The sequence below is a fragment of the Ursus americanus genome, chromosome 12 (assembly GCF_024610735.1).
Source record: "Ursus americanus isolate L20-20 chromosome 12, mUrsAme1.1.p, whole genome shotgun sequence".
Classification (NCBI taxonomy): Eukaryota; Metazoa; Chordata; class Mammalia; order Carnivora; family Ursidae; genus Ursus; species Ursus americanus.
The window spans coordinates 23,388,677-23,677,034 of NC_142138.1; the positions used below are offsets into that span (position 1 = coordinate 23,388,677).

General features: G+C 41.9%; 2 protein-coding genes, 2 long non-coding RNA genes and 1 pseudogene across 8 annotated transcripts; 2 read left to right on the forward strand and 3 right to left on the reverse strand.

Annotated features, from left to right (window-relative positions):
- Nucleotides 1–16,720: 16,720 nt before the first annotated feature.
- WLS (Wnt ligand secretion mediator) lies at nucleotides 16,721–162,019 on the reverse strand. 5 transcript variants are annotated; one of them, XR_006780437.2, is made up of 13 exons: nucleotides 161,654–162,019; nucleotides 120,433–120,705; nucleotides 96,763–96,887; nucleotides 91,530–91,691; nucleotides 90,141–90,277; nucleotides 87,235–87,403; nucleotides 85,757–85,854; nucleotides 85,336–85,399; nucleotides 83,268–83,411; nucleotides 81,991–82,074; nucleotides 74,748–74,901; nucleotides 33,365–33,539; nucleotides 16,721–16,971 (listed from the first exon to the last, which is right to left on the reverse strand). XR_006780437.2 is itself a non-coding variant. In XM_045802048.2 (12 exons), the coding sequence occupies exons 1-12, from the start codon at nucleotides 161,757–161,759 to the stop codon at nucleotides 33,493–33,495; spliced, it is 1,563 nt and encodes a 520-aa protein (XP_045658004.2). In that variant the 5' UTR covers nucleotides 161,760–162,019; the 3' UTR covers nucleotides 33,326–33,492. The 5 variants fall into 5 exon arrangements, 4 of the variants coding, with proteins under 4 accessions (XP_045658004.2, XP_045658003.2, XP_045658006.2 ...); XM_045802048.2 differs by lacking the exon at nucleotides 16,721–16,971 and having other exon boundaries at nucleotides 33,326–33,539; XM_045802047.2 differs by lacking the exons at nucleotides 16,721–16,971; nucleotides 33,365–33,539 and adding an exon at nucleotides 63,571–64,523 and having other exon boundaries at nucleotides 161,654–162,017.
- DIRAS3 (DIRAS family GTPase 3) lies at nucleotides 16,978–31,914 on the reverse strand. Its single transcript, XM_087865993.1, is given in 3 exon segments — nucleotides 16,978–22,228; nucleotides 22,230–22,586; nucleotides 22,588–31,914. Coding segments are annotated over 3 exon segments (744 nt in total). The 5' UTR covers nucleotides 22,758–31,914; the 3' UTR covers nucleotides 16,978–22,011.
- LOC123795326 (large ribosomal subunit protein uL23 pseudogene) lies at nucleotides 47,437–47,966 on the forward strand (annotated as a pseudogene).
- A 4,695-nt stretch (nucleotides 162,020–166,714) lies between the features above and the next one.
- On the reverse strand, nucleotides 166,715–179,535 carry LOC123794999 (uncharacterized). The gene is made up of 3 exons (XR_006780295.1): nucleotides 179,409–179,535; nucleotides 170,545–170,679; nucleotides 166,715–166,792 (listed from the first exon to the last, which is right to left on the reverse strand). It is a non-coding gene; the product is annotated as an uncharacterized LOC123794999 (long non-coding RNA).
- Nucleotides 179,536–212,152: 32,617 nt separating this feature from the next.
- On the forward strand, nucleotides 212,153–215,994 carry LOC148109158 (uncharacterized). Its single transcript, XR_015726198.1, has 3 exons — nucleotides 212,153–212,312; nucleotides 212,521–212,583; nucleotides 215,916–215,994. It is a non-coding gene; the product is annotated as an uncharacterized LOC148109158 (long non-coding RNA).
- The last annotated feature ends 72,364 nt before the right edge of the window (nucleotides 215,995–288,358 follow it).

A 288,358-nucleotide genomic window follows, 5' to 3' on the forward strand; every position in this document is an offset into this window, starting at 1 on the left:
TCAGCTCGTGTGGTTTTATCCATACTCTAACCCTACGAGGTGTATATTATTAACCTCATGCTTAATGGTAGTGAAGCCAGGGCTCACGATGATAAAATATCTTGACCAAGGTAACAAACCTGAAAGTGGCAGAGGCAGAAATATGACTCCAAAAACCATTGTATTTCCACAACACTACACAGTATCCTATATAAAACTGTTCAATTGTCTCTTGAACAAATACTGTTTTTAAAAAAAACAAAGTCTGAATCACATATTTCAGAGCTAGAAGGCACTTTAGAGATTATCTCCCCTAAAACCCTTACAGAACTTTAGAGAGAAGGGCGGCCTCCAGATGTCAAGTGACTGTCCCATGTGTTGAGACACAGTCCATTCAAGAACCTTTTTACTACTCAAACATTCCTGTATGTCAGCTTGTGTTTCAGTCAAAACTGGGTTCCAAACATTTTTAAGTAATATCACCCATGACCATTAAGGTAGAGTCTTCTCTTTAGAATAAAAAATAGGAAAAAATTAACTGATTACAAACAAACAAACCCAAAGCTATTAATACACACACACACACACACACACACCTTCCTCTGTTCTTACTCTCTTGTTCTATTGAGACAAAACGATCCTCACGCTATAAAAATAAAAGTGGCAGAGCACTGAACAGATGGAGAGATAAAAGAATGAGCCGAGGATTCCACATCTTGGCAGTCTGAAAATATGTTCTACTACAGTAAACATATTTTTAGCAAACATAATGGCAACCCATATGCTGATTTCTCACTAGAATTCTCTAGTTTGGCTCAGTTGTCCTCTAAGTTTAGCTGAACTTCTTTGCAATAAACAGCTATTTCCCACACTTTCCTAGCCTGGGAGTGAATTTAAGAATGCCAGAGAACTGGGTAAAATTTTAAAACTACAATTATGATTTTGCACTGGGTGAAATTTTTCTAGTGAGAATAGAAGAGGGACACTAGATGGCCTATTTTGGGTTCTGCTACTGACCTGATTTCTTAATTTAACATGGAAATTCTAAGACAGAACAATTTCTCCAAAAAGCTATAATTTCTTTAATAATGACAGCTCTGGGAAAGGGAGGTCTGAAAATCTGAATATGCAATGTGCCGTGGGATAATTGCAGATCCACCGTGTTTGTGATTCTCCATGATTAATTTTTATTTCAATCCAGCCTCTTAGCATCAGGGAATCTTCCTACCCGAAGGGAGCTTGAGGCATAGAACAAAGGGTCTCCCCAGTTTCTATTACCTGGGAATTATGGCTGTAGTTGCATATGAAACACGTTATTCATTCCTTAGTAGTTTTTCTGTTAAATTCACTTTTTAATTAAAAATTAACTTTTAAAAAATTATCAGTTTTCTTGAGGTACAACCTATATAACACAAAATTGACTCACGTAAATTCAAGAATTTTTAGTGAATTGACTGAACTGTGTAACCATAACCACAGTGGAATTTTAGAACATTTCCATTACCCCAAAACGATCCCGCCTACCCGTTTTTGCTCCTGGCTCCCATTCTCAGCCCTAAACAATAATTTACTTTGTTTCTTACAGATTGCCTTTTAGGATATTTTAGATAAATGGAATCCTACCGTACGTAGTCTTCTGTGTCTGGCTTTTCATGTTCCCTTCAAAGCCACTCAGGTCGGCCAGCCAAAAGCCGGCCTGGGACTTGGGAGGACGCCGGCCAATGAAGCCCAGGTGAGGCCGGGGCGCTGGGTCCTCGATTGCAGTCAGCTGGACCCACTGTACCAGATCCTTCCGCACCGCACGGGGAAAGAAGCGACCAATTTCGATCCTTCCGCCGGTTCGCCTGCGGAAACCTCGTTGCGACCAACTTCTTTTACAAAGTCAAATTAAACCATCTGAGCTCTCCACCAGGGCCATGGCTTTTAGAGGGGCCAAACATAATAATTTAAAGACAGTAAACATTCCGGGCCTAGGGAACACTCAGCTAAGCACATCAAGGATATTCTAAGAGGCAAGGGGCAGAGACGAGAAATTTTGGGGGTGCAACCGTATTGTCACTTGCATCAGATTTTCATTCCATGTCATTCCTGAGTGGTATTCTATTAAATGTATGTACCACAATGTGATTGATTTTCCATTCACCAATTGACATCTTGCTTATCCCTTCACCCTTTGATGAACATCAGAATTATCTCCTCATTTGGGGTATTATGAACAAAACTGCTGCTATAAACATTCATGAGCAGGTCTTTGTGTGGATATGTTTCCTCTCTCTTGGATATATTACCTGGGAGTGGAATTGCTGGGTCATGTGGTAAATTTATGTTTAACTTCTTTAAAAAATAGCCAAACTGTTTCCCAGAGTGGCTGTACCATTTTAAACTCCCACCCCAATCTCATTGTGAATTTAATTTGTATTTCCCCAATGGCTAGGATGCTGGATATCTTTTCATGCCATTATTTGCCATCTATAAATCTTCTTTGATAAATGTTTGTTTGTGTCTTTTGCCCACTTTCTAATTATTTTAATGTTGAGTTCTGAGGGTTCTTTATATATCCTCGATAGAAATACTTTGTCCAACAGGTGGTTTACAAATAATTTTCTTCCAATCTGTGTATTTATCTCTGTATCCTTTTAATAGAGCTGTTCACAAAGCAAAAATTTTCAATATTGATTTTCATGCTGATAAAAACGTATTAATTACTCCTCTTATAGAGCAGATATTTAGCATCAAGTCTAAGAGCACTTTACCTAGTCCTAGGTTACGAAGATTTTCTCCTACGTTTCTTTCTGAAAGTTTTATAGTTTTGCCTTTTCCGTTCAAGTCCATGATCCATTTTGCATTAATTTTTGTACCAAGTGTGGCGTTTACACTGAAGTCCTTTTCTTTCCTTTTTGCTTGTAGATGTCTGTGTTAGCACTGGCTGCCGTAACAAAGCATTACAGACTGCCGTGCTTCAACAATGGAAATTCATTTTCGCACAGTTCTGGAATCTAGAAGTGTGACATCAGGGCTGCGTTCCTGGGGAAGGCCTTCTTCCTGGCCTTCTTGCTGTGTCCTCACGTGGAGGAGAGGGAGAGCCCTCTCTCTCCCCCTTATTATCCGTCCTCCAAACTTAGCTGGTTAGGAGCTCGCCCTTAGGATATCGTTTAACCTTAAATACCTCTTAACAGCCCTATCTCCAAATACAGTCACACTGGGGGTAAGAGCTGCAATACATGAATTTGTGGGCGTGGGGGCAATGTGGGGGACACAAGTCAGTTCATAGTAATGTTCTATCACACCAGCACCATCTGTCAAAAAGACGATCCTTCCTACATTGAATTGCTTTTGCACTTTTGTCAAAAATCAGTCTGGTGTGCGTGGGAGTCTATTGTGGGGCTCTCCGTTCTGTTCCCTTGATCTGTGTGCCTATCTCTTTGCCAATACCATACTGTCTTGATTACTATAACTATATATTAAGCCTTAACATAGAGAATTAACACTGGGGTTCTTTATTCACACTTTCTCTTTTTAAAAGTTACCTTGGCCATTCTAGCACATTCCCATTTTCGTACAAATTTTAGAATAAGCTTGTCTCTGTCTCACAAACTATGCTGAGGTTTTTATAGGAGTTGCATGAAATCTATAGATCCAGCGACCCCTAAGGACAGGCTAGATGCACGCGCAAGCCGAGAGAGAAAGCGGAAGATGAGCAGCAGTAGCGTAAGAGGGGCAGGTGGCCTGGGATGGGTTAATGTGTGAATACAGTGGGAATTCTGCTTTTGGCCGAATGCGGCTGATGCTGTCTCTGTCTCCGTGCTTGCTTCTAAAGCCTGCTGTCAGAGCCTGCCAGAGTCCCAAACAAACCAACCGCAAGGCTTGAATTCGAGTCCTCCCTGTTTCTTCTCTGTGTGGCCCTGGGGCTTAGCAACTCTGAGTTTTGGGACTAATCCACCCTTAAAGGCAAATCAACCACATTGACCTTATGCTGCCAAGTTTCACGAAAGCCACACACACAGAGGAGGGGCCTGGGAAAATGGACCCTCTTTATTACTAGCTATGATTTAGACCAAATCCCTCTCTGGAGCCATTGGTCCCAACGAGCAAAGCTGGGAAAATGTTGAAAACTTTCTTTGCCCTTTTAGCTTCAAGTCTAGACAGGAAATGCCTCGACAGACAGACGAAGCCTCCCTTTCCCTGAGCCCCTTTATTGGTACCCTTGTGGTGTCTACTTGACCTTCCCGGGGCACAGACACCCTTCCCTTAGCCTCATAGGAGAAGAGCTATTTCCAAAGCCAATATAGAAGGCAAAAGGGAAAAACTAAAGAGACACCGTGGCATTTGACTTGCAGGGTTGTTGTTGTTGTTTGAATCATTTTCCTTATCACACCGGAAACTCTGCCCTGTCCCTGTGGCTTTATTTTCCATGGCCTCCATGCAAATCAGTGTTTCAGTGTTCCGTAGAGGTGGAGCTGGGGTGGCGGAGGGGGTAGGCTGCCTTTCCCTAAGCAGTGCTCCCTCACTGTTCTAAATCTGTTTGCCTCTATTGCTGGAGAAATTGCGTTTCATAAATCATCATGCAGTTCACATGGGCACTAACATCGATGCATTGCCCGCCAGCCCGGCCATGACAAATCACTGCTTGTTGCTATGCTGCTCCTTGGAGCCCTGAGAGAAAGATTCCACGGAGCAGTAACAAGCAGTCATGTGTCTCAGGGGCAGCCAGAGCCAAGACTTTCCCCTTCCAGTGCCTTCGCTCATAGCACTGCATTTTTTGAGAGGGTCCCCTCGATCCACTCCCAGACCCAGCTCAGCCACTGTCTGTGACATCTCTCCTCGCCCAGCAGAAGGATCATGAATTGTTCCCCTTGCGTTGCCCTAACAGCCCTCTTCTCTTATTGTACTTCTAGCGTGATTGGTTTTGTTCCTTACTGGGCAATAAACCATGGGCAATGGGGGCCCGGGGGCCAGTTCTGAGTAGGGCAGAAACCCAGTCAGATGCGTGCTTCAGGCAGATGAGCCTGCTGGTGATGGAGCGTGGAAACACTGGGAGACAAACTCCTATAAGGCGCTTCTTACAATGTGAGAAATAATGAGCCAGCATGGGAATCATCCGAACAGGGAATATTGACTTTGATTCCAATGTGTTGGTAGCTTTTACTTGGAAACATGTGATTTAATGTTCTTAATCAACCAAACAGGGAAGGGACTGCTGCGGACGGGTTGAATGAGAACAGGCATGTCCAGCACCATGCCTGAAGCCTGGCACACAGCGGGCACTCAGTAACTGTGGCCTCCCTTCCTCCCCCCCCCGCCCCAGCCGCCACAGTTCTGGACTGTCACCGTGCTGGAAGAGTCCAGCTGGCGGAAGACCTATGTGGAAGCAAAGCAGAGCAGAGGACTCATCAGTTACAGGTGAAAAAGACTGACCTACATTGAGGCAGGTGGATGAATGGCCTTACTGCTTTTGCAGCCCAGTGGGATAATAGATCTGCTCTTCTGAGGTTTGAGAGTTAACCACGGACAACAAGAGGCACAGTTTCCACACTAAAGAAGGTTGTTAAAATTCATGGAGCAGAGAAGCTCTTGAAGACACAAGATTCATGATGCTCTTTTCACAAGGCAGTGGAAGTAGAAAATTTATTACAAGCAAAGGTTTTAAATGTATGTTGTGCCTGATGCCCTCCCTCCTTAGAACAGGGAGGAGGAGAGACACCAAGGGCAGTCAGGCATCTGCTTAAGCACATCCCTATTTCCTTTGTCCATGGCTGCTTCAAGCCAGGAGACACCAGAATAAAGTCACCTTGACCATCAACAACCTGTTTACGCTCTCAGAACCTTTCCTTGCCTGCCTGCTTATTTATTTATTTATTTATTTATTTATTTATTTATTTATTTATTTATTTATTTATTTATAAAGATTGATTTAGTTGAGAGAGAGAGAGAGAGAATGTGCACACGTAGCGGGTGGAAGAAGGGACAGGAGAGGGAGAGAAGCAGACTCCCCCCTGAAGCAGGGCTTGATCTCACGACCCTGAGATCACAACCTGAGCCGAAATCAAGAGTCCGACACTTAACTGCCTGAGCCACCCAGGTGCCCCAAGCCTTTGCTTTTTTAATCTACAGCTTGGAAATAATCATACTTTCATGACCCACCCCACAGGATTTTTGTTAAGATTGAGGTAAGGGAAAGGGAGCTTTGAGATGGTGTTCTGCGTCCACTCTAACCCCCCCCATTCGTTATAGAGGCTTTTGAAAAACACTAATTTGTACTGTTGCTTAAGCCTTAAAACAGCTTCCTACTGCCCTTACAAAAGTCTACAAGCTTTAGCATGACTTAGAGGGCTCCGCGTGTTCTGGCCCTACTCATTTGCCAGGTTCATCTTGCACCAGGCCCTCCTTTGCCCTTTGTACTCCAGCTGCATTTGCCTTCTTTTTAGTTCAGTCGATACCGTATTCTTCCCAAGCAAGACCTTTGAACATACTGTTCTTCTGCCTCGAGCACTCGCGATCCTCATTGTGGTTAAGTCTCATCCTTCCTTTCAGATTCAGCTAAAGTTAATGTCAGTCATTCAAATCGCAGGTGTTTATTGTCTACTATGTGCCAGGCACTGTTCTAGATGCTGGGAATAGTTGTGATTTGAAAGGCAGAGCCCCTGATCCCATGAATCTCATGTTCTAGCAGTGGAGAGACAGAGAGTGAATGAGAGATAATTGCTTACGGTGCTTATTGAGAAGGCAATAAAAGGATACTGGGAAAGGGAACACCAGGGTGCAGTCGCATGGGCGAGGGCAGCATGCATTGATTAGATCACCTCTTAGGAACCTGAGCTGTGTGTGGCAGGGATGAGTTTTGTAAACTCGGGAGAAAAAGGAAGGCCTGGGTCCTAGGGCACAGTGACAGGGACAGAGAAGTATACCGTGAGTCAGAGAGGAGGCTGGAGCAGGTCATCAAGAGTGTTATCAACCATGGGTAAGGGGCTCAGATATTAAGTATAAATGGAAGCCACTGGAGCATTTAAATTTACATTCAGATTTTAACAAGATGACACAGGAGAATGGCTAGTAGAGGTGATGGCGAGACCACATGGGAGAACTTCCAGAAACTTCTACAGGAGGCAAGATGGCAATGGTGGTGGTTCCAATGAGGGTAGTATTGGTGGAATTGAAGAGCCTGGGGTATATTTTAGACCTGGAGCCTATAGACCTTGTTCATAGACTGGATGGCGGGGTGAAGAAAACAGAGGAGGCAATACAGAAAGTAAGGAAGGAATAACCCCAGGGAGAAAATAATAGTTCTGGGTCTGCCACATTAAGTTATTTTTTTTTACTGAAGATCCCCAGTTCTGGTTAGAGCTTTATATTGGTTGCTCCTAGAGCAACATGCAGTTTTCCTCTGTAGCACCCCCAACATTTACCTTTTGTCATTACTTGTTCAAAATAATTCCATCACTAGACCCGAAGGGAAGAACCCACCTGTCTTTAGTCCTTTTTCTCCAATGCTTTGCCCAGTGCCTGGCATATAGTTGAAGTTTATAATATAACATAATGTAATGATATTAACAGCACTTGAAGAGTAATTTCACTGTGCCAGATACCACTCTGAGCACTTCACATACATGTGTCAGCTCATTTGATTTTCACAACAATCTCCTGAACTCGATGCTATTATCGTGATCATTTGACAGATACATAAACTGAGGCACAGGGAAAGCGAGTAAACTTCCCCAAGGTCACACAGCCAGCAAAGGCCAATAAATGAATCAAGTTATTTTACAAGCACTTTAATTTACACTGCACACCACTGCAGTGAGGTATGATGCTTGTATTCCCATTTTCGGCTTGAGGTGAGCCAGCCAGACCTGTTTAGAGGGATCAATATTGGGAAGCAGAGTCAGCAGGACTGAACTCCCCAGAGTGTCACTGAGGAGAGCTGTCTTCAGGCGGTGACATAGCACGGTGTTCTGAGAGCACTCGCTTTGAGGCCAGGCCTGCCTTGGTTGGAAATGCATCTCTGCAACTTACTGTGTGTGAGACCTTGGCCAAATTACTAAGGCCTCTGTGCCTCAGTTTCCTTATCTGTAAACTGTGGCACTATTAACGGTGCCTGTCCTCATTTGGACTGACTGTGATCAAGTTGGAAGAGTGCTTAGAATTGCGTTGCTGTCGTGGGAAGGAACTGTGGTTTGCCCATAGGAAATGCCAAGGAGAGAGGGCCCCCCAATTTTTACTCCCCCCAAGACGGCACTTAGCTTGGATTACTGTACCGCTCCTGCTCATGACGCAAATATGGAAACTGAGCCCGGCAGTGAGGATGAGTGCTCTGAGATAGGACAAAATCCTGAGAATCTCTGGGAGGGACAGGAGACCTTCTGTATGCTAGAGGTTTAAAAAAGGACGAGACATACACTATCCAGAGCTAGAAAAATGAGGCACCTTCCCAATCATTTCTAAGACAATCTTTCCATTTTCTGTGATTCGGGGTCAAAAAGAACAGGGATTGGGAGAGCGTTCACTTACTTCCTAATTTTATCCTCCCACCAATCAAAGAAGAAGCCTGGGCAGTTTTGATTTTCTTTCCCTTTTATTCTTTCTTCCAGTCCTCTGCCAGAGGTGTTAATGAAAAGTGAGTTGGTCAAACCCCAGCTCATCAGGAGGGGACAGAAAAGGGAAAAAAATTCAGGGTCATCAGGCCCCAAATAATCAGGATTGCTAATGCTGAAGCTGATTTTACAATAAGGTGTCTGAAAAGTCGGGCCTCTTCCCATTTCTTTAGTTTTCTCCAAGCTGCGTCCCCTTCTGTCAGGCCGTGAGCTTGATGACGTCGGCCCTCCTTTCTACTCCCACAACATAAACAGCTACTTATCTAATCTCCGGTCCACTGCGCAAACCTGGTCTCAAGAAAGAGCTGTCCTGATCTGATACATAATCCAAGTCAAAATATTTGAAATCCAATTTGAAACTGTGGTCTGGCCTAACCGACCCAATTCAAGGCTAGATGCTTACAAGCTGACGCAAAACGTGTGATCCATCAGTAGAACTTTTGCCGAGGGCTGGGAAATATGCAAATTGGTGCAGCCTTTCCAGAAAGCAATTTAGAAATACAGATCCAGAACCTTAAGAATGGTAATACCCCCCTTAATGCTGTAATTTCATTCTTAGGAATTACACCCGAGGGGAGCCCCCTCAGTGACGAGGACTATGGTTCATGTACGAAACGGTTCCCCGAAGCACGATCCGCAACTACAAAAACAAAACAGGAACCAAAGAAAACATCCAACGATAGCAAATTACTTAAATTACATCATATTTCAATCAACCAAGTATGTGATTGTTTAAAGAAATGTTTAAACATTTGTGTGTGGTGGCGATGACGGTTAAGCGGCTGCCTTTGGCTCAGGTCATGATCTCAGGGTCCTGGAATCAAGTTCCGCATCGGGCTCCCTGCTCAGAGGAGAGTCTGCTTCTCCCTCTGCCTGCTGCTCCCCCTGCTTGTGCTTTCTCCCTCACCCTGTCTCTCTCAAATAAATAAAATCTTTAAAACAAACAAAAAATTTTGCATGTGTGTGCATACACACACATATATACACATACAACTACATATATATATATCTATACACATATATACATATACACACATGCGTCTGTATCGGTGCCAATCACTGGGATCATAAGCAGACCCTGTGCTGTAACTGTATAACTTGGCACCGGATTTCTTCTGCTCCTGAAGCATTACAGAGGTAGATGCTTGACACCCTGCTCACAGATGTCTACACTGTTTTCATTTTTCCACGGCAAGTTGCAGAATAGCTCTGTTGTCAATTTTCCCATCTTCCTAATTTTCCTGGCCACCAGGCTGAAGAAAACGGCAATAAGCTTTCCACTTTAAGCCCACACATTGCAGCACTCCAAATCAATGTCCCAAACCCTGAGTGGGCTACAGGGGCACCACCCATGCAATTCATTTGCACGTTAGAGAAACAAACAAATGAAGGCAGAAAACAACCAATTTATTTCCATGACCACCATGTGCCAGGTACTGTGTTAACAAGGTTCATACATTAGCACTGATGAAAAACGTTAAAGGTGCTCAGAAGCTGCATGACCACAGTCAAATCTGTTAGTCCCTCGAAGCCTCAGCCTGTTTCCCCCAGATCACCATATTCTCTGCCCAGATACCTCTCCCATCTCTGACCCATCTGTTGACTGTCTACGAGAAAATTCTGATTGCACACACAGAGCAGAGTTAATTATCTCCTACCCCAAACCTGCTCTTCCTCCTGTGTCCCCACTATCCATTCAGCAGCTCAGGTCAGAAAGCTGGGGCCCACCCTGCCCCCCTTCCTCTCCCCTCACACACGATTCATCCCATACCTGTTAACTCTGCCATCCAACCCTCGCCCTCCACATTTGCTGCCACATCTGCAGCTCAGGCCACTCTCATGTCTCATCTGCTTTATGGCAATGACTTCCTAACTGGTCCCCTACCCCAAGCCCCTCTTGGCCTTTCTGATCTATTTCCTCCTTTATAACCCATGATTCTTCCAAAATAACAGAGTGATCTTGTCACTGTCTGGCTCTCAAGCCCTCGAGGGCTCTCCATGTACTCCATAAGCTGCTATCTGGCCCCAGCTTCTCTCTCAAGACTCATCAGTTCCTTCACCTCATACTTTGAACTTTATACACAATACAAGAGATTCTCAAAGTGTGGTCTGAGGACCAGGCCCTTTCAAGGGGTTTGAGGTCAATGCTATTTTCATAATAATGTTAAGACACTTTGCTTTATTCCCTTTCATTCTCTCCTGAGTATACAGTCTTTCCAAGGCTACAGGATGTGTGACATCGCAACAGATTGAAAAAGCAGGTATGAGAATCCAGCGGTCTTCTCGAAGCCAGACATTAAATAGGTTTGCAAAAATGTAAATCTATGCTAGCTCCTCACAAAATAGTTTTTGCTTTAGAAAATATATTAATTTTTCATAAAAGATGTTATTTATGTGAGTACACAATGAGTTTTTATTCTTATTTTACATTAGTAAACACATCTTCTAAATTTTTCGAAGTTTTAACTCAACACCGTAAATACCAATAGATATATCCCACATAAACAAAACCTTTCAGGGATGCTCAATAATTTTTAGCTTTGTAAAGAGGTCGCAACACCTGAAAGTGTGAGCACTAGTGTTCTAGCCTAATGGAACCACCTAGAGGATCCCAAAATATCATGCTCCCTCTCTCCTTCAGGCTTCTTTTCAATGACTGGCAGGAACACCTTTCCCCTGCCCCCCTTTGCCTACCTAATACATTTGCATGTTTCAGTACCCAGCAAGAGAGCCCCCCTCTGAGGAAAAGACCCCCTTCAGCTTCCCAGAGCAGTTAGAGGACTTTTCCTGAAGGCCTCTTCTATGCCAAGCATAGGAATAATTGCTTTACCTTCATTTTCTCTTCCTCTGAGTTAGGCTCAGGCAGGGACAGGAAGGCCCAGGGAAGGAGAAAGATACAATCAGCTCCAGTCTAGAGTTAAGGAAAGTTAGGCTCAGAGAGGTTTAGCAACTACTCAGGTCACACAGCTAGTGAGCAGCATGGTTGATCTGAATGCACTCTCTTCTCCCTCCATCAGTGGTTGTCATACTTGAACACGTCCCCTGCAATGCTGGAAAATGTTCAACAGCTGGCTCTCCAGAGGGACCAAGCCCTGACGTATAGTGTTTGGCAATTTCTGTGGTGCCGATACTTTCGTGATGGCCATTTTCAAGCTACCAGCGTGATGTCACTGTACGCAAGCTGGGAAGAGATGTGCGATAGCACATAACAGAGCATTTCCACCATGAGAGGTAATCGGCAGAAAACACTCAAGAACGCAGATAATAGCAAAATGCAGTAACATGATTAGGAATTACAGTGATGAATCTTGAGTATTCTGGATTTCAGCACTTACGTTAAATATAATTAAACAATGTATTTAATTATGGTTCAATATACTCTAACTTTTAACAATGGCTGTGTTGAGCAACCAGCTCACGAAATTTCTCAGTATTTAACAATTGGCTCTTGGACCTCAGAATTGACTGTTGAGCATTTAAAGATGTCAGATGCTCAGGCTCTTCTCCAAAACTAGTGGCTCTGACTTGCCAGGGGAGGCCCAGGCATTCGTAGTTTTACCAAGCCCCCGAGATATCATCAGCACAGAGAGAATCATTGGTACATTCTTTCCTTCATTCAGGTACTCAAGCTACATTTATGAAGGGTCTGTGTTATGCCAGACACTGTTGCAAGGTGCCTGGAAGATAACACCGAATAAAACAAAAAACCCTCTGCTCTTGTGGAGTTGGTGTCCAAATGGAGGAGACAGTCCATAAACACGGAAGCGAAGGTCCTACCTAGACTTGCAGATAGCGCTAACTCTGTGAAGAAAACAGAACTTGGTAAGGAACAGAAAGTGACACAGAGAAAGGGCTGAGGCCAGAGCGAGCTGGGTGGGCTACTGGTGGGTGGAGCACGTGAGAGAGAGGGGAAAGGGGACGGTATCCAGAGGAAGGCACGGCTGAGCAGGGAGGGCGGCGGGGTTGTGGGGTGCAGCCCCGAGGCTCTGCTCCCATCGCGGCACCTGCACTGGCCCTTACCGCAGGCCCGGGGTTCAGTCTGTGGTCTTCTGCATGCTTGGCTAACTGCCAGCATTCTGACCAGACTGCATGCTCCCTTTAGAAAAGGGATAGAGTCTGTTTTCCAGAGCCTGGCACAGGGTCTCATACATCATACAAACTTCATAAATATTTGTGCTAGAGCAAACCTAATAGCAACAAACCAGCCCTTATCTGGCTCAGCTCAGACCAGCCAGATCCCCGGGACTGGAAAGCCTCAGTGCCAAGAATGCAAGCATCAGGTGGGTTTGGGTTTGAGTCCAACTCTTGGACACCGAAGTTAGTTAACTACTGGCCCGTTTCCTCTTCTGTAGGAGCACTAGTATGCACTGCAGAGGATCGAACCACATGCAATCATGTGCTTTGTCCTGTGTTTGACCAAGTGTCCTGCCGTGTTATCCAAAAAGCTCCCCTGTCACACGTGGTCCCCTCATCCTGGGTTATTTTTCTTCATAGCACTTATCGCTGCTTGAGGTTATATTATATAATATGTATGTATTTTTCTCCTTCTCCTACCCTCCACCCCATTAGAATGCATGCTCCATGTGGACAAGAGCTCAATCTGTTGCATTCATTTCTACAGCCTCAGCACCTAAAAAAGTTCTTGGATCTAGGAGGCCCCCACGAAATATTTGACAGATGTGGGTGTAGAGTTGGATGGATGGGGATGGATGAAGAGCCTAATATATATATTGGTTATTAATAACTTCATGGTTTTTTTTTTCAAATACTCCCTTTGGATTAGGGGCCCCATTTGGTGGCTCACTTTATTCCAGGATCTAGAACCTTCTTGCCATGCCTTCCTCAAGTTCTTGACCTGTCTTCATGTAGCAGTTCCAAGTCCCTTAGATGACACCATCCTTCTCCACTGTGTTTTGGGGAGGTAAGAAGTTTACTTGGGAACTTTCCTTCCTGATTCTCCTGGGAAATCGGTCTGTTACTAGGATCTGATAGCCTAGGAAACTTTTCATTTTCAGTCCTGATGAAGCCAACCACGAAACAACAAGTTTCTGGCAACAATGGAACAACTGCATTTCCAAGCATATATTTAGTTTTTATTTTTGATCTGCACAGAAAAGTCAGTTTCTTTCTAAGAATAAAATCCCACCTTCAGATGTGTTTGACTTGTGCTCTTCCTTGGGAAAGTGAACTTGGCAAGTAGAACATGGAGCTCTGCTCTTGGTTACAGTGGTTAGGAGATCAGGACTTTTGGAATTGGGCAAATCTGAGCTTGAATCTTAGTTCTACCCCTTACAAGATCTGTGCCATGGGAGGATACTTAACTTTCTGAGCCTCAATGTCCTCTATAAAATGTGACTTCCTTCATGAACATGTGTTTATTTAGTACCTATTAAGTTCCAGGCATTGTGCTAGACTTTAGGCTACATCACTGAGCAAAAGCCACACATGACCTCATTCTCATCATCTTAGACTCTAACTGCTTGGAAAACCATAAAAAAATAATGATGCAAAGGGAAATGACAGGGTGTGGTGGGAACTTACAATGGAGATATAACCCAGTCTGGACAATTAGGGAAGGTTTACCTGAGGCAGTAGGATTAAACTGAGTTAGGCAAAGAAGAGATGTGAGTGAGTGGGTTGCAAGGAAGAGAAAAAGTTTCAGGCCTGTTATTGAGCTATGGTTTAGGGCTAGAGGTGAAGATTCTGTTTTCATTAGAGTTTGGGTGAGACTCTTGGAATAGCCATGCCACTTTGGGGATCAGATGACAAAAGTTCATAGAGTTTGAGACAAGGCAATTATCCCCACTTCTTCATGAAACCCTGACATCCTCCAGCGTTGAGAACAGCATCATGTGAACTTGGCTTTGGACCTTGCTAGTGGGGGGTTGAGCAGCTCTGGAAGAACATGGCAGATGCCAAGTAGGATTCACCACTTTGTGCATGGCTATAACCCAAGGGGGCTCTCAGAAATTCCTGGTGGGAGTGTGGGTGGTGAGTGTTGTATTACCAAATGAGGGCAAGAGAAGGATCTTCTATATAAAGTGTTCGTTCATGAGCTTCCGAGAATCAAAGGAATAACACATGTCTCCAGGACAGTCATAAACAGAAGCAGAAAGTCTAGCACTCAAGTATTTGATAATGAACTGGTCAGGGGGAATATTTTGATACTTTTTATATCATTGAAATGAAAGCATTTTACAAATACTAACTCATGTAGTATGCATAACATCAAAATAAGAGATTCTATTCATTTTCTACTGCTGTGTAGCAAATTATCACAAACATAGCAGCTTAAAATAATACATATTTTTTATTTCACAGTATCTGTGGGTCAGGAGTCCAGGCACGGCATAGCTGGGTCCTCTGCTCAGAGTCTTAACCAGGCTGTAATAGGTGTCGGCTGGTTGCGTTCTCATTTGGAGGGTCATGTGGGGAAGAAACTGTTTCTATGGTCATTCCAGTTGTTGGCAGAATTTATCTCCTTGTATCTGCATCACTGTGGGCCCCAGGTTTTTGCTGGCTGTTGTCTGGAGACTGTCCTCAGTTCCTACAGGCCACCAACAGCTTCTGGAGGTTACTCCCAGTTCCCAGGCTTGCGGGCTTCTCCAACATGGCTCCCTACTTCACTGAGCTCACAAAAAGCTCCAGCCCCAGAATGTCAAGTTACAGTCTTATGGTGTAACCTAATTACAAGAGTGACATCCCATTACCTTTGTCAAATTCTGTTGGTTAGGAGCAAGCCACAGACCCCTTTCTCTGACCCCACTCAAGAAGAGGGGATTATACAAAACTGAAACATGATGAGACAGGAATCATTGGGGCTCACTTTAGGCATGTGCATATCAACACTGAGTGAAGAGCTATTATTATCCTCATTTTGCAAATGAGGAAACAAAGACACTTGGCCAAATTCTCATGATTAGTAAGCAGGAGAGCCTGAGATCAAATTCAGGAGGTCTGACCCCAGAGTCCATGCTCTTGACCATGAGGCTCTGCCACCACACTTCGCTGAAGGTCCAGTCTGGATTCCTCCTTTCATACACTTTAGCAATTCTTTTTTTACCCTGGATTGTTGTCATCTTCCATCTTCAAACAATAATCCTAATTATTCCTTCTCTGTGTTACATTTACAGCTTCAAACACACTTCACATAGCACAGTGGAAGGAGGTTACTTGTATGGTCTTTTTCCAGGTGAAGAAACTGGGGCTTAGAAAGGATAAATCTCAACATTTCTATGAAATAGAAGTGGGCTCAATCAAGAACTTCTGGCTCCACTCCGCACAATATTGACCAGGTCACCACGGCCACTGTGAACACTACAAGAGAAGTACCTCTGTACTTTTTTATTCCCCCAGATGATAATGAAGACATCCCAATATTTCTGAATAGTAAGGAAATTCCCATATTCTCTAGCCTGAGGTCTCTAATTGGTGGCTGGCAGGCCTGACATAATTAGACCCAAATAAAATTTTTTATGAACAATTTCTAATTAGTTGCCAATATTTAAGAATTGTTAGAGTCCCAATAAAAATCAGCAAAATTTTGTAACCCTGGCTTCACCTTTCCCAATAGAACTGAATAGAGGCAGTTTCCTCTAGATTGGGCATAATTTTCCTCTGTGCCACCACTTAGACTCCCTGTCTGCTGGCTGTGCACCTGGAGTCTGAGATCCTCTCATTTTACAGATGAGAAAAACCTACAGTCCACTGGCGTTTTCAGAGCCTGCCAGCTAGCTAAGAATGGCAGAGCTGATACTGAGGTGAGCACCGTAAAGAGCGCCCCTGCCAGCAGGACATGAGGCATTCTCACTTGGGTGGGCATTTTCAAGCATTAGTTCCAAACATGTGACAAGCTGCCTTGTCCTCAAATGGCCCAGCCCATCGCACTACCTAATTCCCATTTCAATTACACCGGGAACAAATACGTTTCACAATATTCAGCTCCAGGTTGCAGAGAGAAGAAAACACCCAGATAGAGGACCACAATTAGCCATAATTTCTCTCCAAATCCCTTTTTCTCTCTCACTCTGTACTAATGACTACCTTTACAAAGAGGTTTCAGATGCTTTCAGAGCAAAAAGAGTAAACAGGACACGTGTTCACGTGGCAGGCTAGTTACCTCCCATACCTGAGGATAGAGCGTTCAGAAATGGATTTTTTCAGATGTGCTTCTCCTACAAATACCAGGCAAAGATAATCTCCAAGAGTCCAGCGGCAGTGGGCGTTGGGTAGAGTGACATTTGCACTAACCATGGGGGAAAGGTCTAGGAGAGGTAGGGAGAGAAAGTAGCATCAGTTCCCTTCCATGAAGCTGCTGAGGACTTACCGTGTGCGGGGCTGTGTGCGCTGGGCTTTCGCGGGTGCTCCTTGATTTCATTCACCCAACTCGCAAGGTCGGGAGTAGCTAAAAAGCAAAGAAGGAAAGACATGGGGTTAAACCCATGTTTGTTGATTCTGGGTTCATCTTAGGATGACATATTGGGTGGATCTGGGAGAGAATCCCAGCTCCAGTGACCTCAGCATGTGACTTTAGGTTACTTATTTAACCATTCTGAGCTTCCTCTATTCCTTGCCTGTTAAATGACATATGGTAGAAGTGCAATACATTTATAGTTATTTTCTCTCAATTAGACCAGGGGGTTCCTCGCTGGGGTTACTTTAATGTTGAATAACATTGAAAGGGCACTGGGGTTGGTGTCAGAAAATTTGAATTCTAGGCCCCACTCTGGTCTTTCCTGCTGGGACTCATGAGGAAATTATCTGGGTTTTTTTTTCCCAATAATTAGAAAAGTAATATAAATACATGGTAATCTAATTCACATTGTATTAAAGGTTACAAAATGGAAAGTGGCCATTCTGGTCCTCAAAGCCAGTGCCAACTATCAATTACGTCAATATCCTTCTAGAAGAATTTTCTATTATGTAATATATAACTGCACAGACACATACGTACACTAACTCTCGGATGGGGGCACATTTAAAATAAATCTTGGAGATACGCGTTGGCCCATATAAGCCTCATTATTTTAATATAGCTGAACCCATACTGAAAGTCATTGAGGTAATTTCCAATCTTTTGTTAATACTAGCAAAAGATAATACTTATCGATTGCTTATAATGTGCCAGGCACTATTCTAAGTACTTTATGTGTATTAACTCATTTCGTACCATCATCCTAGGTATTATTATCACCCCCAATTTACATTTGAGGAAAACAATACCTTGAGAACATCAGTACTTGCTCCACAAACAATAAGTGGCAGAAATGAGATTCACACCCAGGCAGACTGTGCAATGCTGTAACGTACGTCTTTGTCCACATAGTTTTGTGCACATTTGTCAGACTACCTAACGATGGCCCTTGAAAAAAGCAGCAATGCAATCAAACTGCATTTTTCAAAGGTCAAGCTGATGGCAGGGCAGAGAATGCACCCATTTTACAGCACCAGTCACAGACCGCTGTGCATATTTTATCTTCTTCCCCGTCTCCTGTGTTGGATTGCGAGCTTCCTGAAGGCAGGCGCTCTGTACCCCAGGGCTCTGCACAGAGCCAGCATATTGCCAACTCTCAATAACATCTGTGAATGATGACTAAAAAATCGGGAAGACTTCAATGGGAGCGGCCTTTGGTATTTGGGCAGGATTTTGAAGAACGAATGAAATTTTGGCAGGCAGAAAATGGAAGAAAAAGCACCTGTGTGAAGAAAGAGCAAAGGAACAACTACCTAGGCTGTTTGGTGGGGCAGCCAATCAACCAGCCTGGCTGGGAAAAGGGCACGGGGCTGTGATGTGCTCACAGAGCATCCCAGGAAGGATATTTAGAGGCAGGAAGAGAATTCTAACGCTATTCAGAGTCTGGGAGATCCTTTCCAGGCCCCATTTATTCACCTGGAGGACAAAATGGATGACCTCTATGAATACACCACCGTATACCCATAATACTAGTGTTAAATAGTTAAATTCATTGGATCTCAGTTTACAAACTGTATAATCTCCACACCAGGTTTCTTTCCTCCACTTTCCACTTCTCGGTGTCAAATGGACGGCAGGGTTGTCAATACCGGTCGCCTGGGGAAACATCATCCCAATGCAGTGGGCGTATTTTCAGTTTTCATTTATTTTAATCCTCACCAACTCGCTGAATTCAGTCTGACACATTTATTTCTCCAGGCTCTGGGCACATGGGCCCAGGTTTATAAATGCGGCTGATAGATGTACTATTCAAATTAATTTATATGCAAACATACGTCTCAGTGGATTTTGTTACATTTCTGTTAATCCTGAATTTCATGAAGTTACTTAGACATCTGACAACACATTATTCTATACACATGCTAACATTTTTCAACACTTGATTGTTGATCCTACTAATGTATGTAATCAAATTCAAATTAGAAATTAGTTCTGACTAATGATGTACTATGTTAGCCAATGGAATTTAAATTAAAAAAAGATTAGTTCCAATAGCCACTGTGAACATACATCAGCACTGCCTAGTCAGAATATTGAAGGACATAAAGATGAGCTACAAATATAAGTTTAAATATTCTTGTAGCCACACTGTTTTTAAAGATTTATTTTAGAAAGAGAAAGTGAGAGTGTGCGAGTAGGGGGGATGGGCAGAGGGAGAGGGAATCTTAAGCAGACTCCACGCTGAGTGTGGAGACTGATCCCAGGACCCTGAGGTCTCAACCTGAGTCAAAGCCAAGATCAAACGCTTAACCAGCCCTGCCACCCAGACATCCCTCTGGTAGCCACATTTAAGGAAGTAGAAAGAGAGGTGCCTGGCTGGCTCAGTCAGCAAAACACGTGACCTGTGGTCTCAGGGTTGTGAGTTCAAGCCACATTTTGGGTGTGGAGAGTACTAAAAAAGTAGAAATACCAAATTAATTTAAATAATGTATTTCATTTTACCCATCCTATCCAAAATATTATCATTGCAACATGTAATAAATATAAAAAAATATATGAGCTAGTCTACATTCACTCTTTCTGTAGTTAAGCCCAGAGTACACTTTATATTTGCAGTACGTCTCACTTTGGACTAGCCACATTTCAAGTGCAGACATCACATAAGGCCAGAGGCTATGATGTTGGATAGTGCAAAAAGAGAAGCTATGGATTCTAGCTCCTTTGAATAACACTATTAACTCAAGGAATGGTTAGAATGGTTTATATCCTCCCTGCTCCCATCCAGGCAGTAATATGTAAAGTTTCTCACGATTTTTTGGGAGAGACCTAAGAGATCATCGTGTCCTGATTGTCCATTGATTATGGTCAAGACAGCGGAAACTCATGAAGGTGGGGGGGCACTGGGGGAGGACTAGACCGTTGACTTGCTCTGTTCCACACCACCCACTCAGCCTTGCTGCTGACAGGTGGAGACGGAGGCTCAGCTCCCTGCCAAGCACCTGCTGGCAGAACCCCGGGTGGGGACTGAGAGCATTAACTCCCTGCTCAGTCCCACAGACATCACTCTGCCAGTGGGGAAAGGTTTGGGGGATCTGCTAAACCCTTTAATCTTCCCTTCTTTTCTCCCTACACAGCCTTACCACCGGCCCTATGCTGAAAACTCACAATCTTTGTCTCCAGCCCCCAGTCCCAGTCTAATTCCCACTGGAAAACTCCAGGTGCCTTCCCTAGCAACTATGTTATGCAAACTGTAGCTTATTATCCTCTTATGCATGTGCAAATAGATCTTCCCCCAAATCTGCCTTGTGTTTATGATTATTTCAACAGTGTGCTTTTCCCCTAAAAATCAAGCTATAAGAAACTACTTTTAAACACATAAAAATTGGGGCACCTCAGTGGTGCCATCGGTTAAGCGTCTGACTCTTGGTTTCAGCTCAGGTCATGATGCCAGGACCCTGGGATCCAGCCCAGCATCAGGCTCAATGCTCAGCATGGCGTCTGCTTGAGATTCTCTCTCTCCCTCTCTCTGCCCCTCACACTTGTGCCGTCTCATTAAAATAAAGTCTTAAAAAAATTTAAAAATCCACAAAAATTATTCAATGATATTCATTCAATAATAAGTATTTCATGGCAAAAAAGCACCAGATTAAGAACCTCCTTCCCCAATTGGGGAGGGAAAAAAACACTCAAAAAGATATGCATATGCATGTATTCCGTTACTCAAAAAGTTATGTTCAAATATAAAATTAATCTTTTTAAAAACTCCCTTAAAGAGGAATTTCTCAAATTTCACATTCCACCATTTCTCCCCTTACTTTCCAGCCCCCTCCCCACTCCCTATATCTAGCACTTCTTGAGGGAAGACTTTGAGGCAGCCAAAGGCTGAAGCTTGCTTTTCACCACCTGTCTCCAAGACAGCAACAGAGGGAGCATCCTCTTTGGAGACGCGAGGAAATCTTCCGGATGTCAGTCCAGGAATGGTCATGGATATAGACCAGCTCTGCATCGCAGGGACCCTTCACTGCACCCCTGCCCCCACTGGCTAATTTCAGGAGGGAATGAACATCCCTGTGTGAAATTATTAGAAACCTAAAAAAAAAAAAAAGAAAAAGAAACCTTCCCCAGATGTGGTTGAAATTTAAACACAATGGGTATTTTTGTTGTTGTCCAGTGACAAAGAAATTATAAAGCTGATTGCATGCAGGGAAAGCTTTTTTGAGTCACAAAAACTGCTACACGGAATACCCAAACATTTTTAAATGACTTCGACAACAACTGGCACATATTTAGTAAGCAAGTTCCATTTTCCCTATTTTCTCTGCCCCCACCCTCAATGCTCAGCTATAGAATATCCATTTATTTATCTTATTTAACACATCTAAAAGTCATCTGCCAGTTTTTGTTGCAGAAACACATTTTTTTTTTAAGATTTTATTTATTTATCCAACAGAGATGGAGACAGCCAGTGAGAGAGGGAACACAAGCAGGGGGAGTGGGAGAGGAAGAAGCAGGCTCATAGCAGAAGAGCCTGATGTGGGGCTCGATCCCAGATCGCCGGGATCACGCCCTGAGCCGAAGGCAGACGCTTAACCCCTGTGCCACCCAGGCGCCCCCAGAAACACATTTTTTAACAACTAGATACACAATGGCAATTTTATAGGACTTGAAATGTTTTAAAATAACAGCATAATTAGAGTTAAAAGAAGAGCAGTGGCCTCTTTCAATTCATTTCAACATTTCATTCTCTTTTTCAAATATTAATCTCTAAAGTTCCATACAAGTAGTCTTTAAATGCATAGCACTCCCTTTTTTCCTGTCCTCCTCCTCCAATGTCAGAGTTTTAACAATTTGAATTCTCCTGGGTGGGGAAAAAGGAAAGCTATCAACTTACAAGGGACATTTACTGTCATCTAGTTGTCACCTAACTCGCAGCACAGGAGTCGTCCACGCACAGGTAACACGTTACACTGGGGCTGCTCTGTGTTTTCTGCACACGGTAAGAGAGAAGGTCAGGATCCTAAGACCCCGGGCTCACATGATGATGCACTTGCTAAGCCCCTTCTCCACGGTCTTGGACATCTGGGGTTTCTTCTGGGGATGGTGAAGGCAGGTGGCAGGCTTCCTGTCGTGGTTCGGCAGCATGTCAAATAGCTCCTGCACGTTGATCGCCATCTTAGCGGAGGTCTCCAAGAAGGTGCAATTCCACTGCAACGCGCACGCAGCGTGGTCACTTACGTCGACTCCAGAGGCTTTCTTGGCATTTGTCGCCCACCAGCATGATAAGGTACTTGCGCAAGGTCTTGCCTTTGACTTTGCGGATCAGCTCATAGAAAGACTTCAGCTCCTCCAGGGTTTGCTTCTCCGTGACCAAGCAAACCAGGAGGAAAGCAGGGCCCCCGGCAATGGCGAGGCGCTGCAGACCCGGGTAGCGGTGGCTTCCTGTGGTATCGGCGACGTGCAGCGCCACGACGCTGTGGCTGAAGCTCAGCACCTGGCGGAAGGTATCTTCGATGGTTGGCAGATACTCATCGCGAGAGTTGCCACGCACCCACCTCTGCACCGACGCACTCTTGCCCACGCCAGCGGCGCCAAGCCCACAACACGGTGGTCTTTGTTCTTGCCTGGGGCGTGAGCGCGGGGATGGTGAGCAGGGTGCGCAGAGGCCGCAGCCACTGAATCAGCCATTTCTTAAAGCCGGAGCAGTTATTGCCCAGTGCAGGGAACTGGTGGGGAGACGGGGCGCGCAAGTTATTGGCACTTACCCAGGAGCAAAACATTCTTAGGGAGGTAGAATGGAAGAGTGAGATGGGAGTTTGAACTTGGAAGGTTGTCCCTGTGTCTCCTTGTCTAGCTGTTCCCTGGGGACACTTGGGAGGGGAGGGTCTAGGCTCACTCTCCAAACCCACCTCCCTCCCTCCTCCGAAGCAGAGCCAGGCTCAGTGCCCACCCCAGGTGCCCACAAAAGGCAGTGTGAGCAAGGAGGAGGGGAGGCTCGCTCAGTGCCTCTTCCTGTGATGCCTTATGTTTACTGCCCTAGTAGCCACACATCCGTTTTCTTTCACACCACACGACTCCAATCTAAACACAGAACGAGAAGCTGAAACAATGGACAGCCCACCAACCTGAGACAGAGTAGGGACTGGAGTCAGGTCCCCTCAATCCCGAGGGAGAAACCCAGCATTCCTTTATAGCTGAAACCCTATGCCCTTGAGTGGAGAGTTGTCTCCTAGGAATGCGGAGGCAGGATGCTTAACCAAGGAGGGGGGGGGGTGGTCATCTACCAAGACTGGGGAAGGCCAAACCAGTCTGCGCCAAGGTGGACCCCATGGCTGTCCTTTCATTTACTTTTTTCCTTATTATAATACTAAAAATCATGCCCAGGGATGGAGATTAAACACACATGAGGCATGAAGAGGAATAACCTTTAAGAATACAGGTGCTAATAAATTCCTGCCTCTGTGGGCTTTGAGTCACCCTTTTCCCACCTAAGTTTCTTTAAAAAATTCTCCCTGACCTCTCCCCAGGGAGTCAGCCTGAGGATTCTTATCTTTGTGCTGTCTCCCTGGCACAAGACCCAGGAAACCCTGGCCTCCAACCTGGCTGGCCTCTTGTCAATTGCTCTTGCCTAGAGACCCCCAAAGACCCAGTTCAGTAATAATGGAGGTAAAGGCAGAGTGTCCAGGGAGTCCACTGGGTCCAGGATGCTCTGTTCTGGGGCCAGGAGAGACCTATTACCTACAGCAACTGTCCCCGGGACATTGAGAGACGGATAGCCACTTCCTTAACAACTAGGCCTCCCATTCTCCCCCACAGCAGCCCAAACTGGTTTACCCACTACGTCTACTTTGAAGTAATGAAATTGTTACTCATTTTCCTTAAACCACAAGATTCACTCTGCCTATTGAATTAGAACTGAAAAGTGTTTAGGAATGAAAAAGACTAGAAAACAGGCTCCTGAAAGCACCAATGTAGAAGATGAGTGGAGGTGACTTTGGAGGCCTGGAGGAAGGGAGGAAGGGAGAAAGGGAGGAAGGGAGGAAGGGAGGAAAAGAAAGAGAGAGAGAAAGAACGAAAAACTGAGACGGAGGGATGATGGAGGGCTATGTATCCCAAAGCCAAAATCTTTAAATGCTAGAAAGGTCAAATTAAGAGATTATAAAATAGAGTTCACAGGGAATGATGAAAATATAAAACCATAGCTCCTGCATTCAAATCAAGTTTTATACCTCAAAAGCCAGTATAAAATATTTTACCTTGATAAGAGACCTAACCCAGGGAGCCAACACTGCACTGGGCCAAAGACTCAAAGGAATAGACCGGACTAGAAGGAGCAGATGCTAACTAACTAAGATCCAAAGTTTGGAGATAGAGAGAGATAGAGAGAGAGAGAGAGAGAATTAATTGAAACCAAGACTGAGATGAGTCAGATTTTAGAATTACCTAACAAGGATTTTAAAGCCATCATAAGAATACTTCAGTAATCACTTATAAATTTTCTTGAAGTAAATAAGAATAAAAAATTTCAGCAAATAAAATGTATAAAAATGTTCTAAATGGAAATTATGGAATTGAAAAATATAATAGAAATTGTAACAATTTCCTGAATGAGCTCAGTAGAATGGAGATGCCAGAGGACAGAATCAGTCAACTTGAATAGAAAGTAATAAAATTTATTCAGTGTAAACAACAGAGAGAAAACAGACTGGGTAAAATGAACAGAGTCACAAGGACCTGTGGGACAGTAACCAAAATGCCAGCATTGTAGAATCAGAGTCCTAGAAGGAGAGGAGAGAGAGAATGGGTCTGAAGGAGTATTAGAGAAAATTATGGCTGAAAACTTCCCAAATTTGGCAAAAGACACAAACCTACAGTTCCAAGAAGTTGAGCAAATCCCACCAGGAGAACTCCAGGGAAATCCACGCCAAGACACATAATTAAATTCCAAAAACTAAGCACAAAGAAAAACTCTTGAAAGCAGATAGAAAGAAACAACATATTATCCAACAGAAGGACCTAATTCATTTGACAGCAAATATCTCATTGGAAATCAGAGCTGACAGAGGAAACGGCAGGGGACTTTTTAGAAGCTGAAAGAAAAGAACAGTCAACTGCAAAGTCTATATTCAACAAAATGCTCCTTCAAGAACAAAGAGGAAATAAAGACATGTTCAGATGAGGAAAGGCTAAGGTAATTTGTTGCTAACAAACTTGCCCTTTAAAAAAGGACTAACGAAAGGGTACCTGGGTGGCTCAGTTGGTTAAGCATCTGCATTTGACTCAGGTCATGATCCCAGGGCCCTGGGATTGAGCCCTGCCCCAGGCTCCCTGCTCATTGCAGAGCCTGCCTCTCCCTCTCCCTCTGCTGTTCCCCTTGCTTGTGCTTTCTCTCTCACTCTCTCTCTCTCTCTCTCTCTCAAATAAATAAATAAAATCTTAAAAAACAAAGAATAGGGGCGCCTGGGTGGCTCAGTCCTTAAGCATCTGCCTTCAGCTCAGGGAGTGATCCTGGCGTTATGGAATCGAGCCCCACATCAGGCTCCTCCGCTTCTTCCTCTCCCACTCCCCCTGCTGTGTTCCCTCTCTCGCTGGCTATCTGTCTCTCTCTCAAATAAATAAAATCTTAAAAAAAAAGAATAAAAAAGGGCTAAAGTAAGGTATGATAATGGAGAATAATTTCAAATTTTAGAGAGTAGCATCTTAGAATAGGTAAAACCTGGGGTAAATAGAATATCCTTGTCATGAGATTTTACAATCATATTTGATGATTGAAATATGTGATACTCAAGGTAATAATATTAAAAATTGGGGAAGGCAAAGGGACCTAAACAGAAGCAAGGTTTCCATATTTCACCTGAAGTGGTAAAAGGTTGACACCAGCAGATTGTGATAAGTCACGTATGTATATTGTATTACCTTGAACAATTTTTATACAAAGAGATATACTCAAATACTCTAAAAGTAAATTAAGATAGAATTCTAAAAAATGAAACCCACAGGAAGGTGAGAAAAGAGAAACAGGAAAACCAGAAAACAAATGATAAAATGGCATAATGAAGCTTAAATTTATCAAGAGTTACCTTAGATGTGTAATGGTGTGAATACACCAATTAAAAAAGCAGATTGGCAGAATGGATTAAAACAAGCTTACAAAAGAAACACAAGCCAATTACATGGTGATTGAAGTGAGAAGAAACTGACTTCACATTTAATGATAGAGGCAGGTTGAAAGTAAAAGGATGGGTTCGCCTGGGTGGTTCAGTCGGTTAAGCATCTGCCTTAGGCTCAGGTCATGATCCCGAGGTCTTGGGACAGAGCCCCACATCGGGCTCTCTGCTCATGGGGAGTCTGCTTCTCCCTCTCCTTCTGACCACCCCCCCCCACTTGTGTGCTCTCTCTCTTTCAAATAAATACAATCTTAACAGAAAAAAAAAGTTAAAGGATGTTTTTGTGTGGTAACACAGGTTATATGGAAACCAAAATCAAAAACACAATATTATTTACAATTGATATAAATAAAATGAAATACCGTGTATACACTTAACAAAACACCTGAAGGATGTAAATGCTGAAAATTACAAAATGCTTCTAAAAGAAATCAAATTAAATAGAGACATAATATGTTCATGTATTAGAAGGTTTAACTTAGTAAAGATGTCAATTCCCTCCAAACTGATTTATAGGTTTAATGCAATTCTTGCCAAAATCCCAGTAAGGTTTTTGTAGACGTAGACAAGCTTATTTTCAAATTTAAATAGAAAGGCATAGTACCTACAATAGTTAAAACACTCTTGAAAAAGAGGGATAGAGTGAGAAGAATCACTCTTTGATATTAAGGGTAATGATATAGCTGCAGTAATTAAGTCAGTGTAATATCGGCAGAGATGGTCATATAGGTCGATGGAACAGAACAGAGAGCCCGGGAGCAGGGGCACACAGATGCGCTCAGCTGATTTTTGACAAAGGCACAAAAGCAACTCAATGCAGAAGGATAATCTTTTCAACAAATGGTGCTAGATCAATCAGACGTCCATAGACAAACACACATAAGCAAACAAAAAACCTTGAACCTAAATCTCCCACCTTACAAAATAATGGAACTTACATATAACATGTAAAATTATAAAATCATTAGGAAAAAAAATCTTTGAGATATATCTTGATTGTGGTTGCACATATACAAACTTACACATATGATAAAATTCTATATAATTAAATATATATGTAGATGAGTACAAGTAAAATAGGAAATCTGAATAAGAGCAGTGGATTTTTTTGATGTTAATATCCTGGTTGCAATACCATCTACAGTTTTACAAGATATTACTATTGAGGGAAACTGAGTAAAGTTACTCAGGATCTCTATTATTTCTTATAATTGCATATGAATCTTCAATTAGCTCAAAGTAAAAAAAAAACACATTAATTTTAAGAAGCACTTGCAAAAAAACATAAACAATGCAACTCTCACGGCTCCCAATTAAAGCCCAAACTCTTTCGTTCTATATTCCCAGCTCCCTGTAAACACACCCCAAATTCCCTTCAAATCTTACCTTCCGTGAGCCTTTTGCACACACTGGCTTAATAATTCAATATTCTTGGAAGTTCCCTATGTCTCCCAGTCCCCTCATCCACACGCCCCCTTCTACTCTGCTTCAAGATTCACCTTCAAATGGTACTTCCAGAGGGAAGGAATCCCTCCCTCTGAGTTCCCAAGTACCTTTTCACCTTGTATTAAAGCTTAGTCGGTACTTGTTTTCTATTTTCCACAAAGCAAGGAGCTTTTTACTGACAGGGCGGGAATTCATTTAGCTCTGAATCCCTCACACCTGCTAGTAAGCACCAGCAGGTAGTGCTCAGAGGCAAGCAGGATGGCCAGGGTTAAGGTAGACTCCATCAAGAGGGGGGAGGTGCCAGCCTGACTGCTCCCGAGTTCTGCTTTCATGACCTCTTAACAATTTAGCCTTTAACTCTAACCTCAGTATCCTCAGTTGACAATAGGGGAAGTACATGGCAAGTGCTGACATGTTAGCAAGTACTTTTGTCAATACCTGGCACAGATTAGATATTTAGACAATGTAGCTAGAGTCTGGAGATGCGGTCTCCAGTTCCTGTTTGCTCACATACTAGTTGTAGGGACTTAGACAATTTGTTTGCCTTTTTTCATCGTTTCTTCACCTGTAAAATGGGGACAAAAATAGCTATGTTTGAAGAATCTTCAGCTAGGCTCACTTGTGTAAAAGTCAAGCAGGGTGTTGCTTCTAGAATGTGAATGAGCTAACATTCATTTGAGTGTTTGCCATGAGATAGGCATTACTCTTAATTTTACATGTGTGAACTCATTTAGAACTTATTCTGAGTATACGAAGTGGAGACTATTTTATCTCCATCTTACAAATGAGGAGACCAGACATGGAGAGATGAACTGTGGTAGGGGCTGGGAAATCTGGCTCGCTTCAGGGCTTCTGCGTTTTCCATCTTGCTGCCTCATTAGCAGAGACAGCTGGTGTGGTGATGTTCAGGACCGTCATGATTACAATGTCTGAAGCCTGTTTTCTTTCACTTACTTCCTAGGCTTCTCCTCCTTTTAAGCTCTGTAGAAAACTAATGGCAGTTGTGTTTTCCATCCTTCACAAGGATGTAGTATCTTTACAGCTTTGATTTCCAGGATCAAGGTTGCTTCAGAATCCCTTCTTTTATCCCATGCAAGCATTTTCTCCCATTCCTACCACTTCTGTTCCCAGCCTGACTGCTTTCTCCGACCACTCTGTGGCTACAAATAGCCCCTTTTGCACAGAGATATCATCTCCTACCTCATAAATAAAGGAGGCCACCAGATAAAACTCCCCCAGCCCTGGTTCACACATATCCCCATGATATCTCTTTTCTCCACCCAGGGTTAATGCCTTCATCTGAGCCCTGGAGTGCTTCTCAACCTGTGGTCCTAGAATCAAGTGTGTTAGAATCACCTGGAGCTCTTGTTAAACATACCCAACCCACATCTACAGAATCAGAATCTATAGATGAGACCTGGCGGGGGGGGGGTTGCATTTTAACAGGCCCCCTCAAATAATTCTGATACAGACAAATCTTAAAACTGCTCCTTGAGAACCTTACTTGATCACTGTATTCCTTTATGAACCTTTCAATGTTCACTGTGTCAGTAATCATGATCCTTATTTCATTTCTGATATCAATAATTTGTGTCTTCTCTCTTTTTTTCTTGGTTAGCTAGATGAGTGGTTTATTAATTTTATTTACCTTTTCAAAGGCCAATTTTTTGTTTCATTGATATTCGTATGTTTTCCTGTTAATTTTGCTGATTTCTGCTCTAATTTTTTTAATTTCCTTTATTCTGCTTGATTTAGTTGTAAATTGTTCTTCTTTCTCTAGCTTTTTTAAGTGAAAGCCTAAATCATCGCTTTTAGATTTTTCTTCTTCTCTAATATGGGCATTTCAGTCTATAAATTTCCTCTGTGAGCACTGCTTTCTCTACGTCCAATAAAAAGTGTGTTGTTAAATCTCCAAATATTTGGGAGGGTTTTTTTTTAATCTATTATTCTGTTATTGATTTCTAGTTTAATTCCACTGTGGTCTGAGAACATACTTTGTATGAGTTCTAGTCTTTTACGTTTGTTCAAGTCTGTTTTATGGCCCCAAATGTGATTATGTTGGTAAATGTTCTACATGAGTTTGGGGGGAAAAAACGTGCATGCTGCTGTTGTTGGATGAAATATTTCATTAATGTCAATTAGATCCAGTTGATTAATGCTGCTGTTTAGTCCAACTGTATTCTACTCATTTTCTGCCTGCTGGATCTATCCATTACTGAAGGGGTATTTAATTCTCCAACTATTACAATGGATTTGTCTATTTCTACTTGCAGTTCATTTAGTTTTTGCCTCACATGTTTTGATGTTCTGTTATTATATACATACATGTTGAAGATTGCTATATTTTCTTGGAGAATTCACTGCTTATCATTATGTAATTTCCCTCTTTATCTCTAATTATTTTGCTCAAGTCTAATTTGTCTGAAATTAATATAGCTATCCCAGCTTTCTCTTCATTAGTTCTATTATATCTTTTTCCATCCCCTTACTCTTACTGTGTTTCTTTATATTTAAAATGGGTTTCTTGTAAAAGAATATATATATAGTTGTGTCTTTTTCTTACCTACTCGGAGAGTCTTTGTCTTTTAGTTAATGTATTTAGATCATTCATATTTAATGTGATTATTGATTTTTTTGGTTTAATATCAGCCATGTTTATAACTGTTTTCTATTCATTGTATTTTTTGTGTTTATTTTTCCTCTTTTTCTGCCTTTTCTGGTTTTAGCTGAGAATATTATGTAATTCCATTTTCTCTTCTCTCTAAGCATATCAGTTTACAATATATATTTATAACAAATTTAAGTCTACTTTCAAATAACATTGCACCATTTCACATGCAATGCAGTTACCTTATAACACGGTATCCCTAATTCATAACTCCCATCCCTTATACCATTAACGTCATTCATTTCACTCACCCATATGCTATAATCACCTAATAAATTGTTACTATTTACTATTATTACTTTGAACAATTATCTATTGGATCAATTAATAAGAAAAGTAAAAGATTTTATCTTACCTTCATTTATTCCATCTTTAACACTCTTTCATTCTTTATTTAAATCTGAATTCTATGGAAAAGCTTTATAGAGAACATGCTGTCTGGAGAGAACACTGAAGGGGGAGGAGGACATATTAGGGAAAAGACACTTCAGAGAGAATGATGTCAAAAGGGCACAGAGCCAGGAAAGTATCCATGGATGAAACAGTAGTTGAATTGGAATTTATCCTAGAAATCATCTGTGGTTTAATTACCTCATTTCCTAGGCGAGTAATTTGCCCAAGGTTACACAGCTAGAAGGTTGCAGAACTAAGACTCAAATACAGCAAGAATAACTTCAGCACCTCTTCTAACCACGGAAGGAGGTTAAGACCTGTTCAAGGTGGCCCAGACCATCAGACACAGCCAGAACAAGGCTTGTCCCTGTCTCTCAGACCCTTCACCTTCATTCTCCCACTGGTGCACATTCTGAAACATAATTAATGTTCAGAAATCCTATGGAGATTTTAGAGATGGAGTTAATATAGTCTTCTGAGGTCAAGGAAGAAAAAGTACCATAGGAATCGGAAATGATATATTCTCAGGAGGCAGAGAGGGTTTATAGAGTAGCTCTAATTATAGCTTTGAATAAGCTGCCTGCAGTCCTCTTAATGAAATAAGCTGGAATCCTTCCTTGGAAAATTTCCTAGATAATCAGGTCTGTGTAAGTGAATGCTTATACTCCAGACCCAAGGGAAGGCACCAATCAACTGAAGCCTCCCTGAAGAGGGGGTGGTGGGGAGGAGAATGTCAGACACCACAGTGGGACTGGCAAAAGAGGGTCTTTCCCCCTTTCTTTCTTTCTTTCTTTCTTTCTTTCTTTCTTTCTTTCTTTCTTTCTGCTCCTTCCTTCCTTCCTACCTTCCTACCTTCATTCCTACCTTCATTCCTTTATTTCTTCCTTTTTTTCCTTTGTTTTCTTTCTTCTTAAGATGCTAACCTTGGAATATTATGCAGCAATTATAAGTGTGTCATATATTCACATAACAATAAGAATGGATGTTAAAAACATAGTGCTTGCTGAAAAAAGAAAATGGGATGAGATATATGGCACCTCACCATTTATATAAATTAAAGATATATGCCTACAAAACAATATTATACATTTTTGTAGGAACACACACATACAAGATACATACTAAACACATTAGAAAAGTTGCCTGTGGGAGGCAAGGAAAGAGTGATCTATGCAGAATATATATGATTTACATATTCACAATTATTAGACACACATGATATATAAGGATATAATTTATATATCCTTACTACAAATTATAATATATAATTTATATATTCACATATAAAGCATGTGTGTGCATGTTACAACCTGAACAACGATAAGATGCTTAAGGGTAGCATCTGCAAAGGATTCATTTTAGAAGCCTCACACTTCCTGGTATATAGTAGGCAAACAATAAATATTTCTGAATGAATGGTTTCATCTTCAACTTGCGTGATATTCTGAACATGACCAGCCAGACAGAGCAAAGACTTTTCTTCCCAACACATCCTTTACCCCCACTCCCAGTTCTTTATTTTCACCATGGTGGTCTATTAAAGTGGCAAAAAAGAGCTACCTAGAAAGAGAGGAATAATTATTAAAGAATGAAAATAATTTACCCGATTAAAAACAAGAAGCACATTTTATGTTCCTTTTAAGTAACAGAATTCTGTTTCCAGTGTATTCCCTTTTGATTGTTTCCATATGCACAGTGTTTCTACTGTAAAACACTCATTGGCCAAACAAAAGTAATTTTTGTGCAAGTCCATAAAGAGAAATCCATTTTCATTCCTTTGTGTCACTACAGCAAGACCCTGGATGCTACTGTGGAACATAATGGCATATGCTCCTCATTTCACTGTTTGAAAGCAAAATCCTGTTTCTGCCAGTAAAATTGAATTCTGCAAGTCTGATTTTTTAAACTGTTTAAAAAAGATTTTATTTATTTATTTGACAGAAAGAGAGAGACAGCCAGTGAGAGAGGGAACATAAGCAGGGGCAGTGGGAGAGGAAGAAACAGGCTCCCAGCAGAGGAGGGAGCCTGATGCGGGGCTCGATCCCAGGACCCTGGGACCATGCCCTGAGCCAAAGGCAGATGCTTAACGACTGAACCACCCAGGTGCCCCTGATTTTTGAAAATCAAAAAAAAATTTATAGTTCTAGATTTATAGAATTATTGCAGAGACAGTAAAGAGATATACCCCGTATACTCCACAGCCAATTTCCCCTATTATTAACACCTTATGGTGCATTTGCCACAATTAATGAACCAACATTGATACATAATTATGAACTCAAGTCCATACTTTATTCAGATTTCTGCTGAGAGGACCTCAGTTTTTCTCTTAAGGCCTTCATCTGATTGGCTAAGGCTCATCCACATTATGGAGAGTAATCTGCTTTCCTCAAAGTCTACTGGTTTCACAGTAATCACTTCTAAAAAATTTCTTCATAGAATCATCTAGACTTGTGTTTGACCAAACAACTAGGTACCATGGCCTAGCCAAGTTGACACATAAAATTAAGCAGCACAGATAGCATGAAGAGTTCCTATATATCTCATAGACAGTTTCTCCTCTTATAGCTATCTTACATTAAAATGGCACATTTGTTACAATAAATGAACCAATATTGGTATGTTACTTTTAACTAAAGTCCATTCTTTATTCAGATTTCCTCATTTTCTTTTCTAATGTCCTTTGTCTCAGGATCCCATGCAGGTTACTTACCTGCGTTATATTCAGTCATCATGTCTCCTTACTTTCCTCTTGGTTGTAACAGCTTCTCAGACTTTCCCTGTTTTCGATGACCTTCACGGTTTTGAAGAGTACTGGTCAGATACTTTGTAAAATGTCTCTCAGTCAGGGCGTGTCTGATGTTTTTTCTCATAACGAGACTGGGGTCCTGTTTGAAGAGGAAGAGTACAGCTTTGACACCAGCACTGTGAGGTAAGTACCGTCATCTCCACGTTGCAGACGAAAACAACAGGCGCAGAGAGTAACCTCAAAGAGGGCAAGTACCTTGTCTAAAGTCACACATCTCATAAGTGACGGGACCAAGACCGAAATGCGTGCATCTGGCTCCAGACTCTGTGCTCGCAGCCTCTGTGCTCTACCAGCTCTGAAACTGATGAGCATCGACCGGGCCTTGTATTTCCACATGGCTCACGGAAGCCTTGTCGCTCACACGTACTGTCTTCCCGTTGCCTGTGGCACAGAGCTCTCGCTCAGGATGCACTCATCTGACATGGACCCAGCTCCATGGTCAGGCGCAGCCTCCTCTCACCCAGCTTCTCTCCAGACTGGATGCCACAGCCAGCCTAAACCCTGACACCCTTGAACTTCCCCACATCTGTGAGCAGCTCTGTGCGGGAGCACATCCTGAAGAATCAGACAGAGCTGGGTTTGAATTCGGGCTCTGCAATTTATTGTTTCTAGAATAGCCTTGGGCAAGTATATAATAACATTGACCTACTAGGATTTTCATGAGGATTCAAAGAAATAATGTATATGAGTGTTTAACATAGTGCACTGCACCTCTTTATATAATATGCACTTCCAAAGTAGAAAAAAACAACTGATGTGGGAAATTCCAGTATTTCCACCTTCAAACAGCTCATAAATAGCTACTCATACCCAAAACTGGTTGACAGATCCTCTGCAGACCGTGCATTCTGATTGAGAGTATGGAAAATAGGGTCGATATGTAGCCGTCGGAATGCACAGGGAAGAACACGCACAGGGGCCTCAACTAGTCAGCAAAACCTTTCAGAGGAAGCTGCACTGAATTCAGCCCTGCAGGCAGAATTGGTTCATCCAGGCAGGAATAAGTGGGCGAGTTGCAGACAGGTGCTCAGACACAAAAAGCACACAGTATTTGCGGTGGTGATTTCTGTCTGGTTAATAGGCACCACCCAGGGATCAGTGGGAGATAGGTTAGAGAAGTTAGCTTAAGGAAGGAGTACAAGGGTCTTGAAATCCGGGCGAGGGATATGAGATCTCTCCCTGCCTCCTTGCCTTTCTCTTATACAGCACAAAAACAGCAACAGCAAAGACAAAACCTCTCAGAGGAAAAGAGCCCAGTTACTAAGATGCACTCTCAGATTAAATATTAAAACCCAAATCTCCGTATCCCACATGTAGATGAGGGAGCTTGTGGCCACACAGAAGGGCTCTGGCAAGTGTGTTCTTCTTACAACAAAGCTCTCAGAGGGCCGCATTCACTCGGGATGAATCACGGCAAATCGCAGCTTTGTGTTCTTGGAGATGTTTCCATTCTGCTCTTGGCCAGTCAGTGTTCAAAGTGTTCTGCCCTCATGTAGTCCAAGATTAAGACAAAACAAAAGTGTCACCTGGACCAGAGAATATATAGGTTGGGTATGAACCAGGAGGAACCTCACAGAATGAGCGGGGGTGGGTGGGTACAGTGGGAGAGGGAGAGAGAGAGAACCTAAACAGGCTCCGTGCCCATCACAGAGCCCCAATGAGGGGCTCGATCCCACGACCCTGAGATCATGACCTGAGCCCAAATCAAGAACTGGTTGCTTAACCAACTGAAGCCACTAGGAGCCCCAAGAAGCCTTCTTCTAAGGTGTTTGGTCTTTGTTGAATTACCCTCTTCAAAAGTTTCAGGTTATATTCTGTGGGTAGCTTTTTTTCCATGAGTTCAACTTAATTCTTTTATTAGTAATTATTAATCTTGGATAATTTCCCCCTTTTATTTCATCAATGTTGCTCATAAATTGTCACATCAACTATGACATTATTATAACTGGTAGTGTAAACAAACAGTTTCCAGAGGTTAATCTGATTAAGGCAGTGCTGATGATTGAATTAAATTATTGAAATGTATCTTACATAAAAAAAAGAGTGTGCAAATCATAAGCATGTGTCTCAATATAGTCCATCACCATAGTCAATAGGACATTTCCAGCACCCCAAACAAGATGTGGTATATATAAAAATGAAATATTACTCGGCCATCAAAAAAATGAAATCTTGCCATTTGCAGCAATGTGGATGGAGCTAGAGTGTATTATGCTAAGTGAAAGACGTCAGTCAGAGAAAGACAAATACCATAGGATCTCACCCATATGTGGAATTTAAAAAGCAAAACAGATGAACATATGGGAAGGAGGAAAAAAGAGAGGGGGAAACAAACCATGAGAGACTCTTAATGAGGGTTGACGGAGGGAGGTAGATGGGAGACGGGCTAGATGGATGATAGGTATTAAGGAGGGCACTTGCTATGATGAGCACTGGGTGTTGTATGTATTGAATTCTGCTGAATTCTACTCCTGAAACCAATATTACACTGTACGTTAACTAACTAGAATTTAAATAAAAATTTAGAAAGAAAAAAACCCACAGAGACAGAATCATAAATGCAGAGAACAGACTGGTGGTTGCCGGAAGAGAGGGGGTTGGGGGGGTGGACGTAAGAGGTGAAGGGGATTAAGAGGTACAAATTTACACTTGTAAAATGAATAAATCACAGGGATGAAGAGTTCGGCATAGGGATTACAGTCAATGATACTGTAATAACATTGTATGGTGACAGTGGTGACTCTATTCCTCATGGTAAGCATAGAGCAATGTACAGAATTGTTGAATCACTGTGTTGTACTCCTGAAACTGATGTTGTATGTCAAGTATATTTCCATTAAAAAAAGTGTATGTATTTCAACCTGGACTTACGTGTTCAGGCATGACTACATGAGAGACATAATGAATTGGCAGATGCTTGCTCCTACTTACAACAAGAAAATTTGGATGTAAGAGACATAAGACAATACTCAAATAACATTGATTGCTGACACTTCTTCTTTATATTGCACATTTTGAGATAAAAGCTAAATGAGCATGCTTGTGTGCATACACACATAGAATCGTTATGAACGGGACAGCTATGAAAGCAGGCTGACACCGGTGGAATGTGTTGTTGACTCAAATACCAGAAGCTGTGTCACTGATGATGGAATATTTCAAAGTGATGATCGATTCTTGGTCAAGTTCTGCAACAAAGTACAATCATCCCTTGGTTTATGTGGGAGTTGCATTCCTGGAAAATTCAGTATATATTAGAACCATGAAAAACATCCTTTTAAAAATATGTAAAATGGAGTTAGGTGCTAGGCTGGTCAGTGTAGAGATTTGTTTTACCTATATGAAGCATTTAAAATTTGCGTGGGGCTGCTTCCCTCATGGTAGGACATCAGCAGATTTGTCCCTTGTCCAGTAAATCCCAATAGCACCCCCTAAATATTGTGGCAACCAGTCTCCCCACACCCAACACATTTTCCAACACCCCCCGCCCCCCAGGGAGCACTGCCGTCTCCGTTGAGAACCTGTACCTAGTTCCCGTCAAGACAGAGCGGCCCCCTTCACTCCCACTCTTCCAAATCCTGTGCGAGCACAGTGCGGGCTCCAGAGGGTCCCACAAGCCACATACGAGGATTCCGCATCGCATCGCTGAATCATCTTAAATGTTCTCATCATCTTCCAAAAAGGATGTTTTGGTAAATTATAAACAGACATCTCCAGAGGGGGGAATATCCGGCAAGGTGAAGAGTCAGAGAGACACAGGCAGGCAGGTGAAGCTGGAGGTGAACCTGGTACCTCAAACACACATTCGCAGGGCTTGCACTTTTGCTAAAGGTGAGAAGTAACCTGGTTATCGGGAGGGACATTTGATCAGCTACAGATTCCATTGTCTCTGAAATAAAAACAGGGTAAGAACATGGGTTCTGGAGCTGGACTGCGTAGATTCAACTTGGCTTCACTCTTACTAGCTTTGGGACCTTGAGTAAACAACCATGTGCTTCAATCCCCTTGCCTATAAACAGGATGATAGTTAAGAACACCTATGATACCCACCACGTAGGGCTATTAGAAGATTAGGGATGTTGATGTAATAAGGTGCTTAACGCAGTACATAGGAGCCAGTGTGTGTGTTATCCAAGCATTTGACAAACAAAAAAGCAAACATCGTTGCTCAGAGAAAACACAGCCTTTCCTAGCAGTTTCTCTCGCTGAATGATGTAGGATTGGGTTACCTAGCTTGGGTGCTAAGGGGAAACTTGACATCATTCATCCATTCCAACCTGCTACAGTGCAGGAAAACTAGAGCTGGAGACCAGAAGTCTCGTGGCCAAGCTCACGTAGCTAAGTTAGTGGAGGATACAAGTCTCTGGCTCCTGTCTGCTGCTGCTTTGAATACAGCACGGCTAGAGCTGGCCTGGGGTGCAGAGCAGTGGCCTGTGATCTCTCTTACCCAGAGCACCTACAGCTCCCAAATCTAGCCCTCTCCCAACTATCCTCTTCCTCCTCAAACTCCCATCTCTTACTAAGTACAGAGAGCAAAGAACGAAATAAATCAAGTGTGAGTGATCCATAAACTCAAACTCTTAAGGAATAGGCAAATTCAACATGGATTTCCTTTAAATAAATCTCTAACTTTGGGTAGGAGCGGGGATGGGTAAGGAGAGGGCAAAGGTTTTGGCAAGAATTTAAAAGTAAACTATCTGGACTGGTGAAGTTGCTCCACTTTCTAGTTGAAACTGCACACAGTTACTTCAGAGTCTCCCTACCTCATTTGGCTCCTCTGTAACATGGGATTGCTGTAAAGAGTAAGCGAGATAATGTAAAGTACCTAGCACCATGCAGGGCACAGAGTCAGGGGCCAACAAATGTTATCACCATTGCTCTGATTATTTTGGGTGTCAGCAACCTACCACAAGAGAGATCTTTCCTTCGCTCTCTGAAAAGTTGAAGCCATATGTTATTCCACCCCAGAAAGGTTTTATTTCCATGTCTTCCTCCTCCACAAACCCAGTTACCTAGTGGGGGGCACGGGGATGTCTGGAAAGAAAGACGCCGAATGCTAAGTGGCTCCAGGCCCATGAGCAGCAGTGCCAAGAAGAGCATGGCCGTGGGATTGGATCCAAATCGCCCTCTCGCTGCAGCATGTTCTCGAGCGTGTTGTCTTCCCTCTCTGACCCCCAGACAAATATTCATTCATTAGACATAATACATGACAGGGCTTGCCATTATTATGTACTAAATGAAGAATTTGAAATATTGTACAAAAAATCCAGAAAGGCAGTGAAGCAGGATGAATTCTCCCATAGTGACAGCTCAGAATGATTGGCAGCAAAGGGCTTTGCAAAGTTCATACTTACAAACACGTGCTCTCTTTTACCAGGAAAATTATAAAACTATATTGAGTCATAGCAGGAAATATTAGAAAACTTACTAAAGTGTTTTTATACCCTTAAAAATTCAGTAACTCAATAGTTCCGCTCCACTTTGTCATTGGAAAAACATGAAATGTCTTATTGCAGACTCTGATTTTCAAAGGGACTTGGACCTGTGGGGGGAGGGAGGGCCAGTAAATGCCTTCTTCATGGCTTCTGGGAGCTGCAGTCTCTCGGCTCGCAGAGGTGTGCGTGGCCCGACATCTGCTCTCTGGGGAGCAAGGAGAGGCTGGAGGATCCACCAAGAGCCAGCTGTGTGCCTTCAGTAACCCACTGCACAGCTCCCTCCCTGTGTTCGGAAACCACGTTCACTCCTCCTGCATTCTTGCCAGTCTACAAAACAGGAATTTCTGCCCTCTTGAGGGCATTAGAAAGAAGCTTGTCCCCATGCCTCTACCTGCCCTTCACTTCCTCCAACGGGAGGGAATGACCTCTCTTCCCCGTTCACGGGGGAAGTCCTGAGTGGCAGGCTCTCTTTTCAGGCTGGCTGCACACGGGTTGGAGCCCTTTGTCACTGTGGCTGCTTTCCCGTGGGAAAAACAGTTGGATCCCAGCTTAGGGTCCAGAGAGCCAGGTCTCTTTCACCAGAATTCACGGGTTCGAGGCTGCCCACCCCCATGCATCTGGGCCGTAGCCCCAAATCTGCCCCCGTGGGGGTCCGGACTCAGTCAAGGCAGTGCCATTTGAAGGTCATTTGGTGGCAGGTGCGGTTTGAGGGCTCCAACATGACCACCAATAAAGCTGCTATATTCGTCTTTGTTTGACTGTAAATATGACATTTTTTAATTGGCCCAGAACTAGAGAAGTCCACTACTTAAAAGAGCTGAAGGAGCCAGAGAAATGGTACAGCTCAAGCCCCTTACTGTGTAGGTGGGAAGCTGAGACCCCGTGGCCCCTGGCCCAGCCTCCCAGACCCCAGCAAGGTGCTGGCCGCGTAGTGAAGTGCATTGCTGGACATTGTTCCATTGCCCCGCTGCTCTCAGCACGGCCCGAGCCCTGGGCAGCGGGCTCTCCATCAGACCTCACGGTGTCTCGGCTTTGTCCCGCAGACCCCTGGCCTCAAACCGCTCTCTGCCTGTTGCTTTCACTCCCTCAGAAACATCTGAGCCTCTCTCACCCTGGCAGTGCTCCAACCCTTTTTCTCTGCTGGGGGCATCACCCCCAGTGTCTCGGGGTAAGATCCTAGAAGCTGAACATAGGTCTCCTGCCCCATGCCCAGTGCTCTTTTGGCCCACACCTGGGTGGTCACTTACTGTGAGTTATATAGTTGGGCTTCTCTTCATATTGGACTCCATTAAATAGAACAATAGTTTTAGCTCATCGTGTGATTCAGAGATGGTTGCTAGGGAAACCAATGGGAATATGTTTAACTTGTAAATCCTATAATTGCCCTAAGTTAGCACTAATTTGTGCTTTTGTTTCAAAAGGATTTGGCTGAGCTGACTGGGAAGCAGGTGAGGAGGAGGGAATAATCACAAATTGGCTTCCATGGCGATTTGGACACAGTCCTTTTAAGGGGCTTTTTCCACTGCTTTGCCAGAAAGCCAAAGGGACTAAAGAGGGAGCTACAGGGAACGCCATGGCGTCCTTTAGCGGGCAGGGAAAGCTAGAAAGACAATATAGTGCAGTCCCTCCTACGCCACTTAGGAATCAGATGGTCAGAGTAGAGTGGGGGCGGGGAGGGGGGAGCGCCTGAAGTGGAAGGGAGAGATTAAAGAACGTCTACAAGGACTTTTCATTTTTAAATGGATTTGGAATGAAATCTTGCCATTTGCAATGACCTGGATGGAGCTAGAGGGTATTATGCTATGCAAAATAAGCCAGTCAGAGAAAGACAAATACCATATGATTTCACTCATATGCGGAATTTAAGAAACAAGACTGATGAACATAGGGAGAAAAAAAAGAGAGAAAAGAGAGAGCGAGGCAAACCAAGAAAGAGACTCTTAACTATAGAGAACAAACAGGTTGCTGGAGGGGAAGTGGGTGCGAGGGTGGGGGGATGGGCATTACGGGTGTTGTACTTAAGTGATTAATCACTAAATTCTACACCTGAAACTAATATTACACTGCACGTTAAGTAACTGGAATTTAAATAAAAACGTGAAACTAAAATAAATAAATAAAGCACAAGTAAATAAATAAGTAAAATTGATTCGGAATCCTAAAATCATAATTCATAAAAGGCTGCTAACTCCACATTAAAAGAAAAAGCTATTTGGGAAGTTTCTTCATCAGAAAAAGACGCAGGGTGTTCTAAATGTAGGATGTCAGATTTGGAAGAGAGACTGGCATCATCTCTGCCAAACGTTTTCTTTCTTTTTTTTTTTTTTAAGATTTTATTAATTTATTTGACAGAGAGAGAGAGAGACAGCCAGCGAGAGAGGGAACACAAGCAGGGGGAGTGGGAGAGGAAGAAGCAGGCTCCCAGCGGAGCAGGGAACCCGATCCAGGCTCCCTGGCACCGTGGGATCACGCCACCCAGGCGCCCCTCTGCCGATCGTTTTCTTGATTCACATCCGTAATCAGAGGGTTGCCCACACTCTGCTCTTGGGCATTTTCAGCGATGAGGGACTCTTTCCCAAGGCAGTCAGATCTGTGTTAAAATAGCCGAGACGGTCACCAAATCTGCCTTATCTTGAGTTAAAATGGGTTCCTTCCTTGATGCAGTTGACTGGCTGAGTTCCGAGGCTTGTTTATAAGCCTGAGACATACTCAGCCTCTGTCCTATGTGCCCATCACTGAGCAAGCCACGCTGGTTCTAGGGCCCAGGACTACCCAGCCAGTTGGAGACTCCCACCTTCAGGCAGAGGGTAGAAACAGTAGGGGAAAAAATTCAATGTGATAAAAACCAAAATCAAACTGCAGACCCTGTTGCCCGGGGTTAATGTCATATTAAACTCTTCTTTCCACGGTATCCAGATCAATGAAAGAGCACTGTGTTCCAGATGTGGCCAGGTGTGTTCACTCCGGGGGGGCATTGTACCCTCTTTTGGAAACGCCCACGGCTGAGCTTTCCATTAGCTTGTGGCAGGTGCATCCCACTGGTGACTCACGGTGGACCCTGGTAACCAGTGCAGACCCCCAAATAGTTCTCACCTTTGTTGGTGCAACATCACACAGCCCCCCGCCCCAGCTCGACTGGTCTGTGAGTGTCCAGGGCCCCTTCTGGCCCCTTGGCTACTTCCATTGTCAAGTTCATCAGTTCAGCATCAGCATTCCAAAATTCAGGATTTCAGGGACTGTTTACCTCTCTGTGATGAAAACCAAAATCAAAGTGCAATCCTGTCTCTGGCTCTTTAGCACCTCTCCTGGTTTTTGAGGCCCCAGGAGGTCACTGCCTGGGGCTAATTAAGCTCACCTGCATGGTCCAGTTTTCTGAACTCTAATTTATCCAGACCAGCATGTTTAATGAAGCGAAATGTCTAACCTGCCCTTTATCGATGGCTTTTCTCTCTCTTTCCAATTCCTTGACAGAAAAGTTGGAGGAAAGGCAGGAGCTGTGGAGTTCTGCTCTTTCTTGAATCTGTTGAAGCGTCATAGTTAAGTTACCTGGTAATATATTGCCTTTGTGAGAGGTAATGGTTTAGGATTTTGGAACAAGATCTCCCACCTGAGCGTCTATCCTTTGCAGAGTCCTCTCACATTGTCTAGTACTTCTGTACTTAATTATTTTAACAAAGAGTTCCAAGGTCTATTAGAATGGACACATGTGCTAAATTCTCATTTGATTCAATTACTCTTGTGGAAAGTCTAGTTTATCTGCCTGCCGCAGAGCCATAACCAAAGTCTGCCTCATTGTAGAGAAAGAGTCCGGGAAGTAATAAATGGTCATGAGTAGCGACTTCGCAGATTCCGAACAAGGAAACGAGGGCAGAAATCACTGTCCAGGGGGCCTGGGCCCAGGAAATCCAAATCCCAGAGAAAAAGGGATCCCAGTTGTCTCTCTGAATTCTGCTCAAGATTTACTAAGGAACTAGCTGCCATGCAAAACTAGAAATCCAGAAAGGACGTGCTTCTTGGAATGTAGGCATGTGAGTACCCTCAGCGTTAGAGCAAGGAGTCGGACTATGTCTGACCTAAGGAAATAGGAGTGGGAGACAGGACTGACTTCTGAGTCTGCATCTATGGACACAGATCAGGACCCCACACTGAAAGTCAGAGGAGTGTACAAAGATGTTTCAGTAGGAAAGAGGAAAAAATGTCTTCAGTGTCTAACGGGAACGCGCATGGGCTTGGTGTCAAGGTAACAGGTGTGAGAAAAGAGAAAAGATGGTAATATGCCATCATTTTTCTACCATTTTCTTTCAGAATAATGACCTTAAACTTAACATTGGTCACTGCAGTCCAAGTTTTGCTAAAGGAAGCCAAGTACATGGCTCTAAAATTCTAGAATTCCTTGATGCAGATTTGTGTCTGGGAAAAATCCCAGCTAAAAACAACTAATGGTCACTCTCATAGCAATGCTCTGTATTTAAAACATAGATACATCAATAATACATACATTCTTGAGTGGTTTATTAAAAGGCATTTAGAACCATTCATAAAGAGCAAACGCTAGTATAAGGCGACATGCCCCAAGGGCCGGGAGGGGAGTCAGGGGAGATACAAGATGCATCTCCAGCAAGATGTTGAGTCTGGATGGGCGGGGTTGGCTGCACGGAGACCACAAGGGACCCTTGAAAGTATGGCTGGACGATAGTATCCTCAGGGTTCCCGAGACTCTGTGTGAGCTCTGCAGCTTGACTGCACCAAAAGGCAGTGTGAGGGACAAAGACAGCATCTCTGGGCAGGAGGTAAAGCCCCAGGCCCAGTGGCCTCCAGGTTCTGGCACCCAACCCCCTAGACCTGGGAAAGTGGGCTGTGACTTGATTTCATCCAGGAAGCAAATTAATCCAAACTCTATTCCAGAAACTTGGTGAATTTAGGAACTCACCACCAGCCATTCAACAATGCCAGATTTCAGGGCAGAAGAGTTCAGTGTTTCTCAGGCATTAAATGCCTGAGGCCTCTACACACATATAAACATGCACGCGCATGTACACACACACACACACACACACACACACACACACACACATTATGACAGAGCAAACAAGCCTCACACATTTCCTGGTATGCCCTGGGAGGGGGAACATTTAACCCTCATGGCAAACCTGTAAGGCAGGTACTATTCTATCACCCACATTTCACACAGGTGGAAAATGAGACAGGTGCACAATTTACCCAACCATAGGCACAATGCTGAACATGGCAGAACGGGGACTCGGACCCAGGTCTGCCTGACTCGAAGCCCAGGCTCCGAGGTGAACTTGATGCAGAAGAAGGCACATCCTGCAGTTTTGCAGAAAGCCAGCTCTAGAACCATCTCTGCCCTCCATACCCGGCTCTGGAACTTTTGGTGGAAACAACACTAACGCCAAAGTCGTCCTGACAAGCTCCACAGCCTAAGTTCAATGCGGACTTTTATCAATCTTGAAAATGGGTATAATAATCCTTATATGTACATAACACCTGTGTACTTTGAAGCTGTTTGCCTTCCATCCTCTCACTTGGTCCCACTGATAGCTCCGTGCTGTGGGTAAGGCAGGTATGTGACAGGGGAAGAGTGGCTTCTCGACAAGCTCTATACTGGGATGGAGAAAACTCCGGATGGCCAGTTCCCAAATCATTTGAAAGGGGCATGTTCCCAGCTTACTGGAAAAGGAGCTCATTTTTAAAGTAAAAAAGGCCTGGCTTTGAATCCTGGCTTTTGCACTTAATAACTATGCAACTTTGCTTAACTCCCTCCACTCCTCGGAGTCTCAGATTCTTCAACTTCTAAAAGGGTCATTAATGGGGATACTAATGCTTATGTCTCAGGGTTGTCTTGAGGACCAGAGAAGGTCATAGGGAATATTAGAAATGTCCACCAGCTGCCTCCCTCCTCCCTCAAAGAGAGTACCCACCTCTACCACTCAGCCCCGCATGTGCTCTAGTCTACACAAGATCCCCCCTCCCACTTCCTTCTCCACTGGGACTGATTGGACCAAGGTGGGCAGTTAAGTTAAAGAGTAGTTAGCTGAACTCAAAGGAATCCATCAATTGGCGGAACTGAGTCACTTAGAATCTTCCTCTTTTGAGATTTCTTTTTTTTCACTGAGAACTGAATTTACTTTCCTTCATTTTAATTAGCCACATGGGAGGCACCTGGGTGGCTCAGTCAGTTAAGTGGCTGATCTTGATTTCGGCTCAGGTCATGATCTCAGGGTCATGAGATCGAGCCCCACATTTGGCTCTGTGCTGGGCATGGAGCGGGCTTAAGATTCTCTCTCCCTCTCCCTCTGCCCCTCCTCACCCCAGTCTTCTCTCTCCCCTTCTCTAAAATAATAATAATAATAATAATAATAATAATAATAATAATAATAAATAATCACATGGAATTAGTGAACATATTGGACAGCTCAGGTCTATAGGTTTCTTCTCTGGAGAAGGTAAAGACAGAAGTCAAAGAACTGAAAAACTGGCGGGGGGGATTTTTGTATCACTGAAAAAATTAGCACCACCAAGAGGCTATGAATTTGGAGAAAAGCCAAAGGAATATAAAGGATGGAAATGGGAATTTTTGAAGGTATTCAAGCACCGGTGGGGAGGTAGAGCTAATTGTGAAGATCAGGTAAGTTCTGTCTTGGGCATATTCACCTAAATCCCCATGTAGTCGAATCCAATAGGATTAAAGAGCATTCTGGCACTATGGGAAACTGTTTGATGGAGTGCTTGCTACTCTAAGACCAATAGAACCTGATAAAACATACTTTTCATTTGATTTCCAGGCTTTCAGGAAGAAATATAGGACTCTTCCCCTGAGCACCCTATCCCAGCAGGAAGTGATAAGTGTAGGTGAAAGCAGTTCACCCGCAGTTCACAGCAGTTGGCCCTGCTGGCAGATGCTGATGTTAAAACCACAGTCAAAAGCTAAGTAACCAGGCAGACAGATTAGGCCTGGGACGCTGGCAGGGGGCAAAAGTTTTTAATAGGTAGGTAGCACCCTCTGGCTCTGAGAAAGAGCAAATGCAAAGCCTCTCTAGAGGAAAGCTCTCTCCCTTTGGCTTTCTAGAATTTTCACTGATTAAGATCATTGGTATAAATATCAGCTCTCAGGAAAATGTAACCAAACACACAAGAGACCAAACCACTATGAGGGAGAGGAAGAAGAAACAAAGAACACCTAACTTAGAGCTTGAAGTAGTGGAATAATCATATACAAATGCAAAATAATGATGTATTAAATCCTTAAATAGAATGTAAACTCACAGAAATAAGCATGCGATGCCATCAAAAATGAAATGGGAGATTTCAAAGAGAATTAGATATAACTTTTATAAAGAAAATTATTATTCAAATAAAACCCAGATGGGTTAAACAGAAGGAGAGAGAATGAGTGAAATGAAAGATAGAATTGAAGAAATTAAACAGGATGCATCTGAGGGAGAAATAGAAGATAAGAAAGATTAATAAATAACGATCATAGGTTACAGATAAAAATAGTAGATTGAACACATACATTTAACTTTATTCCTTTCCCCAAACCCATTAAGACGGCAGTAAAGGGATTTTTTAAAATTATATAAACCCACAAGGATGAGCAGAATATGAAAAAAGATAATAGCAACAAACTTTTAGAAAATGAAGTCAAGTGAACAAGTGATAATAGACATTACAACTAAGAAAACCAAATTCTAAATTAATGGTGAGAAAAGTGTTGAATCAACCCAATTTTCTAGTAAAACAAACACAAGTGAAGTAGAAGGAAGGACAGAATAGAGAAATTAGTGTAATAAGAAGCAAAAATACAATAGAGAAAAACTACCAAAGCAAAAGTTCTTTGAGAAGACTATAAAAATAGATTAATCTCTGGTAAGATTGAGAAGAAAAGAGAGAAGGTATGAATATGAACAAAGGGGCATGTCCGCAGAAAGGCAGAAGTTTTTAAAAGGTGGTAATAGAATACTCTAAAGTATTTACACCTAAACTTTGAAAGAAATGAAAAAAAAATTTGGAAAAATATTACTTATAAAAGTAACTGAAGAAGAAATAGAAAATCTAAATAGCCTTATAATTATGAAACAAATTGAAACAGTAGCCCAAAACCTTTCTGCAAAGAAAAGTTTCAGATAGTTTCACTGGCATACAATTATGTCATTTTTTAAAAGATTTTATTTATTTGAGAGAGAGAGAGCATGCGCAGGGGGAGAGACAGAGAGAGAGGGAAACGCAGACTCCCAGCTGAGCAGGGGGCCCGATGCGGGGCTCAATCCCAGGACCCTGGGATCACGACCTGAGCTGAAGGCAGATGTTCAACGGACTGAGCCACCCAGGCGCCCCTGATTATATCATAAATGGAAAAGCAAATGTCCAAGAAGAGCCAAGACATTTTGAAGACAAACAGGACAAAAGAACTTGCTTTTTGGACTGCATGACTTACTAAACAGTTAAAGTAATTAAAACAGGATAGTGAGGATAGTCAAATTGGTCAAAAGAGTGGACTGGAGCTTTTTTTTTACGAAGATGGTGCCGAACGCTAAGAAGGAAGCCCTTGCCCCTCCCAAAACCGAAGCCAAAGCAAAGGCTTTGAAGGCCAAGAAAGCGGTACTGAAAGGCGTCCACAGTCACAAAAAAAAAGAAGATCCGCACATCACCTACATTCCCACGACCCAAGACTCTGTGTCTCTGAAGGCAGCCCAAATATCCTCGAAAGAGCGCCCCAGGAGAAAGCTTGATCATTGTGCCATCATCAAGTTCCCCCTGACTACTGAGTCAGCCATGAAGAAAATAGAAGACAACAACACACTTGTGTTCACTGTGGATGTCAAGACCAACAAGCACCAGATCAAACAGGCTCTATGAAGAAGCTCTATGATATTGACGTGGCCAAGGTCAGCACCTTGATCAGGCCTGATGGAGAAAAGAAGGCATATGTTCGATGGCTCCTGACTATGACGCTTTGGATGTTGCCGACAGAATTGGGATCATCTAAACTGAGTCCAGCTGGCTAAATCTAAATAAAATTTTTTCACCAAAAAAAAAAAAAAAAAAAAGAGTGGACTAGAGAGAGAGAACTACATAGATATGATAAGTTGCTAGATGAAGAAAGTGAGAGTAGATCATGGGTGGACCATTCAATATATGGGGCTGAGGTCACTGATTATCCAATAGGAAAAAAATGAAAGACAATGCTTATCCTCATATCCAAAAATTAATTTCTGATGGATTAAAATCTTAAATATGGAAAATGAAACTTTAAAACTTTTCGAAGAAAATCTGAATAACTTTATAACCTTAGGATTTATTAAAAGATAAAGTACCACCACCCATCGATAAATCAACTACATTGATATCACCAAAAGACACAAGAAAAGTGAAAAATATCAAATATCTTGGTGAAAGATACTCGTAACAGATATAACTGACAAGAAATTAATGTCCAGATTGTATTTTTAAAAATTCTACAAATCAATTAGGACAACACAATAAAATATGGAAACAGAATACAAATAGGCATTTTACAGAAGAAACAACACAAATAACAAATACACATATGAAAATATGCTTAGTCTCAGTAATCAGGAGAATGAAAACTAAAACCAATGAGATACTATTTTATACACTAGACTACACACTAGATTGGGGAAAATTAATACAATAGCAAGTGTTTATGAGGATGTGGGTTAATGGGAGCTTTTATACACAGCTAGCAGCAGTGAAATTTGTACAATCATTTTGCAAAACGATCACCATTTAATAAAGTTGAAAACGTGCGTTTCCTATTACCCGTCAACTCCATTCCTAAATGTGTAGTTACAGGAGCTCTTGCACACATGCGCTGGGGACACACGTAAGAATGTGAAATGAGGATACTACGGCTGTAGGACCGACTCCAAAGGCATCTCACAGAGGTGTGACTCTTAGAAAGAAGTTGCCCATAGAGCACATCCTTCCCTAATGTTCAAAACAAGCACGATGAAACAATATGGTGCTTACACATTCATAAGTATGTGATAAAATATAAAAATAAGGCAAAGGAACGGTAAACAACCAAATTCAGAAAAGTGATGACCTGGAACATTCCAAGAAATAGTGTGGTGTGGGGCTCCAGGACATAGGCAGATATGAAACTACTGGTAATACTCTAATTCTTAAGTTGTTGGTGGGCTTTTAGTATTTCATTTAATTGCTTACATAAACATTACATATGCATTTTGTATTACTAAGTGTTAAATAATAAAAAATTTTAAGATACTAGAGGAATACTCAAAGTGATAATAGTAACACTTATATATTGGCTGCAATTTATTATTAGGTACTAATGCAAGGGGCCCAGGAATCTGCAAAGGGCTCTTTCTGAGTTCTGTTTCTGGAGATCACAGTGCATGAGTTTGAAGTCCATGGCTGGTTAGGAGCCACGTAGCCTCCCAGGGTCATGTACAGGGTCCAGATAGAGGCACAGGGATGAGGCATGTAGTCAAAAGCTTGCAAGCTGGGTCCTGGTGCTGCCTTCCCACCATGTCCTCCGCCTAGTCCCCTGGAGGAGTGAGAAAGGAGTTGACCCTTCTCACTGTAAGCACAGCCACCTGGCAAGGAGCAGGGAAGGTTCACCTAGTACTAGCCAGCAGGGTGAACAAAGCTGTGAATTACTATCTAGGCTGAGAAGGTGTGGGGGGGGAATGCAGGTCCAGCCCAGGGAAAAGTGAGAGCACAGCAGGGCCATGTGGGACCGGCCAGCAGCCCCACACATCTGTGCCTGCATGACCCCAGCTCTCAAGCCAGAGGGCTACAGATCAAACACAGGGGCCTGATTGTTCCATCTTTTCTCTGTTGAGCTGTTACAAGCTTTTGGGAACCACGGGTGAACTTGGATCAGTTGTTTCCACTATGTTCCGTGGTCTCAATTCAGAAATCTAGACAGAGAATGAGTAAGGCTAGGGGAAGGGAGGACCCTTGTGGTGAGCGGGGTAAGCTGGTGAAAAGTGGCGCAGTGCGCAGCCTGCACCCCGAGCCGGCTTCTCATCTCCCTCGTCTCCCTAGCTCTGAGAGCCTGGACGTGTTACTGGGCTTCAGTTCTCTCTTCTGTCAAGAAGAAGGTTGTTCGCATTTGGGGGTCATTCAACCCTCGGGAGAGGCCCTTTGAAACATGTAGGGGAAATTTGGGGTTGTCACAGTGACTGGGGAACCAAAATGCCGGCGGCGCCCTGGACGAGGAGCACTGGTTCTCAGCGCCCTTCAAACCATCGGCATTTCTCTGTGTCGTCTGCATATGTGATGCTCGGTGCTGCCGCCGGGAAAGTGGGGGACACTGTGTCAAGGTGCACATCTCTGCCCAGCCCCTTGGGACAGTCGGTCGCTGATCCTCACTTTAGGGTCTGGAGCGCCACAGAAGCTCTGTTCTCACTTATTTCCTGCTTGGAAGCTCATTCTAGAAGGTTTGGTGGAATTCGGTTGAAGAGGGCAGTTACAGACACTACAGACCACGCTCGCTCTTTCCCGCAGCCCAGGAGAAGAAAACTGGTTTGCTCCAGTTGTCACCGCGGAACAACGGCGCACTGGTGCTTTGTTGCCCCGTGCAAGGCTGAGCAGCGCCCTCCTTGGGACACGCGGGGAATGCACAGGAGCGGCTGCTCAGAAATGCCTTGCCTTGCGGAGAAAACACCCCGCGGCTGTGACGAGCCAATCGGACCACCGCCAGCCCCTGCGGGTGCCTTAGTTGACACAAAGGTGGGACAGCCGGCTGTCAGAGCTCCCCTGCTCCCTTGGCCGGCGGCTCTTGTGCAATGCGTGAGCTGTACAACTGTATTCAGTGGCCAGACCCTCTCATTCCCTGCCAGTCTGGTGACCCAGCCTTGGCTTCACTGAGGAGCCTGTCTCTCTGTGAATGCCTTGTGGTTGCCTGAACCTAACAGCACGTACCTCCCAGACTCTAGTTCTAGAGAAATGGATCCAGGTGTCCAGCCGCCATGACCTGACACTGCAGATCCCAATTTGCTTTTCCACTCACCACACCCGACTTTGTTCTGAGCAGTCTGCTTTAGTCCTTGCCTCCCAAAGAATGCTCATGAAATTTCACCTTCACACTCTCTCACACCCGTCCTCTGTGCTTCCCTGTGACCCAGCTATTTGAAAGCCTGGCTCATTTTTGCTTCTCTGGGAAGCCTTCTGGGATTGCCCCAGCACAGGAATCACAGAAAATACTCACTGTAGCTCCTTTTGGGCACTGGCTATACAGCTCATGCATTGGTAGCCCTGTGCCCCTAGAAGATTTTAAGTTTCTGGAAGGTCAGAACTGAATTGGGGTTGATTTTATATCCTGCAACTTTGCTGAGTTCCTGTGCCAGTTCTAGCAATTTGTGTGTGTGTGTGTGTGTGTGTGTGTGTGTGTGTGGTTTCTTTAGGGCTTTCTACATAGAGTATCATGTCAACTACAAAGAGTGAAAGTTTGATTTCTTCCTTGCCAATTTGGATGTCTTTTATTTCTTTTTGTTGTCTGGTTGCTGAGGCTAGGACTTCCAGTACCATGTTGAACGACAGTGGTGAGAGTGGGCACTCCCGCTGTGTTCCTGACCTTAGGGGAAAAGAACTACCCTACGACCCAGCAATTGCACTACTAGGTATTTATCCAAAGAACACAAAAATAGTGATTAGAAGGGGAACATGCACCCCAATCTTTCTGGCAGCAATGTCTGCAATTGCCAAAATATGGAAAGAGCCCAGATGTCCATCGACAGATGCATGGATAAAGAAGATGTGTGTGTGTGTGCGCGCACGCGCGCGTGTGTATAAAATGAAATATTACTCAGCCATCAAAAAGAATGAAATCTTGCCTTTTGCAGTGACGTGGATGGACCCAGAAGGTATTATGCTAAGCAAAATAAATTTTTACCATATAATTTCACTCATGTAGAATTTAAGCAACAAAACAGAGGAACAGGAGAAGGGAAGGAAAAATAAAATAACATAAAAACAGAGAGGCAAACCATAATAGATTCTTAACTATAGGGAACAAACTGAGGGTTGCTGGAGGGGAAGTGGGTGAGGGGATAGGGTATGTGGGTGAAGGGCATTGAGGAGGACACTTGATGGAATGAGCACTGGGTATTATATGCAACTGACGAACTGCTAAATTCTACCTCTGAAACTAATAATACACTATGTGTTAAATAACTTGAATTAAAAAAAAAAAAGAACGAAATTGGGGGAGACTTAATGCCCATGCTCACCTACTTAAGAAGCTCAATGAGCAGTTACCATGGTAACACATAGCTTATCTCCCTGTTCTCGCTGATCAAAACAGAAAGACAGACAAACTGCTGAAGAGCAAGAAAACTGGCTCCCTCCCTGGACCGGCAGTGAGGGCGAGGAAACCAAATCTGTAAACTCGGGTTAATAAGTTGCCCGTGAGCTTGGCCTGGGATGCTCTGGCGCCATCTTAAACCAAGCTTCCTTCTGGAGCTTCTTGTCCGCCTGTAGTGCACAGCCCTCAGTGCCGGCGCAGGAAGCACCCTCTCCATGAGACCAGGAGACCGTCAGAGCTGAAGCTCTTCTCACAAGAAAAACAGCCAGGTCTTCATAGGTGGAAGCCTCATATAAAAGTTGGCTGATTCAAATTTACAAGTTTAAGAAAGAGGTGTTTGGGGTGGTTTTCCCAATCTTTGGTGAACTTGCAGGAGTCTTGGATCTTAAGAACTCAAATCCACCACAGCTCAGGAGAGCAGATGTTTCAGAAAATGCCAGGAAAAGGGCACCTTTGCTGAATGTCCCTTGCCATGCAATCATTGCACAGAGGCTTACTGACCACGTCTGTGATCCAGGCACAGTTCTAGGTTCTAGACTTGCCAAAGGGAATGAAACAGAACTCCCTGCCCTCACAAGCATGCACTCCAGCTCAATGTCCAGCCCGCTTTTCACATGATCCCAGCCCTGCAGGAGACTTTTGGGCTGTGACAGGGATGCCATCGGAGCTGCTGGGGAAGGGAACCCAGCGGACACACCTTTCAGAAATATTCCTCAGATGCCACTGTTCAAAGTGTGGCCTGCGGACCGGCAGCATCAGCATCATCTGGGAGCACGATGCAGGCTCCTCCCGGACCTTCTGAAGCAGAAACTGCCTTTCAGAAATGGCATGTGGATAAGCTCCCAGGTGAACCATGTGCAGGTGAAGCTTTGGAAAGCGAACTACAGAACCCCAAGTCCCCCACACTGTTCCACAAACAAAAGAGGGCCAAATGGTCAAGTAAGTTTGAAAAGGAGCAAACCCTGTCCCTCTCTTGCAGACTCGGCAAGCTGGCAAGTGAAAGACAAGGATGTCCTCAGAAAAGACACTTGCTTAAAACACCAATGCTCCTCAAACTTATTTGACAGCCCAACAATGATTCGACAACCGTAAACATTTGATGGGACTAGTGTCCTGTGAAATGCACCTTTGGAAAAACTGTCTGGCCCCCTGGCATGCACAGATTCAGCTTACTTGGTTTAAATAGTTCCAGATGGAATGAGCCTATAGCATGATAACTGGCAGCACAACTCTGAATCATGCCCACTGCCTGGCTGGGGCTCTGGACAAAGGTCTCAGTTCTGGGGGCAGGCTAGGGGGATGGAAGGGACCCAGAGACCACTCTTTCATATGGCTGGGTCGGTCTCTGCCCACGACTGAGTGAGTCAACGGCAAAGCTTATGGGGAAAGAAAGACACTGAATCCCCATGAATACTGGTCAGCACATGAGAGGTAAGCCTTCACTCTGATTTAAATTGCTGGTTAACTTATTGTGAGCATATACACAGGGAACACTGCATTCTAGAAGGAACATGCCATTTGGAGAAACCAGGAGCCAATACAGCATTTCTTATTTGTCACTGGGGGAATTTGAGAAGGTTCAGAGCCCTATATGGTCCACAGGTATCAAGAATCATGATGATGGTGATGATGATGGTGATGATTGTGATAGCTGACATTTACTGACAGTTCTTTCATGCCAAACACTGCCCTAACTCACGTTTTCCTGACAGCAATGCTGCGAGAGGAGCAGTGCATTCATTTTACACACAAGGAAGCTGAGCACCAGGGCTGGTTCCCCGTTTCCTTGTATGTGAATTGTGACTCCTAAGATCTAAGCGCCAAGGACTGGTGGAGACCAACCCAGCCAGATGATGAAGTGGAGCCTCGGTCCCCCATCCCTTCATCCAGCTCCCCAAGAGCTGAGAGCCTTGCCCAGAGCCCCAGCCCAAGGCAGGTGTGATTCAAATTTGTGCCTCAGCAGAACTGCCCGTTACCATGCCATGGGCTCATTCTTTCTGGAATGAAGAAACCAAGAAAGTTGAACCTCCTTTGAGAAAAAGTCTCTCGTGTTCCAATTTAGAGGTGCCATTTCAGATGGGAGGCAGGCGCAGACAGGAGTGGCCTCAGTCGTGGGCCCAAGCATGGGAGGGGATGCCTGGTTTGCCCGAGATTCTGCGTCTCTGTCACGCTCCCGGTGATGCAGACGTTGCTGCGCTGTCCTGGAAGACGGCATGGTGCTCGGCTGCAGGGAGCAGTGACCTTGCACTTGCATGGCCTGGGCTCTAGTCCCAGAGCAAGCCTCCTCCCCCGGGCCACAGTCCCTTCTCTTTCATGCTTGGAAAACTGGTATGCCCCGCCCTCCACACCCCCACATAAGGCTGCGAGAGCTTCTCACCTAATGTGGGGGACACTGCTTGCCACCTCATGTTTGAATGCATGAACGTTTCCCAAGAAGTCCTCCCCAGGGTCCCCCTGGGCTTGTGGCTGCTCCACACTGGTGATCTGCATCACGTGAGAACCAGCCTAACCACCCCTCTCTCAGGGACACACAGATCTGTTGCCTCCAAATCCCAGCAGTAGAACCCTAGAGGTCAGACAAAACCCAGGGATACATTTTTTCTGCTCCTTGGGATGATACGTTGAGGTCCCTGGGTCCTAGAGGTGAGTCATTCAGTTTATCACGTTTCCCGCATTTTGGGACTTAGCATAGAGCAGTGGCAATGGAGTCATCCAGGTGCAGCCTTGAGAGTTGGCTGTGTAACCACAGGCAAATGACTTAACCTCTCTGAGCTTCAGTGTACTTATCTGTAAGTGTCGTGAGTAACAGTGCCTATGCCGTGGGGCTGCTGTAAGGGGCTGGCACCTAATCAGTGCTTCTTAAAGAGTCGCTATCATATTTGCTATAACCACTGCTATTTGGACATTGGTTACGAGAGGATTCTGAGATATACCATAACAGTAAACTTCTAAAAACTGCCTTTTAAAAATATGTTCTTCTCTCCTTATAAAATTAATATTTAGTCTGAGGTGGAACACCCATGATTTTTAAAATCAAATAGAAATGAAGGGCTTTTAAGAATTCTAAGACTCCTTCGCTCTTCCTGTGTCCTGCTGCTGTCCACCTGGTCCCCTGTGGCAGCAGGTGCTGGTGGTTTAGGGGTGTGTATCCCCCCCCCCCCAGGGGGGAAGCAGGTCAGCAGATGCCAGCTATCCCCGGCACAGACCTGAAGTCCTCCGGCTGTATGTTGTCCCTTTGCCCTGGAGATCTAGCCCGGGCAGGGGAGGACTGTTGGCTTCATCATTAACTTCCAGATTGCCTCCTGTCCTTCATGCTGAGTTAGAGAAGCAGGAATCACAAGGACCTCAGGACAGGGGGCTGGAGCAGCCAACCAGAGATTCAGCCCCGCCTGTGGCTTCCTGGATCTTCCCATCTGAGGGCCAGCGTCTGCGAGGGAGGAGGACAGGAAAAACAGCTGGTACAGCCCTGCTGTGACCATGCACTTGCCAGGCATTACTCTTCTCACAACTACATGGGGTGAGGGACTAGCTCGAGCCCTACAGCGGCAGAAATTGATGAGTGGCTGAGCCGAATGAGCAGAGCAGGTGTTTGCCATCTAATAATGCCCCTGTCCATATAATATTGGGGGCAGGAAGGGGAGCATATCTACTAGAACATGACAGTAAAGGGAATGTATGCAGTGGCTAAATGGGCTCTGGAGCCAGACTGATTCAGACAAGGTTCAGTTACTTCCCAGCTGTGTGACCTCAGGTGAATCAGTCAACCTCTCTGTGCAGCAATTTCCTCATCTGTAAAATGGGAAATAATCATACCTAACTCATAGGACTGATTTAAGGGTTGGGACACCTGGGTGGCTCAGTTGGTTAAGCATCTGCCTCCGGCTCAGGTCATGATCCTAGGGTCCTGGGATTGAGTCTTGCATGGGCTCCTTGCTCAGCGGGGAGCCTGCTTCTCCCTCTGCCTGCCACTCCCCCTGCTTGTGCTCTCTAACAAATAAATAAATAAAATCTTTTTAAAAAAACGATTTAAGGGTTAAAATGAGTTCATAAATATCAAGCAATTCAAATACTGCCTGGCACCTATGTAGCAAGGACTCTATAAATGTTAGATATTATCGCTGTTGTTATCAAATTAAATACTACGAAGGTAGGAATCTTTGTCTATTTTGGTTACTGGTCTGTTTTAGAACAGTGTCTAATACTTAATAGGCGCTCCATAAATATGTCTTGGGTAAATGAATATTATTGCAAGCGAAGCCGGTGTGTTGTAATGCAGACATTATTTATTTTGGCCAGCAGAGGGCAGCAAATAGCTATGACGGGCGCTAATTGTGGGCAAGCATGGTTTTAAATGTTAACTTTGAAGGCTAATAGGCCTGTCCTTCCTGACCCGGCTGGTGGGTTAAAAGGTTGCCATTGCAGCTGTATGAGTGGCCCTTACCCTCCCACTCACCTCTGTGTCAGTTGGAATGATTGGCAGAAATTTCACCTCACAACAAACCTTGCTTCAATTTTTTTTCTCATGGGCCCAACTTATTTTCGACTTCCTCCCCACCCCCTCCCTCTCTTCTTTCCCTTCTTCTTGTCCTTGCTCTAGGTATCTGTTTCTCACACACACCCTCCTCTGCATCAAGCTAGTACACAGCACACACTCCCAGATCTGATCCCTACAACTGCTGCCTGTGCGCCACACCATGACATCTAGTGCATAGCCTTATGCGGTGTTCTTCCCACCCAATGATGCTCGATGTGGCATATTAAACACGGACACCCGATTTGATCAAACTAGGTCCAGAGAGGTACTGTAACTTGGCTAAGGACACAGAGATTAGTTGCGGAGTGAGGGCACGGGCCACCCCATTAGGTCTCCACTTGCTTTTTTCACCCCAGAGGAGGCTCAAGTGGTCCCTGTGTGCTGATCTAATGGATGCAGCTGCCGGCTTCCGGCCCCAGACGCTGTGGCCCTGGGTGCTGGCACAGAGGAGCAGATCGCTTGCCGGGGCAGCTCACTGAGAGGCCCAGGGAAAGCGGACAGGAGGCCGCCACTGCCTACTCCCTCCTCAGCCTGCTCAGCCCCGACCCCCAGTGCTCACATGTCCTCTGTGACCCTCATCTTCCCCAGATGGTGCATCTCCTGGGCGCGGACAGGGCCCACACCACCAAAATGAAAGGTGCATTTCTTGGGAGCCTCTGCGGAGCGCTTGGGTCACAGAACCCAGAATGCAAAGCCGCCAGCTGGAATCGTTCCCTGGATTCAGCCTCGTGGCAGCTCCTGAGTCTCAGCACTAGGCGGGGCGGGGAGGGGGGAGGGTTCCACGGCCATGGCCTCCCCTGGTTTGTTTAAGATCCTGTCTTCCCCAATTATTATTAAAAAAATTATGCCGGGGTAACTATTTGGAGAAAATATTTAATTGAGATTCCTGCTGAAAAACAAATTCCAGATGAATTGACGGGTCAAAGAAAGCTGAAAGGAAAAATTTTAAATTAGAAAAAACAGGGGTAATGCACCCTATTACCTTGCCTGGCTAGTGCAGCATTTCCACCGGGTCAGCGTGTGAGGAACATCGGTCACGCGTCTGCTGGGAAGATCCCGTGTGGTGGCGGCTGCTCCTGCCTTTAGCTCCGTCTCTCAGGGTCCCTGAACTGGAGGCGTCTGCTTCCCTGGGAGTAAAGACCATCCCCACCTGCGCTCACCCTGCTAGAAAGAGTTACTGGAGACAGGAGCCACCTGAGGGAGCTCAGATGAGCAACGAGAGGTGTGGGGCTGCAGAGCCAATAACTGATTGGGATCTATTTATAGTAGCACCCCCCAGACAGCGACGGCCAGCGGAGCTGGGTCAGGTGCCCCTTATTACTACAGGACATCATTAGCACACAGCCTCCTTTATGATTCTTAGAATCAGCGCTGGTGAGGACTTCAGAGATTACCTAGTTCAATGGGGGAGGGGGGGCTCGGGTGCCCTGAGCGTCCCAGAGCAAAGCTACATGCAGAACCGGGACCAGAATTCACTAAAAAGCAGTAACTATCCTGGAGCACCTACACATTTCCCAGATTCCAAGGTTTGACTTTTGTCTCAAGGATTTGCTCAGCAGTAGCTGTCATCCTCCCTTTGGCCAGAAGAGGGCAGACACTTGCCATCGATGGAGGTGGAGAGCCACGGGCAGATCTTTTTTAGGCTAAAATAACATCTCCCTAATAAGGTCATTCTGCTCTAATGAGAGTTGCAGCTCAAAACACAATTCTTGATGCTTCTGCTACAAATATGCTACTCAAAAGACAGGGAGGTTCAGAGACTGAAAATCTCCTCTTCATTCCAACTTCATCAGTTTACCTCTCCGAGACTCATTCTTTATTATGTGAGGTCGGATCTCCACTGTGTGACTATCCAGAGGTGATACTAGGAGGAAAATAGGTAAATTATAGTTCCTTATTACAAAACACACACAAAGAAAGGGAGGTCCACAGCAATGGGATGTGTGTGTGTGTGTGTGTGTGTGTGTGTGTGTGTGTGTGTGTGTGTCTGAAAAAGAGAGCTGAACAAAGGAGAGAGGTCCAAGCTGTGGGATGGTTTTCTGGTCTTGGATGAACAGATTTGTAAACCCTCTGGCAATTGAAACCGACCCATTTTGCGCTTAGAAAGGCCTTTACACTTGCACTTATATTTCAAACTGTGCTTACTTTATTTTTTTTTTAAAGATTTTATTTATTTGACGGAGAGAGACAGCGAGAGAGAGAACACAAGCAAGAGGAGTGTGACAGGGAGAAGCAGGCTTCCCGCCAAGCAGGGAGCCAGACGTAGGGCTCGATCCCGGGACCCTGGGATCATGACCTGAGCTGAAGGCAGACACTTAACAGCTGAGCCACCCAGGCGCCCCTCAAACTGTGCTTACTTTGAACCTGTGCTTTACCTATTGAATCTGTGTAAGAAAACGGAAATATCACTGGGATACTTGCAAAGTCCTACAATTAAGTTGAAAAATACTGAATATAAAAGAAGGCATTGATAATATCCATTTTTAAAACTCAAAGGTTTGAGTGGTTACATGGTCACAAGAAACAAAAAAGTAAGATGTGGATATTTTTAAAAACCTAGTACCATTCTCTTAGGATGTCAAGCCCCAGAAGAAGTGTTCTTTTCACACTAATCTGTGCCAGCCACAGCAAGATTGCAGGCCGGGTATCCCATTTTGGAACAGTGAGGAACTAGAATGCAGTTAACAGGCGAGCAGTCCCAAGGAAAGGGTCTGGAAACTATGTCTGCAGGAGGGGTTTTGGAACCGAGACACGAACCTGGAGGAGAGCAGCCCTGAGTGGGAGAGGACCTGTGGGAAGGAATTCAGTAAGAACAAGAAGGTCAAAGCCACAAAGGAAGGGCCGGTCTCAATACTGAAGGGCCTTCTCAATAACTGAAGCCAAGGGCATTGTTCCCGAAAGGCAGCTCTGGACACGGGATGGTTCAAGAGGTGCCTAGAAGACCTTTCTGATGTCCAGAGAAAAGGCATCGCTGAAGTAGTCTTGGAAACCAGGTTATCTCTACACAACCAAAGCAGTCATGCATCAAAACATGATGGGGGAGAGCAAGCTTGCCGAAGTCAGAGCGGTTCTCGTAGCACCACAGGATGAACGGAGCTGGAAAGAGAGGGGACAAAGGTATAGTCCCATGAATGGCAGACTGTACCAGTGAGTTCTGCCAAGTCAGGGGCACTAACATATCCTGAAAGGAGCAACGTTGGCTTGAATGAGAAAAAGATAAGGGTCCTAAAGAATTTGTTTCCACTGCAGTCAGACTGAGATCAGGATGAGCCAGGTGTGCTCACTCACTCACCAACCATCCCCGATTGAATTCCCACACTATGCCAGGCACTTTGGAGGGAGCGGTGTGTGTTTTCTTTGGAGGCTCAGGGATGATCCTTCAGGCTTCACTGTGGTTGAGATGTTACTATCTTTTTCTTCTGTGTCCTCCTTTAGCCTCCATGATTACCCGACAATGGCAAAGGGAGAACGCGTCTGGGATGATGGAGTCACAGGTCGTATGTGCACGTGGCACTGTAGGATTGCCCGGGAACTGCAGTCTACTGAGATTCCCCAATGTGACCAGCCAGCCTCTCACAGCCTCATCAGTTTGAAAGTTGATGAAACATAGTTTCTAGAACTGTGAAGGTGAGAATGAGACCCAAGACCAATCTCCGCTCTGAATTTCTTTCAACCTTCTCAAAAGTACCTGCCAGGGTGTGACTTAAGGGCTCCACCAGCTCTGAGAGGTGCGCTGAAGGACTCGGGCATCGCCGCTGTCGCAGTGATTCACCTCAGTTCTGAGAAAGGGTAAAACGACCTGGAGGTCATGCCGGGAATCATTTATATCGTTATTATGGACATTGTTTTCCCAGAAGGGGAAGATGTAGGAACTAGTGAGTACCCAATGCAACTTAATAACATAAAGCCGATTTTGTTTTCTCTTTGAAACAGCAATTGTGTTTTATTTGCCTGGTGAGTATATTGGTGGATTTTATTTTTTAAAAGCAGAAACTTTATACTTCTTTTCTATCATATTCTTCAAAGCACCCTGAACAATTCAGAACTGGTGGTATACACGGCCAGTAATTTTTTTTCTCTAGATTGATGGTCCTTAATAGAGGCTTCTTCTCACCTCTTGGAGTCTCTTGAACTTTCCATGGATCGAAAATGGTTGTGTTCAGTGCGCATTCTTGAAACTGAGTACTTCTTTAGCGGAACACCAACACTCATTTCATGTTTGCGGAGAAGACAGAACACCCCAAGGGACGGTCTGCAACCTCTCCCTTGGACTTCACTTCTCCTCTAACATCCATCCGCTATTTCTCTCCCATCTGAGGATGAAAGTATCCTTTCATTCTTTCAAAACTAACCTATCAACTTGTGTCCTTGATCCCAAGTGTCTGAATTTCCTTGATGCTTATGTTACCTCACCACCATCTTGACCTCATGGCTGGCTCTTACTCCTCAGGTTTACAAACTCAGTCCAGTTCTCTCCTCAGACAAAAAAAAAACAGAAGCCCTTCCTTTACTCTGGTTCCTCCTGGAGCAACCATCCTACCTCTCTCCTTCGCAATACGACCACCCATTAATTCTGCTCCACATCTGTCTAACTTCTGTCCTGCCACTAGAGAAGGTCAGAGACTTCCAAACCACCAAACCTAACTGGTCAGATCTCTCGGGATTTCTCACTTCTTCCCCTGTGAATCTGGCTCTTTCTTTGGATTTTTTGACAACTTGCATTTTTCTGGGTAAGCTACCTCATTTTCTTTCTCTCACGTATTGACGGCGCTGTGCCCGGTTCACCACTCTGGTTACCTTCCCTGCAGCTCTGAGGCTCTGCTCCAGCTGTACTTCTTATTCTCCATAATGACTGCCAAACCTCCTACCCCCAGTGCTCTGCTTTACCTCTGTTTCTAATTGTTAGCCTGTCGATTCTTCCAGAAGATGGCTTTTAAAACTCAGCTCAGGCAAATCCAAGTTCATCAGTCTTGCCCATTGTGCCAGCTCAAAATGGATTCTTTAGAAACTGACCCCAATCCGCAGGGTGAGCCACTAGCAGCCGTTTGACTCGATTTCCTGAACACAGTTGATTGGCAAAGGGTCGGGCAGCTGCCTGAGGCTGAGCTGCTCACATACCCCCTCCTAGTTTTGAAGTGAGCCAGAGACTTGGACTGGGTGTAAATGGTACAGCTCGAGGGGAGAGATCCATGAATTCCTGGTGCTGGGGTCTCTTAGAGTTGTCCCAGTCGCTAATGTTTCCGGTTAATTCCACTCTTCCATGGATCCATGAGATACTCTAGGAAAGTTTTAGTGAAGTTCCTCTTTTGGCTAAGGTTGCTAGAGTTGGCTTCTACTACTTACAGACCTTTAAGTAATAGACCCACTGACATATCTCTAGGAATCTCAAATTCTGTCAAGGGCCTTACTATTCTCTCACCCAGCAAGGGCTTGCTTGAGATTTCACTCTGCTCTTAATTTTCATGAGGCTCACACTGAGAAACTCAAACCATGTCAGTTTTATCTCCAAATAACTCCCTTCCTCTCCATGTCCTCTACTGTCGCCCTAGTTCTGGCCTTGGTAATCTCTTTGCTGAGCCCGCCCAGCTTCTCCAGGCTCCAGTGGTCATTCTGATCATATCGCTTCTCTGCTTGACACCTTAAGGTTCGGTCCTACAGCTCTTACCACAGCATTCGAAACCCTTCTCATTGTGGCTTTAGGAACATGGGGTTCCTCTGCTGTTTCCACGCCTTCTAGGTGCCAGCCAGGCCTGAGGACCAGCCTCATCCAAATGTTCTCTGCTCTTCCCTTCCTCTATGATTTTTGGACTGCAGTTTCCTCTGCCCTTTGGTCTTGGTAAAATCTTACCTCTTGAAGGCCTATTTCAGGCCTTTCCTATCTCCTTAGGAGCAGCTCTCCTTCCATCCTTTGGAACAGGAGATCACAAGTCATGTTTTACGTTCGCCATCCCTTCCCGACTGCGAGGCACAGGCTACGCTGATTTCCTGGCATGGCGGTGGTTGATCAGAAAGTAGATGTTGAAAGCGCTGGATCACATCACGTGTTTACCAGGACAGGAAAAGGCCTGGGAGAAGAGCCAAAGCCAAAGTGTGTCTTTCCATCATGGCTTAGCATGACTTTAGCCAAAATCAAGGACAAGAAAGGATGGGGGGCTGCTGAGTCTCAGGGTAAATTACACGGCTTCGCCCCAGACCTGAAGCCATGTATGTGTGAAAAACACTCACAAAATGGTCTCTCGACTCCAGGAAGAACACATTTATATGGCTTAGAGCTTAAGAAGCATTTCCATATACTTTAACTCATTTAATTGGCACCGCAACCCTGTGAAGCAAAGCTTATGAATGCCAGTTTGTAGGCGACGGAACAGCCAGGTCAGGAGGCTTCAACAAGGTCACATCGTTAGTGATGACAGGAAACTGTGCGTTCTAACGTCCGATCCTGTACCCGTTCTCTCTGCTGTGCCACGTGGACTCTCCGATGGCAGAGTTAAAATACGATAAACAGGCTACTTTGGAAGTGAGAATAAGGGGGTGCGGGAGGGGGCGGATGTCTGCTTGTACCTCCTATAACTTTTCTTCCCCACCCTTGGGGCCATACATGTGAGCACTCATTGCCAGCCTGGGGAGGTTAAGCACCTACCTAGCACAGAAAGTATTACCCTATTTCCAGAAATTGATGCCACCCCCAAACACTCTGATTTGGTAGCAAAATATTTTAGTTTTTCCTAAAGCTATTTCCCCAGCCATTCCCCGCCCCACAGACTCGGCAGGGAGAAGATTCTGAGGGCACGTGTGCTGGGGGAGGAGGCAGAGGACGTGTGTATATACGTATGTGCATATACATACAAGTTTATTTAAATGATCAGATCTACACTTTTGGAGGCTGTTGGAAGCATCTTATCAAAAGAAAACACATTTTAAGCAAGAGGTTAAAAAAGCTTTTCAGACCCAAAGGCCATTTAATACAATAAATCCTACTCGGGTAGTTTAGCAAACATTTTTTAAAACCCACATCCAACAGACTGGTTAGTATTGAATGTACAGATTTGGTTTCAAAGCTGAAATGCCCCTGGCGTAATAGACCTTCTCATGAAATTCAGTTATTTTATATTATGCCGTAAAAAATAGGGACACATATCTATTGACAACTTAAATATTAACTCAATAGGCTACTTGGTGATATAAATAGAAAAAAAAACATCAAGTGGTCACAGACTAGGTTTGAGAAGACTATGAACCAGCCTATCCTGGCCTGCAAAGATGTTAAAACCTATCCTAGAATCTAAAACAGGAAAAAGAGTCAAATATTCCACTCCATATAGACCCCATCTGGCCCAAACCATCCCCCAAGGAGAACACCCCCAACACATGAGGTTTACTAACCACCTGCTACAGATGTTACTATGTCACTAATTAACAATGATCACAGAAAATGTGTCATATCAGAGGTTTTGTTATCATACACAACGCATTAGTGGCCGCAGGAATCATCCTCCGAGAGCTACAGTCAGAAGGCGAACTGACAAACGTCTATGCTGCTGGTCCAGAAAATCACAGCTAGGAGCCTCAAGCATTCGTCTGCGCCTGAGCTCTCTCTGGCACACTCCCCACTTTAGTTAGAGGGGCTGGAATGTGGGGGACCGTCCCAGCCAGGTGTTGCAGCCTCTTACTCCTGGGCCTCCTTGCGGGTCAACTTGTAGATCTCAGTGGGTCCGTCCACATGGGTGATGGTGGTGGTGAGCTGGAGTTCTTCCCCACTGTGGACACCCAGGTCACCTGAAACAGGGTTTTGGTGTTAGACGGGTGCAAGGAGGAAGAAGCAAGCTGGAACTCGCCTCAGCAACAACTGCCCAACACCAGCCCTCATCCCCATCCGAGCTTCTAGACACCACCAGGGCACAAACACCTGGGCCAACGCGCACCCCTTCACTCAGACTCTGCAGTACTTACATAGCATTCCTGTCTCTCAGAGAAGAGATATTAATGACAGAGGAGTCAGCATAATGCTTCTATCATTTGTAGTCATTATTAACATTTAATGAGAGCTTACTCGGTCCCTGACGCTGTTCTTCATGCTTTATATGTAATCGTAGTTAATCCTCACAAGAGCCACCCCAGGTGGGCGCTGTGATCGGGCAGCTTTAGAGATGAGGAAACAGGGAGGGAAGTAAGGACACTGCCCCAGGTGGAGGGGCAGACACAGGACCGGGCCAGGAACTAAGCCAGGGAAGGAAAGTCTGACTCCAAGGCCTGTGCTGTGGGCTAAGCCAGCACAACATGCCTCCCCAGGGATGGGGAGGGAGGCACGTACACACTCGCTGTGAGTAATTCACAAAGCAGCTACGCCATGCGAGGGCAAACAAGACCTGCCTATATTTACCAACAGACTGGGCAGGGTACTGCATGTAATACATTTAGAAACGTTTAGGGGTTTTCTTCTGGAAAAAAAGTCCCAGAAATGTGCTCTGAATTTTCTGCTGCCCCCAGGATTCTGTGTACAACACCGGTGTTTTGGACTCATCATCAGTGACAGACGTGTTCCTCTGCTAAAATGGAATAATGTAGTCTTTTCTCCACAAGCAAGAAAAAAATAAGTTTCTGTAAATTAAAGTGTTCTACCTGCCATAAGACAAACTAAATGAATGTATAACTAGCAAAGGGAAATGGAAAACATCAGGCTCTAACTGTTCTCAGACTGTGTCTGTGGGGGGTGCATGGACTTGCAGATTTGCAGAAAGAGGTACTGGAGAATGAAAGGTCAGGGTTAGGTCTGTGATTTTTATATTTTATATTTCTATTTTTATTTATTTATTATTTTTATTTATTATTATTTATTTATTATTATTATTATTTATTTTTATTTATTTCTATTTTATTATATTATTATACAATATATAATTTTTCCTAGTTAAAAGCACAGAATTAAATAAATAAGTGCAGTTTTCAACTGGGATTGAAACTTAGAAGAAAGCTTTGGCCCTATGCTTCCAACTAATGTCTTGTCACTAGTCTAAGAACTGCTGGGCATCAATGCATCTCCTGGTCTCAGAACCCCAGGAGTCACCCCACACGCTGGTCCCACAGGCTGCGTGGCTGGTGCTCTTCACATGTGCGTGGACTAGTTTTTCATCGTAGACCCATTTCTCAGCAGCTGTGCGGCTGAATCAGTCTTATTAAATGCTGAGTCTGCGGCTCTCTACCTGAGAGACTTCCTACTTTCAGTAGCTGGGTCATTAGCTGTTGCAGAGGACTGCTAATGGTATTTGGGGCTATTTGCACAAGGGTCCAATCCACAGGACTGGGGGCAGAGCAAGTAATAAAGGGGGTATGAGCCCGGCCTTGGGCATGTCCAGCTTTATCCTCCCTTGGGCCAGGGCACAGACCAACGGGGCGCAAAGGCTGCAGAAGCCTTACACAGGGCCCCTGGGGCCACACTGAACCATTATTTGTACAACAAGCAAGTTTTCCCAGGTCACCAGCTTGCATTCTCACTGCTGCAACTTCTAGCCCACTCCTCAGTCTAGCACAATGCCTGGGCCTCAAATTTCTCCATCAAAGCTAGTTCTGGATTTGCATATCTGGGTGAGCCATCAAAACTTCAAAGCCACTGTCAGGATGTGGATGTCTCTGTGACTCATTAAAATTTCAAAGAAAGTCCTGACCACCCCAGTAAAGCCATTAGCACCTCCAAGTGTTTACCTAAAGAATCCCTTTCACTGAAGACTTAAAAATAGACACTAGAATGTAATTCTACTCAGGTTTTGAACTCGAGATGCTAATTCTTTAAGCTTAAAATGTGACTCTCATTAGCATGTCCTAAAAAATGTGTATGATCCTACAGATCACTTGAGCCAAATTACTTTGGCTTCCTTATTTTAATGAGAATCCCATACTGGTCTTTATGGCCGTTCTAAATACTTTACAAATACTAATGTATTTAATCGTCATACTAGTGCTTTGATAGAAATACTACTGTCATCATGTCCATTCTTTTGATGAGAAAACTAAGGCACAAATAGGTTAAGTAACTTGCCCAAGGGCCAGGTTGGTAAATTGTTATGTGGGATTCAAACCAGAGCAATAAGGCTTCAGAATCCAGGCTGTCAAACCTTTAGGCTATGTGGACTCTTAGTAAACATGCTAGTTTCTAACAGCCAGTGAGACTGCCAGCAAAGGATGAGTCCCCATGCAATGTGTTATGGTCATAAACATATACATGCAATAACGTGGATGAGTTGTTCAGCATGTTAACTTTGCTTCTGTACTTGATGAAAGGGAATTTATAGCACACAATTATCAGTGCATGGGTAGTAAAGGGAGCTGTTATTGATGAGTATTTACCCTACTCACTATTAGGGGCTCAGCATGCCCTGTATTTCTTTATAAGATAGGAAGACACTGAGGCTTAAATGGCAATTAATTTCTCTAATGTGATCCAGTTTGCTCCCAGCAGAGCTGGGATGAGGACCCAGACCACTGGAACCCTGGCTGGCCAAATGTATGATTCATTCACATGTAGTTTTATTGTACCTTGAAGGCCAACTCTCTCCCCACCCCCCCCTTTAGGGGGTGAATGTGGGAATACAGTAAGATGGCAGGAGTGGGGATCCCTCCATTTCTTTCCAAATTCCATCAACCCCTACTTCTGCCAAGGTCTTGCTCCATCTGTTATTCTCCCTCTCTCTTGGCTCCTGCTACTCAGTGCACAGACATGCTCAAAATCTTTTCTAAGACAAAAACAAAAACAAAAAGCAAAAAAACCAAACAACCTCCCCCCCCAAAAAAAATCCTTTCCAAAAATGTAGTATGTTTCTTGTTGGGAAGAGGAGAAGAATAAATGGGAAAAAAAATTAAGAAAGGTAAATGAAAGAATTCTTCAGTTTGCAGTAACTCTCTTTCCCGGCTTATGGTGTCAGCTCCTCTCAGCTAATTAACAAGGAGATAAGGGCTTGTTTCTGTCTAACTGTTGTGAAATGAGACTAATCTCTGGCATTGGATTTAATCACCAAGGACTGTCAATGGATCCATATTTATGATATGGCATCCACAGGTATGTAGCTGCTTGCTGCTAGATTTTAACTGGCTGGAATGCATCCTGGAGACACAGAAAGCTATATAAACTACACTATAATGAGACAGCAACAACCACAGCTCCCTAATACTGGCTGCATTTTAATGACAATCCCTTGTGTACCTGTGACTACTGCAGTAAAAGGAAAGAAAACTTGCTAAGATGATTTCAAGACTGTTTCACAGAATCTGGGAGACCAGCAGTCTTTGAACATTATGGAGCTACCTAATTCTGTCCTCACAACCATTAAGGAAAATGAACACCCCATTACCCATATCTGGAAGCCAGAAAGCTCCCATACCATGAGTTCGTATTTCTTCAGGTCATACTCAGTACATATTGGAGCCAGGATTCCAAACCATCTATGTCTACCTCCAAAGCTTATGTTCTTTCTATAACACTCTTGACTTCATTCCTCACTGTGGAATTTTCTCTAGTCCCATACCAACCAACCTTCTACTCACTTTCAAAGCTAAGTTCAAATGGTAACTCTCTGTAATAAAGTCCAGCCTGGTTCATGGCAGAATGAGAAAAACAAGGAGAGTACAGTATTTGTAAAGCTCAACTATTTCCATGGAAAGGACTATGGTTTACTCTAAGGTTATGTCCTTCCTACATTTTGGGTGTTAAAAATAAAGTGGACAGTAGGGCGTGCCTGGGTGGCTCAGTCAGTTAAGCATCTGCCTTCAGCTCAGGTCATGATCCCAGGGTCCCAGGATGGAGTCTGCTTCTCCCTCTCCCTCTATTCCTCCCACCCTGCTCACGCTCTCTCTCTCTCTCTCTCTCTTTCTTGCAAAAAAATAAAATCTTAAAAAAAGGTGGACAGGTTTTTAAAAATCCTAAAAAATTTTTTTTCAAAGAATGTAAATAACCACTGCAGTATCTGATAGGGATAAGTGCTCATGAAAACACCTGCAAAGGGCACCCTGGTACAGGTCAATCCAGGTCCTCCCGGCTGCACTGCACATGGCTAGGTCCAGACCAGCGCGGCAGCACTCATGTTCCCCATGGGGGCTTAGGGACAAACCCTTGGCTGGAAAATAAGAGTGCCTTGGGATGGCTTGGCCTTTGTGACCCCTTCCAGGGGATGGGGCACGGTGGCCTGGATCCAGCCATCTCGTAGTCGCTTTCAATCATTTAGGTGGTTTATACCAGGCGTGGGGTGAGCCATTCCCCACCTACCTCTAAAGTACCTCCAGATACTGAGTACCAGGCAATTGCAAGAGGGTGGACACAATAAAACCTAGACATTTTGAGTGAAAACTTAATGTTATAGGCTTAATTAGAGCCTCCCAAAATTTATTTGTTGAACTCCTAATTCCCAGTACCTCAGAATGTGACTGTATGTGGAGATAAGGCCTTTAAAGAGGTAAGGAAGTTAACATGAGGTCACAGGGGTGGCCTCTAATCCAATATGACATATGTCCTTATAAGAAAAGGAGATTAGGATAGAGAGACACACAGAGAGAAGATGACCATCTACAAGTCAAGGAAAGAAGCCTCAGAAGAAACCAATCCTGCTGAAACTTTGTGGACTTCTAGCCTTCAGAACTGTGAGAAAAGACATAAACTTCTGCTGTTTAAGCCTCTCAGTCTGTGGTATCTGCAATAGCAGCCTTTTTAGGAAGCAGAAAGTTACTCCCAAGAAGGCGACTGAGGTACCTCCTATCGTAGTGGGGTGACAGTTACTCGAAGAGTCAGAAAAAATGATTTACTTTGCCTGGGAAAGAAAAGATCAGGTCACTGGACGGACAGCAGCCCTGGGAGAGGCAGGATACAGGAAGTGCCCAACTCCATACAGCAGAGCAGGCGGTGCTAGGCTGGTGATGGCTTGTCACCTGCTTCCCATCTTCATTAGGAAATGGGAAGAGGATTTGAGACCCACTTCAGAGTCTGAGTCCAGCCCTGGTGGTAAGACCACTTCCGACACTGCTCACAGACATCAAGAAGCCAGGCTAGCCATGGGTGGGTCATCTAACATGCAACCAGGGGAAAGGCCTCAATAAAAGGCAGCCACTGTCAAAGCCTCATGACTCAAACCAAACATTTATTGAGGCAACAAAAGCCAAAGCCACCTTTCCTGCGAAACAAGCAGCAGGAGACCTTAGAAGCCTCCGGCAGTAAAACTGGCACAGCGTGGTAGCGAGCTGCCAAGACATGGGACCCGGGGTTGCTGCCGTGGCTTCCAGCAAAATGAGTGTGTCAGACAGAAGACATTTAGTGTGAATAGAAATAGAAAGGAACCAGTTGGCAATTAGAGTGTCTCCTGTTCCCTTCGTCATAGTCATCTAGTCAGGAATTCCGTTTCTCAGGTTTTTTTCTAAAACCTTCTGACAAGAATTCTATAGACGAAAGAACACAAAAATGAAAGCTATGATAAGACTTGTCTGACTTCGTGAGCAGCTCCAACTTTTTTTCCACATGAAATGGTGGCTGAGGGGGTTGGGACAGTTCGTTGTGTGTGCAGAGCATCGATGCTGAACTCCTGGGAGATGCTGCCTTCATTCCGACCTAAGGTTAACATCAGCCTGCTGCAATTCGTGTCTGCCTGGGAAGACATCCAGAATGATTCACAAATTGCTTACGGAAACAGGTAAAAAGAACAACTTTAATGAGAAGGCAGCAGGAGCTGGGCAGAAAATGTGAATGGTCCTTAAAAGAAAGTGGTCTAAAATATCTTTGCTAAATTAAAACAAATTGTATTTCTGTTTGTATAGGTGTCTATACATATATGTACACACACATATACACATACCATGATTAAAGATATACACGTATTTGTATACACATACATATATGTGTGTATATGAAATAACTGCCATGAGAACATTTATATCACCAGCTATGGTAAATCAACCAAGAGCTTCCAACCAAGATGGAACCCAGAGCTCCACACCTTTGCAGCATCAATCAGCTGCTAAAAACATGAAAGTGTTCCGGCCTGGAGCTGTTCTGCCATGTCCTGAGTTTCAAGAGGCACCCAGGGAAGCTTGTCTCTCAGACCAGGTTACTAACTCCCTAAGAGTCCCTCCTTTGGGCTTCATGTCACTCCATCTGATCAAACCTGACAGGGTGCTAAGTACTAAGGTACTCAGTGGTTCATTTCCAAGGGTCACTTTCTGATCTACACAATAAAAGAGAAACAGATGTATAAGAAAAAATGCTCTTTGGAAAGCAAGCCTTTCTAGAACCTGCCATCTTCTTTGTTTCTCTCAGTCCATTCCTTGACCAAAAGGGAGAAGCCAAAGTCTATGCCCTCTGCTTTCATTTTCTTCCTACCCACTCCCTCCTGACACTTCTTGGCATCTCTCTCCACGTCCAAACAAAACAACCCCTCTCAATGTTCTTTCTCTTTCCTTATCCCCTTCGGCTGCATCAGAAACCACCTGCCAAGTTCCTGGAAAGGAGCTTTTTCCGTAGGTCCATCCAGGATTCATCTCACGAAGGCAAGAAGCACCACACACCTGGGATTCATTCTCCATAGCAAGAGATCTGAATTCTTGGCTCTGGACCTTAAAAGCAAGGGAGCGGGGGAGCCCAAGCCAACTTAAAAATAAAAACTTTCCATGACAAAGGAAAAGGAGCATGGGAAGACTGGGGGAGGAGAAGGGATGTCATTCAGAGACCCAGAGAATTTAAAAATACAGCGTATCCCCCTAGGAGTTCATTTGCCACGTTTCCATGTAATATTTCAAACTAGCTCTTCCCAAGGAGCTGCAAAATCTTGGCAGACGCTCCATAACCCCTGGGAGATACCGTGTGGTCAGGCGGCAGATGAAGAGATGAAAAGTGAAGGAGAGCAGAGAAGGACCATGATCAGAGAACCCAATGTGGAAAAGCTCTTTCCAAAGGCACAAGGTCACAGCACCATGTGGGAATGGAAGGACACAGCAAGCTGGTGGGGCTCACAGGCTGCTGTGAAGTCACAGCCGATCATGTTACCATCACAGAGCTGCTAAGTTGTGTGACTCGTGTTTATGATCGGAACAGGGTCCCAGAAGAGTCTGCCCACTTAACTGCTTGAAGAATGTTTTTCGACAAGGGCCCTATTGGTGTTTTAGGATGGACAATTCTCTACTAAATGGGGACTGTTCTGCTCACTGCAGGACACTCAGCATCCTTAGAATCTGGCCACTAAATGCCAGTGGCACCTCCCAGTCATACTGACAATTCTCAAACAAACAGGAATACTTCTGGCAAGGGATTTGGGGGATATGACCTCCTGGTGAGAACTAGCTTTTGAGCTTTCTGTGAAATTACAGGTCAAGCTGCCTTCAACCAAAAAAAAAAGAAAAAAAATCTGGTAGGAACAGATAAGTGCTATTCTCACCTGCAAGGTTTCAAGCCTCAGAGGGTGGCTGCTCAGCAGCCTCAAAAGCCCTAGGGGGAGCTACCTAATACCTGGCTTGCAAATCAATCCTCTGGCCCAAGAGGGTGGGAGGCAGTCAGCCTGTCTCTGCAGGGCTGGCCACAGCTCTGGCTTCCCACATGCCTAAAAGGATGGGCTAGGATGGGCAAATTCTCACCACTGTTGGGAAACCCCTTACCTGTGACAGAATCACCCCCTGAGCTGCCACTTTATGACAGGAGCTGCTCTTCTTTGCCAACAGGAAGAAAGAGAACCACAGAATTTCATGGTCCTAAAAGACTTTAAGAGATCACACAACTGGGAGAAGTGGTGCGCAGGGGTTAAGCAGCGTGCCAGTAGTCACATAACAAAAAACACCAGAACAGTTTACAGAAAGCGCTCTAGTACATGGTCGGTATGCAGTAACTATTACCCATTAGCAGTATCATTCCAACTTCCCGGGAAGTCCAGCAACTGCTTTATGGGGTACTTCCCTGGAAGGCAGAAACTTCACCTACTGGGTTCCTGCTTAACACTCTCAGGTCAAGGACACGTCCATGTGGTTTCTGTCAAAGTCCAACAGGATGACCAAGAAATGAAATCAAGATTCTTGTTCACAGGCCCAGAATCCCTTCCTGCTGGTGTTATGGAGGTCCACTGTTTGAGAGGCTACGTGCCACCATTTCCCACGCTGAGTGTAACGAGCCAAGGAGTAGGAAGGAAGACAGGCCTGAAGGACACTCTTACACAGAATGGCAAGTATAGTACTGGAGGTGGATGGTGGCTGAGAATCATCTACAGCCCCAACCCTCAACAGAGATGCCCTTCACTTCCCACACGCTATCTCTCATGTCATCACCCCCTCCTTTTAATCCCAACTCTCAAGATCATTGGCTCATTTGTGAAATATGAAAACTAATCTAGGGGCGCCTGGGTGGCACAGCGGTTAAGCGTCTGCCTTCGGCTCAAGGCGTGATCCCGGCGTTATGGGATCGAGCCCCACGTCAGGCTCCTCCGCTATGAGCCTGCTTCTTCCTCTCCCACTCCCCCTGCTTGTGTTCCGTCTCTTGCTGGCTGTCTCTATCTCTGTCAAATAAATAAATAAAATCTTTAAAAAAATAAATAAAAAAGAAAACTAATCTAGAACTCCTATTTCTAAAGCATTAATTCAATCAACACTTTCAAAGCACCCTTAAGAACCTGTCCTTGCTCTTAAGGAGTCAGTATTCCAACAGGAGAGAGAAGACATGGGCAAACCCATCGACCACATTTATACAGCAAGTGTTATGTGAAAAGTATAATCATGTTTCCCCAGGCCTGTTTCCTAGAACACTATTTAAAAAAAAAAAAAAAAAAAAAAAAAGCACTGCTTGGAAAAAGGGGTCCAGGGCCAAATGATTTAATAATTTGGGGAAACACTGTTACTCCCATCCATTTAAAAAGACCTGTAGTAAAAATTAATGTATTAAAGGCATTAAGATGTCTTACAGTAAAAACCTCATTAATGCCAATTAAAAACCCAATGGTTCTCAAATTTGTTTGACTACTAAAACTTATCAATATCCCATGGCAACAATATTCTATTGAATATAGTTTGCTGGGTTCCAACTAGGGTGATCAGGAATAGGTTTCAAGAAAGAAGAAGCATTTTGAATGAGCCCAGAAGATGGGTAGGGTTTTGTTAGGCCCAAAATGGACCCAGGGTATGAATCTATTCATTCAACACACACATGGTAAGCACTTCCTGTGAGCAAGGCCCACCCATGGTGCCACAGCTGACATGCAGACCTTAAAGCTCTGGTCTCTGTTCCAAGGCAGTGAAGGGCACTGGCTCTGATTTGAGAAAGAGCATCAAATACTTGGGGAGTAGCAAGAACGTGGCAGGTGTGAAAAAGAGAAGGCAAAGTAAGGGTGGACCCAAATAGTGCGGGACTGAGTTGTCAAAGAAAAAGGAGCTATCAGATCTGCTGTTGTTACCAGGCCACCTATTCCAAGTTAAGAGCATGGCCTAGAGCAGTGACAGTCATTTCCCTCTGCCATGGCTAATAGAGACACCCCAGGCGAGCACTTCCCTTCTCTGCGTCTTAGTTCATCATCTACAAAATCGCCAGACTGGCTAAGTTCCCAAACTCTCCTTATAGCATCAAAAGCACTTAAGGAGAAGATGACCATGGGAACAGCTGAATAGCTATTGGTCTGGACACACGTCAACAGCCTTGCACAAGAATTTGCACGGAAAAAATGAGGCCAGCTCGATATTCAACTCTCAGAACCCAGTCCCATTCCACCTGTTATCTTAAGATCATGCTTCTCAAATCAGAAGAATAAATACAGCATAATCTCCGAGAGTCAATTTTGCTCAAAAAAGTGAGGAAAGCAAATTTAAGTTTTATACTAAAACTGGCACCTATTTCAGACTAGAGTGCAATATTCTCAATGTCTGAGGGTTTAAAAAAAGAGACAACGACTTAAAGAAATATCTGCCTTGTGCTGGGAACCCAGAGCCTTTCCTAAGTGGATCGTGAAGAGACTGAAGCCAAATTATTCTGAATAAAACTCTGCTGAAGAGACTGAAACTCACCATTGGACTGGTCTTCCCCATAGTTCTTATGGGATGGCGCATATAGGAACATCAAAGCAAAGACATACAGGTTCCACATCCCATAAATGCCTGTGAAAAAGGCACTGTTCACTTGGACTGTGACGCCGCCCCACTTCCAATGGCCTTCAGTCACCTATGGAAAAAGGACAGTAACATTCAATTGGAACCAAGAAGAAACATAACACCGAGACAGGAACCAACCAACACAAAAACCAAATGTCTTCTATGTAGGGGAAAAGTAAAGGGCCGTGTAAGACTCCTTTTTTTTCTTTTTTCGATTTTTTTATTTACTTATTTGAGAAAGAGAGGGAGTGAGAGAGAGAGAGGGAGCATGAGTGGGGGAAGGGGCAGAGGGAGAAGAGAAGCAGACTCCCTGCTGAGCAGGGAGCCTAATGCATGCAGGGCTCCATCCCAGGACCCTAGGATGCTGACCTGAGCCAAAGGCAGATGCTTAACCGATTGAGCCAGCCAGGCACCCCTAGGACGCCTTTTTAAATCTAAATCATACTAGTATGAATTTAGGTTCATACTAGTATGAATTAGGTTCATTTAGTGTTTACTGTGTGTCAGGTACAAAGTCAGTGGTTCTCATGTTGGCTGCACATCAGAATCACCCAGGGAGTATCTCTTAAATAACAGTACATAGTTATCCCTAACTTAAAGAAATTGAGTTTGAGTCTCCCACTTATCCACAACTACAACTCCTTCTCTGCGGTCTGTCTTCCCAGCTAGATGTGAACTCCCTGCAGGCAGAGACCACTTCTGACTTGTTTACTGCCATAGACCTTTGGTGCCTGATGCCGCACAGTGGCTCAGTGAAAACAGGCTGATTAAATAAGCAAATGAAAGAGCAGCCTTCCTTAGTGGGCCAGTGTGGGGAAGCAGAAAAGACACAGGCTTGGAGCCAGAGACCAGGATTCAAATGCAGACTCCACCACTCATTTTCTGTTTACTGTAAGAGAAGATTAAGACTCTGAACTACAGTTTGTTTAAGTACAAAATAGAGGGGAACCTGGGTGGCTCAGTCAGTTAACCATCTGTCTTCAGCTCAGGTCACGATCCCGGGGTCCTGGGATGGAGTTCCAAGTCGGGGGTTCCTGCTCAGCAGGGAGCCTGCTGCTCCCTCTCCCTCTGCCCCCTCCCCCGCTTGTGCTCTGTCTCTTGCTTGCTCGCCCTCTCTCAAGTGAATAAATAAAATCTTAAAAAAAAAAAAAGTACAAAATAGAAACTTGCAGGGTTACTGAGGAGAATTAAGTAAAAATGTTTCTAGAAATTTCCTAAGACAATAAACAATAAATCTTATGTCCATATAATGTCACTCATGAAGGTAATTATGAAGCTTTCACACCCTTTACAATTCTCCAGGAATGTTTTGAGGCTGTTTTTCCTATGTTAATGACTTGATCATTGTTTTGAGGGCTGTCTGATGACGTATGGATTACACTAAGAGCTGTAAACAGAACTATTGAGCCAAGGGACTAAAAATTTGTGCCAGTTCTGAGATCAGTGAAATGATTCTGACCACTTCTGCTTGCTACAGGAAATCTTAAATGGGAGTATAGAAGAATACTGGACAAATGTCCCTGTGAGAACTTAATGAGACTGGGTTATGTAAACCATCTCTAGCAGCCCCTTCTAGAGCTAAAGTGTAAGATGGTAAGTTATATCTAAATGTTAATGACTTTAACAAGCAGGTGGATTTCACCTCTTGTTCATGAGGCAATGGGTCTATATTCACCTGACACCTTTATAGCCCATGACCCACTGGGGCCCCAGGCATAATAAAACTGTAAGTACAGGTGTTTCCTTTTGAAAGACCTGGAGTGTCAGTTAATTAGTTTAACTAATTGCAGACTTACCAATTTTAGTTTGGCCTTGGTAATACATAATTTTTCATTTTTGTGATGTGTAAACTACTATCACGAACTCTTATTTTCAGAAATAATTCACTTGATACGATGTGCTCAGGAATAGTTTTTGGCAAAGAAGAATTTCATAACCATTACTGATTTTAGAACAATGTATGAGCTTTCAAGCTACTTAGAACTTCTTAGAAATGTCTCCAAATGTCACTCTTCTTAAAGAACAGAATACCCTAACTTTATAAAAATTATAGTACTTAGGGCACACTTAAGATGATCTTAATGCATATAATGGAAGAGGAGAGGAAGTCTTAAGATAATTCCTGGAAATATATGTACCTGCTGTCATAACAAAGGGAACCGTTCTGTATGCAAGGAAGGAGGGGAGGCGGGGCTGGGTGAACTACACATACGATGGAGTAAGGCAGCTGTAATTTTATTCTACTCTGTTAAGGCAGTAGCCCCTCAATAGGTCTCTCTTCTGCAAGAGACCCTCCTTCCTATGACATAAGCTGGGGATACTCAGCACTGAATTTTGCTGAAATTGATTCTTGTTGGGCCTGGCATGAACAATTTAAGGAAACGCCAACCTGTACACCTGGTTCACAATGGTATTCGACAGATGGATGTTTGTTGAATGAATATGGACAGAAGTACAGGCATGTGCAGGAATGCCAGTGCAAGTACATGGAGGTAGAAAGGGAGGATAGAGGGGCACCTGGGTGGCTCAGTCATTAAACGTCTGCCTTCAGCTCAGGGCGTGATCCCAGAGTCCTGGGATGGAGCCCCTCATCAGGTTCCCTGCTCTGCTAGGAGCCAGCCTCTTTCTCTCCCATTCCCCCTGCTTGTGTTCCCTCTCCCGCTGGCTGTCTCTCTCTCTGTCAAATAAATAAATAAAATCTTTAAAAAAAAAAAAGAAAGAAAGAAAGAAAGAAAGAAAGAAAGGGAGGATAGAAACAGCCACTCAAAGGAAATATCTAATGGCAAAGTAAAGAGAAAATACTGCATTCCATAGTAAAGAATGATAATTGTACTTAAAAGTAAGCCAATGGTTAATAAGTATTATTTCACTTAAATATTGCTCTCTAATGCAGATATTGGCAAAACTAAGACTTTTCAAAATAATAAGGGTAATGATAGTTAACATTTATTCAATCCTAATATGGCAGGCACTACAGTAAGAACTTTATTTACATGGAAGATATTATTTAGTCTTACTAACAACTTTATGAGGTTGGCAGGTAATAGTTCCACCCAACACCCAATATTTCTACCCAACTTTAGGAGGTTGGCAGGTAATATTTCCCCAACAGGGGAAAACTGTGCCTCAGTGAAGTACATTACCTTACCCAAGATCGCTTAGACAGAAAGTCATGGCTCTGACTCCAAAAGAAGGTATTCTTAACCATTATGTACTATGAGAGTAGGAATATTATCTTAAACAGTGGTGAGTCTATTAAGTTAACATATGAAGCAACTATTGTGGAAGATCAAATTTCCTTTGAAAATTCACTTAATTAACCACACACACACACACACACACAGGTTTGCATATTCAAATCCATAGAGTAATACAGATGTACTATATATCCTAGACATAGTAACGTATGGTATTTGAAACTGGATATATATGCAAAATACAACTTTACAATAGAACCACTGAAATGAGATGCTCATACCATGAAGGGTACACAGGTGCTCAGATGGTCTGAGGAACTAGCAGATTCATGCTCCCATCTCAGGTTTGTTATGAGATGCCTAGACCTTGTTTAGCATGAGGTTGCAGAATTACCCATACTATTTAATTTGTAATCCTTAAATGTATTATTTCCTGCTGAGAGCAAAGAGTTGAGTTTGCACAAACGAGCTGTATACAGAGAGTCACTCGACTGTGGGTGCGTGCCCGTCTCCTCTCTCAGTTATTCCCGCCTGGGACCTCCTGAGTTCTGAGCATGTTCCCACCAACATGAACCACAGTAAGCAGCCTCAACAGAGCAGGCCTTGTCAATGCGAAATCTTATGAACGCCAAAGCAGTGAGGTGACAGTCACCCCACTTTAACTCCCAGGAAAAAATCAGATAGCCCCAACCAAAAAAGAAAAAAGAAAAAAAAGAAAATCATCTTCCCTCTGCATAAGTCTTATTTCTAAAAGTCCCTGTTTTTCCTGATTTAACATTTGAACAATTTACTTTTGTGTGAAACCACCCAATTATACCCCTGGAGCCAAGTGAAGGTCAAATCCCTTTACACCCAGTAGTCTTGACAACCAACATTCCACTTAACAACAAGATTTCCAAATCCCAGACACAGGCTCTCTTACTGGAAACATTTCCTCTGTGAGTAACAGAATGAAGTGATCACACACACAAAAAAGAGCTGGGGACAGGCTCTCTGGGAGTTTGCTGCATGTGGCTTGACCTGAATGTCAGGCACCTGGGGGTCCCCTTAGTGAAGGTTGGTGACCTTCTCCCCTGCATTGCACTTCTGTTCCCTACTGCCCGCCACCTCTAAACGGAACGCCTCTTTCTTTTCCAGAGGGAAGGGGCTAAAATACCAGACTGTGATGTACCATCTCTCGGTTGCTATGACTGAGGCCATTAAAATGGCAGGCATTAAAAGACTGCCCCTCAGGACCCAGCTACAAAGCCTCAAGGTCACTGCATTCCACAGCTTCCTGTGGGCCCTTCATTCCTGGCCTCAGAGCTTCAATATCCTGGCGAGATCCCCTCGCATTATATTTCATGGGGCTTAAATGCAAGCTCTCTCAGCAAGCCCAAGAGTATAATGGGAGTTTTAATACATTCCTTTTACCTAAGGCTGGGATCTATTTCAAAAAGTTACCCAATAGGTTTTCTTTCAGGTGAGCTCATTGCTGAGACATTCCAAAATGACATTAAAAAATAAATCCTCTGATGACTATATTAGTACAGTACCTGGGACATTGAGAGTTATGCCTGAAAACGTCTTAGATATCTATAAATAAACCTTAAAAAAATAACCCAGCAGGAGGAATGTGAGGAGCTAATGGAATCCAAAAGAACTCGCTGCTACCCCCTTGGAGTTGAAATCCACTCCGGGCTGACTGTCGCTGTGGCAGATATAAAAAGCCAGCCACAGGCTGGAGCCGTGTTAGAAAATACTGGGGCAATGGAATATTAATCTTTTTCTCCAAAGAAAAGCCACAAACTCTGCTCCTTGGAAGAACTGGCCTCCCTTGCTTGAAAATGGTGCCCGATGTAACATAGACAAGGCTAAATTCAGGCAACATGTGGCTGCCTTAAAGATGAGCCAGCTTTCCCTTCCTGACTTAGGTGGAAGGGACTCTCTGCAGAGCCAGGTGAGTAAGCGGCATGGGGCTGTGGGAGCGTGGCGGCAGCTTTCTGAGGTGGCAGAGACACGTGTTAAGACCAAAAGTGCCCTTTGTTTCTGCCCTCCTGAGAACTATCTGGGATTGCCTTCATTCCTCAGCCCAGCTTACTTGAAGCGTCTGTTTGTCCAAGCAGTGCGCCCTGCTCTCCCAGACTCACCCAACTGGCCACATGAAGTGTCCCAGCACATTACCGAGGCCCTGGAGGACTGGACACTTGGGTCACATGAAGGAATCAGCCAAAGGATAAGTCAGCCCTCGGACACCCTTGTTTGAGCCTCAGCTGGGTGAATAAAAAACTCATTCAGAATTTGAAATATGTTGCTGCATTTGGAGTGGCAACTGAAGTTTCCTCAGTTTTATAAACAGTCTGATAGAAACAGCGCTGGTGTAGGTCATAGCAGATGTGGGAAGCAGAACTTTCGAAGACAGATATGTATTATTTGTTTTGTTTGTTTTCCACACTCATGTCAGCCTTCAACAGCAACACTCATGCTGCCCAGTGGGCAGAGCCCACATGGCTCTAGGGGCCCCTAACGTGGCTCAGAGGCACCCTTGGGTGTCCTTGCATCAAGTTCAAGGGTCCATGAATTGGAATGAGAAAAACTGTATCTTTATTTTCACCAGTCTTTAACTGAAAGTTACCATTTCTTTCAATTATGAATGTAGAAAACAAAGTCCTATTAATATTAGCATTAGCACTACCTGTATATTTTGTTACCCATAAAATCACGACATTTTCATAGCAATCACAATTACAGATACATGTCTGTAACATCTGTAACATGTATAATTGCAAATATCTTTGAAATCCAAAGTATTTTACTCATTTAAAAACATTCAAAGAAGAGGCCCATAGCCTTCAGCAAGTTGCCCAGAGGGTCTATGGTACAAAAAAAGCACAGCAGCCCCTCTACTAGAAGAAAATGAGCCAGCACAATGAGACAAGTCCAGTCCTAAAGCTCCATCTGCACTACTAACATTCTTAGTTTTGGCCAAATACAAGGATGACAGAACAGTTGGCAAAAAAAAAAAGTCAAAAAGTCTGGGTTCTGGTCCCTAACTTACTGAATGTCCTTTCGTACAACATTCACTCCTCTTGTTACTTACAAGAGCACACCTATTCCTGCCCACGATGTGCCAGGCACTCTGCAAATCACTTTGCAAGCATTACTTCCTGTGGTCCTTACGGCCATCTTTTGTGGCGGTACTATTATTACATGCATTCTACAGATAAGAAAACTAAACCTTAGAACTGTTAAGTAATCCATCCACCATCCCACCCAGCTGGAAAACAGCACAAATGGGAAATGTCTCTAAAGCCATTCGATTTCATATCCTAGCAACTGAGATGACAACCCCTACCTCCCCACTTACTGACAGGATTTTTGTGAAGCTCAAATGAATGGCAGATAGGTTGTCTGTCAGATTTAAACAGTTCTCTCCACTTTCCAAAGCCAGTTGCCAACATTGTAAAATTATTACCACTATTGAGGTTTTCAAGTACAGCAAAATTTTGAGTTTTGGAAATAACCAGCAGAAAGGTAAGATTCTGTCAAGGGGGCTTCTGAATTGTATTTCATGTTTCAGTGGCAATATAATTATTACAAAGAATGGCTGATGGACTGTAAAAGGATCTATGTTCATGCGAGATAAAGATCAAGTCAAACTAATACTTGCTTGTTGGTGTTCTGCTATAGGGCTGAAAAAGTGTATTCTCTCAAGTGAATCAAATAAGTGCCCTTCAATCTGGCTGCAGGCTCTTAATTTATGTAGCAACTTTCTTCCTCCTACGAGGCTGTGTGGAAAGGGAAAATTCCATCCACCTCTGGCCAGGTGGTTAAGTCCCAGAGTGGAACAACCTTAAAAAACATGGCTTGAGGAGCTAACCAGCCTCCCTGCTCCTTCCTCAGCAGCTCTCTAGAATTTTCTGTGCAGAGTGGAGGCACCCCTCCAGGGGCATTCTCACCCTGACCGTTCAGGGCCCACTTACCTGACTAACGATGAAGAAAATGACAGTCATAGCAGCACAGGCCAAGGTGATCAGCATGAGGAACTTGAACCTGAAAATCAGCCCCTATTAGGAAGGAGAGAAAGAGTAGTTTACCACTCTCCTGGCTAGCACTAATCCTTTTCTCAATATATTTAAATCTGTAAAAAACCAATTAAAAAAAAATTCTATAAAACAAAATCCCTAAGAGGGACTAGTAAAATCATTTCACATAGTAACATTTCTCCTGCAGAGGTGAAGGCGGTTGAAAAATTTATTGGGCCAAATATTTCTTATGTTCTTATCTCTCATGAAACAGTGATACCAGAGCCTGGGAAATTATATTCACAGCACGTTGTGAGGCTGCTAATTTCCCTGCTAAGCTGGTTATGCTTCTCTGCAAGGGTTCAAAGTCACCAAATCCAAGTTTTCTGCGGTTGTAATAAAATTCTGCTCCAGTGAACAAAAAGAAATGTGCATATTAATCAACATGAAGTGGATTTGGTTGAATTTTCTCATGTGTCACTCCAGCTCTGGAGACAGGCAAAGCTTCAGAAAGTGCCCAGGGTTCGCTGAGAGCAGGATTTCAGAGAACCCGTGTTTCAGGGAGAAACACCTCTTATGCAGGGGCTCTTACGTGCAGATCCACTGCATATAAAAACCCTGGCGTTCTGCAGTTTCTGTTTCTTTTCACAAGAGGAATTAGGCCCATGTCTCCAAGGACAGCCACTTAGGCATGAGTCCAACAGATCCTTGAAAAATTAAGAATGTGTTGCCTGCATTAGAGATTGGAAGATGCTGAGTGTTTTCTCTTGAATACGGCACATAATCTATAAACAGAAATTACTGAATTCTATTTGATCACCTGCTGGATATTTTAGGGGAAATGCGGTCTAAAAATCAGATCACCTGGGCTGAAGCCCCAGCTCCAGGCTGATTCTCGGCAAGGAAACCTTACCTAAAGCCTCACCCCAGCCAAAGCCCTGATTCCACCCTAGTCAAATCTCCCATCTGGTATCACCCACATCCCATCAAAGCCGAAGAACCTGCTGAACAAGCTCACCCGTCCGAGGACAGAAAGACGGATATACCACAGAGAACTCCAAGATCTGCAGGAGCCGGCTACCTGTGTCTCACAGCCAGATTTAGCCTCTTATTTTGCCCAGAGATCCTACGTGACAGGAGACTCTCTCCACGTGTATCTGAAATAAAGGCTTCTCGTCTCCAGATGTCGGTGTGTGGTGTGTGTTTACACCACACGAGCCTGGAGGTCTGCTCACCTCGTAGTGCAACCGCCGGACTTTGCTCATGGCCGGCAGGCTGGACTGCTTCCCACTGATGTTCCGAAACACTTGAAACACCATGAAGCACAGAAACAGGAAGTAGAGGCAGAGGCAGATACCGGCCACAATGATGAAGGCCATCTGATGGTTTCCAGTGAAGGAAAGGGCAGGCTCGCTGACGACACAAACACTTCTCAGCTCGGTTGGCAACGACACCCATGGTCTCCAAACGGGGATAAAATATTAAAACCTGGCATTCTAAAGCCAGCAATAGAGATCTCCAGACACAGAAGTACAACAGAGTGGAATGTTCCAAGTTGCTTTCTGAGGCAAGTGAGAAGAGGAATAGAGTCTTGCTTATTAGAAATGCAGACTTCAGGGCCCACCTACTGAATCAGAATCTGCCTCTTAACAAGCTTCCCAGGAGATTGGTATGTATAATACATTTGAAAAGCGCTTTAATACTGGGTATTGTTTGCAAATGACTGATCAGGTAGAATGCTACGTTAAAATAACCAGAAGAGTTACAATATAACCCAGGTTCCATGGCAGATCTATAGAATCAGATCTTCCAAGAGCAAGGAAACCAAGTATAATCATGTTTGAGAACCAGTGGGCTAGTCCTTGGATTTTTAGGAGACTGAGACACCGTGGAAGCAGGAGGTGATCACATGGGGGTTGGGAATAGCAACTGCAAAGGATGCTGGGCATGGGATGGAAGGCCTTGAAGTAAAACCAGAGATAAAGTTCTGTTTGCAATTTTCTGTCACCACAAGAAAAATACTGGCAAATGGAACAGAGAGCAGAAGGACAGATGGAAAAGGTGAGAAATGAGGATGAGGGCAGTATACACTTTGAAACTGATCAGGGCAACTCTGAGACCCATCTTGAATGCTCAACTTGAGAATCACTAAGGCCTGGGGTACACTGAGCTGGATGAGGAGGCAGGTGACCTGAACCTAAGTCCTTTCTGCGACAACTCTACCCCAAGTTGCATATTTTAAGGTATTTTAACAAGTGTGAACTCGGTGTGTATAGTTCACTAAATAATATATTTAATGCAGTTTCTCTTTCTTTCCTAAAGCCAACAGTACCCCAGAATGAAGGGAATATAGTTTTTTGCTACAGTCCTTGACATTTTATTTGCCTCCCTGGACCTTCAACATACATGTACAATGAAAGGGCTGAAGTAGACTTAACGTTGTAAGTACTTCCCGTGTTGTACAGCTAACATTTTCGGGAGGAAGGACAGGAATAGGGGAGAGCTCAACTCTCTCATCTTTAAGGTAATGATACTACCGAATCAGTTTGCTCACAAAGTTCTTGTGATACTAAGAAGCCCATACGAACATCATGGCCAAAGTATATTTAGCAGCACATAACAAGATATTATTCATCAAGAAATAATACAACTTCAGCCTTTCTCTCCACTACAGAGGACAGTCTTTTTCTCCCAAAGCACTTAACATATTATTCAGGAAGATAAAATATTTAAATCCAGCATCGTAAAGGGGATAAGCTAAGACTGTCGCTTCTGCTTCATGAAGATGAATCAGAGAGTTTATGCCAACCAACCAGAAGCCTCGACAACTCCTCTGGAACTAATCACCTTAGCCTTATCTCCATGTGGTCTCAGAAATGAATAGCAGCAGCGTGCTACGCTGGCACACCAAGGTCACTGTAAGAAGTCTCGCACACAGAGGACTTCAGAAACAGGATCTCCGACAGGGGCCCAGAGATGAACCTCCTGGCTCCAGGGAAAAGCTAGTCATGCTTGAGTCTGCGGTAAACAAGTGTATAATAGATCATTTGGACAGGCTGCGGTAAGACAAGCAACTCGGATCCCTCTGCCATGGGGATACGCTGCACCTTCCTCGTTTTGCCTGCTCTCACCGGGCTTAAAAGCAACCATTAATTCTTCTTATTATTTCCCTTAATTGTGCCATTATCATTGGTGTGAGGATCAAAGCTCTGGCTGAGCACACATGAAGAACATTAGCAGGACTTAGAAAATGATCTGGGCTATGGGAAGAAATGAAACCCCGAAGCCATCAAGGAAGGATACGGCCAGCTCTGTTCCGACATCTGTAGTCCAGATACTGTAGAAGGGATTCGTGAGTTGTACCCCTCTACAAAGAAAAACGAGATGGAAAGATACAATTAATACAGAGGCAATGGGGAACTTTCCTTTTTACACATCCTCTGCTTCTCAGCCAGAAGGGTGGGGGCTGTGTTTAGACTAAGAAAAGTTCATAGACTTAAAGAGAAACAGTTTGAAGGATAGGACCAGCACAAATATTTTTCATCTAGAAAGAACTTTGTCTTTGATTTCAGCCCAATCCTTATCTGTGGATGTGACTAAATCTAGTGCTTCCATCCCACAGGCTCCCCAACCACCCTTCCTCTTTTTGAATCCTCCTCCCAAGGAGCTGGGGTGGACACGGGGATGCACATTTCAGCCCAGGATCCCAAAGGCACCTGCTCACCTCTCACACATGTCAAATATGAAGAGGCAGAAAGAGCCAACAGCAATTGGTCCGACTTGCTTCCAGTACCCTGCTATGTGATTCCGCTCATGCTGATCCTGAGGGAAACCAAAATGAGAAATGACATCACGGAGAGCAAAGCAATTCTACAGTTAAGTCAGTCATTCCAACAATCCTGCTGACCACCTTTGTATACCAAGCCTCATGCTGGACTCAAGGCATACGAGAAGGAGTAAGATAAAAATCTCTGTTCCAAAGGAGCTCATTTTTTATCAGCCCATCCATAGGGGCTCTCACAGCCATAAGAACAGGATGCTATGGGAACACAAAGAAAGGCCTTGTACCCTCAGCAGCGGAAGTTCTGTGGTCTGCAAAACAACTCATTCTGAATTAAATTCCTATGTGACCTATGGCTTGTGTTGTTCGGGCGGGTGATCCCCAGAGGACAAAATAAAGACTTTAAGGCATTAAAATATGTCAAGAGATATATCAATATCTCTCATGGTTAGGAAAATAGACATATGTTCTCCCTATCTCCATTAAAAACAAGAGCGGTTCGTCTTGGTAGATATACAAAGACACTAAGAGACAGAAAATGAAGGAATGCAGAGCGAGAAAATGGGGAAAGGCAGAAGACAAATCTCAGCACCCAGGCTGGAGACCAGGTGGGTGGGACAGTCCACACAAATCCACTCTGGCCCTCCACTGCGGCTGGCTGGGCTGCTGCTGGCCCTGAGTCCCCCACACTCCTAGCCCTGCTGCCAAAGGCTCTCAGTGCAGCACCGCTGCAGGACCCCTCATGCCTACCCCAGGTACCCCAGCCATCAGCAAACACCTCTCTCTCCTCTCACTGCTCTCCTAGAAGGGCTGCAAGACTTCAGAAGCAATGATCAAACCCTAGTGGAGTTTAAAAACAGTCCACTCCTACAAAGCTGATGGCCTGAGGAGGACCAAGCTCCAGTTGGCATATCACCTTAGCCACAACATGATGACTGCACCATTCTTATTTTTATCCATGGTACCTTCAACCCCTCCTGAAATAGGATTTGATGTCTGGGCAAACTGAGACAAGGGAGGTCAGTATTCCAGGGTAACAGGGGTTACTAGGCCACCTGGACAAACTGCCAGCTGGAAAGAGCCAGACCCACATTCTCTGGGGGTTACCTTGGTCCTGGGGACAAGCGGAGCTGAAGCCAAAGCAGAAGAAACAGTAATAATCACTGACATTTGTGTGTTTATGTTCTGTGAAATACTCACATTAGCTCACTTAAATCTCACAAAAACCCTATACACCAGGCCTTTAAAATCCATTTTACAGATGAGAAACCAGAGATTCTGAGCCAGAAAGTCACTTGCCGGAGGCCACTTGGCTGGCTAACAAGTGGTGGAGTTAGAATGTGAACCGGTGTTCTGACTCCAGAGCTCGGTCCTGCAGCCACTAGCCGATCTAGTCCCTTCCTTCCTCAGGGGGCTCTTACCATCATGTGCTCGCCACAGAAGATGATCCAGAAGGAGAGGAGCATCGCGTAGAAGATGCCCTGTCGGATGTCGCCGAACAGCAGCATCCAGGTCCAGTCAAATCCAATGGAAAACCATTCCACTGGGATATTGATAAAAGTCATGGAAATCCCAAGGGCAAAGATGACTCTGATCATGAGAAGATAGAAGGAAAACCATTTTATTCATCCGGGAGGCAGATTTTCAAAACAAAACAAAACAAAACAAAACAAAACAAAACAAAACAAAACAAAACAAAACCACCACCCAGTTTGGGGAACTGAGATGTTATATACTGAGACTGAAGCCATATGATCAGTTGCTTAGTACCACATTAGATTAAGAGTTTCCTACACGATTTTCCCCTCCTTTGCCTTAAAAAATAGACCTCACTGAACATAATTATCCTATTTTACCTATTCAGGTAACTATTAACCTGATCATTAAGAACACTCATGATTATTATTATGATGATGATATCCTCCTCAGTGACTATGAATTGTATAAGCATGTTTGTTTCAGTAAGAAATTACTCCAAACAATGAGAAATACCATTTCCTTTAGCTGCTTGTTTAGTTTTTGTTTTGCTTTTCCCCTACTGCCCTATTAATTGCCACTGACCTATCAAATATCATTCGTATTGTCACTGATTTATTCATACTTTCAATCATACCTATGAAATACAAGTGTTAATTAAGCACGGATCACACGCCGGGCATTTTGTTAGGGCCATAGATAACCAAGCGAGGTAGTACTCTTCTACTCATGGAGATAGATTTGGCGGCTGAGTCAAATAAAATGTGACAAGAGATATGACAGAAGTGTGCACAGGCTGCCCCAGGGACTTCTAACCTTGACAGAGACAGAAATTGAGAGGAGTTGTGAGTCATGACTGGGGAGGTGGAAGGGCATTGCAAGCAGAGCGAAAAGCCTGGATGGAGGCACAGAAACTTGGAACAGCCTGAATCATTTGGGGATCTGCACATGGAGGAAATGACACCAGAGAAGTAAAAAAGCCTGAGCTCATGAAGAAACTTGCCTACCCCATTAGAGAACTTATCCTGAAAGGACTGAAGATCCAATAAAAAAGTTTAAACAATGGAGTGACATTATTCATTCATTCAACAAATTCATATTTATTGAATTCCTACTATGTGCCAGTCACTGCTCTAGATGCTGGGGATATAGTAGTAAACAAAGTAGGCAAGGATCTTGCTCTAATGATGCTTGCATTCAGAAGGGGCAAGAGGGGGGGTCTGGGAGGAAAGATAACAAATAAGTAGAGAATATAATGAAGAAAAATAAAGCAAGGTAAGAGAATGGAGAGAGGCTCTAAGATAAGAGACATTATGGCTGGGCCTGAGGGAAATGAGGAATTGAGCCACAGAGATATCTAGGAAAGAGCATTTCAGATAAAGAGAAGAGCAAGTGCAAAGGCCCTGAGGTGGGAGCATATGAGGCATGTCTGAGCATCATCAAGATGATAGAGAGGAGAGGAGATGAAATCAGAAGTGGCAAGGGTCCAGGTCATCAAGGGCTTTATAGGCCAGGACAAAGGAAATGAAAAGCCGATACAGAGCTCTGAGCAGAGGAGTGACAAGATTTGATTTACCCTTGAAGGGGAACACTGGCTGCTGTGAGAATAGACTGTAGGAAGGAAAATAGTGGTAGCAAGAAGAACAGTTGAGAGGCTATTTTCAATAATCCAGGTAAGAAATGAGAAATGATGGGGAGTTAGATTATGGGGTAGGTTGGATGAGGGGTATGAAAAAAGGATGACTCCTACATCTCTACCCTGAACAGCTGAAAGGATGGAGTTGCCATTTCCTACAATGGGGATGTCTGGGAAAGGAGCAAGTTTGAAAAGGGAGGAAATAGAATGTTGTCCTTTGTATGTGTTACATTTTTGTGCAAGTGAAGATGTTAAATAAATAGCTGGAATACTTGGGTTTAGGGTTGGGAGAGGCTGAGGTTGAGGATATGAATTAAGAGTCATCAGAGCAGAGATGATTTTTAAGACCACGAGACTAGATGACATCACTCCAGGAATAAGCATAGCTAATGGAGAGAAGAGGTCCAAAGGCTAGCACTGGCTCCAAAGTTTAAGAGGTTGGAAAGATGGTTGGAAACAGCACTGGAGACAGAGTGATGGTCAGCAAAGGAGGAGAATAACCATAAGAAGGGCGGAGGAGGCTCTGTGAAGAAAAAGAAAGTGACCAGTTACATCAAAAACTGATGATGAGTCTAGAAAAGTGAGAACTGAGAAGTGACTATTGGATTTGGAGTGTGAAAGCCATTGGTGATCCTGTCAAGAGCAGTTTTAATGACGCGTGGAATGGGCTCAAGAAAGAACACATGGAGAAGGTATACAGACAAGGCTTTTGAGGAGGTTTGTTGTAAAGAGAAGTAGAAAAATGGTGGGGTGATATCAGGGGGAGGTAGGAAAAGAGTTTTGTCCAAGAATGCGAAATAGTAGTGTGTTTGTATATTAATGAGAATAATCCCCCAGAAAGGAAAAGTCAGTAATGTGGGACAGAAAGGGGACGTATCTACGAGAGTACTGTCCTTCTGGAGGTGAGAGGGATGGGCTTAGGAGCAAGGCAGTTTGTTCACTGTGACAGAGAGAAATATCTGACTCAGACCATGGGCATGAAGAGCAAAGACGGAATAGAGAGCCAGAAATGTGAGAGAAGTTTAATCCCTAGGATTTAATAATATTTTACATGTGAAAGCTGAAAGAGAGAAAAGAGTCCAGGGTGATTCGTGGTCCAATCACCAGCCCAAGTAACACATGGACCACTTGAACTAGACCCCAGCAAAGCCAGGACCATGGCAGGCAGACCTGGGATGCCAGTGTTCCTTAAGAGTGCTCTGAAATCAGCCTTACTTTTCTAGCAGCACTGGGGGTCGGGACATCATAGCGATCCTCCTCCAATACCACACCATAATGATGAAGATGCTGGGCGTAAGGAAGGTCTTCATGGCGAACCACACCTTGGTGAAGCCTCCATTTTGATGGATTCCCTAGACAGAGACCAATCATAATTTTGAAGGTGAATATATCTTAGTGTCATTTTCTACCAGCAAATGCATTTTGGGGAGAGGTGAAAGCAGATTTTTTCTGTTGAACTTTCAAGATCAAGAGCTTTAACACTCATAGCATATCCTCTCTTCACATTCTCCCTAGCCCCTCTTCAGGCACTGTAGACATCTAAATAAAAGGCAAAAAAATGGACGCATTCTATGCAACAGGAATCATTAAGAACATGATCAAGGATTTTTTCTCTAAGGTTTTGTATTGAAAACTTGAGATATTTTAAGATGCTCAAAAGGTTGGGATTGGTAAAATGTGTTCAGGTAAATCTATATAGTGGAAGGCTAAGCAGCATTGCAAAGTATATTTATATTATATTCACAATATATTATTAAATTAAAAAAAAGCAAAGAACAAAGAAGTCAGTTAAGTATGATCTTTTTTTTTTTGTAAGGATATATGTAACTACATAGAAAAAAAATCTATAAGGAGATAAATCAAAACTTCAACAATGATTATTTCTCTAGATACTACAGGTCATTTTTATGTTCTATATGTTTACTTGTGCTTCCTAATTTTCTTTTTTTTTTTAATTCCATCCATTTATTTGAGAGAGAGAGAGAGCATGAGCAGGGGGGAGGAGCAGAGGGAGAAGCAGGCTTCCAGCTGAGCAGGGAACCCGACGAAGGACTCAATCCCAGGACCCCGGGATCACGACCTGAGCAAAGGCAGATGCTCAACCAATGGAGCCACCCAGGTGTCCCTGTGCTTCCTAATTTTCTACAGTAAATATGTATTTCATATGTGATTATTTTAGATTAAAAAAAAAAAAACCCTCTTGTTCCATGTTCTATTTTTTTGCCTGTTAAATAAATCAAGTGGAAAGAACCTAAAACACCACTGGTCCCTTTAACATTTGTGCTTGCAAGGTGAGACATAAAAAAAAAAAAAAAAAAAAAAAAAAAAAAAAAAAAACTTTTATCTTGGTGTTATTATGCAATCATGACCATTAAAATAAAATCTTAAACGGGCATAATAATTGCATTACTTTCCATTTCTGTAATCTCTCATGTAAATTTAAGCCGTCAGCCATCATGGGTATGTTCTTTCTATTTCTCAGGTGAAGCAACGGAGTCGCCAAGAGTGAGATGGAGTTCCCTTCCAATACACATGCCCACAAACCAGTATTCTGAGCCAGTGTTCTAATGTCACGTGCTGCCTGGATCCATTAGATTCACTTACCACCAACTGAATATCCTTTATTTCCCCAATCCCAACGTTGATTTTCTTCTTCTCATTCACAGGCAGCCGGATGTTCAGAAGGTAGTACTTATGAGCTACGGACCCGATTTCCATGAAAGGAAGGACATCACATTCATAGTAACGGCCCTCATACTCTGGGGTCTGGAAGAAGAGCAGAGGGTTTGAGGGAGAATCACTATTTCCAGTAGACTATGTCTGAATTGTCTTACCTTTGCCTCATATCACCAATGCTAATGCTTAAAGGGATACCTTAGAGCTACAGATGATAGAGTACACTGGAGGCATGGTGTCCACCGGCTGCTCCTTACCCCCCCCCAAAACCCAGCCACATTTGAGATAGAACTAGAAATTTTATTTTTTTAAGATTTTATTTATTTATTTGACACAGAGAGAGTGAGAGCACAAGCAGGGGGAGCAGCAGGCAGAGAGAGAGGGAGAAGCAGGCTCCCCGCTGAGCGGGGAGCCTGATGCAGGACTAGATCCCAAGACCCCAGGATCATGACCTGAGCTGAAGGCAGATTCTCAACCGACTGAGCCACCCAGGCACCCCTAGTGCCAGAAATTTTAGATAAAAAACAGAAATCTCATCTATCTCTTAACACTTTCTCAGTTATTCAGCCCTCATTAAGCCTCACATCAGACTAAGCTGGTCTCCCAGGACTGCAAGGGCTTTTTATTTGCGGCACATCCCTGGAGCCCTTGAAGGCTGTGTGGACCGGTCAACTTCTGATATGTTCAGGAGAAAGCCCTTGCTGATGGTCATCACACTCGTGGATGATGGCTAATTATTTTCATGGTTTCGGACTGAAGGAGAAGCTACAAAAAGGTGAAAATATCTTCCTTTTATTGATTTGATAGAAAAAGAAGTCAGGGAGCACTTAGGGGAAGATAGGGGGATAAAAAGTAGTAATAGGATTAGTTTATTAGAGACACCCATTTGGGATTTTCTGCCTAACTGCCCAAGAGGTGAGATGGCAGAAGGGAACAGAAATTTTAACTAAACAAAATTTAGCCCAATTTCTCGAACACTTCTTGGACTTCCTGCCAAGGATTGAAGAGCTACTGCCCAGAGCATTGGTGTGGGAGATTAAAGAGTAGGGGTAAAGGTTGCTTTTGAAAATTAAATTCTGCTACGTGTCCCTGCCAAGGGGTCAGGTAGGGGAGTAAATATGGGCACGTAGAGGCATGAGCTCTAGCATCCTGGGACTTGTCCCTGATAAGAGAGATGAATGTCTGCCATCAATGTAGGGTTTATATGCCAGCTTCAGTATTTTCTGGGTGTATACCTCTTGATCAAGTGAAAGGGAAGACCTAATCTGCTGTTCCTAAGCCTATATTTTTTTCTATCTTCAGAGTAAAAAGTCCAGGGAAGAAATCAGAAGATAACAAGGAGCCCACACTTGTGTATGAAGGGTCTCTGACCCTTTTGTGATCTTGGGGAGTTCTTTATTGGACAGTCAGACTCACAGTGCAATAAAAAGAATTTTATATAGAGATAAGACAGAAGTAGAGGTAGAGGAGGCTAATATCTGGATTTTATGCTCCCATTCTTCTCTTCCTCACTCACAGCAGACATTATTAATCAATCATGATAGTTTTTCAGTTTCTGAGATTTGAGGGGCTCTTTTGGAACTATTAGTTGACTACATTTGGCTTATGAGATTTAAAAAATTATTCTGTAGAAAACTTCCTGCTTCTTTCCCAAACTTCAGCTGCAGACTGGATGATTCTTTCTATATAGATTCTTTCTCTCCCCTCTGCTCCTTTCTTTCACACTTCCAAATCAGGACACGTACTGGGGCTCTGCAGGAACTACTGACAACACATTAGAGGCTCTAATTTGACTTCAGATTAAGCTGCATTGAGGAAGCTGATTACCCTCTGTGGTAACAGTATGAAAAAGATTTTCTGATATGTTTCCATTGAGCGTCCTGTTTTATTTCTACAAATTGAGACTTTGAGAGAGAAGGGAACAAAACTTACTTAATCTAATGCCACTGACTTGACTGTGTATTCTCACCCAAGGTCCCAAAGTGGTAGCAGTATTGGGTTGGGGACATGGGTCTTCCAAGTTCAGCCTCCAACTCTGATGGGGAAGAGGATCCTTGAGTACAGCAGGGAAAAAAGAGTGATGTTGCCTCAGACATGCCTAATGGCCGGCATGGTGCTGTGGTAAGGAAGGCACATTGGACTCCATGTCAGGAGATTTAGATTCTGGCCCTGTCCTGGCCCCCTGCTAGGGGGACGGTCATCCACCTCATTAAGCCTCACTTTTCTCCTAAGTAAAACAAGATCTCAGGGGTTCCTTCTAATTCCCCATCATGGTTCTCTGGGTGTCCTCCACTTCCCTGTCCTTACAGAGAGGGTAACACTACCACTCCATAAGACAAATTTACTGAAGTTCAACAAATTAGACACATCAGATTCTGGGATCACGGTCTGTTCTACCTGTCTTGAAGACAAATTCACTGTATCCTGTTGGGGACTCTTCCTTATGCACGGAGGTTTTGCCAGTATTTAGGGCATTTAGGAAGAAAGACACTCTCCCCCTCCTTCCTTTCCCCCATCCCCCTCAGCCCTCCCCCAACTCCAGCATGAGGCTGGCTAATTAGGACAAATTACAGCAGGTGGCAACTTGACTTTTTTTTTCCCCTGACTTCACAATCCACCAGGGACTAAAAAGCTTTAAAGCAATTTCTCATTTAATCTTCAGACTCAAGACTAAATTTCACTGCAATCAAAAAGCAGAGATTTGATGATTCATTTCCTTTACACTTTTCAAGGTTTAATATCTTTCTTGAAAGGGATCAACACATCCTAAAGATAATTAAGCAGCCATCATTAAGAAGCAGTTGCAGGCTTCTTAATGACCTCCCCCTCACTCTGCTTCTCAACGCCCTCCAAGTGTATAAAGAAGGTGAGAAATGACTTTTCCCTTTTCTGAGGATGAAATTCCATACCCCAAGGCTTTATATCCTTTAACTTAGATATCCAACCAGCCTCACCCCTGAAAGATGCATTCAACTTGCAGTGACAGAAAGGTTTTAATTAATTTCCCCCATTGCATGCAAAGATCTGAAAACGTCACATATTCCTCTGCTGCTACCTCCAGTTTCTCTCTACCATTCCTTTTCACCTGCAGATTACCCCCAAACGCCTACCCCCAAACAATTCCAGATGACTTTTTTGGGGGGTGGTGCTATAACTGGCAGCCAGCGGAGGATCTAGGGCAATGATTTTTAAAATTTATTGAACTTGGGGCTCCTCAGTGGCTCAGTCGGTTGAGCGTCCAACTGTTGATTTCAGCTCAGGTCATGATCTAAGGGTCATGCGATGGAGCCTGCACTGGGCTCTGTGCTCAGTGGGGAATCTGCTTGAGATTCTCTCCCTCTGCCCCTCCCCCTGCTTGCATGCACACATGCGTGTCCTTTCTCTTTCTCTCTAAAAATCTAAAATAAATAAATATTTAAACTTTATTGAACTTAAGGAGTTGAAATCTTATTAAAACACAGATTCCTTGGAACTACGCCTTGAGGTTTTGATTCAGAAGGTTTTGGGGGTGTGACCTGGGAATCTGCATTTCCTATAAGCTCCCAGGTGATGCTGGTGCTGTTGGTCCTCAGACCACACTGTCCCCTCGGAAACCTGGAGAAGGGAGAGTTAATAAATACCGGGTGCCCCAACAAGTCCTATGTATCGGGTGTATGGCTTGCCCAGTAGAGTCCTGGTGGCCCATCTGGTTAACATCTCCTTTCATTCTCAAACATCTCCCAGAGTGGATATTAAATAATAAGGTCACCCTGCTGATCTTCATTATCTCTTCTAATCCTTATAAAGAATCCCAAGGCAGGTATTATTATTCCATTTTGCAGATACACAAATGAAGCTTGGACAGATTAAGTACATTTGCCAAAAGTCATATAGTCAGTAAGTGATACAGCCTAGAAGTGGAGCCAAGTGTGTCTTGCTCCAAACCCACACTTTTACCTAATGTTAACAGTATGAACCTACTTCTCCCCATCTTACTCCTCTTCGGGGTAGGATGGACAGCTGGGGCACAGTACTTAGCTTCACTTGCCATTCCTGCCATTCCACAGGGAACCCCAACCTTGCAGTAAGAGGCAAAAGTGAGGTCCGGAAAGGCCAACGCTAGACGAGAAGAAGGACTAAACTGATCAATGGAGCAGGTACTACAAAGCTGCCCAAACCTTTAAAAGGAACTGACCTGAAGTGGTAAGTAAGAAATGACATAATCAAGAATGTGCTTCAGTATACTTCACACACACAAAAATGAGACCATTTCTGTACCTGAAGGGACATCAGAGATCACCCAGCTGAAGGTGCTCCACATCAACACCCTTGAGGAATGTGGGTAACCATGAGTAACAGTAACTACGGCTCCATTTCATCTTCACAGAAACTTTTCCAACTGGGGGTAAGTACAGGTAGGGGAGTCAGAATCTCGGGAAGGCGTGTGTGCGAGGACAACACTCGCCCCTGAAAAGGGTGCCAGGCTAATTGTGACCTGGTCCTTATACCATCGAATCTTACTATCCTCTGAGGGCCACTGAGTCCATGTCTGCATTTTCATTTATGAGGAATCACAAAATTAAAGACCTCTGCCAAAAAGAAAATGTCTCCCTATTTCCAATGCAGGAGAGTAACCTCCCTCCTCCTGGAAAAACCAGAGAAAGGAGAGCCTTAAAAATGGTTGGAAGACCCAGGTCTCAAAAGAAATTAGCTTACTCCCTGGGGGCCTCTTCTTGTGTGTGGTATTCACTGCGATTTTTAGTCTTTGTACCTGCACATTAACTCTGGCAACAAAGAGATGCCTAAGAAACAGAGAAGCAGATACAAGCATTGATCCAATAGGAACAGATTCTCACACCTCAAAATAACTTAGCAACGTTCTTCAGACACTCTCAGCGCTTAAGCAGAGAACCAAGAGTTTATTTTTATGGAGGTATTTCAGAGAAACAACTACATCACTCAAACACGTTTTTCCTTCCTGTGCAGGGACATAAAATCTCTGCATTGCCCTTTTCTCTATTAAGACAAAGGATGATGACTAACCTTTGCGGGTCATGCATACTAAGAATAAGGATTGTATCTATGCAGATTTACTTTACAGTAAATTGCTTTACAGTAAATCTTCTCACGTACCTGGAACCCAAATAAAAACCCTATCAATTTAGATATCAAACCATCCTACCTTGGGGGATGTGAAGGTACATTTGAGTTTCCGGGGCACTCTCTCATGGGCCATTTCAGTCCATTCAGCAAACATATCATCGCGGTAAGCCAGGGAAACATCCATGGAAACTTCTGCATTTTCTTCTGCAAGAGAAAGAAGGCACAATTCCAAAATAGCATCTGGGAAGGTATTTTGGAAACAGCTCAAAAATTCTCATAGGCTCTGCCATGGAAACCAATTAGACAAAAGAAACATATTAGTTCCTAACAAACTCCAAATCCAAGTCTCCAAATCTGGGAACTTAAAAGTCATAGGGTGACTGTTGAAGTTGGATGCTTGGTCCCTTCCATTACCACTCTGCCAAGGAGTCAAAGAGCTTCCACTTAAAGTCCTCCAGAGACAGGGGTCTCACTCTCTCTGAAGCAGCTCAGATGGTCAGACTGTGACTCATGGTCAGTACTTATCTTCCTGAGACTTGCAACACTGGTCCTACATCTGCCCGTAAGAGTCCCATGGAATGTGAGATCCTTCTTCCACAAAAGTGCCTTACATACTTGAAACCCATACTTTATTTGCCTGTGTCTTCTTTCCTCTCTGGTAATTTTCCAACCACCCCTCACAGAGACATGACTTAAGTACCTGTCTTCTGAACATACTCTAGTCTCAAGGCATCCTTCTTTAAATTACTCCCCAAGAAGCTCTCAAATATGGGATTTGTTACTTCTCAAAAACTCAAGACCCCTCTGCAAATTGTGGGGAAAATTAATGTAAAAGATGAAGGGTTCTTCCAAAGTTAAAGAATCATACACAGATAAGAATCTAATAATGAGCACATAATTGTGCAAATGAATATTCACATGTACTTCCATATCAGTAAGGACCATAAATGGGTTTAACTCACCACAGAACTCATTAAGGAGATTAGATTAATGAAAATCACATCTATCCATTTTGTCTGTTTTATACTGTGCCAAGCAAGTTCAAGAACAGAAGAGTCTTAATGGGGCAAAAAAGCACAGAACACATTCCCAAAATGACTGGCGAGCCAGCTCTCACTGGGGTTAGGATATGGAGCTCGATTCCAGGCTCTGGAGCCTGAGCACGTAACAAGTCACATGGGGAACAGATAATAACTGCTGTCTGGAAAATCAGGGCTTTCTATCCACTGGCCCAGTGTGACTTGAAGCCAGTTTGACAATGTGAACCCCAAGTTGTCTGAAATCCAGGAAGAGAAAGAAAGAACGCAAGAAAGGAGGCACTTGAGGCCACCTGGATTTAGATTAAACCCTCAATGAACATCAGTGCCCGGCTACTTTATTGGTACTATTTAAATTCTCACACACACACAGTGAATTGGCCATTCCTGTTTTCCTCCTCTCCCTCCTGAAATACCACAGAAAAAAACCGTAAAGGAAAACAAAGGATATTAAATCACAAGGGGAAAAAATGGTAATTACACGAGCAGACCAGAGACTGCAACCATTTTTTTTTAAATGAAAAATACATGAGGTAGGGCTTCCTGACAGCCACAAGGGGCAAAGCCTAAATTGCTTCAGAAGGGATATCCTGGGAAAGTGAGCCATTATGTCCAATAGACATCCAAGGCCCTGGTGTTTCTGTCTGCTGCAACACCAGCGAGGCCTGGTGCTGATAACAGGGTAACTGGGTCAAAGACTGTACACAAAGTCATTGGACCTCTGGCTCTTCTACCTCTTCCCACCTCTGCACAGTTTGAGGGGAGACTCTGGACTTGAGGACACCAGGCAGTGCAGAGACTCAGGGCTGAAAACAGGGAAAATACGAGTCTACACATAAGAAACTGTGGACACTCAGCTTGACAGAAGCAATGCTTCAAGTCTGTATGTCCTCTTGGTTGGGGCCCAAGCCGACCACAGGTTCTCCTCACTTGACTGCCTCAGTGGTCAACAGAATGAACCAGCCAGAGCTCTAGTATTAGGCACCAAGCAACATCCTTTTCATTTCTAACACTGGCATTAGAAACTGGGACTTTCAGCTATGTTGAAAAACACTTCTAGAACCACAGGTCTCAAGAGGACAAACCTGAAAAGCTGTATAAGAAGTTATCAGTTCTTGGAGCTCCAGAATTCAGAGCAGCACTGGCCCTGGACATTGGCAGGAAGGGCCCTTAATCTGGGATCCACATTTTAAAGGGTTCTGCTGTCTGGCCCTCTTCCAGCTACCTTCCTCACAGGAAGAGAAACCCTCAAGTGAAAGGGACATGCCCACCCAGAGCCTAGTCCCTTACCCCTACTTTTAGAATATGCTCCAAGAACTCAGGACCGACCTCAGAATACCCTAACCAAATAGCTCTGAGCTTATTTTCCATGGCCTTGAAGGGGAGGGTCTTCCCCAGATCTGGCCTCCCAAGGTAAACTACACAACCACTTATGCACTTCTGGGCTCAGAAGCGGTCAAAGGCTACTGTTAGTAGGATACAGTCAGAGCTTGAACAAGGAGGTTGGGATGTCCATACACATAGCACTTAAAGCTCCTTTCTGTAGAGGATGGAGCCAAGGGTGGAGTCAGTCCCATTTTGACTTAGAATTTCAAGGAGTCCAACAATCCTAAACTCAAACCTGGCTTTCCAGTTCATTATAAAGGTAAATTTGTTATAATCAGATAACAGAACTAACTTGGCTTAACATTTTTGTTGGCCCAATTTATCACTTTTAAGTATTCAGGCATACGATGGCTATGCTTTTGTAGGCACTCTTGTCCTGGGCCCCACAAAGATTGGGGATGAGCCTCATTCAGAACAGGTCCCTCAGAGAGAGGGAAGGCCAGGCAGACTCACCTCCTGGCCTGCTCTCAACTTTGAGTTATTCCCATCTGTTGGGAATCCCTAAAGGAAAAACTGTTTTAAAATATGCCATTAAAAGCAGACAAATTTTAAACACTGCTTTCATGTATGATTACTCTGTATTTAGCCCCTATGGCTTCCGTGCTTTCATTTAAATTACCTCACTTAATGTTCCCAACAAACTCTATGAAGTGGGCACGGATATTTCCTTTTGATTAGTGAGTGAGCTGAGGTCCTCAAATATTAAGTAATTCGCCTGAGGTCATATTGTTGTTGGTAACAGGATGGAAACAACTATTTTGAAATTGCCTTAAGAGACAATCATCTTTTTTACATTTGCTCAAAGAAGAGACTGGTTACCTTGTGATGAACACAGTCCATCAAACTAATCACAAAATACGAATATGTATGCTCTGTGCAGACACCCTCTTCTTCAGGCTTCACACCCATCCCGTGGGGAAGAGGCTAGTAAATGGCAGGGCTAGAACTTAAACCTGGGTCTGCATCACCCCAGAATCCCACTCCCGTTTACTACCTTTGTTGGTAGAAAACGGCTTTCAAAAGAAACTTAACGGGGGCGCCCGGCTGGCTCAGAAGGTAGAGCACGTGACTCTAGATCTCAGGCTCAAGCCCCACGTTGAATCAAGCACACTGCGTGCAACGGGCCACTCAACTCTAACCCAACACCCCTCGCAGCTTCCTACAGGAGAAATACGCAGCGCTCCCCAAGGCCATGCGTGTGCCTTGTAGTGCGTCTGGAGTTCTCTCATCTGAGCTTTGAGGTGAAGAGCTGCTGAAATCTACACAGCGCCATTTCAGAAAACTGACTGGAGAAGCGTGACGGGGCGTGGCGTGACGTGACGTGACATGGCGTGACGTGACGTGACGTGACGTGACGTGGTGTGACAGCCGGAAACCTAGCGCCAGCTGGGTTCATGTCACGGTCAGCCCCAACCGTGTGCATGATCAGGGGCAGGCTGGGGCTAGATGGGGCAGTAAGCTCTGTTGGAGGCGCTGCTTGTAGCTCCAGCCCACAGCCATCCTGAAGCAGTACAGGTCAGTCTCACCAGACCTTCTGCTCTTTTCAAGATTAGATAGAAATGCAGGTTGTTTCAAACCTCTCTCAATTTTTAAGTGTCAGTAATTAATTCACTAAAAACAAAAACTAGGCTAAAACAAAATGAAACAAATTCTCTGTGCAGTTCAGCTAATGAAGACTCAGGTGACCTGAGTCATACTGTGGAGGGGACACTTTTCATACAGCCTCCACGTCACCATTCTTTTCTTCCCATTCCACCATCCAGTGAAGTTCTTCCTAAAGCTTTCCATTATTGTTCATGAACTGTATCCCATGTTCCGCCTAATCCTCACACATCACTTACTTCCCGTACAGTCTGGGGCAGGTGTCATCATTCCTGAGTTAGAGAGGTCAAGACTCAGAAAGCCACCTCTAGAAACATCAGAATCAAGCTTCTAGAGCCTCATGAACTGTAGTCCTATGCCTTTTTGCTCTTTCATGGTGTACTTAAAAACAAACCACGGGGAGAATGGTATGGCTTATAGTGTGTCTGCAACTCTCTCATCTGAGCTTTGAGGTGAAGAGCTGCTGAAATCTACACAGCGCCATTTCAAAAACTGGAGAAGCGTGACGTGACATGGCGTGACGTGACCTGGCACCCTGTCCCCTCGTTGGGATGGATGCTCAGGCTTCTTACCCTGTTGGAATAGGACTTGCCTCCTAGGAGTCTCTGACTGTTAGTTACTACATGAAAAACTGCTTAGAACACTGCAGAAAGCATGAAGGACTAGTTATTGATTTTATCATTTTATTAGGAAAGTGAAAAGTCTTATGCCTACTTTTAATTCCAAATAATTGCCAGGTTTCGGGAACATGGAACTTCCCACTATGAATCCCTATCCAGACCTGGAACACAAAACTCAGAAAAAGGAAAGCATTGGACAGAGGAACCCAGCAAAGCTGTGAAGTCAGCCACCTGAATCATTTTCCCTTCTGCCTCCAATGGACTCAGAAATAAAGTTCAGCTTTAATGACTATGTTGAATGTAATAAAACACCAGTTTCATGACTCCTGGGATACTGCGTGGGCAATACTGCCCTCCCTCCACCACCCCCGGAGATAATGAAAGTGAAGAATTCAATTTGCATTCCCTGGGAGAATGGCAGGAAGGCCAAGGCTACCTCTGACACCTCGGGAACCCTCCCTATAAAACAAGGACACTGGTTATACCAGTTCCATGGGGTAAAGTGGTAAGGTATCAATATAGGGCATGTATAGATTTGGAACACACGGTTTTCCACACCTATCCCAAACCAGCAGCTTTGCTATCCTGTGGGCTGTCCAACCTTCACATTTCTCAAATGGCTTTGGAGACACATTTCGGTTGGGTGGAAAATTCATTTAGAATACTGGGAAAGGGGCGCCTGGGTGGCTCAGTCGTTAAGCGTCTGCCTTCGGCTCAGGGCGTGATCCCAGAGTTCTGGGATCAAGCCCCACGTCAGGCTCTTCCGCTGGGAGCCTGCTTCTTTCTCTCCCTCTACCCCTGCTTGTGTTCCCTCTCTCGCTGGCTGTCTCTCTCTGTCAAATAAATAAAATCTTAAAAAAAAAAAAAAAAAAGAATACTGGGAAAGGAGCTGTTGGAAAGGCACTGTGGTTCTTCGTACCTACTATTTCCATCCTGTTACAGACGTGGTGCTCTGACATGGGGAAATCTGCACTCCAGGGTTCTCTAGGTGCAGACTCGGACTGCAGAGTATCATTACAGGTGGAAAGATCTGTGCCTTTCCATATTGGGAAGCACCGACCAATGATACCCTTTGGAATCATGGAAGCTTCTCAGTTAAACTGCCCTGCCCTGCATTAAGAAAAGCATTTGCCAATCAGTTTTCCAAAGACAAGCAGAAAGCCAGAGGACAGGAAGTCCTCTGCATAAGCCAGAAATGGTTGGGGAGACAAACAGGAAGAATCTGAGCACCCCAAGAAATCTAGGGCAGCTGCTTAATGTTAAGAATGGACCCCAGAGGGGTGAAGCAATGAAAGATGAGGCTTCGTTGAGGAAGTGATGAGGATGCTTCTCACTTAGAATGTTTGAAACTGGCATTTGCCGGCCAAGTTGTACAGAGTTTGCGGGCGAAGAGATCTGTTTTGCAATTCTATCTTTGCAACTTTCTGGATTAGTGACCTTGAATGAGTCTCAGTTTCCATGTATGCAAGATGGAAATAGTAGGACCTGCTTCCCAAGGCTGTTGACAGGACCATTTGGTACACAGGTACTTAAAAATACTAGTTTCCCTTCCATCCAGGTTCTGGATGGTTGGGTTGACCAATAAACTGGAAACGCAGGGGAGAAAGGGAAGGGCAAGTTGCATTAAGAGGAAATAATTATTTTATGGCTGCCAGAAGCTGAGAAACCTTGGTTTGCCTAGGCCCTTCCCTTGGGAAAGAATTAAAGAAATTTCAAAACACTCACATGCATTCCCACATTCCATAAGGGAGCTGCCAGTCACTAAGGATTGTTTGGGTAACCTCAGAAGGAGGCCGCACAGACGAGCCTCCTCCCAGCCTCCAGCAGACATATAATCTGGGGTTATTTATGCCAGCGTTCCTACCCCAATCAAAAACTCTCTGACCTGGCTTGTATTTTCTTGACGCTTTCAATTAAGGAAATAACAAAACCAACCCTGTCCTACATCCATGGTTAGGCCTGGCAAAAATGGACTCAGCTAATTATAAATTTGGCCCTGGCTGTTTTCTTAAGATGCCCTACAGGCCTGGGTGTGCACAGTTATAAAAATGAATGAGTACAATTATTTCGCAAACCAGCCTAACAGTTTAGTTCACATTACCTCTCTCGTTTTTCCTCCATCACGTCAAGCGTTTGCATTTAGGAGAAATATTTTCCATGTGTAAGTAGACATTTTTCTAAGTACCATCAAAATGATGCCTTGCTATATAGTGGAGCACCATCTCCTAGTTCAAGTAAGCAGACTGAGATGTGCAATGGGGGAAACGTTCCTCATACTGGGCCCTTTGCAAAGGGACATCTTCTCGGAAAACATCCACTCATCCCTATGGTACCCTACTGTACTACTTTTAAAGGCTGTACATTTGGAAAAGTAGCTGGGGATATCAACTGTTTTGTAAACAAATGGATCTGAAGTACCATGGGATATAGAAAAACTACGTCCACTGGTGTTCACCAGGTTGTATGGCAGCTCCCTTCTCTTCTCACTCACCATGCTTGCCCTGAGAGGTCTCATCTGCTGCTGGGACACCAGTCCCCTTCTTAGTTCAGACTTCCCTCCTGAGTTTCAAATCTGCATGCTCACTCCCCACTGGATGCCTCTACTTCCATGGTTCAGAAAGCCAAACCACCAACGTAGGTAAACTCTGCTCGTCAAGTCTTGCAGATTCACTCCCCTCTCTCCCCTCACTGTCACTCCTCTTGCTCAAGGCCACCATCATCTCAGGCCTTAAATAACTCAACCAAATGCCCCATTCCTGTTTGTTCTTCACACTGCAGCGGGAGATGATTTCTAAAATACTTTCAATGCCTTTACATGGTCCTCCTTAAAATGTTTAAAAGTTGAAACTCCTTAAATGGGAAAAAAAAAAAAAAGGCTAATATCTGGCCCCAGGTTCATATGTTAGGAGTTCCTCCCTATTCCTGCCATCTAGCAGGTCACCTTGAATATAGCTCACCACTCTGCCTCCAGCCCTGGAATATGGGTGAGAGCTCAGGCTGTGGAGAGACACAGCCCGGAATTGTAGCCCAGCTTGGCCACTTGGGGCCTGTGCAATGATGGGCAAGTCACTTTTCTATCTAGAGATGAGGATAAGGGTAATGCCCATCTCCTATGGTTGTGAGGATTACATGAGATAAGGTGGGAATTGCTCAGCACAGCTCTGGCATACAGTAAAACACTCAGCAAATGCTGACTGCTACTTCAAGGCTGCTACTCAAGGTTACCTACACTGGCTACACTCAAGGTCCCTGCTAACACCCCAAATTTTTAAAAGGTGTCCCCTTTGAGAGGATGAATTACCAAAAGTTTCCTTTTCCTCTGGGCTGTAGACCGTACTCTGTATCCCCACTCATACCAGACTCCTGTTCATCTTCTAGAAGTCCACAGATTCACTCCCACCTTCCCTCACTCACTAAAACTTAATGAAGTACCCCTCCTCTTACTCCCAGAGGGGCCGGTACATCCGGTTCTGTAACACTTACCCTACTACAGTACAACTACCTCATTATTTCTCTCCCTACCCACCTTCCACTTAGACTGAGAGGTTTCTTAAAGCCAGGAGTGCTTCGGTCTCACTCACAACTCTATCACCCATGTCTTTACATGACAGATATTCGTGAAGTATCTGCCAAATTAACATCATCCTTCTTTCTCCAAATACTTCTACAACCTCAAATTTCTTTTGTTACTCCATCACTTCTATACCCCATATGTGTGGTCTATAGTTTGCTCTGTTTGGGTGGCCTTCATTCTTTCCCCAATGCCTGCTGCCCTTCCCCTACCCCCACACATGTGGAGACATGAACACATACACATACACATCCCTCAGAAGGAAGACGTTCCTCAAATTTGGCTCAATGGTCCCATCAAGAAACAATGTGCCTATTCCCCAGGATTGGCTTGAAGGGGAGTTTTAAGGGAAGGGATCCTGAGGGAGGTACTGTCTCCTTTCTCCCTCTCTAAATTATAATACAGGGTTGCACTAATATTCTGCTTGAGAGGGCTTGTGGGGGCAAAGGAGGAAACAAGATTAACCTCAGGGGCTAGAAATCAAAGAATTCTCTCAGTTTAAGGATTAAGCAAAGCAATAAAAGGGTTGGCCTTTGAGGTATATATCATGCCTGTCCAAGTCTGTAGGGATAAGAGAATAGATGAGACTACTTGAAAGAGATTCCAGAGAAGAAAAATTGTACAGCATTCACTGAAATATAACATGTCATGTCTTTGGTAATCTACTCAAGCTTCCTTTATCAGGTTGGAAAGGAAGCCCAGGAGGAACTAAGAAACCAAACAGCTGGTGCTGCCAAGACAGAATCAATATACCTCTGAAACCTTTGATGCTAGTGGCCCATCCAGTCCAAATCCTTCTTTCTTCCACCAAATATTTTTAAGCACCTCCTAGTTTCCATCAATAGTGGGGGATAACAAAGACATGCAAGGCCAAGTTTGCCCTTAATTGTTGACAATAAAGTAGGGAAGGCAGGTATGAACACAAATAAGTATAATCAGATGTGGTTAGTACTACATTTGAGTACATATATATAGTCAGCACAAAGATGGCAAGAGTACCAGCTAGGGGGTCAAAGAATATAGCACAGAATACATGATCTTTTGGATCACCTCATCTATAAGAGGTGATGTTTAACTGTGACTCACAGGATGAGTAAGAGTTCATTAGGTAATGAAGAGAAAGAATTGCAGGCAGAGGGAGCTGCATGCATAAAAAGTCACAGAAGCATAAACAGTGTCCTGTAGTCAGAGAAATGGAGAAATCAACTAATTCAATATGGCGGAGAATGGGAGAAGGCGTGAAGAGAACAGGCAAGGCTGGAGAGCAGGAAGGATGTGATGACAGAGGGAACAGGCTTGCTTTGAACGCTGCAGCATTTTGTCTAGAGAGATGTTTAAGCACAGAGACCTGGCAGTTGTGTGAAAGGCAGACTGGAATTTGGTAGGGGCAGTAGGGTAGAGAGATCTAGAGATCACGGAGGCCCACTGCACTTTCACAGTTCTCAGCATGCTTAAGATTACTTACTCTCCTAGAAGCTATCACCAGAAGGACCCTCCCAGTTTTCCAAGTAATTGGAGACTCAACAATGAACCAATCTTTGCCTAACAAGGCTGGAGAAATCAGAACCATCCAAGCTGGCAAGTGTTAAAACACAGGGAAGCAAATACAGCAACAGCTCTTTCCCATTTGACCATAATCAACATAAATGTGGAGAGAAAACAAACTTGACAGCCAAGGGAGGAAAACACACAGTGGGCTTCCTTGCTTTCTCCCCAGGATGCCATCAATGCATAGAGCATTTAGAATAGCTGATTTGATGGTTACAAAAATCTACCTGCCTTCTCTCTCTCCCCCCCTCCCCCTTCTCTCTGAAAGCAATTAGAGAAGAGAGCTTCATTCACACTGAATCTAAAAATAGACGATGGCAGAGTTCACAGACTGACAGCTGCATTTTCATACAGTAACCAGGAAAGGAAAGGGATGGCTAATTTAACTTAACAACTTCCAAAACAAGGAGCGCAGAAGTAGTCCAGGATAAAGAGAAAACACAAAGGTCAGTTCTTCAAAGAGCTGCAAGAGGAATGGGGTCAGTCTGTGGCAGTTTATTAGTCCTCCCCAAATACTGACGAAATCAGCTAAGTATTTTGCCCAGATCTGCCCCGAGTCCTTCAGACAAGAGCGCTGGCAGATGAAGCTGCTAAAGGAATCCAAGCAAGATCAGGCAGAAGGGCCACGACTCGCCCTCTTAACTTCTATATGCATCACCCGGACACCCACAAGCTAAGAAAGTCACCATATTTTCTAGATAAGATAAATGAGTGCATCTCCCCTGTCCCCACCACTATACCTAAATTACACTGCCTAGCCTGGGGCAGGGAACAAAATAAAGTTATCTGGGAAATAAACCAGGATCATTAAGAGGGAGAAACCAGGTGTCTAAAAGGAGTGACCATTTCTTCTCCTCTCCTGGGTCGTACGGTGTTTTAGTTTCTCTCCTCACGCTGGCCTACCGAGGGAGGGGATTAGGGCTGGGCTTCAAAGAAACAAGGGAATGCTTGTGGGCGGGAAGCAGATTCTCTGCAGCGCCGACTCTCAGGGCTGCTGCCAGCCAGCCCCACGTTGGAGCACTGTGCCCCAGCATTCCCGCGCCGCATTGCCTCCATCGCCCTGGTGACTAAGCTGTTTCAACAGCTGTGTTATTGCTGGAGTCAGGCCAGTGTTCTTCACACAGAGGATTTGTTTCGCGAGGCTTCTGTGGGGAATTCAGGATTTGGGGCTCTATTTGCAGCTCAGGTCCTACCCTTGATCCATTGGCAAGGGCCTCCCCCGGACTCCAGCTCCAAACAGCCATGGGATGATATTGGGCTGCCACCCAGCCTTCCAGGAGATGGACAGACTCGTAACAGCACAAAGAGGGGGGACAAGGCAATGTGTTGGAAAGAGAGAGACAGAGAGAGGGAGAGAGAGAAACAAAATGGAAAACCACCCTTGGTTGAGCCCCAGAAGACCTCCACTGACCCTCCCTCAATAAAGGCACCTGCACTAACAGGCTGCTTTTCCTGCTGTTCCCCTCCTGCCATCTCCCTCAGTCTCTCCTTTGAAATAACTTCTCTTTCCTTTCAGGTGTCGTTGGCACCTCCTCTGCCTCCACAAGTTTGCCCCTGAACACGAAGTCCCGGCAGCTCGGCCCTCGGCCCCTGGCCTCTCCATGTCTCATCACATTGCTTACACTCCTTTATGTTCCTATCACCTCTGAGGCAAGCGGGGCCTGCTGACTTGTTCCCTCACCACCCCATCTCTAGGCTCTTCGCCCGGCACAGTAGGCACTCCTACTGTGCTAACTGCTGAACAAACCACCAAACTCCTTTGCATGGAGGGCTGACCCTTATTTCCTGTGGATGGGACCAATTTTCACTTCTAGTCCATTCTAGGTTGCACCTAAGAGGCCAATTACCTGCCCTCTCTTCTAAATTCTCACCAAAAGCAATCGGGCCATCTTTTCTGATATTGAAGAGATCGTAGAAATGTTGAGTTTTCTTATAAAGAAGGTACTGTATTTTTAAAAGAAATCAAAAAAATGATTTTTAAAAGCTCCTATTTGTGAGTGCCTCTATTTTCAGATGTGTAGACCTTTCCGGACACATCCACGCCAGCCGGATCCGGATGATCAGCTGCAGTCGCAACATGAGGAAACTGAGGCCCACGCTCATACTGCTAGTGCAGGAGAGAGGCAAAATAGGAACCCAGGCTGCTTGGGTTCCCCAGCTCAAGCTGTTTGCCATTATGTCACACATTAGGTGGAGTTAGGAGACCGGTTTCTCATTCTCGGTAAAGCCACTTATTAGCTGTACAATTTGAGTAAGTCGTTGCACGTATCCTTTCCTGAATTACTAAAGTGGGATCCACTAAGGTCCTTCTAGTTGTAACATTCCACGAAGGCAGAAACCTTAACACACAGCCAGCTGCCAAACTGCCTTCTGCACTTGAGGCATTGTGGCAAAAACAAAGAACAATAAAACAATCCCTGCCCTCAGGGCACGTGTAATGGCCTTAGCGACAAGGGATAAAAACTTGAGTCTGACTAATATATGAGTTAAACCGTAGCAAATGCAAAAATACCAGAGTACAGGGCAGTACTTGAGAAAACACGGTCCCAACTGCAAAAGGACAATAGCACATTTCAACAATGGTTTCTTACCGCCCCCCCCAAACCCCCAAATATCTTTGTGCTGCCAGCAGGAAAAGCTAGCTACCAGAAGGGATTCCGTCTGTTTCACGGGAAAGCTTTGTTTCGGACAAGTTTCGTAAAGGAAAAAGTAGGCTAGGACAAGCTTTTTATTTCCAGCCCACCTTTTCTTCATTCCCATGAATGAGGAGGGGATACAAATGAAGGCAGGCAGCCAGGGAGAAAAATAATATGGCTGGTGGTTCCTGACCTCTTGGATTCCTGCCGTCAGAGAAGCCCGAGAGGCAACATTTAATTGTGGAAAAACCAGCCTTGCTCTTCTCTTATCTTTTTCCTCTGTGACTTAAACCCACAATTACTGGCAACCCCTAGATTCCGAGTCACTCAGCTGGTGGTGGCAGCGATGGCTGTGTCTGTAGCTGAAAAGCAAAAGGGGAGTCAGATTTTCCCGGCCTCCGAAGGCAGCCTTGTGCCAACAGCCCTAACCCAGCTTTACGACTTCTCCCATTAAAAAGTTCACAGATGCCCTCCCGTCGGGAATACCACCCTGCGAGAAGTCCGAACGGAAAAGAGAAATGCAGTTTCCAGCTGCTGTATAACACAAAGAACAAGCCACGAGTCTCGGATCCTGAATTCCACATTTTATTTCAGCACTCGATACGTGATTTTCAATTTCTTTTCTTAAGGATCAAACTCCAAATTTCTTTGCCTGGCCATCACTGCAACTCACCAATGGCCCCCTTAGTCTTTCAGGAGCTTATCTTTTCTCTCCAATACGGAATTCTTCTGCAGCCTAACAAATGCACTCATGGTCCTTCACCTACCACACGGTCTTTCACAGCATTTCACGGTGGGAAAATAGGGATCTTTGTCCTGACTTTCTCAGCTGCACACCAGGTGACCCTGGAGAAGTCACTTCACTTCCATAATTTCAGTCTGCAGAGCTTCAAGAGCTCATCTTAAATTATTATCCTATTCCAAAACATTTTAATTTACATGTTAACATGCTTACAGTCAAATGTCATTAAACCATGGCTTGCAGGCATATTCTCCTAAGGACGCTGAAAATTTTCCAGGTCTTCTATTTTAGGATGTTCTCCAATTGCCTAAGTGCTGATCAATACATAACTTGAAGCTCCTGGGGTCTACCTAGATCATGAAGTTGGAGCTCTTACCTAGAGATTCATAAATCTCTGAGTGCCACAGATAATCTTCAGGGATTCAGTTGAAGAAATACGAATACAAAATGTCTGAATGGGACCTATGCACATTTTTTTCCCATGGTCAAGGTCCTTGATCCAAAGTTAAGAACCACTGTCCTGAAGTAATGAAAGGCCTATGGCCAGCAACCACCCAGGTCCTTGTTTTGCACACTCACCCCTGCTGTCCTTCTTGCTGGTCTTCTATGTTCTCTCCAGAACTCACACTCCTACTCTCTGCTCAAGTCCAAGAATAATAATAACTCACCTTTACTGAGCATTTACCATGTACCAAGCACTTCCTATGAAAAAGCCGCATATATATTATTCTAGTTTCATCCTTAAAACAATCCTATAAGGATGGCACTACAATTACCTCTATTTTATACATGAAGAAAATGAAGTACAAGGAAGTTCACTAACTTAACCAAAGGTGTCATGAAATTTGTAAGTGTCAGGTCAAGAATTTAGCTCAAACACTCCAGTTTCCCTGAACAAAATACAGCTACTCTTGGACTGTTTCTTTGCCATCAGATATTAGATAGTCACAAATTTCAACATCTCCTAGAAGATCCCCCCCTCAAGACTCAATTAAAAAATTAACGTTTTTTGTAAATTAACCATTTCCCTTTCTTTGTTCATGGAATACTCTGGACACTTGAAACAGAACACACTGGTATAATTTTTTGATTCTTTCTCTCTGGACTAGACTGTGAGTTCCTAATTAATTATTATGAGTACATCTTGAGTATTTATACAGCCTGGGGCTATGCTAAGTATGGAGACAAAAAGATGAACAAGATACAGCCCCTGCTCTCAAAATTCAGTCTTGCCGGATAGACAGAAGTAAACAAAGAAGGGTCATGAGGTTTTTTGAAATTGTAGTATAAAGGGTAAGGACTTAAAGTACGAAAGATGCCAGCACATAGTAGAAGTCCAATAAATGACTACTGAATGAATAAAGGAAGTTGGGAAGAGGGCCTCAGAAGCTGGACTGTTGAATTAAAAGATCCACCTTCCCTTTATGAAAACTCTTTGAGGTTATTTATACACTGACTCACCTAAAAACTGCTTCCTGTGTTGGTGTCTATGATACATTTTTTAATGTCAGACTAAAAATACACTTCCAGTACACCAACCCTGTCTGCCTACCCAAGGACTAGAAATGAACACAAGGTAAACACATAACAAAAGAAAATACTAGAAAACTCACTCATGTCAACACTAAGCTCACCCACTAACAACGGGGCATCTTCTAAAATGGCTCATACTTGAGGGTCTGTGAAGTCACCTATTTACAAAGCTGAAGGGATGGATACTCATAACGTTTTTATAAAGCCAAAGAATCTGAAGTGAGTCATGGACTCTCAGCAAAAGACAGCTGGAGTAGATAGGACCTCGGGGGTCATCTGGTATATTTGCCTACTCAGAACAGGGAGGTGCTCCATAGCACTACAGACAGACTCGAGAGGCCAGTGCCTTGACCCCACCCCAAGATCACTTTTACCTATAACCCCTCTAATTCTCAGCTGTGAGACTCTGGACAAGTCACTTAACCTCTCTGGTCTTCAATTTCCTCTCTCTGCCAGGGAGACCTGTTGAGATGATCGGATGAAATAAAAGTAGAGTTGTCTTAACCCGAGATGATCTAAATCCCGATTTTGCACAAGAGAGAATCTGACTGCTCTCCTTGGGTGAAGGGCCCATCCTAACCCAATCAGCTGTGGCTGGGGGACCAGAGTGTGGCCAGCAGCCCACTCAGCAGGCATGGTGGAAGCCCACAGTCTGAGGGAGGGCAAAAAGTAAGTTCTGTGAGAATATGGCATGAAGCCAAAGCAAATGCCTGGCAACAAAGACAACCGTCAGCATCTCTGGTACAAGAGTACTTTGTAAAGAGAAGGCCACCCAACATACACTATCACTGTGGTCATCAGTATGAATCTCTCCACCCCAACCAGCATTGGCCGGATAACTACCAGTGACAGGCTGCTCCGTGCTTGAAGAGACAACTCCAACTATGTGACAGCAGCTTTTTTTTTCAAGATGCTGAATTTAAATATTTTCAATCTTCCCCCGAACCTTACCTTTAAAAGAAGATATAATCTTGCTTGTTAGGTCAGGCCTGGGCTTTCCCTATGGCCATAATATGAATAATAGGAAAGGCAGGAAAGAGACACCCATTGGACAATTATTTTAGGAAATAACCGAGACCAGAAAATTTAAAAATCAGAACCTCCTCCCGCTTTAAAGAATTTCTACTACCTCTCCAAACAAATTAGCACCAACTTACCAAAGCAAAGAGGAACTGGAACCATTTCTAGCATCAGTATGCATACAATAGGTATATATTAAGGGAAAAAAATTTTTTTCAAATGTTGAGTCCCTGGCACTTTTGCAAGTCGAATTCTGCTTCAACAGAGGGTTTTCCTTCCCCCATCTAGCTTATTTTTGCTTTGAAAAGTATAATCCAGAAAACAGTTTTTCTTCATATTTTCTTATGTTAACCAAAATAAAGATAGGATTCTCAGTAAAATAACCTCACATTAGCTATGTGATGAATGACTGGCATTTAAATACTGACAGGAATACCCCAAGTGAGAAGAGGAGGTAAAAAAAAAAAAAAAACTAAAACCACCTTATACATAGTGGGGGTGCCATCAAGGAATCTGCCACTGCTAGCTGCTTTGCTATTCACATTCTTCATTGATGTCACCAGGATTTATTTTAGTAGCCAGGATATACTTGTTATGGATGCAAAGAGAATCTCCTCGTTTATATTCTAAACTCAGAGCAGGAAATCAGACACGTGGGTGATCTGCAGCTGTGGCACTATAAACAGATTCTAGACTGCACTACATTCCCTGAACTACAGATCGGGAGATTGAAAAGAGAAAAATAGAAAATACACCATTTTAAAAAGACCAGTGCCACTTCTGTCCAAGAAGATCTGGGTGCTGTTTGGTAGAAAGCTCACTGACCTGCATAGGGTAGTGTCCTTGTTGCCACGTACCACCCACCTACCTACGTGGTTAATGTACAACGAGGAGATCCTGCTTTGTCTTCGGCCAACTCTGCTACAGTGGGCAAGTATCTCAGGGTATAAGGTTTCTTCATCCAGGAAATTAAAGGATTAGCCCCTTTAACATTTTGGGATCAAGTAGCCAATTTGAAAACTTGACAAAAGCCACAAACCCTCTTACTCCAAAAATACATACAATAAATATGACTGAAATTTTATATAGAATACCAGAGGGATTGCCTGGCCCTTGAAATCCACCCACAGGCTTCCTGGTTGAAGATTATTAGACTAGCAGCACTCTAAAGTTCCTTCCAGGGCTCAAAGTCTGCAATCACACAGCTGATGCTTAATAACAGGTACAGCAAATTATTCAGACCATAGGTGAGTGGTTTGTTATGACTAGAGACTAACCCAATATGATCTCCTTTCCGATGTTAAATTGGCCCGTAAGCCAATGGATGACTGGAAGGAAGGAGGAGGGACTGGATATACCAAACTATAAACATGAGTTTAAAAAATCGTCAAAAGGTTTTAGAGGAGCCCGACTCTGTTTCTAGGCTGTATTTCTTCATTTGGATGTACAGAACACAAAACCTTTGAGCCAAATGATGGAGATCCCACAGTGTTATAGTGATACTGTCAAAGAAATGAGCTTACCAATAATCACACCCAAATAAAACAACCTAAGTGTTCCCATTTTCCTGCCAATATAAACTTGTTCACAATGGTTAATTCCAGAGTTATGCCTGAAGAGTCCCTCAAAGGGAAAGATAACCCATAAACGAAAGCAAACAAACATGGTGTCCCTAATCTCCACTCTCCTGGGTTAATCAACAAAATACAGTCTTCTCCTGCGATTTTAGTTTCTTTCTAACCCAAGTCAGTAGGTAAGACTGATTCATATTAGAAAATTCTAGGTTCTCGCCTGGGTTTGAAGGGGACACATGACTCCATAAGAAGAAAGCAGACTGGCCATATAAGCCCATTTCAAATATTGACAACCTCCCTATATTTATTCACCTCTGCAAACCCCACCACATTTAAGTCTCCTGGATCTTTTTGGTATATTTTAAGCTTTTTCAGTTTATCTTTTTGGGGGAGGCGAGTGGAGAGGGCAGAGGAAAAATGTGGGGTCATTTCTGATCATACTGACTCCAATTAAGGTAGATAAAGAAATTTAAAAAATAACTTCAAAAATATTGGTGGGGCACCTGGGTGGCTCATTCGGTTCAGCGTCTGCCTTCGGTTCGGGTCATGATCCCAGGTTCCTGGAACGGAGCCCCACATTGGGCTCCATGCTCAGCGGGGGGCCTGCTTCTCCCTCTCTCTCTGCCTGCTGCTCCCCTGCTTGTGCTCTCTCTCTCTCTCAAATAAATAAATAAAATTAAAAAAAATATATTGGTGGGGCGCCTGGGTAGCACAGCGGTTAAGCGTCTGCCTTTGGCTCAGGGTGTGATCCTGGCGTTATGGGATCGAGCCCCACATCAGGCTCCTCCACTATGAGCCTGCTTCTTCCTCTCCCACTCCCCCTGCTTGTGTTCCCTCTCTCACTGGCTGTCTCTATCTCTATCGAATAAATAAATAAATCTTAAATATATATATTGGTGACACCAGCCTGTAATAAAAACTATCCAATCAGGGGCAGGGGTTACAGCTGGTTTAGCCTTGGACTCTGGGGCCTGGGTGGTGATTTCAGGGTCTTGAGATCAAGACCAGCGCCCCATATGGGGCTCCACGCTGGGTGTTGAGTTTACTTAGGACTCTCTTTCCTTCTCCCTCTGCCTTCCCACCCCCTGCCAGCTCTCTCTCTCTCAAATAAATAAATAAATCTAAAAGAAAAAATCTATCTGATCAGAAATGTTTCTTATAAACAGAGACTATAACATGGTCATGATTCAAAGAAGGTCTCTTTTTGAAAGGCGTGAGAGAGCAGAATTAGATTTCTTCTTAGTAGTTGCTACAACATATTTTCTTAAAAAGGACTATCTGATAAAGTATGGAAATCCAGCCACACGAATACCATTGTACCAATGGCCTGGATCCATCATTAGCTGGTAGTTTCACGGCCTATGGAATCCTCTCCCCCATTAAGCTCTCTTTGTGGATTCTTTCCAAGAGGCATCTGAAAACATAGAATTAAGAACCACAGCTCTTGCTAACGGCCAAGAATAAGTTCAGAGACTTTCTTCCCTCTGTAAATTTACCCCTAATCATTTTAGATAACAGTTTGTTTTTTTACAGTTAACAGACTGTTCTTTTATTCTTATGGTCCTCACGTGATACACAAACGGAAGAGCACAATCACTTTGTAGAAAGTTAGGCGGGACGCTCAGGTATGGAACTAGAAAACGGGGTAATAGTACCATTCTAATTATTTTTTTGACTAGAAATATGTTTTACAGAAATGTTTTCAGTTTGGGAGAAGAAAAATCACTTGTCAGTTATAGAAATAATTCCGTCATTTCATGTCGTCATCTGCAGTAATGAAACAAGCACTTAACACTCGATCCTAGCGTACAGCACAGGGCTCAAGGCAAAACATAATGACTTCATTACCCAAGAACAGAATAGACGGGCTGGCCTTTCCTACCCCACAGCATTTTCCAGTATTTTTCCAGCCTAAGGAATTTTTAAACTCCTTCAAATTCTAGATTTACGACTCAACACGGATCAATCCGTCCTGAGGCTTTCTGCCAATGAATCTCAGTGCTTCTATTTCAATAGCCTGTAGATTTGAAAGCTGGGTAGAGACATGTCAAAAAAAAAACCAACTTTCTTTTATCTCTGCACCCAGGTTCCTCAAAAGAAGCCCCATGGAGAGTCTGAGGTTATGCAAAGTATGTGACTTGCAGTTGTAATCAGTAGAGTGACATTCCTTTTTACAAGTAGGCACCATCTTAGCCAATCCAAACCTGTCTTTCACAAATACATACATACATGGAGTGACTGATAATACACTTTAAAAAGAATGAAGTACACCCACTTCAGAGGATATTTTCAAATAACAGAATTTCCTGTCACAGAAAAATCGAAGCCCATCACATAGGTAAGCATTCATTTTTCCCAATGATTAACCATATATGCAGGTGCCAGATGTTTTGGCGGACTTTTCATGGACACCCTTTTCAGGGTACTCATCCTCCCCTCCATTTCCCCTTTGTTGATGTCCCTTACAACTCTGCAGAAGCATCATGTCTGTGCCCTGACAAACAGGTTAATTCCAAGCCTTTGAAATATTCAGGACAAGTTAGCACTGGCCCAATCACAGATTTTGACAGACAGGTCTGCACGGGATTTGTCATTGCTATTCACCAAAAGCTCAATTACTCTTGCTTCCGAGCATCTGTACGTCTCTAGATTCCCTTCAATGGGCTTCCCCTCTCCCCAGCTCCTGCAGACTATTGTTTTAAAACTGTCACCACTTCAAAGTTCAACTGGTTACTTTTTAGACTTAGCACTGAAAGACAATTGTAGGTTTTTAAATGTTTATGTTTAAAAGGTGAAAAGTAGGGGTTCTGTTTAAAATCGCTTTTTCAAACCAGGATTACATTTTTTTTACATAACACACATGGAATATCTTCTGTCAATAATCAAATATAATATACATACTCTCTAACCACTTTTACTACTGTAAATTTCCCTCTAATGTCACCACGTCTGATGAAATCTTGGAACTGATTAAGTAATGACGAGCTTTTAAAGAGTAAGTCATTGATTTCTTTCTGAGGGTTTGTCAAGATCTCAAATTCTAGCTAAAACCTGTATCACCTTAAATGGAAAAGTTTAAAAAGAATATACATGTAACACCAAATGACTGAAAGTAATTTAAAATATATAGTTCTTAGATTACTTTATCTGCTCAAAGACCCTTCAAAGGTAGCTGAAAACTCTGGCTATCTTAATTTTTTAGTGCACCCCTATTAGGTATGGGTGCTTATGTTACAGGAAATTTAACAATTTTTTAAGATAAGAATATTTAGTACAGGGTCGCCTGGGTGGCTGAGTCGTTAAGCGTCTGCCTTCGGCTCAGGGCGTGATCCCGGTGTTCTGGGATCGAGCCCCACATCAGGCTCCTCCACTGGAAGCCTGCTTCTTCCTCTCCCATTCCCTCTACTTGTGTTCCCTCTCTCGCTGGCTGTCTCTATCTCTGTCAAATAAATAAATAAATCTTTAAAAAGAAGAATCTTTAGTACAATCTTTTCTAGATGAAGATAAAATATATTTCGGAGGCAGAATACATACTTGAGAGAGAAAGAACATAAGACACATACAAATTCATTTAGATACAGAAATGTTTTAGTTAAAGCCTCACCAATGAAGGCATTTTTAATGTTAAGGATTAATATTTGCTGGAAAGTAGGGGCACCTGGGTGGCTCAGTCAGCTGGGCGTCTGCCTCCAGCTCAGGTCGTGATCGTGATCGTGGGGTCCTGGGATTGAGACCCACATTGGGCTCCTTGCTCAGTGGGGAGCCCACTTCTCCCTCTCCTTTTGCTCCTCCCCACCCTGTGTACGCATAGGCACACACTCTCTCTCTCTCTCTCTCAAATAAATAAAATCTTTAAAAAATATATTTGCTGGGAAGTAATTCATTTGTTAAAATATGTAATAGGTTCTGACCACCAAATATGATGTGTTGTGTGTGTGTTGGAGGTGGGGATCCCCACATACCCAACAATTCTCAGATACCAGCAGAGTATCCTACAACACAACTCAATTCTGACGCTATCTACCTGGAGATGGCATGTAATCCCCCAGGTTAAGGGCTCTATCCCACAGAGTGTCCTCCACTTCAGATGCCAATCTCAAGCCCAGGGTGTTACCTGTGCTTCTGACCAACTGGCTATAAAATGGGACGTTCCCACAAGCCCCTACTTGGGTTTAAATTGCTAGAACAGTTCAAAGAATTAAAAAGACCCCTTTACTCACTAGATTACTGACTTATGAAAAAGGATATGAACCAACAGCTAGGTAAGAGATACATGGACAAGGTCCCTAATGAAATGCCTTCTTTCCTCAGAGTTTGGGGCCCGGCAGGGCGGCATAAGGAAGCATTCTGGTTTCCCAACCTGGTAGCTCTCTCTGCACTCCATTCCTTTGGGGTTTTTATGGAGGTTTCATTACATACATACAACTGATTAAATCATTGGCTATTGGTGACTGAGTTGAGTCGACATCCAGCCCCTCTCCCCTCCTTGAAAATCAGGAGCGGAACTGAAAGTGCCACCTCTCTATTCATGGTTGGTTCCTCTGGCAACCAGCCCTGACCCCTGGGTGCTTTCCAAAAGTCACCTCATTAACATAAACCCAGTTGTGGTGGAAAGAGGCTTCTTAGGAACAAGACACCCATTTCACCTTTATGGCTTCTGATGCTTTTTCAGGAACTGAGGACAAGAGACCAAATATTACAACAAAAGATGCTCCCATGGTACTTATCACTCAGGAAAGTCCAAGGGTTTGGGAACTGAGAGCCAGGAACTGTGGGTAAAGACCAAATATATTTGAGAAATATATTTTGGTGATCTGGATGACCAAATATATATTTCTTATAAATCACAGTATCACAACATTGCTTATTCCCCTCATTGCAGCACATACCTTTCTTTCTTTTCTGTTTCCCAACCACTGTCTTTCCCAACTCCTTAAAAGGACATGTTTTGTTCAGTCTTGTATCCTCAGTACTTAGTGTTTAACATATGGTTGGGATGTAATAAAGTTTGAATGAGTGAACAAACAAATGTGTTACACAACCAACGAAGACGACAATAGGCAAGAAAATGTGGTCATGCGAAATGTGAAATACCACTGAATGCTTTGGGCTGTTGTGCAAATCTGGACCTTCCTATCAGCCATTCCTTCTATCTAGAATGTTCTTCTATTTGTCCTCACCCTCACCCCCAACGTCTTGTCAGAGTTTTCACTCACTTTAAATATCTATTTGCTCAGCTCTACACACACACACACACACACACACACACACACACACACACACACCCCAAGGCAGACTTCCCTTACCATGTTCTAAAGCCCTTTCTTTGTATTTCCACAGCTCCTGTGCATACTTTGGTTGCAGTCCCTAGCACATCATACCAGCATGATCATTTATTTGCCCATCGTTGCACTTGACCATAAGCCCCTTAAAGGACAGTGTCTTCACCTGTATCCATATGTCTAGCCATCAGCACGGTGCCTGGCAGTAGTAGGCACTCCAAACAGTAGGCAGTACAGTTTAAAATAACTGTAAGGTAAGAGACTGAATGAATGGAGGGGTCTCTCCATTCTGGAAATTATCTCAGAGTATCTGTTTGTTCCCGATAAGATGTCCCATCAAGCACATACACTGGCAACTCCTAAACAAAATAAATTTAATGATTATTTATGGAGATTATTGCTGATACAGGAAAATTAGAATTAGAAAAAGTGCTTTAATCCAAGGACAGGCCCCAGGTAGAGAGGTCTTCAACACACTTTTTTCTCTTTCCATCTCACCCATCATCCTGTGTCAGTAAAAAATGTTTTCTTCTCAACCGAAGGTTTCCTATACTGTTCTCAAATGCCACATATAATCTCCTCCTCATGAAATGTTTCTATGTCCCGGCCCTCAGAATCTTGAACGACACATGAGTAGTAAGCCACAAAAAACAAAAACAAGACAAAACAAAAAACCAACCCTGGTTTTATGGGAAAATGAGTGCTCGTGGGGTGGCAATCCCATTTTGATGAGGATCTTTACTAAGACAATGACTTTTCTCAAAGTCTAGTGGAAAAAGACATTTTGAAATATGGGACCTTTCAGAAATCCTCAAATCACTCCGCTGGGGTGAGCTCCGACCTAACACTACAAAGGTGATGAAAGGTGGCGTTTAGGGCAAGGCTTTTGAAGCCAGGCTGTCTGGGTTTGAATCCCAGCCCTTCCACTCTCTCACCTTCTGACCTTGAGCAACCTCACGGGGACCCAAGGTTTCTATCTGTAGAATGAAACAGTAAGACCTACCTCACTAAATTGCTAGGAATAGGCAATGGGTTAGTACAAGCAGTATATTCAGAAAAGGACCTAGCAAGTAGTTAAGTAGTCAGTAATTTTCTGTTCTTAATATTCTCATTTTACTGTTACTAGAACTGGCTCTGAAAGAACTGGAAGAGAGAGAGTGTCCAAGGTAGGAAAGGAGTGAGAAGAGAAAACACTTACTGATTTGGTTGTTCAGCTTGAACGCGATGTCCAGCTGCAGGATAAACAGCATGAACTGGAACCAAGGGCTCATCTCCATGGAGGGAAGGGGGATATGGACAGAAAACACGATGTCGTTGGCTTCGATTTCCCTTGGGATTGCTTCCTCGATGTCTCGGATCTTGTCACATTGGTTGGGTCCCCAGGGCATTAGCCATTTTGTCTTGTGATGGTTTTTACGGACATCCACACATTTCACCGACATGTAGGACACTGCCGTCGTGGGCCCTGGGGCTGAAAAGAAAAGGGTTTTCTGGTTTAGAAAAATCATCCACTGTGGGGGCACCTGGGTGGCACAGCGGTTAAGCATCTGCCTTCGGCTCAGGGCATGATCCCGGCGTTATGGGATCGAGCCCCACATCAGGCTCCTTCACTATGAGCCTGCTTCTTCCTCTCCCACTCCCCCTTGTGTTCCCTCTCTCGCTGGCTGTCTCTGTCGAATAAATAAATAAAATCTTTAAAAAAATTTAAAAAAAGAAAAAAGAAAGAAAAATCATCCACTTAAGTGCTCATTTGTGAGCTAACGTTCACCTCCAGTTTTCATACTGCCTTCTCTAATTGGGATCAGTAATACCTAGGGATCCCCCAAATCCAGGTGAGGAGCCTTCAGTGACCTCCACAGGTGTCAGAAAGTATCTCCAAGAGTCTTCCCATTAGGTTTTCAATCACTGTCATTTTCACTGAAAGAATACATTTGTAACCACTTTGGTCCAGGTACTTCCTTACTCCAAACAAATGTCACAAAAATCTACTGTGCTTCTGTTTCTACCTGCCTGAGGGTTTGGAGGGCTCTGGGACTTCACAGAGCACAGCGTCTGAAGTCAGAAGACCTGCTCAGAAGCTAGTTGAACAACTGACTGTCAGTTCATCTTGGGTAAATTGGTGAAATTGCGTAGTTTCAGGACCCTCATGTGAGAAACAAGACGGTTAGTTTCTAAGACTGGCCAAGACAGTTGGTTTCTAAGATTCTTCTTAGTTCTAACAGCGCATTTGATGGAAAGAAAGAACTACATTGACCTCAGGCCCTCACTTAGTGTGGTAACTGTCAGAGGTGGGAACAGAAGCAGACTGTACTTCAGAGGCACCCAATCCATGCATTTGATCTGTGCACTTCAAAAGAGATCATCACATCTGAACTATACAACATTTTTTAAAAACACCGTTTTGTGATTATAAAGTGGTTACAGGATTATAAAAGAAAATCTACAAAATACAGAAATTTTAAACTTCAAAACAACATTTACCCAAAATCCCACTAGAGGGAAGTAACCACTGTTGGAAAAATATCAAAATACTATCTTTTCTATGAGTGTGTAATTAGATAAAAATTTATAAACAAATTACATTATAGAACTTTAAAAGACACTAACATATATTTCTATAAAACAGGATCACACCATCCATAGTTTTAGAGTTTTTTCTTTTTATTCATGTAAAGAAGCAGAGTAGCACAGTGGTGAGTCCCACCTGCTCTGGAGCCAACCTGCCTGGTTCCCTCATTCCTACTTCTGTCACCACCAATCCACACTAAGAAAGTTTTGGGTGAATTATTAAACCTATGTGTGTATTAATTTTATCATTTCTTAAATGGTAATAATAATCATATGTACCTCTGCAAGTCACTGTATACACTAAACAAGCGAACGATAAAAGTACAAACTCGGGGCAAGTGGGTGGCTCAGTAGGTTAAGCATCTAACTCTTGATTTCAGCTCAGGTCATGATCTCAGAGTTGTAAGACTGAGCTCAGTGAGGGGCTCTGCACTAGGCGTGGAGCCTGCTTAAGATTCTCGCCCCCTCTTCTTCTACCCCTCCCCCCAGTTCTCTCTAAAAAAAAAAAAGTGCAAAATATTTGCTATTATATTTTCTATATAATAAAAATTTTTCAACTAGTGTTTGCAAAATAATCAGTCACATGATATATCAAATTTAATCTACATAATCTAATCCCTCCCCCACAACTTGTAAAGGTTGTCTATATATAAGAATAATTCTTTGCCTAATATTTTTTGCTAGTAATTTAACTTTTCCATCTTCTGTCTAAATTTGTTTACAGCATATTTAAATATAGAGAAGTTCCAGATTTTCTAGAATATCTCTTTACCTAGGGCGCCTGCGTGGCTCAGTTAAGTGTCTGACTTTGGCTCAGGTCATGATCTCAGGGTCCTGGGATGGAACCCTGCATCAGGCTCCCTGCTCAGCAGGGAGTCTTTTTCTCCCTCTGCAGCACCCCCCCATGTGCTCTCTCTAATAAAAATAAAATCTTTAAAAAATAAATAATAAATAAATAAATGAAATTTAAAAAAAAATCTCTTTAGCTTTATGTTTTCCCCCATACTTTTGTGCTTAGACCTTCTTTATCTCCAAATTCAATAAACAGCCACCTTTATTAATTTCAAGTTATTTTTGTACAATTTTTAAAAAATATTTAAATAGTTGATCCACCTGAAATTTGTTGTGATATAAAAGATGAATTGAGGGCCCAAGTTTTATTTTTTCTAAATATTTAAATTATTTTTTACTGAACAGACTCTCCTTTCTTGTTGATTTATGATATCGCCTTTATCTTACATATACCTATAGATGTTTTTGGACAATCTGCTCAATTTCATGTATTGGACTGTCACTTCATGGCTCAATACAACATTGTTTTGAATCATATATGTTGATGGTTTGTATCAGTATCTCGCAGAGTAAATCCCCTCCCCCAATCCATTTCAAATTTATCCTTTTTATCCTTTTGCTGGGATTTGATTGAAATTACATTAAATCTACAAAAGAATGTGGACAGAATTGGCATCCTTTCCCAACATTTAGTTTTCCTATCCAAGAACAGTGATTGCTTTTCTATTAACTGGAATCCATTCTTACATCTCTTTGAAATGTTTGCAGTTTTCTTCATGTGGGTCCTGCTAGTACAATATACTTTAAAACTATTTTATACTTATTTTTTATATTTATATTTATATTTATAAAATGTATCTCTGAAAATAAGCAGGGAAAGGAAAACATTACAGATTATGGTGGTTTAAATATAAGTTTAATTCTGTGCATGTGATAAACTGGCATACTGTGCTTTCACACCTTTTATGAGCAGAAATCATCTCTTATGTAAGATCAGGTAACTGGAGAAATACATAAAGCAAGAGGAAAGTCACTTAGGTGGCAGGAGTGTGGGGGTACCTGGCTGGCTCAGTCAGTGGAGCGTGCAACTCCTGATTTCGAGGTTGTGAGTTTGAGCCCCACAGTGGGTGTAGAGTTTACTTAAAAAATAAAATCTTGAAAAAAAAAAAAAAGGAGGCAAAAGTTTTTTGTCCTGCTTCTAATGCTCAAATACATATTTTTTCTATCCCTAAATATCTGTCCTAATGGTAAATTTTTAGTAAAATGTTACGTTTGCAGCAAGTTGTGGGAATGTCTACTCAAATGTACCGGAAAACACAGCACGACTAAACTCTAGCTGAAAGTCCTTCAGTGCACCACAGAAGCACCACTAATCCATACAAGGGAAGTTTTTCTTTAGAACTCAAAACTGTATCGCAAAGATATTTTGGATTCCATCTGGCTTATTAGAAATAGGAATCAATCAAACTTTGGTTATCCTGACTCAGCCAAACAGCCCCGACATTAGAAAAACCAAACGGTACATTTAACTGAACCCTTTTTAATGTGGCTGAAGAAATAAACAGGGAGACGAAACTCATGAATTCTATTTTTGGCTAACATACTCAAACTGACTATTTGCTGCAGAAAATAGTTACTACATTTTAAAACTTCGATTCTTCTAAAATGAACCTAACCTTTTTTCATTTCTTTTCCTCCCCTCCCCACTTTTGAAAAACAAGTCTCTCCCTCCTTAGACCAAAATGAAAAATAACCAGCTGAGTTCCTCAGCTAAGCTCCAAAACCACATTCCAAACTTAATAACAGAGAAGCTGAACACTTTACGGGCACAAAGGCTGCATTTTTAATGGACACAGTGAACGCCTGCCTTTGTAGCAGCCTGAATTATTTTCATTCTTTCATTAGTCTAGTGTATCTTGCATAAAGAAAAAAATCCCAGGAATACTAATATTTTCATAAATCTCATGGCAGTGAACTTGGAGAAGCCTCAAGTGCATCTCAAGCCATATTATGGGAATCACAAATATTTTTCCTCGCTTGAATAAATTAGTTCTCTAGTCTCTAGTCTCAAAAACCTTTTGCATAACTTAAAAAAACCTAAAGATAATTCAACATTTTCAATTTTTCCAGTAGTGCTCAAAAGGGAAAACACTTGGATTTTTTGAGAAAGTAAATCAACATTCTGCTATTCAAACGTGAACAGTTAATGTTCTTCCAATAATATATTTACAACTGAAGACTACTTCCTACACCAGCTAAAAGTGAATTTCCAGATGCTTCTTTATGTAGAAAGCCTTTATCAAAGTAAACTAAAAACAAAGCTTATGGCTAGTAGAAAGTGTTTTCACTAGCTATAGCCAAAATTGTGACTACATGGATCACAAAACAGTGTCTAAAATTTAAAAAACAATTGATTTCTGTCTTTAAAAAAAAAAGAAAAAAAAGGAATAAGTATGAGGGATTTTTACTGTAAGAGGAAAGAATAAAATGGAAAATGTCGAAATTACCTGCAACTGTCGAAGACACCACTATCAACTAACTAACAGGTATATGTAATGTAGGCCCTACTTGGTCACTAGCATGGTTCTAGGGATTAATAGAGTTTGTGTATTTAAGAGGGGACTGGATGGATTCAAGTCAACAAACTGAGTCATGTTTGCTCAGGTGAAAGCTAAAAATAACCACTCCCCAGTATTCCTAGGATGGTAATGCAATATCACCCAGCTGCCTTAGCACACATTTTAAGTGTCGCCTCTACCTATCCATAGCATTTAATTGTGGAAAGGAAAAAAAAAAAAAAGGCCAAAACCTACTTCACCATCAGTACAATGTACTAGTAGTCAGAGCAATCTGGCCAAAAATGAAGTTGCCCAGGCACTGTGGATTGGTTAACTTACAGCGGGCGAAGACAGCATTCAGACCATGCAGAGAGGTAATAAACGTTGAGCTTTTCACTGAAAAGTGAGTTCAGTTCTCTTTACTATGTCCAACATAGGCCATTTTTCCCTTCCTTATCTGTACTTCAACTGCCTGTATTTTTGGCCTCTGCTTCTCCATTATAGTACAGGAATGGTGACATGTGATACTGTAGGACATTTAATTTTAAAGGGATATGAAATCCATAAGACTTCTAAATTCAAGGTTGTGAAAAACTGCACAAACACATCTTGTTGCCTCTGAAAATTCAGTGGCTCCTCAGCGACATACATTACAAAGGTTCATACTGCATTCCCCAAATAGGTCTTGAGTACCTACTCCGCGCCAGGCACCGTTAGGTGCTACAGTGAACCCGACAGACATCAGCCGTCCAGCCAGATGGAAGGTACAAATGATGGGGGAAACGGGCAATAAATCATAATTACAGTAAAAGGTAATTATAATTGTGGATGTTACATTTATCCTGACATTACCTGAGAAAGGGCAACAGAAAGATATTTAGGAGGCAAGAGACATGAATTCACTAGAATGAGGTAAAAATTCCAGTCATCATTACAACAAAACCTTGAGTAAAAATGTAAGTAAGTGAACAATGACTAAACCTGTACTCCTTTTGGAACAATATTGACTCCAGTCAGCTTCCTGTTATAGCATCTCAAATGCCCGTCCAGTTTACAAATTACCAGCTAGCCAACCACTACCGCTATCATGCTCAAAGTTGAGTCAACATCAAATCATTAGCCCCTACTCCCTCCAGAACCTGTAATTAAAGAGCTGGACAGAGATACAAGACTTAGTTGCCTCCTAGAAAAGTTAAAATAAAATTAAAACAACATGCTGACATGACACATGGTCTCCGTTTAAGCCAACGCAGACTATTTCTTTCTTTGCTTTATTACAAGTAAAGAAGCTTCCTTTAGCAATTATCTAGAAGTATCACTATTATGCGGGCATTGTGCTAACTAAAGATAGAGACAAATGACAGTCCCAGACCCCAAGTTGCTCACAGTCAAGCGTGGGAGGCTGAGAAGTTGGCAGCGAAGTGCCTCCTGATTGAAACTCGCTCGGACAGAGGTTTGTGCGGGGAACAGAGGGTTGGGGGTGGCATGGTTTCAGCAGCCTGGACTTAGCCTCCAGGGAGAGCAGGTGCTGGTCAGCCAGGGGAAAAGGGGGACGCCGAGTGGGGAAGATGCTGAAAAAGAGCAGGTGCCAGACCACAGAGTATCTAGAACATCACCGTGAGTTCTGCAGAGGTCTGAATACGAGTATTAAAATTTATAAAGAGATCATTTGACAGCTGAAAATGCAGCACCACCCTGACTTTGTTTGCTTGCTCTGATCAGCGACATCGTTCTACTAGGTGCCTTGGCTTCTGCTCCCCACGGCCTCTGCTCCATTCTGCAAAGCAATGGAAGGAAGAATAATCAAGAGATCCACAAATAACAAAGAATTTGTATTTAGGGGGACTCTTTCCTTCCAAGACGCCCATCTCTGCTCAGCAGGCAGCCACAAGGCCAGACATGAACTCTCCTGGAAGGAGGAACAAGACGGTGGTGGGGAGAGAATGGTGGAGCTCTGCCTCCTATTATAGCAACGGGGCCTCTAAGGAGCCTTTGAAGTCTAGCTCACCTCAACTAGAGCAGGAATGTCTTCCTGCAACAAAGATGATATTTTTTTAAAAGATTTTATTTATTTATTTGACAGACAGAGAGAGTACACGCAGGGGGAGCGGCAGGCAGAGGGAGAGGGAGAAGCAGGCTCCCCGCTGAGCAAAGAGCCCAACGTGGGGGGGCTAGATCCCAGGACCCCAGGATCATGACCTGAGCTGAAGGCAGACGCTTAACTGACTGAGCCACCGGCACCCCAACAAAGATGATATTTAAAGATTAATCTGCTTTGGGCTACAAGGGGAAGGAATGTGCAGAACAGACCAGTTAAAAGGGTAAGTCATGCTTACAAACATTAATAATCAGAAACTCTCAATTTGAAAAAGTCATGATTTTAAGTAAAAACGGTCAAACACTTCAGAAATATTTTAGAGAATTTTACTTTCACCATAGCAATTAGCTAAAAGATATGAAAGCGGGGAACAGAGGGTTGGGGGTGGCATGGTGGCAAACTACACAACCCTGACTTAACAACATACAGACAGTTGCTAACAGATACCTTCCTCTAGTGACTCAAGAAGGAGGTTGCTCTAACTCCTGAAATCTAGTGTCAGTTAAAAATCTGCTGTCATGATTTCTGCACCTGCAAAGACACAAATGCTAGATTTATCTATTTTTTTTATAATTTCATTTATTTCCTACCTCATTCCTAAAAGATTTTGAGTTACTAGAAAGTAGATATTAGACTTTATTTAAAAAAAAAAAAAAGAACTGAGACTGATTTAAAAGGACAGGATTACTGTTGGTGTGGGGGTGGGGGACGGGCACTAAGAATGACTTGGCCCAGGTCCACATCTACAAAAGGAGAGAACAAAAGCGGTAGCTGGATAATGTGACCCCCCACAACATTCACATGGGCTACAAAGAGAAAGGTAGCTAAAAGCCACTTTTCATTTTGTAACGTAGACAAAACTTCCACTGCCTCACAATGAATGGGATTTATAATTCAAGATTATATACTCAAATCGGTTCTAAGCTTTTCCATCTGAACATCTCTGTCTTAATGAGAACTTATAGGAAATGTATTGGGTATTCAGGCCCTTGGATAACTCCAGGGTTTATTCCGGATTTTTTGATGTGCCTCAGGGAGGGGAGGAGCAAGGGAGGGGAAAAGGAATCTAGGTGGCAGAAACCAAGGAGAACAGATGAATTTCTGGTATTTATACAACTACAGTTTTCACTGAAAGCTGCCCCCCTCCCCCTGCCGCAAAGCACTTATTTAACATAAAAGAAACTTCAGCTAAATTTAGAAATTAGCTTTTAAATGTGTTGAGTTCCCTCAAAGATTCTGCCTCCCTTTCTCAAGCTCGAAAACCTCTTGCTTTGTTTCTCACGAAAAGGAAATGCGTGGCATACACTGTACAAATGAAGTCCCAGATCGTGTTATCCGTCTGAGTTGTGAGGGTTTAGACCACTAGCAATTCCTTGAGCCAATTCTGCTAATGGTTCTCTCCAGGTCAGTTCCTAAAAAGGTTTCTTCGTGTCCGCTATTGCAGGTATCCAAGTTGCAGAACGTCCCAGTGTAATGACCGCTTCAAAATTTTCAGCTAAAGAAAGTGTAAATTCTTGTGTTAAACTGACTTAGTGCTTCGGAATTAACTGACTCAGTCTGTTAATTCCTTTACTGAAATTGCTCTGAACTTGTAATGGTCAGACATTCACTCCACTTCTGCCACTGACTTTGAAGATGAAATTCTCTGATATTTCAACCATGCCAATTAAATCTCACTAGATTATGAAGTGAAATACTATTTCACAATTCAATCTCAATTACTGGGGGACTGAAAGTGGGTCTGCACGGCCAAGACCTGGAGAAATGATTTTCTGAATTATCCTAGCTATGCCCTAGTGCACGTAATGGGGTATGCTGAGTGAAATGTAATTCATTCTTGCCAGCAATTTTCAGTAAGTAGTTAATTATGCTAACATCTGTTCTAGGAAAGCTAAATTTTTAAACACAGCAGAACATTCCTCTACACTAAACTACTACCACCAAAACACACACAAACACACATACACACACACACACAGCAGCGTTGAATGCAAAGTAATTTGTACTATACACACAAAAGTCAAGCACTTATTTAAAAACAGTTCCCTACAACACAAACTCATGGATAAATGACACGGACATTTTGACGGCAAAGTTTCAGAAATTGTAGCAAACAGTTGCGTAATTCATTCTGATAAAAAATATTGAAAAATATTATATGTTTACATCTTAGGCTGTTGAGAATTTTTAATGCTTGGCCTGCAAACTCAATTGTTCTGGAGCCAAAGATGTAACAGCTTTGAAGAATAGAAGAATTACTCTATATTTGTCAGAATCTACGCGGCAAGCAAGCAGTACCACTTGGCTCCCATTACTTGCCTGGCTTGGATCCTGTGGAAATGAGAAGCGTTGGAACCAAGAGGAAAAAAATTAGAGTGCTTTGGGACATGGAGCCAAACTCTTACATAGTATCTGAAATGCTGTGGTAAACATGAAATTACTTTAGGCTCAAGATTGGTGCTAGTTTTGGGGGTTTTTTTAAAAATCTTTTTGAAAAAAATAATAAAATGCACGTGAAGGGCTCTGCACAAAAGGGCACATAAAACCTACTGACCATTAGACGGGCTATTTGGGGGAGAAATCCCAAATCCTGGATTCAGATTAAAAAACTGACCCTCACTTTTAACATCCAGCAGCAAAGAGAGACTAAATCGGGAAGCTCAACGTAAGTACATTAAATTACTAATTCTAACCTCTATTTCTGAAAAATGCCTGCAATTAGTGTTTCTCCATCACTCCAGAAATACTCAAAACAGTAAAAATTAAATGTACATGAAGTAAACACAAAAGACCTCCACAGAAAAACCAAATGGCTCATCTGTTGACGCTATTGCTCATTGCTCGGCAAACCAGTCATCTGGGCTGAAATTTTGAGTTTGTGCCAATGCTTCAAAATCAGCCACCTTTTAGCCAAAAGGCTGTGGAATGTAGCCAAGACCACCTATGGAAAGTGAATTATAGCATCTTATAATTTACTACCTTGGCTATGATCTCATAAACCCAGCATGGAGGGTGAACCAGCTCTTGTGTGGGAAATCTCTCTGAGCTCGGGAGGGGGGTGGGGGCTCCCAAGGCTGCTCTGGCAGAGCTGTAGGGGTAGGGGTGACAAAAAGGTGGGCAACTGGCCCTACTTCATGAGCAAGTTTGCCACCAGCACACTCTTGTTTTAAAATTTTAGGGTTAGGAAAGCCCCTATAAACACTGTAGGAGAAACAGCTGCTTTGTTCTGAAGTACCTGTTACACTCTATAAAATTTCACACATTTGCTATTTATAATTGATTATAAATTAGATAGTCTACTTTTGTCAATATCGTCACTGTTAATAATAAACACAAATACTAACTAATATGTGGATTGTGCATTACATCTTATGGAGCATTTTCACGTACTTGGATCATCTAATCCTCACAGAAAACAGGTCAGTCATGATAATGACCCCACGGTACAGGAGAAGATTGGTGGGTTTCATCCCACCAGTTAGTGGCAGAGCTAGGACTAAAACCACCATCTGACTTCAAATCCAGTCCCACACTGCCTCTCAACTGCTCGTTTATTATTAGCTCACACTATTTATCAGCTCTCTCAAATTACCGGAGAGGTAATGTGTAGGGCAGAGAGATGGAAGAGAAAGACTGAATGGGGCCATGGGGCACTTGCTGCAACTCCACAGACAAGACACTACCCAGCGCCGGACTGGGCACCACACTAAGGGAACCACTGGGATAGCTTATCTGGGAGACTCAGTTGGCGACAGAGTATCTCCACAGAGTTCCTTAAAGGGACAGTGGAATAACAAGCTGCCAAAAATGCACTGAACTCACTTGAAACTAATGGCTACCCTCCCATGATTCACTGGGGTTCAAATTCTGGGCTGAAATGTCAGCCTAGGGAAAATCCAACTCAGGAACACATGATAGACTGGCCATGGATGAGCCTATGACACATCCTGTAGGCAGAATAAGGGCCAAGGATACAAGTTAGACACTGGCTAACTTCAGAGAAACCTAACACAGAATTTGCTGACAGTTCGGGTAAGCAAACAATGGCACGATCTGACTCAGGGAAGGGCAAGTTCCCCATGCATGGAAACATTCAGGAAGTAACCAAATAGATAAAAGCCTGAACTAAAATAAGGTTTCTCAGTGACACCAAAATGGTAGTCTCCTATCCACACATGTGAGATATTAGAGAATGGAGACTGTAAGACCCAAGAAAAAGCTTCATGCAATTTATTGATTTATTTTTCTCTATATTCTAACCCATTTCAGAAAAACAAGCAAAGCAATTAAAGGAACAGATTATGGGGCATTTCAAAGGGTCAAAACTTCAGTGCTGGATAGTACAAGCTGAGGCTAAGGTCAAGCAAGACTTGCCAACAGCTTTATCCAGATTTTCACAAATGCCAGGAATAATCGTGTCCCCTCCCTGAATATTCAAAGAAAAGGTAGGACCTTAGAACTTCTGAATTTCCAAGAATTGGAGGCAAAGAGGTAAATTTTAAGGGAGAACTGCAATTTTAACAGTCACACTCTTAGGAATTGTTGGTTTGTTGGTTTTTTTTAAACACTAAAATAACAAAATTAACTAAAATCACTACATAACTGTTAAATATTTTAATATTTTCATCAGTTCTAGGTTCCAGCTCAAGTGCCACCCCCTTCACTCAATTTGTTAAATGCTTAGAATGTGCCAGTTTCCATTTCCCTTCAGTAACAAATGATCCTTACTTCCTCAGATGCCAAGATCACCTGGCCTATGTCTTTATTATAGCATTCCACTTTATTTGTAAAAATAGTTTCTGAACCCTACAAGAATTATAAGCTCCTGAGAGGAAGGACCATATCTTATTTTTCCTATGGCACCAAGCATAGAGATTTAAACATGCACATCCTCCAAAACGGAATTAAAGAGACTTTATGTCCTAATAAACACATTAACATTATATCATGCTGATTTAGGGGTGCCTGGCTGGCTCAGTCAGTAGAGCATGCAACTCTTGGTCTCTGGGTTGTGAGTTCGAGCCCCACAGTGGGTTGTAGAGATTACTTAAATATAAAATCTTTAAAAATATATATAAATAAATAATAAATTATGCTGATTTACCTAGCAAGCTTTTATCAAACACCTAAGAGGCAGCATTTTAAAAATGCCATAGTGGATTAGATCCATGGCCTGCCTATATGAAAGTACAATTGAGACTGGTATTCAGAAAGAGTTTGGGAAGAAGCCATGGCTGTCTTCCATGATGCCAACCTCCAGATGCTACCCCTGGTCCCCAGCTGAAGTTCATGTCCAGTTAGGATGGTTCCTCCAGATCTGTGTCTACCTATATATAAAATAAATACTGAATTTTGAAGATCAAAATGAACTTTTCCTGGGGCACCTTCACTCAGAAGACCATGGGACTCTTGATCTCGGGGCCCTGAGTTGGAGCCCCATGTTGGGTACAAATGTTACTTTAAAAAAAAAAACTTTAAACAAACAAAAAATGAACTTTTCCTAAACTGAAATACTATCATCCCAATCCACAGGAAAGAAAGTAAATTTACACATCAAAAGAATGTATATGAGACAGACAATAGGCAAGCAAAAAAAATGGTAATTTCTGAAAAATCCCTCCCAAAGGGATTGTAGCCAATATTAAAATTTGTGGGGGCATGTTTAGGAAACTACTTTTGAGCATATTTTCTGGAAATTGAGGTTCTCAAATGTAGGGCTTAAAGTTATTTATCCCATTCGAGCACTGCCCTAAGGAGCTCAAGGCCTGCATGCTAGAAAGAAAATAGGAGCCAACATGAAATAAAATATTCACACCTTAGCCTTAAATGCATGTAATCCATGGCTGCCTATTTGAAGACTTAATGGCAAAATCTATATTAAGAACACACAGAGGGAAAATTCAGGCCATTTCATTAATATTCTCCAATCAAGTCCTACCAGAGAGTAAAACAAACACCCCCTTCTGAAGACATCAAATCCTACTTTTGAGGTCAGATCTACAAAACAGGCTCAGACAGAAATTTGGGCAAAGGAACCTTCAGCTGCACATATGGTCTATTTACCTAGCAGCTCTAAAGGTGTTTTTCTCTCTGGTCTAATGAATTATGTATGAAAGTTCCCAAAGAACTAGCAGTGAAAAGAAATGAAGACCTGGTGTGAAGGAACAGTGGAACATGGGATGGGTACCAGAAGTCTTGAGATGACAAACGGAACTTCTGAATGGGGACAGGTAAATGCAACTGCGACAGGAAGGAAGAGCTATTTAGGAGGAAGAATTTGCAGACTCTCTTGATTCGTGTGGGATGTGAGTGAGAAAGAGAAGTCAAGGATGTTCCCAAGTTCCCTGCATGGGTAGCAGACAGATGGCAGTGTCATTTGCTAGGGAGAGGAGTCAAAGGAAAGTAACTCCTGTCACTAGTTGAATATGCAGAAGCTTCACTGCTTGTTAAAGAAAGGCGCTCAGTTTGGAGGGGGCGGGGGGAGAGGGTACAGATAAAAGGTCAAATACACGAATGATTAAGATTTGGAAGAGGAATTAGATTTATTCTAGGTAGTCCCAATGTTGCAAGTTCTAAGGAAGAAGATCTGAGATCAGTAAAATCCAATGATACAAAGTTAACCTGAGCAGTTGAAGACAATGAACTGCCCACGTTTGTGTGAATAGAGGTGTTCCTGCTGGTACCACCTGGTGCGTGCAAAGTGTGCAGAGGACATTTGAGCACTGGATAGGGATGGAAAGAGCCTTTAGGTCTTTCTTCATCATTAACATTCTATGACCCTTCTTCACACATTTAGAGATCCAATTCTGGGCCACAAATCAGTCTTCTATTCCAGAACTACTGCAGATTTGAGAACAACGTTGGCAGAATGAATTATCTCACAGAACAGGATTGCTGAGTTCTAGTGCTGGATATACTACTTATCAGGCAATCGATCAACATTTGGGCCCCAGTTCTCTCAACTGTGAAAGGCAGTATTTTAACTGTTAGTCACTTCTAAATTAGAAACTGTGACTCTCGGGCGCCTGGGTGGCTCAGCTGGTTAAGTGTCTGCCTTTGGCTCAGGTCAAGATCCCAGGAGTCTCCTGCTCAGCAGGGAGTCTGCTTCTCCCTCTCTCTCTGCCCCTCCCACCCTGCTCTTGCTCTCTCTCTCTCTCTCAAATAAATAAATAAAGTCTTTAAAAAAAAAAATCCGTGACTCTTAAGGAAATTTATATACTCTGTGTTATGGTAAAAGTCATTAAGGTTAAAAAAATATCCTTTTACATTAGGGTCAATTTATATGCCAAGAGTAGAGGCCACCAAGCCTTGTCCATCTAGGCCCCTTCTCCCCTCATTTCCCTTGTATTTTCACATTTGTTTGAGGAAAAGACCTTAATCCTCCTCCTCTGTTCTGTTGCTCTTAGGGGTCAGAAAGGGCTCTGGGTGTTTTCTGTCTTCCAACAACTGGTGAGACAACAAACTCTTCTAGAAAGCAAGGGCAAACTTAGAGCCAACTGTAAACCTTCATACTGATGTATTCAGCATGATGAAATGTATCCCTATAATATAAATTATGAGAAGGTGGGTCCAATCCAATCATAATGAAACCATTTAAGGCATAAAAAAGCAAAACTCCATTCCAGCTTTCAGCCAATGGCCCATACACTCACAGTATAATACAACACAAAGACATTCCAATACAATGAAATAATTTGGAGCATGTCCAGCCTCTATTTTTCAGGATGATAGAAACAAGCTCACTAGAGCTGAGTCTATTATTCAGAAGAAATGGAAGTCATGGCACACACTGCCCTAAGCCGAAAGATCATTGACAAAATTTGCTAATGAGACATCAATTCATAACATTCAAATTTTCATTTAAACTGTTGGATTCTTAATATATTTCAAAACTTACCCAGATTACCCTTTACATATTCCATAGGAGAAAAAGGATGATTACAGTGCAGCAAGGGAATTGCTTTTACAGGAAGCGTTCTTTATGCTGCAGAAAATACAAAATGTTCTAAAAATCAGAATGAGAAAAATTAAAAGCAAAAGCTATAGAAGCAAAAAAACCTTGGGATTCAAATCCCATTTCTGTTACTTACTAGCAATTCAGTCAGAGAACTCACATAGCTTTACAGGATGCCAGTTTCCCTTTGTAAAATTCTACCGAGTTCCCACCTCAGAGGTTTCTTGTGAAGATAAAATAATTAATAGAAAGAGCCTATTACAGCACCTTGCACATAGTGAGGCCTTAAATGTTAACTTGATAATAACAGTGCTGCCAACAGATGAAGAAGAAGAATCTGGGGAGATGGCAACATACTCCTTGTTCTCTATCCTGGCATCTTTCCCTGAGGGATGTGTTAACCAACATTTAGGGAACTAAAAGGTCTAGATCTTGGGAACTTAGGTCATTAAAGACAGAAGTTCTCCTTGTCTCTCAGTGACTAGCCCCCCAAATCAGAGATGATTCTAGAAGAACTTTAACTTGAATGTTTAAGATGTCATTCCCTGAGAAATATCCCAGGGATATCCTAAGCAGACTGTTGTTTGAGGGAACACAGAATTTGCCTTTAGTTTTCTCCTCAGTGAAATGGGACTATTAACATCTTTCCTCCACAATTATTTTCACAAATTATAAAATAATTTGTAATAATTATAAAATAATTTGCCAAAAGTATTAACATGGGTCTTCCCTACTCTTTCCCCTCCTCCCAACAGATACAGAGAACACTTTTTGCCTGTTCTGTTGCACCCCCTTGCCTGCCCTCCTCCCCCCTACCCCCATGAGAGTTCAGCTGTTGCTAGATGGACTGTCTGGGTTTTCATGATACACAATCAAGAGAAAGGGGCCAGTAGAGAAGACAGGCTTAGGCTGGGGGAGCAGTTTTATCAGAGGAGGTCTGTGAGAGATTTTGGAAGAGGCTAGAAGCATCAAATAGAGGGGAAAGACAAGGGGGTTTCTAGAAATATTGCTACAGATTATACGCCTTCTTTATCATGTTTTGGCAGTATAAACAAAGAATTGAAGTTATTATTTTAAATTCATTTTTGGTTGATTGCCCATTTCTGTAACAGAATCACTATTTCAAGACTGGACCAATAAGGTCAGTCATGTCTTTAGTAGGGTCTACATTAAAAAAAAAAAAAAAAAAAAGGATAACAGGCACAAAAACCTCATATAAACCTTTGGCAGGATTTATTTAGTTAGCACATGACATTGGGAAGTTGGAAAGCACTGACGTCTTAGAAAGGCACGTTAGGATTATGGGGCTAGACTATATGAGGTTAGAGCTACAGCTACACTAGGTCATCATCTTATTTCAATATTTTGTCCAAAGTCTGGGCTCCTCACCATCAGAGAGCTACACCTGCCAATTCCTTCTTCATATTCTTGGATGCCCTGCCCCAGTCCTTCTATCCCAGGGTTTCTCAACCTCGGCACTACTGACATTTGGGGCTGGATAACTGTTTGGGGGCCACTGTGTACATTGTAGGATGCTAGCTGCTAGTCCCATCAGTTGCTAATAGCATCTTCCCTCCTCCCCCAGCAAGTTGTGAAAATCAAAAATGTCTCCTGATATTGCCAAATATCCCCTTGTGGGCAAAACTGCTCCTCGTTAAGAACCCCTGTTTCATCCTAACCACCCAGGCGTAGAAGAAATACTTACACCCCACAAGTCATTTTGATCCCAAGTTCTCAACAACCCATGACCGTTACAGTTGTCTGCATGCTGGACTGCCCGCATCGGGCTGTTATCTACAAATCGTAAATGATTATAACGGTTACCATTTGTTGGAAATTTCTTATGTGCCAGGCATTGGGTTAGGGAATTTAACTTGATTTTCATTCTTATACATAAGTGGTAGATATTGTCTTCACTTAGAGAGGAGTAAAATGAGGCTCTGAAATGTAAATAACTCATCCAAGGTCATAGCCAGTGAGTGGTTGAACTGGGGTTTGAACCTAAATTCATCTGAGCCTACAGTCTCTTTTTGACTCATGCCACACTATGTCTCCTAATGAGAAAAACCAATGCAGAGATAGATCTGGGAAATGCATTTGGTGTAAGTTCTAGGAGTTAAAATGGCGAGGCCAGAGCATAGACTGTTGCAGAACTCACAGTTCCCTGCAATAAACTGACCACCAGCAATATAAATGCCTCTGTTCTAAGGACGTTACCATGTTGATTTTTAAATTATGGATTTTCTACTGCAAACAGGAAAATGGTGGTTTCCTCTAAGTAGAAACAACAAGCAGTAGCTAGTTGCCATAGTAGCCGAGATAAACTTAATCTTGACTGGGAATACAATCACCAGAGAGGAACAGCAAGTATGGTAAGGAGTCAAAACCAGACGAGGAGAGTGTTTTTCACCTGGGAAATAGAAAGTCAACGGACAGAAATGGTAATCGTTTTCAATTATTTGAAAGGCTACCATCTAACAGAACGGAAGCACGTGTTCTAGATTATTTCAAAAGGAAAATCCAGGATTTGTAAGGGGAAATTACGATGAGATAATGGAAGCCAGTTTTCCACTAAATGATAAGAAAGAACATTTAACCATCATAGTGTTTCAACTGGACTGAAAAATTAAACAAGCTGTCTAGAGAACAACTAACTCATCACTGAAATGGGAAGGTGATGGCAGGGAGGTCGTCCCCATTGGGAGACCCCAGTGTGGGTGAGGCTGGACTAGATAAATTCTCAGGCACCTTACAAAACAAGAATCTGCTTCTCTGAAGAATCAGGAAATAGTCAATTCCTGCTGAAAACAGACAAATGGCAGGTAGGGGCAGTAGGTGTGTCCACTGGACAGAAAGTACCAGCAGTAACTCATCACTATAAGAGGAGAGGTAAACTCCAGTTGTGCCTGGGAAGAAAATATTTAGGTGAGACAAGATATAAGAGGGGAAGACTCTGGGGGGGATTTTTTCCTTCTGCTTCAAACACATGACCATGAGCTAGGGCACTAGGGTTAAAAAAGGAAGACCAAGAATCAGGCAGCTCTTTCTTCTGTCTTCCAATCCTAAAACACTGTGATGTCTCTTTCTTGGAATTTACAGCCACCTCTCACTATTTTGGCTTCAAAAGTCCATTAAAAGAAAACAGGCAAACACACAGCTAGGGGATAGCTAGAGTAATAGTTGATTAGCTCTCTTATAAACACCTAATATTGCCTTTGGTTTCACGACCCTTGTTTCACCTTCAACCAAGAATTTGTTATACAACATCTCACCACCGGAGTCAGGGAATGGAGAGCACAGGGCTAACCTCAAACTTTCCTCTTAGAAAACCAACCACATTGTAAATTTGCAGGACTTGTCTTGGAAAACTAAATTATTATAACAACCTCTAAGGCACACAACTTCCCTTATAAAAATGAGGTGCTGAAAGCATAAAAGGTTTTCAAAAAAAAAAAAAAAAAAAAAAAAAAAAAATATATATATATATATATATATATATATATATATACTGATTCATCTTTCCATATTAAATATGAATAATATGTAAGAGAATTTTCCCTATCTCTTCATCTCCAGGGCACTCAAAGCATTTACAGTCTCATTATTTTACACAATGCTGGTTAAGTGGCTACCAAAGATTACTATCCTTTGATTTCTAAGAAAGCAACTATAGAAAGATTAAATAAGTAAGTTGTCTAAGGTTGCTCAGTAATCGAGATGCTTGGAGTTTTCCATTCAGTGCTTGTTTTAGCAACTTAGTACTAAAAAAGTGATTGAATCTTGTAAACTCACCTGAACTCCCAAGTCTTACTCATTTCTTCTCCACTTCTCACACACACCTGAAATTTTCATCATCTAAGCACAAAGCTGCCACCATGGAGATCTTGGACAAGGGTATCCTACCAGACCAGTGCCACGACCACACGAAACCTGCACCACACCTACCTGGGTTTTCCAATCAGAACCAACCCACTCCCTTATCAAGTGAAGTTGATTCTGCCTGGCTGTGTCTGGGAAATTTTTAACCCCTCAATTAGCTATTAACAATTGGTTTAACTCAGACGAGACAGAGGACAAAATAATAGTGGCTGAAAAAAATGCCTCCACCATTCTGATTACAAAGGAGGCATGATTAACGAAGTTTCCTTTGTGTCTAAGCTCCATTCTGAAAGCCAGAGAAAGAGCTTTCCACTCGCTTTGTTGACTGCTGAGTCTTTTCCTACTTGTCTCATCACCCACACAATCTGTTCATAGCCCAGAGAGACAATCCAGCCAGTCTGTGGAGAGTTCCTAAAACATTCATGTCGTGAAAGCAGACAGGATGAACAGGACCTCATCTCAACAAAGGATGATGGGACATTCAGCAAAAGAGTTCACAAAGGAAAATACCGACCGAAGGCCCTAGGCTGAATGGATTTGCCCACAATGTCTAACATAAGCCTGTCCTTACGGGTATTTGTAAACCTTCTGGTCAATTTACAACCACCTCCAGGTTTTGTCCCCCAAACGCCATTGCTTTTAGAATAAAAGGTTTTTTAAAAAAATACAATGAACAAGTTAAGGAAGTCCAAATCACTGCTTTAAGGATCCTCCTGTCTCTGAGACCTTTAAACATAAAAACAAAAGTGAGAAAAAGATTCTCATTACCAACTCAACCACCTCAGCAGTTGAGATAATGCATATAAAACACTTAGCATATTGCCAGGCACACAGTAAATGTTCAATTAATACTACCTAACATTTTCTAATGTACTGCTTTGTTGTCTTAATAATATTCTTGTGTATGTCCTGCCTATCAGCTAAAACAGGGCCACTTTGTCTTTGGTGTCGTACAAAAGATAAGTGCCATCTACGCCATCATCTCCATCTTCTTATACATCATTATCATAGATCCTACCGATTTATGGTAGGTTATGGATGGGATACTAAAAGCAAACCTAGTCTCGTAGCTGGCAAGTGGTCAATTTCCAAATTTGTTCATTTTATATCCAATGATTTCTTTCCATAACACCATAGATGAGCAGACGATCAGGCCTTGTACCTCTTTCTATTCCTCAGAATTCAGCCAAGTACTAAAATATACCTTAATCACCATCTAAACAAATTTACTGAGGATTTTCTAATAAAAAGAAAAGAAATGGGTGGAAAGGCCAATATATTTGGCTTTGAGAAAGACATGCCTCTGTTTTTATTTGCCAAGGAAAAGCATTACCAGGTCCACTTAGCAAATAATAAAAGCAAGAGAAGCATGAGGATTGAAAGACACGTCTAGGGAAGCAAATGGGGCTAGAGTCAGATCTCTTGATATTCTGCTCATGGCCTTTTCTATTAAGCTCATTTTTAATTCAATGCCTTAAATGAGGTGAGTCTTGTCATGAATTATATACATCAAGTTGTGCTTCAAATGACCATCCCATACTTTAAAGACCCAGAGCAAACTCTCTAGTTCTTAAAAAAAAAACTTTTTATCTGATCTAAAAAATGCTTAGAACACATTCTATTTCACCCAACGTTGACCTTAACGACAAACTGTCTAATGTTATCGATCCTGTCTCTCCAATCAAATTTAAGTTGGTTGAAGGCAAGAGCCACGTGTGTACTTCCGTCTGTAGCCCATCACTAACCCAGTTCAGGGACTATTCTAACATGTGCTGCCTCATTCTTTGTTCTGCTTCACAGACTCTTGGATGTCCTAACGAAACCTCAAGCCACTGTAACATCTACTCAAGTTTCCCAACCATCCCCAGAAATACTGCTCTGCTTGGGCAGTCATTAAAGCTTCTCCTATGCCTTCAAGAACCTCATTTTAGCTGCTGGGACATCCTGTTGCCATCCATTTCACACAGACATCCAGCTCAGCAGGAGTACGTGTTGCAATGAGCTTTACTTCAAAGCCAACAGCCTGGCCAAGCTCCAGGAATTGTCACTAATGATCTTCACCAGCCACTTGATGCTCCAACAGTGGTACAATACACACACACATACACACACACACACACACACACACCCCATTTCAACCACTACTCTGGTTGGATGAGCTATGCCTCCAGAGGTTGGTTCCATACCTGATTTTATATTTTATTGTTACAGAAGACTTATTCCATGAAACCTGAGCAAACTCTCCAAATACACCTTCTGCAATATAGAAACGGTCATCAACCTATCCTTAAACCAAAATGCCGTAAGTGCATCAGTCTGGGGTCTTTTGGTTGCAAGAGAAATGGAAATCTTGCTCACAGTTGCTTTAGCAAAAATCAAATGAATCAATTAACAAGGTGAAGCTGAAAAATGTCCAGAGACAGAGCCGTCTTTAGAAAGAGGTTGCTTTGAGAAATCACATTATGTGAACAGACCTCACTTCTCTACAGTCCCTGAATTCTACCTTATATTTTATTAGCTTCATTCTCAGGCTTCATTAGAGGGACTCCAACAGTTCTAGGCTCATATTATCTGGGTTCAAGTTCAGTAAGAAAAAGATATCTCTTTCTGGTGGCCTCCAACAAGCCTCAGAATTCACTCTGGGTAGACTAACTTGAGGCAGGTGTTTACTGTGGCTTGGTTACGTGCCCATCACTGGAGACAGAGGTGAAGGTTCTCTTCAACCACACAGATGGGAGAGTGGAGGGGGCAAGTGCAACAGGGAAACTCAGGGTTCTGCTATCAGTAGAATTAGGCTGAACCATTCTCCCCAGTAAGTCTTCTCTCTTTCCCTAATCTCTAAGAAGTTGTATTACAGGGATGGAAATGAAGGAAAGAAATAACCAGGCAAATCACAAAAGAATATAAATAGCCAGAAAGCATAGGAAAATAGATGCATCCTCACTATTAATCAAAGACATGTAAATTAACAGAAGATATTCTTGGCACATTAGAAAATTTAAAAAAATAAAAACAATGCTCAGGACTGGCCAAGATGCAGGGAGATGGACACTTCCAGACTTGACCCATGGGTTCTCTGGTGGTTATTACTGATCCGAAAGGCAAGTTGGCAGTCTCAATCAAAATCTTTAAAAATGAGCATGCCTTTTCTTATTTTTATTTATCTATTTTAGAGAGAGAGAGAGTACAAGTACATGAAAGCAAGGGGAGGGGCCGAGGGAGAGGGACAGAGAGAGAGAGAGAAGCAGACTCCCTGTTGAGAGCAGAGCCAACCATGCAGGGCTCCATCTCACAACACTGAGATCACAACCTGGGGTGAAATCAAGAGTTGGACACTTAATCAGCTGAGCCACCCAGGCACCCCATAAGCATGTCTTCTGACCTAAGATAAATTCATAGAATGAAGTTTCTAAGGAAATAATTAAGGGTATGGTCAAGAATTTAACTACAAGGAAAGTTTCCCCAGCATTGCTAAAATACAGTCCCCGAGATGGAAATATCATCAATGTTCAGATACAGGAAGTTGGGTAACTTAATTACAGTACATCCATTCTATGGAACATCATACCAACATCAAAAATGGCCTTTCGATGCATATTTATTGGCATGACAAAAATAACGGAGGAAGGCACACAGAAGTGCTAATGCAGTGAGTGACCACACCACAACCACTTTCACTAGCTAAACATAGTAAATTAGTTTCACTCTCATCTAGGCGCTCTCTAGTTCCTTCTTAAGATTTACCACAGGGTTCTAAAGACCCAGATTCTGCTGAGGAAAAGATCAAAACATCTGGATATTCTCAGGAGGCTGAAATTTGTTGATCCTTCAAAGAGATACTGCTTACATACTCAACAACTGTTTATAGGAACATCTGAGTATTTTATCAGGTAGAGGTGAAGAAAATGGACCACTGATGGCATTGACTTTTCCTGGAGACAGCTCAAAAAGTAATGTTTGGCTAACATACAGTGACTTCTATGACAAATAATTCTCCGCATTAAAAAAAAAAAAATACAAGCTCCTCCCCCAATCTTCAGTATCATCATATAGCAATTAAACTTCAAATCCCCAGAGTAATTCCACCACAAACAAATCTCACCAAGTCAAACCTTCACAAACAAAACTCACCACAAACAGGGCTATTCTCCCTCTCAGTTTCCATAACTTTGAAATGTGAATATCCTTGGTGAACCCATCTATCTTAGAGTGCTATTGGTAAGGCCAAATGAGAGGATTTCTAGAAAGTGCTCTGAAGAAGGATAACAGCACTATATAAATGTGAGGTAGTGAGAGTATGAATTCATCACCTAAATTTAACATACCCTCAACAAAGCACCTGGGAGTCCATGTCAAACCTCTGGCTCTACCACCATGTCTACATTCTTTTCCTGTAGTCATTTCTGAAAACCGGATGTTGGCCTGCAAAACTTCCCTGCAACAAAAGGACAAGACCTTCTTTACTTTCAAATCAGCCAGGGTGATCATAGAAGTATGGTGTTTCTAGCTGTTGAAACTGAGGTAATAAAGTAATGGAGGGAAATGCCAAAGATAATCCAAAAAGCAGACAGATGTGCCTGGTATAGACGAGAGACTGAAATGGAAAGGACAGTAGTATGAACAAGTAAACGGGTTAATGGTTTTCATATTATCTCATTCGAGCCATGGCAATTAAAAATCCCAGAAGATAGAAGCTTCTGAGAATGAGAATTCTTTTAGAATTAGCACACAGTAGTAGTACAAGCAATATTTTAGAGGACTCCAGATTTCTTCCCAAAGGAAATCGCTGCTTTAGAAAAGAAAAAAAAAAAAAGTTGTTTCTTGGTAGTGCTGTGCCTCTATACTAGACTTACAAGTGTTTCTTCTACAGTCTCTTTCCCATTTTGAAGAATGGTAAAAGTTTAAATAAAGCATGGATGGGTCAATAATAAGTACACTTAAGTTCTTAAATGCCCTTCTTTTTAAACCTCTACCCCAATTACATCCCTCCCTTGAGGATATTTACAATCCTCTATGACACATGCTCTGTACCTTCTTGGTTCAAGGAAAACACACCTACAGCATTTCAAATTAACTACTGACCCTTACTCTCACACTATAAACAAACCCTTTTCAAAATCTCAATTGCATTGTGTCCACATTGATTAAAGCTTGAAGCCTGGTGACCTCATGTGGTGTTAACTTCTCCCATGCACCAACAGCATTCTGCCTTTCTACTCAATTACCCCCTTTGGTGCCAGAGGATCGCTACCCAATGAACATACACAATGGACTTCTGCTTCATTACACTAATCAACAGCAGGATAGAAATAAGCAGAAGAGGAATAAACAAGCTAATTTATCATGAGGACAGAGCAAGCTTTCACCAGTCTCGCCATGGAAAACTTCAGTGGTTAACGGGAATATCAATGGTCTGGGGGTGATGTTTATGATCTTACAGATTATAGACAGAGCCACAACAGAAGCTCAGTGATTAAAGAATTTTGCAGAATAGCAGGTGTGAACACCATGCACACAAAACCCATCCATGTCTTCAAACTCTGTGGTCTTACATAAAACCTACTTCATAATTATTTTGAGAAGTTCAACCCAGGGCTTTGGATAACATGGACCGACACCCTGGTAATTTGCCCCAAGTGTTCGACCTAACTGTGGGGCCTCTCTTATTCATCTTTGACGAGGTGGTCAGGAGGGACCCAGCCTCTTTGTGAGAAGGATCTGGATGCCCCCCCCCTTCATTAGGCATGGCAAGGACACAGCGGCTGATTGAATTAACAACTTAGGAGGGCTTCAGTCCCAGTTCCCAGACATTAGCACCATCATCCAGAACAAATTAAAAGTCTCACAGCAATTAAGCAGATTTTGAAAATGAATTTCCCATGGTTCAATGGTTCAACAAGCAATCTCGAGTTAAGTATTACAGGAAAGTTTAGGAGGAGGAGAGGAGGAGCTGACTGCTGAATTTCCAAAGTAAACATTCAATTGGTGAAGGCAACAACAAAAAACTTTTCAGCCTCTGCTAACTAGGGTTTCCCACTTTTTTATATGAAATTGGAAATATTCAGTCACGGAAAGGGAAAGAATAAAAAATTAACATGGATTTGTATTAAAATGGTGGGATTTCAGGATTTTTTTCTTTGTCTTTAATGCCTTTCACATCACTGTATTCTTGTTCAAAAACATAAACAAAAATTAGGAGGGAACAAAAATGTATGATCCTAATCTCTAGATTTTAAATGTACACAACGCAACCTAGACCTGACAGAGCAGACAGAAAACCTATGTCAGCCTCCCAAAGGACTCCAGGTGAATCACTCCTGGAACTCACTCCCGGGTTAAAAGAATAACACTAACGATGAAACAGCACCTAGCATATTCCAAGTGCTTACCATTTATTTGCCAGGCACTGGACACATTCTTTTACCTCATTAATCTTTTCACTTAAGTCATTTAATCCTCACAGAAATGTCATATGATGAACATTACTGCTCCCATTTTACCTATTTGAGAGACAAGAAAACTCAGGCTCTGAGATGAGGTCATTTGCTCTGGGCCGCACAGCCAGCAAGTGGTGGGGCCGGGATGTGCACCCAGGTCTTCCAACCCCACAGCTCTTGCTTACATTTAGAATAGCAAACTCCCATTGCCAGTGTGGTTTTACCCGGTCTTTGGAGTTCTGGATGGGTCCATCGCCAAAAAAAAGAAAAAAAGTGTCATTATTTTAGAGGAAGAGAGTACAGGATGACCCAGATGAGGAGGGACTCCTGCTGCCTTTCAAGCCCCTACATTCTCCCAACACCAGAGCCTCCCTGCCCCCTTACTTCATGCCAGCTCTGCACCCCCTCCTCCACAATGCTCCCTCCCATCTCCACCTGCTCCACTAGAAAGGCCAATAGGCCTAAGTTCCTCTCTGCCCCCAGGCACACACTGAGCACAGCACGCACGTTTGCATACACTTCAGGAACCTAGACAACTGTGTGGAGGAATTCATTCCCACACACCAGTCCACAAGCTGAACACATGGAATGCAGAGGTGGTTATTTGCATGTATTAGGCTTTCTTGTCAAGGACAACTGACATCGTCAATATATTACCCATCTCTATGAAGAACTGCGAATGCGTCTGCAACATTCTTAGGAGGGAAACTCTGAAAGATGAATTTCCCATCTTTAAAAGTTTATAGAGATCTAAACAAACTATCTGGTCTTCTTAAAGAAGGCCCTAAAAACCAGTCCTCGTGGAGCATAAGAAACGCATTTACTTCTTAAAGACAATAAAGCACAAAATTGCCATCATTCAACGTTCTCATCTGAATATTCAAAGTTTGGAAAATACAGATAGTAGTGTGTGTTCCCTTCCTTCCAGCAAACTTCATCAACCAAGCAGTCAGTCAATTCTCTGCCCTTATGGCCAAGTGAAGACCAAATACGTAGATCAGACAGAACAGTAATCAGCGTAACCATAGGCATGGATAACGAAACACTCCACTAGTGGTCGGGACACTTCCTTCCCATCTTACTATCTCACTGTGACTCCTCTAGGCCTTAGTCTCCACAATATAATACGAGAAGGTCTCTTTCCAAAACTCCAAAAATTATACACTTTTATATATCAAAGCATACAAACCGTGAAGGTGGAACAATCTTTTAGGTTCAAGCAAATAGTAAGAAACCTCCTCATTTAATTATAAAAGAATAGCTTGGAATACAACGTTACAAGTCTTAGGGCAGATCTTAAAAGTTGAAGCATTTTAGCTATCTCTGCAGTAAGTCCAAATGCAAAGTGTTTCTTCCTTTCTTCCATCCATCCATCCTTCCTTCCATCCTTCCTTCCATCTATCCTTCCTTCCATTCTTTCTTTCTTTCTTTCTTTCTTTCTTTCTTTCTTTCTTTCTTTCTTTCTTTCTTTCTTTCTTCTATAAGTATTTCTGGGCAGCTCTGCTGCATTGCACTGTGGTAACCATTCAAGTTAAAGATAAGCAAATTAGACCCTTCTTTGCTCTCATGTAGCTTACAGTCTTATAGGTATATTTTCATCTTTATTTTTTGTTTATAATTTCTTATACTATAGCATTATAATTCTAGCTAATGTCTCAGTAGTTAATATTTTATAAGAAAAAAGATCATTATTTTTTTTTCCCTAGAAGTTTGACTTTCAAAGGTCTTTGTCATTTATGTTATATCTGGAAGCAAAAAATTTCCCAATGGATGATGACTTCAATTTTATAATTTAAAACAGAACAACTGGGATTCATTTTATAGCAAGCATGGATGGAATATACCCCTTCCATGTATTGAGTGATATCTATTTAAAAGACTTGCTACCTGGGCTTATCCATGCTATAAAGAGCCATGAAAACTGGTCCAGCATTTTAAAAGACAAAATTTAGGATTCAAATTAAACCTCGGTGAAAACTACCACTGACTGGCTCAAAAAGTGAATCACTCTAATTCACCAAATGGGTAAATGACATGCTTCTCAAATTGTTGGCTAGCATGGATTGTGCCTAATAGAAGGCTATCAAGCAGGGTTGCTGGGTTTCTAATTTTATGTACTTCACTAAGGAGCAGAAATACCTTGCCATGAGCCTAACCAGACAGAGGATGACTCAAAAGAGAGAGAGAAAGAGAGAAAGAGAAAAGAGAAAGAGAGAAAGGAGGAACCTTGAGGAAGTTAATTAGTGACAACTTGTAAATCAGGGAAATAGCTAACATATATGAATTGATCTCACACGTAGGTGTAGGTAACTTTAAGTTCATTAAATCTACAACCTTCCTATGAAGGGGAAATTTTAAGTAAGCTCGACACCCAACATGGGGCTTGAACTCATAATCCTGAGATCAAGAGTTGCACGCTCTACCGACGGAGCCAGCCAGGTACCCCAGGGGAAATTTTAAATGCGGAAACTGAGGCTCACAGCATGTAAATGGTTTGTCTAAGCTACAAAGCAAGTTTGCTAACAAACCAGATCATACCCATTGATCAGCCTTAAAACCACAAGCCATCAGTTAGAAATCTGATCACTCTGAATGAAAGGACCAATACGTTTATCAAAAACAGAAACATCATAAGGAAAACCTTGAACCAACGCCTTGTTTATAGAGTGACTGTTTCCTAGGAATCCCCTAAGAAGCCCAAGTCATCAAAGGCAATTTTCAAAATTACTGCAGCAGTTCTGGTTAGCCAGGAGACTTACGCTAAGGTGAGCAAGAGGACTTTCCTGGATGGAGCTGGTATCAGTAACTAACCCAAGACCTGACAAAGAACTATTATTGTCTCAAATATATCCTTATGCTGATTTTGTTCAAATCCCAAATGTATTGCTCATCCTTCTCCCAAACTCTATTTTTTCTCTTTCCCTTTTTTAACAGGTGGGTGAGGTAAGGAGGAGGAGAATGGGAAGATTCTTCTGATACCTATAAAAAAAAAAAGAAAGAAACACACTATTTGAAAGATGACCTTGAGTGTCCTTTTAGTTTAAAAATCTTGTGCCTACAAAGTATCCTGTTTATTTCTCTTTCATCAACTATTATCCAGAAATATCATGTCCTCATAGTGCAAAACTCTTTTCTGCTTAGATATGTTTAAAGAATGATGCTAGGGGGGCACCTGGGTGGCACAGCGGTTAAGTGTCTGCCTTCAGCTCAGGGCATGATCCCGGCGTCTGGGATCGAGCCCCACGTCAGGCTCCTCCACTATTAGCCTGCTTCTTCCTCTCCCACTCCCCCTGCTTGTGTTCCCTCTCTCTCTGGCTATCTCTATCTCTGTCGAATAAATATAATAAAATCTTTAAAAAAAAAAAAAAGAATGATGCTAGGGATGTAACACCAGTTCTCTCAGGAAACTGCAAACTTTGTAAAATAAGGAGGAAGGGTAACTAAAAGGATGCCTAAGGTCCCAGGGTTTCCTATCACAGCTGAGCCCTCTCCCCCCACCCCTTAGAATTCTGAAGAAGCTGATCCTTTGTATGCTTATGAAGGCCTGGTCTATCAGGGACCTCCAGGCCCCATGGTTCAGTCTTTTGAAAGCCTCAGTAAAAATCTTATCTACAACTTCGCTTAGCTCAGGCATGCTGGGGCTAAAGTTGGAGCCCATTTCACACAAGCCAGAACTAGCTCAACAGAACAGAGAAAAGAAAGGAATGTGGGGACGTGTCTTCTCCACATTTAAGGCATTCCGTTCTCGGGCAAGTTACAACCTAAGTGAGAGCAGATAAAATCTGTAAGAACCCAGAGTAAAAAGAACAGGGCCTCAAAAAGACCTGATTTGCCTTGAGAAAGGGCTGGATTTGATAAAATATGGAACCCAATTTTTGGTTGTGATCACCTAAAGACAACCATGTTAAACAGAGACTTAAAAGTCAAGATTTGAGGCAAGAATATACAATGGGGAAATGACAGTCTCTTCAATAAATGGGAAAACCGAACAGCCACATGCAAAAGAATGAAATTAGATTACTATCTTACACCATGCACAAAAATGAACTCAAAATGGATTAAAGACTTGAATGTATGACCTAAAGCCATAAAACTCCTAGAAGAAAACATAGTTAGTAGGCTCCTTGACATTGGTCTTGGCGATGATTTTTTGGATCTGACTTCAAAGGCAAAGGCAACAAAAGCAAAAATAAACAAGCAAGGCTATGTCAAACTAAAAAGCTTCTGTGCGGCAAAGGAAACCATCAACAAAATGAAAAGAAAATCTACTGAATGGGAGAAAATATTTGCAAAACATATATCCCCAAAGAGGCTAATATGCAAAATACATAAAGAACTTCGTGTGCCTGGCTGGCTCAGCCCGTAGAGCATGCAACTCAATCTCAGGGTCATGAGTTTGAGTCACATGTTGGGTTTAAAGACAACTTTAAAAAGCTTAAAAAAAACCACACACGCACACAAAAACACAAAAAACCTCACACAACTCATTAAACAACAACAATGACAAAAACCAAACAATCTGATTTAAAAATGGGCTGAGAATCTGAATAGACATTTTTCCAAAGAAGTCATACAGATGGCTGACAGACACACGAAAAGATGTTCAACATTACTAATCACCACGGAAATGCAAATCAAAACCACAGTGAGATATCTCCTCACCCCTGTTAGAATGGCTAGTATCAAAAAGACAAGATATAACAAGTGTTGGCAAAGATGTGGAGTAAAAGGAACCCTTGTGCAAGGCTGGAATATAACTTAGTGCAGCCACTATGTAAACAGTGGAAAACCTATGGCAGTTCCTCAAAATATTAAAAATAGAATGACCATATGATCCAGCAATTCCACTTCTGTGTATTTATCCAAAGAAAACGAAAATGCTCATTCAAAAAAAATATATGCATCCCCATGGTCATTGCAGCATTATTTACAAGAGTCAAACTATGGAAACATCCTAAGTGTCCAATGATAGATGCATGGATAAAGAAGATGGTGCATATGTGTATACGGTGCATATATACAATGGAATACTACTGAGCCATAAAAAAGAGTCAGGTCTTGCCATTTGCAACAAAGATGGACCTTGAATATATTATGCTAAGTGAAATAACTCAAAGACAAATACCACATGATTTTACTTGTATCTAAATCTGAAAAACAAACGAACAAAACAAAACTAAGAGATACAGAGAACAGATTGGTAGTTAACAGAGGGGAGTGGGGTTTGGGGTTAGGCAAAATTGGTAAAGGAGGTCAAAAAGTACAAACTTCCAGTTATAAAATAAATAAGTCATGGGGATGTAATTAGTTCACAGCAGGGTGACTACCGTCAATAATACTATATTGCATATTTGATAGTTGCTAAAACCGTAAATCTTCAAAGTTCTCATTACAAGAAAAAACTACTTGGTAACTTTGTATAGGGACAGATGGTAACTAGACTTATTGTGGTGATCATTTCACAAGATATATAAATATCAAATCATTATGCTGTACACCTGAAACTAACATTATATGTTAATTATACCTCAATAAAAAAGTCCATATTCATTCCCGCTAAATCAGAGGATGCAGAAAAAAATAGTGCATTGTGACTCTGCTTAATTTCAACAAAAAGGCAGAGGAGGAATAATTTACAATATAACACTTGTACATCTGGAATCACAAGAATATGCATGGCAGTCATAATGGCATGGAGCCTTCAACATTTTAAGCCCTGTTTTGGCAATTTGAATTTTCTGCTTGCAATTACCTTCAGAGTAAAGAGGTGGCAGAGATAAAGAATGAGCAATTTTGTTGTCTCTTTTGTATGCAAAACAGACAAAAAAAATATAGGGCATGTCACTTCCCCCAGACTCACTACAACTTCAGAATTATGCCTGCCACAGACATTCCCTGAAAGCAGAAAAGTTAGTCACAGAATTTTAGACAAGGAAGCCTCAGACTGATTAAGTCTTAAAACTAAACACAAGGATGGTAACTTTGGTTGCGTTAGTGAGGACCATAGTTGTGGGGGTTTTTTGTTTTTTTTAAGTTTTAAATTTACAACATCTTCTCGAGCAGGAGGAAGCCCATCTACCACATTCAGCAAGCAAGGGAGGAATTTAGTTGTTTTAAATTCTGTGGTGTTCTCTGAAATCCCCATAGAACAGCGTTAACACTATATGTAATTCTAACACTATACGTAATTCTATTGCTAAGAATATTAAGTATACAAGGCGCCTGGGTGGCTCAGTCGGTTAAGCATCTGCCTACAGCTCAGGTCATGATCCCAGGATCCTGGGATCGAGTCCAGCATGGGTCTTCCTGCTCAGCAGGGAGTCTGCTTCTCCCTCTACCCCTCTCCCCTGCTTGTGTTCACTCCTGCGCTCTCTCTCACAAAAATAAATAAAATCTTAAAGAATATCAAGTATACAAAGGCAAGAGGGAGAGGACATTAAAGTTATTGTTTGCTTTTTTTTTTTTAGAGAGAGTTAGTGGGCAGAGGGTCAGAGAGAGAGGGAAAGAGTATCAAGCAGGCTCCATGCCCAGTGTGGAGCCTGATGTGGGGCTGGATCTCACAGCCCTGAGATCATGACCACAGCCAAAATCAAGAGTCAGACACTTAATCAACTGAGCCGCCCAGGCACCCCACAATTTTATTTTCAAGTGACAGAAAAGTCAATAGAGCTGGAGGAACCCCAAGCGAGGAGCTCTCTGCACATTACTGCTATGGCCTTCAGATGATCAGCATGCAGAAGCTCAAAAGCAGATACATGCTTCCAGTGCTGACTGACAGGAGAATCCGAGTCCAAGCTGTGGCTCTGCCTTGAACTGTGTAAACCGAGTCCCTGCCCTTTCCTGGAACTCTGATACCTCCTCAAAGGAGGTAAGATGGTCTCCAAGCCCCTTTTCACAGTTTAATAGCAAAAGCCCCACAGCTTCCATTCAGGCCAAATACCACCAACGTGTACAGATAAAGGGGACGCAATAAGCTGCACTCGTGGCCAGAAATAAGATCCCCAGTTTTAGCGCAGACTCAATTATCATACCGGCCTACAATGTAATGATACCACCACCGGCAGGGGGCGCTACTGAGGTGTGGAATGACTCGCCTCTCTCTGAGAGGCCCCACTTCCTTTGTCCTCATCTTACCTACTTTACTCCTACATCTCTCTTCTGCCAGTGAATTTTGGTGGCAAATCATTACAACTGTTGTAGACTTAGAAAATGGCATACCCAAGCTCTATTAAAATTGTGTATAAAGCAGGGGCACCTGGCTGGCTCGGTGGGTGGGACACGTGACTCTTGATCTTGGGGTCGTGAGTTCAAGCCCCATATTGGGTATAGAGATTACTTAATATATATTTTTTAACTGAGTATAAAGCAAAAGTAATGAACAGACCTCAACTAAAAACATGAGGAATTCTTCCGAAAATAAAATGTGCATGCTTTAGGACAATGATCGAGACTTGCATTCTTATTTACTAACAATTAATGACAATATTATCATCTACCATTTGGGGAAAGCTCATTTTGAGACATTTGGTGATAACATGGGAATTAATGTTAGAAAGCAGGATCATCTCTCTGTGCACTCTCAAACCCAAACCAGGTATATTTTGGGTCATGCCCATACCTCCTGAATCTGGAGGTGTTTGACAAAGTGGTGATGACTCAAGGAAGACAAAGAACAGAAAATGCGTGGATGGCTCAGTCTGTTAAGCATCTGCTTTCGGCTCAGGTCATGATCTTGGAGTCCTAAGATGGAGCCCCACATCCGGCTCCCTGCTCAGTGGGGAGTCTGCTTCTCCCTCTGTGCTCTCTCATTCTCACTCTTGCTGTCTCTCAAGTAAATAAATAAAAACTTAAAAAAAAGAATAGAAAATAAACAATGTCACAGTTAAGTTGCCCCAGATCTAGGAAGAGAGAGGAAGAGAGAAAAAAATGTAGGAGAGATGGATATGGGGTTAAGCAGATGGCTTCAGTGAAAAATCCTCTGGGAATCTCATCTTTGGTGGGCCCGGTTCAGTGACACACCCAACGGGTGCCAAGTCTTAGAGAGGGGGGCTCCTCACAGCCATCATCCATGATGTAGGAGGGCTCTGTCCCACATCGCAGTTGAGGGGGAAGCCAAGGAGCTTTTGTGACTTGAGATCATTGAGACCATAGGTGGTCTGCAGAGTTCGAGCCAGGTCTCCCTTCACTGTGTAATGCTGCCTGGAGATCAGGAGCTCTCTCTTCGGGAGGGGCTCAGCCAGGACTAAGGCAGCAGTTAACTGGCCCCCAACCAGGTCTCAGGAGCTTAGCCTTATTAATCTGGGCTTTGAAAAAAAACTGAGCCAATCATTTACAGATCCATTACCTTCTCTCTAATGAAAAATCATAACGCCTTGCCAAAACAAATGTAATAACTTGGCCTCTTCTTTCAATTACCTCCACTCTCTTGGAAGTGTCTATTTGTGAATAAAGCCTCTGAGTTAACCCAGGGAATTAACCAGCAGTTTAAGAAGGCCCTATAATTCCTAGGGGATAGTGAAGAAAGAACACCTCTTTACCAGGAAATATTAACAGAATGGAGTAGGAAGGAAAAAGAGAGAGCAGAAAATTGCCCTCGAAGGCCCAGAATTTAAAAAGGCACAGGAGACAGAAACACTAGTTCAATCCGAAGGAAGTGGATGGTATCAGAAATAGGTTTTGGAAAGTCAAGTACAAGCTGTGTCCCAAAGAGATGGCCTCGTATGTCTACAAAGGCCTTAGTTTTTCTTTCCTGTGTCCATATTCTTCCCCTATCTTCCTTCCCCACACTCACATTCTCCTCTCCTGTATTCAGTAGCTATATGCAGGATCCATTCTGTATGCTAAATCCAGAAGCAATCGAGGCATTCAGGAGTTTGGTTATTTTGACACATTTTCAATGACAACTCTCAGTTCCTCTTTGCTGTGTGTAAGAATTTCTTTTTGGAGGGAGCTGGGGCATTATTTTCTCAGGTTTGGCCCTCTCCAGCATCGCCTGCAAGCACCGGTCAACATTTACAATGGCTGCTGTATTCAAAATTGGGATCATTTGTTTAGGAAGTAACTAGGTCAATGATTAGTACCCATGCAGTGAGGGGAGTACGTGGTTTGGGAAAGAGGTTGAAACAGAAAAGGGAGAGACTGAGCTTCCATCTTCTATTGAATCTGTGTAGAATCAATTTTATCACACTCAACACCTTGTTTCCTGTAGAAATTGAAGGAACAATAGGAGAGTGGCTTTAGACTGAAGAGCATGACTTAGGATTCAGTCAAGGATGATGCGCTTGAGTGCCTGCCCTCTCATTTCCTATCTCTGTCCCCTCTGAGAAGTTCCTTAAACAAGCATCTGATTCATCTGAAATCTGGAGAAGGCACCTGCTTCTCTACGTTCTGATGATGGTTCAATGAATCAATACATGTAAAATACTTTCCATAGCCACCCAATAAATCCTCAAAAAGCAACAAATCATAATTAACCAAATCCCTTACTACTGGTCTGATGACAATCTGATTATTGCTTTTGCTCCCCTATAAAATTTAATTAGAGGTGGAATGTGGTGGAAGCAGGGGAGAAGAGGTAGCAGTAAAAGGCAAAAAGTTGAACCTAAGTATTTTTGTATTCTAAAACATGACTTGCTCGTTTCTGCTGTTTAGCAACCCTTTTAGGTTAGCCCTATTATGAAAACAGTAATTGCAACACCTTTCATCATCAAGTTTGAAATTATCAATGCCTCAAGCTCCCCTTCACTCCCATCCTCCTCCCCATCCGGGCATCTTCTCTCAGAAATATCCACACTGGGCACATCTGTCTATTTTATTAGGCCACCCTTACAACACCTCAGAGAAGACGCAAGACATAAATGAAACAGACATGATCATTTCACGTCTTGATGGTCCCTGTCTCCCATCATCTCTTAGAGTCTCTATCAAAATTGAGAGCAGTAAATCTTTGGATAGAGAAAGTCTATCAGCATTTTTTTTCCCAAAGAACAAAATATACCTATTCATGGTGTCAGCATGGAAGCCTCTCGTTTGAGATGCTCCCATGATTAGGCATGGGTGTGTATACAAACAGAAATTTCCTTTGGAAAACAGAGTTGTCAACTTTGAGTAAAATGCCCTTCTTTTCAATTGCTGTACCATCCCTGCCAATCCACACCCTCTAAAAGCCTCTCCAACCGGCTGATTCCTTCTCTCCTCTTCCTTTGGAATAGTCTTGATGTATATAACTGCATAAATGTGTTAAAACCACTAACCTGAGAAAAATTTTTAAAATCGAGTAATCTTCCTTAAAGTAGAACTCAAACGCTTTTATGGATAATGAACTTGGCTGTTCAGCCAACTGGATGATTCAGACAATTATAGGAACCAGTTTGAACCTGTAAGAAATTGGTCAGATGGGCATATGCAGACTTCTCAAAAGGTGTCCTCCCTTAGCCTTGGCCGAGTACTGCTGTTATGTAAAGCTGAACTCCATTTCATTTATCATCATATTGGATTTTTTTTTTCCATTTGATATGTTACCTAATGATTAAAATGAGAAAGCAGCGGCATTTACAGTGTTATTCATCCTCTCTTTCTGGATTTAAACCACATTTACTCAATCTTCAAAGTCAAGGCTTTGGGAGGTGGGGGCAGGATAAACTGATGGTTGAGGATTGTGGCTCTCATGTCAGATTGACTGGAGACCATTCAGAGCTTTGACCCTAGCTGGATAATCTTGACTCACATGTAAAATAGGTACAGCGCTACCAATCTGGCAAGGCTTTGCATGGATTAAATTAGGTAAGGTCTGGTACACCGTGCACATTTAACTAACATGCTAAACATTTGTTATTTTAGTAATACATTTATTTCAAGATGAAATAATAATATAATTATTTGACAGTATAATTAACAGGGCTTCTCATTTCACATGTTCTCAGGTTCTCAGCAAATAAGAATTATCTGATGCTAGGCACTTCATCATAGGAAATCTTTTGCTAGTGAACTTGGATTAAGAAGCGTTCTTTTCTACCTCTGGCTCTCCTAGGTTACTCAGGCTTCAAGTCCCCTCTTTGCTAACCCCTAGTCGGCACAGCAGCCCTATCCTGGGCACACAGCAGGCTCTAGTCAATATTTTGCATGTTAGGTAAGTGACACATACGAGCTCTAAGCTAAGGACTTTATACAATCTCAAATTCTAAATCTCCATAGAAACACCTTTATGAGAAAGATAAGGTAAGACTTTTTCCTCAGTCTCTATGAATTAAAAAAAAAAATTAAAGGCCAAATTATTGCAAAATGTCAACGAGCTAGGAAAGGCTTTGAGCCTAGATATGAGTTCAGGCAGGATATCTGAAAACCTTACAAAGCCATACACGACATGATTATCTCAAGGAAATGTTTCTCACTTTGAATAAGGAAAAGGCAAAGTTCCAACAGAAGGCTAGACAGGCTGTATGGAATGATTAGATGAAAGCATGATTAAAGATTATTACAACAAGCATGATTTTATTGCAATAACCAAGTAAACAATTAAGTTTGTAAGAAGTCAATAATTTCCACTAGAAAAAATTTCCCACCTTTTTACACGAAGAATTTTTGAGATTGCACAGTACTCCTACAAACCACATCAGATACTCCAGTAGTTTAACAAAGAGGAAAAAATGACATGGTTTAGTCAGGTATGTAATTTTGCAAAATAAAAAGGAGAATCAAATACAGAAAAAATGTGTGCTAACATCAACCAAAAGCCAATTGATTAGTTCTTTTTGAGATTCTCACCAGATACCCAAACACCGCAAGATTACAGGCATTGCATTATTAATATATGCTAAAATATAATATATACCACAACAAGCTTAAAGCCTAATGTACTGGGAAGCAAATCTTTACACTCTGTGTAAGTCTAATTCTATTTGATTTCTTAAAATCCTGCAACTTCCAAATGAACAATAGTAGCAGAAACAAAAATTCACATGAATGGACACAATCAAGACTATCAATAGTTCCCATTTAAATAATAATAGCACAATCATATGGACTGTACCACTGAAAAGCAATAAATAAGTCCATATAAAAATTGAGAAAACTGATTATATATGTTTATATTATAGGTACATAATATTCTCAGCATTAAAAAACAAAAAAGGTTACTCATGGTAAGCTTTTGAAAGAAAGCAATCCTCCCTGAAGATAAAATAATTGGCAATTTGTTGATACTTATTCGGAGTTTAAGTTTGGAATATTCTCATTTATGGTATGCTTAAAACAATGCAATCATTTTTTATTCATTCAGTTCTGATCTTCATACTCTTCTTAACAGTTTTAGAACAGGTGGGAACAGTGACCTGCTTTTTCAACCATTATATCCCCCAGACATGACTAATTTGAAGCTGAGCAAATTGCACATAATGGGCCAGGGATTCAAGTTCATGATTTTTAGTAGGCTGCACTCTTGTTTCAGGGCACATGGTCTCTCCCCCCCCTTTCTACCACCCCTGCAGCTGCCTCTCCGTGAACTAAATTCACCAAACATGAAATCAAAGGGAATTTTTTTTTTTTACATTTTCTGCAGGCTTATTTTTAAGGAGGATAAAGATTAGGCTACATCTTTAAAAATATTTTCTTTTCCTTTAGGGGTTCTTAAATGTTTAAATACATTCTAAATACCAAAGAAGCTAGAAACTTAAGAACCCTTCTCAACACATAAGAAAACAATCAGATGCATGATTTTATAATGGCTCAAAGTTTTTACAGAAGCATGGCATAGTTCAGTGAATTTATGAATACTCCAAATTCTATCACATAAGATACTGCTTTCTAGAGCCTTTTTACAAAATACCATCAAAGGTTTGCAGTATAGAGACACTGGCACAAGAAAAACTAATGACCAAAACAAGCAGAAAACAAAACAAAAATTCGGTTTGAAGAGGCCATTGGGGTAGAGAAGTATTGAAGCTGGCTAAATGAAAACCAAATTCTCCCTATTTGCTTTTTATCTACTGTTTACATTTTCCCCATCAATTCTAGAAGGCTGCAACCGAATACCAATCTAAACATCATCTAAAACTCTACCAGTGAGGAAAATGAACTTGTTGGTTAACTGATTCGCCTGGTCACTTTGGGGTGCATGGTTTGTCACGATTGTTTGCGGGTGGTGGTTGGTTGCTGTGTTTTGTATATATGTGTAAGGGGTATTTATAATCTTACAATCAGGAACTTTGCCATAGAGATCCTCCCCTTCCTAGGTTGCCATGTTTTCTTTCATGGGGACAACAGTGATCAAAAAGAAACATATATTATGGCCAATTCAAAGCGAAGATTTCACTTTCTCACTTGGCCTCTGCAGATGCATTGAAAAGACACTTCTCCCCTCCTCCCTCCCCAACCCCCCCAACCTGACTTCCTACATATCAGTGGAATTGAGCAGTGAAGGAATTCTCCTCTCACTGGAGAATGGAGGAGGGCGTTTCTGAACTTTTCTTCAACTTTCCAGCTTACAAACTGCTTCTTCAACCACTGATTCCACTTGCCCACTTGGATGAAATTTCAGTCTTTGCTCAGTTTCACCTGCTTTTCATTTTAGGGAAGTCTGGTGGGAAAACATCCCACTTACCTTTTGTTGATATTTTTTCCCCATATTTGGGTCTTGTACTGTACCCAAGTTCCTAGATTTGTTTAACAGAAAAAAAAAAAAACCACAAAAAACCAAAACTCTAAATGGTTGAGATAAAGGCTAGTCACTATATGGCCGGTGAACTGCATCTGGTCTTTGCCGTCTCCCAGCAAGTGGCCAGAGTGGGGACATAGCCTTGGTAATTGAGGAAGGAAGGGAGCTAAGCAGTAAACTTTCACAATTTCCCCCAAGAAGTGTTACACATAGATGTTTTTCTTTTCCAAGAAAAGCTGGAACTAAAGCAGTTTATCTATTGAGAGGAATCTAGTTACAGGACCTATCACTAACTTTTTAGACGGTTATCAAGTACGGTCACCAACCAAATTCTCTGGGAAAAACAAACCTTGGCACCATTTCCTGCAGACAAGTTCCTGTTTGAACATACAACTGTTCTAATCCTACAGCAACTCTAATGTCCAGCGGCTACTCACCAGTGCTCTTGCACCTTTCTCCACAGTACTAAGATGCTAGAAATTATCCTAGTTCAAGAAGTGCCCTAAGAAACCTTCAACAGTGGATAATGGGCTCTTCAAGGCTAGGAACTCAGCTTCTTAGGAAAAGAAAAAGAAACACACACCAACAAACACCAGGGAACTATGTGTAATGGTTCGCTGCTTGTGCAAAAACCTCAAAGAGGATGAAGGTCAGACAGGGATAATAGGCCAATTTAATTCTGAAAGCACAAGGTGCAAGAAATTTTAATTATGGTCTGCCACTGAAATCACACAAGATCCAATGGCATCTAACTGCAACTGCTCATCAAGGGAGACAAGAGGTGTAATTGTAACCGCTGCATAATCACTGTGAGGGCACAGGGAAGGCTGCCTTCAGCTCCCAGCAGAGAATGTATTAGGAGCCTAGAAAAATCCAATACAGGGAAACATGGAGATTGCACGTAGCCAAACAGGAGCTCCTAACAGGAAAGCCAAACCCCGTTGTGTGTGTGTGTATTTGAGGGGTGAGGGCTCCAGGAATAAAAGATTAAGCTGTTTGGCCCAAATTGAGAATATGAGCTTGGAAAACTCTGAACCGCTTTTTGCTTTGTGGATACATACACAGAGAGAAAGGCATGATCTCCTCCAGAAATTTCTGCCTCGGTGAAGCTTCACCCACTCTCCTTTGTTTAAAACAATTAGCTTGGATGTTACAGTGATTTACAGAACCAGACTCCCTTTAATTTGTTCCCATCAAACCCAAGTCTGGAGACAAAACGCCACACACACGGCTCGAGGTGCCCCAGCCCGTGCAGCTCTCACGTCCGCGCCGCGCGGACTCTCGCAAAGGGACAGGCAGAGAAAGCCCCTCCGTGGACTCTCCACTCCGCAAAGTTTCACAAATCCGCGAAGAAAGCCAAAACCACCCTTCCGCGCCCGTTGCAAAGTTGGCACTGAAGTTTGTGCCGGGATGTCCTAAATCTCGAGGGGTAAGGGGACGCGAGTGTGCGTCCAGGCTAGAGGATGGATGGAGATGGAGAGAAAGCAAGAGGGAGTTTTTACGAGTGGAAGATCGTGAGACCATCTTCTTCACCCGGAAGCCTATTTGGCTCCCAGAGGTCCCGGAGGTGCTCGCCAGGGGAGGCGCCATCGCCGGGGGCCGGAGAGCTGTCACCTGCGGGGAGCCGCGGCGGGGGCGGGAGGCGCACTGCTGAGCGCCCGGGGAGGATCGGGTTGGGGGGGGGGGGGCTTCAGAATCACCGGCTCTCGGGGCTCTTAGAAGTGGGGGAGGGGAGATTCGCTAGAGGGCAGGAGGCCAAGAGCAACACCTTTCGGATACGCTTTTCCCCTCCTACCTCTCCAACTTCCCGCAGCGCCAGCCAAGGACTTTCTCCCACCGCACTCTACCGCATCCCGCCTCCGGGCCCACCTCCCGCCGCGGCAGCGGCCGGGTCTGAGAGGTGGGGGTGGGAGGTGCGGCAAGGAAGCAGTCGGCGCGACGGTCGGGACCCAAAACGCAAACTCTCACCCCCTACCCGAGACGACCAAAGGCGTTTACACAGGCAAGGATCACAGACCCGTAAGCAGGGCTCCCGGGTTAGCGCCGGGCGCAGTTCCCTGACTCTTCTGTTGTTCCCAATAAAGTCGATTACGTTGCCCTCCGGGAGCTGATTGGAAGGGAACGGAAAGGAAAAAGGGGGAACGCGGGAAAAAGCGGGGGGAGCAGCAATCAACTTTGTAACCCAGCGCTTCCTCGCGCGATCCGTCGCCATGCTTAAGATTCCCACCCCCGCCACCCCCCTCCTTCCTTTCAAGTGGATACTGAAACTAGGCCAAAACTTTTTCCCCTCCTTTTCTCTTAGCCACTAGACTGGATTGTGCCCCACGGAGCCCCATGGAGCTCTGCTTTCTTAAGCACAATAGCCGGACTAATTAGATCATAGAAGCAAGGCAGTGATACTGTAACAAGTAGCCCGAGAGGCAAAGAGGGAAGGGGCCCGAAAAGACAGAAAGGGGGAAAAGTTTGCAGCTCTCGCACTTACCAATCAAGCCTCCCACCAGAAAAGCGATGATTTGGAACACGAGCAGAATCCCACCGACAACGCACAGCTTCTTGGTGCTCATGTTTTCTATAATTGCCCCAGCCATTTTTGCGCCCCCTTTCTTCTTTCCTCCTTGAAATAAATGTTTTAGGGTGTGCTTTTTGCCCTCTCTCCTCTCACGCTCCCTCCTCCCTCGCTTCCTTTCTGGGCGCTGCAAAACTTCAGGGGTGTGGGAGCGCGGCGAAGATGGGACCAGGACGCAAGGCGCCCGCACGGATTCCCCCGGCGCAGCCGGCTCGGGCTCCCCCAATGCCCGGAGCTGTGATTGTGGCCGCTCCGCCGCCTGTGGACGCTTAAAGGAGCAGGGAAGCGGATCACATGACGTCGCCTCCCTCCCTCCCTTTCTTCCTCCCTCCCTCTCGCGCTTCCTCCCTCCCTCCCTCTCTTCCTCTCCCCCTTGCCCGCCTGTGCGGGGCTTCGAGCTCCGGAGGGTGCTGGCGTCCCGCTCCCGGGTCTCGCTGGCAGTCTGTCCCGCCCGGGACTGGTGTCGTTTGGGGGTTGATGTTGTTCTTAAGTGGGTTCCCCCTACCCCGCCTCTCACACGTTTCCTTTTCTGGTGCGAGATTTAAATCACCCACGGACAGCTTTGAGACCTTTAACTTACGCGTTGACTTTAGGAAATGGGCCTCACCCGCAACTGCCAGAACTCTCTTTAGGAAAGAGGAGGAGAATTTTTTAAAGGGACCCAAAGATGCTTAAGTCAAAGCACAGAGATGCAGAATAAAGTCTTCGGCTTCCTTTGACCTGATCCCAGCCTCAGTTATTGGGCACATACCCAGCTAATTTCCCCCACTGCACCCCTAAAGGAACCCTGTGCTCCAGCCAAATCAGACCACTGTTCATTACCACATTATCCACCACTCCATAGGCTTCCAAAGCCTTGCCCTGGCTCTTAAATACATATATATGTGTGTGTGTGTGTGTGTGTGTGTGTGTGTATACACACACATATATATATTTTTTTCTACATCATCGGAGTTTTAAACCTCATTGAAAAACCAGCTTGTCTGAAAATCCTAATTTTCCAAATCGCCTCCATGTAATATTTCCTTGAACCCAACCCCTACAACTCCTGTGTTTACATTCTTAGCTCCTATTGTGAGGACTTGTGTGTACACGTTTGTCTCCACCACAGAGCTGTAAACTCCTGGGAGATAGGGACCCAGTTTTATTCATCTTTGTACCCACCCTCCCCCACCCCCATGGTTCCTAACAAAATTCTAGCTCTAGTGGTCCTCCATAAACTTTTGTGGAATGAATAAATAAATAAATGTGAAAGTAAGCCCACGTTTTGCATTTCAAAAGCCTGAAAGAGACCGTATTTGATTTAGATGGTACACAGATTTAGTTGCAATGTTTGTTGTCCCTTTGTGAGGATGTATTTCTATTTAACTTCTAGGGGAAAAGGAGGGTGGGACTCTTAAAAGATTTCCTGTTCTATCAAGCCTAAATTCCTGGGCCTGGTTTTTCCATGTTCCATAAACTGATCACTTGCCGAAATAGACCCTTGGTTTCCTCACCCCCCACCCACCCAAACAAGGTTTGCCACCCCTTAGATACCTGGTTTCTTACCCCTCCCCTCTATCTACACCCTCTTCATGCCAAGGGAATACCACAAGTCCCCTGTCCTCTATTTCTGAACTTGCATTGCCCTAATGGAAGATGCCATGCAGGTAACCCTTAATGAAAGTATTCATTTCTAGTCTCCAACTAAACTAGACACTTTTCAAGGACAAGTACCAAACTTCACGTATATGAAAATCCATCTCCTTGGAGTTTAACAGTTCTTAAGAATTCTGGGGATATAACTGCTATTTATTCATTCTTTCCTTCAACCCTTTAACCAACAGTGCTCACGCATTGAAACCTTAACCTGTTCCAGGCTTTCTGTTCTAAGCCCTCGAGGATACCAGAATGTGAAGACATTGACTGTCCTGGAAGAGCCCTAGTCTGGCTGTCATTCACTGAATAGTGATGAACAACCTTTGCTTTGGAGGACACCAGATCAGATGGGAAGAAGCAGACAGAACTGCTGTCAACAGTAGTGGTCAGGGGGCGCCTGGGTGGCTCAGTCCTTAAGCGTCTGCCTTCGGCTCAGGGAGTGATCCCGGAGTCCTGGGATTGAGCCCCGCATGGGGCTCCTCCCCTGGGAGCCTGCTTCTTCCTCTCCCACTCCCCCTGCTTGTGTTCCCTCTCTCGCTGGCTGTCTCTCTCTCTCTGTCAAATAAATAGATAAAATCTTAAAAACAAAACAAAACAAAACAAAAAACAGTAGTGGTCAGAAGCGTTTGGTACCCAAACACAGATAGACCAGTGCAGGTTATTTACCTCCCTTCTTTACCTTTTCAGAAGCTTATATCATTTTTGTTTCCCCTGACAAGAGCAGCTTCCAGGGCATCATAAAAAGAAGTAGGAATGCCCTTCTCACCTCCGTTGCTAGTTAACTCTACATTCTGTGTTCTCATCTCAGCAAGCTGCCAACTTCCACACATTTGAATAATAATGATGCCTTTGGGTTCGAATTTCTTTTTAATACCAAGGAATTTTTTTAAATTAAGGTTGACAGGATTCAGTCTCAAGATTTACTCTCCATTTGATACTATGTTTCACTATTTAGGAAGAAGGAAATGGGCGGCACCTGGGTGGCTCAGTCAGTTAAGCATCTGCCTTCTGCTCAGGGCTTGATTTCAGGGTCCTGGGATCAGATCAGATAGGCTGAGTTGGGCTCCCTGCTCAGCGCTCAGCGGGGGGTCTGCTTCTCCCTTCCCACTGCTCAGGCATGCTCTCTCTTGCTTTTTCTCTCTCTCAAATAAATAATGAATAAAATCTTTTTTTAAAAAGAAGAAAGAAATGGTGCTCTATGCACTTCAAGTATGAATTGGATCTACAAGAATGTGTTAAGTGGCCCCCCCCCACCTTTATCCATGGCTTAGTTTTCTGTGGTTTCCTTTAACCTGTAGTCAGCTGAGGTCTGATGGTCTGAAAGCAAGTGATCCTCCTAACCTATTGTCAGAAGGTCAAGGAGTAGCCTAATGCTATGACACAATGCCTTTGTCATTCACCTCCCTTCATTTCATCATGTAGGCATTTTATCATCTCGCATCATCACAAGAAGGCTAAGTACAGTACAATAAGATATTTTGAGAGAGAGAGTACATTCACATAGCTTTAATTACACTATATTGTTATAATTGCTCCATTCTCTTATTAGTTATTGTTGTTCCTCTCTTACTGTACCTAACTTTATCGTAAGTATACATATGGAAAAAACACTGCGTATATAGGGTTTGGTATTATCTGAGATTTCAGGCATCCGCTGTGGGTCTTGGAACATACACCTGCAGATGAGAACTACCGTATTTATTTAACATTAGTGAGCTCCTCAACTCATTTTTCTATCAACTGTTACAACTCACTCTACTCCCTCAGCTCCCAAATGCATCTCTTCAGAGTAACTAGCCTCACTTCTTCAGTTCCAGTTTCCCCATCTGGAAATGAGAGGCTTGGAATAAAATATTGGTTCCCCACCAAGGTGGTCCCCTTTTTTTTAAAGGGCACTTAATTAAAAAGGTATATATATATACCTTTCTTGAGATAGATATAGATATAGATATAGATATAGATATAGATATAGATATAATTTTTTGAGAGGGAGAGAGAAAGAGAAAGAGCAAGCACATGGCAGGGAGGAGCAGAGGGAGAGAGTATCTTAAGCAGGCTCCATGCCCAGCACAGGCTCCATGGGGCTCAACACGGCTCCTCACGGGGCTCCACATGTGGCTCGAGGTGCGACTCATCATGGGGCTCCATGCAGGGCTCCACCTCACAACCCTGAGATCACAACCTGAGCTGAAATCAAGAGTCAGACGCTTAACCGACTGAGCCACCTAAGCCCCCCTCAAAAAGAGATATTTCTAATTGCTAATCAATGCTTCTCACTTTCATGCGATTACCAATATTGCCAAACTGAATGTGGGACAGACACTTTCAGTATTCATCACCATGAGTTGCTTTAAGAAAAATTTACAATTTCTATTATATCTTTTTAAAAATTAAAAGTGACTGTCAGATCCTTAGTTCCCAAAGGAATAACACAGGCAAGTAGAAAAGAGCAAGAGTGAGTTGTTCAGGTTTGGCATGGAGCCTGGAGCCCAGCTCTGCCCCTTGCTTGCTATGTGTGACTGTGAGCCACTCCAGTCCCTGAGCACTCTGAAGCTCAGCTTTCTCATCTGTAAAATGGAGATAATGACTGTACCTGCCTCATGGTAATCTTGCAAGAGATGATAATGATGATTATATTTAAGAATCCTTAAGGGAAATCAATAACCTTGCATTAAAAACTAGTAAAACTGATCATTAATTGGCTGTTTCTCAACTCTAAAATTTTATCATGTTATAATTATTTTTTGAAGTATATTTTAGGAGCAGTCTGGATGATTAACTCTACTTGACAAGGGCGCTAGTTAGACCAACATCTAGTATGGAACTCTGAGCAACACTCAGTGAACTTGAAACGCAGAAACATTCTATTCTAAAAAATGCTTCTGATCACCAATAAAGCACTTGTCATGGGTCCTTAGATAGATTGTTCCAGAGACCAGACAATCCAAGAGTGCAATCCAACTCTTCCAACAGCATTTGATCATTCCAACTCCATTTCACTAGATTTTAAGTTGGAGATCCTGATTTATCGATCATTTTATTTGAAGGGTTTGTCTTATGGAAGATCATATTGATGTACAATGCATATTTATGGAGTGAATGGATGAATGGATGGATGAATAAGTGAAGGTATATTAACTGCAACCAGCCCCATTCCCCCACACTCCAATTCCTATATGACATATACTGACTAAATGCCTGTCTGGTTTATATACCCTGGGCTGTAGTTTGCACATATATCTATATATGTGCTGTATTGTCACCCTGGTTTGCAAGCTGCTTAAAAACAAGGAAAGTGTGACCTGAGCCTTTGTCTCTCATAGAGCCCCAGCACTGTACCTTGCACAGAAGAGGGCTCCGTTCCTGGAGTTGAGAAAGCCCACTCAGGAAGCCAAGGGCACCATTCCATTATTGTCACTGAAATAAATGTAATGCAGAGATCTAAAAGAATTGCATATACCTCCTCATACACCTAATTTACTTCCCAGAGGGACCTAATGTGAGTAATAATCCCACTCTGAGTCGTCTCATTCTCATAAGTAGCTTTTACCCATAAATGGCTTCCCGGGGCTCCTCTGTTGTTGATATTTTCTTGTAGTCAGTGCCTAAGAATGTGAGCAGGCACTTTGGGTTCATACTCTATTATTCAGCGGCACTTTTCACGCAGTAGACATACATGAATATATATATTCACAGCTTCTTTTACAATCCTTTTCCTTTTTTCCATCCTTTCCTTCTTTCTCTCTGAGCCCTATTGTCTCATTTTGTATGTAAATACAGAGCTTTTCTAGCACCTCCTTTCACACACTACCCTTGGGTAGGAACTATTCAGAACCCAGGGCTTGGAATACCAGTACTTTAACCTGATCTTTTTTGATGACGTTGTTTAATGAATACCCACCACTCCCTCCCTTTCCATACATCAGCACCCACGTTGCAGGGCTCCTTTACCCCTTTTCTTTGACACTCCACATATATTTCAGACATGAGGTTTATTTGGTCACAGCTTTAAATCTTACTAGTGGTGTAAATAAATAAGACAATTAACTTACCTTTTTGAGGGTTACTTTTCTAATTTCTTTTTAAAAAAAAGATTATAATAGCAGCTTCATAGGTCGTGGTGAGCATTAAACAAACGTTACAAAGCACCTGGCTTACTTTTCTAATTTCTTTAAAAAAAAAAAAAAAGATGCTGAGGCGCCTGGGTGGCTCAGTTGCTTCAAGGGTCTGCGTTCAGCTCAGGTCATGACCTCAGGGTCCTGGGATGGAGCCCCACGTTGGCCTCCCTGCTCAGTGGGGAGTCTGCTTCTCCCTCTCCCTCTGTCCCTCCCCTCACTCGTGCTCTCTCTCTCAAATAAATAAATAAAATCTTTAAAAAAATTATTTTTAATTTAAAAAAAATTTTTTAAAGATGCTAATAGCAACTTCATAGGTCATAGCGAGCATTAAACAAATGTTACAAAGTGCCTAGCATAGAGCCTGATACAGAGTGGGCACTGAACAAATATTTTGCATGTTATAAAGGAGGAGGTTTCTGTTCCCAAATAGAGAGAGAGAGAGAGAAAAGAATTATAAAACCCCTAATTATTGTCTCTTATGAAATTGCTTTTTGAACCCAGGCAACTTGGAAGGGGCAGATAAAAAACTTTATAGGTTTCCAGAGGCCTCTGGTGGGAGGCAGCTGACAACCTGAAGTAGCCAGCCAGGCCCCTGTTGTTTCCCAGGCTTGCAAGAGTCTGCTCAGAGGGCCGGATGCTCTAGTGTTTCAACCTCCAAGATAACATGTGCCTGATTCCTGGAGCGGAGGCAGGGAAAGGTCTTTTTCTCTTTGCCAGTTTCCACAGTGTAAGCTTTATGGGGTCTGTGCTCACTGCTTCTGCTCCCCCCCGCCCTTGCTCTCATGACTGTGCTCCCTCCCCATTTCACCAGGGACTTAGTCATGTTCACCAGCGCCTCTCCATCTGCTTTTTCCCATGGAGAGCAGCGGTGGGAAGAGAGTCTGGACAGGCCAAGACACACCTCCTTGGACAATGACCCAGTGATGTGTAGACAACGGTCAGCACGACGGCACAGAGTTGGCACACAAATTTTGTTAAATGAATGAATGATGAACAAACACGTTATGGTCCCTGTTTTCTTCCTCATCAGAGCCTCCCTCTGTTTTCCTCCTCATCAGACTCCCTCCAATTAAGCCTTAAATCTTTGCAATTCATTCTTTGGTAGTATTTGCCATTAAGGCTTTTCCCAGCTGAAGATCAATTTTCAAGTCAAATGACTCATGAAAGTAATTAAGCATAATTTCAGTGTTTTGAGGACATTCTTGAAGAATACAAGCTAGCAAAAGACATTCGTGTTAGCAGAAGATTCAATGTACAAAATTAGTTTTGGCCTCACTACCCTGCAAATTGATTCCTAAAGTACTTTTGTTTGGTTCTTTATTTTGTTGTCATGCTGTGAATCCCTAATAAAGACCCGCTTTACCAATGATTTCAAGTAGCTTGATCAATATTACTCATCATCATGTAAAAATTTATGAAGGCAAAAATTCCCAATTTCTGAAATACGTCCTCACCTTTCTAAGAAATCTGAAGCCTGAATGACTTGACGATGTTTTCTTTCATTTCTTTCATAAATATTTATTACGTGTTTCCCATATGCCAGGTATCTGGCAAGTGCTAAGATACAAATATAAAAAAGACAGGTATGCTCTCACTCTCACAAAATTTATTATCTCCGGTATGTAAAAGCATGATGCAATAGCTCTACTGGCCAAGACAGTAAGTCCTAAAGAATCAGTGGTGTAGGGGTATGGAAGAGACCTCAGATGGAGAAAGGGAAAGGACAGGAGGTACTCTTCTGGGCTTGGAAAGCAAGGTTCTCCCCATTCTGGAGTTAGCATCATGCAGCAAGGAAGAGCATGGGCTCAGGAGCCAGGCTACCTCGGGTCTGAATCCTGGCTCTGGCACTTACTAGTTGTGTGCCTAGGCAAGTTAGGGTAATTTTTGTCACTCTGTGCCCTCATCTATAAAATGGGAATAACGATAATTATCTCCTCCCCAGGGCACCTGGCTGACTCAGTTGGTAGAGTGTGCGACTTTTGATCTCAGGGTGGTGAGTTCAAGCCCCATGTTGGGAGTAGAGCTTACTTAAAAAATATAAAAATAAATTTAAAAAAATAAAATTAAATACTCTCCCCATATGATTGTTGTAAAGACTAAATGGGATAATTTGTGTCAAGTACTTAAAACAGGGCCTGAAACATAAATTCAATGTGTTTGCTTTAAAAAAAGGTATGTTTTCCCCTCTTCTGTCACTCCCACAATGCTAAATTCCTCTCAACCTCAGTTTCCTGTAATCCTGTTGACCACTCTCTCTCATTGGGATAGTAAGCCTCCAGGACTGCCTGATGAAACTATCTTTCAAGTGTCACATATACTTTGAGATACTTTTTGGTTCTCTTGCCTCATAAGCAGATACAGTATCTACCTTGGGTGAATGCTCATACAGCTGTGCCTGTTATGTCCCTTTACACATACTACCCCAGATCCCTTTTGGGCACTTGTCTTACCTACTCCAGTAGATCACATGTTTTTTTTTTAAAAAACTTTATCTATTCACTTGAGAGAGAGAGAGAGAGAGAGGGAGAGCACAGAGAGAGAAGCAGACTCCCCACTGAGCAGGGAGCCCAATACAGGGCTTGATTCCCAGGACCCTGAGATCATGACTTGAGCCAAAGGCAGATGCTTAACTCACTGGGCCACCCAGACACACCAGATCACAAATTTTTTTAAGATAAAAAGACAGGTTTTATTCAGATATCTTTTTATTTAATTCTAGTAGAATCCTAGGCTTTGTTGCAATTCTCTCAGAGCTTTGCTACTTCCAGATTTTTGACTCTTCACCTTCTCAAAACAGATGTTCTATTTTACTGGGGAAGTCAGGAGAAGGAGCCACCAGGTATAAACTCTCTCAGCCTCCAAACTGATGACTATTTTCCTATGCCTGATCTCCAAGGAAACACTGAACCACCTCTTGGGCAAAGCATCCACCCTCACTTAAGTGCATCTACCTGTACTTATGCTCAGACCTATTTTAGAGGGCTGCCCAGCATAGCCTAAATATTAAGAGCATATGTTTGTTTAATGAGTTAGCACATGAAAAGTACTTACTAAAGTCCGTAGCACATGGTACACTCTCAGTAAATGTTAGCTTCTATTATTAATCATCTTCCATCACCTTCTACAACTTGCTTCTTTAATGATCTTCTTTCATATCTTTGTTCAATCTTCCAAATCTTCTTCACCCTGAAAAATACCTTTCTGAACCGTGTATTCTCCTTAATTCATAATCTTCATTGGCTTCTTTCCTTTAATTATAAATCGAACTTCTGAAAAGACAGTTCATGTTTGCTGGCTTTATAATCTCACCCATTCCCTCCCTAACCCCCGGCAGACAATTTAGATTCTAGACCCAACATTCCATTGACTCTGCTTTGACAAAGATCACCAGTAACCTCTTTGGTGTCATTCTGATTCCTGTCTCTGAAATCAAACACTCATCCTTTTGAAAAAAAAATCTCTCCTCACCTCCTCACCTTCAATAACTCTGCTGTCTCCATTCTCATAGTTCTCTAACATCCCCTTCTCTCTCTCACCGCCTGTTTCTTCTGCCCACTTCCTGAACATTAATATTCCTAACTATTCTCTCCTTAACCTCACCTCTTCCATCGGTCTAGAGCAAATCTGTACCTTCAGCTCTGACCTTTTGCCCGAACTTTAGACTCACAGAGCCAATCACTTCCAGGACATCTCTGCCTGGACACACTACTTGCACATCCAAATCAACCAGGTACCTTCTCTATCTTAGTTAATGGCCCAACTCTCTAGCCAGCGACCCAAGTTACATATCTCAAGGCCATGCTTGATTCATTACCTAAACATCCAATCAGTTATCCAGACCACATTCTACCTCCCTTATACATGAGCTAGCCTCTCCTCCTTGTCCTCCCCACCTCTCCACAAGCCCAGAGCCTCATCCTCTTTCCAACTTGGACTATTGAAGACCTTCCCTATCAAATCTCCAATAGTTAAGGTTCTTACTGAGATAATCCAGTCTGCATACAGTTTCCAGAGTGTGATCATTATAAAATACAGATCTGTTTTCCTCACTTTCTGAATATAACTCTGCAATATCTTCTCATCGCCTACAATAAAGCCTACAAACAAAGCCCATATCTAATAAAATCTCACTGAGTACTCTAAGATCTAGCTACTTTGGATTATCACTTATTCCCAGACTCACCAAGACATTTCTTTGCACATTATTGTGTATAATTCACAGTCTAGCTCATTTCTTTCTCCTTATAACATAATCACTGGGATAGATCAGTTGACCCTAAGGTGGTGTCAATCAAGTTATCATTTCATGGTATTCCTCTTCTTATATAACCTATTTCAAAGTACTGGCTATCATGAGTCCTAAATGGAAACCAAGAAATCATCCTCAACTTCTCTTTTATAAACTTAATCAACAGATACTGAGAATACCATCTGCCAAGTCACATAAATAATATATTATCATGATAATACCAAACACTTATATTTACAATGTAATGAGCACTGTTTGAAATGAGATGGATGGATGGATGGATAGATAGAATATTTAAGTACATAACATTTAGAACTAAAATAGTATAATAAAAGTATGCACCTCAAAATGCTGGGGTGAGGATTAAAGTCTTAGGTGTACTGTTGTATATATCACTTAGAACATTTTATCCTCACCGTAGTTGAGATACATGCTATTATTCCATTTTAGACACTGAGGAAACTTTGGTTTAGACAGGATTAGTAATTTACTCAAGATCACATAGCTAATAAACACTGGAGCTGGGCTTTGAACCCAATCAATGTAGCACCATAGTCCATGTACTTAATAGTTACTCTCTTCTGCCTTTGGTTCAAACAGCAGTCAAAGTAACAACACTCAGGTTTTCTGTGTATCAGGCGCTGCTCTGAATATATTACATGTATTACTTCATTCAATCCTCACAACACCTTCTGTGAGGTAGGTGCTATTTTTCTCCTTAATTACCTATGCAAATAAACTTGGCTTAAAAAAAGTCAAATAAAAATTCAAACTGGAAACCTGGAAAAATTTGGAAGTGAATACTCACTTCAAAAAAGGATGCCTTTACTCTTCTAAAAGCCTTGTTTCGGAAACCCTTGGTATTTTAGATTTCTCAGATCATTAACAACAGGCACCTTTCCAGTATGAAAGTGAGGCTCTCTTTACTCATTCACCCTTCCACCCACTCAGCGAAACTTTATTGAATGCCTACTGTATGCAAGACACTAAATACTTCAAAAAATGTTTCTTCTCTCAAGAAAATAAAAATCTAGAAAACAGAAAAGGACATCGAAGCCAACAAATACAACAAAGTGTGACAGGTAGGACTGCAGAGAGGTTAAGAGAATAGATTCAAGAGCTAGACAGACTTTGTTCAAAGCCTAGTTTTGCCACTTACTTCCTATGTGACTTTAGGAAATTCATTTAAACTATTTGTGTTTTATTCTTTTTCAGAGTACCGCCATCATATGATCGCTGTCTAGGCTTTAAGTTTTAATGTACGTAAAGAAATTTGATCCGTGCTTCAAACAAGGTAACACTCAGGGTAGCAACAGTGAATAGTAGTGGTAGTTGTTGTCAGTGGTATTGCCACATGAGGGTACACTGGTATCGGACAGCTTGAAAAAGAGAGATTGGCTTTTTATATTAGAGAAAAGGGAGTTCAGGTAAGTCTTTGGGGAAAAACACAACTCTAGATGAGCTTTGGAAGACGAGTAGGTATTCTCCAGGTAGACAAAAAGGAAAATATAGATGGGCAAGGTTAAAATCAAGGAACAGTGGCTTCTAAAGCTGATACACTCAGCTGAAGAGGTGGTATGTCCATGTGTCTTCAGCACGTTGCTTGGGAGACCTATGGCCTTGGGAGATAGGAACATAACAAGGGTGGAGAAGTGATGCCCCTATTATGATTATAGATCTTTAAAAGCTATCATTTGAAACCATGTTTGCTACTAGATGGAGAATAATAACACCTTCTGTGTTTGTATAGCACCAATTCTGTACAATTTTAAGATAATATCTCAGTAATCTTCACAACCTTGGAGGTCTGTCCAATTATAATTATCACCACTTTTCATATGGGAAAGCAGATGTACAAGGACAGGAAGACAGAAATCCAGGGTTGCAGCTCACTGAAGTGTCCAAAATAACAAGATCATACTAACTTCACACCCTCCCCCCATTTCTCTCCTTGTTATGGAAATACGGAGCAAAAGGCTGTTGCTTGAAAAGGCTATAGTGGGGTTAAAAAACAATCAGAAATAGTGATGAGCCATGCAGAAAATGTTGGATGAACTGTGAGACAGGTTTGTGATGACAAGTAGGATGTGTCGGGGATAAGCTGGATTGACTGACAGAAGGAAACTTTGTTTAGATTGCTGCATGTGTAACTTATATACAGTAAATTACATAAATCATACATGTATACATTGATGAATTTATGCAAATGAATACTATCTTTGTTTGCTACAGATGCATTCACAAAATACACAGAACAGACTGGGTGGCTTAAGCAAAAGAAATTTATTTTCTCATGGCTCTGAAGGCTAGAAGTAACATCATGTGCTGGTAGGGTTGGATTCCTCTGAAGCCTCTCTCCTGGCCTCTGTCTTACTGTCTCTTCACATGGTCTTTGTTTTGTGTGCTTGGTGTCTCCTCCTTTTCATATAAGGACATCCATCATATTGGATTAGGACCCCTCCCTAATGGTCTCTTTTAACTTAATCAACGCTTTGAAGACCTTATCTACATATACAGTCACATTCTGAGGTACTGGGGGTTTGGACTTCAACATATGAAATTGGGTGAGAGATATAATTCAGCCTAACAAATACATATATAAGATACAAAAACACCCAAGATATAGAACATTTCTATCATTACAGAATGATTGTCTACTCTCTTCCTCAGTAATCCTCCAGTGCTAATCCCTTTTCACATTTATCACCATTGGTGTTTTTTCCTGTTTTTGAACTTTATGTGTTTATATTCTTTTTGACTGCTGTTTCCAACCCACCCCCCACCCAGCAACATGACATCTGTGAGATTCATCCATGTTATTGCATGTAGTGCTATTTTATTTTATTGTGTAAATAAATTACAATTTATATGATATTTGAGTTGCTTCCAGTTTTTGGCTATTGTGAATAAAGCTGCTGGAAGGATTCCTGTATGTCATTCCTTTCTATTAGGTATATATGCAAAAGTGCAATTGCTAGGCTATAGATGTACTGTGTATTTAATGTTAATAGATACTGTAGAATAATTTTCCAAAGTAGGTATGACAACATGCACTCACACTAGCAATGCAAGTTTCAGTTGTGCTACATCTTCATCAACACTTGACATAATCAGGTTTTTTTTAAATTTTAACCACTCTGGTGGGGATGTATAAGTATCTTGCTGGAGTTTTAATTTGTATTCCCCTAATGATTAATGGTATTGACTTCTGGTCATTTGACACCCTTTTCTGTGAAATGTCTGTCCAAGTCTTTCTTCCATTTTTAACTTGGTTGATTTCTTATTTATTTGCAGAAGTTCTTTATACATTTTAAACAAAGATCCTTTTTCAGAATTTGTATTGCAAATACCATCTCTGGGTCTGCAGTTTATCTTTCCTCTTTTTTCAATGGCGTATTTTCATGAAAAGACATTCTTAATGTTAATTAAGTCCAACAAATCAATCTTTCCTTTTATGGTTTTGTTGATGCTCACTTAAGAAATCTTTTCTTACCCAAAGTTTTTAAGATATCCTCCTGCTTTCATCTAGAACCTTGATTGTTTTACTTCCATATAGAAGAATATGTTTCATCTCAAATTATTTTTTCCATATGTATATCCAATTGACCCAGCATCATTTCTTTCCCACTAAATTGCAGTAGCCAGCATGTAGCAAATCGGGTGACCATATTTGTGCAGGTCTTCTGGGATCTCTATTCTGTTCCATTCTACTAACTCAACCTGTGGTAACATCAGACTGTTTCAATTATTGAGTTTTTATACAAATCCTTGATATACAGTAAGTCTCCCAGGTTTTTTGTTCTTCAAATATGCCTTGACTTTTCTAAGTTCTTTGAATTTCAAGTAAATTTTAGAATCGTCTTGTCAATTTCTACAGAAGAGCTTGCTGGGTTTTAATTAGGATTGCACTGAATAAATTTGGTAAGAAATGACATCTTCATATATTAAACTTTCCAAGCAATAAACATAGGATTTCTTTTATTGATTTGGATCTTCTTCAGATTCTTTCAGTCATATTTTGTAATTTTTAGGAAACAAGTCTTACATGTCTTTTGTTAGATTTCTTTCTAAATATTTGGATTTGGGGTGCTATTATAAATGGTAATTTAAAAAATTTTATTTTCTCATTTGGTACTGATATATATAAATACAATTAATTGCAAAATTAATTTATTATAATTTATTTGTGGATTCTTTTCATTTTTTGCATGACAAACTTGTCATATATATAATGATAATTTTACTTCTTGCCCTCCAAACTTTATAGCTTTTATTTTGTTTTCTTGTCTTATTGTAATGGCTAATTCCAGTGCAACACTGAACTGAAAAGTCACCACTATTATTTCGTATTTCTTTTGGAAATGTTAGCCAATGCAATTGAATAAGAAAATAAAAATGAGGCAAGAAGAAAACAAACTTGTAATTATTCATAATTGATAAAATTATAAACCTTAAAAATATGAATAATTCAAATAAAAATTATGTCAAGACATAAAAGAATTCGTTAATGGTAATCACAAATTTAATATAAAAGTCAAGTCAATTACTTTATTTTAGAATAATGATTCTCTCTCAGAAAACAGAACAGAAGGAAATGTCTCATTCACAATGACTATGAAAAGTTGAAATTTGGGGTGCCTAGGTGGCTCAGTTGATTAAGCATCCAACTCTTGATCTCAGCTCAGGTTTTGATCTCAGGGTCATGAGTTTAAGCCTTGTGCTGGGCTCCATGCTGAGTGTGGAGCTTACTTGAAAAAAAAAAAGTTGAAATTCCAGGAATGAATAAGAAAGCACAGAAATTTAAAATTCCTCAGAGGTACATTAAAAAAGTTAAATAGACTCAGAGGGGAGTGGAGTGGGGGAATGGGATAGGCTGGTGATGGGTAGTAAGGAGGGCACGTATTGCATGGTGCGCTGGGTGTTATACACAACTAATGAATCATCGAGTCTTACATAATAAAATAAAAAATCATTATAAATTAAAAAAAAAAGTTAAATAGATGTAAAGACATCCTTAATTTGGATATAGAACTCAATATTTTAAATGACATCAGTTATCTTTGAATCAATCAAAAATATGAGCAAGGCTTTTGGAATTTTCTTGAAACTTGAAATAAATGATATTAAAATTCATATTAAAAAATAAGAAAAAATTCTAAAAAAGAATCATGAGGGAAATAATAGATAATATATTTAAAATTTTGTTTCTCTGAACTTGGACTAGACAAACAAATCAATGAGACAAGTGAGAAAATCCATAAATCATCCTCATTATCAGAATTTAATAAATGATAAAAGTTGCTCTTTAGTAAATGAGGCAATATGAATTACTGAATAAACAATGCTGGTAAGATAGGCCAAATGCTTAAAGAACATAAAGCTAAGTTTTTGTCTTTTTCTTCTATGCTAAAATGTGAAAAACAAACAAATAAACACCATAAAATATCTAGAAGAAAACATGGAATAATACTAGTTCATAAATAATTTTGGCATGGGAAAGGCATTTCTGAGTATTTTCACAGCCATCAATCTATACAGGAAAAGTTAATATCCAAAATTATGTCTTAGTATTTTAAATCTTTATCAGTTTTAAAACTCTATGTAGTAAAAAAGGGCAAAAGGAAAGACAAGAACAGATTGAAAAAGTATTTGCCATTCATGTGATAAACGATCTTTTACTTTTAATATCTTATTTATTTGAGACAGACAGAGAGAACATGAGTGGGGGGAGGGGCAGAGGGAGAGGGATAAGCAGACTCCCCACGAAGCAGAGAGCCCTGCTTCATGCTCTATCCCAGGTCCCCGAGATCCTGACCTGAGCTGAAGTCAGACACTTAACCAACTGAGCCACCCAGATGCCCCAAGCCATCTTTAATATACAAAATTCTCACAAATAAGTAAACAAAAGATAAATAACTCAATGGAAAAAATGGGCACAGGGGTTCTTGGAAAAAATATTTTAGATAATTAACATAAAAAATATATTCAACCATATTAATATTTTAAAGTGTACAAATTAAAACAAGGATAGTAATTTTTTTCTGTACAATTAAAAAATTAAGAGATTAGGTAGGTCCAAGGCTGAAGGGAAATAGGCAATTTTATGTATTGTTGATAGTATAAATTATCAAAAACCTTTCATAGAAAATGTATCAGTATATTTCCAAATTACTAATGAGCATATCCTTTGATGTCCATCTTGAAATTTATCTTTCTCATATACCTGCAAAAATTTTCAGATATATGTACAGGAATTTCAGTTTTGTTATAGTATTGCTTTTAATAGTGTTATGAGCTGAATTGTGTCTCCCCAGATTTATGCGTTGAAGCCCTGAATTCCAGAATGTGATTGTATTTGGAGATAGGGCTTTTAAAGAGGTGATTAAATTGAGATGAGGCTGTTTTAATCCAATCTGACTGATGTCGGGATAAGAAGAGGAGATTAGAACACAAGAGGACCACAGGAAGACAAAGAGGGAGAAGAGCTATCCACAACCCAAGGAGGGAGGCCTCCGAAGAGACTAACCCTGTGAACACCTTAATTTGGGGCTTCTGGCCCCAGTATTATGGGAAAATGAATTTCTGTTGTTTCAGCCCCCAGTCTGTGGTATTGTGTTATGGCAGTCCTAGCAGACTAATACAAATAGTAAAAGTGAAACATTTGAAATGGCTATAAAAGGAAGAAAATGTTACCAGGGGTTATATCTAGAAAGTAGGACTATAGAGCAGAGAGGATAGAAGGCAGGGAAATTTCATTTTACTTTGTACCTTTCTATTCTGTTAATTTTTAAAATATCAAACCTATATTATTATTGTAATAAAAGTTAATTTTTTAAAGCAATAGGAAATTTGTGTCAATTGTGTGTGTGTGTATTAGTTGTTAAAGTCCCAGAAAATCACCAAGAAATCTTTAAGAGCATAAAATTTTCTCTTGTTTTACTTATATTTGATTTATTGTTTCTTCATGATCTAGCCTGAAAAATAAATGCATTTCATTTTGATTCCTGTCTGGTTCAATGGCAAGTAATTTAGCAGTATTGTTTTCTATTATTTTTCTTTCATAAATGTTTGGATTTATTTAATCTTCTCCCAAAACTTTAGAAATCGTAATTTTGTGCACGCAAGAATTGCATTGGGGTATTTAGAAAAAACCCTCAGCTTAAAGTTGAGTTCTTTATTTTTCAAGAAGACATCAACCAACCTACTGTAACATGAAACAAGTAATAACCAGGCAGTTATAATAGCCTTCTCTTTTAATTACAATCTAGGCAAGAGGGTTAGGGATAAGTATATAGTAGACAGCACTATTATTGGGCAATATTCCACTTTAAACACAAGCCCACAGCCCTACTTTATATCTGCTTAGAAACATGATTGTCAGATAACTAAGGAAATAGAAAAAATGGTATAGTCACTAATTATTAGTTGGCCTCTAGTATAACTCTAATGCGAACATTTCTTTATTTTTAGGAGAATATTATTAAAGTCTAAGGAATTGTCTCATTCTGGTTAAAAACATGGTAGTAATGCATTAGTTAATAAATAGAGAATGTGAAGTTTAATTAACACACCTGAAATTGTTCAGATGTTCTTAAAGCAGAGAGATAACAGAGTAGGAGTGGATAAAATGTACTTACTGAATGGCAGGAATGTCCCTGGGGCTTACCTCCTCAAGCCTTCTCACAGTTGGCTTGCATGGGTCCACAGGCTACAGGAACATTATAATCCAATTGAATAAGTATTTTTCTATGTGCCTCCTCTTCCCCTGGAGCTTCTGTTACATCCTGTGAGGGCCACAAAGGAAGTAGATGAAATCTGAAACAGCGAGGCACTGTGGAGAACATTAGAAATCAAGCGCCAGCGGTCGCTCTTCCCTGCCTTGAGCAAAGAGGGGGCCACTCCCTACTGCAGCACCTCATCTCAGGAACAGACATTGCAAAATAAAAGGGCAAGAGAGGAAATACTATGTGACTTGTTGGAAATTTCACAAACCACTATCTTAAATGCTCATGGTTAGGATACACTAATTACTTACGTGTAGCTTACTCTTTTGGTCATTCATTGTATTCAACAAATATTTACTTGGTGCCTATTATAGGCCAGTCATGATGCCAGATGCTTGGAATATGATCTATCACATGGTTTTCCTGACTTTCAGGAGCTCACAGATAAATGGCATTGACAAAACGTAAAGTAGTGACTAGGTTTTTCAAATTTTAAAAGATAGCTGGAGAAATCCCATAGTCATGTGAAAACAGGGATTTTTTTTTTCTTTTAACCACAATGGGATTTTGGTTCTTTGTTGAGAAACTGTGAGCTTCTCTGTGTTTACAAAAATGTTTAGCACAAGGTTAAGAGAAAGGAGAAGAGAATGAGAGCATTCTGGATTTGAGTCTCAACTCAGCAGCTTCCTAGGTATGTGAACTTATAAGTTGTAGAGTATCTATGCTCCAGTTTCTTTATCTGAGGATATCAAACTGAGGATAACAAAAGTGCCTAACTCACAGAGCCATTATGAGGATTAAATTAGCTGTAAACGTGAAGTTTATTATGCACTATGTTATATTTACAATTGTGTGTTTCAGATGTAAAGAAATATTACTGGCTTTATTTTTTTTTTTAAAGATTTTATTTATTTGACAGAGAGAGAGAGAGCACAAGTGGTGTGTGTGGGGGGGCGACAGAGAGAGAAGCAGGCTCCCTGCTCAGCAGGGAGCCCCATGCAGGGCTCAATCCCAGGACCCTGGGATCCTGACCTGAGACGAAGGCAGATGCTTAACCAACTGAGCCACCCAGGCACCCCTATTACTGGCTTTAAACATTCAAAAATCAAATTGTAAAATGAATGGATTAAAATGAATAAGGTATTTCAGATTTAAAGAAATATTACTGGCTTTAACATTCAAAAAGAAAACTGTAAAATGAATGAATTAAAATTAATAAATGTTTAGGCATTGGCACAATCTAGAAATATGTCATTTAACTAATTGCAATGCAATTTCATTCACATACTCAAGAGGGGATGGAGATGCATTTTAATATGCTTGGCATAACATGAGGAAAACCTTCCTACAGTTAAGTTTCCAAGTATCATAAAGATTATAAAATATCCCTGAGCACAGAAAAAAGACCATTATCAGGCACTATCCTAAGTGCTTTGTCTACATTGCTGAACCACAATGTCTTAAGTATGAATGCGAAATCCAAAAAGTTCTGAAAACTAAACTATCATGAGGTTATTTATAATTTGTGTTTATCCTACTCAATGTGAATGTATTTATATGTTTTACTGAAGACAAGGCATCATGTACAATAGATTTGAGTATTTTACAGAAACAATTCGCTCACTTCATCCTGAAAAATTTCTCTCTAACTTTGAACTTAGCCATATGAGTTGCTTTAGAAACGTGACTGGAGGGGCGCCTGGGTGGCACAGCGGTTAAGCGCCTGCCTTCGGCTCAGGGCATGATCCTGGCGTTATGGGATCGAGCCCCACATCAGTCTCCTCTGCTATGAGCCTGCTTCTTCCTCTCCCACTGCCCCTGCTTGTGTTCCCTCTCTCGCTGGCTGTCTCTATCTCTGTCAAATAAATAAATAAAATCTTTAAAAAAAAAAAAAAAGAAAGAAACGTGACTGGAGGTGATGAGAGCAGGGGTTTTACGTGTGCTTGTGAGATCCGAGTTTAGTTTGTCTCTAGCCTTCCTATGATCTACCATGAGAAAGCCTGCCCCAGGAAATTGCTGATCCAAGAAGAGTGAGAAGAAAAGCAGAACAGCCTCCCCCAAGAGCAATCTGGAACAGGCACAGCTAATCCTAGGTGAGCCCAGAGGATCTGCAGCCTAAAGCACTCATCCCTGCTGACCCACAGACCTGTAAGTAAGAAAAACATGATTGCTTTTGTAAGCCATTGAGTTTCGGGGTGTTTTGTGAATGTGGAAATAGTGAAGCAATCGCTGACTAACACAATGCATTTGATTTTGGAATCCTACTCCAGACTCTTTTGGAGGTATTGTACAATATATAGTATGTACATACTTCCTTTGTAAACATATTCTCTACATTTTGAAGCGCATTTGGTCTTAGGGTTTTGAATAAGCAATTGTAGTCTTGCATTTTGTAGAATCATTATAACATGCCAATGAGATATTCCCTTTTTACCGTGGAGGAAATGCAGTCTCAGATGGGTTATATAACTTGTTAAAGTTTTACCACTAGTAACTGGCAGAGCAGAGAGTTGATTCAGGATTCTGTGTTCTTAAACATTAGGCTATTCTGCTCTTCATAAATGGTATTGATATCTAGTTAAAATATGCAACACAAAAAAAATGACTTTATTGCAGTTACACCTAGTACTTTCACTGTTAAAAGATTTCTAATGACTTTTAGCTTCAATTCTTAGGGAAAAAGTCATAAACATTTTGCATTTGTTGAGAAAGTCAACAGAGGCTTTTCCCTTAAGGGACTGAAATATTAGGAGGGATGCTAGTTTGAAATAATCATTTTAATGGTGGAAAGTAATTAAATCCTTGAGAGCTAGCATGTCTTAACTGTTACTTGTCTAATGTTGCTGTAACTGACTGTTAATATTAACTCATCTCTGCCATGAAGGCAAATTTTGATTTCAGTCTCATTTATTTCATAAATTAAATCGAGGAAGATTGTCATGATATTTTCTTTTGGGGATTTTCATTGACTAATAGAGTTCCTCTGAGTAATGTTAGTCATTAGTCAATCTTTTTTTGAAATTATCTGGTTGATAAATATCAAAAATATTTAAATAACAAATTGCATTAATTGCAATTAATTGCATTAATGGTCATATGACTGTCAGAAATTTGAAACTTCACCTTATTTAAGGAAATTTGCCTAAGTGTTTGCTTCACTTCCTGGTCAGAATCAGGTACCCAATTCTTCTTTAGGTGGAACTAAGGTTCATAAAATGAGGATAACACAAAATTAAACCAAATTATGAATTTTAGCTTCCACTAGAAGTGACTCAGACTCTTTCTAGGTTGAATAATTTGGCTCTTGTTACTTCCCTGAGACTTACTGCATAAGAGAAATATTCAATTTTATAAAAGTAGGCTGACTTCAGAATTATGGTATCTTGCCAACACAGATAGATTTCATCAAAAAATTATAAGATTAATTGAATTGAACAGTAGAGGACAACAACAAAATGAACAACTCAATTCTTACATTTTTCAGATTTCTTTGGATATTTCAAAGCAGTGAAATCAACATTTTAGCACACAAATTAGCATTTTAGTAATAAAAGTGACTATAATATTTTATTTTTCTAATTAAAACATTCCAATTTTAGTAGTATATGTAAGTCAAAAAATTTTTGAAGTAAAAAGAAAGCAACTGACCACCCATAATCCACATCTAAACCACAACAAGTGAATATTTCAGTGTATTGTAGAAAAGTATCAATAGGAGAATAACTTACATAGCTTAAAATTAACTCGAACTTTATTCTTCATTTATTTAAGCTATGCCTAGACTTGTAAGATACAGTGGCTTAAATAATTTATTGTTTTGATTCAGTCATGATAGAAATGATTGAGTTATCTGAATGTTTTCCTCATAATTTGGTTTCTACATGTCTATATATCTCATTTCTATATGTATAAATGACAAAGAAGTAATTTCTGAATTCACTGATTCCCCATGCCATCTTGGTGTCCTATAAATGAAAGACAAATTATTGGAGGCCAAGAAGTGGGCAGCGTTCTAATTTTGGTTGAAAAAACTGGGAAATCATAATTTTATTAGTCACTAACTTAAAATGTTTCAAAGACAACAATAACAACAAACATAATATACCAATTCACAAATCGTTTTTTTCAAATACTTAGGAATCAATACACACATATCCTCTGTTTCGAGCTTTTCAAATCTGAACGGAAAATGTAGATTCCAGAATACCTCTGAAGAATGAAAAGGATTAAGTGGTTTGTGTTCTTGGGAAGACAAATATGCCACCTACGTCTGTGAGCAACAAGGGTTAGTACATTAATGACACCCATGGGTTTAGTTTGTTGGGTTTCTTTGCGGGGGGGGGAGCTATGAAAGAGGTTGTTTCGTTTGCTTGTTTATTTTATAAGTGACCCCAAACTATGACTGAAAGAGCACCAAAACTCAAGGGCAAGTCTATGCAGTTAACTTGTAAATGACACTTATTTGGGAAGTTGAGAAACATATCTGCCTTTGATTTAAAACTCTTGACCAGGGGCACCTGGGTGGCACAGCGGTTAAGCGTCTGCCTTCGGCTCAGGGCGTGATCCCAGCGTTATGGGATCGAGCCCCACATCAGGCTCCTCTGCTATGAGACTGCTTCTTCTTCTTCCACTCCCCTTGCTTGTGTTCCCTCTCTCGCTGGCTATCTCTATCTCTGTCGAATAAATAAATAAAATCTTAAAAAAAAAAAATTCTTGACCAAAACAAAATGAAGATGCTTTAAGTCTACCCTACTCTCCTCAAGAATGAATTGGTTTTTGAATTGACATTTGCTCTTTAAATACAAAACTCACTATTACCACTGGTATAGGTACTGACCAATCAGAAGAGAGGCCAGCCTCAAAACACCACCCTTTGGCTGAATCAATGGTATCTGCCAACTGTTAGTCTTCCTGTTAGGCTTCCTCAATCCATTTCTCTTTTTGTCCAGAAAATCTTCATAAACCTTCAGAACTAAAAATAAAAATAACAGAAGTCATAATAAAAACAAAACAAAACAAAAAAAGAAAAAGAAAGGACAAGTTCCTCTGAGATCAAGAATAATATAGGGGTGCCTGGTGGCTCAATTGGTTAAGTGTTTGCCTTCGGCTCAGGTCATAATTCCAGGGTCCTGGGATCGAGCCCTGCATGGGGCTTCCTACTCAGTGGGGAGTCTGCTTCTCCCTTTCCCTGCCCCGCCCCCACCACTCGTGCTCTCTCTCGCTCAAATAAATAAAATAAAATCTTTTTTAAAAAAGAATAATATTATAGAATTATTGCCTATTCATTAAGAAGAATCCTGTTATTGATACTAAAAATATCCAGGACACTACAAGTCTATAATCTGAGGCTTGCTAAGTCCCTGAAGAACTAGGAATGTTAGGTTTTAGTCTAGTATTTTTTGTTATTATATCCCCATTTCTTAAAATCTTTTCATAAATCATAATTTATGGGTCTGTCAATGTTAATGTCCATGGCATATGAGTCTGTTTACTTTTTTTGATACTAGGAATTACTTCAACCAAGGGAAAAAAGTAGTCTAGACCATTGATAACAGGGCCCTAAATGCTTCTTCTCCACAAAGGCTTTTAAGACAGTAGTGTTCATACACAGGATCTCACTAATTTTCTTAACCTTGTGAGATTGTCCCCAGACACCATAAAGAAATGTAGGCTCAGAGAGCTCAATGACTTGTTATTAGGCACACGTATAGCAAACGGTAGTGCGCCGTGAACTCTGCCTTCCAGCACACACTAGTCTCAGAGACAGGCAGAGTGAACTGGGAATACAGAGAAACTCCTGGGGCCATCGTTTCTGAATGGTTAGGAAATCACACAGAAAACTCATGTGCCTCCTCCCCCCATGCCTCCACCTTTAATATTTTCCACCTTGTATACTTGACTGTGCAAGTCAGTCTTCTGGGAGGAAATAAGGTGGTGTCCTTAGGAATATATTAGCTTGGGTGTGGGGAATTGGGTAGTGGAGGTGGAAGAAAGAATTGGTGCTGAGTAGCTGGTCCTGGTGTTGGCAAGATGACAAGTATAGATGTACCCCACCTCCTATCCAATGCTGGAACTTGTTCTCTGCTGCCTAGTCTCTGGTGCCCCCCAAATTTCCCAACCAAAGAGCCATCTCAATTTGCAGTGACTGAGAATGGTTCTGTTGATCTACTTACCATTCCTTGGTCCTAGTAAAAAATATGGTTGGGAACACTTTCACTCTGGGAATAGACAAAAGAACCTTTGAAAAGCTCTATAAGAAGATCTGCGCTAATTGTTAATTCCTGGGAAGAGGAAGATTTTTTCACTTTTAACAACTTCTATAGTATTTAAATTTTATGATGGCACAGTAGTTTGCATTAAAGAACACAACTAAATACCTTAAAATCTATATAAGCTCTATCAACTGCAATGAAAAAAAAAATCAGTATCTTTGCCTTTTGACATTTCTGATAAAAACTCTCATTGACGTCTATACTGTTACTTTCCTCTTCACAAATTTATGTAAAAAAGTACTTTGAAAGGCAGCACAAGATAATATTAACAGTCTACCATCCAAAGTTGTCAACTGACACCAGTTGGGTCAGTTGGGTCCTGGCTCCCTCTGTAATTTGCTTTGTGACTTTAGGCAAATTACTCAACCTCTCTGGACCTTGGTTTCCTGGGATACAAGTTGACTAAATAATGCCTACAGGTTCTTCTTAATCATTGATTGATAGATTAGGTCATTATTTCTATTGTGTGGCATGGTTCTAGTAGTCCCCTTGGTGTCATTCTCTTTGCTCTTTACCAGAACACCCAGCTACAAAAGATATTCCTCAGCCTTCCTTGTAGTCAATGCGATGTGAGCAGAAGTGATATTTGCAACCTCTGGGTTGTACCTTTAGAAGCAAAAAGCATGTCTTTCCCCCTGAATCTTGCCTCTTTTCTGCTTGCTCAGATGCTGACTGAGGATATGTATTAGCAGTTCATCGACAACCACGAGAAGAGAGCAATACCATCATAAATGGCAGAGAGAGAAGGAACTTGAAACTTGAACCCTAAGAAGCTGCCTTATTATCCCTTTTCTTTTGTTAGGATGTTTTATGAGAGAGTAATACACTTCCATCTTGTTAAAATTACTTTTGATAAGTTGGGCATTTGTTTTGGCAGTTAAAGTTGGAATTTGGAATTGCAAGGGAAAACTAGGTTTATTCTACTCTGCCCAGCTATGTTTCAATTTGCCTTTCTTTAATTCTTTAGTTTAACTGTGTCTACTCTTTTTAGTGGCACAGATTCTCTGTGGATTTAAACAAACATGTGGTCCCAGAGCAGGAAATCACAATCATAAACTCTAAGTATATCCTAGTTAGGACTGGTAGTCAGCTTGTTCTTACTGTTGGTTGGTGGCCAGGTAATTATTCATATACATATTTTATCAGACACACGGGATTGAGAGTAGAGTGAAGGACTTGTTATCTTGTTCATCTTCTTTTCTGCTATAGCATTCTGCACAGAGCCTAGCATACTGCAAATGTTCAATGAATAAATGCATGGCTAATGTTCTTGTGAGAGTGAGAGATGGTGTATCTAGTTAAGTAAGGTAAGAACTCTGACCTCTGGCTTTTGTGGTTCTTATGACTCCACCTAGCTAGTCAGCTAGGGTGGTGGCTGCAGCATTTAGTTTGGCGATGGGCATATGACAAGGCCAGGTCAATCAGAAGCAATTATTACAAGATTTTCATTTGAAGTGTGGGCAAAGAAAAACTTTCATTCTGTCGGGGTTATAGCGTGGAGCTGCCAGCAAACATTCTGCTCCCAGAAGTGGAGAGCTTTCCTGGGAACGAGCCCACCTAGTGGAACAGAGCTCACTCAGAAGGAGAGGCCAAATCAGGATGACATCTTCTCAGCCTCTGGATCCAGCTCTATCCATGAATTTTTCAATTAAGTGAGCCAATACATTACTCTTTTTGTTTAGTATGGTTTCAGTGCATCCTGACTAATAAATAACACATGGGTTTAGTGGTAGCTTGTTAGTCTTGGGGAATCATTTCACCTCTCTGAATACTGAGAGGTGGATTTGATTTCTAAAGTGCTTTTGAGCTGTACTTTCCATCATTCTTTCTCTGTGTGTATATGAATCAGGATAATGCTAGTTGCTCTAGCAGATAGACACTAGCAAAACAGGTCTCTGATTGGCAGCTAGCTGTCTTCCGAGTGAAGATTTAGGGTTTGTTTCATCTTGTGGTTATGCTATCTTCAACCTGTGGCCTCCCAGGTGACCATGTTTATTGTCACTAAGCCAGGGGAGTAGAAAATAAAACAAAGATAGTTGATGTTATGGAGGGATGGAAGGTTATTGAATAGGTCTACAATTAGCACATATTACTTTTGTTCACATTCTGTTAGCTAAAATGTGATCACATTTAATTACAAACAAGGCTAGAAAATGTTCCAGGAAGAAGAAAAAATAGATTTGGTGAATAGCTACTCAGTGTCTGCCACAGTAAGCCCGACCCATGCTTAGTAGCTGCGTTCTGTACTTCGGATTCAAGTCGGCTAACTACATGTGCTCATTCTCATATCCCAGCAGTGGCTCCTGTTGGTCCTGAAAGGGAATATAATTAAGAGAATTCACTGGGTCTAGCCATTAACAAGTTGAATAAACAGGGGTGCCTGGCTGGCTCAGGTCGGTAGAACATGTGACTCTTGATCTCAGGGTCGAATTCAAGTCCCATATTGGGCATAGAGCCTACTTAATTAAAAAAAACAAGTTGAATAAACAAAAGTGTATTTTATTGTGCAAAATACTGAAAAGAGTTCCATAGGTTTGATTGTACTCCTAGGCTTGGTTCCTGTGCAGAGGTAAGAGAGATGCTTTGGCTTTCAGGCCGTGTTTACATTTGAAGTGGGGGACAGGGAAATATTGGATATCACAACTCTGCCGGACAGCAGCACTTAAAGGGTAGTGATTGAGTTGGCAGCATTAGGTGGAGCAGGAAAAGGGTGAATATTCCAGTGCAGCTCTGCTCCAAACTACCACCACTCTCGCCTACTTGTGGCCTCCTTACGGGTTTCATGCATCTCGCTCAGGCAGTGTGGAGTCTAGAGAAGTGACCTCCTGTCTCAAGACATGGTTTATACTTCCCTGAAATGACAAATTCATCTTATTTGGTACCTTTCAACTTGTTTAAGGATTATTTTCCACTATGGTGAAACAATCCAAAACCCACATTTAAAAAGAGAAATTCTCTACCGATGTGTAATATTTAAAAAGTCCTATGCAGAAATGCATGACCTTGACCACCCAGCTCCTCTTTTCTCACTTCACTGTCTATCTTACACATTACCATATTTACGCTTCCGTTTGAGTCTCTGTGGCTTAAGGCAGCATTTGATTTTTTTCCTTAGCTCCCTTTCGTGCATAATGCTTTCTTTCATACTTCCCTAGGCTATGTGATTCTGAGTTAACACCTTCCATATAACATTCCTCTCCAGACACAACCCAAACTCTCATCTTGGAGGGCAGCTCCTGCTCAGATTGCCAATATCACTGCGGTAAGTTCCACACACATTCTGTAACACTGTATCAGCTTTTATCACTTTGGTAGTCCAGTTTGGTAGTATTTGTAGTTTTGCCGGCCCATCACACTCACTCTCCCAGCTTCTGGTAACAGAGTCCTACATAGGAGTTATCAAATGACCAAACAAGCTTTATGGTCCCAACGGACTTCAGTGTAAATCTACTTTTCAACCTCTGCCAGAGACATGTGAAGAAAAAGATTTAAAACAAAACAAAACAGATGTTCCTTTCTGAGTATCTCAATCAGTCGTATGCTTCTTGCATTTAGTGCAAGAAGAAGAAGAAAAGTGCAAGTGTGAATATATAACACACTGAGTTTGTTTGGCTAGAAAAAGGTCCACAATGTTCTATGTGCACGCTGTGACTTCAGGGAGAAGGATCCTCAAGTAGTTTTTTTTTTTTTTTTTCCTACAAAAAGTCTACATAAAGTTGACACCATTTTCAATGAGTGAAATCATCTTTGTTCCCTGGGTACTATTGATTGAAGAAGGCAAACTTGAATGGGCTTGATGTGAGGGAGGCCAAGGGACCTGAGAGGACTTGGCATTACCACTGCCCAGTAAAGGCACACGGAGAGGGGGAGACATGGAACCCAGACTATATTCCAAAAAACGCTAAACTCTAACCTGCTGAAAGTACAGGATTAGAGCCAACAGTGACTGTACAGCTCTCCAGTCACACCTCCATGTTAATTTCATTACCTAAAATACTTAGAACGAACTCTTATTACCAAAGGCAATCTGCAACTGACTGTTCATTGCAATCTTTAAAAGCTTTACTAATACAATTAATGTTCCCCACTTCTTCCTAAGAAATAATACATGTACACATATAAAAATATTATATAATTATGTTATTTTATGTGAAAAATATGAAGAATATGTATAAAGAAAAATATAAGATAGGTATTACCTAGACTTAGTTATATATCCTTGGGTTACCCAGGAGAGTTCTGGTTTACACCTATTATCCTGGCCTCATCGTTAACAATGTCACTTTCAATCTCAGAAGTCACTGTAACTAGATTAGATGCAAAAGGGATCTTGCATAAGATACAGGATAATTAAATGTTGCAATGGGGTGGGGATATCAGAAGAGGTTATGTAATTTTCTTTGCTGGAAGTTGCTAAAACTAATAGTCAATTGAAGGTTCTAAGAAAATTTGTCATATCCAGAAGGCTGGACAATGACTAATGTTCCTGGTGCTGTCAGAAACACATAAATTTCAAAATAGGTCCTGGGTAGACTGACAGTCATAGGGATATAAATTCATGTTAAACATTTCCAGAAGTTCCTAACTTATGCTTGGGTTATCTTCATATTGGGCCTAATGTCTTTCTTAGTTACGTTGTTTTTGTTTACATTTGTTTTCTTAAAACACAGGCAGGTGTCAGGGTCTACTTGGTGTCTCTAGAACAGTCTCTGAGTTGTTCCCACTTGCCTGTCATATTGCCAGCACCCCCAGGAAAAAGTCACAGAGGGCAAAGCATACCAGGGCTTGAAAACTGAAAATGGAAGGCTATCGGTGCCCCTTGACTTCTGATCCAACAGCTTTTTGCTAAAGCTGTCTTCACTAGTTTCAGAGTAAGATGTAGCTCATATACCCTACTTCCTGGTGCTTCATTTCATCCTATGGCTTAAATATAAGCTCTTGCCTTCTTAGTTTTTGCGGTACAGACAGCTAACTGGTCCCCAGTATCTATTCTCTCTTTTCCTATGGTGATAGTGCCTTTCCCCTGTCTTCCACACTGTGGTTGGTAATGTGGCTGTCAGCTAGAGAGGAAGCACATTCACCAGCCCCTTGGGAGCCAGGTGTGGTCACCTTCTGTCTTTCATTATTTAATGTAAGCAGAAGGTGTATATATTATTTCCATATTATTTGCTTAAAGGAAACTTCTTGCCCTGGACTTTTTCTCTTCCCTTCCTGCCAGCCACCCAGCTCTGACCATGCAGATAAGTGACCGAGGGCCCTGCTACCCAAGGTGTGGTGTTTGGATTGACAGCATCAGTGGCACCTGGGTGCTTTTTATTTCTTTTTTTTTTTTTAAAGATTTTATTTATTTATTTGACAGAGAGAGAGACAGCCAGCGAGAGAGGGAACACAAGTAGGGGGAGCGAGAGAGGAAGAAGCAGGCTCATAGTGGAGGAGCCTGATGTGGGGCTCGATCCCAGAACGCCGGGATCACGCCCTGAGCCGAAGGCAGACGCTTAACCGCTGTGCCACCCAGGCGCCCAGCTTTTTATTTCTTTTTATTATTTGTAAGCTTATTTATTTATTTTAGTATCTATACCCAAAATGGGGTTCAAACTCATGACCCTGAGATCAAGAGTCACATGCTCTTCCAACAGCCAGCTAGGCACCCCTTACCTAGATGCTTTTTAGAAATGCAGAATCTTGTGGCGCCTGGGTGGCTCAGTCGTTAGGCATCTGCCTTTGGCTCAGGTCATGATCCCAGGGTCCTCGGATCAAGCCCCACATCTGGCTCCCTGCTCAGTAGGAAGCCTGCTTCTCCCTCTCCCACTCCCTCTGCTGGTGTTCCCTCTCTCCCTGTGTCTCTCCCAGTCAAATAAATAAATAAAATCTTTAAAAAAAAGAAAAGAAATACAGAATCTTGGGCCTCATTCTAGGCCCACCAAACCAAACTCTGCATTTCAGCAAGATCCTCAGGTGATTTCAATGCACGCTAACATTTGAGAAGTACTGCTTTAGTAAGGGATGATGGAGCAAAAGGATGGAAGTAATCTAGGTCTCAATTATTTCATTAGAGCACAGCTGTCTCCTAGCCTGATCTGCCTACCTGTAGACCATTATGAGAGAGCAGATACACTTGTATCTTATTTAAGCCATTGAATCTGGAGGTTCCCCTCCCCCCCTTTTTTTGACCTCTACTCTAACTTATATGGTTTTTATTCCTGGTGATAGCAAACCTCCTTTTTATTTATTTATTTTTTTAATAAAGATTTTATTTTATTTATTTGACAGAGACAGCCAGCGAGAGAGGGAACACAAGCAGGCAGAGTGGGAGAGGAAGAAGCAGGCTCCTAGCGGAGGAGCCTGATGTGGGGCTCAATCCCAGAACGCTGGGATCACGCCCTGAGCCGAAGGCAGACGCTTAACGACTGCACCACCCAGGCACCCTGCAAACCTCCTTTTTAAACCTCTGCTGAAGTTGTATGGAGAAAGAGATAAGAAAGGATATTTCCCTTCCGAATATTCTGGAGTACTCACTCCACCTCTTAGGAGAATATCTAAATTTAACTCAATCTATGTTGATTTATCTGGGACTGGGAGAGTGGGGAGTGCTCTTACCCCATCCTCCTGAGTATCACTCTGCATATTGCAATGATCATTTTTGGTCTCCTTGAGGATGCTGAGTTAAGAAGCTCAATATAAATATTAAATGAACTGAATACACAATGTCTCCGGAGATGGTTTCATCATTTTTTTTTCCAGAAGACCCAAATCCTAACTAGCAGCATTAATCAAATAGACCACATTCATTTTAAAGTACATTAGGGCATGCATGCTCTCATTTTAATATATAGACTCTCAGACACTATTTAATTTAACAACCACCATTTCTCCTTACTTCTTCCTTCCCATCTCTGGTTTGGTAAATGTGTTCTCTAGACTTGCAATTCCCCTGCTTTAATCCAACAAATATTTACTTAATGCCTCTGAAGTGCTAAGCATTATATTAAACGATAGAAAACAGTAGTGAATTAGATAAAACAGAGCTGGCCATGTATAGCCTACAGTCTAATTGGGCCGAAGACCAATGAACAAGTAATTACACAGCTGAAGAATGGTAAAAAGTGGAATGTACTTAAAATACTTGCAGTAATGTTCATTGACTCAATACATGGAGAAATAAATTAATCATTAACACCTTCACTCCATGCCTCTACGGAAATAAAGAGCACCGTTCCTTTATCTTTCCCTTTCCTGCCTCCCTCATTGCTTTGGGTTCATACTGGCCTTTGGGCTTGTGCAAGAGAAGCTGGATAATTAACCAACTAAAAATAAGGGCTTACAGTTAATGCACATGGAAAATGACTGGAAAGGAACTTGGCAAAAGAAAATAGTTGTGGCTTATTTTATTCTTTTCCTTGTCATTAAAATATTGATTGTACAATACATTAAAACTGGAACTGAAAAGGGCATGTGTGTGTGTGTGTGTGTGTGTGTGTGTGTGTGTGTTAATCTTTAACACTTTATACGGGAAGTGAGGTTGCATTTCCTGTGCAGCACCAATATCTCACTGGGGTCTACGGGGACCCACTAATGTCCTTTTCCTTACTTCTTTCCTAATGCAAACAAGCCACCGTGACATCCAGTTTCTGGTATTTGGTCTACAGAGGGCCAGCTTTCTGTTTCTGTATTGCCAAACAGCTGAGTTTTCAATGCTATCTTCACCTACCTAGTATTCACATCTGGTAGTCTTCTCTGAGGGCATCAACCCAAGGTCGAGGCCTTTTCCACAACATCACTGATCTTCCTTGAAAATCCATGAATAGTAGATAGGTCAGAGAGTGGAGTGGCAATTGACAGAGAGGCAGTTGCATAGGACAGGAGATAAAAGCTGAGACAAACAAAACTATCACTATGGGATAGCCCCTTCTGAGGCTAGGGTTCTGCCCAGGGACCTGTGGATCAATTGCAGAATAAGGAACATCTTCCAAATTAGTGGTTTAAAATCACAATCATCATGTTTGTGTTCATGATTCTCTGATTTGGGCAGGTCCTGGTGGCAGCAGCTTCTCTCTGCTCCATATGGGATTGGCTGGGGTGGCTCACCTGGGCTGGAAGGGCTCAGCTAGTTTCCCTCACATGTCTGAAGCTCCAGCTGCGGTGTGGCTGGAATTGCCAGGGATGGCCAAGCCGGCTTCTCTCCATATGGCTTCTCTGTCTGGCAGGGCAGACGGGCTCCTTTACATGGTGTCTCAGGGCTCCCAAGACAGAACACAAGTTTCAATGCTCCACGAAACTTAGGACACTGTTATTTCTGTTCCATTCTCTTGGTCCAAGCAAGTCACAAGGCCCCCCAGATTTAAGGGAAAAGAAAATAGACTACTACTTCTAGATGAGACACTTAGCCGACGTGTGGGAAAAGGAGAGGTTGTTGGTGGCCATGTTTGCAGATAATCTACCACGTACTATATGGTGCCCTCAGTAAGACTCACAGAAAACCCACTGAGCATTTACAACCATCACGAATATTACAGTGCAGAGGGGAGATTCATGCCACCAATTGTGTGTAGGTAGAAACATGAAGTTATCCTACTTGTCTTTAAGATTATGATTATGACTACTACCACTACGAGGTCTAAAATGTTAACCTTAACAAGTTAGTATCACACGAAATCATCTGATATTCACATCAACCGGTGAGGTTTGTGCCATTTCTTAACTTACAAATGAAAAAAACTGAGGCTTTTTTCCTTGTCGTATCTTCTCATTTAACCTATGTTTTCTTAGAACTTATATGTACTTATATATTTCTTTATTCAGTTTATTGGATTTGTTTTGGTTCATTTTTTGTATTCTTTTAAGCTGTCCTGTGAGGTGGATATATAAATAAATAGTTTGCTACATACATATGTTGCTATTTATCTATCTTAAACCAGGTTCAGGGGGGATCTGGGTGGCTCAGTCGGTTAAACGTCAGATTTTTGATTTTGGCTCAGGTCATGATCTCAGGGTTGGGATTGAGCCCTGTGCCGAGCCCCGTGTTGGGCTTCATGCTCAGCAGGGAATCTGCTTGAGATTCTCTCTCTCCCTCTCCCCCTGCGCCCCTGCCATGCTTTCTCTCTCTAAAAAAACAAAACAAAAAACAAAACAAAAAATAAACCAGTTTCAGCTTTAGTGACTTGATCAATATTGCGTGCTTAATGCAAGACAGAACATGACCCAGTATTTTTCTGAATCCAAGAGCTAAAATAATAAAATCCTAAGTGTATTCTCCATTTTAGATGTTCTTAAACTCCTGGGTCACACAAGGCTCACATGATTATTAAACACAGAGAAAACTGAACATAGTAAATAATTTTATAAAGTAATATATCAACTTCAGTTTACTTGAATTATATTCAGTAAATATTTATTAAGTGATTAGTTGGTGCAAGGATCTGTGTGCTTGGAGCACATCAGTGAACAAATCAGATATTTTTGCTTGTGAAGAACTAAATTTCTAAAAATGGCATCTTTTAAATAGAAATAAGAAATAATTTTATAGGGGCGCCTGGGTGGCACAGCGGTTAAGCGTCTGCCTTCGGCTCAGGGCGTGATCCCAGCGTGATGGGATCGAGCCCCACATCAGGCTCTTCTGCTGTGAGCCTGCTTCTTCCTCTCCCACTCCCCCTGCTTGTGTTCCCTCTCTCGCTGGCTGTCTCTCTCTCTGTCAAATAAATAAATAAAATCTTAAAAAAAAAAAAAGAAATAATTTTATAGTGGGGCTCCTGGGTGGCTCAGTCGGCTACATGTCTGCCTTCCGCTTGGGTCATGATCCTGGGGTCCTGGGATTCAGTCCCACATGGGGCTCCCTGCTTAGCAAGGAGTCTGCTTCTCCCTCTACCCTTCTTGCTCTCCCCCGGCTTGTGCTCTCTCTCTCTCTGGCTCACTCTCTCTCTCAAATAAATAACTAAAATCTTTTCAAAAAAACCAAAGACTTTTATTGTCCAAAAAAGAATTTGTGAATGTATTTGGGCAGGAGATTGAGTAAGCGTTTATAATGATGATTTTATGGTATCATCTTTTTTTTTTTTTTTAATTTTTATCAAAGAAATTGAACTTTGGCATTCCTTCCCAGGAATCTGTGTGAGCTTTACCCCTGGCAATATCGCTCTCAGCCTTGCATTCCTCTGGGCATTTGAATTATAGCAATGTTTTTTTACACAGATTCACAGTTCATAATTTAAGGATTTCTACATGTTTCCTACCAAGACTTTGTCCTTTCAGGCAGAGTCTGAGAACAGACTCTCAACATTTCATGATGATCTTTCATTTATTCTTATCCTTCAAAGTTGAATGCAGATTTGGGTTGAAGTTCAATAGACATCCATTTGAAGATATAGATCTGCCATTTAGGGGATATCTTTTATCATCTCACAATCTTATTTATCACTTTTTTGGTTACTGTTTTTCACTTGTTATAAAATTAGAAGGACAAATGCAATAAACTATTCATAGAACAAACAAAAATTGTCACCATCCTGGCAATAGATGCAGCCATTTGAGAGTTGAAATTCTTGCTCATTGGATGATGTGTAGAAATCTAAAATTAGCTCAGAATTGTCATCTTAGGAGTGTCAATGTGTAGCATATGCAATTTCATGCATTGAAAAAATACAAATACGAAAATTTGAGAACCACCTTCATAAGAACAGCTCATGATCCCAGAGTTCTTATGATTCAGCTAAGAAGGCCAGACAGATACTGTAAAATGAGAGGTCACAATGCAGGGCAGCATAGGACAAAAGGCAAAGAAATGATACGGGGACTAATGGATGGGGCAGGAAACAGGATGTTTTGATGCAGATGATGTACGAGGTGCTTGAAAACATTGTATCATCTAATCCTCCCTACAACAGTTTTACTGATTAGAATGTTGAATGGAACACAAGAGCCATAGGAAATGCTTATAGACACATGATGAGAGAGAAATAAATCAGTCTGTCTAACTTCAAAGCTCAAATAATTGACATTTGAATTTATCAACAATTCAAAATGTGCTGACTTCAACTGAATTGAACATTTTCCAGGTCTTTCTAGCTTTTTCACAAGGCTTTGAAAATACCACAAAGGAATGTACCTGGAATTAGAAACACCTGAGTTCGAACCCTGATTCCACCATTTCCTAGCACTTCCAGCAAGTCAGTTTTCACATCTTTAAGTGGAAAGGATGATACTCACCACACATGGAACCTATGGGCTTAATGAGACACCTCGGTGAACGGGACTTGCAAAGCGCCTGGTAAAGAGAAGGTACTGAGTAGTTCTGAGTAAATGAATACAAGTTGAACCTGGCATGATTGTTATTCCCATTCCATCTGAATCTGGAAACAATAGACGAAAATGAACAGTTATCCCAGTCTGGTTCTTACATGTTCACAGGCTCAAGAAGGAGCTTGAAATAGTTTTCTAAATGAGGTTTGGGAATTCTTTGTGGATTTTAATTACCCATCCTATTGCTGGACCTCATTAGCAGACGTAATTGAAAACTGACTCCGTATAATAAGGACAACTGGAATCTCCAGCTCTGAGGTAGTTACTGTGGGGTTACTCATTCCCTGTTCTCTCAGAACACACCGGCAGCCCTCCCTCTAACACACCACCTTAGAAGCTGGGGAGAAAGAACTGAAATTCTTCCATTGCTGTATTTCCTATGATTTCAGCCTAGGTAGGAGCTTTTGTTTCATACCGTATTTGTGTAACATGTAGATAAGCAGTGGCAACATAAAAGGCCTTAGAGGGGCACCTGGGTGGCTCAGCTACTTACTTGTCTGACTCTTGATTTCGGCTTGGGTCATGATCTCAGTGTTGTGAGATTGAGCCCCATGTTGGGCTCCCCGCTGGCCAAGGAGCCTGTTTGGGATTCTCTCTCTGCACCCCATATCTCTCTCTTAAAAAAAAAAAAATGCCCTTAGAGAAATCCTTGACATTGGCTTCCTTACTCAGAACACGTATTCTTACTGGAGGATGTTATTGCCAAGGAGGTGAAAATTGGTTCTTAGAAGATAAGTAAACTAGATACTACAATGGTCTGTGTCACTTCACAGTACATACATACATAACCAGTATATCTGTGGTATTAAAAGTTTATGGAGAGGGGACAGTTAGGGGAAAAAACAAGTCTAAAAAGGCTCTTCGAGGAAGGTGATAGTGGAAGAAAATAAAAAGTTTCACAAATACTGCCTTAGAGAAAACATAAAATTCTCCAGCTCAGCTTTTGACTCCAGGAAGAAGACAGGAGACAGGACTATTCTTGGTGCTCCATTCTATGGCAGCAATTTCAATGGTTCCAGTTCATCATGATAGTGGTTAAAGAGAAGGGCTCTGAAGAGAGGCTACTTGGTTTGAAGCCCTGGTCAACCATATACAGTAGTGTGATCTTGAGCCAGTTAACTAACCTTTCTGCACCTCGTTTTTTGGTTTCATTTTTAAAATGACTATTATGATACCTGACATTTAAGGTTGTTAGGGATGTACGACCCACCCAATATGTATGTGTATGTATGTGTGTGTGTGTGTATATATATATATATTTTTTTTTAAATATTTATTTTGGGGGGGGGGAGGAGGGACAGGGAGAGGGAGAGGGAAAGTAATCCTCAAGCAGACTCCCCACTGAGAACAGAGCTGGATCCCAGAATCTTGAGATCATGACCTGAGCTGAAATCAAGAGCAGGATGTTTAACCTACTGATCCACCCAGGCGCCCGACCTCCAGCCTATATTCTGTAAAAGAGTCAGCAGAAGTCACTCCTGCCTTTATGAAAGAGTTCTGGTGTTCTTTATTCCACATCCTCTAGATAACCAAAGCCAGGCAACATCCTCTTTTTTTTTTTTTTTTTACTGTGAGACTTTTTTGAAAAATATAGAATATATAGAAATAGAATATAGAATAACAGACATCTTTTTCCACAACATGAGAAGTTAACTTATGTTAGCATTTTGTCATATTTCCTTTAGCCTTTTTTATGCATAAAAATTTTCAATTACATAAAGAATACATTTATATTTATATTTGTATTTATATTTATATACACATGTTCCCTCTGGTCCTACATTGTGAAGCAAACTTTTTAAAAGTGCCTACTGTCTGCCAGGCATAATTTCCTTACAGGTTTCCTTTCTGAACGGGTAGCCTGAGAGACTAAGCTATCTTGCGAAGATTATGCTTCGCATAAGATTTACCTTAACTGGGTAAATGTCATTCAGGTTAAGACCCAAATGACATTTTCTTCATTAAATGAAACAATATTTCTTGCGCACCTACTGCGTCAGAGATGTTTCTGAACTGCGACAAGAACTATAGCATCGGACCCAGAAGTCAGCTTTTCAAAATGACAATCTGGGTACTGTGAAACAGGGACTATGGGAACAAGCCCCTTGTGAAAAACATTACGCACCTGAGGCGCTTTCTGTTGGCTGTTGTTGTTAAACCACTTCTCTTAACAGGGCAGAACCAGGATGCTGCCAAGGTAGGACCCTACAGACAAGCTGGACTTAAAACAGAGGATCCCCGGCTGCAAAAGTCACCAATGAGCTTCCTGAGTTGCCTACTGATATCGACCAATCAGGACGAGGCCCTTCCAACCAATCAGGACAAAGTATTTTTTCCTGGCCCTGGTTAACGGGGTTGTACGCAATGGGAACCTGAGCGGGAACTTTCTCTAGATAAGCAGGGCCTGCCTGCTGTTGTGGGAGGCCAGCATAACTATTTTGTTATTGTTGTCTCCCTTCAGCCCCAGCTCTAACCGCTGTAAAGCTTTGCCCGTGCCTTTGATTTTTGGTTCCAGCCTCATTTCTATTGTTGTCGGGCCCAAGAACCCACTTCCTTAAGGGCTAGAGTGAGTGAAATCAGTCTCCCAGCTTGGGGTGGCATTCCAGATGTTTCTCACAAATGCTAATGAATAACTCACTTCCCATATTAATACCGAATCCAATGGTGGCATTTGCAGATGACTCAGTCCTTTTGTCTTACAGTGTAGAACTCGGCAAAGGAAGATGTGAGCCTTGAGCCGCTGGTTTAGGAGGAGACCTGGGAACCACACTGGTTTGCACAAGGGCCAAGAGACCTGGCAGTGGGGAATTCTGTGGTCAGCAAATGCCTAGGAGGCAAAGGAGTCAAAGTCTTGAGTCCTGAGTGAGGCAGCCTTTGGAAGCTGATGTTGCTTGGGTTCCTCAGGCCCTAGGCTGTGACCCAAGGGACTGGAATCTTATGTAGATGGAAGAGGGCCAGCCTGCCCTGTCTTTAGGTGTGGTTATCTACTCTTTCAGCGGAGCCAAGGAGACAATTTGTTTAGATAACAGAGGTTTGTAAGATAATGGCCACTGCCTAAAATGGCATGTTCTCTCCTGGGGGTAACTGCTAGATCTTGGAATCCCGCTAAGAGGAGGAAACAATATGTACTGCTATTGCAGAGGTCTGGAAAACAGAGCTGTGCAGTGCACCACCCGGTTTTAATTATGGCCTGAGTGTTCTTTTCTTTCTCTCTCTCCTTACTTTAAGAGCAAAAATAAATATTGTAAATGTTTTGGTATAATCCAGTAAACTGTAAGGATTGATACTAATAATGATAATAACAATACCATCTACCATGTATGAAGTGCTTCTCAAGGCCAGGCTCAGGGTAAGGCTACTCTCACAACAGCACCAAGAATGGGGAGGAGGTATCTCCATTTTACAAATGAGACCATTTCATGAACTCCCATCATGCAAACATTTTCTGAGACTTTTCTCTGTACTAGGTCCTGTGCCCTTGTCTCAGAGTCTACAGTCTACCACAACTAACAAGGGAAAATGCTGTAACTAGAAAACATTTTTATTTTGCTTAGTGGAAATTGATGGAGGAAAAGAGATGAAATGCTACACAGTACTGGCTTTTCAGCACATGTCAAAGAAAAAAAAAAAGGTCTCATTAAGTTTGTTTCTATTTCCAAATTCCTTGGGTGGGGAGGGGATGGGAAGGAGAATACATGAAGCTAAATGTATTTGTAGAACCTGTGGAGAAAAAACTCCCTGCTTAGTGCTTCTTTCTTTTTTTTTCCAGCACTCTTTCCTAGGCAAGTGTCCTAGTGCTTGGTGCTAACCTATCATAGAACAGTGCCGGCAAAGCATTTACTTATCTGTCTCCAACAGACTGTAAACCAATTGTAGTCAGAGGTGGAAGATATCTTATTTATCTTTTTTCCTCCCAGTACTTGGGGCATTTTTAAGGATTTTATTTATTTATTTGAGGGGGGAGGGGCAGAGGGAGAGAGAGAATTCCAAGCAGACTCCACCCTGAGTGTGGAGCCCTGGAGCTCTGCCAGGGAGCCCATGTGAGGGAGCCCAAGACCCTAGATCGTGACCAGAGCAGAAATCAAGAGTCTGATGCTCATCTGACTGAGCCACCAAGGCACACTGGGGCACTTTTAAAAGCTCATTTGATTTCATTAAAATGAACAGATCAATGAATGGATACATGGATTTCTCTTACATGATTCACCTGCACACATGGACATGGACTCACAGGTTCATAGAGAGGACAAAATCACATAACATTCATATATATTCCCAGAGGAAGAAAGAACACTGTTGTCATTCCTGATGGCCTCCCTCTGGTGGTGCAACTGTCTTGTATGGTCACCTCTTCCATCCCTCCTCTCCCAAGCCCAATTGTATCAGCTCAACTCCTTCCACTACCACCACCATTCTAGCACCTTCTCTCTCGGCTGACCCAGGAGACACTAGGCTTACTGACAAGCTAATCTAACAGTGTGCCCAGAACAAGACCACAGCAATTTCTGGAAGTCCTGACATTTTGACTCTGTATGGCCTTGGAAGGGATTTTGCCCATCATTTGTTGCCTATTAGGGGAAACTCTTATTAGGGGACATTTTCAAGTGAGTAAGGGAGAGGGTGGTAGGCTCCTAAAAGAGTGAGTTAGATCCAGATGTGAAGACTGCTGAGCTTCCTCAGTGTTCAGGTAGATGTGAGGGATCAGAGGAACTAACCTTACGGCATGTCTTTGATGTCCTAGACTCTCTGCTAGATGCTTAAATGAGATGGCTCTTCTAATTGCTGGGAAAATGAAAGTTTCCACATAGGTTCTAGGTTTCTCATTTTGTAGATGAGGTAGCTAAGGCTGAGAAAGGGAAGGGACATGCGCAAAGCAAATAGTTAAGAACTGACCACCTTAGGAACCGTTCAGATTCATCATGCTGGGGCCATTAGGTAAGTTTTCTTCCTACCTGATATCTATTATATATACACAAAATACTGTCCTTAGTATTACTGGTCATCCAAAGACAGGGAAGATCTAGGCTTTGTCTTTAAAACACATATATTAGAATATTAGAATATGAGGGAGTAAGACAAGCGCACATATCGTTATATCTGCAGAAATGCTCTAAAAGAGTTAGCAAATCTCTTGAGAAGTTAGAAGAAGGGGTGAACATGTCCTAATGAAGGAAAAAATGTACCATTTGAGCTGGGCCTTAAGGGTGAGTGTTATTTCCCTAGGAGGAGATGACGCTGGCAGGGTGGAAAAACTTTCTTCTAGCCTCTTCTGTTCAGTAGCTGTGAGGCATGTGAATTAAATTGACAAAAGACAGATTAGCAAGAGAAAAGACAGATTCTTATTCATATACTACACTATACATGGGAGTTCACAGGAAAATGTGACTCAGGGAGGCGGTTAGAATTTGGAGCTTGTGTGCTATCTTAACAAGGGAAGGTGGGGGGAAGACACTTATTGAAAAACAAATGACTTTTAGGAAAGATAAATGGGCCCTTATGGGAATAGAGAGGCGATATGACAGTTCTGTGAAAATATCTATTTAGATGGGGTGCTGATTTCTATTCACCAGTGATTAGGAGTCAAGCTTTCCTGGTTGTTCCTAAGGGGAAGGGGATTTATGCCAATTGAGTTCTCCTGAGTTCTTTTGGGAAGCTCTGCTCTCAGGCAGATAAGGGAATTAAGGAAAAAAGCCTTCTCAAATGCCTTCAGTTCAACAATTTTTATGCCACAGTGAAGTATTCTAGGCCCCTTTAATGTAAAGAAAGGCGATAATGTCTTTTTTTTTTTTGAAAAGCAATAATGTCTTAATACTTACTATTGCTTTATGAAAACTGTGCCACGGATACATCTTACCTTAAATTAAGCAGGATGTTTTCATAGGGCACTTGTGGCTCCCTGGCATTTGGAAACTTGAAAAAGCCCACCCTTAAGCTTACAGCGTCGTCTTCTCCTTCTCTTCATCATCTTCATCATCATCATCTTGCTCACTCTTCTCTAAGCCTGAGGCTGGAAGTGAACTGAGTGTGAGGAATAGGCATAAAGGTCAACATTAGATTTGCAGATGAAGACTGGCACATTACTTGATTTTTATTTATTTTTAATTTTTGAAAAAGATTTTACTTTTTAAAGTAATCTCTACTCCCCAGTATGGGGCCTGAACTCACCACCCCAAGGTCAAGAGTTGCATGCTCTCCTGACTGAGCCAACCAGGTGCCCGTGTCTTCCAGAGATGCTGACCTAAAAGGAACATGCTCAAGCAAACTGACAGGACCATTTAAAATCCAGTTCCTAGAGGGATGAATCCAAGGTTTATAATCTAGATAGGTTTATAAAATACAAATTGGTGACTGGATAGAAGAATGAATCTCTGGGTCCTATATCCAGGAGCTATGGTCTGGATCTCAGGCTCCAATGTGGAGTGATGAATTTTCTAAGAAGAAACACAGGTTTAGATTTAACTATTGGAAATGAGGGCAGCACTACATCAAAAGGGACCCCTGGAGTGAGAAGCATTAAAAATAAATTTTTTTCTGAAATTATATGAGTCTTGGATTTTGATATGTTCTGCAACTGACACCCAATGAGTCCTTAGGGTAGGAAGATAGTACTTTTTTTTTCCCCTTAAATGTCTTAGGCTAATTTGGGAAAAAGAAAAAGATATAATTATTACATTAACAATTTTTTTAGATTTAACAAACTCCAAATAACCTAGCCTAGTAAATGTTCTTAAAATTCTTGCTTCAAAAAAGAATAATAACCATTATAAATGTGATTATTGATATTTTCATGATTTTTGAAAAGTCTTTTCATGGATATTTTATTTGAAAACAATAGTATCAACTTAGTATATTCATGGATGACTTATAAATTGGCAAATCTAAAGAAATAGGCCAGTGCTTGAAAACAGGTTTTTCAAATTAATCTTTTTCCCTGATGACAGTGTTTAAACATGAATTTGTCACACAAGCACTTTCCTGTGATAGTGCGAAGTGAAGAAAACAACAAAGATATTTTACAATAAAGTGAAAATTGAAATAAAAATACACAGTAGGACCACTGCTAGACTTTAAGGAGCATTTGAGGAAATTTGAAGAAAGCTCCCTTTCTTTAGCATGTGCATAGCAGGACCACAGAGCCTATAGTGTGGCAAGAGAAGCACGGGCTGGATTTCAGGCCCCGTACCCTTTCCACTGGTGCCCTCGTATAAGGCACAACCTGCCCAACGTGATGTGTCCAGCCTGCAGAATACATGAAAATACACAGCCGTGGGGCACCTGGGTGGCTTGGTCGGTTAAGCGTCCGCCTTCAGTTCAGGTCATGATCTCAGGGTCCTGGTATCAAGTCCCACATCAGGCTCCCTGCTGTCTCTCTGCACTCTCTCAAATAAATAAATAAGATCTTTGGGAAAAAAAATAAAAAAATACACTGGCGTTTGTGTACATAAATATACACACATATACACACACACACCCTTATAAGACTATCTCTAAAAAGATACACAAGGAACTAGTAACATTATGTGCCTCTGGAGAGGAGAACTGGTGAGGAAGTAGGAAGCAGACATGTTTCCTCAAATATCCTTTGGTGTTTTCTGAATTGTATGATTATTGTATGTATGTATTACTTATTAAAAAAACCATAAAATTTTTAAAGGAGTTTTTATTTTGAAGTAGGGGATAAAGCAAATACATAAAGGAATTTTAGAAAACACAGTGTATGGGTTAATGAGAGGGTTGTGGCCATCAAGAGTAGTGTGGGCACCTCTATTTGGGAGGATCAAGAAAGGGGAGTGGCATTGGTCATCTGTTTTGGGGTCTGGAAAAGATTTCGGTTACCAGACAGTGGGAAGACTGAAGGAGGCATTTCAAGGGGGAGAGAGAATGGTAAGAGCAAAAACCAAAGGTTAGCTAGGGGACTCACCTCCTGGAGAACTCAGTAGGTCAGGTTGTAGCATAGTGGCGTGGGAGTGACTGTGCAGGGAGGGATGGTGGATAACGTTGACACGAGTCTGAAATCATATGTGGAAGACTTTGGTTTCTAGGCTGAGGCATATAACATTTGCATAACATAAATAAATGAAAGATTTGTAGCTAGAGATGACATCAAATCTCTTCCTAACAGGTTTACATATTATAGTTCTTCTTGGAAAAGGGAAAATTTTTAAAAAAAGTGCTTATTGATTAGCAAATGCTGGCAATATTATGTCAGTTTTCTGAGGTTGTATTTTTTTTTTTTTTTAAAGATTTTATTTATGTGACAGAGAGACAGTCAGTGAGAGAGGGAACACAGCAGGGGAGTGGGGAGAGGAAGAAGCAGGCTCCCAACGGAGAAGCCCGATGTGGGACTTGATCCCTGAGTGCTGGGATCACGCCCTGAGCCCAAGGCAGACGCTTAACAACTGCGCTACCCAGGCGCCCTGAGGTTGTATTCTTTAAAAAAGCTTTTTTCAAATTTTCTATGCTAAGTAGAAATCTAACGGTTATTTATTAAATTGTTATTGAATTTTAATTGTACTAGGACTTAACAAGTTTTAATCCCATCTCTAAGTAAGAAAACTGCAGTATAACCATAAATAAGATCAAGAAAGGAAAAGAAAAACACACCCAATAAAGATCCAAAAGACCAAAATCAGAAAACTTGATTCTCTAGATTACAGATCAGGTTGTGAGCAAGTATGAGGCACATAAAAATAGAACTCCAACTCTGAGATTATGACTTTCTGTATTGTTGGAGTTTCTCTCTCTTTTTAAACCTTTGAACATATTAATTTAAAATTGTGTGTGCATAAATGCTTTTTGTAGGTTACATCCAGAAAATGAACTGCAGATATCATATACAAATTCTGGAGGAATGGAAAATGTATTTAAATTAAAATAAGAAGCTTAAATTGGATAGATGTGAATGAAATGCTTCATGGAAGGTATCCATAGAAACCACTTAAAATAAAGAGAAATGTTAATTCTCTTTGTAAATTGAGCTCCCAGAATCAAAATGAGAATGAGACATTTAGTATAGGTATGAATACACTTTGGCCTTATCTACATGAAACACACTAATTGACAATTAGATTTTTTTGGCCATGGTCTCAGCTGATAGTCACAATTTATGGCTATACAGTGGATGGGATTCAGCCAGTAAAATAGCTAAGATACATTGGCCTAACTTGTCAATTTAATCAACCATGTGATGGCAGAGCCATGGCTTTAAGTGTCCCAACCTTTCAGCAGTTTTTTGACCACACAAGAAACAAAACTTTACCATTTTAGAGTGACTGTATAAGCAATGTGGGGACACTGTTAAAAGTAATTTGTAAAAGAACAAATTTTCGTATGCAAACTTCCCAAGCAAAGTCTCCATTTTCCACACTCCTATTCTAGGCCTGTGCGCTAACAGGCATGCAGTGTTTTGGAATTCAATGTGCTCTCTCATGATATATATGTGTATATCTATCTATCTATCTATCTATCTATCTATCTATCTATCTATCTATCTATCTATCATCTATAGTGTGGGTGTGGGTGTGTATTAAACATTTTCTGGTTACTATATTTCTTCTTAATTTGTTAATTTTCCCTTGTCATGATCAGAAATCATGTCCTTGAGTTGATGATCATTTGAGAAAAGCTAAACGTTCATTATTACTAAATATAATAATTTATTATTGCTGACTGTGTGTCTCTTTCTTACTCTTCTCCATTATAGGTAGTTTTATAATGAACTTCTTTTTAAATTTTTTAAAAAAGATTTTATTTGGGGCACCTAGGTGGCTCAGTAGGTTAAGCGTCTGCCTTCAGCTCAGGTCATGATCCCAGGGTCCTGGGATCGAGCCCCTCACTGTAGGCTCCCTCTTCAGCAGGGAGCCTGCTTCTCCCTCTCCCTCTGCTGCTCCTCCTGCTTGTGTGCTCTCTTGCTCTCTCTCTCAAATAAATAAATAAATAAAATCTTTACAAAAAAAGAATTTGTTTATTTGCAAGGGAGAGAGAGATCATGGGTGGGGGGAATGGGCAGAGGGAGAGGGAGAAGCAGACTCCCCGCTAAGCAGGGAGCCCTGACAGATGTTGACCCTGAGATCATGACCTGAGCCAAAGGCAGATACTTAACTGACTGAGCCACTCAGGCACCCCTACTTTTTCTTTTTTTTTTAAGATTTATTTATTTATTAGAGAGAGAGGGAGAGAGGAAGGGGCGAGGGAGAGAATCTTCCAGCATGAGCCCAACTCAGCTAGATCTCACGACCCACGAGATCATGACCTGAGCTGAAACCAAGAGTTTGACACTCAACCGACTGAGCCACCCAGGCGCCCCATGAACTACTTTTGACTGTACTCACTTTGTATTCCAGCTGATGTACTCTAGCCTGCTGTTTATAATGGTCTCGAATATTCTCAAACATTTTGGCTACAGGACATCTTTATACTCTTAAGAATTACCGAGGCTCCAAGAACTTTTGTTTATGTGAGTTACATCTACTAATGTTTACTGTATTAGAAGTTAAATCTAGATCTTTACGAATATTTGTTTTAAAATAACAACGGCATATTCATTATATGTTAACATAAGTAACTCAATTTTTTGACAAATGACTATATTTTCCCAAATAAAAAAATTTTGTGAGAAGAGTGGCATTGTTTAACATTTTGCAAATCTCTTTAATATTTGTGTCAATGGCAGACAGCTGGATTCTCATGTCTACTTCTGCATTCCATCTGTTGCAGTATCTCACTTGATGTCGCCTCTGGAAAACTTAGTGAAAAAGGCATGAACATCTTAGTAGTATCATGAAAATAGTTTTGACCTGAAAGGATATTGGTTATCCCCAGGGACTTCAGCCACACTTTGAAAACCTACTGGTGCAGACCCTGGCAAATATGCAAAAATTATTACATGGTTATGGGGCAACAAGGTTTGTAGTCCTTGAAGACACTTCCCAGGGAAAAGTCTTAATTTCTTTTGCTGTTCAAAGAAATTGCTAACAGTGGTTGTTTATTGTCAAGTTCTCTTCCTATTTTCCTTTTTCTACAGGTCAGGAAGTACTCACCCAGTGCTAGTGAATTAAGTTTCAAATTTAATAGTCACTAATATTAACATTTCTAATTAGAATTGAAGTATTTGAGAACTGGAAGTGCTGGAAGAGAAACTCACAATATCATCTACTCAAATATGAGATGGGGACGTCTGGTTGTATGCAAAAAAAGTTTTAGGTGAGGTAACTTGAGGTAGTACACAGCTAAGATGTTAAGTAACATTGAGTAAGGTAGTGAGAAAATTGTTTCCTGTTGGATTCTCTTCCCACCTGGTTACATTGAGGAGAAAGTCTCAGTGTGTATTTGTCAGTATGTCTTCGATACACCTTAACTAACTTGCAGTGTCTTTAACTAACTTGCATATTTTCCAATTTAACATAAGGTTAGCCTGAGTCTTAGAGCCTTAGGCTGGCAAGAGTGTCTTGCTAGAATTTAATGCTATTATTTTTAATCATCTTATTTTTATTATTACCATCTATTTAGAGCAAGTCATTTTTGTTTTTAACTGAAGTTTACTTCATTTTAAAATATTTAGTTTTTAAAAGTACATTGATTTAAAGAAGTCTAGTTACTAAATAATGATACGAGTGGTATGAGTAATCAAGTGAGTGACTGAGGTTTAGAAAAAAATAACTGATTTAATTCGATCTTCAGTCGACAGGTAGTGAAATCAAGGCATAGAGAAAATGGACTTGATGGAGGTGGTCACAGTCAGAGACTCTGGTCTCTTCACTCTCCATCAAGAGCTCTTTCTACGACGACAGCGTACGGAGTGCTAACGTCCAACATTTAACATTTCAGCGTTAGGACCTGCCCTGAAGCCACAGATCCAGGTTAAGAACCCTGTGCCATTCCAGGCTGGCTGTGTAATCTGGGGCAGAAAGCTTCGTGTCTAACTGCTAGGTTTCTTCACTTCGTGAAGTCGACGTAATTCCTATTTCACCTTAATATTTTGCCAGTATTAAATGAGATAATATTTTAAAATGATTTGAAATGGCTCCTGGCAACTCAGGAGACGGAGCTATTTTTATCAGCTGAAGTTACTCTTAGTGAACTGCACAGCATTTGGAGCAAAAGAACCTTCTTAGCCAGGGCTTGGCTCCAGTGTGTGTGAACTGCATCTGCCACTTGGATCCTTAATTAATTAAAGGCTGGAAATCACTGCATTTCTCTGGAGGAGACTAACATGTCTATGGTTGCAGGGAGTGAAGGTACAAAGTGTTAGCTGGAAAACTGTGTAACCAAGGGTTAAAATAGCCTTGAAACAAAAGCAGAAGAGTTCTGGCCTCTGGCTTGTGGTGCAAAGCCAAGTGCCTTTACTGTAGTGAGCCCAGGAATGCTTCTGGTGAGCCTTGTTTGTTGTGGAAACTGACATGATCAAAGTGGAAAGAATTAAAACAATCCATCAGAATAATAGTCAAGGCTGTCTATGGACTCCCCAGACAGAGACTTGAACCTGAATGTTCCCACTGAGGACAGACAGACCAGCTGACAGCAAGCAGCTGCAAAGGAAGGGAAAGTGTCTCCCTAGGCAGACGTGTGCAGCTGGGCAATGAAGACCCTGGGTGGGAAACTAGATGAGAGTTCAGATTTGGAAAGATGGAAAAGTGAGACGGAGGGCTGACCTTGTGTTCCTTAGGATCCTCGGAACACCTAGGCTGTGGTTTTCAGGTGTCAGTTTGTGGAGTGGAATTACTGGGTGAAGCAGGCACTTTCAGTATGAAAGCATTTGGGGTGGGAAAAGTGCTAATTGTGATGGAAATTCTGTGCCAATGGCACAGCTCTCAGTGTTCAAGGCATTATGTCATGCTTCTCCCCCTAGCAATCTCCAAAGGTTGAAAACTTCTCATTATGATTAAGTAGAATTAAGAGTCCCTAAGTAGCTGGCATGATTTGGGATTGTTTGCTCACTTAGTCCTTTATCCCAGGATGAGGATTAAACTCTTTGATATTCTATCAAGTATGAAATGACCTTGGAGCCCCAACTGTTGCTAAGTTAGGATGCCTAAGCGAGGCATCCAAGGAATCCTAAGACAGAAGGGTGGGATAAGATCTTAAAGAAGCCCTGTCCTACTTATATATTTCAGGGATGAGGAAATTGAGGCCTGGAGAGAAGGAACAGCTTGCTCAATATTATAGAGTCTTCTGCTTTTAAGGCTAAGGCTTGCCTGTTGCCATGGCAAGGAACCCCCAGAAAATGGACCACTGGCTTAGGGTGATGCCCACAAGAGGTAGTGTCACATTGCGGGCACTTGTAATTTGGAATACTGAAGGGTTATCACTCTGTTTTTATTTTTGAAAATAATAATGATCTCACTTTTTGTTCGCTTTTTGTTTGGGCTTTTCTTTGTATATATTGGCATATCTTTCGATCTCTGTCCGTCCCAGGTTGCATTTTACAAGGACTCTCCTGGACAGCAGCAGGGAGATGCAGAGTGAGGTTTTTACAAAGATTGTTAACACACCCAATACTGGGCCCAATGAGATAATTTAATAATCATAATATTTTCTACTGAGCGCTTTACAAATCACAGAGCACTTTTTAATCTCTTCTTTCATTAATCCCTACCTAGTCCTATGAAGGAGGCAGAGCAGTTATTACCACCATCCATCTTCTGGATGCGCTAAGCGAGAGCCCAGCCGCTTCCTTTAGGTCACAGTGCCCCGGAGCTGCTGAACCAGACCAGCTGGCTGGGGGTTTCAGTCTTCCTGGACTGTCAGCTTCAGCCCCTCTCCCAGTAAGCAGACGCCCCGACTCCTGGATTCCCCAGGGTATATTCTCTGCGCTCTCGACTTGATGGGGGTTTCAGGAAATTCTTTTCATGAAATTTGCGATTTTTTTTCTTCTTCAGAGGTAGGGACTATGAGAAGCAGAGAGAAATACTTAGACGGAGCTGGGGCGGAGTGCTGGGGAGGAGGAGGGTTGAGGGTGTGGGAGGGTAGAGAAGGCAGCCTGGAAATCTTGCATATAAAAAGGTTAAGAACTGGGGAAAGGCTTGAGTCTGTAGACTTCAGAAGTGAAAGCCCGGGAAGACGCTGCTCCTTGTCCTTTCTAAGGGCTCCCAGCAATGGCTTACTTGAGGACAAAGTTTGGCGTTTGCATTTCTTGTTATCTGCCTTGCTGCAGCACCCCGAGGAGTCTGGGCTCACGCCGCTTCCAGGCCCTGGGCCCCACTTGGCAGGGAGGTGGGGGAAGAGCCTGCAGTCCTCCTGCTGAGCAGCCTGGTGATGGGAGGGGAAAGTCGGCCTGGCATCAAAGCAGTAAGGGAAACACTGGGGGGCTATTGGGCTGTCACTCTCCTCTCAGCCAAGGCTTTGCCCCAACTCATTTCCTGCCAGGCCCTAACCCAGGTACCACCTCTTTCCCACCCTTCTTCCAGATCCACTCCTGCTCTAATGTCGCCAAAGGAGGGAACCTGGAAAAAGAAAGCTGGGCCTGCCGGCTTTCTGTTTGTCTTTGGAAACCACTTCTGGAGCAAGAATTGGGGCCCACAAATGTGGCCCCTTTGGAATGACCTCCACCCCCACCCCCCAACTCTAGTTGAGTTACCAAATGAGGCCAATTCATTCTCTGGAATGTAGCAGCCCAGGCAATGATGACTGATACTGACAGGGAAGCTTTCATGTAGCAATATCCCTGGCCACCGGCTGTGAGGCAAAGAGAAAGAACTCTCTGGAATTCACAACATTCCCCCTCCAATTAATCCTCAGCCACCCTGCTGTGTGTGAATGGGTTGTGCTGGGGATTCGTAGCTCTGATGCGGGGGATTTGCTGATTCCTTTGAGCCCCCTGAGGAGAGGTGATATGGAGAGCAAATAATCAGCATGCAGCTCGGAGGCGAGGTAATGAATTGGCTCAGCTGGGCCTGGCTTCACTATTTGTACACTTTTAGGCACCTCGGAAACTGGGTTTGCAGACAAAAACCTGTGCTGAGGGGCCCTCAACCCCCGACCTTTTGTGGGGCTGGATCGCTGCCGCCTCTCCTACTAGCTTAAGATTGGAGCCTTGTCTCAGAACGGAGGAGCCTGAGGTAAAGGAACCCTCCCCCCACCCCCTGCCCAGTCGCACACCCGCCCCGGTCGGGACTAGAGTTGCACTCTGTGCGTTCGACTGCGGTTTTCAGTCTAAGTCCACTCCCGTTCAGAAAGCTATTTACTTTTCATTCGCAGCTCCAGGTTCACCCCTGTGAAGCCTTCCCCACCGGCAAGATTACGCTGTGGCTTCTCCGTGTTTTCGGAATGTCGTGACAGGCCAACGTACGTTCTGCTCGGCTGGGTGAAGGGTCTGTCTGTCCACTTCAGTGTCTCCCAGCGTGCTCAAAATTAATAATAGTGCCTGACTAACAATAACTAACATTTGTTGAGCCCCTACTAGGTGGCGGGCACTGAGAGTTTATGTGCATGATCACAGGGAATCCCTACAGGGATCTCGGAAGTAGGGGCCATTTTCTGCTTTATTTTACAGAAAGGACAAAGAGGCTTAGGAATTCCGAACCAGCACGGGGTCCCAGCCTGGAAGTGATAACTGGTAAGTAAGGTGGGGTCAGATTCCAACAAGGGTCTGTCCCTCCACACAACCTCTGGTTCCCCCAACCCCTCGCTTTTGTTTGGGCTTCTCACCAGGAGCAGCTTCCACAGAGCTTCCGGCTTCCAACCTCAGGGACCTTCAGCCCCCTCCACACTGCAGCCAGGAGGACCTCTCTTGGAGACACCCCAATGGGTCCCTCCCCTCTGAAACTCTTCAAAGTGTCCCCACAGCACCTAGAAGAAAGTTCAAATGCCTCGGCTTAGCACACAAGCCCCTTTATGCTCCAGCACCTGGAAAGAATTAAATACAGATTGAGGTGATAATCCTAATAACCCCTTGGAGGAGTGCGCTGGGTGAGGCTGTGAAGGGAATGTGGGTCTCTTTTTCTTCGACTCGGGAGTCTTCTCTGGGCCTGGCTCCCGAGGGCAGTTTCCAGTCTGACCCTGCCCTCATCTTGTCATTCTTGGCATTTGCCACTATGTGCTTGCCCCGCTGGGTCCCTTGTCCTTCGTTCAGGATGGAAGGTATTGGGTGCAGATTTTACTTCTGGTTCCACAGTATCTGAAGGGAATTCAAGGTGAACACTTTCATTAAAAAAAATTTTTTTGAACACTTTCCTTTTTAAGGGTTTTGTTGCCAGCAACCACAGGGCACGAGACAAGAACTATGACAATGTCCCTTACTATTCGGTGCTCATTGTCAACCAATCTGCTTTTTCATATCTTGCATGACAAGAGGTTGCATTTTGTACCCTGAATTTGGGTTTTCCTTGATTGGCTGCCAAATGAGCCACTTAGGCTCTCCCACAGGTCCTGCCTGCCAGTCCCTGGGGGGTGTTAGCAGCAGCTTCTTTGTTGTATAGCAGTGCTCCTACCATTGTTTAAGGATTTCATGATAAGCTGTCCTTATTTTATAAAAACACAGGTGAAACTGAAATAGTCAACATTCTATTAACCAGTACTTGTTGAGATGCTGTTATAAGGGGGGAGGGGGACGGTAGGCAACAGGACAGTTAAGGTCCCTGCATTATGTGGTTTATGTCAGAAGGACTGACAAATATCATGTACAAACAAATATGCAAGATCATGATTAGCCGCACAAGGGAATGAAACAGGGTGATGTGATAGAGAAGTGGTAGGGACTGCTTTAGTTTAGTTAGAAGACGGGCTTTCCAAGCAGGTGGTATGTGAGCTGTGACCTGACCGCTAAGAAAGATCCATCCCTGCAAATAATAGAAAGGAAAGCATTCCAGGCAAGTGCTAAGGACCTGAGGTGGGGAGAAGCTGGTCTTCTTTGAAGGCACAATAAAGAGGCTAGAAGAGTTGAAGTATTTTGAATGAGCAGGCAGTGGGGTAGGAGATTAGGTAGGAGATGTGAGCCAACAGAGCTTCAAAATCTTGTAGGCTGATGGCTTTCAAACTCTTTAAATGTGACCTATAGGAAATACATTTTACATTGCATTCCACTACACACACACACACACACACACACACACACACACACCCATCTGAAAGACAATTTTCATGCAATAACATTTGTCCTTACTACATATAATAAGCTGGTATTTTCTATTTTATTTTATTTTATTTTAAAATGCTAATCCTTGCCCAGAACATTCATTCCACAGCTTAGTAAATGGCTTGGTTTAGAAAGCTCTGTCCTAGACTATAGTAAGAATTTGCTTTTATTCTCGGTGTAACTGGAAGCTTCTGGAAAGTTGTAAGCAGGAGAGTAACATGGTCTGATTTACATTTTTAAAACCTCTCTTTGTTGTCTAGAGAACAAATTGTATGAAGGCGGGTGAGGGCAGCAGCAGGGCGGCCAGCAAGGAAGCTATGGCATTTCTTCTAGAGGAGAAATGAAGGTGGCTTAGACTAGAGTGGTACCAGAAGAGACTGAGAAAAGCCCATGAAGGTTAAAAAATTCGAAAATAAAACCAACATTGAATGTGTGTGGAATGTGAAGAACAGAGAGGAGGCAAAGATAACTCCAAGAGTTGTTTGTTTGTTTTCAACAATGTGTGGTGTAGTCATTTACTGAGATGAAAACTTGGAGAATGATCAAGTTTTGGGGATGAGAACATTGCTTTGGATATTTCAAGTTTAGGATTCTTACTATACATCTTATTGGAGGTGTTAGGTGGGGAGTTAGAAATACCAGTAAGGGGGCTTTGGTGAAATATCAGGGTTGGTGATGAAGCTTTAAGAGGCAAGGGCACATGGATATGATTTAAAGCCATGGGTCTACAGGTATTTACCTAGAGAGAATGTGTGGCTAGGTGCTTAGGCCCACTTTCTGGACCATGCCAACAGTAATAGGACAAGCAGAGGAGGAGTCCTTCCATTCTGAAAGTGATGTTTCATATAACAAAATGGAATGTGACAAATCATTAGATATACTGAAGGTCTTAGGTAGTCATCCATTGGACTTAAGGAGGACCACTGTATGTGAATTACAGAAGAGAAATGAAATCTAAGAATGTATGTGAAATGCTAGCAGTAGATCTTCTAAAGTGTCTTAGGAGTTTCCTAATACATTTAACTTTCTGAACACTTCTCACATTGTTTGCATGATTTCTCGTTGAGCTTGTACTCATACAACTTTAGTGCGCTTTTTAAGGAATTCTTTACAAAAGTGGAGGACTGTCTGTATCCTAGACTTTATTCTTTGAATCTATTTAAAATAATGCTCTTATTCTCTCACATCTATGTAGATATTCTAGCTGAAGAACTTTATATTCTCATTCGATCTAACTTTCCTTCTGGGGCTGGAACACCTCTATTTTCAGTTTTCTTGGTAAGGAGACACCACCCTTTGCGTTACATCTCCCTCTCTCTTCCTGTCAGATGGGGTGTCAGGATCACTTAATTGTGTAAGCCATTTCAAGAAAAAGAAGATTCTGGGGCCCCTGAGTGGCACAGCGGTTAAGCGTCTGCCTTCGGCTCAGGGCGTGATCCCGGCGTTATGGGATCGAGCCCCACATCAGGCTCCTCCGCTGGGAGCCTGCTTCTTCCTCTCCCACTCCCCCTGCTTGTGTTCCCTCTCTCGCTGGCTGTCTCTATCTCTGTCAAATAAATAAATAAAATCTTAAAAAAAAAAAAAAAGAAAAAGAAGATTCTTCTATTCCCTCCCCTCCCCTCCCCCCTTGCCTGCCTGCCTTCCTTCCTTCCTTCCTTCCTTCCTTCCTTCCTTCCTTCCTTCCTCATTCTTTTTCTTTCTGTTTTTCTCAAGGGCAGTCGTTTTCAAACTTCAAATGAAATCTTAATTAAGTTAAAGCTCCAGATAGAAAATGAACAATGAAATAATGGTAACTTCTTCTTTCATTTGTGTAGGGACCTCATCAGCAACTTCATGAAATCCTAGGGTTTGTCAAAGTATTACTGATATGGATTCATTTCCTCTTTGAGGAGTCTTCAGGTAAGAGAAATCTCTAATATCTATGAGCCAGTTGTTTACCTAGATAAATAAAAATGATTCTCTATGACAGGATCACTGATAGTATTTCACCCTTGAGAAATAGTGGAGAGCCAGAGAGCTTACACAGATTGCCTCTTCAAGATAATCATATTTCATTAGTTGATCAGAAAACATGGTATACCCAAGGATTTAAATAATTGAATAAAAATACAAATGTGTGATTTTTTCCAAAAGGTAATAAAATATAGTTTAAGTAATGTTCACTTCTGAATCAGAAAACTTGAGCTCAGTCTCTGCGTTACCTCTCACCAGCTATAAGCTGAGCATAAGAGCAAGTAACGTAATATCTCTGAGCTTCAGCTTCTTCATATGTTAGTCAGACAAAGAATCTTCCTCATAGGTTTGTTGCAAAGATTAAATAAAAAATAACATGCAGAGCACCTAGTACTTGGCAGTCTTGTCATACAGTAGGCTCTTAACATAAGACAAATAATTATTATGATTATATTGTTGCCCACTTTGGGTGACAAAGATGAAGGCCTGGGTCAGATATGACCTCCAGCCCTGTAAATGCTGATGAGAGGTCTGGCTGATGACATGTATTTAAGGGCTAAGTGAAATGGATTTTGTAATATATGGTCATACTTTGGATGACTTCTCAGAAATTCAAGTCTGTTATATACCTAAGGAAATGAAAAAGCCAAAACTTTTTGGCACCTGGCCTAACGGCCTGGATTCTTTTGAGTCAATATAGTTTGTCCTCTTTGTTCTTATTTAATAGAAGTTAGGTCCTGACCACAGCTCATTTCTACATTACTTTATCACTGGGATGCCTCTCTCAGTTTTCAGAACAGCAGACCATAGAGGATAAACATAACCGAGACATCATATTTACGGAAATGGGGATCTTAAAATTGAGATTCATTTATTCATTCTTTCATTCACTCCATATTTTTTTAAAGATTTATTTATTTATTTTAGAGAGAGAGAGAGAGAGATAGAAAGAGCATGAGTGGGGTGGGAGTGTGGGCAGAGGGAGAGAGAAGATCTCAAGCAGACTCTGTGCTGAGTGCAGAGCCCAGTTCAGGGCTGGATCTCACGACCCTGAGATCAGATCTGAGCCAAAGCCAAGAGTCTGACGTTTAACCGACTGAGCCACCCAGGTACCCTCACTCTATAAATATTTAGTGAAATTTGTGTACTGGGAACACATATGTACAGACACTGTATCATGAAAGTGACTAGACAAACAAAACCCCACCCTCATGTGGGGTCAGACAATAAATAAGTACATAATAAAAAGGATAATTACAGGTTGTGGTACGTGTGGTGGGGAAAGTAAGCACAATGCTGTGATAGAGACTAATTTAGAGAGGGCTTCCCATAGGAAATGGGGTTCATGATGAGACCAAAAAGCCAGCCACGTAAATAGTCAAAAGAGAAGCTCTCCCAACAGAGGCAACAGCAAGGGTGCGTGGGGGAAAAGAGCTGGACAAGTTTTAAGAACTTCTAGAAAGCCAGCATGACTGGAGTATCATGAAGGAAAAAAAAGGAAGGAAGGCAGGAGACAGATCACACAAGCCTTTAAGGTATTTAAAGATTTTCTACGTCTATGGGAAGTCACTGGGGGCTTTGAAATAGGGGAGAGACATAAGCTGGTTTTCATTTTCAAAAAAAAAAAAAAAAAAAAAAAAAAAAAACCTCTGTAGAGAGGGCCAATGGGAAAGGGGCAAGAGTGGGCACAGTAGGACAGCTATGAGGTGACATAGATGAAAATAGACGGTGGCTTAGAACAGAGAGGACTAGAGTATTTCAGGATACATTTTGGAGGCAGAGCAATGGCACTTGCTGATAGATAGTGAGAGAAAGGAAAAAAAATCATGGTTTCTGGCTGTAGCAACTGTCCAGTGGTTCTGTCCTTTTCAGAGAAAGGGAAGACTATGATATGATCAGCTGAGGAGTTGGATGCAGAGGGACTCACATGTTGCATTTCGGGAATGTTAGGTTTGAGATGTCAGGGAGACTGGCAGGCAGATATTCCAGAGAGTCATCGGATGTGGAAGAAAAGTCTAGAGCTCAAAGGAACTGCTAAGCTGGAGATAGATGTTTAAGGATCTTTAGAAATTAGTTTATGTTTTGAATCTAATGGGATGGGTAAAGTCCTATAGGGAGAGGAAGAATTTAAAAGGGCCCAGGATCTGCCTTTGGGGACTCCAAAATTAAGATGATTGTAGAAGAAAAGGAATTAGCAGAGGAAACTAAAACGCCATGGCCTTGATGTGGGAGGACTGTCATAAGTGATGACTATAGGAGAAAAAAAAAAAAACCCTTGGAGAATGTAAGTGTGGTAAGAGTGAAGTAGTCCACTGTGTGGGAATCCATGTGTAACCCCAAACTTCTCTGTATGATACTCAACAGCACCCAGAGGAGCAAGGCTGATCTTGGGTAAATCCTTTGTAAGTATCAGGCAATTTATTTAGCCTTTTTTTTTGAAGTCAATATAGAAACTTTATTATTTTTATTTTATTTATTATAATAATATTTTTTTATTATATTATGTTAGTCACCATACAGTACATCCCTGGTTTTTGATGTAAAGTTCCATGATTGATTAGTTGCGTATAACACCCAGTGCACCATGCAATACGTGCCCTCCTTACTACCCATCACCAGCCTATCCCATTCCCCCACCCCCCTCCCCTCTGAAGCCCTCAGTTTGTTTCTCAGAGTCCATAGTCTCTCATGCTTCATTCCCCCTTCTGATTACCCCCCTTTCTTTATCCCTTTCTTCCCCTACCGATCATCCTAGTTCTTATGTTCCATAGATGAGAGAAACCGTATGATAATTGTCTTTCTCTGCTTGACTTATTTCATTTAGCATTATCTCCTCCAGTGCCGTCCATGTTGCAGCAAATGTTGAGAAATCGTTCTTTTTGATAGCTGAGTAATATTCCATTGTATATATGGACCACATCTTCTTAATCCAGTCATCTGTTGAAGGGCATCTCGGCTCCTTCCACGATTTAGCTATTGTGGACAATGCTGCTATGAACATTGGGGTGCATATGGCCCTTCTCTTCACTACGTCTGTATCTTTCGGGTAAATACCCAGTAGTGCAATGGCTGGATCATAGGGTAGCTCAATTTTTAACTTCTTAAGGGACCTCTACACTGTAGAAACCTTATTATTTTTAAATTTCAGCTTTGTTGAGGTATAATTGGATTATTCAAACTGTTTTCTCATTTATAAAGTGGGGCAATATATGCATTTCATAGGCATTCGTAAGCAGTAAGATAATTTATATATTCCAGAAAATTAGGTACACAGTGTTCAATAAATGGCAGTATTATTATGAAGTAGTGTTATGCTCAGAAACCAGAAGACCTACATTCTAGTGATTTTGGTGTAGATCCTGCATCCAACAGCGGTTTCCTTGGGCAATAATAATCACCCGAATTTCAGTTTCCTTTCTAGTAAAAAGGAGAAAATAGTACCTGTTCTGCCTTCTTTCGTCATAGGGCTATCAGAGGTGTAGTGAGTATGAGAGGAGTCTATAAGCCATCCAGCTTATAGATCCAGCTATAGCCAGCCAGCTAAGGAAATATGAGGAATTTCTATTTGTCCAGTAGAATTTCTATTTGTGCAAGTGCAAAACCACAATCTCTGATATTCCTTTGACAGAAGCAACGTGTTCCTACCTCAGGGCCTTTGCGCTTGATGGTTTCCTCTGCCTGAAACATTCTTCACTTACATATCTGGATTAGCCCACTCCTCATTCCTTCAGGTCTACCTAGAGTTCAGCTTATCAGACCCCTTTCCAGACCAGCTTCTTTAAATTGGTGCACACACACTCAGCACTCCAATCCTCCACTTCATTTTCCTCTGACATTGTCACCATTTTTCATGTGTCATGTTTTGTCATTATGTGGCTCCACTCACTAGAATATAAGTTTTACAAGGAAAGAGTTTGTTGGTTCTTTCCATCTTTTTTTTTTTAAAGATTTTATTTATTTATTTATTTGACAGTCAGAGAGCACAAGTTGCCGGGGGGAGCGGGCAGAGGGAGAGGGAGAAGCAGGCTCCCTGATGAGCACGGAGCCCGATGCTGGCTCCATCCCAGGCCCCTGGGATCATGACCTGAGCCGAAGGCAGCCACTTAACTGACTGAGCCACCCAAGTACCCCTGGTTCTTTCAATCTTTTATTTCTAATATCTGGTGTATATCAGGCACTGAATAAATGCTGAATGAATGAATAAATGAATCAAAACCTGATGACTCAGAAAGAAGCAAAGACATTAGGAGTTTAAAAAGACCTGGAGATAACTCTTAATTCTATCATTCTCCAGCCGGGAGCCTTTAGGCACATTATCAGTCTCAGTTCCTCTGGCCTCTTACGTGGGGATTCCTGAATGCCTCCCTGAGAGAGCTGTGAGGATTAAAGGAGACATGGAATTTACCTGAAATCAGGGCAAGAGAATTAACATTTATCGAGCATCCTCTATGGGCTGGACCGTTTACATAGAATCATTCTCATGATTCTCTTGTAAGGCAGCTGTCATTTTTCCAACGTAATTGGGATCAATCTGAGGCTCAGAGAGTTGGTTCCCACACAGTAAATGGTGGAGTTAGGGTTTTCAGCTGGCATCCCTCAGACCCTTTCACCACGGACCACCTTCATGTGTCCGTGGTCATTTTTAGGATGGTGTCAGGAGCCAAATGTGGAAGCCAGAGTTGCACATCAAGTGGTCATCAAATCTTGATAGAAGGATGACAGTATGAAGGAAGAGCTCGTCGTGGTTAAATCTTGCAAAGGTGAATGCAGCCAGCTCCTGAAAGCGTTGTAGTCAACTGTGGGGTCAGTCACAGCTTCCTCAGTCTCTGCCTGACCGGGGTCCTGACTTGTGTCAAAGCTGCTCTGGCGCCTTTGGTGGCTCCTTTCACCTGGGCTCTTGGGCAGACTGGGGGCTACCATTTACTAAAGAAAAGCGCTACACTTGGCAGGCTCTTCGTGTGCCACCAAATGGAGAGAGAAGGGCCAGGTCAAAGCAAAACCCTAGGTTGCTTCTTTCGAAGCTCGTTCCGGCCTTTTCTAATACATGTTGTGATTGCTACCCAAGGCTCCGGGAATGTCATTTTTAGCTCTTCTATGTCCCAAATACATTCTCAGTGAATGATGTCTTCTCCTCTTCAGGGTTTCTGGGCCACTTTGGTCCAGGTGAGTCACCTGTCTCAAAGGAATGCTGCTGATGCTGATAGAAAGCTCCACGAATGTGGACCTCTGTCTCACTAGTCTTATTTTCCTTTTGGTTGTACTGGTGGGGAAAAGCACTTTTTGAACATAATAAATTGTTTTAATAAGCAGGGTTTCCCATTTGTTTCTCAGCTTAGGCAGGGTGGCAGGTCTGGTCCCATAAATAGGTTTCTTAGAACAACAGTTCTCACACTTTTCATGTTCCTGATATTTTTAGTGGCAAAACTTGAAAGGATTAAAAGATTCATCCAACAACAGTAAACAAGTCAGCAATCATTACCAATCAGTTCGAACTACAGAGAATAGTGTTGCCTCACATTTTAATTTTTTTTTTTAGTATTCCCTTGATCTCCCAACACTGCTTTTGGTGTTTGATAGAAAATTTGACTATCCTAACTACTCCTTCTTATATACACAGAAGACAATGTTCTCAAGTGTTCCAGTAAACACTTCTTTCCTAGGTAGCTGCTTGAATCTGTGATACAAACCTTTCTGGTTCATAGCAAGTTTTGCTCTGACTACACCAAGTTGCATAAGCCACTGAAGACAATGCTTTATTGGTAGGTATTGCTGAAAAGAGTATCCTTAGTGACAGCCAAAGTGTATTGGGCATGTTGATAAATAATTAGTTACATATTCAGATTGTTTTTGGATATGTAGGTGTTCTCTGCCCCACTACTGGTAAACCATTGATCTGGATAAATGCAGTCCAAGATTCTGACTTTGTCTCTTTTATTTTCCTCTTTTACATATAACTGTATTTAACTTCTGCTTTTGTTAAGATCCTTTGTGGCAAATACTAACCTTCTTTTTCTCTGAGTCACAAAACAGCAATATCTAAACACAACTTTGGGGAGACTGGGTGGCTCAGTAGGTTAAGCATCTGACTCTTGATCTCAGCTCAGGTCTTGATCTCAGGGTTATTAGCTCAAGCTCCAGATTAGTTCAAGTCCCACATACTTAAAAAACAAAACACAACTCTGGTTCTCAATAAAGGAATCCAGTTTTGAGAAATTCCATCAGCGAAAAAATATGAATTTGATTTCCAGCCACTTGGTAATTGGATGGTGTTGGTCTGAACTCCTATTCCTTCCTCTCCAAAATAGAGATAAAAAATACTTGGTACTTGTGAAGATTGGAAAAGATAATTTACGGAGTATACGTGGCACAGTGCTTAGTCAATATTCATTTCCTTTTCTCTATGGCCTTCTCCTCTTGTGGGGAGCCTTTGTGTGTCTGCTGGTGCTGCTGTCTGAAGCACTTGGGTGAGGTCTGAAGGACAGATGAGTTGGAATTGACAACCAATGAGTAAGCACGAGTTAGAAGCTGACTTCCTGAAGTACTGAACAGATGCTTAATGCTATTCTTCACAGGATGTTAAAACATAGCCCTCTCTTTTCATGAACCTGTTTTGTACATATCTATCCCCCCACCCCAGAAAATCTTAGTAATTCCATTCCCCCTTGGCCTGGGTTCTTCTACTGCTAGATAGCAAGGCTGAGGAAGTAAGAGGGGGAGATAGGGATAATGGGGGAAGAGCCAATACAAAGGAGCAATAGCAAGCTGGTCATACGTGATATCAGTGTTTGCTCCCTAGAACATTAATTCTTTAATACTTCTGGGCTGTGCCTATGTGCTACCTAGCAGGTCCCACGTCATCGTATCCCTCAGCATTACCTGGAGTAGGAGGCAAGATGTGCATTGTGGACATGTGTAAAATGCTGTTAGGTTGTGCTCACATTAGATTAGGCAGAGTCCACCCAGAGTTTGTCAATACATTGGTTATTGGTGCCATAACAGTGTGGCATCGCCTTAAACATGTGAGGTCAAGAGAATCTGAAGCAGCCATAAGTGGTATATGATACAGTCCACCCCCTTGCACTGTTCACATCAGCCCATGTGCTCTCATGGTATCTGGCTACTGCATTACAAAAAGATCTCTCTCTCTCTCTTTATTTTTTATTTTTTTTGGTGAGAACAGCATGCTGTCAGCTTCAATTGATTCCAAGGGTATAATAAATATCCTTTCCCTTCTTTACCATCTGTTCTAGAATTCCCTCACCTTCAGTTGCTTGCCTGCTGGAATGACATGGCTCCTCATCTCTGAAGGTATAGATCCATAGTTGCCTTGCTTTTATCAAACTGTGGTTGCTACAGTTGATTATTTGCTTGGCATAAAACCACTAAGAGATCCCTTAGTGAATTCTTGGGTTCCTGACACATCCTTTTTTATCCTATTGTATGGTAGTAATTCTGGATTCCTTCTCATGATAATGAAGATCACTTACCCTTGACAAGACACGAACTCCTTTCTTGCAAATGGACATCATAACTAGATTTCTATTTCAGTGAGACAAAATCACTACCCTTTTCGTGGTAGAAGTGGCCCATTGTGACTGTCTACTGCCAACGTTTTAGTGTCATAATGACAGCTCAGAGTTGGTTTCTTCTCCTGGGAAACTGGATATTCACCATGGCAGCAGCTATGTCCATCTTGATGAGAGGAAGTCCATGCTGTTAGGCTCATCCAGTGTCTTTCTTCCTACCATGTGGCCATCTGTTGATTGGCCCATTTCATGAGTCTTGAGGTTGCTAAGGAAAGGCTCAGACAATGTCATATATAGGAAGTCATTCTGTTCCCTTAATTGTTAAGAGCTTCCTCTGCAGTGAACACTCTAATGAGCATTATGGCGAGACACAAAGATCTGCATGCTTCGTGCTCACTTCCACAGATTCATTTATATACATCTTCCCCAGAACTACTTGTCCTAAATCTTCCAGTGTTGTTCTTTTGAGGCCCCTCGACTACTAACCAAGTCATACAACCTCTTACCAGGAGTCTAAGTACCTCAAGCTATATCTCCCTCCGTTAGAATTTGATGACTACAAGTAGCTTGTAGTGGACTACAAGCAGCTCTGCCCCCTGGGAGTATTTCTCTTCACTACTGTCCTCTAGAAATACCCCTGAGTGGAATTGTAATGACAGTTGTCCATTTTCAGTCAGCACCAGCATATTATACAAACCCATCTGTGAACCAGGCCCAGATTCTTTTCTCTTCCGACAACTGGTTGTAGGGAATTCCCCTATGAGCTATACGTTTGAGTTTTAGGAGAGATACTGATACAATACGGACAGGTGAGGGGGAGTCTAAGCTACTTGTTTATGCAGTTTACTCGTGCTTTGTTGAATTACTTGGGCCCAATCCCTAATGTACCATTTTCATAGATTGTGTTGCACCTGCTTGAACTTATAACACAGTGGATCAAACAATATCCAGCATATGATGGGCAGCTCTGGTCACGTAGTCCTTGATATCAGTACTTAGTCCCTCCTAGGGTCTGGGAGAAGGCCAGGTATTGATTTTTAACCAGAAAGTCCTTCACTGCTATGAAAGGCATGACTTGACCCTCAAGTTCTAGGAGATTACATAGCAACTCTTTCATTGGGGCTTGTCTGATCCTCCTCCCAGCATCCTCACTGGCCACTTACAGCCGGAGTGGGAGGGTGAGTGAGTCTGCAGCCTCAACTTACTGCAAACCCCTCTCTTGCTTTGGGTCCTCTGTGAAGCTGGCAGCCTTCTGAGTCACCTTATAAGTGGGGGGGAACAGCGTTCCCCATTATCTCATGCTTCTCCAGAACCTAATGAGGCCACTTTATTGCTTGGAGGCGCAAATCTTCCTTCATGGGAGGAGGGGCAAGATGTGACACTTGTGTTTACCTTAGAGATATATTGTCCAGTTGAGTAGTGGCTCACCCCATGTGGCTTTTTAACTGAAATGAATTTAAATTAAAAAAAATATATAAACATTCAGTTTCCTGGTTTCACCAGCCATGTTCCGCATGCTCGGTAGCTACATGTAGTCAGTGGCTATTCTATCGAACATACAGACACGGAAACATGACTAATGGCAGAGGTTCTGTCTAGCAGCATTGCCTTTGAGGCTATGTCTCTACGTGGTAGGTGAAGATTTGAACACAGGCCTATGTAATGTTAAGGGCCATGCTTTTAATACTCTGGCAAGTTGCAGAGGGTCTGGCAGATGCTTCCTGGCTATTGTGTTCAAGGGCAACATGAGCTCTCCAATTAGATTTTTGTGCAATGAAGTTTTGGCTCGCACAAAAATTCTTTTTGCATTTTAACAAATGCAAAAGGCACTTGATCTGAAGGCCAGGTCTGCTGTGGCAGCTCCTCTTATCTCACCTCGATTTGTGGGCACAGTTGACTCAGAAAGCAGTTTTCTTTTCAAAGAAAGTTTTCATAGAGCTCAGGAATATTACGCATTTCCCAAGCAATAGGGCTGACTAGAATTCTGTGGCAGACAGCAGAGTGTCTCTGAATGCCGCAGTTCTGCATTTCCATCTGCGCTCCGTGAAAGGCAAGGATCATTGTCCCCACAGAATGCAGCTAAATGGCAGCTGGAGCCTGAATGGACAGGAAAAACACTCTCCTCCCTCTAATAACACCACTTACAGCAGACAGGCGAGGTTCTTTTCTGAATGTGGTAAAGAGATGCTGTTATGATAAGAGTAATTATTACACATTAGTTAAAATCCCATTTAGGGAGCGTTATATTGCTGCTATTTTAGGAGAGGTTTGCTAACCTTCCAAGTTCTAGGGAGAGATTAATTAGTGTCAATGGAAGGATCTCCAAGATAAAAACAAATTAAGCCTCCTCATCCAGCCTTGCCTGGGTGTCCTTGAGTTGCCGCTTCCTTTGTGACAGAGATAGTATTTGGTCTGATCTATTCTGGTTGGAGAGAAAGGAAGGGGACGCACATTTGCTAAAGGGAATCGGATGTGTCAGACACCATGATACGTACTTTAAAAGAAGAAGGCACCTTTGAACTAGGATTTCTCATTGTTCCCACCCAGCCCACTGGAGAATATTGCTAAATGGAGGCATTTGTGCCCTGGGACTGTGTTTGTGACATAAATTAAATCATCTATTTTGGATGGCCCCTCCCAAGCCATTCCAGATGATTTACTTCTGTTTCATTCCAATGGGCAAAAGAAAATGGGGGATTAAAAAGAACACACTCTTCAGTTGTTTGCTTCTTTTAAGTTCTTCTGTGAATACTGAAGACATTTGCTTTGGGATTGCTGGCTTAAAGGACATTTTTAAAATATGGCAGGTCCAATACCTGCCTGAAATAAGTGTTACTCATTTTATCCTTTGTTTAGTCCCTCTGGCTATAATATCATCCCTTCCATCAAATATTTTGAACTTGTAGCCCAGATTTTCTGAGACAAATGTCATTTCATGTAGTGCAACTATTGCTAGGCAAGGCAAATCACTACATATGTACTTACATACATTTTGATTTTTTCAATCTTTGTGAGATTTATTAGGTAAATAATCTCATGGCATGTACCTAATTCTAGTCTCAGAAAACTTATGTACCTATCACTCAAATCTTGACCTATTCCACAGTTTTCACTTGGCTTTACTAACTATGTAACTTTAGGCCAATTATGTAGCCTCTTTGAGACTGAGTATTTTGACAAAAAAAAAAAAAAAAAAAAGGGATGGTAAGATTCACCTGGTGGATCATCTGAGGATCAAATGAGATGTATAAAAGCATTTGTGACTTTGCTTTCAGGGAAAGATTGGGAAAACAGGGACCAGATTTACCCTCCTATCTGAAACAAACCAAAACTCGCTAAAATACATGAAGCAATAGTTTTTAAGACAGTGGGCGACAGGCAACAAAAGACAGTAATTCTTGAGGTGGGAAACAAATGGGGTGAGCCACCGATTGTCCCAGCTTCCTGCCTTTAAAGAGTTTCCAGGCAGTGGAGCAGGGAGGCAAAGTAAATTTCAGAGCAAAGAATATTACCACAAATAAGAAATGTCATTTCATAGCAATAAAGGGGTCATTCCCTCAAGAGTACATAACAATCTTAAACACACATGCACCTAATGACAGAGCTTCAAAATACGTGAGGCAAACACTGATGGAACTGCAAGGAGAAATAGATCAATCTACAGACAGCTTTCTTAAACAGCTTTCGGTTTTGCCTGGGATGAAACATTTGTCAATAATGTGACAGATTAGAAAAGTCAACATGTTTTGCAAGTAATGTTATAGAAAATAACAAATGAAAACACAAACGAAGAACAGCTCAGCTGCATTTACGAGAGGGGGGTTTGGAGCATTAGGAAGCTGTCAAAGGGCTGGATGGGGAGCAGCAGGTGCATTCTAGGGAGAGGTGCTGACAGTGCCATGGAGCACTGGCAAACGAGGGCGACCACGGTGTGTAAGATAGCAGGGTGCGGTGTTAGATGGTAGTGTCACAGCATAAATCCTCAGACTTCCCATTTTGTGAGACTGTCTTCCTTCAAGGTTGAACCAGATGCTCACTATAATCCAATTTCACTAGGATAAAAATTTAAAAGGATGATGGATTGATCAGGATAAGCTATTGCCCAAAATTCAGTGGTTTAGCACAATAAATAAAATAATTCTTTTTTTCCTTTCATGTGACAATCCAATAGCGTTCTGCCCAATGTAGTCATTCAGGAACAGACTTCTTTTGTGTTGTGTCTCTGTTCCTTCTCTGCCTTCCAGATTCTGTCTATTAGCTAGTGGATGGGAAAGGAGGACCAGGAATGCATGAAGAAGGTTTTAATATGTATATATTTAATAAGTTTGATTTTTTTCATTTTTAAAAAGATTTTATTTAATAAACTTGATTTATTTTTTTATATTTTGAAAGATTTTATATATTTATTAGAGAGAGTGTGAGCACAAGCAGGGGGAGCAGCAGAGGAAGAGGGAGAAGGCGGCTCTCCACCGAGCAGAGAGCCCAATGTGGGGCTCGATCCCAAGACCCTGGGATCATGACCTGAGCCAGAGGCAGCCGCTTAACTGACTGAGCCACCCCGGTGCCCTGATTTATTTTTTAAAGATTTTATTCATTTGGGCACAGGTGCCAGAGGGAGGTGAGGGACAGAGGGGAAGAGGGGGAGGGAGAGAAAGAGAGACAAGCAGACTCTGGTTGAGTACAGAGCCTGAAGTGGGGCTCCATCCCATGACCCTGAGATCCTGACCCCAGCCAAAATCAAAAGTCAGACCCTCAACCAACTGAGCCACCCAGGCGCCCCAAGGAGGCACTCCAAGGTAGCTTCACATCCCATTGGTGGACAGTCAGACACGTGGACATGGCCTCAGCTAACTGTAGGATGTGGTCCAGCTCCTTGCCCAGAAGAAAAGCAGAGCCTGGTATTTGTAAACACCAGCAATCTCTACATCAGATGTCCTTATTCCATCTATTTATTGATGCTCTGAGAACCACATTGCTTTGTTGAACACAAATCCTAATTCCCAATTTATTTTCTAAGTGAATTCAGTGGTTTTTATTATAGTAAATGCTCATGGAAAGAATTTGAACTGGAGTCAAGCATGAATATTTTCTAACATCGCTGAATGGAAATAAAACATTATACAAAGATATAAAAAGGCTTAATACATCATCACGTTTTGGAATGTTAGACGAGAGCAAGAGTCTTAAAAACCATCTAATTCAGTCTCCTAATTTTGCAGCTAAGTAAATTGAGACCAAGAGAGGCTAAATGATGTGTCCAAATCTAAGTAAACAATGAGTAAGAGAGCTGGGGTCAAGACCTAATTGGTGTGGCCTCATGCTTTAAATTACCAACAGGAATTTAACACATCAAGATAAAAAATCTCCATGTTATACTTTCATAAGGCACAGAATGGGTAAACAGTTTTGAATTTAATAAGTCTTTAGATTACATAGTTGCATGAAGGAAGCTCACGTTTTTCTTTGATAGACATTTTGCTATTTCAATTAATGGGTTGATAAGGGTCTACTAGAGAAGCAACTGCTGCCCATGGACGAATGAATTGAGTTGTTGTAGCAGTCAGGGTGGGTCTTCTTTAGGAAATTGTTGACCAGTTTTCTTGGTTTTCGTCGTTAGAAATTCAGATTAAGTCAGAAATCTGACAATGTACAGCCCTTTCAGTTTAGGATAGTTATATTGTTCAGTTCTACACATAGATTTGCTTTGCAGTAAATGTTCTTTTTCTTAATCTAAGTGCTCTCATTTCCCCCTTCATCATCATTTGTATACACTGCAATACCTCACTTCCTTGGATCTGACACTGGATTCCACATGAATGGATTTTCCAGACAAATGAAGTTTAACCACATTACCAAAACTTAATAATTTTACAAAGAAATCTTTCTAGACTGTATCGTGTACTTATCCATCACCTTAAAACAACCACCACCACCACCACCACCACCACTTTGTACCACCAAACTTTGATGTCTTCCTTTTAATGTAGAACTAAGTAATCAAGAACAGGATCTGAAGCCCTTTTGCTTCAGTTTAAGACCTTGCTCTGACTCAAGCTGTGTGACCTGAGGGATGTTACTTAATTTCTCCGTGTCTGAGTTTCCTCATTTGTAAAATGAGAATAATATTAGGACATTCATCTTAAAGTGGTTGTAAAGGTGAAAAGTTGATATATGTAAGACTCTTAAACCAGTGTCTGCTGTATCATATGTACTAAGTACATTGTAGCTCAAGGCAACACAGCCTATACATCACAGCCCTCTGGCTGGAGGGCAGGAATTAATTACTGGAAAATACAAATACATTTTCTAATTTATGACAAGTTATAGGAAGGGAAAGTGCTAAGTGCTATTAGAGTGTTAACAGGGGAACCATATTTAGCCTGGCATTGTATTCTAGAATTCTTTACATTTTAGTTTTTCCCACTGATGTGTGAATTTTTTGAAAGCAAGAAGCATGTCTTAATCTTCCTTATGTAACTGTCAGTAGGCACAGAATCTGGTGCATAGCAGGGGCTCGAGACTACTTTGGAAAGAGAGATTAAAGGAAAAAAAAGAAAGAAAAATCATGATTCTACAGGTATCGCTATGAGAATATAAAGATGTTGGAGGCAAGTATTCTGCAGGGGGTAGAGGATCACGCTCCCCGGTGACCCCCACCCGCAGAGGTGCAGCACCTCCTGCGTGAGGGTCACCATCCCAGTGATTCCGGGCGTCTGCAGCTTAATGAGGATGTATCCATTTATGCATTAAGGCTTATTCACTTTGTTCAAAGCAGTCCCTCAGGTCTTCCCGGAGGACTGGTTTGCTTATTTTATACAGGATTCTTAGAATACTGCTGACATGCTTGATAATCAGGGAATCTTGGTTGGGGGCGGTGCTTATCTTGGGGAAAGGCAATGAGTTACGTTTGAAGGCAGGCTTTCCTCCTCTCTTGAGATTTGAGCAGTTTGAAAAAAGGCTGCCTTCAGTCTTGCCCGGAATCAAGGGTGAAGGAGAAATACAGGGATTCAGTATCAAAGGGGCTCTGCCATTTTCCTGGCCTGGAGGTGAATTGATTCCATGGATCACCTGCTAAGAGCGAGCCATAGTGAAGAAGAGGGAGGACCAGGTGGCCAGCCTTGCCCCAGGTCATGCAGTGGCTGAGCTTGAAGACCTCAGACCTGTATGCTTCCCGTCCGTGACCCTATACCATAACAAATGGGATTTGAAACAAGTGAAACAACTTTTAAACATCTAGATATAAATAAGGAGAGAGAAGAGAGACTGAATTGTGTGAACATCCAATTTTAAATTGTGTTAGCCTGGATGAAAAGTGTAATCAAAATAGCGAATAATGACAGCAATACCAACGAATACTTATATGTTACTTATTATTTGCTGGGCATCCTTCTGAGTTTTATATGTATAAGCATATTTAATTTCCATCACAACCCCGTGACCTGGGTTCTTTTATTATCCCTATTTTACAGATGAGAAAACTGAGGCATAAGAGGTTAGGCAACTTGCTCCAGGTCCCACATGTGGTAGGCTGAAAAGTTAGGATAAAGATTTAGTTAAAGGAAGGCAGGGTCATAATTAAACGCCTACTATGTGCCAAGTGATTTCCATCTTTGTCAGGGTGCACTCTTCTGTCCCTTTAAACTGGCCCCGTTCTCGCCCATGGTAGGGACAGATCTTTCAATGTCGAAGTTATACTGAGGAGACAATCAGGATCAGCAAGAGAGGCTTGTTTCATTTCAGGAGCTCCACGTGGAAGGTGCCTGGACTATGACTTGTGCCAGGCTCAGCCATGAGGAACAGATGGCACCCATGGCTAGGACCCAGGACAGAGGCTAGAGAAGAAAAAGGAGGTAAAGAGGAAGTAGAGATCACAAATTCTCTGTGGACTGAAAGACAACGTTTGCAGCATCCTCTGGGTTCCAAGTGTGTTTGTGATCCAGCTATAAGAAAACCAGGCTCTTTCTGATAATGGTCGATATTTACCTTCCCAGATGCTGTAGAGCCTAAAGGTAAAACCTCATCTTGTCCAACTGTCAAAGTGGCCCACTGAGCTAAATAGTGTATGCCCATTTATAGAACTAAGTAGGCTGAGATCTGGATAGCTTACTCAATACTAGACAGCTAGTCTAAGGAAGAGAGGGCCTGTTTTAAAACAGGTCTGCTGTTTTAAAAATGGATACACTTTCCCATTTTCCAGATGCTGGTTGGCTATCCAGCCCAGCCCAGAAAAACTTCCACTTCTCTCATAAGTTAGCTGAGTGAGGGTACTAGTTGTATGAGTCTAAGTTCTGGGTCCCTCTTCTGCCCCTCAGCCCCTCTTCCCAGTGGCTCAGGACCCTGACACTGCCCAGAGTCAGTAAAACCAGAGCCAGGTTGGGAAGTTCGAGGAGCCTAAATGAAGGGGCTGTGCCAGGCTGTGTCAGTGGAGGAACGCAGGGATGTCTGTGGGCTCCCAGGGGCCCTTTTCATCACCTAGGTGCTCAGTAACAGACTATCAATAACATTTAGATATAGAGAGCATCAAACAGCCCCCCAACCCAGATGGCCAGCACAGGGAGCATTAGCACATTTTGCTCTTCTAGGAATAAAAGAACCGCAACCATGTCCTTGAATCTGTTAAACAATGTTAACCAGAGGGAGGGGTCAGGAGAGAGGTGTGTGTGGTGGTTTATGGGCAGGAGATGAGAGAAAGCACACAGCTCATTTGCTTGGCACTAATGGATCTGAAGTGAAGAGCCTTGATGCCGAGGGGACTGCTGTCTTGAGATGAGAAGAACTGAGAACAAGGGAAGTCCATTAGTGTCATGTTTGTATTTCTCCTCCTCTGAAGCTGGATTCCAGGCGCACTGGGAGAAAAGACCAACAATTCCCATCCTCAATAGTTTTGCCCATTAGTGTCAAATTATCCCGGGAGGGAGGAGGAAAAGAAAAAACGCCAGCAGTATAAACAGAAAATTTGGAAGCTCACTAGAAAGCCTCTCTCCCCTGCTCAGGCCGTGGTAGTCAGACGTCTTAGGAAGGCACTGGTAATTGGGGCGGGGGCTTGTTCCTTCCCCCCTCCACCTACAGGTTCTTGAGCAAGAGACGGCCTCACCTATAGAGGGTGTGAAGCAAGTTCCACTACCTAAGTTAAGCTGTCATGAATTTCACCAAAACAAATGGTTTTGATCTGCAGAAATCAAAAATAAAGAAATAAAGTAGAAATATCTCATATCTGTAAGCACTTACCTCGAGTTCGGTATTGTTTTAAGTGCTTTACAAATTCTAACCTGTTTCACCGTTAGAGTAGTGCCGAGAAGTAGAAACTGTTCTCATCTCCATTTTCAATCAAGAACAGGGAGATGCAGTAGGAGTAAGTTTTCATCATCTATTACCTCTTAACAAACTACTCCAACACTTAGTGGCCTAGAACAACCATTTATTACTATTATCTCATGCTTCTTTAGGTCATGGATTCAGTTAGAGCCTGGCAGAGTCAGCTTTGTTCTGCTCCATGAACTCTAAGCCTCAGTGGGGATGACTTGATTGGGGGGCCACTCAGGCATCTCTTTCTCTGCCTGGTCTCTCCACATAGCCAGCTTGAGTTGCCTCACAGCATGGTGGACTCAGGGTAGTTGGGCTTCTTGCATGGTGCCCCAGGACTCCGGGAGCACGTATCTTAAGAGACATGGGCTGAAGCTGCAAGTCTTCCTATCATAAGGCCTCAGAATCCCTGAAGGTGACTTTACCACAGACAAGCTATTAAGACTAGCCAGGATTCAAGGAGAAGGGAATAGGAGGGACAGCAAGGATTTAGACCTTTAAAATTTGCTGCAGGAAGTAATCAATCAAATCCTATGGCCACTAAGTTGGAAGGTAGCATTTTAATTCAGACACTCATCCACTACACCAAGTTTAGTAATCTGGAAATTGAATTTATGTATCATTAAGACAAATCCAGAGAATGATGGATATTCTGGAATTCACTGTAATTTAGTTGTTTGGAATACAGATTATGTTGTCTTCTGAAGATACGATGTTTCTTCCTCTCCCTCTTCCTTAGACATTTGTTAAACACCAACTTTGTGCCAGGCACTGTCCTAGGCGTTAGCTATATAAAACAAATAAACCATTGTCCCTGCTTCTAAGACTCTTTTTTTTTTTTTTTTTAAAGATTTTATTTATTTGACAGAGATAGAGACAGCCAGCGAGAGAGGGAACACAAGCAGGGGGAGTGGGAGAGGAAGAAGCAGGCTCATAGCAGTAGAGCCTGATGTGGGGCTCGATCCCACAACGTCGGGATCACGCCCTGAGCCGAAGGCAGACGCTTAACCGCTGTGCCACCCAGGCGCCCCTGCTTCTAAGACTCTTGTGGGTTAACGAGAAGGGGACAAACATGTACTTATTTACCATTCAATGGGATTAGCACTGCATGATAGGAACTAATGTGGAAACTGAAGGAGAAAGATCTAATTCTATCTTAGGGGTCTGGGAAGGCTTTCCAAAGGAGATGAGATTTGATTGTAACTTAGAGGAGTAAGAGGCGCTTGCCAGGTATTATAAACTGAATGTTTGTGTTTCCCCAAATCCATATGTTAAAGCCCTAACTCCCAAAGTGGCTGTATTTGGAGTTAGGGCTTTTACCAATGTATTGGAGGTTAGGTAACACCCTAAGAGTGGATTCCTGATCTGAAAGGATTAGTATCCCTGTGAGAAGAGACACCAAAGAGCTATATCCCTTTTCCCCATGCACCAAGGAAAAACCATATGAGAACATAATGAGAAGGTGGCCTTCTATAAGGCAGGAAGAGAATCCCCACCAGAAACGGAATTGGACAGAACCTTGATCTTGGACTTCTAGAAGCTGTGAGAGAATAAATTTGTGTTAAGTCAGTCTGTCTGTGGAACTTTGTTATGGCAGCTTGAGCTGATTAAGATACCAGCTAAAAAGAGAAGGAAGAGTATTCCAAGGAGAAACAACAGCATATTTAAGTGAAAGGAGACTTAGAAGAGCGTGGCATATTTAGAGAACAAGCCATAGCTCCCCAGGCCTGAAGTATTTGGGGGGAAGCAGTGGGAAATAAGTCAGAAAGATACCAAAATCTAGGTGCTTCGACCTCCATAAATTGCTGAATTAACCAGTCTTGGGGCTGCCTGACCTTTGGATTTCTCCTTATGTGAGGAAGTTTTCGATATTCTTCAAACTGTTGTGACGTAAGTTTTCTGTTCTTTGTATTCCCAGGCATCAAAGAATCATTTAGGGTGAATCTTGCCTGCATGCTGCAAGAATCCCAGAATAATATTGATTTAAACAATATAGAATTGTAAGTCTCTCTTGATACCGAGGGTGAGCATACCCTCCACAGTGGCAAAGGCCTGGCATCCCTCTCTCATGTTGTTACACCATTCTCAGTAGATGGCTTTGGGATCATGTTATAAGAACCAGCTATCATGTCTACATTCCAGCCAGGAAGAAAGAGGGATACAGATCGCATATCTTCCCTTTTCATCCTCTTTTTATAGGAACCACATTCAACACTTCTTGTCTGCCGCTGGTCAGAACTTAATCACATGGGAGCACATATGTGAAAGCTCAAAAGTTTGTCTTCACTTTGAGAGGTTATTCTTCCAGATAAAATTTGCAGATTAACTAAAGAAGAAGAGTAGAGACATTGAAGAACACTTACCAGGCTTTCCCGTGTAGAGACTTCCTCTAACTCATCTGGATGATGATGAGTTGTAGGAAGGGTGGTGAGGGGAAAGGGGAAATGAATTCCCAGAGGGGTTTTTGTGGGTTACTGTGAGTAAGTCTGGTGCAATCAAACTTTTGCCATGGTTTCTGACATGTAAATCAGTTTCCTACTGAAACAAAATGTATTCTCTTCCAATGTTTCTAAGACTGCTTTCCTGGAGCTTTACAGGATTTTCATGTAGCTATCTTTGTAGATAAGGAAGAGACATAAAATAGAATATTTTGATCAGTGGGATAGATGTTCTTGTTATTTTGTAGTATTTCATAGTCTGTAAATTTCTTCCGTATCATAGAAGAAAAAATAAGAGTCATTCTGGTTTTAAAGAGGAATTTTGGCTTTGACTACTTCAGCTACTGGAGTTTAGACTGTAAGACTCAGGTAGAACACACCAAGTTCAGATATTTATAATAGACCCTAAAGAGCTTCCAACTCAGGGCTGGAAGGATTCAAGGGCTGAATTTATACTGGAGGCTGAGAACCTAGACACTGTACAAAAGCAGTTCGCTAAGATCATTTATAAGCAACAAGAATGTGCGCTCATTAATGCAGTTCTGACTGTTCTTTCTGTTCTCCTCCCCTCTGAGGAACTGAGGAACATCCTTAGATGGTATATTACTTTCCTGGGGCTGCCATAAAAAAAAGTACCATAAACTATGTGGCTTAAGCAACAGAAATTTAGGGTAGAAGTCTAAAACCAAGGATTTGGAAGGGTTAGTTCCTTCTGAGGGATGTGAGGGAGATTCTATTCCAAGTCTCTCCCCTAGCCTCTGGCGGTTTGCTGGCCATCTCTGGCTGGTAGATGGCATTCCCTCTGTGTCTTCACATCATCTTCCTTCTATGTGTGCCTGTCTCTGTGTCCAAACTTCCCCTTTTTATAAGGACACCCGTTCTATTGGATCATACAAGCACATCCTCATGACCTTATCCTAACTGATTACTTCTGTGAAGACCTTATTTTTAAATAAGGTCACATTCTGAGGTACTGAGGGACTGGGAGTTAGTTCCAACATATCTTTTTGTGGGGGAACACAATTCCATTCATAGCAGGTGGGTATTGTTGAGGAGGTTAGCTTTGATGTTGATACAGTTTAGATTTATCTTCTTCCAGCTTCCTCTGATTTTCACTCTGCTGCCCCACACTCTTTGTTCCCAAGTCACTCTGTGCATATTTGTTAGGGCACTTAGTAGAAATTACTTAGGGTATTACTCAGAATACACATCGAGTATCAAATTTTATTATCAATATTGCTGAGGAGACTAGATCCTTCCAAGCCTGCTGCAAAATGCTGGCTGCCTGCCTTTGCACTGTGGAAATGGTTGCAAGGTGTTTCATCTTTGTTTCCCTCATGTCATCTCTACACTCTGGGGGCTGAGTTTATATATGGTATTTGCCTCCTCTGTTCTCTCCCATCCCTCCACATATACGTACGTTAGCTTTCTTTTTTTCCCCTCTATTTGCTGCAACGAAGGGAAACTTTTAGCAAGAAAATTATTTTCTGACTGGAATCTAACCTCTTTTCCCCTAAGCCATGGCATCTTCCGTAGAACACCATTAAATATCCCCTCAGACTACTCAGGGGGCAGTTTCTATTTACTACTCTTTCTCAACACAGTATGCTCTATGTGTCTGCCTTATTTTGGAATAGTCAGCGATGTTTACTGCCACATACAGTATCCCTTCACCCATCCATAGCCCCTTAATCGGAAGAGTAGTGCTTGGCTGTTCTTGGAACAAAAGTGGCCTCTGATTGGACCATCATGGGCTTGTTTGGAGATAATCTTGTGTGGGGGGCTCTGTTTCATGGAAGCCATAATGACTTGCTAACTCACCCAGATTGGTTCACTTTAGGATTCCATTTAGATTATATAGGGAGCACTAACCAGACAGGTGGAGAGAAACAGATGCAGTGAGAAAGAATTTGAAGGACTTGTCTGGTCCTCAGAGGGGTCTCAAGTCCTACAGCTTCTTGTTCCTACTCCAGACAACATAAATCCTGAAAATAAACTTTCTCCTTTCTAAACAACAACAACAACAACAACAAAAACACAAAAAAACACGCCTTCCTTCCTTCCTTCCTTCCTTCCTTCCTTCCTTCCTTCCTTCCTTCCTTCCTTTCCTTCCCTCCCTCCCTTCCTCCCTCCCTCCCTAACTTAATTTGTTCCTCACAATAATCTCTTGAAGCTCAGAGACTTTAAGAGATTTGCCCAATGCTGCACAGCTATTAAATGCTAGAGCTGGGACTTAAACCTGATTGTTTTGGTAGCAAATGCCATATGTTTCTACTTGAAGGTACGATACATGACTGTCGGTGAGAATGTGCTTAGAAGCAAGGCACCAGGATGACTTCACGTGCTAGAGAAATGCGGTGGTGCTGGAGTAGCAATAGCAGCTCCCAAGGGATTTCCTTCCAGTTTCTCTCACTAATTTTATTGTATCTTCAGAGCAAATCTGTGGAGTAGAGGCATGAAGGGCAATTTTGTTTTCAGTTTTTAAATGCAGAAATTGAGTTTCTAGAAGTTAATTGATTTGAGTAAGGCCACAGAATCAAGAAATAGTAGTGGCAGAGATTAGGACTATCTTTTTAAATAAAAAAATTTTTTAAAGATTTTATTTATTTTTTTTTTTTGACAGAGAGGGAGGCAGCGAGAGAGGGAACACAAACAGGGGGAGTGGGAGAAGCTGGTTTCCCGCCGAGCAGGGAGCCTGATGCGGGGCTCAATCCCAGAACGCTGGGATCATGACCGGAGCCGAAGGCAGACACTTAACGACTGAGCCACCCAGGCGCCCCCCCCCCCCCTTTTTAAGTAGGCTGCATGCCCATCACGTGGGCTTGAACTCACGACCCTGAGATTAAGAGTTGCGTGCTCTATGGACTGAGCCAGCCAGGTGACCTAGGACTGCTTTTTTAGTAACCAGCCCAGTGAGGGGCACATTTGATAAGTGTTTTTAAGAAAGAAGAACATAATGGAAGGAAGGGAGGTAAAGAAGAGAAGAAGGGAGAGTCTCTTCTCATAATTTCAAGCTATGGTCAATATACAGTGAGCAAAGACCCAGCTCTTATTATCATTCCTTCAACTGAGGCACCACCCAAACCATGCTTAACAGTCCCCAAGCTTATTCTTGTAAGCTCTGTGTTGGGGATACCTAAGGCCTCAATAATTCTGTACTCCGTGAGTCATCCTCTCCTCCATCTGTTTATGTAACAAGTCTAACCACAGCCATTGTTGCTGATTACATGCTGGAAATGACCTAACAATGTTGTATTTAATGATCTCCAATCATTTCCATCTGGTCCGTGGGTGGCTGCATAGTCATTATTCATCAATGAAACTTTGCAAACACAAACACATATGTATGTATATAATAAAACCTCAATAATTTGCACTAATTGGAGGGAAGGCCTATCTGAATTAACAAAAAGTAAGAAATGCTGTTTTATTACTTTCAAGCTGATGATGTAATTAACCACCTAATGAGAATGTGGCATGGTGGAAAGAGCACTGTAATGGGAGTTTTGTGAACTGGCTGTTGTTAAGGAGAGAGAGGAGATGAACAGAGCAGATACGTAGGCTAGGTCATACAAGTGCAACACTGGAGCTTGGTGGCCACATTTTACCATCTGGCACTTAGATCTGTATGTTCAGAAATGTAAAATGTTGATATTGCTAGAAATGATCCATTTAAGGAGGCTAGAAGACACATCCCACATGATAAGTAAATGAATCATGCTAAACAAAATCATATATGACCTAGACATAAAACTTAATGCTAATTTGTTAGTTTTGTTTGAAAGCCATCTTTTAGGTGGACCAAATATATATGTTGGCCTATTGGCACATTGTCTCTCATGTGGGCAAGTCCTCATGAAAATCTAGTGCTGACTCATTAGGTTGCATTCTGTTGCAAGTAATAGAAACTACAATTCAAAATAGGTGCGTGAATGGGGGGTTTTGGTAGTTTCTATGGTTGGGAATCCAAAGCGGAATGACTTAGGCATTCAGCCGTTTTATCAAGTGCTGGTTTTAGTTGTTTGTTCAGGCACAATGAACATTCATTGTTCTTCTAGAAGCTCATTCATTGTGCCTGTGTGTGTAAGTGTGTGCGTGCTCATATGCTTTATCTCTGCCTCTTACAGTGTCCTAGTCATTCTAAAGCTGGTTTCTCTTGTGGTAGCCAAATGGATGTATTGGCTTTACATCTGCATATCACATGTCCCTCAATGGAGTGGGTCTCGGGAGGGTGAGGGAAGAAGATAAAGGGAGAGGAGGGGAGAAGAAAGGAGAGGAAAGAGGAGGGAAGGGGAGGAGGGGAGGAGAAGGGAACGGAGGGGGAGACTAGAGGTTGAGAAGGCAAGGATATTGTCCTAACATATATTACTCTCCGGTGTTTAGGAAGCACAAAATCAGAGAAGAAAGCATTCCCTGGCTGAAAGTAATAGCCAGTACCATCCAGTTCATGGCATCACCTCTCTTGGACAGAGTTGGAGGCAACTTGGGCAATTTATATTCTTTCCTGGACTTTTTTACTTCCCATACGGCTCCTTTCCATTGTCATCTTTCTTTAGGAAGATTAAAATAAAATTCATTAGGCCACAGCTCCTTTCCCACCATCAATTGTATTTTGTTTACACCTTCCCGAGACTCCATCCTGATTATTTTGACTAGACTGAAAATACCATGTTTACTAGGCTCCTAGGATGGCTGACTTTTTCCAACAGGCCCCCTTGTTAGTGAGGATACCTGTCAACAAGTTCAGGGGGACAGTAAGTCCATTTAGTAAGCTTTTTCTGTGTGTCAGTCACTGAAATAAATGTGAACTTAATGCAACATACATATATTGTTTCATGTAATCCACAGAAAGTATTAGTCCCATTTAGAAAAGTTAAGGATCTGACCCAGTAACCAACAGCTCTGAAAGATGGAGCCATTGCTTGCTTCCTCCATGGCCTCTGGTTATCAAAGAAGTAGAGGTTTTAGTTCTAGCTCTGCTATTATCTGTGTGTGTGGCCTTGGTTTCTTCACCTGTGAAATGGCAGGAGAGGATTGGATGATCTTCAAGGCAGTGTCTAATTTTAAGATGGTCTGCATTACGTATGGAACTATGGTCTTTGTCTGCTTTACCTAAATAGATCAACAAATGCAGGAGTAACTAGCAATGTGTAATGTGAAAATAAACGTGGCAAAGGGACTTGAAAACTCTTTATTCCTTCTTACCAGTTAGATATTGCTCTTAAAAATACCCTAAGAAGCCACAAGGTGAGCTCCAGCCCCACTATGATGGAATGTGGGTGCTCAAATCAGGACTTCACTTACCCTGGGGATATGCAAGATCTTCCCTCATTAAGAGTAGTGTCTTCTTGGGGCATCTGGCTGGCTCAGTATGTGGAGCATGAGCTCTTGCTCTAGGGGTCATAAATTCAAACTCTGGGTACAGAGCGTACTTAAAAATAAATTCTTAAAAAAAATAGTGTCTTTCTTTAATGCCTCATGTGTTTCATGGTTGAAGGAGGGTCTCTATAGCATCTGAGTAGTCACTGAGCTGAAACACAATTAATGAGCTTTTATTATATATATGTTTGTCCAGAAAACAAATAAATTGAGGTATGAATATTCTCAACAAGAAAGAAACTAAGCAGGGGCGCCTGGGTAGCGCAGTCGTTGAGTGTCTGCCTTGGGCTCAGGGTGTGATCCCGGCGTTGTGGGATCGAGCCCCACATCAGGCTCCTCCGCTGGAAGCCTGCTTCTTCCTCTCCCACTCCCCCTGCTTGTGTTCCCTATCTGGCTGGCTGTCTCTCTGTCAAATAAATAAATAAAGTCTTAAAAAAAAAAAAAAAAAGAAAGAAAGAAACTAAGCAAATGCACCTAGGTGGGATTAGATTTACACTTGTGTTGCAATGGTTGTTACTCTGTTTCTTTTCCTAGTCCCTTCTACTTTGACTGTCAGAGAGAACCCAGTTCAGTGTCTCCTGAGTCTTCCTACCCACAGTGCAGGATAAGCAGAAGAGAGTTCAAACATATTCAGGGAAATTTAAAAAATGCTACTTACATGTGTGAACCAGTTGGTTTAATTACGAAAATGGTGCTTGATTTGCCTTCTCTGGTCAGCCTTCTCTGCTACGCAACTGTTACAGTAGGGCATTGGGCCCCGAAACTTGAAGTCAGGCCCGGGGTGGAATTTCATCTGCCACTTGCTAGTTGTGTGACCTTTCATCTCAGATATTGCTGTTGTTTATTTTCTATCGTACGGGTCTTTTTCATATCCTTAATTTCTCATCATGCTTGTGCTTTCTTCCACCATCTTGAACATATGGAGTATATTTATAGAAGCTGTCTTAACATCCTTGTTTATTATTTGTATCATCTGTGGTATTTCTGTATCTGTTTTTATTGACTGACTTTCCCCCCTAGGTTTTGGGTCATATTTTCCCGGTTCTTTGAATGCCTGTTACTTTTTTGTTGGGTGGAAGACATTGTGAATTTTATGTTGCTGGGTGCAGATTTTTTTTTTTTTTCCCTAATCCTTTGAATATTTTTTAGGCTTTTTTTCTGGGAGTGCAATTGAGTTACTTGGAAAAAAATTGATCCTTTTGACTTGCTTTTAATTTTTCCTAGGCAGGTCCGGAACAGCCTTTAGTGGAGGGCTGATGCAGCCCTCCTACTAAGGTGATATTTTTTGAGTAGGCGAATATTAGGAGATCTTTTCACTCGTTGGAAGGAACAGAAGATATTCCCAACCCTGGATGAGCTCCGGGAGTTGCTCCTCTCTGATCATTCTCTTCCTGGATCAGCAGTTTCTCTACATCCACGTGCTGATTAGTACTCAGCTACAGAAACAAGGGGAATCCTCTGCGTTCTCTGGAGTTCCTTCTGTGTGGCTGTCTCTTCTCCGGTTCCCTGACTCGGAAATTTTAGCACTTTGGCCTCCAGGAACTCCGCTCTCTGTGTCCTCAAACCGCTGGGTTCTGCTGGGCCTCTCTTCCCTTCGGTATAGCCTGGAAACTCTGCAGACAGTAAGCTGGGGCATCTGAGGACTTACCTCTTGGTTTACCTTCTCGTTGGGGTCACTGTCCTGCTCCACCAGTTGCTGAGTGTCTGAAAACTATTGTTCCATAGAGTCTGTTCATTTTTTTTTCATTTTTTTAGCTCCATGGCTGGAATACAAGTCCACATCTTCTGCTGTATGAACTGTAGTCCCACTGCTTACCAGCTGGGTGGACCTAAGAGAGTTACCTAACCTCCCAATTCCTCAATTCCCTGGGCTATGAAGTGGACGTTATAGTGATCTCAATGTATAGTGTGGTTGTGAGTTAAGTGAAATAATTCATATGGTGTTCTTAGTATACTGCTTGGCACATAGCAATACAGTTGAGCCTTGAACAAAATGGTTTTGGACTGGGCAGGTCCACTTATAAGTAGATTTCTTTTTGATAAATATACATATAGTACTATAAATGTATTTTCTCTTCTTTATGATTTTCCTAATGACATTTTCTTGTCTCTAGCTTACTTTATTGAAAGAATATAGTATTAATATATACAGCATACAGAATATGTGTTAATTGACTGTTAATGTTATAGGTAAGGCTTCCAGTCAACACTAAGCTATTACTAGTTAAGTTTTTGGGGGAGTCTCAGAAGTTATATGTGGATTTTCAACCCCACGAGGGTTGACCCTAACTCCTATGTTGTTCGAGGGTCAACTGTAGCTATAAAATTCTAATAATGATGATGATAATGATGCTCAGAATACATCTGTTTAAGCTGAACTCAAGACCACAAGTTTCTGTATGCTGCAAATTTCATGTCTGTAAAATGACCAGGATCTATTTTTATTACTGAGTCTGATCTGGGATTTATAAGGTTCTCTCTGGTCTTTAGAGTACCCCTTGGCAAACTATGGCCCGTGGACCAAATCTGTCCTCTGCCTCTTTTGTAAATAAAGTTTCATTGGAACACAGCCACATCCATTTCTTTATATACTGTCTCTGGCTGCTCTTGGTCTGTAGGGCCAGCATTGACTAGCCATGACCGAGATCATGTGGCCCATAAAGCCTAAAATATTTACTATCTGGCCCCTTACAGAAAAAGTTTGCCAATCCCTGTCTAGAGGCTGTGTCAGACAAATCCAAAAGATGTTAGCAGATTCCTGCCTCTTTAAATCTCCATTTCTGGGGATAATACAAAATGAAAACCCTTCTAGGGTTTCTAGTGGTTGTTGACTTTTTAAAAAAAGCATATATATAAAATAATACAAAACAAAAACCCTTCTGGGGTTTCTAGTGGTGGTTGACTTAAAAAAAAAAAAAAAAATATATATATATATATATATATATATATATATATATATATATATAAAAAAATCTGCATCTCTGGCTCAGAAGAATGGGAGTGAAGAAAGAGGCTGCATGTATCAGGTCATACAAGGGACTTCTCTGGAAGAGCTTGGAGTTCATGAGATTTATCCTAAACCAGCCCTTCTGTGGGCCTTCACTCATCTAGCCTGCGTGGTCCTTCTCTGTGGCGGATCCCCACTTGGTGTTCCTAGCCATGAATTCCTGGAGGTCTGGGAGTACTGAAATGTCATAGCCCAAGGAAGAGGTCCCATTAACATTTGAGAAATGATGTGGGCTTGCACCTTTTATTTTGTTTCATTAAGAATATTTTTTTTTCTATAAAAGAAAGGACATTTAATTCCTCATTATAGTTCCCATATAGAGTAAATTTGGCTTTATGAAAAACATGAGAATGTTCTTATTTTTCTGTTTTCACTGCTGATCAGCTACCATTTGCCCAGAGACAGATGTTTAGGAATCCCCACCCTCTGCCTTCTCTCTAGCCCCTGGTCACCACATCCCTGCCAGCAGTTCCTTGATGTACCAGCTCAGCGTCCGGCTCTGCGCATCCCGCACTCCCGCACTCCCTAGTTTCACGTCCTCCTGTAACACCCTCCTGTGGTACTCTCTCCCATCAGTAAGACTTATTAGACTGGTGTCTGTTGTAGTCACTGCTTCACGAAGAGTAACTTGATCACTGTCACATGCAGAGTGGCTTCCACATGCCTTAAGTATTTATTGAATTGATTTCATTCTAATTTGGGGCTGACTTTCCTTTGGAAACGTTCTCTTATTAAATGCTGTCTAGTCAGGTAGCTGCGGCCTTCCTGCCCTGTTACACCCTTTCATCTCCTGATTGAACTCAGACACTGTTCCCTGACCCATCCCCGTGGTGGAGGAGAGTTGAATGAGTGGGAAATCCAGGGGCATATATCAAAAATGCCCACTGCATATGGGAAATTTCTTTGAAGTCTCACGGTTTAGCTTGAAAACTTATCTGAATGTTATTTCTACTCCATAATATATCCATTTGCTTAGTAGAAATTTTTTTTTAGTGACTTAACAGGAAAGGATACATCTTTAGGGAGATGCAAATCAGCACATTACCTAAATGCACCAGCCACCATGAGATACACTTCACACAGTCAGGATGGCTGTTGTAAGGACAATGACAACAACAACAAAACAATAGGGTGTAAAATGGTGAAGTCATTGTGGAAGATGGTATGGCAGTTCCTCAAAAACTTAAATGTAGAATTACCATATAACCTAGCAATTCCACTTCCGAGTATGTAACAAAAAGAACTGAAAGCAGGGACCTGAACGATATTTGCATACCAGTGTTCACATTATTCACAATAGCCATAAAGTAGAAACAATCCAAATATCCATTGATGAATAAATGGATAAACAAACTATGATATAGCTATACAGTGAAATATTAGCCTAAAAAAGGAGGGACATTGTGGCACATGCTACAACATGGATGAACATTGATGACATTATGCCAGGTGAAGTAAGAAGTAAGCCAGACAGAAAGAGACACACATTGTATGATTCTACTTTGATGAGGTGTCTAGAATAGTCAAAATCATAGAGACAAAGTAGAATGGTAGTTTCTAGGGGCAGGGTCAAGGGGGAGTGGTGTTGGATTATGATTTAATGGGTACAGACTCTCAGTTTGGAATGATACGAAGGATCTGGAGATGGATGGTGGTGGGTGGCTGCACACAGTGGGACTGTACATAATCATACAGAACTGTACACTTAAAACTGGTTAAAATGGTTGGTTTTATGCTATATGTATTTTAGCACAATGAAAAAAAAACAAGTGACAACAGTAATAAAAATTCATTTTAGGAAGTTGAGAAATGACAGGGGGCTATACACTGGATGTAAACACTAACAGTTTGATATATATTGATTTTATCCTTTTCCTGAATGTGTACAAATTTTTAACAACTATGGATCCATGCTGTTTTGTATTTTTATAATCAGGGATGAGAATTAACATTATCGAATCCCTCTAGGTGCCACTTTCCTTGCTCTGTTTAACTTCATTCTCACAAAAACACTGTGAAATAAAAGGTTTTATATCTCCATTTTGTAGATGAGGAAATTTAGGAAACTTTTCTGGGTTTGTATAAATGGCAAGAACAGAGTTTGAAGCAAGTCTGTGTGTTCACAAAGCCCATATTCTCTGTAGGATTTTGTACCACCAGGGCCCCTGGGAGACAGGACAAGGAGTTCAGAGACCTGGTTTATGCTCGTTTTATAAAGGAGGAAACTGAGGATCCGAGAAATTAACGTGTGACACTACAGCTCCAAATCCCACATTTCACAAGTATTTCACAAGTATTTCACAAGTATTTCACAAGTATTGCATGAGGTGGAGTTTCTGAGGAAGGCAGTGTCAGATTCTTCAGCCGGTGCCTTGGTGTTTGCCTGGGTCCCCTGTTGCTCTCTATAAGGGCGTCTGTCATGCAGTAGATGGGCTGGAGAGATGTCACTTGGTTCTTGGAATGCTAGTTGCTCCTCCAGTCTTGAGGCAAATCAAAACGCCTCCTTTGCAGAAAAGCCCTGGAGACTTTTGCTTTCCCTTCTCCTTTTACAGCCTGATAAGACTCCATTCCAAAGTCTTGGCTGCTGCCAGACTGGAATGTTCTGTTTGTTTTGGTCCTGAGTCCTGCAGGCAAGTCCTTCCTGGAGATGGAGGCGGAGCTAGGGAGTGGCCAAGCAACCATGTGGCAATCCTGCCGGCTAGTGGCGACACTAAGTATGGGCCTAAACTGAGGACACTGCAGCCTAGGGACTAACCACCCAGGTTGACTCGGAGTCAGAGGGTATGGGCTTTATCGCCTTGATTTACACATGGTGGGAGGGAAGGGTGCCTAGAGAGAAGTGATGTGTCCAAGGTGTTGATAGAGTTAGGATTGGAATCTGGATCCCCACTCATCTGAGACATTTATTAAGCATGTTTGGCAACAATGACAAACAGGTTACCATGTGCAAGATTATTGCTATTTCTCACAGCACTTCTCCAAAGAAGATATTTTTATACCTATTTTATTGATTATAAACTTAGGCCAGAGGGATGACTTGTTCAAGGCATTTGGTAGTGAAATTAGGGTCCACCAACAATAACGGGTTTGCTGAGGCCAAAGTATTAAGCCCTCAGAATATATTAGTAGGTGCAAATTATTTTAGTCCCTGTCACAGTTTCTTTCAAATACTAGGTAGAAAATAAATGGATTTTTTAAAAATAAAAACATACAGAAACAACAACAACAACTACTACTATTGCTTTGGCCCTATCTAAAACCAGCGTAAGTTAAGTAAAAAAACAAAAGCCATTATGGAGGAAGTGGTATTGAGGCTGGATCTTGAAGAACTGATAGACTTTCAAAGGCAAGTGATCTGATAATAAAAGGCATCCAGGAAGAGTGAACTGCATGAAAAAAAGTATGAGAAAAGTTTAGGAAACAGCAAATAATGCATTTTTGGCTAGAGTTAGAATGTAAGTCTGTAATTTGGGGAACCAGGAGATATATGAGCTAGTTTGGGACCTGATTGCAAAGGGCTTGGAAGGGGAATTTGGTTTTTTTCCTTAGGCAAGTGAAAGTGAAGGAAAGTTTTGGTGAACAGGAGCATGGCATGAGTGAAGCTACACTTTAGGAAGATTTTTTTGATAGCTGCATATGGGGCAGATAATAAAGGGCCACAATCCAAAAGGAGAATCAATAGGAAAGGAAGGGATGGGTAATATGTCTTATGAAGAGGGGTGCTGATAGGTATGCTGGTCTCGGGAAAGAGAGGACCAGGACATGGCGATCCTGTTTGTTATAGAATAACAAATAGTGAAGTTTTAAAAATGTGCCTTATTGGCAGTATATATATAAAATTGACAAAAATATCAGCTGCCCATATAAAATTATTATTTTCAAAAATTTAGATGTGGTGGGTATGCTGATGGAGATTTGGGCCCCCACCCCAAGCTACCCTTTAGCACTGCTACTGACTGTAATTGATTCCCTCCAATTGAGGTCAGTCTTTGAACTTCTTTTAATCTTCTCTCTTTAGAACTGTGATCCAGTATAGTTTTCTGGGATTTGAGCAACTCTGATTCTTGAATCTTGGGGTTAAAAGGGGGTGAGGAGAGGGGCGCCTGAGTGGCTCAGTCGTTAAGCGTCTGCCTTCGGCTCAGGGCGTGATCCTGGAGTGCTGGGATCGAGCCCCATGTCAGGCTCTCCCGCTGGGAGCCTGCTTCTTTCTCTCCCACTCCGCCTGCTTGTGTTCCCTCTCTCACTGGCTGTCTCTCTCTGTTAAATAAATAAATAAAATCTTTAAAAAAAAAAAAGGGGTGAGGAGAGATTCTGGAGTTTCCTGGAGATACTGATTTCTGGGAAAGTAATATACTGACTGTACAGATCTTGGAAAGTGTCTGGGGTGAGGTAGGGATCTCTATACATAGAGTTTTGTGAGCCAAAGCTGGACACTTTGTGAAATCTCCTTCGTGTAATCTTCATACACGCCTTGCAGATTTATTCTTACCCGCCTGCTTAAAGATGAGGAAACTAAGACTCAAAGAAGAGAGGTGATTTTCCTGATATCACAACTATGTGGAAGAGCTGAGATGGAACTCAAGTTTGGTGCTCTTGGAATCCTGTGCCCTTTCTACTCTGCTGGAGAGATGGGGCACAAGGAGGGAGAGGAAAATAAATCCAATTTTTAAAAACTGAATAAGACTAAAAGAATAAGAGTAAGGCAGGAGGATGAACTGGTTTGTTGAAGAAAAATTCAGTTTGGGACATGTTGCTCTCCTGTCCAGATGGGGTATCAAGTACATAGTTGCTAATGTGAAAATGGGGTTTGAAGGGTGTGGAGTGAGAAGTAGATTTGGGAGTTATCCAAAAAGATACTGAGGGACAGGGCACAGAACCATAGTCCTCAATACTTTGGGTGGAGCCAAAGGTACTCTATCTGTCTGTCTATCCATCTGGCCAACTATTTAGAAGAGTTAATTTGTGTTCATTGTATAATTTATACAGTGAAAAGTAAGCCTGCTTTCCCTGGCTTTGGTCCAGCTAGAGTCACAGAGTATGTCCACTGTAATTTATAAAGGTTGCACAAGGTGCACTGGGCATAAGCACATGGGGATGGGGAAGAGAGAGGAAGAGAATGAATTTCTAATTTATTTGCCTAGAGAGAGTGCCTTTAAAAATGTGCCCCAAAGAACTGAAATCTGCTAGTAGTATCCCCGTCTCTACACAGAGGCGATCAATCACTACCAAAGTAATGCATATTTTTTCCAGAGATTTCTCAGGCATTTACAAACATAGAGGTATATGCCCTCACCTTTCCCCACCCCATGCATGTTGTTCTGTCCCTTGCTTTTGTCTCACAACCATCTCTTTTGGAGATTTTTTCATGTCTGTACAGCTAGAACCGCTTCCTTATTTTTAGGGGCTACATAGCATTTCAGTGTTCACCGTATATACCATAATTTAATAAGAAAAGTATTTATCTCATACAAATAATACTCAGTGAATATTCTTATATTGGCACATAACCCCACTGTAAATTGAGGAAGATCTGTAATTATATTTTATCTGTAATTGTATTTTAAGTGAATACCATAATCTTGCAGAAGGACACTAAGGCAAGGGATAGAAATGAACAGAAAGGGAGAAGGAGAAGGAGAAAGGGAAAGAAGGAATTCAAGTTAATTAATGAACCCAGTATTTGATTATATACCTTTAGTCATAGGCAGGGTAGGGTGTGGATAGGTGTGTGAGTTGGGGTTGGGGGATTAGAATTGGAAATAAATTCTGAACTCTTCTTAGTGGTCTCGTTTATTGTAGTAATATTGGAGAAGAAACTCTGAAACTATTTTAGATGTATTATTAGACTCAACAATTGAATAAATATGATGTTGGGAACCAGGAATCTCTTTATGGAGGAAGGGACATACAAATGTGGAATATGGAGAAGCAAGAAAAAACACTTATAGGTGTGAATTATAATTGGAAGTTTCAGTGCGGACCCTTGATTTTTAAAGAAAGAAACTGTATGTATGTGCATCTTTATATGCCTATGTATTCTTATAAATTTATGTATATATGCATATTTGTATGCATGTGAATGCATAGGCTTCCTAGCTGTGGTTGAAAAAGCCAAGTAGCAAAGACATACATATCATTAAAATCTTTATTCCTTTTTTTTTTTTTTAAGATTTTATTTATTTGAGAGGGAGAGAGAGCACAAGCGGAGGGGGGCAGCGGGCAGAAGGAGAGGGAGAAACAGGCTCCCCACTGAGCAGGGAGACTGACATGGGGCTCTATCCTAGGACCCAGGGATTGTGACCTGAGCTGAAGGCAGACACTTAACAACTAAGCCAACCAGGCGCCTCTCGGATCTTGAGTTCTGATACCGTTCTCCACCGAAAGGAAGTAGGGCTCTTTAGAAAAATGGCCGATTGCAGAGTTGGAGCAGAGTAGGTACAAGATGGACCCAAGCCATCTTATTATACCAGAAAGTAAGGAAATGCTACCAAAAAAAAAAAAAAAAAAAAGTAAGAACATGGGAGCTAGCTTTGAAGGGTTCCTACTGGCCAAATCTGGGACAATTAGGACAACAAAATAATTAAGTACAGTAATGAATTCTAAACTATTGAAAAGCATAGAAATTGATGAGTCCATACTGATGACAGATAAATGGGGGAGAAAGAAGGACTCTTGCTTATAGTAGAATGCCAAGGACTGACTGTTCTGTAGTGAGAAAATCATAAATTTTACAACCATCATAGTAAAGATTGAATTAGGCAAGCATCATCAACAGATGTTCAATCTAGAGGGAGATTTTGCTTAAGAGCAGGACATTTTCATGGTTTTTTAGTGTCTTCTTACAGATTTCTTGTTAGTCATGAGGAGGAATTTAAAAAGCATTAAGTACATAGCAGCAAGGACAGACAACACCTTGACCAGGTGACCAGAAGTATTTCCAATGAGGGACAGACGGAAGTTATTGGGCTCCAATTATGAGACCCTCAGAAGGTTATAACATAACCTATGCATATGCTGCCTGAGAATAAATTTAATCACATGGACACATCAGACAATCATAAGATGAGAAAAATTAAGGGAAGTGGGATTGTATTCTTCAAAAATGTTAATGTCTTGAAAAACCAAGACAGTCTGTGGAACTCTTCCAGACTAACAGAGGCCGAGGAGCCGTGACAACTAAACACAGCAATTGACCCTAGACTGGATCCTCGGTTGGAGGGGGAAATGCTGTAGAGGACATTAGTGGATCAGCTGATAATATTGGAATTTGGACAGTAGATTATATAATTGATTATTTGATAGACTATCCCTATTCTTAGGAAACACATATTGAATTATTTCCAGGTAAAGAATCATGATGTGCAACCATATATAACAGAGCAAAATGTTAGCAATGGGCAGATGTGGATAACTAGTGCATGGGTATTCATTTGTACTGTTTTTATTTTTGTAACTTTCCATAAGCTTGAAATTACTTCCAAGTAAAAAGTCAATTTAAAAATGGCATATTTTATAAAAGTGTTAAAAACAACAGAAGAGGATCTAGAACAAGTATTATCTAACAGGTGGGACAAATAGATGGATGCAAATTATTATGGCAGTTAGACAAAGCCTCCTATACAAAATTTGCTTGATTTATTAAGTAGACAAATGAAAAACAAGCTTGTGGTATTGTGCAATAGTCGTTCAAAGACACAGCCTGTTTTCTCATCATTGTCCATCTGTTTCTAATGCTACAGAAGTTATAAATATTTCAAAATGAATCAACTTGAAAAAAAAATTCAGAAGTTCTCATTCTTAAAACCAAGTAACACTGTTTATTCACTCAATTATAATGTGGCATTTATTTGGCAAAGGGAAATAACATTAATTCAGAGAAACAACAAAACTGATTTCTTAGCAAGTCTAACGGAATCTGTTTTCAACTAAGAAGTACCTAAGAAATTCACAACTAGCTGTCTTGTTACACAAGAAGTGTAATGAATGTTTACCGTCAAAGGACAAACGTTCTCCAACTGCAGTTTGCATGGGCATTGTATCTTTCGCAAAGTATTTTTCCCCCTTTCAGTTGTGCATTGTTAATTTTGAGTGCTTTCATCATGTCAGACACCTGTTCTGTGCTTCTCACCTGTCTCTGATGCCTATGGCCACTTGTTCCAGCCCCAGGCACTGAGCACGCAGCTGTGTGTGATCGGCCAGTTCCACAGAATGATCTGACATCACTTTGCCTTCTTCCCTTTCTGTGCGTCTCTCAATTTCTGTTCTGTAGTTACTGGCATGAGACAATGAAAACATGCCCAGTGTCCACAAACATGCAACTCAGACATACAGACGGTATTAGTACCCCACTGGGTGAGACTTTGACAATGAAAGATCGAGCCAGTCTGCATAGATAGTTCTATGAAGCAGAGCCTCTTTATATGGCCTTTTGGTAGAAGGCACCATAAGATCTAGGAATCAGTTGTGTTTAATAGCAAGAGGTGACCTGTGCAGTAATGCATTTTCTTGGATTGGCTCTCATTTTTTTTTCCCCTGCCTCCTTCTCCTTTTCCCTCATTCTTGCTCCCTGGGACTGCATTCCATAATAAAGGAGTAGCAAGTAAGCTTTGCCTCGAGGTCTGCTTTCTGGTGAATCCAAGTTATTAGTTGCTCAATGAATATTGAAAAGTATGGGAAAATCGAAAGTCCTTGGTTTGTATTTTTATTTTGAGGCTTAGCACCCTCTAGTGGAAACTGTTTTTCACTTTTCAATCTTACCAAGACAGCCCCTAAGAGGGTTTTTTTGTGGACCATTTAGCATTTCCAGATAGAAATGGGTCTGGCTGATAGAAGAGGAAATAAAGAAGCTGCCCTCCCTCCTGCTTTTGTCTATTTCAGGTGCCAGAGTCCTTACATATTTCTGTTGCTATCTGGAGGAGTACTTATAAAATGGAAAAAGTAAGACTGACTGAACTCATATTATGTAATGTGAATCAAACATAAATAGAAAAAAATCAACTCTGGTTATGTCACAGCAAGATGTCTGATGGACCTTTCAAGAGAATCTTCATCTAAAAAATGGATTTTCTTGGATGTATTTTATGTTGCTTTTGCCCCACGTCTGTGTTCTTGTATCAAGCCAGTCATTACTGAAAGCCCATAGTCTTGACCTCTGCCAATGCTCAGAGCTGATTTTAAGTACCCCTTGTTTATCAGTTTAGATTTTCTTAAATGTCACCACATCCTGCCTGTTGTTAATCTCAAAAATCATGTGCACCTGTAAGAGATAGTTATCTTTTATTTTCACTACCCATGTCCACTATCCTTTTTGTTTCAAAAGCGCCTGATTTTGTTTTGGGATATATAATCCTCCTCCATTTTCCACCATGAACTTCTTTTTGAAGATGACTTAGCAGGATCCAATTAGCATATATCATCATCTTAGCAATAGTGACTGGTCCAGGGTTAGGTCTATGCCCAAATCAAGACCATAAAGGATAAAGAGATTTGATTTTGAATTTTTTTGTTCAACTTTTTGGAAAGAAAATTTCCTCTTGCACTGAATGAGGTCTTGTGATGATGTGCACTTGAACCTGCCAAGGGCCACCATGTAAAGTTTGAAAATGTAGCCAATCCAGAGGAAGAAGAATTAAAAGATGGATCTTCATGTTACCATTGAGTTCTTAGATGAAGCCCACTGGTGAAGCCAGCCTTACTTACAGATTTTACAATTATATGAGCCACCACCTTCTCTTCTTTGTTTAAGTTAGATTGACTGGAGCTTTTTAATCACTCTCAATTAAAAGATTCCTAATTGGTAAACTGTTTAGCTCTGAACTCAAGGTCTTGCCCTCCAACTTGATTCTTTTTTGTTATTCATGATTTTAGTGAATGCCATTATCATTCATTCAGCTGGGCCAGCTAGAAACCTATGAGTCATCTTGACACCTTTCTCTTTCTTAAGCCCCATATCTGGTCCACCAGTGAGCTTTGGATATTTTGCCGTGTAAATATTTCTTAAATCCATCTACTTCTCTTTGTCCAAGATAGCCTCATCTTTCACCTAAGCTGCTACAACAAAGCAAAACAAAACAAAGCGAACGAAACGAATAAACGAAACCTCTTAAATATCTCTGAGTATCCCCTCATGCATCCTCCAGTCTGTTCTCCAGTCTTCATCCAAAGGGATTTTTTCGAAGTACAAATTTGATCATATCATCCTTCTCCCATCCCAGTCTTCTGATTAAAACCCTACTGTTACTCTTAGGATAATGAAACTTAATATGAGAAGGTCTGGTTCTTACCTACCTCTCTAGTCTAATCTCACACCCCTACCTCAGTCACTCAGAGCCCCTGTGCATGTTGATTCTTCTACCCGAATGTGAGCTTCCCTCTCCTTTTCAGACCTTAGCTTGGAGCTATTTCCTCAAATAAACCTTCCTTGGCTCCTTCTTTTAGGTTCAATAATGCCATTATAGCCTCTCATATCACTGTGTGCTTGATTTGAGATCTATCCCGAATTAGGGGTGATTCCTTGGCCACTTAAAAATTTTTTTTTAACAAGAATGATGCTAAGACAGAAACCAGTGGAAAAAAATTATACATCCTTTTGTCACCTATTAAAAGCAATGTGCAAACTATACTTAGACAATTACCTACATTGCCATTTGTCAGAAAGAAGGTGGTCCTGCTCCCAGATCAGGTGTTCATAGGACAGGTATGTGGTTGAATGGTGAGAGGAGGCAGTGAGTGGGAGGAAGTGAATGGGTAAAAGGACTGACGTAAAGCAGACGGACCAGGTTTCCTAGTTCTTTTTTAAAACCTGCTGAATGAAAAGAGGGTGTGACTAGCCTTACTACCCTGGTTTGAAGCAGAGTCTTTTTAATTTTACTGTCATGTCGAAGTTTGAAGCCCAATCCATCACCACATGTTAGACTTATTAGATCTGTGGCAGCTAATGGTGTATGTTGCTCATATCTCTCTTGATGTGAGAATATGCTGCAAAGAGAATAATTAGCTGACAGTCTCCAGATGCTGTACCTTTGGGATCCATTGAAGTGTCCATGTCATGGAGGCTACATGCTCTTTGGACTGGTCCAAGCCAACAGCAACATGGCAGAAGTACTATAGCTGGGCCATTCCTGCCCACCACAGGACTCCTCAAATGAGTAAACTTGGCTCTGAAGTGCCCCATTGGTCTGCCCAAGACTATCTGAGATCTGTACTACAGTTTGGGGCTCTGCCTACCCAATCCTCCTTCCTTCCTCTCTCCTTTTATAACTGTCAGGTGAACATCATGGTCTCAAGTCTCATTCCATCTACTGCTCCTTCCCCTTTATTCTTCATACTCCCCCCCCCCATTAATCATCTACTTCCCTGGAGGATCTGAATTCACATATTTGGTTGGGAGCTGCTAGTGGAAGAGAGAGGTGTGGAATATATCCTCCCTCCTTTCACCATATCTGGTAGAAGCAGTGGTAGGGGACAGATCCTTTCATGATCACCTAGATGTTGGTATTGGTTAACTGACTACACACTCCTCAGTTGATCATCACCATTGATCAAGTTCATTCCAAATGTCCTCATGAGGGAGAGCTTTAGGTCTGTAAAGATCTGGATGGTGACAGACTTGTCTCTGAGCAGCTGTCTAGCATCTGTGGTTTCCGTGAAGTAATTGGCTGCATCTTCCATTGGACAGTCATCTTACCTACATCTCTGATGAACATGATCAATTTGGCAAAAGCCTTCCCTTCCTTTCCTATCCGTCTTTGGATGTCCCTGTCTTCATGTTCTTGAGATCTGTGGGGCTGGTTGTGATCCGGTTGTTCATGTTTCTTAGGAAACATGGTGTATGTGTGGTGGGGAGTAGTGTTGGGGTCTGAGCCTTGCCCTCTTCTGTCTGACCTTGCCAATACTCATCGCTTCCTCCCCATATTCCTTTCCCCAAGTTCTGGTGGCAAGCCTTAAGGCTCAGAAGACAAGAAATTGGCAAGCAAGGTACAAGTCTCCACTTCCTGCAGCCCCATTGTAATATATATATCTGTCTCATGGAGCCCCAAACCAGGAGTGAGGGAGTGAGGATTCATGTAGCAAACTCTAACAACCAGGAACTTGGATCTGACCCCAAGAAAACTCTTCCTATTCTTCAGCTCATTTTATTTTTATCTCATTTCCCTAGCAAGGGTACAAGGATTGGGAAGATGAACCATTCTCGTTTCTTCAGACTTTTGTGATCTCCCATGTTAAGTTCTTTATTGAAGCTTAATCTAGGCATTTTGGAGTGGATATGGGAGAGCCAAGAAAGTAAAGTAAAATTGATGTCTTAAGTGGCTGTCATATGTATCTTGCAAATCAGTTATAATGTCCACTTTACTGAGTTATGAGGATTAAATTAGATAATATACATAGTGTGTTTAGAATGGTGCCTCGACATAATAAACCATCAGTAATACTATTATTTTGCATTGATGAAAAATTTAGCTAAAAATAAAAACATTTTTATTATATAAAATAAAAATCTTACAAAGCATATTTCTTCTTTTCCAACAAAAATTAGAATTTGTAAGACACATCCATTTTGTTCAAAATGGCAAAAGAAAGTATTATGTTGTATTTATAATAACAAAAACATGAAATTCTGATTTCCTGGGAAATCTTTGTTTATTTGTAGCTGGAGTTGTGATAAAATGACATGTATGACCTTTTATAACAGCAGGGGTAGAATCCAAAGGAGAGGGCACTGTGGTAAGCCTCCTTCAGTACATCTGCTTTCTTTTATTAAATTAATTAATTATTTTTTAGAGAGAGAGGGAGAGAGGGAAGGGGGAGGGGCAGAGAGATAATCTTAAACAGGTTCCACGCTCAGTGCAGAGCCTGACGTGGGGCTCGATCTTGCAACTCTGAGAGCATGACCTGAGCTGAAATCAAGAGTCAGTCACTTAACTGAGCCACACAGGTGCCCCAACGCCATCTGCTTTCTAATGCTGTACTTCCTTTGGGATTTCTTCTCAGCCTGTACATCAAGGTATCTCTCGCTCAGAAGTGAATGACTTTCACTGTGTGAAAAGAACGAAGTGTTTGCCCATGCAGTGCCTTCTGAAAGAGTTATTTTCACTGCGTCTGTTAAGATCTGTATGACTGTGTTTAGCAGTCTATTGCCTTTACCACTTGGCCACTTTGTCCACCATGAGTACGTGGTTTGAACTGGGCCACTGGGACTCACTGGGTTGTATTTCCCAGGCTTTTATAGTATCACCATGCCCATGTGCTAGAGCACATTGCTCCTTAATTATCATATTGATGTGAGTTTAAAAATGAGTGATCATTAAAATATCATTTTAGTACAGTTTCATTTCTTGGATGCTGCCAGCATTTGTACTTCTATATAAGGGGTTAGCGAATTGTAGCCCACCTGCTGTTTTTGTAAGTAAAGTTTTATTTGAACGCCACCATGCTGATTTGTGCATTGTCTGTGGCTGCTTTTGTACTACACTGGCAGAGGTTAGCAGTTGTGGTACAAACCGTATGGCCCTCAAGTGTAAAATATTTACTATCTGGACCCGTACAGAAAAAGCTTGTCCACTTGTGTTCTTCTGTGCGATTATTTCTGCAGGAGAATGTTCACGACTAGGACATACAAGATGGGCTTCTTGCACCTTCTCTTAGGGACAGATTTTTGGCCACTTCTCACAAAGAGGGAGGGAGGATATAATTATTTTCTAGATTGTTTTAGTTGGGTTGTGTGAGTGGGGAGAATGGCAACAATCAATGCTGCTGCCAGAAAACCTATCATCCCCTGCCCAATGGCCCTATTCCAAGTTTATCCTTACGCATGTGGCCTTTAGGACCCAGCTCCCCACTTCTTTTGGGATTACATTAATATAACACTACTGGTTTGAATGAGAAGGGAGAGGAGGTGGTTAGATTTTCCCTTTCATCTATATTTTGCCTCAAGTTGGCAGTCTTTCCTCTCAGCTTTGGAATTTGGCAATTACCCATGCTCTTTTAATATTAATAATCTGCCTAGCAGGGGGCAGCTTTTGAAGTCACCTGAATTTTGCAGTTGATACAGCTCATATTCCTTTCAGAGTTTCCCTACCAATTGATTGAGTATGGCAGACTATCTACTTCATGTGTCTTATCCTCTATTTCATAGCTTCCTTTTGTCTCTCTGAGCAGTGGTTTGTAAATTTTTGTTTTAATCTCTATCTTCCAGTTCACTAAATCTCTCCACCGCTGAGTCTAATCTGCTTTCTGATATTGATTTGTTTTTTCTATTTCTAGAATGTGTATGTGGTTCTATTTTAAATCTCACTGGCTAGTTCTAATAGTCTCTGTGTCTTTGCAATATTTTCAATGCTCATTTTTATTTTTATTTTTTTATTTTTTTTTAAGATTTTATTTATTTATTTGACAGAGATAGAGACAGCCAGCGAGAGAGGGAACACAAGCAGGGGGAGTGGGAGAGGAAGAAGCAGGCTCATAGCGGAGAAGCCTGATGTGGGGCTCGATCCCATAACGCCGGGATCACGCCCTGAGCCGAAGGCAGATGCTTTAACCGCTGTGCCACCCAGGCGCCCCTCATTTTTATTTTTTGAAACATATTAGACATACTTATTTAATATTTTGATTATTCTAACACCTGGTCTTTATTGTCTTATTCTGTTTATTCTCCCTGCTAACTTTTATTCATCATGGTTTGTTTCCTTCTTGGTTTGATAATTTTTTATTGTGAACTTATATATCTTAGAATTATATCTCTGAGGATTTTCTTTGAGTCTGTGCCTAAAATTAATTTCTCTAGAGTGGCTTTAATTTTCCTGCCAGGTTTCTGAGAGCAGTATCAACCAAGGGTCAAATTACCACTTGGTTGGGGTTTTCAAATACATGAGCAGTGTGGATTTTGGCTCTTAAACCATGAGAATGTAGATTTTGTGAAATTCCTAGGAGAGACATTTCTTTTTCTTTTATTTTCATATTTATTTCTTTTCACATTAAGTTAAGGCTGAGAAAGACACGTATCACCATGAGTCTTTCGATAGGGAGAGGTGGTTCCTTTTAGTTTGCTCATTGAGGGCATTGCCCTTTGGTGGTCCTGACTTTATAGAAGGGTCTCTGATTCAACCTCCCACTCTACTTAGGCTTCTGACTGTGTCTCCTGCATGCTGACAGAAGCCCATTAAAATTCCGATTTTAGGCCACCAGGAATCAGTAAATACCTCCAAGGAAAAGGTTGCCTCTTGCACTAACTTAATTTTTTGTGATTATTGGACTCCTTTGAGTAATTCCATTCCTTCCTACCAGTCACTTACACATTCAAAATTTTGTTGCATTGAGATTTTTTTTCTTAGCATTTTCTGGTGTGTTGTATGAAAAGGGGTTTCACTTAACATTTATATAGCCGTATTGCCAGAAATGTTCATTCACTTAAAAAGACTCTTTTATCTATTCTTGTATGCTCATGTCTTGCATCCCCACATCTCTTGCATTTTTCCTTTATTCCTCATGTTTCTCATTCTCATCCTCATTCAAATGCAAGTCCTCTACACCTGACATTTGGATTATTGCAAGGGCCTCCAATATGGACCTCCCTACCTCATTTTCTAGTTCATCCTGCATGTGATAACCAGAAGTCTACTTAGACAAATGAAACCCAAAACAATCAGCAACGACATTTTGTAACAGCATCTTGGAAAAGAGCTCACAATGAAAATCATCAGTGATCCAAGGGAAGGGTCTATTGTAACAGGTTTACTTACAGGAAACCTGTAAGTAAATAAATATACATGACAATCAGATGAGCAAAGCAAGTCCAAGAGACTGTCTCTGGGATCAGAGAGAAAGGAGAGATCAAAGCTGACTGGATAGAGGAGTGGGATTCTGAATAGCCTTACAGAAAATGTGGTCTCTCAGTCAAGTCTTGAAGTTGTTATTATCCAGAAGAAAAGAGGATAAGAGAAAGTACTCTGGGAGCAGAAACAGTATCTGCAGACACCACTGCCTATGATTTATTTGTAGACGAGAAAGCTGAATAAGATATAGAACAGAAGACATCTCACTAGTAGAAGAGGTAGTTGCAATTTGGATGTCTGTTCTGTAGAAACATGGAACAAAAACAAAACCTCTTCAATTCTTTCCTCTATTTTATCGTAGCTCACCAATCCAGCAGGTTGGCAGAGAGGTAGTCTTATGTTCTAGACTACTTGCTGTTGCTTTATTCGTTACCTAGTCCATGCCATATCTGAGGTTTAAATTTTCTCCACCACGTCTTCCCAAATGGGTTTGGAGTCTCTTCTTTAATGCTTTTATGAGCAGATTGTGTGGGGGGCAATTGTTTAGAACAGGCTCAGGAGTCAGATTGCCTGCATTCAAATCCTAGCTCACTGCTATGTTAGACCGTGGCCAGGCCTGCTGCACTGAAGGTTCAAATGGGTACTCTGGCCAAGCCAGAACCGATATATGGAAATAATTAGATTAGGTAACCGTGGCTCAACCAAAAACTATGAAGTTGGAGCCTGGACACAAGGGTCTAAATGGCGTAGTTCCCTCCAGCCTAAAAAGGAATGGAAGGCAAGTACAGTACTGGAGATTTTTCTAACCTGGAGGATCTCTGTGACTTGCTGAAATGACTCCACTTTAGGCATGATTCCTTGAGAAAAAATGTTGTCACTAGAGAGATTTATCTCCTTCCCATCCTGCTCTTATGTGTATTATGATTATGATTATTATTATTTTGCATTGCTTACTGGTTGAAGTAATAGTAAAACAACAGGAAAATCAACCTAGTCTCACGCAGAGTTATCAGTTTGGCCAGTCTGGACCCAGATCAACCTCTGCATAGCTTAATCATTTACAAACTATGATTTGCTTATCTGTGAAATGGGACTGATTTGAGGATTAAATGAGATCATGGTAGCAAAGTCCTTGACAGTGCCTGGCTCATAGAAAGTAGGAGTGAAGGTTGGTATTATTACTAAGTCATTGTCTCAGATAGTTACCGGTTCTATTGGTGCCACTGCTTTCTTATCCTGAAGCAGTGGGTCATATCTACACTCTCTACCTCTTGGTTTTCATCCCAAACTTTTGTAGTATGAGCCAAATTCTTCCTTCTCGGCTGCTCTCTTTTCATGTTATCTTTAACTCATTTAGCTTGCCTACCCCATCTTAGCTCATGGACCTCCATTTTTCCGTCTGATTACACCAAAAATCTTAGAATCATATCGACTCCTCTCTTTTTCTGATATCCCAGGTGCGGTTTGTTGCATCTCCCTCCTACACCTTGTCTGAGCTACTGTAATGTCTCTCCTGGCTTATTGCAGTAGCCTTATAATTGGTCTCCCTGTTTCTGTCCTTATCCCCATTTAACTTACAGTCAATACAGCAACCAAAGTAATATGATAAAATAAAAATTGGTACAATCTGTTACTCCTTACTTCAAACCCTTAAATAACTTTCCATCTCATTTAGAGTAATGACAAAGTTCTCTTAATATGAGCTAGGAGGCCCTATATAATTTGAATGCCTTTATCTCTTACCTCATCGCCTACTCTCCTTCTTCCTCACCCCTATACACACTGACTTCCCCAGTCTTGTAATTTGTGTTATGGTGTGAATTTCTGAGTCCAAATGCATGACTTTATATTATATATAAATATCTTTTGCTTAGATGTGACTTTTCTTTCTTTCTTTTTTTTCCAATTTTTTTTTTAAACGACTTTAAAGCCCCCATACCCAATGTGGGGCTTGAACTCTTGACCCTGAGATCAAGAGTCACATGCTCTACTGACTGAGCCAACCAGGTACCCCAGATGTGGCTATTCAACGTCATCTCAAATTCTGGTGCTCTCATCCAGCTGATGACCATTCCGAGGGCATGTTGTATTTACATTTGATCAACATATCAGTTATGTCCTCACTCATGTAAGCCATAATAAAAATGTCGAGTAGATCAGATTGGAGAACAAAGACCTTTCACTCACCACTAGAGGTTTGTATTTATTTATTTATTTATTTATTTATTTATTTATTTATTTGTATTGTTATTTTTTTAAATTTAAATTTTTTATTTAAATCCCACTTAGTTAACATATAGTATATTATTAGTTTCAGGGGTAGAATTTGGTGATTCATCAGTTGCATATAACACCTAGTGCTCATTACATCAGGGTGCCCTCCTTCATGTACATCACCCAATAACCTCATCTCCCATCCACCTCCCCTCCAGAAACCCTGTTTTTCCGTATACTTAAGAGTCTCTTATGGTTTGCCTTTCTCTCTGTTTTTACCTTTTTAAATTTTTTCTTCCCTTCCCTTATGTTCATCTGTTTTGTTTCTTTCTTTTTTTTTTTTAAAGATTTTATTTATTTTTGACACAGAGAGACAGCCAGCGAGAGAGGGAACACAAGCAGGGGGAGTGGGAGAGGAAGAAGCAGGCTCCTAGCGGAGGAGCCTGATGGTGGGGCTCGATCCCAGAATGCCGGGATCACGCCCTGAGCCGAAGGCAGACGCTTAAGGACTGTGCCACCCAGGCGCCCCTGTTTTGTTTCTTAAATTCCACATATGAGTGAAATCATATGGTATTTGTCTTTCTCTGACTGACTTATTTTGCTTAGCATAATGCCCTCTAGTTCCATCCACATCATTGCAAATGGCAAGATTTCATTCTTTTTGATGGATGAGTAATACTGCATTGTATTTACCACTAGAAGCTTTTAGATAACATTGATAAGACTACTCATCCAGTTGCAAATATATGTATCTCTTGATTTTATGTTTCTCAAACTTGTTCCTTAGCAAGATGAGGAAATGTAGAAAAGGTAAATGAATTTCTGAAGGACACATGACTTACAAGCAGCAGATATGGATCTAGACTGCTGGTCCAAGGTTTTTCTGAATTTTGCATAATACTTTTAGCATTTTTGTATTTTCCACCACACCAAACACAGTATTTTGCAAGTCCTCAATAAACATATGTTTGTTGTTGATTAGTATACCTTGCCTTGGCCTTCTGCAAAGTTAAGTCCTTCACTTAGACCTGTGGCTCTCAACTGGGGGCAATTTTGCCTCCAAGGGACATTTCCCAATATCTGGAGATGATTTTTGACTGTCACAAATGGGAAATGCTACCAACATCTACTGGGTAGAAGTCAGAGATACCGCTAAACATCCTACAGTACACAGTACAACATCCTACAACAAAGAATTATCTAGTCCAAAATGTGCTGAGATTGAAAAACCCTGATTTAGAATGTGGCTTATTGATTTATAAGCAGTTAAGAGAAGGTCTAAAAGTGCACCAAGGCAAGCTGATTATTTTTTCTCTCTGTGTCCTTGTTAATGGACCCAGCTTTTAAATAAAACAAAAGAGCACTTGAGCTGAAAAAAAACAGATACACAAATAAAAAAAACCTTGCAGCCCAGCTCCTTTTAGTACCTGAGGTCCTTGTACTTGTACTGAGAGGTGATAACCAAGCAACAGCCACTCTCCTCAGCTGGGATAAAGAAATTTGTACTCATTACATATTCATGTTTGCAATGGCATTCTTCGCTTAAGAGATTCAGGGCACATCATTAATTAAAGCAATGAATTCCCCAGAAACAACACTAATTAAATCTCAAAATCAAAACAGAATAAAAAGGCAGACCTCATTTTTCCATCCCATCTGAGCAACTGAGAAAAACCATACAGCTTCAAGAGGCCGAGTGAGGAATGGTGGGATTTATCAATAAGGCAGACCAGCCACCTTCACTCGTATTTTCTTTTTCTCCTTTCTTTCTTCTGGTTCCAAAAGTAAGCCATAGGCAGAACTGCCAAAAAGTAAATAGCTGGTTGGTAGTGGCAGTGCCAGCACTGACATGGTTTTATCTTCCCTAGAGAAGCAGTGGGATTCTGGAGCAGCAGGAAGGTTAGAGTTTAAGGAGTCAGAGATCTACTCTCCACCTAGACAACCTTGGCCCTCTGCTTTTCTACATATCTGATATTTGGGTCACCTCATTGTTTAACTCTCACATACTTACTGATTACTTCCATGTCTCTATTTTTCATTCTAGGAACTGAATGCTTTGCGTGCTTTGTCTTTTAAAAATTCTTCAACAGCCCTATATACTCTTATTCACATTTTCTAGATTATGAAATTAAGGTTTAGAGAAGTAATTTGTCCAAGACCACATGTATAGTAAGTGCAAAACCTTTCTTTTTCCCCCTCTTCACTCTCAATTCCATTGTTTGTTTCAGCTTCCTAAGTAAAATCTTTAAAAAAAAAAGAAAATGCAGACATGATAATGACCACTGCCTGCTATCAGCCTAGCTAAATGACTTATGGTTCCCTGAATTCATCAGATTCTATGTCTTCATACATGTTGTTTATCTGACATTTAGTTTCCTTAAAAATCCAGCTGAAAAGATCAGCCATGTTAGGTAGAAAGGTAGTCTTACCCTTCTTTGAATAGAGACCATGTTACCTGCCTTATTAACATCTGTTAAAACAAAAAGAGAAAAAGGTAAACTTCCTGAGTAATCCTAACATGTTTGTAAAATAATTTCCCATCCACAGTATTAAAAACTGGTTTAGTTATGTTGATTATGCTATTGAAATGGATTTCATTAGGCCTGACCATCCTACCATTGGACGATGACGAAGTTTACCACTCTTCTCTTTCCCTTGTCTCTAAAATGCCAAAAATGTAATTTTAAAAAATGTTCTGAAGGCACCCCAAACATATTTAACTGATCTTCTTTACCCTGAAAGTTAAACACATATGCAGGGCACACATGTTTGTGGGTGTTCCAGTTGGCTCCTCTCGCAGTCCCTTGACACTTTGATTCATTTGGTCCAATCTTTCAGGAGGTGCTGCATTCAGGGAAGTACAGTCCTTCTGAATCTCTTTTACTTGCTTTTCTTGAAGGACATAAATGGGACTTGAGATTATTTCCAATGGCAACTCATGAAAATCCCTGGCTACCTCCCGTAGCACCGGGTAACTTTTCCCTATCTATGCTATTCTATCCCTACATTCTTTCTCAATCTCCTCCCACTCTTCCTCTCCACCCACCTGCTCCATCACTTTGCAGCTGTCTCTGTTCTCCTCCACCCAGTCAGCTTTTGTATTTTCCACACCTCCTACATTCCAGCGACTCCATTACATGAAATCTAAGTATGAGTCTGGCGATATCATGAGAGCAGAGGGAGAGTGGACAAAGTGGGCAAAATCAGGTCACTTATACTTTGAAAATTTAGTTCCATCGCAATTACAATTTTTTTTTTGTAGGATAGGGTCCATACTTCCATTTATAATTATGATTTAGGTGGTGCAAGGAACCTTAGGATCAGATAGTCTACTTTTTAAATTCTATAGGTGAGGAAAGAACAGATGTGCCAGAATAGATGTGCCTTGCCTGTGGTCACACCATTTGTGAATGTCATAGTTAAGCCAGACCTTCTGACTCGGGGGTCAGGTCAGGATATCTTCTAGTATTCTGTGCTGTTTAAACTCCTCACTTAGTGCTAAGTACATTGCCTCTTGTGAGATATGTATGAGGTGAGTGTGAGAACAAACAAAAAGAGATGTGATTTAGTAATTACACTTAAAGTCGAGGATCCTTCTCCCAAACTCATCATGACCAAAGAAGAACCAGAGGGAGTTGCAAAATAAGGTCAGTCTGCCAGTCTGTTTATGCTGTTTTAGTTATATTTTGTTACAGATTACCTGGGGGTCTAGTATTCTATTTCAATGATAATAATGAGCCTTTAAAATGAGGGTGAACACATCCCACCCCACCCCAAATGGCTTTTTTAGTTTCTATTGACTGTGCTTCAATAGTAATAAAAATAGTAACAAGAATACTAATAGCTACTATTACTGCGTGCATTTTATGTGCCAAGTCTCCCACTAAACACTTATATTCTCTCACTTAATTTAGTCTTCAAAATAACTCTGTGAAATACCAGTGTGTGTGTGTGTGTGTGTGTGTGTGTGTGTGTGTGTGTGTGTATTTTACAGATTGGGAAACTGAGGCTCAGAGGAACAAGATAATTTATTGTCACTCTTTAAGTATTAGAATCAAAGCATAAATCCAAGACTTCTGGTCTCTAAGAACCTATGCTTTTACTTGCTGCCATAATAAGACAGAAGGTGACAGCTCCTATCTCATTCTGCATTGTCCTATATATAGGTCATTCTTTCATTCAAGGAACTTGTATAACTATCCACTGGTACCAGTGATAGGAATACAAAGTTGAACAGAACACTTTTGTGCCTTCAAGGAGACTGTACTCCAGTGGGGGAAAACAGACAAGCAAATTAATGATTGCAAATCAACAATTGTCTTGCCAGACAGTGTTTTCCTAGAGGCATAAATGTGATACCTGGGGTGCCATAGGGGACATCAAACCCAGCAGGAGCTGAAATGGTCCGGGAATGCTTGCAGGACAGCAGGGCATTGAGCTGAATGTTTGAGCAGGAACAGATGTCAATTAGAGGAACCGTATGTGTGAGGATGTGGAACACAATGAACTCAAGGAGCAGTGAGTAATTCAGGTAGACTGGAGGGAGGGGACCATGTGGGGCTCAGCAGGGAGGCTGTCTGGGGCCAGGCCCTTCAGGGCATTCGGGCTATGTTGAGTGGTTTAGAATTGATCCTCAGTGCCATGGGAAGCCACTGCTGAATTTTTATCAGTGAAATGACATAGAGATGGTTTGGGGCATGTACTTGTATTGGATGGGGTGTGGAGGATAGAAAGGCAAGGTGGGGCACTGGATGGGGGCATGAGAGGTGGTGGGTGGGGGCAGATACAAAGAGAGGAGAGCAGACAGGCCCCTGGAAGGGAAAATGGAAAGGAGCAAACGGGTTCCCAAGATTTGAAGCAGATCTTTGGCTGCCCTGGGTGGGGAGGGACTCACTAGATGTCAGAAGTTGTTTGTTCTGTTGGCCTTTAACTCTGCCCCTTGCTCAGTGCCCCTATGCTGCATGTGCTGGCTGTTGGAAAAGAAGGAAAAAGGTCAAATGTGAGATGAATCACAAAGAACTATGACCAAGAAAGAGATAACCAAGGGACCTGAGGGAGGGCAAGAAGGAAGAGATGTTATGTCTTTCTTTTCATCTTATGCCTTGTATCCCCTTTCCCTCGGCCTTGTCTCTTATTCCTTCTCTGCCTCTGGGACTTTACACAGAGTTCACCATGGTGAAAGGTCCTAGGAGAGCGCAGAGTTAAACATGAAGCACAACTGAAACTACAGCTTAACTCTAGAATATGGTCCTTGCTAAGCTGGGACCTCTCCTAGAAGAGCTGCTTTGTGGCTCAAACGCACTGTGTGGGGGGAGGGCTGAATTCAGGGGAACTCAGTGTTTGCTTCTACAATATTCCTTGAAAAAGCCTAAGAACTGCTTAAGAAGAGTATCTATGTTTTTCCATTGATAGGTTGCTGTGAGTTTGAACCCAGGCCTGTAAAGTTGCTGTGATGCTAATGACCTTTTGTTTATAATAGATCTAAAAGAAGATTCTCAAATTATGCAATCCTCATTGCCAAAAAGCTTTCGGGTGGCCTTGTGAGCAAAATGAAGAAAAATAGCACATAAATTCACATCCATTTCCCAACATAAATGGCCATTTTATTAAAAATGGAGTCTATAACAGGGCAATCATAATTTAAATTAATGAGTCCTCAAATAATACTTATTATTGCCAATTATTTTTTCATATAATATAAAATCTCTGGGTTCATAAATAACATTCTTTCCCTATTCAGGAAAAGCCGTGCTCAGCAATGTGTTATTCATGACTTAATTATTCTATAGATGCTTCATTCATATGCATGCAGATATATCTGGCAGCATTGCATTTTAATGAAGATGCTGAAAGGCAGCAGGCTATAATTTTTAACAGAGAATTCTGTCAGGATTGAACAATAGCAGCTCCTGGAGAGGACTAGGAAATAGCAGAGCCCAGAAAGAAAATTAAAAACCCATTTAAATATTTTAATTATAATCTTCATTAGTGAAATTTTGAAATCCTTTTGCATATCCAGAGCTTCTGTGTTTAGGAGCTATTTTTGCTAGAGGAGAGTAATTTTGAGGAAGGGGAATATTTTCAAGATTCCCTGGGTTGAGGTATAACCCCTCCCTAGGGAGCACGGGAATAGGGCCTTGGGCTCCTGTGCCCTCTACCTTCCTAGCCTGACTTCTTTTTATTGAAGTAGTGGGTTCAAAATGATCAGTTAGGTCAACCTCACAAGGTATAATGAGAACAAGAAGGGGTGAGGGGGGAAGATTCATTTCAGGTTTTTTTTTTTTTTTTTTTTGTATGTGTGGGCTGCATACACACATATGATGTGTAGGATTTTAGCATTGGCTGGACAGACCTCAAATGTCTATCCCTTGACACTCCAGAAAGCTCAGCTTGACTAGATGATTTGAGGAATAAGTAGCCCATGCACTACCCTGGGTTTCTTCCTACTTGGTTGAAACTGCTCTTGTTCTGTTCACTAGTGTTCTTTGTGTTGTCAAATCCAGTGCACACTTTACTGTGTGCCTCTCAGTAGAATTGAACACAGATGGCAACTTCTTTCCTTCAAACATGCTTCTCTCATGGCTCTCGAGACACCATACACATGTGCTTTTTAGACTTGTTTTTTCCTTCCTTGCTTTTTAATTTTTTAATGTTGACCTTCCTCTGATAAATAGAATTTTAATTTTTTATGTACTTGACTTTTCAATCTTTTCCTGTACTTTAAATCTTTGAGTAAGGAATTCCTTAACCCAAATTCATGAAGTACTTCTAAAATTTGGTATAAATGTTTAAAGGTCTCTACTTGGTGTCATATTTTAAGTAGAGATCCAGTCTTTTTTCCCCTATATGTATGACCATTTGTCCTAGAATTATTTGTTAAATAGGCCCCCCCCACAAATGATCTGCAAAGTCATCTCTGTCATATATCAAAATTTATAAAATTTTATTCAAAGTTTATAAAAATGTAGATCTGTGTATTAGTTACATAACAAATTATCACAAATTTAGTGGTTTTAAAATAACACCATTTAATTTATCTCACAGTTCTGTAGATGAGAAGTCCAGCTCAGCTGGGTTTTCCTAAATGTCGAAGCTGAAATCAAGGTGTTGGCTGGGCTGGGCTCTTATCTAAAGGTTCTGGAGAATAATCTGCTTTCAGTCTTATTCAGGTAGTTGGCAGAATTCGGGTCCTTGGGGCTACAGCATTGATGTCCCCATTTCTTTGGCCATGAACCTGCGTATACTCTTAGCAGCTCAAGGCCACTTGTATTCCTTGGCATATGCTCCCCTCCATCTTCAAAGCCAGCAATGGCATGTCAGATTCTCCTCGTGTTTCCAATCTCTGAGTTCCTCTTCTTCAACCAGCCAGAGAAAATTCTCAGCTTCTAAGGGGCTCGTCTGATTAGATTAGGTTTACCCAGATAATCTCCACTTTTCCACATAATATAACATTATCATATAAGAAGGATATTTTGTCATATTTGGTCTCAATCAAGGGGGAGGATATTATATAAGGACAAGGATCATTGGGAGTCATACTTGGAATTCTGCCTACCACAATCTGTTTGTGGGCTTTCTAACTTGTATCATTGGCTTATCCTTATCAAGTTCTATCAACAATCCCTCTGATGGGGGCACGTAGGTGGCTCAGTCAGTTGGGTGTCTGACTCTTGATTTTGGCAGAGGTCATGATCTTGGGGTCATGGGATCAAGCCGAGAGTCAGGCTCTGTGCTGGGTGTGGAGCCTGTTTGGGATTTTCTCTCTCCTTTCTCTCTGCCCCCCATCCCTGCTCATACATTCTCTCTCTCTCTTTCAAAAGAAAAGAAAAAGAAAAGAATTCCTCTGATATTTTAATTGAAATTGCATTGGATCTATAGTTTTATCTTTTTGATATTGATTTTTTAAAAAATATTATATCTCTCCTTATTAATAATTTTGTCCATAAATTTTGCATATCTTTTAATTTTTCTTGTGTCATAATGAAATGTTCCAAAGACCTCTGACCCAAAGCAAAATTTTTGACTTGAGGTGGGACTTTTGGAATGATTGAGTGAGGAGATAGGCAAATTTTCTTCCCAAAAAGCAAATATAAAACCAGACAAAACTGTCAAAAACAACGATTTTAGGATTTTGAAAATTGACCAAAGGCATCCATCTACCTGAAAGATAATTATTCAAGAAAAACCCTAAGCAGCAGTGAGAATGGTGGAAGTCCGTGGCATTTTATCCTGGGGCTTTTGCCATCCCACATCCCAGCTCTGCTGTTCAGTAATTTTTACTAGGACATGGCAAGCTGTGAGAACTGGCAGCCTCTTTACCTGAGGGGACTGGTTTGCTTTGGAGTGGAGCACAGATACCCAAGAGTATTGTCATAAATGAGAGGCAAATCTAGGAATAATAGCAAACGATTTAAGAAGGCCAATATTGCAGCTAGCCTGCGGTCACGATACTGCCTGGGTAGGCAGCAGACTGACACACCAGTCAGAAAATTCAAAGGGAAATCCACAGATTGAGAGAGCGATAGCGGGTCTTCGTAAGTGTTCACCGGGCCCTGGTGATTTGGAAGACTGTATGCATGCTCCGGGATGTGCTCACACGGCGGCGAGATCAGATAGGGCCCTGGCTATCTCTTTGCCTCTGATGAATGTAAAGGAGCAGACTTGTAAACTGCCTGAACTTTGATAGCCCTCCTTAAATACACACAGCTCTGTTGGCCAAGAGTGGGAGCCTTACAAGATATTTATGCATAACCTCTGATCCATCATTGGCTGACCAGGAAGCTGTGCTGACCCCTAAGGAGCCAGGCTAAATAATAAAACAAAAATAACGTTTTAAAAAACCCGAGCAGATATCTGTTGCTGCGCACTATTGGGAAGACAGACTTAACAGAGTTAATCCAGGCAAGTCATTAAACAAAAAAATCAGCAACAACTACCCCTGGAGGGCATAAGAATCCAGAGTTGCTGCAATATACTATGTAAAAATTTCCAATTTAAAAAATTATATGCAAAAAAAAAAAAAAAAGAAAGAAAAAGAAAAGAAAAAGAACAAAACCAAAACATCTAAACCCAGGGAAGTGTGACCATATGCAGGAAGAAAAACGAAGGGGATCAGGACATGCCACCCCCAAAATATACCATCTTGGCAGAGTGATTATTTTGAGTTAAAGGTATTTAAAAACAGCAGGTGCAAGAAAGGCACTCTGATGCCCCCTTTTTCTCCTGACAGCAGAAGTTAAAATGACTACGAGAGAGCAGCCCTCCCCAAGCCAGGAGGAAAGAAACCTCCTCTTCACCAGAAATGGGAGTTAGGGCCAAGAGAATTCTATTCAAACTGGCCTTGTTACAATAACTCTTATCTTCTTTTACTGTCCTTATTTATTTTACTTCTCCACAGTTGCCATTCTTGTTCAACCCAGTATATAAGCATTTAGTTTTACCACGTCTCTGGGTCTTCATTTCCTGATGAAGGTGCCCATATCATGTAAGCTACCATTAAATAAATTTGTATGCTTTTCTCCTGTTAATGGGTTGTATGTAAATCTAATTCTCATGCCCAACCAGAAACCCTAAGAGGGTAGAGGTAAAGCTTTTGCCTCCCCGACAGTCTTTTTCTCTTTCCAAGTTCAGATTGGCAGGGGAAACATTTGTGTAAGCTAGTTCTTGGGGTCTAGCCACTCTAGTACTTTCTGAGTACTCTTGTTTTTGATGGCTCCCCTTCCTCCCACAGATGGTCATTGTTTTCCTTTATTTCTGTCTTTCGACCCCCTTGTCATAAAGAGGAAAATCAGGGTAAAACACCAGCATAGGTCCGATAAGCCTGTTGTTTGAGCTGGTGCCACAGACTAGTGAGTTTATACTTCTCACCGGGTCAGCATCTTGTTTAGACAAACTTTGCTGTAGGTCACAAATAAAAAACCCACAACAGCTGGCTGAGATTCTCCTTTCACCTTGTTTCACATCCTGAGATCTTAGCTTGTGACTACCAAGACTGTTCTCTCTGGTCTCTGCCAGCTGAGGGGCACAGGTGTTGTGTTTGCATCAGGTGGCCAGCCAAGAGGCTGGGGACCTGACAAGTGACAAGAAGCATTCACTTTGTCCACCCATGCCAGTTCTCAAGGGAATTGCTCTTAACAAAAGGCCCTAGTCCATAAAGGGCCTTTGTCATCTCAACCTTCATTGTCTTCTCCATGCTGCGCAAGCCCCATCCAAGTATTGCTAACCCTGTGTCACCAATGAGTGGGTCTGGGACTAGAGCAATTTCACATTCTTGTGGGACTTTGGAGACACTGTTTTCATAAACACTATTCTTACTGCTTGTAACAATGAAGATCTTTGCTTCCTTAGGGTCACTCTGGAAGTGAACTTTTTGGATCATGGGGGCTACATTTTACAACCATCCCTGGAAAGTGACCTCTGGGTCCTTCTGTAAAAAGGCGTATTGGATTGACTCACTATCGAAATAAATATAACCTTGAAGATCCTACTTGTCAATGGGCAGATAATGGATCTTTTGAATTGGAAAAACATATATTTGAAAAAATTTTAGTGAGCTCTCATACTAAACAGATGTCTTATCAGTATTTATGGAAAGATCAAATTAAAAAGAGGATACAACGGTTTGTAATGGCTAGCTTTATCGGACTTAAAACAAAAGGGGTGCCTGGGTAGCTCAGTTGGTTAGGTGTCTGACTCTTGATTTTGGCTGAGGTCACGTGATCAAGCCGCTCATTGGGCTCCTCGCTGAGCTTGGAGCCTGTTTGGGATTCTCTGTCTCCCTCTACCTCTGCCCCTCCCCACAGCTCATGCACATTCTCTCTCTCTCTATTTAAATAAAGATAAAAACAAAAAAAGTTAAAATCCACACCCATAATAAATCTTCCTTCTCCACCCATCTATACTCCCTGTACCCCCAACTTCTTGTCCCTGAACCTTTAGATGATCTATTGAATCTCTGAGCCCCTCCTTCAAACACCCCTTCTTAAAATCTGACCTTATCCCCTTAGCAAATTCTATTAACTCTCAAAACTCCTCCAACTTACCCTCAAAATCTCTTGAACCACTAGCCGCTTGCTTTAACTTGCCTTTCCCTACAAGATTTACAGAAAGCACTCTGGCCTGATCTCCAGGCCTGGAATATACAGGTTATTTGTATTAATGCTGACAACCAGGAAATAAATTTGCCATATTTTATACCTCCTTCTACTTCCAGGGGCCCAGTAATCAAACTCGGTCAACTCTAGGCCTTGCTATGCAGTGCCCAACCCTGTGGGTGGGCCCCCTGGGCCCCCATTACAAAGAATTCATTTACCCTAGACAGCAGCAGATCTTTTAAATTCCAAAGAAAGCTGTTTTGCCTCTTCTTCCAGAAGATGCTACCAAATTTAGAGAGGAGTTAGAAAGATTAGTGGCCTTTCACAGTGCTACTCATAGGAACCTTGACTGGCTATTCAGGGATATTCTTCCCACCCATGGTTACATGGTAGTTATCAGACAGGCTAGATGGCCTCGGGAAGAAAATCACCCCCAACAGAGGAAACACGTGGCCAGAACTTCTGCCAGACTCTCCTGCAAATGACTCAGCCAGGCCAACATTCAGGGCCTAATAGTGGGGGTAATAGAGGTCTTTTCCTCTAAAGTAATTGTTTTAAGGTTACCTTATCCACTCAAAAAGAAGGGGAACATCCTAAGACCTTTGTAGAACACTTCAAACAAATATTACAGTAAACCCCAAAGCCCCAGAATATCGAAATCTTTTAATTTCTGCCTTGGCCTGTCTGATATAAAGAGACAAATCCAAAATAGTGTCTCTGGCTGGGCAGGTCAGTCTCTCGGTATCATCACTGATACAGCTACACAATTCTTTGAAAACAGCTTGCAGGGGAACAAGACAAAAAGAAATTAAAATCAGCAGTCCTTGCTGTGCATATTGAGTCTTGACAGGAAAAAAAATGATGACTCTGAAGAGTAACTCAGAGCCCACTCATTTTTCTCATCAACCACAGAGTCTTCCCTGTTTGCCTCCAGACTTTTGCAGGTATTGTAAAAAACTAGGACCTTGGAAGGACAATTATCCTGCACTTAAATGAAAGGAAGCTCAAACAATTTCCCTAAACACCAGCACCCTCCGAAGGTGCATTTTTCTCTCCCTGTAGGATGATACCCCATCAATTGATGGGATCAGCTCATCCTTAGTCACACCCCAGAACCCACCATTCAACTTAAAATAGAGGATTGGAAACTGGACTTCTTGCACCATTGCCGTCCTCTCCGCCATTCACACAGGATTATCGCTGTCACCTCTGGTTTGACCTAAGCTGCTGGAGTCTCTGGACTGTGTATTCCATTACCCATATCTCAGACCACCCCAATATTCTTAGCCTCTTAACACGCCTCATGCCTGTCTTATTTCTGAATCCTTACGCGTGATCTTTTAGGTTGAGATTTGGTATGTAACTTTATTTTTTTTTAAATTTTATATTTATTTATTTGATAGAGAGAGAGAGAGAGGGAGCCAATGCACAGGCAGGGGGAGTGGCAGGTGGAGAGGGAGAGGTAGGCTCCCCACTGAGCCTGGAGCTGCATGTGGGGCTCAATCCCAGGACCCTGGGATCATGACCTGAGCCTAAGGCAGGCACTTAACCAACTGAACCACCCAGGTGCCCTTGGCATGTCACTTTAACGCCACCATACAATGTAGTAAGAAAGACTTTTTTATTTCCTTGTACTCAGACTAAACCTCAAGCTTGCTACTTTCTGTAATGAAAATCCATCTCAACTGAAAATCCTCTGAGGAGAACCCTACTATAAAAGATGTCCCAGCTACTCTGTGGGCCTCACATGCAAATGAGGTTGGATTGCACTGAGTTGAGTGCAGAGCTGTGCGCATTTGCCTGGAAAAAGAACCAACTTTTCTCATCAGTAGCCCAGTAACCCCTTCAGGAGACGCAAAATTAGGAATTGAACATATAATAGACTCTTTTTGATAGCAGGGTGTTCTTACCTTTACTTCCTTACCCTGTAACACCCTAATCTTGCCAGTAAAAAAAAGGGAGGGGGGATTTTATTCAAATGGGAATGGAATCTACAATTTGTACAAGATCTAAGAGCTTAAACTCCTTTGTAATTCCTCACCACCCGTAGTTCCTAATCCAGCTACCATTCTTACCCCCATTCCTGCTGACTCAGCCTGGTTTATAGTAACTGAGGTCTGCTAAGCTTTCTTTTCAATTCTATGGCATTCTGACTTGCAATTTCTCTTTGCATTTATTTTTAGAGAGAGACAATTGACATGGCGACTCACATCCCTCAGGGATAGTTTGAGTCTCCCTCAATATTTTTCCAAGTCCTTAAAGCCAACTTAGATTCTATAGCCTTTACCTAAGGCTCTACCCTTGTTCAGTATGTTGGTGAGCTTTTACTCTGAAACGAAACTGTACAGAGTCCTCTTATCGACTCCCTCATTCTCCTAAAGGCGCTGACTGAAAGCAGCCATAAAGCCTCCCAGAGTCTAAGCTGTAATGGGTACAAACAACTGTGACCTATTTAGGTCATGAGATATAAGGGCTCTCAAAAGCTCACTCCAAAATGCCTCGAGTCAATTTTGCCCATCCCTCTCCCTAAAACAGAAAAGCAACTACACACATTTCTAGGGGCAGCAGGCTATTGCCACCAATGGATTCTTAACATTGCTTTTGCTAAACCCCTGTATGTATGCTCGCCCCCCATATTACCTCAGAACCCATTTCCTGGCCCTTAGAGGCATTAACTTCCTTCGAAGCCTGAAAATTAACATTGTCACACCTCTAGCTCTCAACTTCCCTCATTTTGACAAACCTTTTCACCTATATTGCCATGAAAACAAAGGGATTTTTGCAGGACAATATTTTACCTCTCAGATATGTCCTAAAGCGTATTTCCCATATCAGTTGGACCCTGTAGCGGCAGGCACGGTCCTGTGCCTGTGTGTGGTGGCTGTGATAGCCGCGGCAGCCACCCTCATTGCCAAGGCCAGTACTCTTATGTTAGGCTCCCCCATTCGCCCCTAGGCTCCCCAGGCTGTGTCTGCTCTCAGACAAGTACATAAGACAGCATCTCTTTACATGGCCGCGGACTGCCTATGAACAAGCCCTGTTAAGAGTCCTTCCATCATCTTACATCGTTGTAACAGTTTAAATCTGGCTATTCTACTATTGCTCCCTGATGATTCCATGTGATTGCCGTGCAACTATAGAATTGGTCCCAAAGCCACTAGAAAATTTCTTAGATACCCCTTAAGACAACCCAGACTTACTTCCATTTTGCGATGACTCTTGTAAAGGCCATTTCTGGGGAAACATAATAACTGGCTATGCCTTAGGTTCCCCACATGAAACACGAGGAATATTCTTTGCCTACTATAAAAGCAGCCCAAATTGCTAACCTTACAGATCTTACTAAAGCTTGCATGCTGATGAAAGGAAAAACTGCCTCTATTTACACTGACTCCAGACACGTGGTGGTGGTGGTGGTGTTTTTTAAGATTTTATTTATTTGAGAGAGAGAGAGAGTGAGAGAGGGAGAGGGAGAGAGAATCTGATGCAGACAAGCTTTTTGAGTCAGCTATGCTTTTGGCACGATCTAGAAACCTTCCAGATTGTTAACCTCTGTTGGTACTCCTATTGCCAATGGGCATATAATTGGTCCTATTACAGGCTATTCACCTCCCTCCTAAAACTGTTCATCGTCCAGCCCATACTAAGGAGATGGATACTGTATCTCTAGGGAATGATAGGGCTGACCAAGCTGCTAAACATGCAGCCTGACACAGACCCCCTATCTTTTCACCACCCAATTTATAAACTTGCCTTTTCTCTGACTGATATTATTGATTATCAAATGTCCCCAAATCTGAAAAAGACAAATAAATACAAAAGGGTGCCCAACAATTAGATTATACATTGGGCTACAGGGACTTCTGTGGTCCCCTTTCTTTTGACCTTTTGGTTTGCACTTATCTTCCATCAGAAGGGGGTTAGTCATGGAATTAAAAGATAATTGGTTCTGCTCTGGCATCCACAAAATTTCTGACCAAATTATTTCCCAGTGTACTACCTGTAAACCTCAACAAATTTTTAGAAGAAACCAACATGCTTTAGGAAGTCTTCCTAGGCCCACATTGCCCCTTGCAGTACTCCCAAATGGATTGTATAGATTTGCCTCCAGCTTTAGGCTACATGGCTACATATAGGCTGCATGGTACTTGTTTATGTGTTTAGTGGATGGGCTGGATGCTATCCAACTGGATGTGCTGATGCCACAACAATGGTAACGAAATTAATAACTGAGATTTTTCCTTGTTTGGCATGTTATAGATTGAATCAGATTAAGGAACTCATTTGATAGCAGAAATAAGCCATTTGCTTGCAAAACCTCTGAGGTACTCATTACAATTTCATACCTTGTACCATCCTCAATCAGTGGGGCAAGTGGAACATAAAAGTCAAGACGTAAAAAGGACTTTAGGAAAAGTCTATCAAGAAAATGGACTTAAACATTCTCTCTGGTCCTTATAAAAATCTAGAATAGTCCAAATAGGGGACATGGTTTATCCCCTTTTAAGAAATCATGTTGGGTCGCCCTATGCCTACTAGCATCTCTAAACCTTCCATTCCTAGATTGAGTGAACATTATGGGGACTTAAGAGAGCAATGTGATGTTATGATTAGCTATATACAAGAATTACCTAATGTACTTGGAACAGATCATCCACAGGTAAAAAGGTCATGACCTCCAAACAACAGATAAGTCTTACCATCTCTTTCTACCAGGAGATTAGGTATACAGCAAGGTTTTTAGAAGGTAGCACACACTGTCACCTCACTGGGAAGGACCTTATGAAGAAGTACTGGTAACCATTTACACTACCATCAAAATAAAAGAAAAATACTCCTGAATTCACATACGCTACACAAAACTAAACCCAGATCAGCACTCCTGAGGCAACCAGAAGACCATCCCTACAGGTGACCTTAAAATAGGGATTTCTAGGATTAATTCCCAAGTCTAAGAAGTATATGACATTACAAAGTAGATAGCTTTCCCCAAGAATGGGATTAGGAAACCGTACTTTCACCTATTTTCTACCCCTCCTAAGTCTTCTACGTCACAAAAACCAAAAAAACCAAACAATGCTGCTACTCTTAATGATGCTTCCTCTTTCTTTGGCCATTTATTTAAAGGCTGACTAAAGATTGCTTATCTCGGTCTGTCCTTTTCTCCCTCTGATCCTCCATTATGGCCTTTCTCTCAAAATGTCTCCCTTGTATTAACCCTTACTGTTTTCTCAACAGGTCAAGCATAGACCTGACCTTCTCTTACACTGGTTTTCCAAATACTGACCACATTAACTAACTAGTTTGCTTATTGGTTGTGTTAACATCTAGATCATGCAAAAGAACCTGAGCTGATTTTTGTTCCTGCCAATGTGAACCAGCTCTGGGAAATGGATGTATGACAGGGTATGGTATCCACGACCAAGAAAACAATATCACTCTTTCGCCTTCTGTTGAGTTAATTGGACATGAAAAAACCTCTATAGGTTCTTAAGGACTGTTCTTTGCTCAGGTAAAGTCATTAGAAGGGTATTTTCCCTTTGTGTTGAAAACAGGAATGGTGGGGTACCTGGGTGGCTCAGTCAGTTGAGTGTCTGAGTCTTGATTTTGGGTCCGGTCATGTTCTCAGGGCCATGAGATTGAACCGCATGTCTGGCTCTCTGCTTGGAGCAGTTTGCTTGGGATTTTCTCTCTCTCTCTCTCCGTCTGTTACCCCTCATCCACCTTCCCCACCTTGGCTCACATGTGTGCTCTAAATACATACATAAATAAATAATCTTAAAAAAAAAAAAAAAGGAAAACAGGAATGGGGCTGGATCCTTCCTGGGTGACATTCCAAGGCAATATTACAATCAAACTCTGGTTTGGCTCCACAGGTGACATCTTCAAGGCTCTCACAAAGGTCACAGATGGACTTGGCACTGACTCTTATGGTATAGACACTTGCCATATCACTAGATGTTACAGCTAGCTCAGAAGCCACCCTAAGGTAATCTGGGGTAGCTCAGCTGCTCCCCTGATTAGGCTGCCCAACACCAAAGATTACATAGGGACAGACCAAAATTCTAGACCAGGTAAAAAAATTCTTGGCCAGGTAACAAAACCAAGCCTCATAATTGCCAAAGCCAAACTGTAGGTCTCCTGTATCAGATGTTTTGCAACCTGTTGAGCTCCTACTGACTGATGTAATCATACACGGAAGATGGAGGTATGCTGATCCCAACATGACAGATGACAAAACACACCAATCTCCGACCCGATGGGTCCAAAGTTCCACTCTGATCTTACCTGACAAGGTATATGAAGGATTCAAAAATAGGACAATTTGGGCTTGGATACATGATGCCTTCTTCCATCACCTTTTAAATGCTTTTAAATGTGAGGCAAATCATAAACTTGGGCACCTTCGTTCATAAAGTAGTGCCTCATAAACCTACTAAGTGTACTAGGCACAGTGTCATAGAAAACCCACTTGTGTGCCATAATTTTAAGTTCTTTTCAGCATTGAGACCTCTTGTCCCAGGCTTTGGAAGTTCTGAGTTGGAAAAGGCAGTTTGAAATCTTTCTATAATAATAGGACAAGGTTCAAACTTCAGTGTGCAGACATTGGAAGCACTTCAATTGGGAGTTAATAGTCCAGCTTCTGTTTTCCTCCACAAATGTCATACCCTGGACACACTGATGTCCCAATAAGGAGGAGCTTGTGCAATCTCTGCTGGGGAATGCTGTTTCTGTGTAAATCACATGCAAAAATAATGTCTCATCTGCATCTTTAAAGGACAAGATAAACACTCTCCATCAGATGTATGAGGCTCAACTATTTTTTTTTTTTTAATTGGATTGAACTATTCCCAGGGATGGGAGACTGGTTTAATGGGACATGGAGAAATGTGGTTAGATTTTTTTCTTATCTGCTTATTCATTCTTGTTCTATGTTCTTCTCTTCCTTTAAATATTTCTTGCCAGTCAGTTACTAACCCATTTCTACCAGCTCAGCTTTTAATATATGAAACTTCAGAGAATTTTTCAGATGGGGGAAATAAAGGGGTTCTGGACATGCCATCCCAAACTATACCATCTTGGCATATTGATTTTTTAAAAAGATTTTATTTATTTATTTGACAGAGATAGGGAGAGCACATAAGCAGGGGGAGCGGTAAGCAGAAGGAGAGGGAGAAGCAGGCTCCCCACTGAGCAGGGAGCCTGGTGCGGGGCTCGATCCCAGGACTCTAGGATTATGACCTGAGCTGAAGGCAGATGCTTAACCAACTGAGCCACCCAGGCGCCCCAGCATATTGATATTTTGAGTTAAAGGCTCTTAAAAAACAACAAGTGCAAGAAGGACACTCTGATCCCCCCTTTTTCCTTCTGAAGGCAGAAGTTAAAACTACGATAGGAAAGCTGCCCTACCTCTGCCAGGAGGAAAGAAGCATCCTCATCACCAGAAACGGGAGTTAAGGCCAAGAGAATTCTATACAAACCAACCTTGTTAAAATAACTCTTAATATTCCTTTGTTCTCCTCATTTATTTTAGTTGTTTTTCCACAATTGCCATCCTTTGTTCGATGCTGTATCTAAGCATTTAGGTTTTGCCACTTCTTTGGGTTTTCATTTCCCTATGACGTCTTCCATGTCATGTAAAACTAATATTAAGCAAATTTGTGATTCTCTTGTTAATGTGTGTTATATCAATTTAATTCTCAGGCCCAGCTGGAGACTCTAAGAGAGTAGAGGTGAAGTTTCTGCTTTTCCTACAAAAGCAGTCCACAGAACTTTTCTCTGAGAGGGCCATATACTGGACTTAGCAGAGGAAGACTTCAAAGCAATTATTATGAACATATTTAAGTAAAGGAACCAATATCTTAAAATATAAAGAAAAATAAAACAATTATTCATCAAATAGAAAATGTCAATAAAGAAATAAAGAATATTTTAAAAATTAAATTGAATTTCTGGAATTGAAAAGAACAATAATTGGAATGGAAAATTCACAAGAGGGGCTCAATTACAAATTTCAGCAGGCAGAATAAAATCAGTCAGTGAAATTGAAGATATATCAGGAATTATAAGAAATTACAGAAAGAAAAATGAACACAGTCTCTGAAACCTGAGAACACCAACAAGTGATCCAACATAAGTGTCCCAGAAGTAGAGGAGAGAAAAGGGAAGAAAAAATATTTAAGGAATAATGCCAGAGGACCCAGTTAAAGGGCTGCCTTCAGCTCACATCGTGATCTTGGGGTCCTGAAATGGAGCCTGCATGGGGCTCCTTGCTCAGCGGGGAGTCTGCTTCTCCCTCTCCCTCTGCCCCTCCCCACCCCCTCATGCTCACTTGCACACGCACTCGCTCTCTCGCTCTCCCATGAATAAATAAAATTTTAAATAAATCCAGAAAATAATTAAATATATATATATATATGTATATAATATAATATATCTGTATAATATAATACATCTGTATTACTCTGCTCAGGCTGCTGTAACAAAATATATTTACTGGGTGGCTTAAACAATAGACACTTATTTCTTACAGTTTTGGAGGATAAGTCCAAGATCAAGGTACTTGCAGACTGAGTTCCAGGTGAGAACCTTCTTCCTAGCTTCCAGGTGGCTGCCTTCTTGCTATGTCCTCACATGGCAGAGAGAAAGAGCTCTGGTCTCTTTTCGTCTTCTTATAAGGTCATGAATCCCCACATTTAGGCCCCTCCTCACAACCTCATCCAAACGTAATTACCTTACAAAGGCCCCACTTCCAGATACCATCATACTGAGGGTTAGGGCTTCAACATGTGGGCATTAGGGGGACACAATCATTCAGTCTAAACAGCATCCTACAAATGAATTTAAGTGGTGCACTAGAAAATACTTAATACAACAAAAGCAATACAGAAAGAACAACAACAACAAAAAAACTCCCCAAAATGCATGATATGTAGATAAATAAATCCAAATAAAATTCCAACAAATACATTGAAAGTAAAAGCCTTCAAGAAACATATTTTGGAATGGCCATAGGCCAAAAAACTGACAATGCCTGTTGCTGGTAAGGATGCAACAGGAACTCTCATTCATTGCTGATGGGTATGTAAAATGAAACTGACTCTTTGGAGGACAGTTTGGCAGTTTCTTACAAAGCTAAACATAGTCTTACCTTATGAGCCAGCAACGTGCTCCTAGGTATTTACCCAACTGATCTGAAGACTTATGTCCCAAAAACTCTGCACATGAATGTTTATAGCAGCTGTATTTATAATGGCCAAAAGCTGAAAGCAACCAAAATGTCCTTTAATAGCTGGATAGATAAGCGAACTGGTACATCCGTAGAAAAAAACGTTGTTCAATGATAAAAATATATGAAGCCATAAAAAGGCATAATAAATTTTAAATGCACATTGCTAAATGAAATAAGCCATTTTTAGAAGGCTAGATACTCTGTGATTCTAATATATGACAATCTGGAAAAGAAAACTAGAGACAGTGAAAAGATCAGTGATTTCCAGAGTTTAAGAGGAGGTATGGGCCCCGGGGGAATGTTCAGTAGATGAAGTACCGGGATTTTTTTTACGGTGTTGAAATAATTCTGTGTGGTAATGTAATTGTGGATATGTGACACTATGCATTTGTCAAAAGTTTAGAGCAAAAAGAGTGAACTTAAATTATGCAAATACTAAAAAAAACATTTAGGAGGTGGAGGAATCCCAGGATTAATTCCAATACATCAAACTGTATGTATTACAAATGGGTGAAACAACCTCACTGAAGGGGCTTGGGTAAGAGGTACTGACTTAAGTAACTTTGGAAATAAGTGAAGTCTATAAAAATAGTGACAAAAGGAACTATGCACAGGCACTGTCACTGGTTGATAGTGTTATTTCCCATGGGCACACAGCTTAACAATTCTGATACTGCTATTCTGGAATTGAACAGTTAATTGATGTCAGATGATCGGAGTCAGATGTCAGATGACATCTCACTCTTGTAATGATAACTCATGTTGACAGGATGTATCCTTGATAAACAAAAGGAGAAGGCTAGAACGATTCAAGTGATAATGAACTAGAGTTTAAGGCATTAGTATGAATTCATGTTAGGATTAATATCAATACAGATGTTTATATGCAGAAACGTGTATATGCACAGGTTAGTATATACATATATATTTCCTTGCTCTGTCATCTGAGCAGGCCTAGAAACAATAACACTCCAAAAGCAATGAGCATACTTAGTGCCCAGATGTTGGTTTCTTAACGCTATTTGCCAATAAAAGGAACCAGGGTTTCTTGGAGAACTGGTTGATTCTAGGACTAGGGCAGGAAATATACAAAATGAACCTGGATCATTCTGCAGTGTCAGAAAGTAAGCAAATGTTCAAAAGCAAGCTAACAAACACCCGCAGTGTTGGAGGTACATCTAAGGGACACAGGAGCTAAATGAAAGAACTCCCAATGGCCAAAGCTGGAACAATTTGAGCAACCAAATTGATAAAGTACTATTGGATTGTAATCCAGATTATAAAATAAGTACCAATGAGTCCGTACTGATATAAACAAATGATTTAATAAATATTAAATGGGGGAGAAGAGACAGATATCCCATGCAGAAGAATTCCAAATAGTTCACACCGATATTCTGGCCTCAAAACAGTAAAGGGTAACTCCCCACTTCTTAGGTTTAAGGCTCTGTATAGTGACTTCCTTCCAAAGAGTACAATATGAAAAGGAGGGAAAAAAAGAGTGACTTCACAGTGGAGAAACCTGACAAACATGACCTCAGTCAGCTGATCAAGGTCAACATCAACAATTTTAAGTCATGTTGATAGTATATATACTTGATATGATGTGATGAAAATGGCACTTTACCTCTGTCGTCTTCCCCCTCAAAATACATAACCCTAGTCTAATCATCAGAAAAACATAATAATGGAGGAACATTACACAAAGTCCCTGACTAGTACTACTCAGATATGTCAAAGTCAGCAAAAACCAGGCAAGTCTGAGAAACTCTCATGGTCAAGGGCAGCCTAAGTAGACATGATGAGCAAATGTAATGGGGCATCCTGGGTGGGATCCGGTATTCGAAAAGGAATATTAGAGAAAAATTGAGGAAATTCTATCAAAGAATGGACTGTAATTAGTAATAGCATATCAATACTGGTTTATTAATTGTAATAAATGTACCATACTAATGTAAGATAGGAGAGAATTAATGTGAGTTATGTGGAAACTCTGTACTTAGTATCTTTGTAATTTTTCTATAAATCTAGAACTTAAAAAAATACAGATTTAAAAAATGTATATATGTGTCCATTTATCTATGTGTGTGTATCATGCAAGCAGTAACCATAAATAAGTTATAGTGGCTCTAATAATATCAAGTAAAGTAGAATTTAAGACAAAAATATTTACAATAGATAGAATGTGATAGGTCCATAATGTCCATATAATGAAATATTATTCAGCAATAAAAGGGAATGAACTGATACCTTCAACAACATGGATGAACCTCAAAAACATTATGCTGATTGAGAAAAGCCAGATGCAAAGGTTGTTATAGGTTCCATTTATATCAAATGTCCAGAAAAGGTAAACCTATAGAGACAGCAAGTAGATTAGTGATTGCCTCAGGCTGGAGGGGGAAAAGTGGTTTGGCTGCAAGTAGGCATGAGGGAATCTTTTTGGGGTGATGGAAGTGTTCTAAAATGGGATTGTGGTGATGACTCTAAATTTAATTTTACTGACAATCATTGAGTTGTGCATTTAATATGAGGCGAATTTTGGGGGGAAAGTGGATCTTCTGATGTGTAAATTATACATCAACAAAACTGTTTAAAACCTTAAAATTTTTTTAACTCTTTAGATAAGTTAATGATTAATAAACAGATTAATATCAGTATTCACCATTTCTATAGTCCATGATAATGCATGAAAGCTCCTGGCACAGAAGCAGACCAAAGGAGCCAATTTAATCACAGGCCATGCTGCATTATGCATGTGCAAGGTGTTTGCTTTGTTTTGTTTTGTCTTTTTAAACGTTGTAATGAAATTTTGCCTATTTTCTAAGAACTTAAATTACAGTTCTTCTCCCTTTTTCTTTTACTGTTGGAGAATTTGTGGCACACTCCTTGAACAAAACAGTTATTTTCCTGTGACTCCTGCCGGTATGAGGTGAAATTACACTCTCTGGACGACATGGTTAAAGGTCCTTCCTTCCCAAAGCCCAGAGAAAGGCCACTTTCTAGGCTCTTCCTCACCAGCCACGGGGCCCCCTGGTCTTTGCTGGGAATCTGGGAGGCAGGCACGACATTTAGACCCCCTTCAGGTTGCCTAGAATTCTGTCATTCTGTACCTTATTGCTTACCAAAGGACAAAGCTAGGGTCAGTCAGTCCTTCTCAGTGGTGGATGGTCGCTTTCAGCCACCCCAGAGATCTATTGTGGAAGCAAACCTCAAGAACAGCAAAGCCTGTACAGAGAGGTAGTTCATACAGAGTTGGCTCTGTGGTAGCTGGTAGACCCCCAATGGGACCTATGAGTTCATACCAGCCTGAACTGAGTTATGAGAAAGTTAAATCATCACCACCATCATTAGTGGATGAGGTTGGTGGGAAAGAAGGGAGCTATTCTGATTATTCTTGTTTCCCAGCACTTGTGAGGTGTCCCATCTCTAGACCTTTGTAAATACTTTTCCCTTCCGTCATGTCTCTCTTCCACCTGGGGAAATCATTTACCACCTTCAAGATTCAACTCAAATATTCTTTCTTCCAAGAAGCTTTCCTTCACCTTACCGAGGTACACTCTCCTTTGTATGCCTCAGGGCTCAGTGCCCATCTTGGTGTTAATCTTCTTCATCCTGTATTATAATCATGTACCTCCTGGTTCTCAGCGTAGATGAAGAAGAATATCTTGAAGGGCTGAGCTGAATTGTTGATTCATCTCTACGTCCCAAGTACACAGTACAATGGCTGGCATGGAGAAAACTCATAATAAATATTTCATTACTGAACAAGGAATGACCAAAAGAAGAATTAAGAGAGGCCAACCTCCAGAGGAAACTTTGAAATTTCCTCTCACCCTGTTCCTTTGTCCCCCAGTTGGCCTGGGTGCCACCCTTGGTGGGATCTGTGCTATTTCTAGCCCATTTTTAAAAAACATTTTTATTATAGGTTGAAACATGCAACTTTGAAAATGGTCTTTCAAGCGCATGGCCTACAACCCCAGAATTAGGTTGCAAATATGTGTCTTTGGTTGCTAGTAATGAAAAAAAGATTGAATAGGGAGAACTTTCCATGAGAAGGACATATAATAATGTTACCAAGAGCAGTCTTTATAACATTGCAAGGGTATATAAAGCTTTTTTCAAATGCTTTACAAAGATGTTGGGTAATTGGATGACCTCTAGGTCTCACCAATTCTTTCTTTATGATTCGACTTATTGACTTGCAAAGAGGCCACACTGCATTGTTCTTAGCCAAGATAAGCACTTAAAAAATGCCCTGGTTCATGTCCTGCCTCCATATTTGTGAACTAAGCTCATTTCATACTTCCTTCTTCTCTCTGAGCAAAGAATTTACCAAGATAAACAGATACGTAGTATGCCCTGAAACTTGCAACGTACTTCTTTCACAAACTTGACCTCCCTTTTTCCTGATATACACACCCCTTTCTAGAAATATACTTCTTCTATGTTGCTGTTTTCTGGAAAGCAGTCCTACCCCAAATTCAATGCACGCCCAGATATCCTTGGAAAATTCTTGTTGCCTTGTACTTGATTAGGTTTGGCTGGTAGTGTTTGTTTGCTTATTTCTTCGTTTTAGCATATAGGGTTCTATTGAGGGGTTGTTAAAATGTAACCTCCCTTAGTACAGGATAAACCTACACTTCCTCCGTGCTCTTGCATAAAAGCTTAATGCAATATAGACCCCTGTGTGTGTGACTGTTCCCTCCATCTCCTTGAAGGTAGAGACAAAATCTTGTTCTCTGCCTTATCCCCATAGCTTAGCTCTGGGCCTGATACCAAAGAGGCACTTGGTAAATGTGACTGTTAACTTTTAACTCCTAAAAGCATAGCATGACTCTGTTTAGCACCTGTAGGGCCAGTCTTAGCAGAAGGATGAGAAGTTGGGGATATTTGGGCAGCATTTGAGAATTCATGGTGACAGGAAGATCTCTCACATGAAGAAAGGGAAGGAAGCTAGTGGAAGACATTTAAATGGGGCAGGGGAAATAGGAAAGAGGAATAGAGAAAGAACCACAATCTGTCAGACTGGGCTTTTCCTCCTTGCCTGCCCTCAGCTCCAGGACCCACTGAACTTGTTTGGGTTTTTCTTTGTAGTCCCTTCCCACCTGCTCCAATTCTGGCGAGGAGAGTTGCAGTGCAGAATGAGTAATTGTAAGCAGGTGGAGAACAGCAACTGAATGTAAAGGTTAGGAATTTATTTAGCCAAGAAATTTGAAGTTGTGTTAAAATGCCAGGCTGCATTATAATGTTTCACTGCTCAAGGGGTAGACCTTCTAAATGACTAATCATCTTTCCCCTATAAAATGCAGTATGCTCTAGTGGAAACAGCCCATGAACAGCCTGGTGTTCCATTTCTCCAAGGTCTGCCAGAGTTGCTGCTGGGTTGATTTGGAGGGTTGGCTGGGTTGGTCTAAGGTTAAACCAAGAAGGTCTTTTCAAAGTAAGTGGCATTTGGGGTAACTACTATATGTTTCCAAAGAATAGATGGTGGTGACAAAGAGCTGTGGTCTTAAAGGTATGTGGCCTCAAACGTATGCAACTTTAGTCTTTCGCCTGATTCTTATTTGTCAAAACAGTCCAGATGATGTTGACCAAAGGTCCTACTGGAAGAAAAATTGCAATTTGTCAAATTCTTCTTTTTGTTTTTTTACTTTAGCTTTTTAAGAAGTAGGAAATAAACATTGGTTGGAATGCAGGTGTCTTTTTGTTTAATTGTGAAAACATTTATAGGATATCTCAAATGCCCTCCAAAATTTGGTAGTTAATATTTAAAGTATAAATATTTAAGTGACATAAGAAACTTGCCTATTGGGCAAAATGAGAAATTTTGAGCTCTTCATTTGAGTTCGGGATGTACCATCTGTATCTTTGTACCCAAGTGCTTGGCATGTAGTGGGAGTTCATAAACATTTGGCAAATGAGTGGGGAAGCTGAAAACCAACTGCATTATGCAATCCTGTTCTGCTCTTTCAGTCAATGCAGCTAGTTGGCTATACCTAATGGGACCTCAGCATTTTGATTTCTTTTGCTATGAAAGTAGGTAGAGTGAGAAGACAGGCACAACTTTAAACCACCTATTCTCAATAACAATAAGTCTATTTTATTAGAAACGTATATGAGTGCATGTGTTTGCAGGAAAAGCTTGCAGCATAACAGAACCAGCTTTCAGAAAATAGACCATTCTGTCTTTTGTAATCAGTACTTCATGCATTTGTGGTCATTGCAAATGGATGAGCAGATAGCTCCAAGTTTCTATAAGGCCACAGTGATTTAATTAAACTGATTGTGGTATCATTTTGTATTTTTCCTGATTGCAAAGTCATATATTTTTTTAATTGT

Excerpts from the sequence above, each read along its gene's own strand:
- WLS (XM_045802047.2), bottom strand. The coding sequence starts at position 161,759 with ATGGCTGGGGCAATTATAGAAAACATGAGCACCAAGAAGCTGTGCGTT. Across the intron at positions 91,692-96,762 it reads GTACCTTCACATCCCCCAAG|ACCCCAGAGTATGAGGGCCG; the intron begins GTAGGATGGTTT and ends CTCTTCTTCCAG. Across the intron at positions 85,855-87,234 it reads TCTGTGGCGAGCACATGATG|GATCAGCATGAGCGGAATCA; the intron begins GTAAGAGCCCCC and ends GGTTTCCCTCAG.